Here is a 276,461-nt window from a genome sequence, read left to right on the forward strand (position 1 = left end):
TTCATTTTTGAAGGATAATTTTGCAGGGTACAGAATTTTAGGTTATTTTTTCTCTCTCTCTCAACATCTTAAATATTTTACTCCACTCTCTTCTTGCTTGCATAATCTCTAAGGAGAAGTCAGATGTAATTCTTACTTTTGCCCCTCTATAGGTAAGATATTTTTTCCTTTAGCTTCTTTCAGGATTTTTTCTTTATCTTTGATTTTCTGCAATTTAAATATAATATGACTAGGTGTGGTTTTGTGTCTCTGTGTGTGTTTATCCTGCTTGATGTTCTCTGAGATTCCTGTATCTGCACTTTGGTGTCTGACATTAATTTGGGGGAAGTTCTTAGTCATTATCCATGTCAGTACATATCTATAACCAAAACATTTGTTTTAATGATTACTTAGATCCTTCACCTTCTCCGTTTTTGGCTATTCAGAATGTTTTAAGCACAAACAAGTACAAATCCTCCTTGTTTTAAACATGATTATAATTCCTATCAGTCACTTTTTGTTCCTCTTATTTGCAGTAGACATCACAGGGGGCTTACATTTTTTTTTTTTAGAAAATGATCCCCCTCACACCATACCACTCACTAGGTCCTCTCTTTGGTCTCAATGAACATTTTCAAGCATAAGCAATTTGCTTTTACAACTACTTGCTAGACAAACCCATTTAGTCAATAGATATTCTTCCATCTGCTAATGAAAGAGGTAGAGGACTGACATCACTGTCAAAGAACACCTTAGATATTTAATTAGACATCTGTATGCAAGTTCTTTTATACATGAGGGAGATTGTTATTACACTGTTGTCAGTACACAAAGGCAAAACTAGGCTTTATGAAAGAGATGGGAAGAGAGGAAAATGTACAGTTTGGGAAAAGTGAGGGTTTTTCTTAAGCTGATAAGCTGAAGGCCATCAAAGAGGTAAAGTATGGGAAGGCCAGTGTTGAGAAGGCTGGCTGGGTAATCATGGAAAACAATTTTCAGATATTTGTGAATTTTCTGAAAAGCCTTTGGAGTTTGGCTTTGAAGCATTCATGACAAGCTATCTAATGCCTGCTGCATCACCACTTTAGGTAAGCCAGGTTAGTACCATTAATTCTCTCATCAGAATTGCTCATTGTCCCTCTTTGGTCAAATTAGCTCCTACAGGAATGAATTCTAATGAGAGGATTTCATTCCCTTATTGAGACAATATCATCAGTTGGATGTTGACTTGGAGTAATGGCCATATAACATTTAATCATTCAGATATTTAACATTGAAGAAGGCAGCAAGTATGAGGACAATCATAGGTCCCTAACAAGCATTTGGCACCCTGTTTCTACGCAGGTTTTCTTTATGCATTTATACATTTATGTGATAAGTATGAGAAGACAGTTTGAGTGTGCATATGGAAAAATGAGAAAGTACACATGAAAAAAATCTGTATAAATTTAGTTGATTTAATCATGGAGAACAAATCCCTTGGGTGTAGACAAATCATAAACCGTAATCATGTGAGAAAATAATTGGACAACTGCTTGCATTATGTTTCTGTCTTTCTTGGTGTTCTTTGGATTTATTTAGTATGCTAATCAAAAAAAGCTGACCCCTGTATGTTAAGGATTTTGTTCCTGTCTTTTTTTTTTTTAATTTTTTTTATTTTTTGGTATTTTTCCAAAGCCAGAAACGGGGAGGCAGTCAGACTCCCGCATGCCCCCGACCAGGATCCACCCGGCACGCCCACCAGGGGGCAATGCTCTGCCCATCCGGGGCGTCACTCCGTTGCGACCAGAGCCATTCTAGCACCTGAGGCAGAGGCCACAGAGCCATCCTCAGTGCCCAGGCCATTCCTGCTCCAATAGAGCCTTGGCTGCAGGAGGGGAAGAGACAGAGAGGAAGGAGAGGGGAAGGGGTGGAGAAGCAGATGGGCGCCTCTCCTGTGTGCCCTGGCTGGGAATCGAACCTGGGACTCCTGAACGCCAGGCCGACACTCTACCACTGAGCCAACCGGCCAGGGCTCTGTTCCTGTCTTTTAAGGCTCTCCTAAGATAGTGTCCTTTATTAAAGTTCAAAGTTGCTGTAGAGACCTACTATATATTTTCATCATACCTGGTACAGGAATTCCATTTTTCAGATATTGACAACTAATGGGTAAAAATGAAAAACATCTAGAGGTTTAGTGGGAAGAAGAGGCTCTGATACTTAGAATTGTAGGAACTCATGTCTATATGAGTTCTATATGTCTATATGATTGTCATTTTTTCAGGTTGTTTTTGCTGGCTTGGTCAGAGGTCTGTACCAAAGCCAGTATACTGATACTATGCCTCCATCAGCCCTGGGATCTGTCTTTATCCCAGGGCCTAAATCATTTTAACCCTGTTAGAGACATACAGAAAAGTGTAGAAGTCCATCTACAGTTTAGTTTCATTGGATATAACTGAATAAATGTCCTAATAAAATTGATATATCTTTCAATGTTAATAATCCAGAACAAATTCACCGATACCAATGGTAAATATTTTTATTATCTGTGAATTTAAAGTAACCAGAGATAGAGTTATCCTTAGGCCAGGTGTTAAGTATACATTAGACTATGTATGTATATATGTATGTAAGCTTAAGATATACACTACTTTCTTGTTAATCTCTGTAAATACAGTCTGTGTTATACTCACAGAACACAGAAATTTTTTGTGTGTGTGTGCTGATGACCAAATTGATTCCACATGATTTTCCAGATGATGGTGTTTGCCCTTTAATATATTGGCAAACATGTCTGGCTGCTATTACTTTAGGATGCCCTGATTTAATTTTATTTATTTATTTATTTATTTATTTATTTATTTATTTTTATTATTATTTTTTTTTGTATTTTTTCCGAAGCTGGAAACGGGAAGAGACAGTCAGACAGACTCCCGCATGCACCCGACCGGGATCCACCCGGCACGCCCACCAGGGGCGACGCTCTGCCCACCAGGCGGCGATGATCTGACCCTCTGGGGCGTCGCTCTGCCGCAACCAGAGCCACTCTAGCACCTGGGGCAGAGGCCAAGGAGCCATCCCCAGCACCCGGGCCATCTTTGCTCCAATGGAGCCTTGGCTGCGGGAGGGGAAGAGAAAGACAGAGAGGAAGGAGGGGGGGTGGAGAAGCAAATGGGCACTTCTCCTATGTGCCCTGGCCGGGAATCGAACCTGGGACTTCTGCACGCCAGGCCGAGCCAACCGGCCAGGGCCTATTTATTAAATTTTAATGAGGTGACACTGGTTAACATAATTATACAGGTTTCAGGCACCCATTTCTACAACACATCTTTGTACACTGTATTGTGTGTTTACCCCGCCAAGTCGTCTTTTAAGTCTTTGGCCATCACCATTCTCCCCCTGTACCCTCCTCCGTTCCATCACATATTTATTTATTTATTTGTTTGTTTGTTTATTTATTTTAAAAGAGCACTTTCTTTAGTGGCAGAAGAAGGTAAGGAGGAGTTGTTGTCTAATGGGTATTGAGTTTCAGTTTTGCAAGATGAAAACGTTCTGGAATTTAGTTGCCCAGCAATGTAAATATTTAACACTACTAAACACACTTAGAAATGGTTAGGATGGCAAATTTTAAGCCATGTGTATTTTTTTTACCACAATACAAAAAATTGCTTTAAAAATATTATTATATGAATAATACTTGATAATTATGGAAAACCCAGAAAATACAGATAAACAAAAGGAAAATAAAAATCACCCACAATCCTACAGTTAAAGTTACCATTTTGCTGCATAAATGTATAAATTATACATGCATAAGTTCACATTGAATATACTATTTTATAACCTGACTTTTTCAAAGTTTACACTATTTTTAACCATAATTAAGTTCTATGTTCTTGACTAAAGATTCATAGAATAGGATAGTTCACATTTCAGTGAACTCTCCGGCCTAAAACAGAAGTAAAGGGGCACATTTAGGATGCACACCCATCCACTGACACAGCTATAGAGGTTTTGGTACTTGTGTGAACGGGGACAGTCTACTTGTCCTGGGTCTTCTCAGTGGCATTGTATCCACTGGGATCACGTAAACATCACTTTGTGCTAGGTTAACGATTAAATTGTTGGGATGAAAGGTCAGGAGGCTTGCCTCCGGTTGAAACATCAGAATCGGAGCTGACACATCGCCTTCTACGATCTCTGAGGAAGAGTAAGTAAGAAACAACAGAGTCATACAGCAGTCTTCATTGCAGAAGACCAGGAATCATGCTGGAGAAGTTCTGCAACTCTACTTTTTGGGTGAGATACACTTATCCTCCTCTCAAACTCAAAACAACTAGTAGATTAGCCTAGAGTGGCCACCAATAAGGACCAGAAAAATTAGATATGCAGTTGTTCTAAAGCTCAGGGAAAATTTTTTTAATAAAAATACCTTACTATCTCTAGAGAATATTCTTTTTGGGAGAAGTAATATATTTATTTTGTAACATGTGTTTATTGTATCCCAGACTCTTTTTCTTGAACAAGCTACCTACAAAATTGCCTCTCTAAAGAGGAATAGAGAATGACTTCCAATTTCATCAGTGTTGGGAGTGGGAATTTTGTAATCTGTGGGGTAGGAGGGAGGAGAGAAGGCCTTTGATTGATTCCTGTTGAGATATGCTACTGTTGGAACAATAATGCACTATTCTGAAGGAACTGGCAATAAGCCACATGGACTGGAAGTTGAGGCCAGAGGTGCAAATCTGGGCATCATGGGCACTGAGACAATTTTTTGAAACATTAGAACAGAATATTTCAAGAAAGCAGGGTGAGCAACAAAACCACATGGTTTAGTGGAATAGAGAATAAGAATTAGTGATTTTGTATACGTGTGGTCTACAAACTCCTACCATCAGCATCAGAATAATCTAGATTGTTAGAACAGTTTTAATAAGTCTTCTTAATTCTAGAACAGGGGTCGGGAACCTTTTTGGCTGAGAGAGCCATGAATGCCACATATTTTAAAATGTAATTCCATGAGAGCCATACAACGATGTGTGTACCTTACGCATTATCCAATAAAAATTTGGTATTGTCCCAGAGGACAGCTGTGATTGGCTCCAGCAACCTGCAACCATGAACATGAGTGGTAGGAAATGAATGGATTGTAATACATGAGAACGTTTTATATTTTTAACATTATTATTTTTTTTATTAAAGATTTGTCTGCGAGCCAGATGCAGCCATCAAAAGAGCCACATCTGGCTCGTGAGCCATAGGTTCCTGACCCCTCTTCTAGAGTGAGATAACTGTACAGAGAGGTAAGAAGGGCAGGAACGAGATAGCAGAGCACATGGGCAGCACTTCTCAATCTTACAAAGAACCTGGGCCCTCAAGGCCCTCAAGGCCAGGAGATGTATGCCCTAGGAAGGTAGCACTAAATAGGCCAGCCTTTGAGAATTCTCTCTGAGAATTATCTGGCAGATCATCTTGGTCAGGGCACCTCAACCTTTTCTCTAAAGAATCTGTGCAAACCATCATACAAAACAATTTAACAATATTTATTGGGAGAGAAAAACCTACCTTTACATGACTCAGCTATAAGAACTAGTGCCTCCCACCTTCAACTCACAAAAATGCTTTGCAGAATGCAAAGACTAGCGTACAACTTCCTGGGAATAAGCCTTCGAGCTGACAGTGTCATCACTGCTTCTGTGCTGAAGGCCGCCTCGGGTTCTGTCGTAAGAAGCCCTCAGGAGTCTAGATGTCATAGCATTCTGCCTGCCTGCACATTTGAATGTCTGGCAGTGAGTTCATTATGAGCTGAAAACTCTGAACAAGAAGTTTTTATATTCCAAGGAACCATTCTCTCCTTTGGATTAGGGAATGAATGGTCCCTCTTCTTTCTACAACTTGGCAAATGCAATGGTGAAGTTTAGTCAGAATAACTGGTGGGGAAATTTTACTTAGAATCACAGGAAGGAAGGTTGCATTGGCCAAACGAGTCACTAAATGTCATTAAGTAGTATATTTATATCAATGGAGACGAATAGAAAAATACAGTTAGTCAAAGGGCCAGGCCGGAGGTAGGTACAGGGGATCCTCAGGTTATGACACAGCTCCGTGCCTACGACAGTAACATAACCCAGATTTTTGTGTAAGTCGAAACACACCCTAGCCTAACTCACTTACCTATCCTAATACAGTTGTAGAGTCATAATCTAGAACATAAAAACACAACTAAGCCACAGAAAAAGTAAAAGGACGTGAGTATACTGTACTGTACTCTGTACTTATTCTTTCGCTGTGCGCAACCAAACTAGTCTGCCCACGTAGTCTGTAAGTTTGAAGCTAATGGTGTAAGCCAAAACACTCACGTCTCAATTTTTAAAAGTTTTTATGGGAGTGAGCGTTGTCAGTTTGAAACGTCGTCATATGTTGAGACTGTCATAACCCAAGAACCCCCTGTATAGAACTGAGTTAGCATTGTTTGGAAACGGGTTAGGGGTAGAGGGTGTGGGTAAGGGCTGGTCTTCTGTCTTTAACAATCTTTACATTTTGGTCCTCCAGAATTCCTCCTTGCTGGATAGCCCAGAAGCAGACCTGCCCCTTTGCTTTGAACAAACTGTTCTGGTGTGGGTCCCCTTGGGCTTCCTTTGGCTCCTGGCCCCTTGGCAGCTTCTCCATGTGTACAGAACCAGGACCAAGAGATCATCGATAAGCAAACTCTACCTTGCTAAGCAGGTATGGGAACCCCACTTCTTTAAAATTGCTTCCTTGGTGCACCACAGAGACATTTCTTGGTGGTTAAGGAGTCTTCTTCCTGGTCTTTAACCAGCTTTCCCAGGTACTGGTGTCTCAGGTAGAGCCATGTTCTGAGGATTCCTCTCCCTACCTGCCCCATGCCTCACTGGTCCCTTGCTAGATTTCTGCGAAACATCTGGAGGCTCCAAGGATAGATTTTTCTGTTTCTGGTTGAAGATCTTGTTGAGTTTTGGGGGAGATTTATCGGTATTGCTTCCTACCGTGCCATTACTCTGACGTCATCTCTGCCAGATTTCTTAGTTAAGGTGACTTTAATTTTTGCAAAAAAAAAATAGTGGCTCAGAAATATTCTGGATAGTGGATACTCTAAACACCAGTAATGGGTACTCAATGAGTCAAACATGTAGTTCTTATCTTTTCAGTATTTGAGAAGCAAACACTGGATTGCCTATCTTTAAGCTGTTCTAATACATCAGGAGACTGTAATTCAGTTGGCACGTACCATGAGGTGAAAATAAATTATATAATGTGTCCTCTGCACCAAGTGGGTGATCTGACCATCATCATCATCACCCCCAAACTGGACCTGAAATAGGGCTCTCATTCTCCCACAATCTTCCATAAGTCTATGATCACTCACAGTAGAGGGAGAAAGGGTGAGTGCTCCCAGTGACATGCCTGAGCAGGGAAATAATGTCAAGGACAGGGCAGGGCCTGCAAGTGAGAGCCCAGGAGGAGTGAGGGGAGGAGCCCCCTCAGCCAGCTGCACTGATTAAAGCAGAGTGTCCTGTGGGAAACAAAAGACCCTCAGCTGAGGTTGTTATCTCAGAAGATCCACCTGCCCCTCACTAGGTTGTTCCCTATCCGTCCTGATCTTTATTTAAAAAAAATTTTTTTAAAGATTTTATTTATTCATTTTAGAGAGGAAAGAGAGAGAGAGAGAGAAAGAGAGAGAGAGAGAGAAGAGGGGAGGAGCTGGAAGTATCAACTCTCATATGTGCCTTGATCAGGCAAGCCCAGGGTTTTGAACCAGCAACCTCAGCATTCCTGATTGACGCATCACCACTGGTCAGGCTGTCTTGATCTTTAAACAGGGCTTTAGAAAGATGAATTAGACTCGGAGATCTGTGAGCATACACACCAACAATATGAGATTATCTGCCCTCTAACAGGAAAAAAGAAAGGAACTTGGCCAACGGAACTGGGATTGGCATTGACACTCAGAGGTGGGGCTGTCAGGGATTTTGTAGGGCTCTGAGACCCTGGGGCAGGGTCCCTGCCTGCCCTGCTGACCAGAGTTCTCAGCACAGGACCAAGCACTCGTTAAGACATTTGTCGAATGCTGGTAGTAAATGCACTATAGAAATAGGGCTTGAGGCAAGAGTGTTTTAGACTGAACATTGAACAATATACCTCAGTACCCTTGGAAACGAGTCAGCATGGTGGGCATGGGAGCACACCTGAAAGGAGTCACTCACACATGTTTGTGTCTTTCAGTCACTCACACATGTTTGTGTCTTTTCATGACACCAGCTTTATTCGGGGAAATCTCCCAAATAAGCCGATAGAGTCACATGCAGGTTACACACAGAGAGGGTGAGCTTACAGGATAGGAGCCAGCAGGGTGAGTCTCACGGGAAGTGTCAGTCACTGGGGGTGTCCCGAAGTAGAGAGGGGGGCTGGGTCTCAAACCCCTGGAAGTGGCAGTCCAGGTCTGATGGAGTGGGAGTCTGGCAGGGCTCCATGTGCAGCCTTTGGTGCAGCTAAGCTCAAGCGTTGGTGGCCAGAGCTCTAAGTTCTCATAGCCCACAAAGGTGGAGGTCCCACTCCTGTCGGTGTCCAGTTGAAGTTCTTATTCAAGTGTCCAGACATGTGGTTTGGGGCATTCTGGGCCCCTCCTAAGGGTGTTCTGTTATACTTTATTGCCTCAGTCTTGACATAGCACTTGACATAATTATCATGGCCGAGAGTGACTCCATATTGGATTGTCAAGTGTTCAAAACGTCCACTTCGCTCTTGCTCTATAGAGTCAGTCAAATTGGGGGGGATTCTACCACTTTCTGAAGCGACCAAGGAAAGCCTAGGTAATAGGTAAAAATGAGTAAATCAGTTTCCCATCCTAATCATAGCTGTTAATTCACTTTCTTTTTTTCTTTTAGCCTAGGAGAGACAGAAACAGACAGACAGGAAAGGAGAGAGAGATGAGAAGCATCAATTTGTAGTTGTGGCACTTTTAGTTGTTCGTTGATTGCTTCTCATATGTGCCTTGTTGGGGCGGGAGCCGGCTCCAGCCAAGCTAGTGACCTCTTGCTCAAGCCAGCGACCGTGGGATCATGTCTATAATCCCACGCTCAAGCCAGTTTCAAACCTGAGTCCTCAGCATCCCAGGTCAATGCTCTATCCACTGCGCCACTGCCTGGTCAGGCTGTTAATTCACTTTTAGAAAACGGCTTTTTTGAGATATAATTCATAGTACCATACAATTCTCCTATTTAAATACAATTCTTTTTTTAAAAAAGTATATTCACAGGTGCAACCATCACCGCAATTTTAGATCATTTTCATTCCCTCAAAAAGAATTCCCCTATCTCCTTGTAAACCCTTAGCTCTAGGTAACTGCTAATCTACTTTTTGTCACTCCAGTTTCCCTATTCTAGACTTTTCATATGAATGGAATCATATGTGGTCTTTCATGATTGGCTTCTTTCACTTAGCATAGGGCTTTCAAGGTTAACTATGTGATAGCATTTACCAGTACTCCATTCCTTTCTATGGCTGAATAATAGCCCATCATATGAATATGTCACATTTTGTTGAACTTTTATAAACACAAATCTCTATGGAGAAAAAGAAAGGCAATGTATTTGTTTTTTCTTTTTATAGCGAATTAGCCACCACTCACCCTTGCTCATAGTCTCAGGAGCTCCGTTTATAATTTATATTTTACTTTTTTGTCCTTGAGAGTGACAGACACAGATTAGCTTTCTCTTAAATTTTTCAAAACACAACTAGTCTCTGAAAAAGTCAGAAGTATAAGTCCTCACAAAGTAAAACTTCACTCCTTTCACGAGAACCTTCTTCTAAACTCAAGCCTCAATTTGATTTTTGTTTTTTTTTATTTCTCTGCTTTCTCTACTTACCTGCCTTTGGGCTGTTTGTTTCTCTCTCACTCTCCTGAATCATTGTTACTGCTGTTCTCCGTTAGTCACTAACACAGTGTTTACCTCATCTGAACTAAGTCCATTGTTTGCCCATGCTGGCCAGCGACACTGCAGTGACTTGTTTCAAGGTGCACAGTAGGTGACTGAATGGACTGAATTACAAAATGAGTGAATAAATGTCTGAATGAGTTCGAAGTCCTAGGGGAACAGAAGAGGAATCTGGTTCTGGAGGTTGTGGAAGTGCAGAGGTGAGAGAAAAGTGTGCAACAAAAATGAACTCGGTGTTGAGCCAGTGAGATGTGGGAATCACCTTCAAGTATTTGCAGAAGTATAATCTAGAAGTTCGCCTAGCTTGTTCTGATAAATTTCAGAGAGCAAGATCAAAGTAAATGGATGGGGGCTGTTCCAGGGAAGTGGGTTGGATATACAAAAGAACTTTCTAATAATAATAGCTGTTTGATAATAGACTAGAAGACTGTTAGGGTATATGGTTCCTGAAAATATTAAAACTTAAGTTAGACATTTGTCTGCCAGGAAGTGATGGAAGTTGACTCTCTCTGTAATAGGTAAAATATTCAACCAGAGTAACTTGTCAAAAAAGTACTAGAAAGCCCTGGCTGGATGTCTCGGTTGGTTGGAGCATTGCTCTTAAGCACAGAGATTGGAGTTCGATCCAACCTCTGTATGTGGTCAGGGCACGTACAAGAACAGACCAATGTTCCTCTCTCTCTCTCTCTCTCTCTCTCTCTCTCTCTCTCCCCTTCCCTTTCTAAAATCAATCAATAAAATAGAGAAATAAATACATACATACATACATACATACATACATACATACATACTGGGAAAAAGAGAGCTGTGAAGAGATGGAGAGAGGTTAAACATGGACAAACCATTCTCCTTTCTTTTTTAGATCCCAATGTAATTATATCTCCTTAGGAAGTTGAGTTTAGCAAACTCCATGTGCGCTTGAAGTTCTTCCAATAAATCAGAGATCAAGGGCAAAGACTGTTAATGACCTGGTAATCATTAAACAAACACAAGATTTCCCTAATCCTAAATAAGCAGTGTGTGTGTATGATTCTGATTTTTAAAATAATGCTTGGCTATTGTAGAAAGTTTGGGAAATAGGAAGAAAATTTAATCTATTGATAATTGTATCACTTTGATATATTCTTGTTGACATTTTGGTATGTTTTCTTCCACTCTCTTAGAAAAGTAAAAATGTCTGCCTTGGCCAGCTAGCTCAGCTGTTTAGAGCATCATCCCAAAGCACAGAGGTTGATAGTTCAATCCTCGGTCAGGGCACATACAGGAGCAGATCAATGTTTCTGTCTCTCTCCCTTCCTCTTTCTCTCTCAATAAACATTAAAAAAAGAAAAGAAAAGAAAAGTCTCTCATCCTACTCCTTCCCAGTCCCATTTTCCAGGCTTCCATTAAAAATTATTTTGATGACTACCTCCATACCTGCAAATAATGTATTTATCTTGTATTTCTTGATCTATCAATTAAAGAAAAAATCTATTCCTGCTTTTATTGACACAACTCACAGCTTCCTTCTCCTCTCCTCCTCTTTCTCTCCGTCTTTCTATTCTATATGACTATTTCCAGTTCTTCTGTTGGTTACTTTATAGCTAAAAATAACCTGCCATCGACTTTAGACTCTACGTCTTGATGCCTCTTTGTGAAAGATGAGAGAATTAGTGCCTCCAAATTTCTTGGATCTGGAGAACATCTACAAATTTAAATGTCAGAAAGCACAACAATAAATAGTCTCTAAATTTACCCTTGCTTTCTGGAAATGTTCATCTGAATATGGAATGTTAAGTTAAAAAACAAAAAAAAGTGTTTTAACTTTGAAGATGTCACTATATCTTATATATATGCCCCAGAATCCTGAGCTACTAAATTAGTTTTTTCATTCCTTGTTATCCTCTGTAGAAGCTTTTATTCTCTTTATTCTTGATGTCCTGAAATTTAATGAGAGTCTGTTTATGTGGGTCTTTTTTCATTCAAAGGGTTCTACGGTCTCAACCTAAGACCTCATGTCTTTCTTATCTCTGAGAAATTTTCATATATTACTCCTCTTACTTTTTTCCTTCCAATTTTGAAACTCTTTCTCCAGAACTTCTTTTAGATGGGTGTTGGACTCTGAATTGAACCTTCTTCTTAACTTCTCTCTCTCTTTTTTTTTTTTTTTTTTTTTTTTTTTTTTTTACAGAGACAGAGAGAGGGATAGATAGGGACAGACAGGAACGGAGAGAGATGAGAAGCATCAATCATCAGTTTCTCGTTGCGACACCTTAGTTGTTCATTGATTGCTTTTTAATATGTGCCTTGACCATGGGGCTACAGCAGACCAAGTGACCCCTTGCTCAAGCCAGTGACCTTGGGCTCAAGCTGGTGAGCTTTGCTCAAACCAGATGAGCCCGCGCTCAAGCTGGCGACCTCGGGGTCTCGAACCTGGGTCCTCCGCATCCCAGTCCAATGCTCTATCCACTGTGCCACCGCCTGGTCAGGCTCAACTTCTCTCTTTTTTAAATTTCTTTTTCTCTTTTCCTCCAAGTTCTGAGAGATTTCTCAAATTTTTTCTTCCTGTCATGCTAAAGAGCTTTCATTTTAGCAGTCACTGGTTAGACCTCTAAGAATTCTTCTTAATTTTTGAATATACCTCTTTAAAAAAAACACCCAGCAACCTATTAATGGGTGCAATGTCTTCTCAAATCTCTCATAGAACCTTAATTTTAAAATAATTAAATTTTTTTCTTTCAGTTAATAATTTGTTTGTTTCATCCCAGAATCAATTGTTCTGATTAATTATATTGATTATCTTCTTTGATAGTACTGTTTTTCTCAACTTTCTGGTGGTTATTAGTGTTCTGTTTTTAAAAATATGTTTATATGTTAATGAACGTAGGTGGGAATAAATGGTCCCTCTGCCATTACATAAGTCGGCTTGCCCCTCTGGCCTCTTCTCGATGGGAGGACGGCCCATGATCTCTGCATCCTGGGTGACTGTCTGGACTTACGGGCTTCCCCCGAGAGCAGGATCCTGAGCTGTACCTCTCCACCCCTACTGCGCGCCACATGAATTTACTGGGACCAGGTTACTCTGGGTCACCAATACCCACACTGCCCACTGGGCTTTTTTCAGGGACAAGATTCGGTTTCTTTAGAGAGCACTTCCGCGTTAGACTGTTTGGGGTGGTGGCGGTATGTACAGTTGTCAGTGGATCTGCAGTGAAGGCTGGGGACCAGGGCGGGAAGGAAGTGACTGGCGGAGCTGTACCTGGTCTGTACACAGAATTTCAAGTAAGACTCTGATTTCTGTCCTGTTTCCCATTCTTACTCACCGCCAAGCCTGACTACAGAGAATAGATTTATAGCTGTTAAGACTCTCTCACATGCAAGTCATACTTGTTGGTTTAAACAAGAAATAATTTATTATTTTATATGAGAAGCAGTTCAGAGCTGGTGCAACTCCAGGGTTTGTTAATGGAGCAGCTCAACAACATCAACAGGCAGCTGATTATGTTCATCCTTCTGATAATCTCCACATATCAAGTGGATTACAGGGCCAGCGCATGACTGCAGGATGGGGCAGCAGCTCCAGGCACCACGTTCTTATGCCAGTGTCCAGAGGCTGATAAAGAGGCCAGGTGTCCTTATCACTTAAAAAAATAAGCTTTATTGTGATATAATCCACATGCCATAAAAGTCACCTGTTTAAAGGCGTATATAGTTCAGCGGTTTTTAGCATACTCACCATCACCGCTGTCTAATTCCAGAACATTTGCATCACTCCAGAATGAAACCCTATACCTATTAAGCAGAAACACCCTCTTCCCGGCCCCGTCTCCTCCAGTCCCAGGTGACTATAAATCTTTCTGGGTCTATGAGTTTGCCTAGACAGAACATTGCATATACTTGGAATTAAGCAATATGTAACCTTTAGTGTCTGACTTATTTCACTTAACATGTTTTTTCAAGGTTTATACATATTGTAACATGAATCAGGACTTCATTTTTTAAAGTCTTTTATTGCAGTAGAATATACATAAGATAAAATTTTTAACCATTTTAAAGTGTACAATTCAGTGGCATTAAATACATTCATAGTGGTGTATAGTCATCACCACTATCTAGTTCCAGGACTTTCTCATTACCTTTAATGGGAATCTGGTACCGGTAAACCAGTTACTTCTCATTCTCTCTTTCCCCTAGCCCCTGGCAACCACAAGTCTGCTTTTGGTCTTCCTATATGCCTAGTCTAGGTAGTTCATATATGAATGCAATCAGACAATATGTGGCCTTTTGTGTCTGGCTTCTTTTATTTAGAATTATGTTTTCAAGTTTCATCCAAGTTGTAGCTTGTATTAATATATTTCATTCCTTTTTATGGCTGAAAAATATTCCATTGTAGGGGTACTGTATACCATATTTTGTTTATCTAGCCATCGGTTGATGGACATTTTGGTTGTTTCTGTTTCTCGTCTATTTTGAATAATGATGTTAGGAACATCTGTGCACAAGTTTTTGGGTGGACACAGGTTTTCAATTTTCTTGGATATATAAATAGGAGTAGAATTGCTGATTCACTTGGTAACTATGAGAAACCCCATATTGTGAAGAACTGACCGACTGTTCTCCAGAGTGGTTGCCCACTTTGATATTCCTGCCAGCAATGTATGAGTTTCTAACACAACAGTCTCTCTAGTCTCCCCCCCCCACACCTCGTCCTTTGCTTTCCATGGTTTCAGTTATCTGAGGTCAACCACTACCTGGAAATATTAAATGGAAAATTGCAGAAATAAACAATTCATAAGTTTTATATCGTGTGCTGCTCTGAGTAGTGGGATGAAATCTCTCACCATCCAGCTCCATTCTGTCTGGGATAAGAACCCTCCCTTTGTCTCCACGCTGTATACACTACCCATCTGTTAGTCACTTAGTAGCCATCCAGGTTATCAGACTGAGTGCCTCCGTATTGGGGCGCTTGAGTAAGTAGCCCTTATTTCATGTAATAATGGCCTCACCGTGCAAGAGTAGTGATGCTGGCAGTTCAGATCTGCCAGAGTGAAGCCATGAAGTGTATGTACATACATGAAAAAAACATAGGTTATATAGTGTTCAGTACGATCTTCCGTTTGGGGCATCCACTTAAGGCCTTGCAACATATTCCCCTGAGGATAAGGGGGAACTACTGTACTCATCCTCATCAATACTTGTTACTGTCCATCTTTTATTTTAATTTTTATTTATTGATTTTAGAGAGAGAGGAAGGAGAGATAGAGAGAGGCAGAAACATTGATCTACTCCTGTAGGTACCTGACCAGAGATCGAACTGGCAACCTCTGCATATCAGGATGATGCTCTAACCAACATAGCTATCTGGCCATGGCTTGCCCTTCTTCTTGATTGTCGCCATCCTAAGTGTGAAGTGATGTCTCATTGTGGTTTTTGATTTGCATTTCCCTAATGACTAATAATATTGAGCACTTTTTTCTTATGCTTTTGGCCATTTGTATACCTTCTTTGGAAAAATGTATTATCTGAATAAACTTATTGCCCATTTTCAAAAAAGATTTTATTTATTGATTTTACAGAGAGGTGGGACTAGAAGTAGTTGCCTCACTCTAGCTGTTCATTGATTGCTTGTCATATGTGCTTTGACCAGGCAAGTCCAGGGTTTTGAACCTGTGACTTCAGCGTTCCAGGTCAGCAATCTAGCCACTGCGCCACCACAAGCTAGGCCCTTTACCCATTTGTAAATTGTGTTATTTACTTTTTATTGTGGAGTTATGAAGCATTCTTTACCTTCTGAATTTATGTATCACTTTGAATGGTGAAGAAAACATGTCCAAAAAGTCTCCACAAGCTGGTTCCCACAAGCTGTCCCCCACTTCTCTTTCGCCAGAATTGTGTCACATACGCATGGCTAAAGCAGTCACAGGCCAGGGGAATGGGATCAGCTTGGCTGATTTTAAGTTACCTCATGGTGTTGGACATAAGTCCAGCTTCCATGCAAACATATGGCTGAGCTGAGTACAGTAGATATTTCACAAAAGGCAGGTTTTGGTGGGAAGAGGAGAATGGCTTTGAAGAGGCAATTCTAGCAGTCAGGGAGGGTCCCAACAGAAACAGATGGCTGAGGCAAAACTAAAGGGAGGAGGTTGTATTTACAGAGGGACCTGGGCTCAAGCAAACTTAGCACTCCAGGCTTGGGGGAACGAGAAAGGTGAGTGAATCTGGTGGGACCGACAGAATATACAAGCAGCAGCAACCGGTGATGTTGATCGCAACCCCCCTTCATTCTTGCCTCTTCTTGTGTGTGTTTTGGGTCATGGTTTTCTCTGCTTTTACCTGTCACTGTTGACACGTTTGCTTTTCTTACTAAAATTTTTTGCTAAAATTTACTTGGTCTACTGCGCTCACCCTTCTTTATTCATATTCTCAGTGCCATTATAGATGTATTTCTTGGATACTTTGCTGTTATTTCAATTGGTTTGGGGAAAATGGGAGATAAAAGTACTAAGCATGGCGTCTTGGATAGGAAATTACTGTTCTTTTCATTCATGTTTTTAAATATAATTGAACTCATTGTATATGCTTCTTTTTTTTTTTTTTTTTACAGAGACAGAGGGAGAGTCAGAGAGAGAGATAGACAAGGACAGACAGATAGGAATGGAGAGAGATGAGAAGCATCAATCATTAGTTTTTCATTGCGACACCGTAGTTGTTCATTGATTGCTTTCTCATATGTGCCTTGACCGTGGGACTACAGCAGATCGAGTGACCCCTTGCTCAAGCCAGCGACCTTGGGTCCAAGCTGGTGAGCCTTGCTCAAACCATATGAGCCCGCGCTCAAGCTGGCGACCTCCTGGTCTCGAACCTGGGTCCTCTGCATCCCAGTCCAATGCTCTATACACTAAGCCACCGCCTGGTCAGGCTGTATATGCAATTTTGTAGTCTGCTTTTTTCACTTCAGATGATATAAAAAGCATTTCCCCATGTTAACTTTATTCTTAAACATAGTTTTGATGACTAAAATTGTTCATCAGAGAGTACACCATAATTTATTTTAACCACTCTTGCAGCATCAACTCCTCTCAACAAATATCTCTACTACTGTTTTCTGGGTTATTTTAGGGTCTTCACTATTAAAAATGAGACTCCAGCTAATATTCTTGTACATAAATATTTGCCTGCAATCAGATTATTTTCTCAGAATAGATTCCTAGAAGTAGAATTACTATATCAAAGTATCTGAGCAGTTTTTTTAAATTTTTATTTTACTTATTCATTTTAGAGAGGAGAGAGAGAGAGAGAGAGAGAGAGAGAGAGAGAGAGAGAGGAGCTGGAAGCATCAACTCCCATATGTGCCTTGACCAGGCAAGCCCAGAGTTTCGAACCCACGACCTCAGCATTTCCAGGTTGACGCTTTATCCACTGCGCCACCACAGGTCAGGCCAGTAGAAGAGCAGTTTGAAGCCTTTGAAACACAATGGAAAAATTTTATAATCTAGGAAGATTTTTGAAATTTTCTAGTCTCACCAAAAGTGTGTCAACATGCATTTTTCGGCACCCTTCTTATCATTGTGTAATATATTTTTCTTCAATTTTATATGCAAAATGGCATCCTGTTTGTTTACTTTGCATTTCTACATGTACTAATGCAACTGATTTTTTAAAATTTGCTAAGATTATTTTTTTAATTTGTTAACTGTCTATTCACATCACTTGCTCATTTAAAAAAAAAAACGGGGGTTAGTGTGTATTTAACTTTTTATCTTTTTAATAAACAATTTACGGAGGGTTACAAAACTTAAAAGGTTCAAAAGAGTACATGATACTCTACTCATTTTTTGAGTTGGCAACCATCAATACTAGTTTCAGAGATAACTCATGTATGTACAAATAACTGCCTACATATATTTTCTCACACAAATGCTAATGTCACATATGTACTCTTCTGTGTCTTAAAGATTTTTTCACGTGGCACATAAAGATTTGCTTCTTTTTTTTATTGGCTACTTGAGATGTTGTTATTTAGATGTACCATAATTTAGGTGCCCTAATGATAGAAATTTAGGTGGTTTCTAACCTTCATAAGCAATGCAGCAATAAATAGCTTTGTACATATGAGTGTGTCTGTAGAATAAACACTTAGAAATGAAATTACTGGGTTAAGGGTATGTGGACTCACATTCTATTTTTTTAATGGAGAGGAGAGGAGATAGACAGACTCCCACCTGTTCCCCAAATGGGATCTACCCAGCAATGCTCAAATCAGCTGAGGGTCAATGCTCAAATCATCTGAGCTATTTTTAGCACTTGAGGCTGATGTGCTTGGACCAACAGAGCCATCTTCAATGCCTGGGGCTCACTCTCGAACCAATCCAGCCACTGGCTGTGAGAGGAGAAGATGGAGAGAGAGAGAGAGAGAGAGGGAGAGGAAGAGAAACAGATGGTCACTTTACTTGTGTACTCTGACTGGGAATTGAATCCAGGATGTCCATAAGCCGGGCAGATGTTCTATCCAGTGAGCTACTGACCAGGGCACAATTTTTATAGGTAGTGTAAATTTCTCTCCATAAAGCGTTTTCCTCTGTCTAAACAACTTTTTATTATCAAACCTCTTGATATTTGCTAATCAGTTAAGTGAAAAATGGTATGTCATCACTTGAAATGGCACTCTTTTATTATTAGTAAGGTTAAACATCTTTTCATATGTTTAAAAGTCTTGTGATTATTTTTTCTTTTAAATTATCCATTTATATCCTACTTTTCGCATCAGTTGTTGATTTGTTGGTTTTTGAAACTTGCTTTGTAGGAGTTCTTTATAACGTAAATTAGTCCTTTTGGATATGAATTGCTTCGTGTGTTCCCAATCAGCTTGTACAAGTTTCATACACGGGTGTCCCTGACGAGGACGTGTATGAAAAAGACGTCCTCTGTCTAAAAAGTTGTTCTCTCGATGGAGAGAAATTTACACTACCTATAAAAATTGTGCCCTAGGCCCTGGCTGGTTGACTCAGCGGTAGAGCGTTGGCCTGGCGTGCGGGGAACCCTGGTTCGATTCCTGGCCAGGGCACATAGAAGAAGCGCCCATTTGCTTCTCCACCCCCCCCCCCCTTCCTCTCTGTCTCTCTCTTCCCCTCCCGCAGCGGAAGCTCCATTGGAGCAAAGATGGCCTGGGCGCTGGGGATGGCTCCTTGGCCTCTGCCCCAGGCGCTAGAGTGGCTCTGGTCGCAGCAGAGCGACGCCCGGAGGGGCAGAGCATCGCCCCCTGGTGGGCAGAGCATTGCCCCTGGTGGGCGTGCCGGGTGGATCCCAGTCGGGCGCATGCGGAAGTCTGTCTGACTGTCTCTCCCCGTTTCCAGCTTCAGAAAAATACAAAAAAAAAAAAAATTGTGCCCTGGTCAGTAGCTCACTGGATAGAACATCTGCCCTCCCTTCCCTTGGCCTGGGGATGCTGGGCTGGTTAGTATTCTCCAGTCACTCTCAAGGGTAGGTGCCTTGGCTCCAGCATGCTCTATTTCATTTCCTAATTTACCTAAACTCAAATGTAGCTTTCTACTTCAAAAGCAATAATTTTTTTCTAAGAAAATCAAAAAATAAAATAAATTCACAGTCTCATATGAGGAAAGCACAATACTGTGTATAGTGTCATATATACTTGAAAAACACATTTCCCTTCTTAACGTGTATTTGACTCTAGCCTTGTTAAGTAATAACACTAGTCCTCGAGTTAAGAGTAATTCATCTCCCTCCTTGGTTGATTTTCACTACAAAAGGCCTGGTATCTTTGCCTGAGTCATTCTGGATGAATGAGACATAGGAATGAGTAGGAATAGATGAACAGGAATAGAAAGGGTAGGCAAGATAGTATTAAAGATCTTCATTTTTAGGGTTAAAATACTGGTGGGCATCCTTAGCAGACGTAGTAATTTTCCATCCTGATAGGTGGGGGGGAGGTCCTTTAGAACATGTGTTGTGCTCATAGGACAAATATTGATTGCCTTGGAGTCCTCTTAGGACAGTGGTTCTCAAACTTTTTGAACTCAGGATGCATTTAAAATCCTACAAATAATTGTAGGCACACTATATACAAGTTTCTGAGAAATATGTTATAATAATTAAGTCAAATATTAAAGAAAAAATATAAAGCCCAAGTGTGCTTTTATGGTAATTAAATGAAATAAATGACAAAATTAAATTTATTCTGATATTATAAAACATTTTTTTTTTTTGGTATTTTTCTGAAGCTGGAAACGGGGAGAGACAGTCAGACAGACTCCCGCATGAGCCCTACCGGGATCCACCCGGCACGCCCACCAGGTGGTGACGCTCTGCCTACCAGGGGGCGATGCTCTGCCCCTCCGGGGCATCACTCTGTTGCGACAAGAGCCACTCTAGCGCCTGGGGCAGAGGCCAAGGAGCCATCCCCAGCGCCCGGGCCATCCTTGCTCCAATGGAGCCTCGCTGCGGGAGGGGAAGAAAGAGACAGAGAGGAAGGAGAGGGGGAGAGGGATGGAAAAACAGATGGGCGCTTTTCCTGTGTGACCTGGCCAGGAATCGAACCCGGGACTTCTGTTATAAAACATTTTTATGTTACATTTTTGAGTTATACTTTTTAGAATTCATAAAAAAGAGGGGTTAAAAATAAAAAACGACAAAAAGTTATATTTTTAGATATATAGATACATTCTTAGTAAGACTTAGTAAATTCGGCAGGTCCCGGAGCGAATGTGTTAAGTTTTTTCATTCTTGTGTTTATGAGAAACAAGAGCCTGACGTGTCCTAGAAATTTCTTCAATGTTTGGGCATATATTTGAAAGGCAAACTCTCATTTCCTTGTAAATACATTGAAGAATTCTTCTCTTTTTACTGTTAATTGTGTTGAGGGTAGAAAATCATAATTCACATAAATAGGATGTTGAAAATCATACTAAAATGTTCAAAGCTATTTTAGATATTGTCACATATTCTTCTTTTATAGAAATCCAAAAGGCTTCAAGACAGTTCCTATGTTTAATCATCAATCCACGATCAGTGGATATAGCTGCCAGTTTTTCTTCTTCTGTTAATGTTAAACCAAAATCACTTGAAGCTTCATGAATGGGTTTCTAATCCAATCGTATTGTTCAGTGTTAAGTGGTGGAAAAGGCTATAAGTTAAATTCTTCCCATCAGCCTTCAAGTCCTATTTTATTTACACTTAACTTTTGCTCACTTCCAGAATTGGATTCTTTTTTTTTTTTAATTTTTATTAATTTTAATAGGGTGACATCAATAAATCAGGTACATATATTCAAAGAAAACATGTCCAGGTTATCTTGTCATTCAATTCTGTTGCATACCCATCACCCAAAGTCAGATTGTCTTCCGTCACCTTCTATCTAGTTTTCTTTGTGCCCCTTCCCTCCCCCCTCCCCTCTTCCTCATTCCCTCCCCCATCCCCCCGTAACCACCACTCTCTTGTCCATGTCTCTTAGTCTCGTTTTTATGTCCCACCAATGTATGGAATCCTGCAGTTCTTGTTTTTCTCTGATTTACTTATTTCACTCCGTATAATGTTATCAAGATCCCACCATTTTGTTGTAAGTGATCCGATGTCATCATTTCTTATGGCTGAATAGTATACCATGGTGTATCTGTGCCACATCTTCTTTATCCAGTCTTCTATTTTTTTTTACAGTGATTAAAGCCTTTAAGCAAATTCTTGGCCAATACAGCAATAATCCATAAAAGAGTAGTGTCCTTAACATGTTTACCAAGTCCAAGTTGGCCCCAACACCATGCCAAATCCCTGAAAAATGCAACCCAACTTCAGTTTAGTCTGTTAGGAGCTATCACTAGGAGCAGGAGTCCAGGACAAGTCCACCTCCAGGAAAAGTCCGCATGGCACTGGAATTGTTGTCACAAATCTATACTTTGCAGCTCACGTCCAAGTCCCAGTGACCACTGCTTCTAGCTGGTAATGATTCAGGTAGACTGGAAAAGCCATCTGCAGCATGTGTGGAGATGGAGCTTCTGTTCTCCTCTGCCTGGAAAGATGAGACCAGGTTACTTTTCCCTGGAGCTCTGCAACTGTGGCAGAATTGGATTCTTCAATATCACGCTTCTTTTTGAGAAATCTATCCATTTTATTTGGGTGTATTTATCTAAAAATAATATAATGATGTATTAATAATAAATATAATAATGATGTATTAACAAAAAGGGTGGTATTTCTGTAATGAAATGGTATAATAGAGTAACTGTATTTATTTTTATATCTGTGCACATGCCACAAACCAGTGCAGCTAGTAATTCCAGGTCCCAAGTGGTAACGGTGCAGAATTAAGAAAATATGTGGAATTAAGAAAATACAAGGTCAGGAGAGCCCTGTAATTGCTGCTGGCAAGAACAAAGCGTGCCCAAAAACCACATCTTGCTTTATTTATAGGGCAAAGTGGGCCATTAGCAAATCAATGAGATTTTTGATCATGTTTCCAAGGCAATCCAAGAATTTTTACCAAGTGCAGAAAACCCCCACCATACATGTCATCTTAACTTTACACCAAACAAAGGATAGAAGAAACTTGCCTCCAGTCTTTCTGGGGGACATGGGGGGTAGTGTAAACAATCCAGCACCACAGCTTAACAGCCTTTTGCAACCTAATCAGGCAAGTGAGGTGGGGGGTTGGGCAGACTGTCAGCTTACAGCCAATTCCTCACACCTCTGTCACCAAAAAATCTAAACTCCAAAAACCCTGTTGGTTTTTTGGTCCCCAACAGGCACATATTTCTCTGGAATACCATAGAGCGCACCTGGAAATCTTCTAGGGCAGTGGTCCCCAACCCCCAGGCCGCGGACTGGTACCAGTCCGTGGGCCATTTGGTACCGGTCCGCAGAGAAAGAATAAATAACTTACATTATTTCTGTTTTATTTATATTTAAGTCTGAATGATGTTTTATTTTTTTAAAATGACCAGATTCCCTCTGTTACATCCATCTAAGACTCACTCTTGACGCTTGTCTCGGTAATGTGATACATTTATCCATCCCACCCTAAAGGCCGGTCCATGAAAATATTTTCTGACATTAAACTGGTCCGTGGCCCAAAAAAGGTTGGGGACCACTGTCCTAGGGCACACCAGTGCACCCTGGTGCACACTTTGAGAACCACTGTCTTAGGATGACAGAGTTGCAATCATTTGCAATATTAACTTCAAAGGTTATATGGGGGGAAAGCCTGGGACTACCAACCAAAGAAAGGTAATAGCGCCATCCCAACTGGGGTAGGGATCTTTCTAAATCTATTGTCTTACTTATCAGTTGCTGTGTTACCAATTACACCAAAACTTAGCAGCTTAAAAACAGTTTTTATCTCTCAGTTTCCCTGCGTCAGGAATTTGGCAGCAGCTTATCTGGGTTCTGCTTCAGGATCGCTCATGAAGCTAATATAGTCACCTGGGACTAAGGTCATCTGAAGTTTTTGATTGTGGTTAGAGGATCTGATTCTAAGACAACTCATTCACCTGGCTGTTGGCAAGAAGTCTAATTCCTTACCAAGTGCACCTCTCCATAGAGCTACTTGAGTGACTTTGTGATGAGGCTGGTAGCTTTCCCTGCTGTGAGTGATCTAAGAGAGAGAACAAGGAGGAAGCCACATTGTATTCTGTAACCTAGACTTGGAAGTCACACACTGTCACTTCCACCACGTTCTACTCATTAGAAGCAAGTCACTAAGTTCAGCTCACACTCAAAGTAAGGGGTGCTTTCTTGAAGGGAGGATCAAAGAATGTGAGGACTTATTTTAAAACCATCATACTCAACATTCCTCAAAAACGCTTACAGCATACTTTGAACTTTATTCCATTGCTTGAACTCCATGTGTTATTCATGCCAGAAATATTTATTGAGTGTGTTATCTGAATCACTGCATATTTACTGGAGCTGTTTTTATTGTAAAGAATGATCTCCTCCTAACAGTGGTCTTTTTTTCTTCTCAGGTGCTTGTTGGGCTTCTTCTTATTCTAGCAGCCATAGAGCTGGCCCTTGTCCTCACAGAAGACTCTGGACTAGCCACAGTCCCCGCCGTTAGATATACCAATCCAAGCCTCTACCTGGGCACATGGGTAAGGCCCATCACCACTTCTGCCATGTTTATCATATCTCTATTCATAGCCATCTAGCTGAAATGTACTCTTTTGGAATGGAATAAAGTTCAATTTCATCTACCCAAGGGATTTGTGATTAGCAAAGCTTAATTATAGTGGAGTAAAACAAATTTTAGCTTTTCATCTTCTTTTTTTATTTTTTTATTTTTTTTTATTTTTCTGAAGTTGGAAACGGGGAGGCAGTCAGACAGACTCCCGCATGCACCCGACCGTGATCCACCCAGCATGCTCACCAGGGGGCAATGATCTGCCCATCTGGGGCGTTGCTCTGTTGCAACCAGAGCCATTCTAGTGCCTGAGGCAGAGGCCATAGAGCCATCCTCAGTGCCTAGGCCAACTTGGCTCCAATGGAGCCTTGGCTGCGGGAGGGGAAGAGAGAGACAGAGAGGAAGTAGAGGGGGAGGGGTGGGGAAGGAGAGGGGGAGGGGTGGAAAAGCAGATGGGCGCTTCTCTTGTGTGCCCTAGCCAGGAATCGAACCCGGGACTCCTGCACACCAGGCCAACGCTCTACCACTGAGCCAACCGGCCAGGGCTTTCATCTTCTTTTGAACACTAGATTTTAGAGCCTTGTTGTTAAGGTAAGTAGTAGCTTTAGTGGCTAAGATGTGTATCTCATGCTCTCATATCTTGCCATCTAAGGATCACATGTGAAATTCATGTTTATTATTGTAATCCAAAAGAATTTTCTTCTTTATAATAGTTCTTATCCTTTATTTCTATTTATTTTATATTTTTGTGACAGAGACAGAGAGAGAGAGACAGATACAGGGATAGATAGGGACAGACAGACAGGAAGGGAGAAAGATGAGAAGCATCAATTCTTTGTTGTGGCTCCTTAGTCTCCTTAGTTGTTCATTGATTGCTTTCTCATATGTGCCCTGACCGGAGGGGCTGCAGCAAAGCAACTGACCCCTTGCTCAAGCCAGTGACCTCACGCTCAAGCCGGTGATCTTGGGTTTCAAACCTGAGTCCTCCCTGTCCCAGTCCAATGCTTTATCCACTGCGCCACCGCCTGGTCAGGCCCAAAAGAATTTTCTTAAATGCTGTAAATATTACTTTTAAATTGATTGACTCAATGGATCACTGTCTAGAGTTGTTTGTATAAGCTTGATGGCAGCAACTGATGTTTCTTCTGCAATCATATTTTTGGGGGTCTGCCTATGCAGTGTTTTAAAAGCAATTGTACTAGATGCCGTCATTTTAAAAGGAAGATGCCTCAAAATTATTTGGATTTGCAGTCTATCTGGAAAAATCAGGATGTCTGACTACTATGGGCCTGCGTTCCCACAGGGAACTGAGTAGCAGTTCTGAGTAGCAGTTGCTCCCATGAGACCAGGCACGTGCTCAGTACAGTCTCCCACGCCTCATTCAGTGATGTGGTCTGCCCAGCCGCTGCAGGCCTGTGTTAATTCTGTTTAGAACAAACAAAGAAGCGTCTAAGCGGCAGTAAGCTGTGGGCGGCTCACCAGGCTGACTGGGGGCATCTATTCCCAACCCTGCATCCAGCGGCATCATGCTGGAACTTGGAACCCACCACAGTGGCAGTTGCCTCGGAAATTGGCAACTGCTACAAATCATGGCTTTATTCCCCCGCCCCTTCCCTGCCCCAGGATATTGTTTTACTAGCACAGGTACAAATCACAGGCTTTCCGCCCCCCCTCCAGAATATGGGTTTACTGAGTTTAGAAAACCAACATTTAATTAATTTTATCTAAGTGAGATGTTACAAGGGAAGTGGTTTCTATGAATTGCTTGGTCTGTGATATTATTAGAAACTCATGATTCTGGCCCTGGCCGGAGCGTCAGCCTGGCGTGTGGGGGACCCGGGTTCGATTCCCGGCCAGGGCACATAGGAGAAGCGCCCATTTGCTTCTCCACCCCTCCCCCCCTCCTTCCTCTCTGTCTCTCTCTTCCCCTCCCGCAGCCGAGGCTCCATTGGAGCAGAGATGGCCCGGGCGCTGGGGATGGCTCCTTGGCCTCTGCCCCAGGCGCTGGAGTGGCTTTGGTCGCGGCAGAGCGACACCCTGGAGGGGCAGAGCATCGCCCCCTGGTGGGCAGAGCGTCGCCCCTGGTGGGCGTGCCGGGTGGATCCCAGTCGGGTGCATGCGGGAGTCTGTCTGACTGTCTCTCCCCGTTTCCAGCTTCAGAAAAATACAAAAAAAAAAAAGAAACTCATGATCAGACACCTTACACCTGTCTGGCAGAGTCTGCCTCCAGCACCTGCCTACTGCAGTGCCTGAAGTTAATGTGCTTGGGCCTTGAAAACATTTTTCTGGCTCCCAAAGTAACTTCATTAAAATGCAGATGGTGAGCCTCTGCCTTTTTTTTTTTTTTTTTTATTTATTTTTTTTTTTAATAGAGACAGAGAAAGAGAGAGTCAGAGAGAGGGATAGACAGGGACAGACAGACAGGAACAGAGAAATGAGAAGTATCATTAGTTTTTCGTTGCGCGTTGCAACACCTTAGTTGTTCATTGATTGCTTTCTCGTATGTGCCTTGACCACGGGCCTTCAGCAGACTGAGTAACCCCTTGCTCGAGCCAGCGACCTTGAGCTTTTGCTCAAACCAGATGAGCCCGCGCTTAATCTGGCGACCTCGGGGTCTCGAACCTGGATCTTCCGCATCCCAGTCCGACGCTCTATCCACTGCGCCACCGCCTGGTTAGGCGCCTCTGCCTTTTTTGCTAAGCCTCCACCCAAGTGTGGTGAACAGAGACGGGGTGGGGAAGGGGACCCTGGGGAAGTATGGAGGCTGTGACAAGAGAGAGCTGGATGGTGTCAGGGAAGAAAGCTACAATTTGGCACCTGCGTGCTTTCCGCCCGGACAGATGCAGTCCAACAGTCCCCTCCCCTAGCCCTCCTGTCCTCCTCTGTTTTCTGACATTTCTTTTTGCCTTTTATCCTTGGCTAGTGACAGTATTTTTCAGAACTTGATGTGACTTTTTCTCCAGCTCCTGGTTTTGCTGGTCCATCATAGCCGATTATGGTGTGTGCAGAAGGACTCCTGGATCCTGTCCCTCTTCTGGATTCTCTCCATCCTCTGTGGCACTTTCCAGCTGCAGACTCTGATCAGGATGCTCCTGAAGGTGAGGAGGAGAGAGGCGTGGCGGGAGGAGAACCTGCTAGGCAAATTCTCAGTTGGAGCCCATGGCATAAAGTAAGTTGAGCTCTGGATAGACTTGTATTTAGGGGATTTGATACAGGCTTTGATCACAAATATGGACATATGTGGGCTGTTTAGACTGAAGTTGGATATAAAGCTCATTTTCTCTTTGTTTGGTGTTTTGTTTTCCCACAGGGCGACAATTCCAGTCTAGCCTACTCCTGCCTCTTCTTCATCTGCTACGCACTCCAGATCCTGATCCTCATTCTTTCAGTGTTTTCAGAAAAAGATGACTCAGCAGATGTGAGACTTAAAATAGACCCACCTCATAAATTATTCAATTGGATGGCCCCTTGACAACTATAAGGTGTCAGGGCGAGGTGTCTAGATCTCATACAGGTCCCTCGAGCCCAGGATGGCATAAGGAAACAGAATATGGGAGTATTGACTTTGACATTAACCCACTAATCTTTAGCATAGACGATTATTTCATACATCTATGCCAGAAGGTCTGATTATCATTCAACTGGTGACCCTTAGGTCTCCAAATAAATTTATGTTGACCAGCTTACTTTAGTATCATATCTAGTTTCTAGCACAAAATTATATCAGTTTTTTATTTTAGAGGCCCAGAGAGTTTCTGTTTCCAGTGGATATATTTTCTGATTTTTTTTTTTTTTTGGTGTGTGTGTGTGTGTGTGTCTTTTGCAGAATCCATCACACACGGCTTCATTTCTGAGTAAACTTACCTTTAGCTGGTATGACAGGTAAGAAACACCTGGAGGAAGGGTTGACTATATCCCCACCCCCTCACTCTTCTGAAAGTGATGAAAATCTTCATGTGTCAAAATGCCTCCTGTGGCCTCCATTTCGCCTCTTCTTAGAATTCGAGAATGTTAAAGCTTACAGATCAATCTAGTTCAGTCCCTTCATTGGGCAGACTCCGACACTGAGGGAAGATGGAGGGAGATTTGCCCTTGGTAACCTGGGGGTTCCCTGGAGGAAAGGAAGGGCTGTAAGAAAAGGAGGTGTTAGTACAGGAACAGGGCACTGTGGGGGCAGGTGCGGTGGCACAGATGTGGAGGGTTAAGGGTGAATTAGTTGACCTGGGCTTCCAGAGATTCTAGAGCAGGCGTTCTTGTCCTTTGTAGTTTCACAGACCCTTTTGTCTGGTAACGACCACGAACCCCTTCTCAGAGATTGGGTTTTTTTTTAAATTTTAATTTAATTTTATTTTTTTACAGAGATAGAGAGAGAGTCAGAGTGAGGGATAGACAGGGACAGACAGACAGGAATAGAGAGATTAGAAGCATCAATCATTAGTTTTTCATTGTGCATTGTGATAGCTTAGTTGTTCATTGACTGCCCTCTCATATGTGCCTTGACCATGGGCCTTCAGCAGACCGAGTAATCCCTTGCTCGAGCCAGTGACCTTGGGTCCAAGCTGGTGAGCTTTGTTCAAACCAGATGAGCCCACGCTCAAGCTGGCGACCTTGGGGTCTCGAACCTGGGTCTTCCGCATCCCAGTCTGATGCTCTATCCACTGCGCCACTGCCTGGTCAGGCAGAGATTGTTTTGAATGCATAATGTAAAAATATAGACTGACCTGGGCACTGAGGATGGCTCCATGGCCTCTGCCTCAGGTGCTAGAATGGCTCTGGTTGCAACGGAGCAGCTGCCCAGATGGATGGAGCATCACCCCCTGGTGGACATGCCGGGTGGATGCCGGTCAGGCACATGCGGGAGTCTGTCTCTGCCTCCCCGCTTCTCACTTCAGAAAAATACAAAAAAATACCAAAAGAAAGGTATAAAATTATAAAGGAAAATAAATATATTTAAATACAGTTAAATATTTTTTTAAAAACCAAATGTGTGATATAGTAATACAAATGCTTCTTTATTAATGCATTAAATAACAATATTTAGTGATAGGTCTAATAATGGCCATAATTTCAAAGTAGTTATAAGTATAAATCAGCCATGAAAACATCAGTGATTTCTCCCAAGGACAAAGGCATGTATACTTTTTACAACTCTAGTTGGTGGCCTTTGCTCACAGTAGAAGGAAAGGCAAAATATCAGTTTGAAGCTATTAAGAAGAAAGACATGATTTATTTTCCATTCATTTTCTCAAATCTTAGGTTGAGGAGCTCTCTGATCTAGAGAGATAGTATGAAGGTGGCCCCCGGGTCTGCTCAGTTTCTTAAGGGCATCGTGGACGCCCCTCAGGGAGATGTTGAAGCAGCAGCATGGCAGCCAGTGGCCGAGCAGGGGTGGAGGAGGCGATGCTCACTTGGCTTTTAATTCAGTAGAGCCCCTCCCCTTCCCTTCTCTTGTCTTCTACCAACCTCTGCTAACCTACTCCGCATCCCTTTCCTGCTCTCCCCACTCTTCTGTCCAGATCAAAGGGTCCGGATATGGAGTGGTGGAGCAAGGGAGAGAAGTCTTATTTTTCTGTCCCTCCATTCCACAACTGGGAGGTGGGTTTTTTGTTTTGTTTTGTTTGGGGGAGGTGGGTTTTGATAGAGGCATTCAGGAGACAGCCTCTGACCCAGTCTGCAGGGTCTCAGCCTGGGTCTGGGTTGCTCTTATTCCAGCATTGTTCTGAAAGGCTACAAGCAACCTCTGACAATTGAAGATGTCTGGGATGTTGACCAAGAGAGTAAAACCCAGAGTGTGGTCAGCAAATTTGAAAAGTACATGGTGGGAGAGCTGTCAAAGGCCAGACGGGCACTCCAGAGACGGCAGCAGAAGAGAGCCCAGAGTCACTCGAGAGCCAGGCTGCATGGCCTGGACAAGAACCAGAGTCAAAGCCAAGACATCCTCGTCCTGGTAACTGTCCCCTGGGGGTCTGGGCAAATGTGCTGTGTGTTTCAGGAGAGAGGACATCAGTGTCACGGTGATTCTGTCCTCCCATTTTTTACATCACTTTATATTTTGCATTGTGTTTTATATTATCAGTAGTATTCAGAATACTAATAATACCTTAGTGGTGGATATATGTGGGGTATAATGTACTATATGCTCTTCTTTTTGCGTATATTTGAAATTTTCTCTAATAGAATGCTTTTTAAAATAGAAAGATAAAATAAAATAATACCTTAGCATTACTAGAATGTCCCTTGGTGGAATTTAGCAATAGCAGCTAATTCATTTACTTTTCCACTTGAAAATATCTACTGAGTGTCACCTAACCCTGTCCTGTCCAAGGAAGGCAGTAGGGCTCAGAGGCTCACCACACAGGACTGTTCAGTGCGGGACGAAGTCTTCCACTCCACAGCTCTGTGGACACCCATTGCTTGGTTTTGTACCTAGGAAGAAGCTAAAGAGAAAAAAAAGAAGTCTGGGTCCAAGAAAGATTATCCTAAGTCCTGGTTGATCAAGAGCCTTTTTAAAACATTCTACGGCATAATCCTGAAAGCATTCCTGATAAAGCTAGTCCACGACTTGCTCCTGTTTCTGAACCCTCAGCTGCTGAAGTGAGTCTCGGAACCGTGGCCAGCTCAGGGCCCCTCTGTCGTTCTACTTTTTGTCCCTCGTGTCTGCAGGCAGAAGCTTACCATTACATATCTTTTAAATTCTCGTTTTTAAAAACGCTCACAATTTTCTTCCACCTGACAGCATTGTGTTTAGGAAATGTATGATGCTGTGTCCTTTAGCCTCTTCCCTCTTTTCCATGTTTCCCCCAGTCCTCGCCCCATAGGAAGCCAGGTACCTGTTAGAGACTCTTTCGTGTTAAACAGAACTGCTGTGGGCTGAGCCATGTCCAAGAGGTGGGCAGCATACCCCAGGAGAGCCCTGTACCTGGTGTCTGTAACCAAACTGCTCCACATTCAAAGCCTTCAAATGGGAGGTTCAGATTCATCATGACAAGATGTACCTGGTTCTATAGAATGAACTATCCTCCATGGGAAGCCCTTCCAACTCATTCTGGATACATATCCTAATTCCTTTCCAGGCTTGCATTGTCTGGGAATGAATTGACTTGTTCTACACAGCCTCTTTTCCCAGGGGCTGGGGGGTAGGGGGACACAGGGACCAAGCCTTGCCGCGGGAGCTCTGAGGGTCATTCATAGCCCCTCCCACAGCCATGGCCGTCAACCCCACGCACTGCCTTCTGCTCCTCTTCAAACCTAAGCAACAGCACTGGCCCCACCGCGGCACTCGGTCTTCTAAGAGCATTGGGTAATTCTGGCCACATTTGTTACCCACAGGATAGGGAGGGCAGCTGCTGTGCACGTGGTGTGTGGAGCCTCCAGGGGCTTGGTGGCCATCACTCACTCACTCGGTTTTGCTCTGGCAGATTACTCATCTCCTTCGCAAATGAGAAGGACAGCTACCTGTGGATCGGATATATCTATTCCATCCTCTTCTTCGTGGTGGCCCTCGTCCAGTCGTTCTGCCTCCAGTATTACTTTCAGCTGTGCTTCCTGCTGGGCGTAAACGTCCGGACCACCGTCATGGCCTCTATATACAGAAAGGTAAGTGGACTGTGTCGGGCATCACCAAAGAAAGCCCCCTTAGTGGACATGAGCACTTATTCCGAGACTGAGGAAAATTTGATGAAAATGATAATGAACCTGGCCCTGGCGGGTTGGCTCAGCGGTAGAGCCTCGGCCTGGCGTGCGGGGGACCCGGGTTCGATTCCTGGCCAGGGCACATAGGAGAAGCGCCCATTTGCTTCTCCACCCCCACCCCCTCCTTCCTCTCTGTCTCCCCCCCCCCCCACAGCCAAGGCTCCATTGGAGCAAAGATGGCCCAGGTGCTGGGGATGGCTCCTTGGCCTCTGCCCCAGGCGCTAGAGTGGCTCTGGTCGCGGCAGAGTGACGCCCCGGAGGGGCAGAGCATTGCCCCCTGGTGGGCAGAGCGTCGCCCCTGGTGGACGTGCCGGGTGGATCCCGGTCGGGCGCATGCAGGAGTCTCTGTCTGACTGTCTCTCCCCATTTCCAGCTTCAGAAAAATACACACACACAAAAAAAAATGATAACGAACCTTAACATTGGATTTTTAAAATTTAATTTATTGTGTTTACATAGATTTTAATGTCGCCCCGATTGCATCCTCCCTCCCTTGTATTCCCCTCAACATCTCCGTTGCCCCCCTCCTAAAAGCTCCCCCCGCTTCCCTTCAGGTTTAATTCCGTTCCTCAGTTCACATTGTTCCTTGGATTCCTCAAATGAGTGAGGTCATATGATATTTTCTTTCTCTGCCTGGCTTATTTCACTTAACATAATAGTATCCAGGTCCATCCATGTTGTTGCAAAAGGTAATATTTCCTCCTTTTTCATGGCCACATACTATTCCATTGTATATATGTACCATTGCTTTATAATCCACTCATCCACTGACGGACACTTGGGGTGTTTCCAGATCTTGGCTATTGTGAACAATGCTGCAATATACATGGGGGTGCATTTCTTTTTTTGAATCAGTGATATGGTGTTCTTGGGATATATTCCTAAAAGTGGGATGGCTGGGTCAAAAAGCAGTTCCATTTTTAATTTTTTGAGAAATCTCCATACTGTTTTCCACAGTGGCTGCACCAGTCTGCATTCCACCAGCAGTGCAGGAGGGTTCCCTTTTCTCCACATCCTCGCCAGCACCTATAGTGTGCTATTTTGTTAATGAGCGCCATTCTGACTGGTGTAAGGTGATATCTCATTGTGGTTTTAATTTGCATTTCTCTAATAATTAGTGATGTTGAACATTTTTTCATTGGTCTATTGGGCATCTGTATGTCCTCTTTGGAGAAGTATCTATTCATTTCTTTTGCCCATTTTTTGATTGGATTGTTTATCTTCCTGGTGTTGAGTTTTACAAGTTCTTTATAAATTTTGGTTATTAACCCTTTATCAGACGTATTGTCGAATATGTTCTCCCGTTGTGTAGTTTGTCTTTTTATTCTGTTCATATTGTCTTTAGCTGTGCAAAAGCTTATTAGTTTGATATAGTCCCATTTGTTTATCCTGTCTTTTATTTCACTTGCCCATGGAGATAAATCAGCAAATATATTGCTGCAAGAGATGTCGGAGAGCTTACTGCCTATGTTTTCTTCTAAGATGCTTGTGGTTTCACGACTGACATTTAAGTCTTTTATCCATTTTGAGTTTATTTTTGTGACTGGTGTAAGTTGGTGGTCTAGTTTCATTTTTTTGCAGGTAGCTGTCCAATTTTCCCAACACCATTTGTTAAAGAGACTGTCCTTACTCCATTGTATGCGCTTATCTCCTTTGTCAAATATCAATTGTCCATAAAGGTGCAGGTTTATTTCTGGGTTCTCTGTTCTGTTCCATTGATCTATATGCCTGTTCTTATGCCAGTACCAGGCTGTTTTGAGTACAGTGGCCTTGTAGTATAACTTGATATCTGGAAGTGTGATACCTCCCACTTTATTCTTCTTTTTCAAGATTGCTAAAGCTATTTTGTTGTGTGAGTTTTTTTTTTTTTGGTTCCATATAAATTTTTGAAATATGTGTCCTATATCTTTGAAGTATGTCATTGGTATTTTAATTGGTATTGCACTGAATTTATAAATTGCTTTGAGTAGTATAGACATTTTGATGATGTTTATTCTTCCTAACCATGAGCATGGTAAATGTTTCCACTTGTTTGTATCTTCCTTGATTTCTTTTATCAATGTTTTATAATTTTCCAAATACAAGTCTTTAACCTCCTTGGTTAAATTTACTTCTAGGTACTTTATTTTTTTGTTGTTGCAATAGTGAAGGGGAATGTTTCCTTAATTTCTCTTTCTGACAGTTCATTGTTGGTGTATAAAAATGCCTCTGATTTCTGTGTATTAATTTTATACCCTGCCACCTTGCTGAATTCATTTATCAGGTCCAGTAGTTCTTTGACTTAGACTTTAGGGTTTTCTATATACAGTATCATATCATCTGCAAATAATGATAGTTTTACTTCTTCTTTTCAAATTTGGTTGCCTTTTATTTCTTCTTCTTGTCTGATTGCTGTAGCTAATACTTCCAGTACTATGTTGAATAAGAGTGGTGAAAGGGGGCACCCCTCTCTTGTTCCTGATCTTAGGGGGATTGCTTTTAATTTTTGCCTATTAATTATGATGTTGGCTGTGGGTTTTTCATAGATGGCCTTTATCATGTTGAGGTGTGTTTCCTGTATTCCTACTTTGTTGAGAGTTTTGATCATGAATGGGTGCTGGATTTTATCAAATGCTTTTTCTGCATCAGTTGAAATTATCATGTGGTTTTTCTCCTTCCTTTCGTTTTTGTGATGAATCACATTGATTATTTTACAAATATTGTACCAGCCTTGCCTCCCCAGAATAATCCCACTTGATCATGATGTATGATTTTTTTTCATGTATTGCTAGATCTGGTTTGCTAATATTTTGTTGAGGATTTTAACATCTAAATTCATTGGGAAATTGGCCTATAATTTTCTTTCTTTGTGTTGTCTTTGCCTGGTTTTGGAATCAGAATTAGGCTCGCCTCATAAAAGGAGCTTGGAAGTCTTCCTTCCTCTTGAATTTTTTGAAATAGCCTTGAGAAGGATAGGAGTTAGTTCTTTGAATCTTTGGTAGAATTCACCAGTGAAGCCATCTGGCCCAGGGCTTTTGTTTGTTGGGAGTTTTTTGATAACTGTTTCAATCTCATTTGTTGTAATCAATCTGTTCAGGTTTTCTGATTCTTCCAGATTAATTTTTGGAAGATTATATGTTTCAAGGAATTTGTCCATTTCACCTAGGTTGTCTAATTTTTTGGCATACAGTTCTTCATAATATTTTCTTACAATATTTTGTATTTCTGTTGTGTCAGTTGTTATTTCTCCACTCTCATTTCTAATTTTATTTATCTGAGTCCTCTCTCTTTTTTTCTTGGTGAGTCTGGTTAAATGTTCATTAATCTTGTTTACCCTTTCAAAGAACCAGCTCTTGGTTTCATTGATCCTCTATATTGTTTCTTTAACCTCTATGTCATTTATTCTGCTCTGATCTTTATTATTTCCTTCCTTCTACTACATTTAGGCTTTACTTGCTGTTCTTTTTCTAGTTCTTTTAGATGCAGGGTTAGGTTGTTTATTTGAGCTTTTTCTAGCTTTTTAAGGCATACCTGTAGTGCTATGAATTTCCCTCTCAGTACTGCTTTTGCTGTGTCCCATAAATTTTGAGTTGTTTTATGCTCGTTATCATTCGTTTCTAGAAATATTTTAATTTCTTCTTTGATCTCATTGTTAACCCATTCATTATTTAATATCATGCTATTTAGTTTCCATGTGTTTGAGTATTTTTCAGTTTTTCTGTTGTGATTGATTTCTAGTTTTATGCCATTGTGATCAGAGGAAATGCTTGATATGATTTCAGTCTTTTTAAATTTGTTGAGACCTCTTTTGTGCCCTAACAGGTGGTCTATCCTAGAGAATGTACCATAAGCACTTGAAAAGAATGTATATTCTGCTGCTTTAGGATAAAAGGTTCTGAAGATATCTATTAAATCCAGTTGATTTAGTGTGTCCTTTAAGTCTGCTGTTTCTTTGTTAATTTTCTTTCTTGAGGATCTATCTAGTGATGTTAGTGGGGTATTGAAATCCCCTACTATTATAGTATTGCTATTGATCTTGCTTTTTATATCCATCAAAGTCTGCTTTATATATTTAGGTGCTCCTATATTAGGTGCATAGATATTTATAATGGCTATATCTTTCTGTTGGATTGCTCCCTTTATCATTATGTAGTGACCTTCTTTATCTCTTACTATAGCCTTTGTTTTAAAGTCCATTTTGTCTGATATAAGTATTGTTACCCCAGCTTTTTTTTCATTTCCATTTGCGTGAAATTTTTTTTTTCCATCCTTTTATCTTTAGTCTATGTGTATCTTTTGTTTTGAGATGTGTCTCTTATAGACAGCATATGTATGGGTCCTGTTTTCTTATCCACGCAGCTACCCTATGTCTTTTGATTGGATCATTTAATCCATTTACATTTAAAGTTATTATTGATATATAGTTGTTTATTGTCATTTTATTTTTTAAAGCTATCTTCCTCTTTTACTATATTCTTTTCCCCCTTTGTTCTGTTTACAACAGGCTCCTCAACATTTCTTGCAGCATTGGTTTGGTTGTAATGATTTCCTTGAGTTTTTTTTGTCTGGGAAGCTTTTTATTTCTCCTTCAATTTTAAACGATAGCCTTGCTGGATAAAGTAGTCTTGGTTGTAGGCTCTTGTTCTACATTACTTTGAATATTTCTTGCCATTCCCTTCTGGCCTCAAGCGTTTCTGTTGAGAAGTTGGATGTCATTCTTATGGGGCTCCTTTGTAGGTGATAGTCTTTTTTTCTCTAGCAGCTTTTAATACTTTCTTTTTATCTCTTAACTTTGGTATTTTAATTATGATGTGTCTTGTGGATTTCTTTGGGTTTCTCTTTAATGGAATTCTCTGTGCTTTTTGAACTTGTGTGACTCTTTCCTGCATCAATTTAGGGAAGTTTTCAGCTATGATTTGATTGAACAAGGTTTCTATCCCTTGTTCTTTCTCTTCTTCTTCAGGAACCCCTATGATGCAGATGTTATTTCTCTTCATGTTGTCACAGTGCTCTCTTACAATTTCCTCAGACTTTTTGAGTCTCTTCTTTTTGCTGCTCCACTTCCATTCCTTTGTTTATCTTTTCCTCTAACTCGCTGATTCGATCCTCAGCTTCATCTATCCTGCTTTTAATTCCTTCCATTGTGGTCTTCATTTCTGATATTGTATTTGTTATTTCTGACTGATTTTTTTTATTATTTCAATGTTCTTTTTTATATTTGCTATCTCTTTATTTAGGTGCTCATCATTTCCATCTATTGCTGTTCTAAGATCTTTGAGCATCCTAACAATTATTATTTTAAACTCTGCATCTGGTAATTTGTTTATATCTGACTCATTCAAGTCCTTTTCTGGGGATCTCTTTTGATTCATTTGGGTTGCATTTCTCTGCCTTCCCATTCTGTCTGTCAACATTGGATTTTGACTAACCACACAGCCTTCTTTAGATGTTTCTTGGAAATTCAAAGATGAAACATGTGTACATAGACCTAAGTGTGTGTGTGCAGGGGAGAGGGGCAGTAATTTCATGGAAAAACTGCAAGCTGTTCTATGTCCAGCATCTGCCATTTGGAGTTTGCCTATCTTGAAGGTTTGCCTATCTGTCCTTCTCCCTACTCTCCCAATAAGGTAGAAATGCCTTGGGAAAGATGTAAAATCGGAAAAGAAGCTGACCAAGGGTAGACTCTTAAAACCACCAACATTTTAATCCAATACTACATAAAACAATGTGTATAAGGCTTGGTACATCCATCATATTACAGTTTTATGATAGACTATAATGCTGTATTGACCAGGGCTTCATCACCCCAAATGCACTTTTGCCTACTGACTTTCATTTTCTAAATCTTTAGTGAGTGACCAACCCCTTCTCTGCCTATTCCATTTATTTATTTATTTATTTATTTATTTATTTAGTAGATACGTCCATTCTGCCTTCTTAGTTTGGCAGATTTGGGAGCTTTTCCATTTCATTAAGATGATTTTGCTTACCTTCCTTCTGGTACGTCGCTTTTAACATTGAACTTTCTCAGGGCAACTATATTTTTCTTATATTCTAGATACCAAGCTGAAGTCTCTATTTGTCCCTAAGAAATAAGAGTAGTGTCAGTTGTATCTCAATAAAGAAGAAATAAATAGAAAGATAGAAATAAAAATAAAATAGTTATGATCAGTGACTATATAAACCTGGGGAGAAAATTTCTACATGAGGAGATAGGAATTTTTATAGGTCAGAACATCAGTTGCCTTTTCTTCCTGGTTTTTGTCCACCAGGAGAGAGTTCCATCACAGCGATTTCTCTGTTACAGTCCCTGGGGTCTCCTTTGCTCTCCTCTCTTACAACACCAATGTGTCTTTGTCTTCCCTGAGTAGATGTTGACTTATCAAGGGACCCAGGCAGGTAATCCAAACATCTTTAGGTCAGAAGTCTGATCTAGTCCTTAGAACTTCATTAGTGGATTCCCTACTGTGTACCATGTGACACGATAGTGAAATGGACAGATGTAGCCTTGTCCTCACAGAGTTTACATCTGGTGGGGAAGTGGAAAATCAAAACAATTACAGTTCAGTGTGACAAAGGTAATGGCAGAGGTAAGCTCACACTGGCATTTGCCTTCTCCCAAATTCATGTTCTAATCCCCTTATTCCTTTGGAGATCTATGATTTCTGCTGGTTTGCAGGATATCAGGTCACTGACTAGGCTGTCTCAGCCCTTTCTATGAATGTACACTTTTATAATTGTGATGATTCATTACCATTATTTTGATTCCTAATATATTTCAGAGTTTGCAACTGTTATGATCCATAAGGAATTTATAAAATAGAGTTCTTAATGAGACAAATAAATATTACTACTAAAATAGAATTAAAATGGACTAATTTTCTATGTTTATGTTCTTCATTTATGAAATGTTATGAAACATTTTTTATATCTACCATCAATCCTTAGCCCTATGAAATAATATTTAGCCCTATGAAAAAATTTTTAATCTATTATCTATCTTTAGCCTTATGCATTGTCCTTATTTTACAGAAAAGTAAGGCTTAGAGCAACTCAGTGCCTACAGTCACATAGCCAACACCTGCTACCAGACAGGGACTAGTGAGACTAAATTAAAGACTTTCCCACTTCATTGAGATTTATTGAGTAAAGAAAAGCATCATGATTACCTTAAAGGCCGATTAAATGTTACCTTTTTGTTTGTTTGTTTGTTTTCCATATCTAAGGGGAGGTGTAGAAGTGGACTGATTTCTCTAGGACCTCAGTAACCTAACATTTTAGGAAATTTCCCTCTTTTTACTGTACAACCAAGAATTCTGGTATGTTCCAAAGAAGAATGTATTGGTAAATTAAGATGACAGAGGATCTTCTAGGAAAAGCATTGAAGTGAATATCTTTGTGTGAATTAGAAGAAGGTTCTCTTTTCTCCTGGAAGATGGTGACTTGGTGAGCATAGTGCCAGCTAGTTTCAATAACCCTGACCCCAACCCAAGTTTCTGAGCTAGGTGCATTTGTGTCATTTTTTAAAAAATTTTATTTATTGATTTTAGTGAGAGGAGAGAGAGAGAAAGGAGGAAAGCAGGATGCATCAACTTGTAGTAGTTGCTCCTCATATGAGCCTTGACCGGGAAAGCTCAGGGTTCCAAACCAGCATTCCAGGTTGGAATTCTATCCACTGTACCATCACAGGTCAGGCTGTGCCAGGCATTGTTGTGATAGACCTGTGGGTATCAGCCTTCTGATCTCTTTAACATGAGAACAGGAAGCTCATAGAATAAGATTCAGGTATCTAGACATTGCCTGCAAATTTCTCACAATAAACAAGTCATTTTGCTTCAAATGTGTAAATCTGCAGTTTTCCTCTCCACTCTAAAATTTCTGTCCTTCTTGGGAATGGTCACAACCTCCTCATAAGAGTATGGCTTCAAATAACATTGTGAAACCAAAAGTCTGCAAGGACAGAATCAGTACATGCTTCCTCCCTTCAACTTCCATTTGCTCCATCTTTCAGTAGTGGATTCCCTACTGTGTACCATGTGACACGGTAGTGAAATGGACAGGTGCAGCCTGTCCTCACAGAGTTTACATCTGGTGGGGAAATGGAAAATCAAAACAATTACAGTTCAGTGTGACAAAGGTAATGGCAGAGGGTAAGCTCAGGATGTTATGGGAGAACACAGGAGGGGCATCTAACCCAAGCTTGAAAGTTAGGGAAGTCTTCTCAGAGTATGTTCTATCTAAGCTGACATAAAGGACAAATAAGAATTTTCCGAGCAAAGAAGTGTGTGTGTAAGGCGAGGGTGGGGATGTTGAAGAAGGTGAGACTAGCAGAAAAAAATGGCCAAGAATGAGAGAACACTGTGTGTAAAAATTGGAGGCAGGAAAGCACAGCTTCTTGAAAAAAGTTATGTCCATATGGAGCCCATCTTTCTGCTGTGTTCTCACTTCCTGGGTTTCTGCTTTTACTTCTAAGTATGCTTGGCCTCGTCCAGGGATCCCAATCCCAATCTTTATCTTTAGGCTCTGAGCCTGTCCAACCAGGCGAGGAAGAAGTACACCGTTGGAGAAACAGTGAACCTAATGTCTGTGGATGCCCAGAAGCTCATGGATGTGACCAACTTCATCCACCTGCTGTGGTCCAATGTTCTACAGATTACCTTATCCATCTACTTCCTGTGGAGAGAATTGGGACCCTCTATCCTAGCGGGAATTGGGGTGATGTTGCTCCTAATACCAATTAATGCGATAATGGCCACCAAGAATAAGACTACTCAGGTAAAGAAACAGTCGCCCTAGGGATGCATACACCTTCTTCAAAGTCTAAAGTCTTTGCTTATTTTATCTAACTCTTGGTGGCAGTGTGGGCAAGGCAAAACTGGTGGAAGACTTTCCACCATCCCAAATGAAGCTGCTTTTTTCTATCTTCCCTTGTCTTGTTCTCACCCCTCTTAGGGTTTATATACTCTGTCTTCATTCATGTTAGAGGAAAGAACTTGATTGGAAAGAGAAGAGGAGAGCTTCCCAGGGACCCTGAACATAACTTTTCCACTTTGTTCCACTGGGCCCTTCTTAGGACAGTGATTATTGGCCCTATTTCTTCATCGTAGCAATCGATACAAACCAACCACACAGCAGTCACGGGAGTGACTCAAGCTTTAAACCTAAGTCCTAGCAATGAACCTTACTACCGCTAGGTGGCAGGGTTCCATGTGGACGTCCGTATGGCCTGCGTAATATATTCATTCGTTTTGTATTCATTTAGTTACAGAATATTTTAAAAATGCTAATCGTGCAGCCTGCTTTTCTGGGAACACAGCAGCATATTAGACAAAGCTCGTGTTCGTGTGAAGCTTACATTCTACTTAGGATGGAGAGTCAGGCCATAAACACAAAAGCCAGGAAGAAAAAAATATCAGATCGTGAAAAGCCCTACGCAGAGGATTAAACAAGGTGACGTGGTAGTGAGTGAGTGGGTGGTTGTTTCAGATGATCGGGCAGGAAAGGCTTCTGTGAGGAAGGGCTATTTGAGCCGAGCTCTGTCTGAACCACATAAGCCCCATGTGGAAGAGAGCTCGGTCGGGCCAGTGCTGAGGGGCAGAAACAAGAGTGGCATGTTCAAGGGTCAGAGAGAAGGGGATGTGGCAGGGGCAGAGTAGGTGAAGAGGAGAGCGGAAGAGACACATCTGGTCACTGGGCACCTCAAGCTCTTACCAAGTGACAGCCACACATGCCGCCGAGACCTACCGTCTGCAGCAAATCTGGACCCTCTCACATGGAAGTGTTTTCTTTTTGTTTTCCTTTTTCCTGGCAGGTAAAAATTATGAAGCAGAAAGACAAACGTTTAAAGACCATGAATGAGATTCTCAATGGAATCAAGGTGAGAAGCCGAGTGCAAGTGGCCCGCCGCGGTGCGCAGTGATAGCGGCTCTGGGGCGTGGCCATACGGAACCCTGGTGGAGGCTGTGGGCTCCCTCTTCTAGGCTCCTGTGTGTCGGGTGGTTCCGGAGTACTCTACCCACCAGTCTCCTGTTTCTTCTCTTGCTCTCAGACCTTCGTTTGAACCTTCATTTCTATTTATTGACTATAACTGGTTTGTTTTGTTTTTATATTATTAGCTTCCAAATTATTCTATGTGCATAAAAATAACCAGAATGATATAATCAACTCCTGTGAACATTATGCTGGAGCAATTATCAACATGACCTAACTAGTTTCATCTATACCCCTCCACCCCCACCTCATGCCCTGATAAATTATTTTCAAGCAAATCTCAAATTATCCTGTCATTTAATTAGTAAACACTCTGAATATATTTGTAAAAGAAAGACTTGGTTTATAAACATAACCACAATACCATTATCACGCCTAAAAAAAATTAACAACTATTCTTTGGTATTATGAAATTTCCTTAATTACCTCATACATCGCTCAAAAATAACACAAAAAAACAACCCTGTTGGTTAGTTTAAATAAGGATCCCAAGATTATCTACACTTGGCATTTAGTTGGCAGTTCTTTTAATCTATTGTACAATGGTGCCCCCTCCACCTTTATTTAGTGAAACTGGAGAACCAGGTTGCCTATGTCCTATATCTCAGGTAAATTGGTAATTAGATCTAAAACTTGACTAGATTTAGGTATGTTATTGGCGGGGTGGGGACAGGTAAGGATGCTTCCAGGTTGTGTGGCGTACTTCCAAACATCAGCGGCAATGAGTGTGCCAGCGTCCAGGTGCTGTCGGCCTAGATCCATCCCTTGTTAAACGTCCTGCCGTTCTTGCACCTAGAACACTGCTCTGTGGCCCTGGCAGCGCATTTTGATCCCTTGGTAAATTTGTTACACCCACTGAGGCTTGGGCCCTACTTCAAACCATTTAAAATGGACTCCCTAGCCTGACCTGTGGTTGTGCAGTGGATAAAGCGTCGACCTGGAAATGCTGAGGTCGCCAGTTCGAAACCCTGGGCTTGCCTGGTCAAGGCACATATGAGAGTTGATGCTTCCTGCTCCTCCCCCTTTCTCTCTCTCTGTCTCTCTCTCCTCTCTCTCCCTCTCTGTCTCTCCTCTCTAAAAATAAATAAAATAAAATAAAATAAAATGGACTCCCTAGCGATGAGCTCCAGACATATATAGTATTTTAAAAGCTCCCTAAGTGATTCTAACATGCAGCAGAGGTTGAAAAAACACTGTCATTGCCTTGATCTATTATTTCATTAGGAGTTACAAGAGGGTGATATTTTAATCCTATTACTCTTTTGGTGCTGATTAGCTGGAATTCTATAAAGAAGAATTATCTTAATCAATTAGTTGATCACCTTAAAATAAAATTTGTATAGGATAAGAAGAATAAATGCTTTCTTCTTTTCTCTATTTATCAGTTTTCAAAATAATGCATTTCATCCTCCAAAGGCGATGGATGAAATCTTTTAAAATATATATGCTGTTTTGAATTCATGGATTTTACGTTACCACAGAGTTCTTGAAAATGAAACAGAGGACCCTTTTAATGCCCTGATATTTCTCCCCCCAGAGTTCTGAAATGCCTTCCTGCTAATGTGGCAAAATGAACACCTGGTTTTGAGTCTCAGCTCTATTACTAGCTAGCTGTTGACTTCGGGCAAGTTACCTAGCCTCTTTCAGCCTGCTTTCTTATCTTTAAAATGAATACAGTAATTCTACAGAAGTAGGAAACTAACTCTCCCTAGTTTCCCCAGAACTCTCCAGGTTTAGCACTGGGAGCCCTGCTCCTGGGTAGCCCCTAGTCCCAAGCAAACTGGAACTGTTAGTGACTCTTAGATTTTATAGGGATTAAGTAAAATAAGGTCTATAAAAACATTTGTACATTGTAGGTTGTCAACAAAAATAAGCTACCTTTCTTTCTTTTTTTTCCATTTTTCCGAAGCTGGAAACGGGGAGGCAGTCAGACAGACTCCCTCATGCACCTGACCGGGATCCACCCGGCATGCCCACCAGGGGGCGATGTTCTGCCCCTCTGGGGCGTCGCTCTGTTGCATCCAGAGCCATTCTAGCGCCTCAGGCAGAGGCCAAGGAGCCATCCCCAGCGCCCGGGCCATCTTTGCTCCAATGGAGTCTTGGCTGCGGGAGGGGAAGAGAGAGACAGAGAGGAAGGAGAGGGGGAGGGGTGGAGAAGCAGATGGGCGCTTCTCCTGTGTGCCCTGGCCGGGAATCGAACCCGGGACTCCTGCACACCAGGCCGACGCTCTACTGCTGAGCCAACCAGCCAGGGCCAAACTACCTTTCTATAATCATACTTTATAAATCCAGATTCTCCCCATCCCCCAAATTTAAGGGCTATATCCTAAAACCTGGGTGGATGAGGTGTACCTGGTGTCCTTTGGGGACAACAGTGTGAGCTGTGTTCTTTTCTATCCCATTAGATCCTGAAATATTTTGCTTGGGAACCTTCATTCAAAAACCAAGTCCACAGCCTCCGGAAGAAAGAGCTGAAGAATTTGCTCACTTTTGGGCAGTTGCAGGCTGTGATCATGTTTCTCCTATTCTCAACTCCTATCCTGGTGAGTGACACAAATCTGTGGGCTGGGTCAGCTTCCTGAAGAAGGTCTGTCCTAGGTAGACTGCCCAGAGCCTTTAGCCCTGACCCGGAAATCCAGGGAACTCCACCTCCTTCCTCAACTCCCCATGCTGCTCTTCCTACCTCATGCTTCCAGCTCTAATTTCACCCTTCAGTACAGTTTGGTGGTCTGAGAGCCCAGAGCACGTTGCCGGGATATTCAACATGAATGTGATCTCCAGGAATGGTTTGCGAAGGAGGGTTTCTTGTCTTCTTGGGGAGGTCATGTGGGTTGATAGTGGAAGAAACACTAGAACTTGCCAGGGACCCAAGTTCTAGTCCCAGCAATGCCATTAATTGACTTTATGACTCAGGCAAGATATTTTGTACTTCTCTCAGGCTCAGCTTTCTCATCTGTAATATGAGAAGGTCGAGATAATCCCTAAAATTCCTTCAGTTCTAATCTGTGTTCCTGAAATTTAGCACAAGGCTGCTTGAGTCCTTTTAGGAATAAATTGTTCATGACCTTGCTTTTCTAGGTATCTGTGACCACATTTTCAGTCTACGTCCTGGTGAATAGCAATAATATTTTGGATGCAAACAAGGCCTTCACCTCCATCACCCTCTTCAATATCCTACGCTTTCCCCTGAGCATGTTTCCCATGTTAATCTCCTCCATGCTCCAGGTAGGTAGGAACTTCCACTGCTGATTATCTCTGATTAAAAGCCTCAGATTTTAGAATGACTAGCCTATCATAACTCATCGCTAGCTTCTGCTGGTGAACTTTCACCTAGAGAGAGTTGTCTGGTCTCTAAAGAAGGGTGGGTGGTTTGATCTTAGTAAAATCATAGGCCCTCTGAGCCCATGTATCTGACTATAACGAGAGGATTCTCTCTCCCTCACGGGTACAATGCTTGGGACCACATCTGTGATTCACCCTGGTATCTGGAACATTTCTAAACCCTTTCCCAACCGAGTTTTTCCCACATTTCCATGAGGCTCTTGGGGGCATTCACACAGCATTAGAGAACTATAGAATGAAGGGAAAGAAAGGGCCCTCTCTGTATGAAGCCAGGTGGTGGTAAAACCAAAGGCAATTTGGGGACCTCAAGCTGTCAGAAAATTAGTTAGGAGGTCAGGAGAACTAGGGTGGGCCAGAGGGGACATCTGGGTCCTGAAACCTGAGCCCAGTCTCTGAGATGGACCAGACCGTGAGGAAGATCACAGGGCAGACTGGCGAGGAGCCGGGACGACAGAGTGTGGTCCTTGGCATTCATCTCAGAGGTGGCTGACTTTAGACTGCTCAGGCCACAGGGAAGGCTGGGGTTTAGGAGAAGGCATCCCTGTCCTGGAGGGTGTTAAGAAAAGCTGACAGGTATGGCTGATAAAGAAACAACATGCTCTTTTTGGATTAAGTTTATTACATAGATAGCAAGAGTAAGGTCAGCAAAATGCAGGCTCAGCTCCCTGCATTCCCTGTCCCAGAAGATGACACTGAAACAAAAGTGACCAGATGCTAATGTAGCAGGACAGCAGGGTGCCCTGTTTCTGAGGAGCCAGTCCCTGCAGCAGCTGAGCAGCTCTATAGTCTGTGGTCGCACCCTAAGGAGAGGGCGGGGCAGAAAGCCTCGCACTTCCTCAGAACCCCGCCGGTGAGACACTGTCTCATGACAGCATTCCCTGGACGCCAGGGAGGCAAGTGAGAAATGTCCTTGAAAAGCTCCTGGAAATCTTCCCAAGTTCTAATGTCCCAGGGGGACCACAGGGTGTTCTGCCAGCACTTAGATCAACTGCAATATAAGCTTGACCTCTGTGGCCTATGTCAGAGTGTGCCATGGCCAGTTCCCCTCCAGAGTCCCAGTATGGGCTCAGTTAGAACACCGAACGGCTCATTAAAGCATGGACCCAGTAACAGAGGGGCACGCCAGGGGCCTCGTGGCCAGACCAGGTAGGAGTTAAGGCTCTATCCCAGAGAGAGGCAAGAGACAGTTTCTGGAGCTAGGAACAAAGATGGGGAGAGAGAGAGAGAGAGAGCAGCAGAGTCGCCCTCCTTCTCCCCGCAGTTTTCTGAAAGGTTGAAGCACAGTATCTCCATTTGCCTCCGTCAGAGGGATGGGCTGGCTGTCAGGGTCGAGGTGAGGTTGATTTGAGTCTGTAGTGGGGTCAGGAGGTTCCAGTGGCAAGTGCCAAACTGTGGGCAAGAAACCTGGCAGGTTGACTCTCTCTTTCCACACCCACGTCTGGTGACAACGTCAAAATCCTCTCCTGCTCGTGCTGTCATTGGATAGTTCGTTCTTGAGATCTTTTGTGTTCTTCTCTAGGCCAGTGTTTCCACAGAACGGCTGGAGAAGTACTTGGGAGAGGATGACTTGGACACATCTGCCATTCAACAGGACCACGATTCTGGTAAATGAACTTGGAAACGGTTTTCCCAACTTACCCACAGGGCTGGCACCAGCCCTTTGACATACTAGGGCTCAGCGGCAGCAAACTGATCAAAAAGGAGAGTGAGGGGACTTACCTTGAACCCACGTTTGCATATAAGCGTGCTGTTTTTACTTAAATTGTGTTTTCGTGTAGAACCAAGTGGTTGGCCAGATGGCTAAACAAAGCTAAGCCAGCTGTTCTGAGGATAAGCAGGAATCTTGCAAAGGATCTAGAGGGCAGAGGCAGGATGGAGCTGAGCCCATGGTGCTGGGACAGTAGGCTGAAGCAAGGACAATGCAGGTTCTGGAGGTTTAAGGGTTGGGGACGTCCATGGCCAGAGTGAGTAGCGGGTCTGTAATCCAGGGTAGGGAGTCAGTGGCTGTATATATGTAGATGGACTTATACCGGGACACTCATTGACAGGGCCTGGGAATGTACCCAGAGGGTCTATAGGTCTGAAATCTAGGCTCACAACAGGCTTGGCACTCCTGAATCAAAAAGGGCTTGGTACACAGGCCACTTCTGGTCTCCCCCAGGATGTTTCGCTAGCGCAGGGGCCAGCACCTGCCAGAGGTGATCGGGATCTGCTGGAGGAAGCGGAGAGGGACACGTGAAGGCTATGAAAGGGCAGACAGGCAGGTGGGGACCTACATCTGACTAAAAGAGAGCCTTCTTCTCAACAGACAAAGCCGTGCAGTTTTCCGAGGCCTCCTTTACCTGGGACCGTGATGCGGAAGCCACAATTCAAAAGTGAGCTGCCTCCTTTGCATCCTGCTGTTCTTTGGGACTCTCCCTGCTTGTCCCGTGAGTGAAAGAGTCCATGTACTAGAGCACATAGGGAGACAAGCTGCGTGTGCATCTTCAGTTAGATACCAGTGCAGGCTCCACCGCTGCAGGGCTGAACTAACAGCGAAGATCCTGAGCCTCTTTGCTCGTAAATGCATCTGCCACCCTGCTTTCCTATGGGGGGACCACATGGGTCCAGCTGAGAACCCATGACAACATTTGCTCTCCAGATTGTGGCTGGAAGCAGTGTGTGGTGGACAGGTGGCCTAGGTCTTCAGCTCAGTAGAGGATGCACGCCAGAACCTGAACTCAATTGAAGTTAATTCATTCATTTAAGAATGTAATTAAAAATGTTGGAGCTTGACTGGTGATGGCACTGTGGATAGAGTGTCAACCTGGGATGCTGAGTTCCCAGGTTCGAAACCCCAAGGTCACCGGCTTGAGCACAGGCTCGCTGGCTTGACTGCCGGATCATTCACATGATCCCAAGGGCACTGGCTTGAGCACAGGCTCGCTGGCTTGACTGCCGGATCATTCACATGATCCCAAGGTCGCTGGCTTGAGCAAGGGGTCACTGGCCAGTTAAGGCACATATGAGAAGCAACAATGAATAACTAAAGTGATGCAACTATGAGATGGTGTTTCTCATCTCTTGCCCTTCCTGTCTCTCTCAAAAAAATTTTTTAAAATTTTTTTTTTCTTTTCCAAGTGAGAGGAGGGGAGATAAAGAGATAGACTCCTGCATGCACCCTAATTGGGATCTGCCCAGCAATTCCTGTCTGGGGCTGATGCTTTGCCCATATGGAACCATGCTCATAACTGAGCTATTTTTAACACCTGAGGCAGAGGCTCCATGGAGCCATCCTCAGCACCCAGGGCCAATCCGCTAGAACCAGTTGAGCCATGGCTGTGTGAGGGGAAGAGAGAGAGAGAGAAGAAGAAGGGGAGCGGGAGGGAGGAGAAGCAGATGGTCGCTTCTCCTTTGTGTCCTGATTGGAAATCGAACCTGGGACATCCACACACCAGGCCAATGCTCTATCCACTGAGCCAAATGACCAAGGCCAAAAAATTAAAATAAAAAAACAAACAAAACATTGGAGTTCCTTCCTCAGAGTGGACAGCGGGAGCTGCCTCTGTAAGATTCAATTTCAGGTCTGGAGTTTTACGTCTAAATAACCCATCCCTGCATTACACCCCGGAGGCCACCTCCTCTGCCCTAAGCCAACCCCTTTTTTCCATGATGTTGCATATAACGTGTTTCCTAAGCACTGTGTGGTACACAGCACCCGGCTCATCTGCTGAGCCCAGTACCCACAGAGAAGATCAGGAAGGAGCCTGAGCACACAGATCTTTCTTCCTAACTGAGCACTCCTTAGCATCTCCCTGCAACCACCAGGCCTTTTCACCCTTTCTACTATTTCTACAGCCTTGAACACGGACTCTGGAGCTCGCTCCAGGATTTTTCAGGCCAGAAATTCCTCTGAACCCCAACCTGAAAGCCTCTCTTTGCAGAGAGGAGACTGGACACAGACCCCCTTTGCTAATATAAGTCTAGAAGAAGTTCAGCTTGATGGGCAGGTTCACAGAAAGACTGTGAACAAGTTCCTGAGGTTCCTAATATTCCAGGAACTCAAACAATAGGGCCGGCACACAGATTTTCCAGGAGCCTAGCCCAGTATGGGCCCCTCCCCAGCCAGACGTAGCTAGACCTCCAGGGGAGGAGGAGGAGTCTATACTTCCAACAAGTGTTTCATTGAATGGCTAATCTTATTGAAGAACCGAGTTTGGGAAACATTAAGCTAGTGCAACACCAGAGGATGTGATGTTTTAAGATTACACAGCTTGGCAGTGATGAAGTTGGGACTTGAACTCAGGTCTCCAGACTCTCACAGGGGTGTTATTCAATAGCACCATATTAGCTCTCAAAGAATTTTTCCAGTGGAAACCCAAGTTTGCCACAAACGCTTAAAGATGAGTTGAATACATTAGGGTTCACTCTCTAGGCTCTCAGAGATTAAAAATAAATTAAAGAAGCACATTGGAATCTTGTATATCCAAGACGAATTTTCCAGTCCTGAGAGAAAATCTCCAAAGGTCAGACTTCCCATGGAGAGTCTGAGAAGTGGTTTGAACTCCTCTTGAATAAATTTCCTCATCTCCTTCATATACACGTCTCTCTTTCAGCGTGAACCTGGACATTATGCCAGGCCAGTTGGTGGCTGTGGTGGGTTCGGTGGGCTCCGGGAAATCCTCCTTGATGTCAGCCATGCTGGGAGAAATGGAAAATGTCCACGGGCACATCACCATCAAGGTGAGAGGGAATGCCCGGGAGAAGACTGTGACACTCACATGTGGGCTGCTTCCTGCTGCTCTGTCCCGTGGGAGAGGGACAGAGGACGACAGTCTGGCTGCCACTGCTGCTGTGTTGCTGTCTAGGTGAAAGGTCTTGGGGACATCTGGTAGACTTGTAACCTATGGATTCTTTGCCTGACCTCACATACATAATCAGACTCAAGGGGTAGATTCTAAGACTGCAGTTTTAATGAGCTACTCAGGTGAAACTGTTGCACAGAATACCTTCTTTCCAAGCATAAGCGATTCTGCTATCTCTATCTCTGTGTTTCTGAAAACTTCACATTCTACAAAATTATGCAACAAAAATAACAAGACCTGGGGGAAAGAGCTGGAACAGATTATTAAACTTATGTAACTTTTTAACCAGGACACCAACAAAAACAATAACCAATAACAATAAGAACAGGAGCATGTAAAATCTCACGGCAACTGTACTCAGTATCACAGTTAGTCCAGGGCCTCCCCCTCCTCTTTTGGGGGCACTAGTTTCCAATACAGAAATTTGCTGCAAGGTGTAGACATCTGTATCAATTATGATGCTTTTAACAGAAAGGACATGTTTACATGGCAACTTCACCAGTGGTCCAGCTTCCGGAGAGCTAAGTGTAGGGGTCACTCTAGGTACTTTGAATCACTTCACCCGTGGTTGCTTATGCCAAAAAGAGGCCTCAAGACCTTTATATATTGCTAATTCTTCTTTCTAATTATGAGAAATCTCACCCCTGATTGCTTTTCATTTACATGCTCAGACCATTTTTAAGAACTTCTACTTCATGGCCCTGGCTGGTTTGCTCAGTGGTAGAGCGTTGGCCTGGTGTGCAGGAGTCCCGGGTTCGATTCCCGGCCAGGGCACACAGGAGAGGCGCCCATCTGCTTCTCCACCCCTCCCCCTCTCCTTCCTCTCTGTCTCTCTCTTCCCCTCCCACAGCCAAGGCTCCACTGGAGCAAAGTTTGCCCAGGTGCTGAGGATGGCTCTATGGTCTCTGCCTCAGGCGCTAGAATGGCTCTGATTATGGCAGAGCGACGCCCCAGATGGGCAGAGCATCGCCCCCTGGTGGGTATGCCAGGTGGATCCCAGTCGGGTGCATGCGGGAGTCTGTCTGACTGCCTCCCCGTTTCCAACTTAAGAAAATCCAAAAAACAAAAAAAATAAAAAGAACTTCTACTTCATACTGATATTATTCCCTGATTTACCAATCACCGATGAGCAAATTTGCATTAAATTAACATGCAGTGTAGCAGAGCAGACTCTACAAATATTTTTTTCCATTACAGTTGACATGCAGTGCTATTTTATATTAGTTTTAGGTATACAGCATAGTGGTTAGACAATCATATACTTTATAGAGTGGTCCTCAATATTTTCAGTACCCACCTGGCACCGTATGTAGTTATTACAGAATTATTGACTGTATTCCCTATGCTGTATTTTGTATCCCTGTGGCTATTTTATGACTACCAAGTCGTAGTTCTTAACCCCTTCACCTTTCTCACCTAGTCCCCCAACCCCCTCCCCTCTGGCAACCCTCAGTCTCATCTCTGTATCTCTGCAGAGTGTACAAATTTAACTCTGTCTCTTAACTCCTCTTAGGAAGCTTTTCTTGCTGTGTCATAACTGAGCTTTTCCTCAGACAGGCATATTTCAGCTTTATCTTTCTTCGGACGTGACCTGCTCCACGCGTCAGCCTGCACCCTAATCCCATCTCCTAGTTCTCGCTTCCTCTGATGTCGCCCATGCTCCCGGCAGTGGTAGTCCTAGGTCGGTCCTTGTGCACTCACTAGGGTCTGACTAGAACACCGTTCTAAAAACTGCATGTGTATTCATCCTCCCGTTTTCAGGATCATGGCTAGAAAGTGAGAGTCAACGAAAGGGGACTTCACGTGATAAGTAGGACTTTGCATTCTTTCTCCCTGGTTGGTGCAATAAGCACATTTGGAAATAGATGTTCAGTTAACCTGACATATGTTTCCTCAGATCTAAGTTCTGTTTGTCCCTGCCTGCTGCGGCCGCCCCTCCTTCAGCCCCGCATGTGTGGAGGCACAAGTGTCATGTGGTCTGGTCCTCTCCCCTCCAGGGCACGATAGCCTACGTCCCGCAGCAGTCCTGGATCCAGAACGGCACCATAAAGGACAACATCCTCTTTGGGTCAGAGTTTGAAGAAAGCAGATACCGGCAAATTCTAGAGGCCTGTGCCCTCCTCCAAGACTTGGAAGTGCTGCCCGGAGGCGACCTGGCCGAGATCGGAGAGAAGGTACTCAGAACCTTGAAGGGTGAAGAAGTAGGAAGGGAGGACGGTGAAGAAGTGTGGGCAACAAAACAGTTGAGCAACTTGGACGGTGATGTTTGGAGCAAATCCCAGGAAACCTGAGTTTGCACTGTATTTTAGACAAATAACTCAGAAACTTATAAATATTACTCTTGGCCTGACCAGGCGGTGGTGCAGTGGATAGAGCGTCGGACTGGGATGCGGAAGACCCAGGTTCGAGACCCCGAGGTCGCCAGCTTGAGCGTGGGTTCATCTGGTTTGAGCAAAAAGCTCACCAGCTTGGACCCAAGGTCGCTGGCTTGAGCAACGGATTACTCGGTCTGCTGAAGGCCCACGGTCAGGGCACGTATGAGAAAGCAATCAATGAACAATTAGGGTGTTGCAACGCACGACAAAAAACTAATGATTGATGCTTCTCATCTCTCTGTTCCTGTCTGTCTGTCCCTGTCTATCTCTCTCTCTGTAAAAAAAAAAAAAAAAAAAAAAAAATTACTCGTGGAAGCATATATAATAATTATGTCATCTAAAGGAAGATAATGCCTGACCAGGTGGTGGCACAGTGGATAGAGGTCAGATTGAGAAGTGGAGGACCCAGGTTCAAGATCCCGAGGTAGCCAGCTTGAGTGCAGGCTCATCTGGTTTGAGCAAAAAGCTCACCAGCTTGGACCCAAGGTCTCTGGCTTGAGCAAGGGGTTACTTGGTCTGCTGAAGGCCCGCAGTCAAGGCACATATGAGAAAGCAATCAATGAACAACTAAGGTGTCTCAACAAAAAGCTGATGATTGATGCTTCTCATCTCTCTCTGTTCCTATCTGTCTGTCCCTATTTATTCCTCTCTTTGACTCTCTCTCTGTCTCTGTAATAAATAAATAAAATAAAATAAAATAAAATAAAATAAAATAAAATAAAATAAAATAAAAAAGGAAGATGATGAGGCTAGAACCTGAGAGGTTACATATCTGGTGACAGGCCCAAGGTGGACATCGTGGTGGAGGGAGAGCAAGCAGCTTGGGTGTTCTGACTCTGCTGGAGGTCAGTGGACATCAGAAATGTTCTAGTAAACTGCTTCTAACAGTCAGATATGTAGTGTGAATTATTTCCTCATGTTATTAAATGCCTTTCTTTTTTGTTTTCATTTTTTATATGTGTGCACATATGCATGCAAGAGAGAGAGACGGACAGGAAGGGAGAGAGATGAGAAACATCAACTCATCATTGTGTAGCTTCAGTTATTCATTGATTGCTTCTCATATGCCTTCCCCAAGTGGCTCCAGTCAAGCCAGTGACCCCTTGCTCAAGCCAGTAAGCTTGGGCTCAAGCCAGTAACCTTGGTCTTCAAGCCAGCTACCTTTGGACTCAAGTCAGTGACCATGGGATCATTTTAATGATGCCACACTCAAATCAGCAGCCCTGTGCTCAAGCTGGTGAGCCTGTGCTAAAGCCGGATGAGCCCATGTTCAAGCTGGCGACCTTGGGGTTTTGAACCTGGGACCTCAGCATCCCAGGTTGATGCCTTATCCACTGTGCCACCACCTGTTAGGCAAATGCTTTTCTTTAGACTTTACTTATTAACCTTAGAGAGAGGAGAAAGAGAGAGTGAGAGAGAAAGGGAAGAGACTGAGAGAGAGCAACTCATAGTAGTTGCTTCTCATATGTGCCTCGACCAGGCAAGCCCAGGGTTTTGTTTGTTTTGTTTTTGTATTTTTCTGAAGCTGGAAACGGGGAGAGACAGTCAGACAGACTCCCGCATGCGCCCAACCGGGATCCACCCGGCATGCCCACCAGGGGGCGACGCTCTGCCCACCAGGGGGCGATGCTTTGCCCCTCCAGGGCGTCACTCTGTTGCGACCAGAGCCACTCTAGCGCCTGGGGCAGAGACCAAGGAGCCATCCCCAGTGCCCGGGCCATCTTTGCTCCAGTGGAGTCTCGCTGTGGGAGGGGAAGAGAGAGACAGAGAGGAAGGAGAGGGGGAGGAGTGGAGAAGCAGATGGGCACTTCTCCTGTGTGCCCTGGCCGGGAATCAAACCCGGGACTTCTGCACGCCAGGCCGATGCTCTACCACTGAGCCAACCGGCCAGGGCAAGCCCAGGGTTTTGAACCAGCGACCTCGGTGTTTCAGGTTGATGGTTTATCCACTGCGCCACCCCAGGCCAGGTGCAAATGCTTTTTTTAAAAACAGATTTTTAATAACTACTGTATATTATATCCACTATATAGATGTAGCATAATTTGTTTAGAAATCCCTGATTATTACATATTTAGGATGTTTTCATTCTCAGTCCTGTTAAAAAACAAAATTTCACCAAGTAAATTTGAGACCTGGCTTTACTGAGCGGGGCAGCAGCATCTCTAACAACTCCTAGGGCACTCGAAGGGCTGTACAAAAAAAGAGGGTGGGGAAAAGAAACTATTAGCAAAACATAAATAATAAAAAACGATTATTTGGGGGGGCACCTGGACATCTGTGGGGTGTTTTTTTTGTTTGTTTGTTTTGAGGGGAAGTGAGCAGGGAAGAGTTTTATCATGCAGATTACCTGGGGGGGGGGGGGGGTGCAGCGTTATATAAGGCCCACAGGACAGATGACCTCATTGGCATTGTCCAGAAAATTTCACACTGGTTGATTAAGACAATCTTCTGGGAAAGGCTGAAACAGGTATTAAATCTAGATTAGGTATTCTACCTGGGTTTTAGCACAAGTGACACCATCTTGGGCCTGAGGTTTTCTCTTTCACAATCCCCATTCCTAAAACTGCCTTGAGCAGTCTTTGGGGACAAGAATCTTGAAGTATTAAAAGACTTGTGAAGACACAGCTCTAGAGTGACTTTGTTCATTAATTCCACATGCACTTATGGAGTACCTGTGTGCCAGAGACTACTGTAAGTGCTGGAGTTACACCATGAGCAAAACAGGGGAGATCTGCCTGGTATATCACCACTATGTTCTCATGGGACAGGCAGCAACAAAGAGAATAAGTAAATTATACCGTAGGAATAGATAAATTGGGTCTACTTTTATTTATTGGGCCTAAAGTGATTTATCTGAATCAAAGTTGTTTATTTGTTTAAAGGAACTTGTTTTAAGCCCTTGAGACCCTATTGAGGCAAATCTGTTCCTTATCTTTCCCCGGTAGCCTCAGTGAAGGCGGGGCGTGGCATAGTGCTTAAAGGAAATGGGTTTTTCTTCAGGGAATAAACCTCAGTGGCGGTCAGAAGCAGCGGATCAGCCTGGCCAGAGCTACCTATCAGAATGCAGACATCTATATTCTGGATGACCCCCTGTCAGCCGTGGATGCTCACGTGGGAAAACACATCTTCAATAAGCTCTTGGGTCCCAATGGCTTATTGAGACACAAGGTGAGAAGTCATTTAAAGTGACAAAAACAGGTGACACGTGGGGGACACACATCTCCCAGGACAGCTGCAGTCCTGGAAGTAGATGTCCTTCTGTCCCTGCTGCCTGCCCTGGGCTTCTGAGGAGATACTGTGTCAGACTGGCTTCTAGGAGCTGACCCCAGGAGGGCTCCCAGCTTGACGTCATGACGAATTTTAGCTTTATTCTGTGGTGTGGACATGGAACCCATTAGGATGATTGATTAGGATAAAAAGTACTTTGAAACCTGTGTGGTATAAGAAGTAGTATATGTGGCCTTTGTCTCTAGTTTCTGGACAGAGCTTCTAACCTTGGAATTCCCTGAGTGAGACTAAGAGTAGCTTTGGTTATTTGTAAAAATCCCCTTTAGATATCATGTTACTAAGTGACATACCATGAAGTTTCCAAATAAGAGAAGGCTGTTCACCAGAAAAACCAAGTGATGGGAGGGTTGGAACTATTAGTCGCACTCCCCACCCCCTGCAGCCTCTGGGAGGGGAGGAGGAGCTGGATATGGGTAATAAAGATTCCTAAACAAGGAGACTCAGAGAGCTCTGGGTAGGTGAGCGCGTGGAAGTGCCGGGAGGATGGTGCACTCGGTGAGAACATGCACCCCCGCACCACCCCCACCTTGCCCCATGCTTCTCTTCCATTTGACTGTCCGGAGTTATATCCTTTATAATAAACTGATGAACATAGATCAAGTATTTTTCTAAGCTCTATTAGTCAGCTAGCAAATTATCAACCCCGAGGAGGGGTCTGTGGGATCCCTGATTTATAGCTAGTGGGTCAGAAGTGTGGGTGGCTCAAGGCTTGTGACTAACTAGCATCTGAAGTCAGGGCAGTCGTGTGGGATTGAGCTCTTTTCTCCTCCTTCTCCTTCTCCTTCTCCTTCTCCTTCTCCTTCTCCTTCTCCTTCTCCTTCTCCTTCTTCTTCTTCCCCCTCCCCTTTTCCTTCTCCTCCCTCTTCTTCTTCCTCTTCCTCTTCCTTTTCTCCAAGTGAAAGGAGGGAAGATAGAGAGACAGACTCCTGCATGCGGCCTGACTGGATTCCACCCAGCAACCCCTGTCTGGGACTGATGCTCTGCCCATCTGGGGCCATGCTCACAGCTGAGCTCTTTTTAGTGCCTGAGGCGAAGGCTCTACAGAGCCATCCTCAGCATGCACTCGAATCAGTCATCGATCAAGCCATGGCTGTGAGAGGGGGAAGGGGTGAGGGAGAAGGGGGGAGAGAGAAGCAGATGGTCAGGAATCCAACCTGGGACATCTTCACACTGGGCTGATACTCTACCACTGAGCCAACTGGCCAGGGCCAAAACTGAGCTCTTAAAATGTGGAGTTTGTGCTAATTCCAAGCCGTTAGTGTCAGTATTTAATTGAATTGTTGAACACCCAGCTAGAGTCAGAGAATTGGTTGGTGTCAGAAAACACCCCAGGGGACCCAACAACTCACCTTCTAGGTTATCCTGCAGGTATTAGAGCTATGCGCTAAGAAGACACTTTCCTGGAATCTTTGCAGGATGTAGGGACACTCTGCCTGAAAAGGAGGTCTCAGCCTGATCATAGACATAAAGCTGACACTTTTTGAGTAGTTATTATATCCCAGGCCTGTGCTAAGCGCTTTGATTGCTTTGTCTCATTTGATTCTCACAGTGCCACTGTGAGATAGATAAAGTGGCCAGAGCAAGTCACTAGAACTGCTCATAGGTGGAGACCAGGCTTTTTTTTTTTTTTTTTTTTTTGTATTTTTCTGAAGCTGGAAATGGGGAGAGACAGACAGACTCCCGCATGCGCCCGACCGGGATCTACCCGGCACGCCCACCAGGGGCGAGGCTCTGCCCACCAGGGGGCGATGCTCTGTCCCTCCGGGGCATCGCTCTTTGCGACCAGAGCCACTCTAGTGCCTGGGGCAGAGGCCAAGGAGCCATCCCCAGCGCCTGGGCCATCTTTGCTCCAATGGAGCCTTGGCTACGGGAGGGGAAGAGAGAGACAGAGAGGAAGGAGGGGGTGGGTGGAGAAGCAAATGGGCGCTTCTCCTATGTGCCCTGGCCGGGAATCGAACCCGGGTCCCCCACACGCCAGGCCGATGCTCTACCGCTGAGCCAACCGGCCAGGGCCAAGACCAGGCTTTTCTTACCATGAGCAAGTTAGCACATTTGTGCTGCCGCAGGAGACTGCTTGGGAGAGGAGCTGCACACGCTCTTCTTCACCAGCAGCAAGGATACATGGGGACTGCCAGTAACCACATCTCCCTCAGCACAAGCAGTCAGACTCCATCTGTATTTGACTAGTTCCCTTCAAGGTTTCCGGACTGTTGCCAGTCACGATGGCAGGGTTGACGGCTGTTCTGCAATCTTTTGCTTCTCTGTTGGATCAGTGAGTCAACAGGAACTCACTCTGCTTTGTTTTCCTGGCCCTGACTTCAGTCCCTGAGGTCTCTTGGCTCCATTCACTCATGACCTGGATACCTACCTTGTGCCTGATTTGTTTTCAAGCCTGGGCATGTATAAGTTAAAGCTCTGGTCCCTGCCCTCATGGAACTTGCAATCTAAAGAGAATCAGACAGAAAAACAACAATATAATACAAGAATTATTTTATGGCGTGCTATATAAACTACAGTGGAAGCATTGGAGGAATACTCAAGTTTTGCCTGGGGACCCAGGAAGGGCTCCCAGATGAGCTGGCTTTGAGCTGAGACTTAAAAATGAGCACCTCCCAGGTCTTCGGGTAAGAAGGACCTGTGGGTTTGTGTAGTACACAGAGAGAGTGAGCTTGGGCTCTCTCTCCAGAGGGCCTTCTCAGCCCCAAAGCCCCCATCTGAGCCTGATTACTGATCCATAAGTGTTTGTGTTTCTTTGAGTAGGATCCCTGTTTCAGCAGTCAATGTGGTTCACCAATAGGCAGGAATACAGGGAATGCCGTATCCCACACCAGGAAGGGCTTGGGCCAAAGACAAGATTTCCTGCCTCACTATGTCACAGCATTCTGAAGAAATCTGGGCAGTGTTTGTTAGCTCAGGTCGCGAACTGGTTAGGTTAGGGAAAGGGGCAGTTAGTTAACTGGTTAGTTACATCAGGTGACATCCCTAAGCCCAATGCCTGGCTACCTGAGAAGCTGGAGGATACCCTGTGTTGGGCACACTCTGTTGTCCTTAGAAAATATAACCTGGAAGATATCCACGATGACAGGTTTCTCATCTTAGGCACGGATCAGTGTTAGGAGGAGGTGGTCGGAAGGAAAGAGGAAGTAAAAGAGGCCCGGTGGTCAGGGCCACATTTTGAAGCAAAGCTCCACAGCGAGTTGAGGTGTCTGTTTTTCCATCTCTAGAGTAGGACAGGGAAGGTGGTGGGCACAGAGTTACCAGCACTTACTGTTATTTTCCACAGACGCGCCTGTTGGTTACACATAGCATTCACTTTCTTCCCCAAGTGGATGAGATTGTGGTTCTGGAGAATGGTACCGTCTCGGAAAAGGGGTCCTACAGCACTCTGCTGGCCAAGAACGGAGTGTTCGCCAAGAATCTGAAGACATTTATCAAACAGACGGAGCCTGAAGGCGAAGCCACAGGTGTGTAAGGGATACCTGGGGTGGGATAGAATTTGGGTATGGCAAGGGATGGGAGTGGCAAACCGATATCTGCCTCCTGAACGGCTCAGGGGCCAGTGAACTAGATTTGAATGTGAATCACTCAGAGACCCCACATCTGTTCTTTCTGTGTTTTGTGTCTCTGTAAAGAAACACAGACATAGAAACTTGATGTGTGAGCCAAACTGGAGGTTCATCCTGCTCATCTGCTCTTTGACATGTAATCAGAGGGCACTGTTTAGAAGGGTCTGACTGGCCCTGGCCAGATAGCTCAGTTGGTTAGACCATCATCTCGAAGCAGAGGTTGCCAGTTCAATCCCCAGTCCTGACACGTACAAGAACAGATTAGTAGTGTTCCTCTCTCTCTGTCTCAAGTCAATAAAATAAACAACAAAAAAAGAAGGGTGTGGCTGGAGGTTTGGGGTGATTGGATTCTGTGGAAGAAACACCAGTAGCACAAGAGTGCCCTTTTAAGGATACCCTGCTTCTAATGATTTAAGTCACACATAACACCTGCCTACCACCAAATTCATTAAAACAACTTCCTGGATGGCTTCATAGGCTAGTACTAAATTCTTGATAAGTGTACTGCTAAATTATTTTTTCCCTCTTCTTTTCCAAGTGAGAGGAGGGGAGATAGAGAGACAGACTCCTACATGCACCCCAACTGGGACCCACCCGGCAACCCCCATCTGGTGCTGATGTTCTGCCCATGTGGGGCCATGATAGCAACCAAGCTATTTTTAGTGCCTGAGACAGAGGCTCCAATGGAGTCATCCTCAGTGCCCAGGGCCAATGTGCTCAAACCAATTAAGCCATGGTTGTGAGAGAGGAAGAGGGAGAGAGAGAAAGAAAGAGAGAGAGAGAAGGAGGAGGGGTGGAGAAGCAGATGGTCACTTCTGTGTGTCCTGACCAGATATCAAACCTGAGACATCCACACAATAGCCCAATGCTGTAGCCCTGAACTAACCAGCTAGGACCGTGTACTGCTAAAGTCTTGCTAAGCCCTAACAAAGGGATCTTGACTAATATATCAAAAACCACTGGGCGTTTTGAACCAGAAAAAATTATACTAGTTGCACAGTATAACTCATAGTATACCACAGAAATTGCCCTCTAACACCACCACCACTGGAGTCACCCATTAGCTTCTGCCAGTAATGGAGCCCTGCTCCCCAGAGTCCTTCCCAAGAACCTTCAGTAGTGTTGTGCATAGTTCTGGGCATTCCCCTCAGGAGCAGGCATTGACAGGAGGTCCAGACTGACAAAGCGAGATCTGGAGGGCACAGGCCGCTCCAGAGCGCATTCAGGCTTCAAGGTCAGTGATGAAGTTTTAAACCTTCAAGTGATTGGCCCTGGCCGGTTGGCTCAGCGGTAGAGTGTCGGCCTGGCGTGCGGGGGACCCGGGTTCGATTCCCGGCCAGGGCACACAGGAGAAGCGCCCATTTGCTTCTTCACCCCCCCCCTCCTTCCTCTCTGTCTCTCTCTTCCCCTCCCGCAGCCAAGGCTCCATTGGAGCAAAGATGGCCCGGGCGCTGGGGATGGCTCCTTGGCCTCTGCCCCAGGCGCTAGAGTGGCTCTGGTCGCGGCAGAGCAACGCCCTGGAGGGGCAGAGCATCGCCCCCTGGTGGGCAGAGCGTCGCCCCTGGTGGGCAGAGCATCGCCCCCTGGTGGGCAGAGCGTCGCCCCTGGTGGGCGTGCCGGGTGGATCCGGGTCGGGCGCATGCGGGAGTCTGTCCGACTGTCTCTCCCTGTTTCCAGCTTCAGAAAAACAAACAAACAAAAAAACCCTTCAAGTGATGGTTTAAAACCACTCTGGGTGCACAAAAGGGGAAAAAGAAAAGGCCAGGAAGTCTGTAAGTGTTGGAGGGAGAAGGCAGGAACAAAGAACAGGATGGTGTGGGTGGCAGGGGTCCAGAGCCAGCCCAGGATTGCAGGGCAGGGACATCAGGAACCAGCAGAAGGGAATGAGTCAGAGCTTCTCATCAGCCTTAATGTGCTCAGGGACTGGCCTGGAGACCACAGAGAGCGCCGGCCCCGGGGTGAAGGTCCAAGCAGAGGACAGAGTCTGATGCTGGATCCCTCTGAGTTACTGTCCAGGCAACCAGTCACCACGACCGGGATAGTTTTTCTATGCCAGTTGCAAACTTCTTTTTTCTAATTTGTCTGAATCTGAATGTTTGGGTTCTGTTATAAACCCCCATGGGTGGATGGCCTTTTTGAAGAATCCTATCTTTTATATACAAAGGACAGTTTGCAAAATATCTCATTAAGCCCATGATCTGGGGAACGCTGATAGGCCGTTTCCGAGCAGCGGGGTAAGCCCAGTGCCTGGCGTGCCGAGACGTCGGCTCTGGAGCTTGGGGCATGGGCCACAGGACAGTAGGGTGAGGGGAAGGGCATTGAGAATGAGAAACAGGGCAAGGGGGGAGCCTGTGTTAATATTTGCTCTATCTATTAGCTTCCTAATTAGCTAAATCAACAAAGCACTACAAACTGGGTGGCTTAATCAACAGAAATGTATTGTCTCAGAGTTCTGGAAGCTAGAAATCCAAAATCAAGGTGTTGGCCGAGCTGAGTCCTCCTGAGGCTCGCAGGGAAGGCCCTGCTCCCGGCCTCTCCCAGCTGCTGGTGTTTGCCGGCCATTTCTGACACTCGTGGCTGGTAGACACATCCCATTGATCTGCCTTCATCTTCACATGGTATTGTCCCTGTGTGCATTTCTGTGTCCAAATATCCCTCCTTTTTAAATAAAGACATCAGATGTATTAAATTAGTGGCCTATCCTGTCCTAGTCTGACCTCATCCTAACTGAACTGATTACATCTACAATGATCCTACTTCCACATTCTGAAGAAGTGCGGATTAGGATTTCACAATATGAATCTGGGGGGAAACACAATTTAATTAATTAATTAATTAATTAATTAATTCTTTTTTCCCAAAGTGAGAAGCAGGGGTGGGGTGTGGGAGGATGGGAGAGGCAGAGAGACAGACTCCCACATGCGCCCGACCTGAATCCACCTGGCATGCCCACTAGGGGGCAATGCTCTGCCCATCTGGGGCATTGCTCCATTGCCACTGGAGCCATTCTAGTGCCTGGGGTGGAGGCCATGGAGCCATCCTCAGTGCCCAGGCCAACTTTGCTCCAATGGAGCCTTGGCTGCAGGAAGGTAAGAGAGAGACAGAGAAAAAGGATGGGGGAAGGGCAGGAGAAGCAGATGTGTGCCCTGACTGGGAATCGAACCTGGGACTTCCAAATGCCAAGCCGATGCTCTACTGTTGAGTCAACAGGCCAGGGCCCAATTTAATTTGTAATATCTATCTTCTGGTATACCAAATTTGTGTGCTTCCCATGTGCAAAATATATTCACCCCATCCCAACATTCCCAAAACTCTTAATCATTTCATTATCAACTCCAAGTCCAAAATCTCATCTAAATGTCAACTCAGGCCCTGGCCGGTTGGCTCAGTGGTAGAGCGTCAGCCTGGCATGCAGAAGTCCCGGGTTCGATTCCCAGCCAAGGCACACAGGAGAAGCGCCCATTTGCTTCTCCACTCCTCCCCCTCTCCTTCCTCTCTCTCTCTCTCTCTCTCTCTCTCTCTCTCTTCCCCTCCCATAGCCGAGGCTCCATTGCAGCAAAGATGGCCCGGGTGCTGGGGATGGCTCCTTGGCCTCTGCCCCAGGCGCTAGAGTGGCTCTGGTTGCGGCAGAGCGACGCCCCGGAGGGGCAGAGCATCGCCCCCTGGTGGGCAGAGCGTCGCCCCTGGTGGGCGTGCCGGGTGGACCCCGGTCGGGTGCATGCGGGAGTCTGTCTCTCCCTGTTTTCAGCTTCAGAAAAATACAAAAAAAAAAAAAGATAAATGTCAACTCAAAGTCTTTCATTTCATCTTCTATCTCACACAGATCAGTTGTGGGTGAGACTTGGTGTCCTGTGGCAAAATTCTTCTTCATCTGGGAACCTGTAAAACCAAACAAGTTATCTACGTCTAAAATACAACAGTGAAACAGGCACAGGATTTCTCCAAAAGGGAGAAATCGGAAGGGAAAAGGGGTCACAAATTTCAAGCAAGTGCAAAACCTAGGAGAATGAGTTCCATTAGATTTTAAGCTTTGACAATAATCCTCTTTGGCTCTATTCTCTGGGGTCACCAGGGTGGTGGTCCCATCCCCTCCAGCCTTGCCTGTTGGTTCCAATCTCTGGAACTAAGCTGCTGCCAACCACTGAATTGCCTTCAGGGATATACGCGCTCACAGCTAGATAGCTCTATCGACTCCTTTTCTTTCTGTAGAACCCCAGAATTCAGGCAGTTCTCCTTCATTTGGTCTCTTCTCTGTCCCCTATGGTCCAGCTGGCAAGACCTTCTTAAGATGGATGATAAGATCACATCACATACCTAACCTCTAGGAAATCTGCTGTTGGACTTCTCTAGTAAACTTTTTTTTTTCTTTTTTTGCGTTTTTTTTTTTTTTTTCTGAAGCTGGAAATGGGGAGAGACAGTCAGACAGACTCCCGCATGCGCCCGACCGGGATCCACCCGGCACGCCCACCAGGGACTACACTCTGCCCACCAGGGGGCGATGCTCTGCCCCTCTGGGGAGGTCGCTCTGCTGCGACCAGAGCCACTCCAGCGCCTGGGGCAGAGGCCAAGGAGCCATCCCCAGCTCCCGGGCCATCCCTGCTCCAATGGAGCCTTGGCTGCGGGAGGGGAAGAGAGAGACAGAGAGGAAGGAGGGGGGGCGGAGAAGCAAATGGGCGCCTCTCCTATGTGCCCTGGCCGGGAATCGAACCCGGGTCCCCCGCATGCCAGGCCGACGCTCCACCGCTGAGCCAACCGGCCAGGGCCTCTAGTAAACTTTTTATTTTAGTTATTGTACTTTTCAACTCTAGAATTTTTATTTCTTGCTCTTTAAATAATTTCTATTTCTTTGTTGGTGTTCTCTATTCAGTGAGAACTTATTCTCATACTTCCCAGTAGATCTTAAGACATACTTTTCTTATGTTTTTTGAACGTATTTATAAGAATTGACTTAAAGTCTTTGTTCAGTAAGTCCAATATCTCCACATCCTTTTTCCCTGTGTATGGCCCCATAATTCCCTGCTTCTTTATATGTCTCATAATTTTGTTGTTGTTAAAAACTGGTTATTTAAAATAACATAACTTCTCTGGAAACAGGATTTCTCTCTCCTTCCTTCTCTGCTGGAGTTTGTTGTGTTGTTGTTCCACCTGTTTAGTTTCCTGAACTATTCTGATAAAGTCTGTATTCTTCGTCATATGTGGTGACTAAAGTCTATACCTGGTTAGCTGAGGGGTCAGTTAATGATTGAACATGATTTCCTTAAATGCTGGGAATTAATAAGTATTTCTGCCTTTTCTGAGAGGCTGGGGAAGTGGGGGCGTGTCTTTAACACACCAGCAGGCAATTCCCAATTCTGTCTCAGACTTTGTTTTCTGCTTGCGCAAAGCCTGAAGGTTAGCCAGAGCTAAGATAACAGGGTCTTGTCCAGTTTTTCTTGGGCATGTGCACAGCCTTACACGTATGTGTGACATTCCAGATTGCCAGGAATATATTGAAGATATCAAAGCTTCTTATGACTGTCTTATTCCCCAGCTTTTCCTTTTAAGGTTTTGGTCAGCTTCTTATTTACCTTAACTGTTATGATGATTTCAAGCCGTGAGATATTAAACAATTGCTATTGATGGTTTGAGCGAGTTCCAAGTCACATCCAATAAAAACCAGCCCTGTGAATGGGGTTTTCCAGGAAACTGCCAATAGGTCAAATAATAAAAATTCTCCGGGATAAAGTGTTTGTAGGGAGTGTCATACCAGTCTGTTCCCTCCAGCAGCTGCTAGGCTGCTGCTTAGCATGATCGTGAAGCTGTTGGTTTTCTAGGCCATAGCCGGTATGCAGAGAGGAGGATGGGAATAGAGTAAATTAAACTATCACAAAGCTTACTATTCTTACTAAGGTTTTTGTTTGTTTGTTTGTTTGGGTTTTTGGGGGGGTTTTGGGTTTTTTTACAGGGACAGAGAGAGTCAGAGAGAGGGATAGATAGGGACAGACAGACAGGAACGAAGAGAGATGAGAAGCATCAATCATCAGTTTTTCATGGCGATACCTTAGTTGTTCATTGATTGCTTTCTCATATGTGCCTTGACCGCGGGCCTTCAGCAGACTGAGTGACCCCTTGCTGGAGCCAGTGACCTTGGGTCCAAGCTGGTGAGCTTTTTGCTCAAACCAGATGAGCCTGCGCTCAAGCTGGCGACCTCGGGGTCTTGAACTTGGGTCCTCGGCATCCCAGTCCAACACTCTATCCACTGCACCACCACCTGATCAGGCTTACTAAGATTTAATAATTTAAAAAAATGTTCCTTGGATTGTTGCAAGTCTTTGACTAATGTCAGGATTATGAGAAGGTTGACTTTGACAATTTTTGGCCAGTGTTCTCATTGCTTTTATGGAGGTGCCAGGTCTCTGGAGGTCCTTACCACTCTGCCATCCTGATGCCCAGGTTATGTGTACATTTTAGTTTCTTTTCAGAGTATGTTTTTAAAATGCTTTCAATTTATAAAGCTTGTCAAATTATTTTAATTTCAAGAAGAGCATTTTAAATCTACACTTACTTCTTTAATCAGTTCTGGGGATTATGACTGTGTTTGTCTACTCTAACCCTTAAAAGTTCTTTCCTCCTCCAAAGGACCTTAGAACAGGGGTCCCCAAACTACGGCCCCGCGGGCCGCATGCGGCCCCCTGAGGCCATTTATCCGGCCCCCACTGCACTTCCGGAAGGGGCACCTCTTTCATTGGTGGTCGGTGAGAGGAGCATAGTTCCCATTGAAATACTGGTCAGTTTGTTGATTTAAATTTACTTGTTCTTTATTTTAAATATTGTATTTGTTCTCATTTTGTTTTTTTACTTTAAAATAAGATATGTGCAGTGTGCATAGGGATTTGTTCATAGTTTTTTTTTATAGTCTGGCCCTCCAACGGTCTGAGGGACAGTGAACTGGCCCCCTGTGTAAAAAGTTTGGGGACCCCTGCCTTAGAAGATTGTGGTGATAGCTTTCTCCTTTTGACCATTTTACCTTCCCACTGAATAGAAAATCCTGGCATTTTATCCCGGTATTTCTCAATGAGAAAATGTACCAATGAGTAGTATTTCTGGAGTGAAAGATTCCAGCCTGGTGCCCACCTGGGCTCTCCTGCTGAGCCCAGCGATGTCAGACAAGACCTCTCTTCCTAGTTCGGCGGGCTGTGAGAGCTCTCTGCAGCTCCCTCTCTAACCGCTGATGTGTCTCCTAGTCAATGAGGACAGTGAGGAGGAAGATGACTCTGGGCTGGTTTCCAGCGTGGAGGAAATCCCTGAGGACGTGGCCTCCCTGACCAGGAACAGAGAAACCAGTTTCCGGCGGACACTCAGCCGCAGGTTGGTCATCTACCCAGCTGGCAGCCCTCATCGCTTTCATGTTTCCGCTTGATCCTTCTGGTTTTCTACGTGGATAGTTCACACCACGAGCACTCCCAGCCCTCCCATTGTTTCCTGGTGTGGGGCGGAGGGGGGCAGTGTGTTTCCCCGAGGCCGTCTGCTCTGAAATGAACTCCGGTGCAGTCAGAGCGGCTGTGACCTTAGCTTGTGAGGAGATCCGCAGGATGCGCCGCGTGCTCAGGAGAGCTCTCCCCTTTTCAATCTCTCAGATCTAGGTCCAATAGCAGGTCTCTAAAGCCCCTGAGAAACTCCTTGAAAACTCAGAATGTGAATACCCTGAAGAAGGAGGAAGAACTAGTGAAAGGACAAAAATTAATTAAGAAGGAAATCGTAGAAACTGGAAAGGTGAATACAACAGTAAAAAGTACCAGTAGAGGTGATACAAAGCTTGGGATCCCCACATTTCAAAGTTTGATGACTTGATTACATATTTACAGAAGGGTTATGATGACTTATGATTGCTTTGTAAATCTTAAAATTCATCATTTGAAATGTTGGTAAGGGCTCTGGGATTTTTATTGAATCATATTTCCATGAAGAATGACCTGTTTCCTCTGAATACATTCATGGCACAATTCATGAGTGTTTGATTCTATTCTGATGATATGTGGAGCAAAGAACAAAACTGCTTTGAGATGCAATTCTGGCTAATACAGCAAACTCAGAGTACGTAATTTAATTTAATTTAATTTAATTTAAAACTAAGGTCTTATATTTAAGGTCTTAACTTAAATCCAAATTACTGAAACAAATTTCAGAGTCTGCAGTATAACCCCGCATGTCCCATTCCATTTTTCTACCTTCCTCTCTTAATTGCATCTAGAAGTTCATTGATAATCTGATAATTACTTATCTTGCATTGTATTTAAGGATTAATTATTATCTTGGCCCAATGCAGAAATGATAATCACAGACTACCAAATTCTGCTACCAGCAATCCATTTTTGCAGAGGACTCCACTCCCCCTTGTGATTGATATTCTGTGTAATTCCCCACCAAAAGCCTACTAATATTGAGATGGGGGCTTCGCAGGTCAAGTTCTCCATCTACCTGACATACCTACGAGCAGTAGGATGGTATTCAATTTTCTTCATCAACCTGGCCTATATGATCAGTTTTGTGGCTTTGATTGGATCCAATCTCTGGCTCAGTGCTTGGACCAGTGATTCTAAAAACTTCAACAGCACCGACTATCCAGCCTCTCAGAGAGATACGAGAATCGGCGTCTATGGAGCTCTGGGTTTAGTGCAAGGTACGTCTGATGGCTACACTAGCCATTTCTTACATAATCTGTCAGTCAATGTACTTTGCTTGGCCTCAGGGAAAAGAATTGCCATTATATCCTTGGCAAAAGACATCAGGGACCCCTCTGCGTGGCATTGACTAAACTTCTTCCATTTCTAGGTTTATTTGTGCTCATAGGAAATACCTGGAGTGTCTACGGTTTCACCCATGCATCAAACATCCTTCACAAGCAACTGCTGAACAATATCCTTCGAGCACCCATGAGTTTTTTTGATACGACACCCATTGGCCGGATTGTGAACAGGTTTGCTGGCGTAAGTATCTCAAGAGCTGTAAGATTATGTATTTGTATGCTAAGGCTCTTTTTATTTCTGACAGGGAAAGAATGCTCACGTCCCCCTGGACAATACTGTGTAGTGCCAGTTCTTTTGCCCTTCAGTATGCAAATTACTTCTTGAGTACCTTGCGTGAGGTCTCAAGGATCCTGGGGATACAGGCCTGAACAGTTCTGGCCCTTTAAGTAGCTCGCCATCTAGTGAGTAAGAGAGCCAAGGAAATAAAGGCTTGCGATAGAATATGGCAAAGCCGAAATAATGATGTGTCCAATGGTGTCCTGGCAGTACAAAAGAATGACAGAGAAAAGAGGTACTAGCTCACCCTCAGTTTCCCACAGCGAGGGTGGGAAATGTGCAAAAAGGTGAGACGAGTGAAGTTAGGGAAGTTAGCAGGGAGATGGCAGGGTAGGGGTGCCTGAGCGGCAGTAGAAGCAGGATGAGAGGAATCACTCTGCAGAGGGGAAAACACAGGGAACGACCCTATCACTGGCCACAACAGTGAACAAAAGGAATAGCAAGCAACTCTTTGCTTTGTCTCTGCCTCCATTCCCAAAACCTCTACCTTCTATGCTTGAAGAATGAGTAAACGAGGTCTGGATTGTAGAAGAGAGCCACTGGTGACTTTAATGAGATTGTAAAACATAGTCTCCATCTACTACAGATCCTGGAATTCTTAGCATTTATTCATTTGTTTATTCAATGACATTTATTGAGCACATTCTATGAGCCAAAGACTATACTAGCCATTGGGATGCTCAATAAATGTTAAGGTTATAGTTGGCTCTCTTCTGTGGGCCAGACCAAACTCACCGATTCTTGGTGCATATGAGATGGAACTTTTAGGAACAGAGGCAGATACTAAGAAAATCTGAGTAGTATTCAACTATCACTAGCACAGTTTTCAATCCTCTGTAGAAGAGGGAACACATAGTTTAAAGTGTCTGAGCATCTCTGGACCCTTATTTGTATGGTCCTGGGTACTGGGCGGACACAGGAAGACTAGCTCCCAGCCCACTGCCAGGTTTTGGGGACACAGTGACTGATTCTAAAGTGGGCGGATGACTGGTCCTCATTTATCACCTTCCTCTGGGACAAAAATGGTGGGCATGATGTCATTGGAGGCAACTTTATTGGACACTCTGCTCTTTATAGTTCTATACCAGTTTAGTTGGGAGATTTCACACAGGAATTTTGCAAGAATTGCAACTCATTTCTGATGTTGTAATATATAATTAACCTTCTGAAAAAGAGAACACAGGTTTTTCTGAGTCATTAGGCAACAGTCGTATTTTGCAAATTGCGTTTGCATGAAAAAAGAAACTGTCATTAGTTATACAGTGAGTTTTGTAGGGTAAGTGGCTCAGGCCCATAAAGGACAGTTCAATCTCGGGTCCTCTAGAGCTGAGGGTTGAACCCTTAAGAGGGGATGCAGGAAGAGTGGAGGAAAGAAGGAGAGTCCGTGCCAGGTTAAGAGTCAAAAGTAATGTGCAGAGGACTGATAGTGGGCAAGGGTTTCTTTTTTTTCTGCCAACCTGGACTTAACTGTTAGCTGCATTGTGCTGTGACTTTGGGGAAGAGTAAACTGGACTCAGGAGTCACCCACTCTTCAGTACGCTCTTAGGAAACTGTTATCCCTTACCCAGTTTGGGGCACTCCAGAGGTAATGTGGACTCAGTTTGATACTCACATATTACTGACCCTAGAACCAACCTAACTTGAGAAATATAGACAAGGGAAACGAAAAAATATAATTCAGGCTTCCTGTGTGTACTAAGCCATCCATCCTCCCTCCCTCCCTTCCTCCCTCCCTCCCTTCCTTCCTCTCCTTCCTTCCTCTCCTTCTTTCCTTTCTTCCTTCCTTCCTTCCTTCCTTCCTTCCTTCCTTCCTTCCTTCCTTCCTTCCTTCCTTCCTTCCATCCATCCATTTGCTCATTTATTCATTTATTCAACATGACATAAAGGTGACATAGCAGTAAGACCCATCCATTTTCTCTGATTAGCACACTAACCAGGCAGGGATCACATTAATTCTCCACATCCTTCTTCCCTTGAAGCTTTACATTTGACAGAGGAAACAGCTTTCTAGGTTCCTCAGTCAAGGAGGGGTGACAGGGCTTCTTGACTGAAGCCTCTAAACAAATGTTTATTGAATGCTTGTTATATGCCAGGCTCTGTTCTAAGTACTCAATGAAATTAGGACCTGTGTAAAGTTAGAATAATTGAATTGACTTGGCTCTAGGAGGATTTACCATGTAAGGCTCCATTAGCTTAGGGTGGTTATGAATGGTTTAATACATTTGACAAATTCTATTGAAGGAGCGGTTTGGAAAGATTTAGAAAGATAATGAAGTTAACCTGACCAAACAGTGGCACAGTGGACAGAGTGTTGGCCTAGGACACTAAGGACTAGGTTTAAAACCCTGAGGTCGCTAGCTTGAGGGTGGGATCGCTGGCTTGAATGTGGGATCATAGACATGACCTCATGATAGCTGGCTTGAGCCCAAGGTCACTGCCTTGAGCAAGGAGTCACTGGCTCAGCTGAAGTCCCCTGGTCAAAACACATATGAGAAAGCAATCAACGATTCACTAAGGTGCCACAACGAAGAATTGATGCTTCTCATCTCTCCCTTCCTGTCTGTCTGTCCCTATCTGTCCCTCTCTCTCACTAAAAAAAAAAAAAAAAAAAAAAAAGATAAAGTATAGAAATGAGGTGGATTCTATAGAGTGAGAACAGTCTATTACAAATTAATATCCTGAAATGATTAAATGAAGGAGTCACTGGGAACGCAGAATTGAACACATTTCCTGCTGGAATGAGGAAGATCTAAAATGCCATAAGAGTTCATTAGTTCACCATGTCCCAATCCTGTGTTCCTAGGACATTACCACAGTGGATGACACCCTCACTGTGTCCTTGCGCAGCTGGGTTTTGTGCTTCCTAGGGATAGTCAGCACCCTTGTCATGATCTGCGCGGCCACTCCAGCCTTCATCATTGTCATCATTCCTCTTAGCGTCATTTATGTGTGCGTTCAGGTAGGTTTGGAAATGGCTGGGTCTCCTTTCCTCCCTAGTTGCAAAAGCCCAGGCTCCTTCCTGAGCATCTTCTCTTCTGTTTATTGCTGGTCATGGCACCTCTCCGGCGCCTTTGTCATCTCCTCATAGATCGATATCCGAGCAGCCAACAGGCCACTGTCTGGAGCTAAAGTGTCAGCACCAACTGGTGTATGGCTCACAGCAAATCTCCCCCTAACAGCTGTCCCCTTAAAGCTTAAGTGGGGAATATTTATGTTTAGATCCAATATTACCATGAGGTTGGCTCTGGACAGATTTGAAGCTCTGTAAAACCCCACACAGCGGTTAGGTCAGGGGTGGCTATGGCTGCTTGCTTGGTTGACTTGGGCTTATCTACTTGGAGATGTCTCTCAGCAGGAACTAGAGCTTTCTTCAGGTCAGGGCAGTTCCAGTTTCATGGGAAGGGGGGGTTGTCTTTGGATGGCTCGGGTTCATTTCCAGTGTGTTCTTGAGGAACCCGGTAGCTCGAGAGCCACGCCTTACAGAAACACTGGAGCAAGTGGAAGCGACTCTATGCCTGTCTGTCCGTCCCCAGGGCCGGGAAGCGTGGAGAGGACTCTTTCCCACCCATTACCTTTGGGATAAACAGGAAAACAGGTCTGCCCTTCAGTCCAGGGCAGCCTGTGGCCTGTGGTAACGTGACACCTCCTGGCCTGTATTAAGTTCTTCCTCAGATACATCGTCATCTTGGCAACAGCCTTTCAAATGTTAATGACAAACCAATAAATAAGAAGCAGGATATTTGAGAACACTTTCAGCTAGAACATCTTGAATTCTGACTCAAATGCTGAGCTCTCCCCTGGTCTCCACAAACCCTCAGGGAATCTAGTGACCCCACTAATCCGTTCCCCAGACCTCGCCCCACAGCCCTCGTGGTTCAGAAGCCTGCCCGCACTCTGCCACCTCTGGTTCTGGTTCTGGTTCGTAGACCCCCAACATCCCACATACCTCCAGAACTATCTTTTCACACACCATGCGGGCACGGTTTTGGTCACTGACCTGTATCCAGTCACTTTTTTTTTTCAAACCTCCTCATGACTTTCTCTGACCATCTCCACTTTCCACACGCCTTTAGGTCCCGGCTGCATTCACACAGTGGGTTTGGAGACCATTTATTCTAACTACTACGTCAAAAAAACTGTCCTTTGGACAATATATGCAGATTTGGGGGAGAATATGGATCTGGCTGTGGGATTGCCTCCTCACTGTCACCCTCTGTTCCCCACCACCCTCATCTTCCCACCATCCTCCTCTGGGCCTCTGTCACCCTTGCTCTAGCCAGCGGTGAGCCTGGGGACCTCTGTCCTGTCCAGATGTGGGCTGTGGCCGTCTCGGTGAAGAACACTGGGTCATGGTCACAAAGGAAGAGGTGCGGCGGCACATGTGACACGATTGTGTGACTGACTGGCTCCTTACTTTTCGGGTCCAGATGTTCTATGTGGCCACTTCCCGCCAGCTGAGACGTTTGGACTCTGTCTCCAGGTCCCCGCTCTACTCTTTCTTCAGCGAGACCGTGTCGGGTCTCCCTGTCATCCGCGCGTTCCAACACCAGCAGCGGTTTCTCAAACACAGCGACGTGTTGATTGACACCAACCAGAAATGTGTCTTTTCCTGGATTATCTCCAACAGGTGAGGCTTCCCTGGGTATCTGCCCAAACGAATGCTTTGGGGTTCTGCACGTCTGACACGAGGTGTGGGAGAAGGGGCGCGGCCAGTGAGGTGAGTGTCACTCTAGCCACATACGCCTGTTATGTCAGCAGAGAGAAGACAGCATGAGCTTTGGAGTCAGAGACTGGGTCCCTGTGCCTGCGCTGCCATTTACCAAGCTGGGTGAATTGCCTTCACCTCTCTAAGGGAAATCTCATTTTCTTGGTGTTTCAATGGCTGGAACACAGCCTACCTCACAGGCCTAGGGTGCAAGTCAAACGGCATCCGTGAGCGGTGTGACACCCAGGTACTGCACAAGTGCTGGGTGAGCTGGATATTCCATTTGCTTCCCTGAGAGTGAACGTCAGCTTCTCCACAGGCGGGACAACTCTGGAGGGTACGGAACAAAGCAGAGGCTGGAGCGCAGAGATTTGGGAATTTTTAGGGAAAGCCAATGATGGCACTGGAAAGCTCACATCCTGCGGGTCAAACCCTGAGAAGGGTGAGCGTTCGCCATTCCTCCAGCATCACTAGACCCTGGCATGAAGGCATGGGTCCTTGAAGGAAGCAGGTCTTGTGGACTGAGTGACAGTTCTTGAGCACCTCCCACACTGTCTTGAGGTAGCAAGAGCAGGCCAATGATCTCAGTGTTGTTTGGAACATGGAGAGGTCAGGAATTTGATTGTAAAGACATTTTCTTTCTGAGGTACTTTCCAAGAAGGAAAACAGTCAATCCTATTGGATGCCCATTGTAAATATGTTTAATATTTGTTTATACAATGCTAGAATTATTGGTGCAAATTTATTTAACTACATTTTATCTGAGAAAGTCTAATTTTATAAACCAGCCCTGGCCGGTTGCTCAGTAGTAGAGCGTTGGCCCAGCGTATGGAAATCCTGGGTTAGATTCCCGGCCAGGGCACACAGGAGAAGTGCCCATCTGCTTCTCCACCCTTCCCCCTCTCCTTTCTCTCTGTCTCTTTCCCTCCTGCAGCCAAGGCTCCATCAGAGCAAAGTTGGCCCGGGCGCTGAGGACGGCTCCATGGCCTCTGCCTCAGGTGCTAGAATGGCTCTGGTAGCAATGGAGCAACACCCCAGATGGGCAGAGCATTGCCCTCTGGTGGGCATGCTGGGTGGATCCTGGTCGGGCACATGCAGGATTCTGTCCCTTTACCTCCCTGCTTTTTATTTCAGAAAAAAAATTTTTATAAACCATGTCTATCTATATCCTATTTAGTTCTCCATAGTTGATCTCCCAGTGAACAACTGGGAGATCTTTTTATTTTATTTTATTTTTATTTTATTTTTGACAGAGACAGAGAGAGGTTCAGAGAGAGGAACACATAGGGACAGACAGACAGGAAGGGAGAGAGAAGCATGAATTCTTCATTGTGGCATCTTAGTTCTTTATCAATTGCTTTCTTCTGTGTGCCTTGATAGGGTAGCTACAGCAGAGCGCGTGACCCCTTGCTCAAGCCAGAGACCTTGGGCTCAAGCCAGTGACCATGGGGTTTCGAACTGGGGTCCTCTGTGTCCCAGCCCAACGCTCTATCCACTGCACCACTGCCTGATCAGGCTCTACCTTTTTAGGATCATGAAATCTGACGGGACACATAGTACCTTCCTGTGCCACTTACATGTGGTTCTCTGTGGCATTATTTCCCCGCCTAATCAGAAGAAATCATTTGGAACATTTGCTAAAAATGCAAGTTCCTGAACCCCATCTGAGGCCCCCTGAGTCACAATCTCGTGGGAAAAGTCCACACATTTGTTTTGCATGATTTTGTAGATGTTTAACAATTGCCCCAGATGATTTAGGATTTGGCACATTTGAGAGGCGCTGCACCATAGGATTCTCTTAGTTTAACAGACTCCTCTAGTATCTTTAAAGTGCAAATTTATTTTCCAAAATTCAACTTGAAAGACTTTGGGAACACATGCTACTACAGTCAAATTGAGGCACCTGCTAAGAACACTGGTCTACCAACTCAAGGCCTCTGAGAATGTCCTATAAACACCTCACTGCTGGGGCGCAGGCTACCACTCAGTGACACCCCTCTCTCTGCTTCTGTCGTCCTGCAGGTGGCTCGCCATTCGTCTGGAGCTGGTAGGAAACCTGATTGTCTTCTTTTCATCCCTGTTCGTGGTTATTTATAGAGATACTGTGAGCGGGGACACCGCGGGCTTCGTTCTGTCCAATGCACTCAATGTGAGTCTGAAGGCTGGGAGTTTGGTTAAATTAATGCACTTACTCTTAAACTGTGTCTAGAGTGTGCCATGAGGTTCATGCTCTTGATTCTTCTCCAGATCCAGAGGCACTAGGGGACACTGAGGTTCAAATCTCAGCTCCATCTCTTACTATGAAACCCATGGACACGCTCCTTACTCTGTTTAAATAGGTGCCAGTGTCATCTGGACATAAATTTTGTTGCCGTTGGGAGCTAAGAAAGCAATTTTTTTTTTTTTTTTTTTTTGGTATTTTTCCAAAGCTGGAAACGGGGAGAGACAGTCAGACAGACTCCCGCATGCGCCCGACCGGGATCCACCCGGCACGCCCACCAGGGGGCAACGCTCCGCCCCTCTGGGGCGTCACTCTGTAGCGACCAGAGCCACTCTAGCGCCTGGGGCAGAGGCCAAGGAGCCATCCCCAGCCTCCGGGCCATCCTTGCTCCAATGGAGCCTCGCTGCAGGAGGGGAAGAGAGAGACAGAGAGGAAGGAGAGGAGGAGGGGTGAAGAAGCAGATGGGCGCTTCTCCTGTGTGCCCTGGCAGGGAATCGAACCCAGTACTTCTGCATGCCAGGCCGATGCTCTACCACTGAGCCAACCGGCCAGGGCCAGAAAGCAATTTTATATGATTCAATCTAATAGTTCCCTCTCTCTTTGCCTCTTTGCTTGATCCTAGTCAAAAGAGAAAATAAGTTAGTTTCTTTTCCAAAATATAGCAGTAACCAGAAATCTTTTGAAAAAATAATTTCATGTTTGTTTGTTTGTTTGTTTGTTTAGATCACAAAATAATTGGAGATCATTCTAATACAGAATATAGAGTCCAATGAAACTATATACTGCGTCCCCAACATGACTAGGTGATAGATGTTAGACATTATTTCCTAGCATCTAGAGAGTGGCTGGCACTACAGGAAATGTTTAATAAATACTAATTTCATGAATCATTTGGCCATCTTCCATGGCATCTTTTGAACTAACATGCTGTAGGTTTGCATGCTGCTGGCACGCTCTACATCAGGGGTCCCCAAACTTTTTACATAGGGGTTCAGTTCTCTGTCCCTCAGACCGTTGGAGGGCCGGAGTATAAAAAAAAAAACTATGAACAAATCCCTATGCACACTGCACATATCTTACTTTTAAGTAAAAAAACAAAACGAGAACAAATACAATATTTAAAATAAAGAACAAGTAAATTTAAATCAACAAACTGACCAGTATTTCAATGGGAACTCTGCTCCTCTCACTGACCACCAATGAAACAGGTGCCCCTTCCAGAAGTGCGGTGGGGGCCGGATAAATGGCCTCAGGGGGCCGCCTGTGGCCCGCGGGCCGTAGTTTGGGGACCCCTGCTCTACATGGTGCTGTCTTTAGTACTAGTTAGTGAGGCCCAAGGCGGTCCTGGCAGGCACCCAAAAGGACCCACCCTGTTGTTCTCGCAGTGCCACTCGACTCCTGGTGCTGCTGCTGCTTCCTCCGTCCATTTCTAGGCTTATTAACCTAAGGGAGATGGGGCAAAGAATTAGAGAACTATTCTACTGAACCCAAACGAAAACATTATCAACCATCTCATGTGGTTCAGCCTACACTGTGTGGTTACTCTTGGTCCCCACAACCCAGCATTCTCCCTCTCTCCAACCACCATTCACTCAACAAAAACTCCCTGGTGTGAGTGAGTCTCTGTCTGAGAAGCCTGCATCTGACTGATCCACAGATTCCCCAGACCTGAAACTGGCTCCGATCATGACAATCCCATCACTGGTGGTTAGTTGCATCTTTGAAATGGCAGGAAGGCAACTGGCATTTACTCGGGCAAGGAGGACAAGGATCCATGTGGGTGTCTCACCTTGAGGGCTGGGTTCTCAGTCGAGCTGCTGTTCATTGAGAGCAGAGAGAAGAGGCAGCATTTTGGAAGGCCTTTTCCTACCTTGTATCTTTTCTTCTATAGAAGGCCACCACCCACCACCTAGAATGCTAGGCTTCCCAGCAGGAGAGCCAAGTTCTGGTCCCATTCCATCAACTGCCAGGCTCTCCCACCCCAGCTGCCGCCCCAAGCCGCCCCAAGCTCACATTGCCTCTCATGTGAGCCCCTCGGAGTTGAGCACTTGTTGTCCTCCCGTCATTCACTGCACTGGTCTCGTTTCCTCCCACAGGGAGGTGAACATGGTGCCTATGCTTCCCTTGCTTTTCTCATAGAGCTTCACAGAATGCTGGGTGCAAAGGAGGCGCTGGATGGACCTTGTGGTTGGCACATGGCATTGGTTTCTGAGCCTGAGATGATCATTAGTCTTCTGCTTTTTCTGTAGATCACACAAACGCTTAACTGGCTGGTGAGGATGACATCGGAAATTGAGACCAACATCGTGGCTGTTGAGCGAATAAATGAGTACATAAACGTGGAAAATGAGGTGAGAGAGCATTAGAGAAACGCAGAGACAAAGAAAAGGGTGTGACTCCCTTAGAGAGAGCATCTTCACCTGCACTAGCCACTACACATGGGGATTAGAAATATTCTCCTAAAAGTTTCCCTTGTTCTAACTCAAATGACTTAATTTCTTGAAACTTAGACTAGGGAATGGTTTGGGAGAAGTCAGGTCTTGGAATGTACCAAGTGAAAGGGTGGCTTCATTCTGGAGATCCGCGGAGCAGACTCGTGGGGGTGGGGTAGGGTTTCTTTGATTGAATAAGGTAGGAACCTCTGGAATCCCAGTGTAGTTCAGTCTATTTAATTCAGGTGCCTGCAGGTGGCTGGGACACTACTACCCCCCTACTGCTCTGCGACATGAGTCCCATGGGGACTGTTCAGCGAGTTGACATGTAAAGCACTTCTCCTTCTGTCTCCTTGCCAGGCACCCTGGGTGACTGATAAGAGACCTCCGGCTGGTTGGCCTAACAAAGGGGAGATTCGGTTTAACAACTACCAAGTACGGTACCGGCCTGAGCTGGATCTGGTACTGAAAGGGATCACTTGTGACATCAGGAGCCAGGAAAAGGTAGGTGGAGCCGAAGAGAGGCCTGGGTGTGAGTCCTTGTGATGAGAGGACAGTTGGACACAGACTTGGTAAGCAGCTTTCATCATTCTGGGCTTTCATCATTCAAGCAGAGTGACAGATTCAGGGCACTGCCTCTACTGGAGAAATGTAAGGACACAGTGTGGCCACTAGAGGGCAGGATATCCACATGGGATCAAACAGACTTACGGAGGCTGTAATTCTTTCTGCTCAGCCCTTCCCTGCCTCCTTGCCCGCCTGGCTTCTCCAGGAGCTGACCAGGGTTGATTTCCTGAAAGGGCCAAGGGCACGGAGAGAGGGAGTCAAGAAGCATGTGGCCGGGGAGAGAACTGGTGAGAACAGCGGCCTGGAGGTTCTCCCTACACAGAGAATGGCCTAGTTCTCCTTCTGGTTTGCAAAGTCTTGCACTCCCGTTTAGTGTTCTTGTTCTCTGAAAACTTGGGGTCTGATGTTTGGGTAAGGATGCTGAGGTCCAGGTCAGGGTGTGGCTCTCAGCTGATGGCAAGCCCGCTCCTTCTCTTCTCATTTCTAAAAAAGGACTTGAAAATAAACTATAATTTCCAATAATAATTATGATAAGAGCTGTTGATGTGACCATGCCCAAAAGTCACTGTAGTTCTCAGCAAGCAACAATTTAGGAGGTGGCAGAGGACCGCCAATGTTTGTCTGACATTTGGACCCTTTTTTCCCCCACTCAAATCAAAGTCAGTTTAACATCTTAGAGATGAAGTGGCCAATCTCTGCCTCTTTCCGCCTGTGATTTGGACTGCCCCAGGCTAAATTCTTATCCATTAAGAATTACGTGTGGCGAACTAACCTGCAAAGGCCCTCTTTCCAGATTGGTGTGGTGGGCAGGACAGGAGCTGGGAAGTCATCCCTGACGAGCAGCCTCTTCAGAATCCTCGAGGCTGCTGGTGGCCAGATCCTCATCGATGGGGTAGATATAGCTTCCATTGGGCTCCACGACCTCCGAGAGAAACTGACCATCATCCCCCAGGTGAGCTCCAAAGCCTGCTGTCACACTCAGCGGGAGACTGGGGCAGGAAACGTATGCATCTCCTTCTTGGTGTAGAGTCAATTGGCAGTGTCAGTTCTGCAGTCTACCCAGGGTACCCGAGCAGTTCCCGAAGACACACTGTTTCCAGAACTTAAAAAAAAAATAAGTTCTGCGGCGTTTTGTTGTTGTTTTTGGTTAGATGCTTATGTGACTACCAGTATCTAGCCAGTAGGTGGCAGCAACACAACAGAAGTCAAATAAAGCAGCTGATTAGCATTTCTACAGCCCAGCACGGTTTGCAGGACCCTTTGCAATCAGCATTAGCAGTTTTCCCGATGAAGCTTGAAACCATTAAGCTTTATATTCCCCATTTGATGTGGTTAAAAGATAGGGCAGGGAGTGTGCTGCAGGTTTCTGCCAGCAAGCCAACGCTCAGTGCATCAGCAAGAAAGGATTCCCTTTGGCTTCCTCTCCGGACCCCACCAAATCAGGACTGCGCTGGAGGCCTCTTGGTGGCACGTGGGCGCTCATTAGAACATCCCTCCTCCGCTCACTGCAGCCGCGTCTCTGGGGGTGGTTTTGGTTTGGCTGGCGCTCACTCCGCTCAGCGCGCTCTCTTCTCCAGCCTCCTCAAAGGCGTAATAAATTCTTCCGCTGTGACTGTACCACCCCTGATCCCTCCACCTCCACACCGTAAGATTTATTTGGGAGTGTGGGGTGTTCATTTCACCTTTTAAAGAGGCGCTGAGGCAACTTTGGGAAATCCATACATGAATCTCAGAATGAAAAACAAAACAAGAGAAACAAAGACAAACCAAGGACCCGTCTGAATCGGGCTTAGCTCTCTGCTGGCCGCCGTGCTGAGCCTGCTGTGGGAACCCTTACAAAAGCTCGCCCGCTGGCCCTGGCCGGTTGGCTCAGCGGTAGAGTGTCGGCCTGGCGTGCGGGGGACCTGGGTTCGATTCCCGGCCAGGGCACATAGGAGAAGCGCCCATTTGCTTCTCCACCCCCACTCCCCTTCCTCTCTGTCTCTCTCTTCCCCTCCCACAGCCAAGGCTCCATTGGAGCAAAGATGGCCCGGGCGCTGGGGATGGCTCCTTGGCCTCTGCCCCAGGCACTAGAGTGGCTCTGGTCTGGGCAGAGCGAAGCCCTGGAGGGGCAGAGCATCGCCCCTGGTGGGTGTGCCGGGTGGATCCCTGTCGGGCGCATGGGGGAGTCTGACTGCCTCTCCCCGTTTCCAGCTTCAGAAAAATACAAAAAAAAAAAAAAAAGCTCGCCCGCTGACCACCTTCCACTCTCTCTGGCCACAGAGTGCTGCTGGTCCCTTTCTGTCATCAGCCCCATTAGCCTCTTCCTCCCTTGACTTGCAGGATCCCATCCTGTTCTCTGGAAGCCTGAGAATGAATCTAGACCCTTTCAACAGCTACTCAGATGAGGAGGTTTGGAAGGCCCTGGAGCTGGCTCACCTCAAATCCTTTGTAGCCAACCTGCCGCTTGGTTTGTACCACGAACTTGCAGAGGCCGGTGACAACCTTAGGTAAAGTTTCCTAACCCACTTCCCCCACAGGCAGGGAGAGGCTCTTTGTGCTAGAGGGTGCCTGGCATCCCAGAATCGTCACTCCCCAGGTCTAATTCCTAATGCGTAACATGAACCCGCTGTGAACGAGACAGGAGAGAGTAAGTGTGAATGTACATGGTCATTCTTGAGAACCTTTGCTGGTCCGTGTGCCCTCACGAGACACTACACCAGCGAGCTCACAGGTCCGCCACTGTGGGGGTTCCCTCTGAGCTCACTGCAGTCAGGACGGACAGTCCTGCCGCCTGGTCGGGCCCCAGGAAGTCTGATTCCACGGGGATGAGGCATAGACTGGACGGGGAGTTCCCGAGGACCCCCAGTGGGGGCTGGGGCCATCCCAGCTTGCAGCACTGTCTAAAGGGCGTGTGGATGACGGGGTCATGGTGTCCTCAGAATCCCCGGGTACCTGAAACCCCTTCAACCGGCAGAGGGACTCTCAGCATCACCATTCTTGTTACCTTTGCAAAGATTTTCTATATCTGTTGACATTTCTGGCCTTCACTACGCTCTAACCTGTCAGTTAATAGGTTGGCCTGGCATTTTCCCTATGACAACTGCATTTTCTCCTCCACACCCTGGTCAGCCCTCAGCCAAAGCCCACTGCTCAGAGGTAGTTCTTGCTGCTGTTCAGCCTTCAGAGCGGTGTCGTGGGGGGCCGGACCATCAGCAGGTGGAGCTCATTAATGGAGGGTGGTCAGGAACTCAGTGCATCAGCAGCTCCACCTGCGAACTTGTTTAAATACAGAATCTCAGGCTCCTGACCCGAATCTGCATTTTAGTAAGAGTTGCAGGTGATTTTTGTGTATATTACAGTTTGAGAAGCACTTTGATCTGTAACTAGGCTGCACACTAGAATCACTCAGGAATCTTAAAAAAAAAACAAAAAAACCCCACAAATCTTGGCCCTGGCCGGTTAGCTCAGTTGGTTAGAGCACCATCCCAAAACACCAAGGTTGCAGGTTTGATCCATGGCGAGGCACACATGGGAAGCGACCAATGAATGCACAACTAACTAAGTGGAACAATAAATGAATGCTGCCCCCCGCCCCTTTCTCTCTCTGTCTTTCTAAAATCAACCGACCAGGGCCTTTAAAATCAATCAATTAAAAAAAATCTCAATGCTCAGACTGCACCCCAGACCAACTGAATCAGGGCTCAGGTGATTTCAGTGTGTGGCCCCAGAGAACACTTGGAAGCTTTGGAATGGAAGGCTGCCATGTTTGTTTTCCCTCAGCAATGGAGCTAGGAACTAGCAGGACCAGTGGGCCTTCAGGCCTATGAAATAGACCATTCAGACATTCAGCAGACAAATATACATTGAGCATTTACTACAGGAGCATTTATGCAGGGACTGCAGAAACAGAGAGAAACCACACAGACACACCCCTGGCCTCCTAGCACTTTACGGCATAATGGAGAAGACAGAGCCTGTGCACACTATGCAGTAAATGTTGCAGACGTGTGGGGCCACGTGGGACCCTCTGGCAGGATGTCACAGGGGGGCCTGGATACTTCTGGTTTGTAAGAACAAAAATCTCACCATCCTCCTCTGTCCGTGCTGGGAGCCAATTAAATGGTATTAACAGTGCTTCGATTTTAGACCTGCTTTGGGGGTGTTGAAACTTACATTTCTCTGATGAGTGATCAGAGATCAGAGCTCAATCATCTTGGAGAGGAGAGACAGCAGCCAAGAACCGAACTGGGGCCCGGCCGCAGCCAGGCAGCAGTTTGGGACACATTAAGGACATAGGTTTGCAGTTAGCTGCCTCTGCTTTTCTAGTACAGAGAAAAACTGGAAGTTCATCTTGGGTGACTTCTCATCTCCTACACAAATTTTCTCCCAGAGAACTGCAGAACTTTTAGTCTAGCCACCCTCTGTTTAATATGTTCCCTAATGGCCACAGCAGGAAAGAACAATTAGCGACCTACTGAATATTTCCTCCACATCATTTCCCAAAGCTTCTTTATGTAAGCGAGAGGTCCAGCCTTCATTACCGGCTTTTCACAAATTAAAGTGATTTGCATTTCACGGGCATATTCAAGTTTCACTTACATTGCATCTCACACCAAGACATCGTGTTCATTAGAGAGCTACGTCTCTAATCAAGGCAGAAGGCCTTGAACGAATAATTGGCCTTGAGACTAGCATTACACATTAAAATAATGAATGGATTTGCGAAGGCTGCTAAGAAATGCCACTGAGGCATTCTGGTGCCATGTCACCTTATCTTAATGGTATCAGGTCAAACACAGCTGAAATGAACTTGGGGCATCCATCTTATTTTGCAATTGTTGGTGTTCTGGGTTATCACTGTAGCCAGATACAAAGCACTATTCCTGGGCTAGTGTTTTCCAAACTTGTTTAAACATGAAAACCACTGGGCTGCTTATTAAAAATAAACATTCCTTGGCTCCTCCCCATTCTGATTGAGTAGTGTGGGGCCCACAAATATGAAATTTTACAATAAGTACTTGTGGGCCCTGGTTGGTTAGCTCAGTCAATTAGAGTGTTGTCCCGACATGCCAGGGTTGCAGGTTCAATCCCCGGTCAGGGCACGTACAGGAAGCAACCAATGAATACACAGCTAAGTGGAACAACAAATGAATGCTTGGCTCCCTTTTCTTCTCTCTCCCTTCCTCTCTCTGTCTCTCTAAAATCAATCAATAAAAAATAAATTTGTTGGCCCTGGCCGGTTGGCTCAGCGGTAGACCGTCGGCCTGGCGTGGGGGGACCCGGGTTCAATCCTCGGCCAGGGCACATAGGAGAAGCACCCATTTGCTTCTCCACCCCTCCGCCGCGCTTTCCCTCTCTGTCTCTCTCTTCCCCTCCCGCAGCCAAGGCTCCATTGGAGCAAAGATGGCCTGGGCACTGGGGATGGCTCCTTGGCCTCTGCCCCAGGTGCTAGAGTGGCTCTGGTCACGGCAGAGCGATGCCCTGGAGGGGCAGAGCATCGACCCCTGGTGGGCAAAGCGTCGCCCCTGGTGGGCGTGCCGGGTGGATCCCGGTTGGGCACATGTGGGAGTCTGTCTGACTGTCTCTCCCCGTTTCCAGCTTCAGAAAAATACAAAAAATACAAAATTAAAATAAATAAATTTGTTGGCCCTGGCCGGTTGGCTCAGTGGTAGAGCATCGGCCTGGCGTGCGGGAGTCCCAGGTTCGATTCCCGGCCAGGGCACACAGGAGAAGCACCCATCTGCTTCTCCACCCTTCCCCCTCTCCTTCGTCTCTATCTCTCTCTTCCCCTCCCGCAGCCAAGGCTCCATTGGAGCAAAGTTTGCCTGGGCGCTGAGGATGGCTCCATGGCCTCTGCCTTAGGCACTAGAATGGCTCTGATTGTGCAGAGTGACGCCCCAGATGGACAGAACATCGCCCCTGGTGGGCGTGCCGGGTGGATCCCGGTCCGGCGCATGCAGGAGTCTGTCTGACTGCCTCCCCGTTTCCAACTTCGGAAAAATACAACAAATAAATAAATAAATAAATAAATAAATAAATAAATAAATAAATTCGTTAATGAAGTGCTTGTGGTGGGCCTTCTAATGAAGTTTGGCAAACATTGCCCATGACAACAAGGAACAGGGAGGGGACGAGGCGAAGGCATTCTGGGCGGAGTTAGGAGTGTGGGTTTTCAATGTCTGATCTGATCGGCCCACATCCCTTCCCAGGCTATTCCTTGGTTCTTGGGGGCTAATGCTTGGTTTCTTCCATTGGCTGCAGCGTCGGGCAGAGGCAGCTGCTGTGCCTGGCCAGGGCTCTGCTTCGGAAATCCAAGATTCTGGTCATGGATGAGGCCACGGCTGCAGTAGATCTTGAGACAGATCACCTCATCCAGATAACCATCCAAAAGGAGTTCTCCCATTGCACGACACTCACCATTGCCCACAGGCTGCACACCATCATCGACAGCGACAAGTGAGTAGGGGGCAAGAGCTTGACAGACCCCGCTTAACCTTTGTCAACAGTAATAGAAACAGCGGTGAGCTCTCTTACAGCACAGGAGATAACCGCCATCATTTTACTGATGAGGAAACGGAGGCCGAGAGATTTCAAGTAATTTGCCCAATATTACATATCAAGCTAATGAAAGCCAACAGGGTTAAGGGAACTGCCTAGAGAGGGAACAATGGAAAGCTGTGGAGCATTATAACTGCATATAGGGAGGTGGAGGCTTAAACGAGGAAAGCAGACGCTGGCTACAGAGCTTCCCAACCAAAGATCTCGGCTGCTACCCCTGTAAACTGCCTTCAGTTCCTCTGACGGATGGCATTTGAAATGGGGTAATGTCAGTGATCTCAGAAACTGGGTAGGATAGGCTCCCTTAAATCATGTGTATCTTTAAAAAAAAAAAGCTTATGTAAATTGGTTCATACTGCATGTATTCCTCTATTTCTTGATTCTTTTGTTCAACATTACATATGGTTTTTGTAGCCTTGTAGGAATGCATGTACCACCACGTAGTGCTGGCTATTCTTACAAATGCCAAGATTTGACATGCTGCTGTCTAAGACCTGCACTTCCTTCTCCTTTGTTTCAGAGTAATGGTCCTAGACAATGGGAAGATCGTCGAGTATGGCAGCCCTGAGGAACTGCTGGAGAAACCTGGCCCGTTTTATTTTATGGCCAAAGAAGCTGGCATTGAAAATGTGAACAGCACCACCCTCTGAGAGACGGTCCCATGGCTCAGAAAAGGACTAGAAAAATCATTCCTTTTTTAATTTTGTTTTTGGGAACTGTATCATACATAGAGAAGTGTGTGTAGAAGGATTGTACATGAACACTCATGTGCCCTCTACGAAGTTAGGCAATGAATATTATCAGCTACATTAGAACTCCCTGATGCTCCCACATGGATCCTACCTCTCTGCTAGCTTGCTGCTCACCCCCCGGAGGTAACCACTCTCCTGAATTTTGTGATAATTATCCCCTTGCTTTCCATTTTAGTTTTACCACTTTGCATGTGTCTTTAAACAATGTGTATCTTTTAAGAAACTTATGCAAATGGCCTGACTCATACTGCAAGCATTCTTCTATGACTTTTGTTCAGTATTACTTTTGAGATTTATCCATGTTGATGCCTATCGAGGGGTTAGTTCATTGGCACTGCTCTGAAGTATAGCAGTGTGTGAACACGTCAGTTTTTCTATTTTAATGTTGGTCAGCAGTAGGGTTACTTCTAGGGTTTTTTCCCAATGATGAACAATACTGTTATGAACATTCTAGTATATCATTTCTGAGCTACATGTGCAAGACTTCCTTCGAGTATAATGCAGGAATGGGGGCTATGCACCTGTGCACATGCATATATTAGCAATGCCAATTTTAAAACATCTTGTCAATCCAATGAGTATGAATTGATATCTCAATGAGGTTTTAATTTCTATTTCTCTGGTTACTGTTTAGGTTTCAGAGGGGTTTCCACTGGTTGTCTTTCATGGTGCTTTATCTCCTTGTGTGCCTTCTGAAGTTTTACAGCGAGCTGCTCACTCTCCTTAGCATTTTGTCCATAAACACTCTTGAGGCCTCAGTTGAACCTGAGCTGTGCTAAGAACTGTGAAAGTGCCTGCCTGTCACTTGGGGACATTTCCCAGAACTTTTTTGAATTAAATTCTCCTCTAAGAAGCCTGACCTGTGGTGGCGCAGTGGATAAAGCGTCGACCTGGAATGCTGAGGTCACCAGTTCAAAACCCTGGGCTTGCCTGGTCAAGGCACATATGGGAGTTGATGCTTCCTGCTCCTCCCTCCTTTCTCTCTCTCTCTCTCTCTCTCTCTCTCTCTCTCTCTCTTTCCTCTAAAATGAATAAATAAATAAAAATAAAAATAATTCTCCTCTAAGGAGTCTCAAACTCTATAGTTAGTGTGACTTTAGACCACAATTCTATGCAAGAGCCAGCCTGTGGTTTACACATTTCCGCGGGCGATTCCTACCCTTGACCTAGGTCAAGTTGGAGACAGCCGTGTTGCCTTGTTGACCCCTCCTTCACAGCAGTGTTTCTTCCCACTGCTCTTAACCTTCCCTTTTCCAACCACATCAGTCATTGGGCCCTTCCAGTTTTGTTTCTCTGCCCCCATCACTTCTGCCATCATTCAGGTTCTCATCACATCTAACCTGCACTGATGGTACCAGTATCCCTACTTCCTGTATTGCTTTTCTCAAATCCATCCACCCGGAGATCCCAGGGTTCAAATATGCAGAACTGACCAGTAACTCTTCTGCTTGAACCCCCTCCTTCAGTGGCAATCCAGAGTAAAGGTAAAATTCCTTAGTATGGTTTTAATAAAGCTCCCTGACATCCAACCTAATCTCATTGCTTCTAACTCCTGTATCTCACATTAAGCTCCAGCAACATTAAAATGCTTTTAGGTTCACACACGCGCGCGCACACACACACACACTGTTACCTTTTGATTCTAGCGCTTTGCTTATCTATCCTGTCTGCTGGAATACTCTGTGCTCTGGCTATCTCCAATTCATTAAAACTCAGCTAGGAGGTCATCTCCTGAGACTCCCTCTCCTCTTATGCCCCAAGCTAGCTTCAGTGCTGTAGTGGATTTGCAATCTTTTGAGTAGCTCGGCATCTGAACCTCAGTTCTCCATTTGGGGACTTTCCTAATTTAAGATCATTGGTGGGAGCCCAGGGGGGCAGCCATGTGACTAGGTTCCATTAATCAGATGTGCCAGTGCCAGATTTTGATTCAGGTGCTGGGAACACAGAGGCAGGGAAATCCGTTACGGGAAAGGCGATGGCAGTCTTGACAGTCACATCTATTGTCCAGGGGTGGCAGTGGTGGTGGTTCTAGCAGCCAGGTCCCGTGACACTCAATATGACGCTGAGCATCACTGCTGGCTTTAAACACTCAAATCTGGCTTTCTCACTCTCCTAGCATTAGTGAGATGCCTACTATCATTTGAGAACTTCCTTTCTGCTTAAGTTCAGCAGAGTTGGGAACTGTTGTTTATAACTAAAAAATATGCCCCAGCTAACTTGCTCTTATTGCATTTATTACATTGTCGGATAATTCTCTCTGCTTGGGTGTCCCTCACTAAGCTGTGAGCATCCTGAAAATAAGAATCATTTCTTACTATATTTTTTTTCTATCTCCAGTGGCTAGAATATAGCAAGTACATACATATTTCTGAATGTTCAAAAAATCTTTAAAAAGTTCACTGGGAAAAATGTAAGCCAAGATTGCAGCAACAAAGTTGAATAAAACAAAGTAACTCCACACTGACACATCAATACAAACAGGAAGAATAAATACCAATCAGACCTCAATTTTTTGCAGGTGAGTTTTGTAAAAGTGCCTTTGGAAATACCTTCTGAAGAAATTTGTTTCATTTAGGTAATGGGATGAGAATATGTTTAAACACAAATGTATACTGATCACATCTTTATTTACAATCAGCAAACACTATGGTACAAACATTAACATCGAGGTCTTTAAAACTTTTACAGTTTAGATTTAGTTAGCAAAGATCATGTTCAACTATAAGCATGAATTTAATCTTCTACACAGATGAGACACTAAACTGTTTCTAAAAGGCTTCACACTGTTCTAAGATACATGTAAAAAAGATTGTAAAAATGCATAAAAGAATTAGAAGCACTCCATTTTCATAATATCCCTTTTTTATTGGTTATGCTGTATAATTTACGGTAACTGTTACAGTGAGAAAGCAACTAGTTAGGGAAGAAGTAGAAAAAAGAAAGAGAAGTGGATGGATGTAAGGCAGTATTTCCTCTAGGTAAAATTAAGCATAAAAATAAGAGTTACAGGAAGAAAAGAAAAATGACAAGACTATTTTGGTTCTTACTAGTTTTATTTTATCATTGATTTGAGAGAGGGAGAGAGAGAGAGAAGTATCAACTCACTATTCCACCTGGGTATTCCATTGAGTTTTGCACTCAGTGGTTGCTTCTCATACGTGCCCTGAGCCCCAGGAATCAAACACAAGACCTCAGTGCACCAGGATGATGCTTTATCCACTGAGATACCCAGCCAGGACCCAGAGCTCCCTTCATTTCTAATAATCAAGGTCTTGGTCACCATATTGGTAACCTCTTGGATAGTTGCCATGACAGCCATTTGGTTATTCTGCTCTTGGGTGTCCACTGGGAATGCTGGGCTCTGTTGAAGCAGCAGTCTGTGGTATATTCACCTGCTGCTTGCTGCTTAAGCCCATAGCTACTTGTTCTCTCTGGGCAAGAACTCTGTTGGTATCCATCTGTAGAGATTGTCAAGTTGTCCACTGGTTGTACCTCTGGACACAGAAGTCTCTCCCCATACGTGGTGCTAACACCCTTGCCGGCTGGCTTCTTTATTACTGAGCACCCATGTGCTGCTAAATGGTGACCTGGTTTGTCAGGGTTTACATCATAAAGACACCTCCTAGTCCTATAAATATATGCCTGATACATTTATTAGTTAGCCAGTTACCCATTTACTTTTATTTACATTTATCTGTAAAGCAATTACACTTTGGCAGGCTTTTCATTCTTCTTCGAAAGGTTTAATTTCTGCACACTTGACTTCAGTGTTAATGGCTGACCAGAATCCTTTTGTATTAGGTGGATCTAAAGTAGGTGTGTGGCTCAAGAACCACATCTGTCTTGTTTTTGTAAATAAAGTTTTTTTGGGAACAGAGCCATGATCAGTCGTTTCTGTATTATCTACGCCCGCTTCTGTGTTACAGTGGAGGAGTTAAGGGGTGGTGACAGGCTGAATGGACAGCAAGGACCAAAACACGTGCTGTCTGGCCTTTTACAGAAGAGGTTCACTGACCTCTGTTCCGGAAACACTGGTATAATAGTCTGGGGTTGGTCGTTTCTGTTCTCAAAAAGACATTGGCCTAAAAAATGTTGTGACTTTATTCCTGTGGTGGATAAAATGGTCCCCAAAGATGTCTATGTCCTAATCCTCAAAACCTATGAGGATTTACCCTACATGGCAAAAGGACTTCGCTGATGTGATTAAGGGTATGGTGATGGAGAGATTATCAAGCCATTTTAGGCCACGAATTTGTGGTAATTTCTGAATCTGTAGAGGATCCCGCCATCAGTAAGCCCAGCCAAAAGTGCGTTCCGATGCTTATCTCATATCTGTCGCCCTTCTCTCAAATAGCAAAGATCTTATTCGGCCAGGTCATATTTGGAGGTAAATCTTTTTTCGATCTTACCTGAAAGGCTGTCCCTGGTTAAAGTGAGTCATGGTGACTCCTATGATCAGAGGAGGCTGGGACAGGTCGGGAGTCTCTCATTGTCAGCTTCCCTGATCTTGGAGCTGAGGAGGTGCTGCTGTGGGAAAGGCTTGGAGCTCTACTCCTCCTGGGGTCCTGGGATGCGCCGCCCGGCCGGGGGGTGGGGGAGCACAGGTCCTGACACGGTCCTGCGGAGTCAGGGGCGGGGTCCCGTGGGTGCCTGCCAGCCTCCAGTGAATGTTTCTGAAACACCCTGCCACTGCCCAGTCAGCGCCCGCTCCCTCCCACCGCCACCCACCCGAATTTCCCCCTGGGAAGGCGCTAAGGCCACTCCGCGCTCCTCGAGGGGCACCTCTGAGTGGTGGTACGACATGGATAGCCCTGTGTGGCCGGCCAGGCCAACCCCGCAGTTAGCTGGGGAAAACTCCGTTCTCGATACGTGCAAAACATGAATATTGATCCTCACTAATAATGGCAAGAAGTGTCCGTGGGGTCAGTGAGATAACGCAGGCCTCAGGTCGGAGGTCATTACCCTGCTCTGTGGCACTAGTGAGTGCAGCACTAGCAAAGGTGAACAGTTAACATGTCAACGCGACACACTAACAGAGGAGAGGCTTTAACCCTGTGAGTAGCGTTCGGTGACCAGGGGTTTAGAATGCTGTCTGTAAATCGGCCGGTTTCTCAGTCCTCAAGCCTAAGGTTCTGCAAGTGAAACAGAGTTCAGAGCACAGTGGTGTTCTTTCAGGGCCTGTTTACATTCCTGACCCTGAAACAAAACCCACTCAAACAGTCTCAGCTTCACAATTAAAACAGGGTGACACAAAATTCAATCCTTATTAAAACCTTGTACTTCTAGAGCTCAGAGTGCACAAAAATTTGCAGACATCGTCTGCAATAATCCCGAGAGGCCAGAAATCTCCACTTTACAGATGACGGTTAGATTTCCCCGAGCCCCACCCGTTCCCGGGACTCTGGGATTAGAGCACACTGAAGCCGCTCCCAGACAGGAAGGGGAGAAAACTCAGGAGAGGAAGCAAGCCAGCAAACCGGATTTGGAAATTTGCTTCAGTAACACTTCCTCCTGTTGTGTCTGAAACATCTGACACCCTTTTCCTTCCTTAGTTTTTGTAACTCCGACTTTTCTGGCAGTAGAAAGTGCCATTAAAAACATTGCCCAGACGCTTCTCACACTTTAATGACATACAACCCCCTGAGGACCTAGTGAGGTGGGTGGGGCCTGCGTTCCCACCCAGCGCCCAGGCTACCTGATGGATACTGCTGATCTGAAGCCCACACCCGAGGAGCAAATGAACACCTGGCGTTTTAAAACAAAATCCATCGTTTTGTACACGTGCCCGCATCCCAGTGACCTCGCTTTTGCCAGCGAGCCAATTTCTTCAATTTCATATGCTTCGCAGGATGCTCTTTTCCATTCATTCTTAGCTATCTTTTGCCCAAATCATTCTCCAGTAATTAGATTTTCTTGCCTTTGATCTTCCTCCCTATAAACTATCCTGTTACCTTAGCTTTCCTAACACAGGCAAGCCACTGAAGAACCTAGTTTACTACCAGATTCATTAAATCTAAATTCCTTGCTTGGACCACAAGGCTCTCCAATACACTGTTTACTGTGCGTCAGGCTATGTTCTAGCACTCTCCATGAGCTAACTCATTCCATCCTAACTCCACAGGTGGATAGTATCACTATCTCTACTGTAGATGAGGAAACAGAAGCATGGTTAGGTAAGTTGCCAAGGTCACAAAGCTCTTAAGTGTCTTAAGTCATGATAGTCTGGCTCTAGAATAAGGTGTAAAAACTCAGCTTGAGGGCCTGAGGCCCGAGTTTAAATTCAGGGTTCATCAGTGTGATGCGAGCAAGTCACAATGTCGATGGACCCCATTTTCCTAATCCATAAAGTGAAAGAGCTGACCTATAAGTTTCTTTCCCACTCTACCTATTCAGCCATTAGTTCTGTCCCTTATCAATATCATGTGATTGCCTGTCACCGTGCGTTGCCCTCAACCCCGCCTCTGCCAGCACCCCTGCTCCACGGCCTCTCCCACTCCCAATCGTGCCGGAGCTACTGCCATACGGCCCGTCTAACCTCGCAGATGTCCCCAAACTTTTTACATAGGGGGCCAGTTCACTGTCCCTCAGACCGTTGGAGGGCCGCCACATACAGTGCTCCTCTCACTGACCACCAATGAAAGAGGTGCCCCTTCCGGGAGTGCCGGATAAATGGCCTCAGGGGGCCACATGCGGCCCGCAGTTTGGGGACGCCTGCGTGCACTCGTTTCCATAGTTCAGATATCAGGAAATACTAACCTTTTAGGAATTCCAGCTTAGAGAATTCAGCTCTTCTGTTCTGCCAGGATTTTAAGAGTATAAAATAAAAAAAAAGCAATTGCCTATAGTATAGACATCTTGAGTATACAGTAATCCCATTGATATTATATTTGACAAATGAATTTTTGACCTGAATTTCTTCAGTTCACCACTCCCATCTGGAATTTGGGCATCATTTAACTACCAGGAAGGTACCCTTGGAAACCGGAGAGGATGGATGAGTTAAACATAGACGGAAGTTAAGAAAACACACTCTGCCTGACCTGTGGTGGCGCAGTGGATAAAGCGTCGACCTGGAAATGCTGAGGTCGCTGGTTCGAAACCCTGGGCTTGCCTGGTCAAGGCACATGTGGGAGTTGATGCTTCCTGCTCCTCCCCCCCTTCTCTCTCTCTGTCTCTCTCTCTCTCTTCTCTCTCTCCTTTCTAAAATGAATAAATAAAAAAATAAAATTTAAAAAAAAATAAAAAAAAAAAAAAGAAAACACACTCACAGCCCTTAGAAATGCTTTTATTTATAAAATTACTACTTCAATAGAAACACCTCTAAATATAAACACTATTCACAAGAGGCTCACATTGCTGCCTTCTGACTGACCTGCCTGCACACAGGGGCTTGGAGTCCACAGCTATCTCCCAATTCATAAGGATCTTTAGGCTGAAGGTGTGCTTGGAAGAGCAGGGGCTGTAAGGCTATTAATTCCCTTAAGACAAAATTCATAGTTTCCTGTTCCAAGGTAGGCTTTGTATCTGGGGCAGAGCTTAAGTAAGAGCCCTACTCAGATAAAATCTTCAGGGGGAGAGTCTTAGTGTGAGGATTAGCAAATGTCTTCCTGAGGCCGGAGAAAGGTACAATCAGGCACTTTACAGGTACAATCAGAGACTGTGGTCTCTGAAGCTTGGAGGTTAGAGGTAAAAGAGGAAATGCTTATTTCCCAGTCTAGGATAAGCTACTTTTGGGACTGCTTATCCTAATTCAAATAAGACACGTGTTAGTTTTTTGTGTCTGTGGACAGTCGTGAGCTCGGATGGAGAATGGTACCCAGTCTTTCACCAGCTGGACTGGCCCGCATTCACTGCAGAGCGAGCCCTTCCGATGCAGTGACCAAGCTCTGAACCTGTTCTTCCAGGAAAACCTACTAGTTATTGGGCTGCAGAAAAGCAGGCCGGAGAGATTACACACACAGACTGTATGAAGCAGAGTTGACAGTCAGAAGGTATAAATGACTACACCTAAAAGAAACGACAACCTTTAGATAAAGGTTGAAGGAAAATAAAGACACTAAACACTTTCAAAAGCAGACAGAAAGCTGAATGCATAACCAATCTGAAAACGCAGTGAGACAAGAAAATGATTATATGTGGTAGGGTTTTCAGGACTTTTAGAAATCGGGATAGGCACATACGTGTGAATATATGCAAGAGATTGAAACTTTAAAACACCAGAATTGGTACAATCTCAGCAAACTCCTTGCTACAGACAAAGGCACAATCTAAAAGGGCTTCCGGAGAAATTTTCATCCAAGTCGGTTTCCGTTAGGTGATTGGGAGCATGGGGCCATCCAAACTCAGTGCAACCACCGGCAACACCTTCTAATGCTGTTGCATAGCTCCCAGCATGCACAGCGTGCCAACCTTCACTGGAAATCCCTCAGCTCCACCGGCTAAACCTCAGGGCTTGCTGCTCTTCTCATGGTCACAAAATTATTTTCAAGCCTTAGGGTTCATTGCAAATTCCAGAAATTCTAGTAAGAATCAAGGTTGGGAACCCAATTGAGGAGAACAAGATGTGTCTGTGCCCCCGTGGCATGGCTAAGCGATGCGGACAGGGCCTATGTCTCTGGAGCAGGGGCCCAGTGGGCCACCAGACCCCTCAGCAGAGGGAGTGAGGGCGGCAAGGTCGAGTGGGCAGCAGAACAGGTTCAGGTGTACTCAGCTTTGCGAATATAATTGGATGGAACATAGCCCTTCCTCCCATTAACTTCGGCTAACCACCATTCTGTGTTTCCTGTAACATCTTTAAAGTCCAGGATCTTCAGTCTCTGATTGGCTGACACACTCAGCTCATTTGGGTTCCGCGCTTTGAAGGTATAGACAGCAAAGTAGACCTGTGTGAGGGAGGAAAAACGAGTTAGGCAATGGGAAACTGCTTGGAGGGCCACTGTCCCACAGAACTTCCTGCAGCAATGGGGCTGGTCTACATCTGTCCCTTCCCACAAGGTGGCCCCCCTAGCCACATGTGGCTATGGAACACTTGAAATATGGCTAGTAAGACAGAGGAATTTGGTTGTGGGGTTTTTTATTCTTTTTTTATTTTAAGATTTTATTTATTCATTTTTAGAGGGGGGGGGGAGAGAGAGAGAGAGTGAGAGAGAGAAGAGAAGGAGGGGAGGAGCAGGAAACATCAATTCCCATACGTGCCTTAACCAGGTAAGGTCAGGTTTCGAACCGGCGACCTCAGCATTCCAGGCCGACACTTGATCCACTGCACCACCACAGGTCAGGTGAGGAACTTAATTTTTTATTTTTATTTCATTTTAACTGAAACGTTTTCGTTACCTACATATAGCTGGTGGTTACCATAATGGACAGGACAAAGTCAAAGAAAACCAAAATTCACAGCATTGTTGCCTTGAAGGGTAGAAGGAAACCTCAGTCAACATGGAAGATGGATGAGATCTTAGGATACCCTTCTGTTCTCCAAATACAGAAATTCCGAATTTCAAGAACTTAAGAAAAACACACACACAACTAACCTCAAAGCTAAAAAGGATGATCCGGTGCCAATAGCAAAGATATAAGGTGAAGAGAGGGTGGTACTCGGTGATTGGGAGAAGCCACGAGACCACTGGGCACAGATTGGGGTTGTAGGACCCGGTCAGGGGCAGGAGCCGATGAGGACAGACTGAGCTCCCCGTACAAAGTCAGAATCTAGGAAAGGGCCATTTGTCCCTCAACTCATCTAGGAAAGCTGTCCCCTGGCAGGTGCAGAACTGGGTCTGCCCGGGCTGTGGGCAGTAACGGAACAGCAGAGAAGCCGCGGCACCGCGCTCTGCTGCAGCGCCCAGGAGCACAGCGGGCAAGTCTGGGCTCAGAGACTGGGACAGCTGGCCTTCTGGAACCCAGAGCTTGGCAAAGGCCACCGCTTCCGCGGCCCAGGGCATGACCGACTCCTTCAGCAAAGGCCACCCCCACCGGAGACGAGCTCCCAGACAAATGCTGTGAAACAGACACGCAGCTCCCCGCTGCAGGACTGAGCAGGGGCACTGGGCAGCAAGCCAGGGGCTCCTCAGCTGGGGACACGAGAGGGGCTCTGAAACATGCGGGCACAAAAGAAATGGGAAAAATTGAAACAGAGCCAGAATTTTATTTCTAAAATCTAGACCTAAAAATACAGTACTTGAATAAAAACTAAATAATGGGTTGAACAGGAGACTTTATACAACTAGGGAATTAGTTGATTAGAAGAGTGGGAAAAGGTTTCATCATAACACCTTGTAAATGCCCAATGACACGGAGAAGGGGCTCAGAAACAGCCCGGGGGGAGTCAGACACAGAAGGGGCCCCGAGGTGCTGAGGTGACCACACTCCCCATAGTGAGTTTCCACGTGTGCTTTACAACGTCGTCTGTGAGCCCATCTGCAGACCACACCCCGGGTCCTGGCGAGCCCCCAACACCGCCCCCCCTCCAGCTCCTGGAAGCATTTCATGCACCCTCAACACGCCCACCACCTGTTCTGCATGGGAGCAGGCGCGCTCACCTGGTTGCCTTCTGCCTCACTGCTCTCTGCATCCTCGTTTTTGTCTTCCAGAGACGGAGCTGTTCTCGCACATCCTTTCCCGAGGTCTTTACCCTGCCCGTCTCGCTCTGGTATGGAGCAACTGGCCACTTCTGGATGCCTGGGGTTTCGGGAGCTCCTCAGGGTGGGGGCAGGCTGGTCATTGTCTCGGGCCACATCTGCGCAGTCCCAGGACCTGGCCTGGGAGGTGGGGTGCGGGACTGCCAGGCAGCTGGGAGGACCACTCTCCGAACTGCCCGTGTTTAAGGAAGTGCTGAGAGTTTCTTGGTCAAGTTCCCTCAATGAAGATCTATCTTGAAGCTGCTTCTGGCAAGGCCCCGAGGTAAAGGACACAGCCATGCTGCTGGGGTTGAAGGTCAAGGGGCTGTTGCTGTTCTGCGGGGGGCCCCTGGGGGAGGAGCCGCTGTGCTCGGACTCAGTGGAGGAGTGGCTGCCCACGGAGGCGTCCGAGTGGCTGCGCCGTGCGTTGTACGGCTTCAGGAAGGAGCTGTACACAAAGCCTTTGGTGACTGTGGGGAGGAAAAACACACATGAAGAGCCTTTAGCAGAAGGCGCAGGGGAGAGGGGGAGTCAACAGAGAAGAAACTATGGTTTAAAAGACACAAAATAAGATGCCCAGTGACAACCCAGGTTAGACATTCAATCCCTGGATGCAATGTGGGTGGGTGGAGACGGCACGCCGTGACTGCCAGTCCATTCCTGTCACAACCTCAGAACAGAGGAGTGATAGGAGGCCTTGTGGAGTCAAGGGAACAGTAATGAAAGGCCCAGCTGGAGGAGCACAGGAGGGCGGTTTAACAGGATACGGAGATCATGGAAAAGAGACGGAGGGAGGACTTAATGGCGGGTGTGTTCAAACAGTGTGGTGGGGAGGGAGCTGAGAACCACCCTCCCCGCGGCAGGCCCCTCAGGTGTGCCTCCCTGCCTGCTTTCATCACGACACTCGAGTCTCCGTGTCTGGAGCAATGCGGTGGACTGCTGTGAGGAGTCAAGTGGGGCGCTGTTGACACCCACGAGACACACACATAACACATGCACAGTGCCTGTCACTTCCACACGCTGCCCGAGATGACGACAGAGTGCCCTGAACTAAAGCTCTAAAGCATAAACCAGGAATTGAGAGCCCCAGTCCATAGGAAAATGTCTAACAGTGTTTTTCAACCACAGGTCTGAGGACCAGTGCCAGTCTGCTAGAAATTCCGTGCCAGCCACTGTTGTGTAATACTAAGAAAGAAATATCTGTCCAGGCAGAGACCCGGAGTATGTACCCCAAGTGAGCAACAGCCATCTGTCTTGACCTTCCACGTGTTCCTTGTAGCTGAAGCCAGGCTGGCACACTAGGTTCTACCTGCTGAACGATGGGAAGGGGTCCCCTGGGCAGATGGCGAGGATCAGAGAGTCTCACAGCTGATCGTGATACTGTGGGCTTCTTGCTACCACTCTGTTCATCCGGGTTGATTGACTACAAACCCCAAGGATGATGGAACCCTTTGAACAACTTGGATCTTTACAAGGAGTTCCTCTGTCCATGAACCCCTCAGTGTCTCACCTGTCCATCACCCTGGAAGGCCCCAGCCTTTGACCTTCCTTTCCCATTCCAATCTCTATATTTTTCGTAAGCAGGAATAGGGGGAGAAAAAAAAATCCACAAATACTTTTAAAGAAATTGAGAAATGCTAAAATGTTGTTCAGTTCCGGTCAATGAGAACATAGATATTTATTCTATATGCCCACAATCCATATCTAAAATGCTTAGGACCAGATGTGTTTTGGAATTTATATATACTGTATATTTCATAATATGCTGAACAGGGTCAGTACCCCATATTAAAATCCATTAATATTTCTGTAACAAAATCTGACTCTTCACAAAGGACCAGTAACAAGTATAAATAGCCTCATATAATCATATTCACTTTTTTGCCACCAAATAAGTTCAGATTAGGCAGGTTTTGGCAAACAAGTTCTGAAAAAAATAAAAACTTCGATTTTTCCCAGCTTTTGAGATTTTGGAAATGTGGGAAAAGGATTATGGATCAGTATTATTCTTCGCACTTTTCTCTATATTCTGTACATCTTCCTCATGCCCCCCACAAGACAAAAAAAGCTATGGGCTGTTTAAAGGTCATTCCCTGAATGGTCATGAGGTCATATTGTTATAGGGGAAAAAAAAATCTCAAAAAGCAAACAAAAACCTCTTTCCTACAGTTTTTTTTTTTTAGGGACAGAGAGAGAGTCAGAGAGAGGGATAGATAGGGACAGACAGACAGGAATGGAGAGAGATGAGAAGCATCAATCATCAGTTTTTCGTTGTGACACCTTAGTTGTTCACTAATTGCTTTCTCATATGTGCCTTGACCGTGGGCCTTCAGCAGACCGAGTAACCCCTTGCTCGAGCCACCGACTTTGGGTCCAAGCTGGTGAGCTTTTTGCTCAAACCAGATGAGCCTGCGCTCAAGCTGGCAACCTCGGGGTCTCAAATCTGGGTCCTTGGCATCCCAGTCCGACGCTCTATCCACTGTGCCACCGCCTGGTCAGGCTCTCTCTTACAGGTTTTAAATTTGCACACTCGTAAAACACATTCACAGAACATGGAAGAGGGCAGCTCTTGGTGTGGTTTGCTCAGACCAGGACGTGAGGGCACAGTCCCCACCAGGCAGCACCCGCCGCCTGTAGGAGCTGGAAGACGTGGGCAGATCTTGCAAGGGAAGAAACAGAATCCCTCTGGAATTTGTAAAAAACAGAAACAAAACTGAAGACAGGTTTTGTTTCAGTGATGACTTGGGCATTACACTCACTCTCTAGCGATGAATAAAACTTTCAAGGGCCTGACCAGGTGGTGGCGCAGTGGATAGAGCCTCGGACTGGGATGCGGAAGGACCCAGGTTCGAGACCCCGAGGTCGCCAGCTTGAGCGCGGGCTCATCTGGCTTGAGCAAAGAGCTCACCAGCTTAGACCCAAGGTCCCTGGCTCCAGCAGGGGGTTGCTCGGTCTGCTGAAGGCCCACGGTTAAGGCACATGTGAGAAAGCAATCAATGAACAACTAAGAAGTTGCAATGCGCAACGAGAAACTGATGATTGATGCTTCTCATCTCTCTCCATTCCTGTCTGTCTGTCCCTGTCTATCTCTGCCTCTGTAAAAAAAAAAAAAAACTTTCAAGGTTACATTTCCCTTTAATCAAAGGCTCTCATATTTTTTTTCCTGGCCTGGCCAGGATTCAGGTGCAGCCCAAATCTTCCTCACTTAGAGTTACAGTAACCTGATGCCCACACTCTTACCTCCATTGTCAATCAGCCAGCGGTTCTGACTGCCCATGGGGTCCTTCTTTTTGATCACGCCCACCAGGTCACCTTCCAGAAGAGAGACATCCAGGTCTTGGGCAGCATTGAAGTTCCGGTCTGCCTGGAAGAGTTTTTCCGGGGGGTACCTCGCCAGAAGAGAGGCCCGGAGCTCTTCCGACTGCAGCAGGTAACTTGGCTGAAAGGCAATGCAAGAAATCCATACCATCGATGAAAGCCCTCCCCACCCCAGCTGCCATATTGAATCCTAACACCGCCAGAGTCTAGAGATGGGGCCATGACAACCAGCTGCTCGCTACCAGACGTGCCTGTGCCTGAGCCCTCAGGCGGCTGGGTACAAATCATGATCTCTTAGGTCACGCTTTGGTGCCTTTGTAGCTGTTAAGAAAAAACACACAGTTGTACCCTGTTACCTTGTTATACAAAAATGTGGTTAAAATTAACTAGGTCTTCTTCTTGTAGTTTGCTCTATGAAGCTAAACAACTGAGACTTTCCTCATGCTGACCTTCCCCATCTATAAAAACCAATAATAATCATAAAAATAAGATAAAGTAAAAAAATAATAAATTTGATTCTCCCTTGTAAGGTAATATCAATGAATGTCTATGAGATTACATGGGGCAAAAATACTATAAACAAAGGCAGTCTCAGTCTTTCAGATTATGACCTGATGTCATCTGGCATATTTTACCAAAGGTTTCAAAATATGGAGGAATTGCATTTAAAAATACATACAAGTCCAGGTAAAAAAGTAGTCAGCCATGAATTGTCTGTCAGTAGATCAGATAATTACCTCTTCTAATACCTGATCAAAAACAGGGAGGCGTGGCAGAATGAACACACCCTTAAGTCAGTCCCCTTCATTCATTTAATCAAAATACTAACACTTTCCTAACTCCTTTTACTGTCTAGACTAAAATCCAAAAATGCTTTCAGAGCCATTTGGAAGTCCCCATCAAGTGCGAGGGAACCATAGGTGGCCCCAGCAGGCACATCTGTGGTAGGTGATGCTCAGTAACAGTGAATATTTGGTGGATGAGCCTAACAGATGGGAACTCAACAACCTTTAGTCTCCATTTACTGTGAAGTATTTAAACTGCTATTAAATCGCTAATCTGTAGAGACAGAGCTGGATCCATCAATATTAAAAATAACAATGACAACAGCTTACTTATAGAGTGCTTAGTAATTGCCAGGCAATTTCTGAGTGCTTTGCATATATGAACTCAATTAAACCTCATTATACCTCTATGATGCAGGCGTAATTATCACCTGTGTTCTAAAGACAAAGAAGCCAAGGCACGGAGCGTAAGGTCCTTGCTCAAAGACACACGGTGAGTGAAGCGTCTGTGCTGGGATCTGCGCCCAGGTGGCCTCGCTCCATGGCTCACCTTCCCACACTAGGCCCTGGGCCCCTTCTCTAGCTCTGGACTCACCAGGCCCAGGAGCGGCTTCCGAGCAGACTGGCGGTCCACGGTCCTCCTCTCAAACGGCCTCCTGCTCGCTGGGAGAGTCTCTGGGAAGAAGGTGAAAACTTGGAGTTGCTGCAGAACTCGGCTGTGCTCTTCATGGAAGACGGCAATCAAATTCCCCTCCCGGCCGGCGACTTTGAGTAACTGGAGTCCGTGGGAAGCGCGGAGATAGAGGAAAGACGAGAACACGCGTGAAAGATCCCAGGACGGGCAGCCTCATGAAGCCACTGTGAGCTGAAGTTCAGCGGCAGTCACTCCGTGTAAGCTACCAGCGCGGCAGCCCGGTCCGAGCACCTGGCCGACTCTCCTGGGGCCTGTGCAGGGCGGAGGGCCGTTACAAGCCCTGGGCTTCACGGCACCATCAAGGGATCAAGAATCCAATTCCTACCGGGCTTGACCTAATAACACAGTTCATCTACCTAGTTCGCATAATGTCTCAAACAACCCTACTGTGCCTTTCCAGAAAAAAAGCAGGGGAACTACCGGGGAGGAACTCTCCGCAGGGGGAACAAGGGACTCACCGAGAGCAGGGGCTGCAGCTGCTCCAGGGCCTGGCGCACGAAGTCGCAGTGCGCCTCGGCGTAGCCGTGGATGCAGTTGGTGAAGAGGCTCTGCGCGTACTGGTGGAACTTGGGCAGCTCGTCCAGCAGCTGCGCATTCAGGGCCTCGTAGTTGTTCCGGGCCGACTGCAGCTCCTCCAGGGTCTTCTTGTCCTTGAGCTTCTCCGCCCGCTCCGTACAGTTATAGAAGTCCAGCAGCTTGTCGAAGCGCTTCTGCACCAGCTTGTGGGGCCCTGTAAACATGCTCAGCAACTGATTCAGGGGGGAGATGACAAGCCGCTCAGTCCTCTCCTTCTGTAGGGAGAAGAAAGGCGCATTGCTCAGTAGTCCGTGGTTGTTATTTTCTAAAATACTCTTCAGGCTCATTTTGTTATGTCCTGTACCACCGGCTTTATTCCTAGAGCACACAGGTGACCATGACCCAACAGTGTCCTACTTACCTGATACCAGGGGCATGTACCTACTCCACAAAACTGCTCAATTTACAACTTTTCACCCAACAATTTGCTCACACCAGAGTTTATAAAATATGCTAATACGCCCTGGCCGGTTGGCTCAGCGGTAGAGCGTCGGCCTGGAGTGCGGGGGACCCGGGTTCGATTCCCGGCCAGGGCACATAGGAGAAGTGCCCATTTGCTTCTCCACCCCCCCCTCCTTCCTCTCTGTCTCTCTCTTCCCCTCCCGCAGCCAAGGCTCCATTGGAGCAGAGATGGCCCGGGCGCTGGGGATGGCTCCTTGGCCTCTGCCCCAGGCGCTAGAGTGGCTCTGGTTGCAGCAGAGCGACACCCTGGAGGGGCAGAGCATCGCCACTGGTGGGCGTGCCGGGTGGATCCCGGTTGGGCGCCTGCGGGAGTCTGTCTGACTGTCTATCCCCGTTTCCAGCTTCGGAAAATTACAAAATAATAATAATAATAATAATAATAAAAATAAAATAAATAAATAAAATATGCTAATATCTCCTTAGCTATGCAATTGGTAACAAATGCTAAACCACACACATTAATATGATGGTTGCAATGGCTGACCAGGCGGTGGCGCAGTGGATACTCGTCAACCTGGGATACTGAAGACCCAGGTTCAAAACCCCAAGGTCGCTGGCTTGAGTGTGGGATCACAGATGTGACCCCATGTAGCTGGCTTGAGCCCAAGGTCTCTGACTTGAGCAAGAGGTCACTGGCTTGGCTGTAGCCCCACCCCCTCGTCAAGGTAAATATGAGAAAGCAATCAAAGAACAACTAAAATACTGCAACTACAAATTGATGCTTTTCATCTCTCTCTCTTCCTGTCTGTCTCTCTCGCTCTCTTGAAGGAAAAAAAAATTATGATTGCATTACAACCCAGATGTAACAGTCTGTCTGGTATCACTTCCTATGCACAGATGTCTCTGTAGCTTGAATTAGATTTAGTTGTTACATAAACCAAGGCTAGAGAAACTTTCTCACACCTTTTCTGAACACGGCTAGTTGGTAATATCTGTTTTCATTTTTCAAAGGATTTTTCTCTTTAATTCTTTCCAGTGGGACAGACATTGAGGGCACGGTATCGACACATAAAAAACATAAATAGGAACTTAGTTATTTTTTAAAATGCTAATGTTAGGTCACCTGTCAGGTCCTGAGTGCATGTTTTCTTCAGCTTCAAGCCATTCAGGTATCTATAAGATACTATCAACCCCACCAATGTCCTCCTACTTGGGACCAAACAAATACCGCATACACTTGACTCGTGAACCACGCAGGGGTTAGGGGTACCGACTTCCTGTACAGTTGAAAATCCATGTATAACTTTTGACTCCCCCAAAACTGTACTATTAAAAGCCTACTATTGACTAGAAGCCATACCAACAGTCAATTAACACATACTTTGTATGTTATATGTAATACAATCTGTATTCTTACAATAACGTAAGATAGAGAAAAAATGTTAAGAAAATCATAAGAAAAATCAAATACATTGATAGGATTTATTGAAAAAAGTCTGGCCTAACCAGTGTTGATGCAGTGGATAGAGTGTTGACCCAGAATGCTGAGGTCCCTAGTTTGAAACCCCTAGGTCGCTGGCTTGAGTGTGGGGTCACTGGCTCGGCTTGAGCACCCCAGTCAAGGCACATATGAGAAGCAATCAATGTACAACCAAAATGAAGCAACTACAAGTTGGTGCTTCTCATCTCTCTTTTCTCTTTTTCTCTTTCTCCCTCCCTCAAATAAAAAAAAAAATTTAAAAGAAAAAAGAGAAAAGTCTGTGTATAAGTGGACCCGTGTATTTCAAACCTGTGTTGTCCAAGGGTCAACTGCGTATCTATTTAGAATTTCCCAACAATTTGGCCTTCAGTACTTCTTTAGTTTGTACAATCTCAAAGATCTATTTGTTAACCTCTTAATTCCAAAACGTTGCTTTTTTTTGTGTGTGTGACAGAGACAGAGTCAGATAGGGACAGACAGACAGGAAAGGAGAGAGATGAGAAGTATCAATTCTTTGTTGAGGCGCCTTAGTCTGCTTAGTTGTTCATTGATTGCTTTCTCATACCTGCCTCAACCAGGGGGCTACAGCAGACTGAGTGACCCCTTGCTCGAGCCAGCGACCTTAGGCTCAAGCTGGTGAGTCTTGCTCAAACCAGATGAGCCCGTGCTCAAACTGGCGACCTTGGGGTCTCAAACCTGGGTCTGATGCTCTATCCACTGCGCCACCTCCTGGTCAGGCTCAAACATTCCTTTTTTTAAAATTAATTAATTAATTTTTTTATTTTATTCATTTTTAGAGAGGAGAGAGAGAGAGAGAGAGAGAAAGAGGAGAGAGACAGAGAGAGAGAAGGAGGGAGGAGCTGGAAGCATCAACTCCCATATGTGCCTTGACCAGGCAAGCCCAGGGTTTTGAACCGGCGACCTCAGCATTTCCAGGTCAAACGTTCCTTTTTAAGTTATTTGTATGAATACAAATAGGTCCTACCTGTCCCTTTAACTTACTGAAAGTCCTGTTTGAATATAAAATCCTGACAGAAGTTTCCTAGAGGATGGCCAGGACTCTGATGCAGAGCATGTTTTGTGGAGTTTCCTTTTCCATGAGCCAGATGTCAGAAAGAGCCCAGGAAGAGGAGCCACCCATGACAAGTGTGTTGAAGACAGTCACTTACAAAACTTGTGAAGAGCTGGTCACTGATGTAGCGATGCACCTTCTCGAACTGTTCCAGGTCCTTGTGTCCCTTCTCCACGCACACATCCCACATGCTCACAGCGGCCACCACTTTGACGCAGGCTGATTCCTGGAGCCAGGCAGAAACAAACACAAACGAGCTCAAACAGAATGCTCTAGCTTTCATCCGTCCTAGAGAGCAGTTGGGACAAAAGGGCTCCAGAATTAAAAATTTTCTGTATCGTGTAGCACTTCAAGCATCCTCTCATGAACTATGGTTTACGAGCACATGAAAAAACTTTTAATTACGGAAAAATTGGTGACAGCTTTTATCATCCCTTTAGCATTTCTCTATGTCCCTAATTTGAGGTTTCTGAATGCATCAAAAAGTAAATTGCTGAATTAGAGTCAAGAAGATTCCTGCAGGATTATAATAATAAACAATCACCCTGCTCTCAAGTCTTAGCCCAAGCTGTCACCTTCTCACAAACAACTGTCCCTGCCCTGTGGGTAATGACAGCCTTGCTCTCCACACTCGGCCTCAGCACTCCTGATTGCTCTTGCTAAAACACCACCTTACACACAATACAATTTACTAACGTGGAGGCAGGACTTAATTATAAAGATGCTGAAAAAATGAAAAAAATAACAATGCCTAGCAAATACCTCCTGGCGGTCCCGACAACTTTTAAATCCCAAGCTGATTCTCTTTGGCTACTTGAAAGAATGCTGAACTTCTGCCTTCTTTACTTGAGTTCAGGGAAACCTTATTGTTTTGATGTTAACCCAAATAAAATCTAAAAGTCTATTAATATATATCAAGGGTAAATGAAGTCCCTGAAACAAAAATCTCAGTGCTTCATCCATTGGTTTGATATTTCATTTTACCATATTTTAGACCGCTTGTCTGTAAGTCCTCTGTCTGTACACATAAAGTCAGTGTTCCATTGAAAAGGCAAAGTGGGAAAGCTTTCTAATTTCCCCCAAGTGGGAGAATTAATGTGAAACATGATGTCCCCTTATTCTTCTACTTTTTTAAATTGTACTTAATTTTATTTCTTGATTTTAGGGAGAGAGGAATGGAGAGAGGGGAGAGAGAGAAAGAGACAGGAATATTGATCTGTTCTTGTATGTGCCCTGACCAGGGATCGAACCTGCAACATTCTGTGCTTCGGGATGATGCTCTAACCAACTGAGCCATCCGGCCAAGGCTTCCACTTATTCTTTTAAAGGAATGTTGAAGTCGCAATATATCAGTCCATATGTCAATGTAGAGACCAAATTACACTGTCAGTGACCCTCAGCTTATGTTCTCGCTGGCTCTTTCTATCAGCCAATCTATTATCTAATGTTATTACTGGCAGGGCCTTTTCATTTTATGTCAGTGATGAAACTGTTCAACATTTTCTCCTTCAACTTCCACTGTTAGTAGTCCGAACCAATCTGATCTGCCCTTCAAATGGTTGTCAATGTTACTTGTGTCCCACCTCAAAATGCTACCACCCACTGCTATGCAGATGAGCCTTTTAAGAGGTGGGGTCTTGGTGTACACTTGCTATACATTTAGAAAACATGGAGAGAAAACAGCCAATAGGGGGAGGTACCAAGTAGAGGAATGATAGAGTCAAGTCTCAAACAAGGGAACATACGTGGTGGTTCTCCCAATATTTTTTTGTCAAATCTCTCACTTGAAACCAGTGTGCTCCTTAAATTTCATAAACCCTAATTTTTAATAAATTAGTTTCTAAAAGGTATAGTAGAGAGTTTTTACATATGAAGGGAGAGAGTTTGATATTTAAAGGAAATGTAGGGGCATTTCAAATCAATGGGACTACTCAATAAATGGTGACAACTGGATAGCCAATTGTGAAAAAATAAAGGTGAATCCCTACCTAAAACCCTTGATATACTAAAGTGAATTCTAACTAAGTCATTAACACTAACATTTAAAAAAACGATAAAGGCACTAAAACATGGGAGATATTTGTTTTTATTATCGCAGAATAGGAAAGGTCTTTTTAAGTGAGACAGAACTAACAAGTCATAAAACTTCACAGACTACACAAAAGTGAAACTTTTATACACAGAGAAAACACTTTAAGTGAACTCAAAAGCAACAAACTTGGGGGAAATATTTGAAAACCATCATCTCAGACATAGGGCTATTTTCTCCAACTAACAAATCAGTAAGTAAGTACCCCCCAAATAGAAACAAATCACAGAAAAAGAAATACAGTGACTTAAATAAGAAAATATCCTCAACTTTCATTCAAAGAAATGAAAAAAAATTTTTTTTTATTATTATTTTTAATTTTATTTATTCATTATAGAGAGGAGAGAGAGAGAGAAGGGGGGAGGAGCAGGAAGCATCAACTCCCATATGTGCCTTGACCAGGCAAGCTCAGGGTTTCGAACCGGTGACCCCAGCGTTTCCAGGTCGACGCTTTATCCCACTGCACCACCACAGGTCAGGACAAGAAATGAAATTTTTAATTATATTAAAATAGCATGTTTATACCCATCATTTAGACAAAATAAGACACCTTAATTTTGATAACCCTGTGCATTAGCCAGGGACGGGGAAACCGTTTCCTACATTAATATATATTTTATACATACATCAACAATATCTAGCAAAATTTACACTGTCATGATTTATCAAAAAATCGAGTACTCTGGCTTTCAGATATACTCACATAAATCAGAAAATTATGCATCTACAAGGATATTCCTGTGCCAATGTTTCTCATTTTTGTAACTAAAATCCAAATGACTATCAATAGGGGACTAGTTAAATATATTATGGCACATCCATCCAATGAAATATTATGCAGTTGTAAAAAGAAAAGAGTAAGGCAGCTCTTGTGCGTACAGGTATAGACTGACTTCCCAAATGATGCCATTATGTGCAAAACCTAAGCTACTCACCAATGTGTAACACACACACACACACACACACACACACACACACGGCAGGAGAGAAGAATCCAATGAACGGCGCTTGCCTCAATTAAAGACAACTAGGAGACAGGCGGGAAGAATAATTATTTTTACTTGTTACTTATCCCTTTGGTACCTTTTGAAGTTTATACCATTTACTTAGTAAAAAAAAATTCTTTTTTTTTAATTTCTTGGGTTTTTTTCCCAGAGACAGAGAGTCAGAGAGAGGGATAGACAGGGACAGACAGACAGGAACGGAGAGATGAGAAGCATCAATCATTAGTTTTTCGTTGCGCATTGCAACACCGTAGTTGTTCATTGATTGCTTTCTCATATGTGCCTTGACCGTGGGCCTTCAGCAGACTGAGTAACCCTTTGCTTGAGCCAGCAACCTTGGGTGGGTCCAAGCTGGTGAGCTTTGCCCCAACCAGATGAGCCCGCGCTCAAGCTAGTGACCTCGGGGTCTCGAACCTGGGTCTTCCGCATTCCAGTCTGACGCTCTATCCACTGCGCCACCGCCTGGTCAGGCAAAGATTCTTTTTTTAAAAGCAGAGGACCTCTTTTTAAGAAAACTTTCATAGGATGAGATTTTTATATGTGAGGGACAGGGTTGCATCATATCTGTATGTTAACTCCATTCTATAAACTGAAGAGAGAAACGAGAAATATGAACAGAACGGAGCCCGGTCGTGGTTCTGACTTCATGAGGAAGCACTGTCCTGGGATGAGGCAGGACACCCAGGCTTGATCCCCTGGGCGCCGCTGGCCCTCCAGTCCAATGACCTCTGAGGCCTTCTGAAGACCAACCAAATAAATTGGAAATGAATGTTATTAGAAAGACCTCCATAGGAACTCTTCAAAATGATTTGACAAAATGGACTGTGATAAGTGCTTCTTCCGTAACTGGATACAGGGGGAAAATAGTGATGAGGATTGTGGCGGAGGAAGCGCTGGACCACTTTAAAATGAACACAACAGTGCTGACCTTCTAAAGGTTATTAACTATACAACCTATAGGAATTCCAATAAAAGTATGTCATGGCATAATGGTCATTTGAATCCAGAATGAACAGAAAGAGGACTGAGTAACCCCATATGTGACCCTCACTAGTGCGACGGCTTCACTCACCCGGATATGCTGGAGGTAGAGAGACAGGTCTCGGATAAAAGATTTGATCAATCTTTCTTGCATTCGGAAGTTCTTTTCTGTTTCTTCAAATGCTTCATCTTTTATCTGTTCAAAATAAACAAGAGCTATTAGCAGATCTGAATTCTCCCTCAATCTACCTTAACTGTTGGCAAAAGTATCTTTCTTAGGACATCTTTTATTTAAATTTTAAACCTTTGATGTTTCCCAGAATCATACTAAATTAAATTTAAACACCTTTTTTTAAAATTTTTTTTATTTTATTGTGTTTACATAGATTCAAGTGTCCCAACGAATACACACACCCCCGTGTCCCCCTCAACATCCCCCTATCCCCCACCCCCAATGCCCTCCCCTCCTCCCTCCAGGATTTGTTCTTCTGCTCTCTGTAATGCTGTGTTATGTATATATAATTTCACCAATCTCTTTCCATTCTCTGATCCCATCCTGTCATCCCCTTTCCATCTGCCCATTTTCCCTCTGGTCCCTTTGATTCCACCTCTGCCTCTATTCTGCTTCTCAGTTCACATTTAAACACCTCTTGATGTTTTCCTGAATCAGAGGAAATTAAAACACTTCTAAATGGCTTTGAGAGATCTCCAAAATACACCAGCCCCCTCTGCCCCAGCCCACACAGCTTACGCCTCTGCTCCTGACGGAGGCCCTGGGCTCTGGCCAGGTGGCTCTCTTCACCATCCTCTCTGGCACCTGCCACATTGGCTGATTCTGTGACTTCACCCCCGTGTTGCTGCCTTGCCCTCGCCTCTTCCTATGCCTACCCTGTCCCCTTCCTTACTTAAGGCTTAGATTAAATCTCTTGCCAATAGGCAGCTCACGCTCACTGAGCTCCTGTTTTCTTAAGAACTACAGCAGGTAGCAAACAAACTGCAGAACTCAGCAACTGACTTTTTGCCAGCTTGCATTTTCCTTGACTGGTATCGTGTATACATTGTATCATGAATGAAGTCTGGAGACTTCAGATCTACCCTCAGCACTGTCCATTAATTGTTTTTCAAATCACTAAGTCCCTTATGTGTGACATATGGTATTGAACTCAGGTGAGCTCTTAAATCCCTTCTAGGTGAATGGGTCTGTAATTTTCATTTTATCTCCCTAAATAAATTATAAGCTTAGATGGGTGTCCAAAACCACAATAAGTATATAGTGACTGATTTGGCCTTCTGACTTGCCTTTGTACACTGGCACCTCACCAAGGCATGGACAGAAGACTGACATACCCAGGAGCTGCAGGTCCTTTATCTACCAGCCAGCAAACACCCAGGAGGGACTACGAGGGAGTTGTGCCAACTGACACCAAGCAGGCTGCCCCGTGGAGCCCTGAAAAGCTGCCAAAGACATGTTGAACCTTCCAGTGCAGGACCCTCACCTGTGGAGCAAATCCAGTGAGGTGCTTCAGGTGACTGCTAACTCGGTTGGATTTCTTGATGATGGAGTGGATGTTCAGTTTAGAAATTTTCTCCATGAGACTATCTTCATCGCCCTTCCGGTATTTGAGGACTAGGGAATGAGTCAAATTGGTGAGTTAAGAAAGCTCTTTCCTGGCCCAGGCCAGTGGTTCAGTAGATAGAGCATTGGCCTGCTGCATGGACATCCTGGGTTCGATTCCCAGCCAGAGCCCACAGGAGAAGTGACCATCTGCTTTTCCTCCATTTCCCTCTTCCCCTTCTCTCTCTCTTCCTCTCCCACAGCCAGTGGCTCGATTGGTTCAAGTGTGGCCCCAGAGTGCAGCGCTGAGGATAGCTTCATTGAAGCACATCAGCCTCAGGTGCTAAAAATAGCTCAGTACTTGAGCATCAGCCCCAGATGGGGTTGCTGGATGGATCCCGGTTGGGGCACATGTGGGAGTGTGCTTATCACCCCTCTCACTTAAAAAAAAGAAAGAAAGAAGGATCTTTCCTGAGCATAGATAGACTACAAAACACGCTACAGAACAAGACTAACAATCCCAACTAGAGCTACTGCCTAATTTCAATGCACTTATAATGAGTAAAGACAAATTATTAATCCAAATCACCATTTATGGACAGATAGAATATTCAACAGCAGAGAAATACTGTACACAGACCAGTTAGAGATGAGGAGGAATGGTAGCAGGTGTAAGGACAAGAGTTAAGAATTGGATTTCAATCCCTGGGTCTGTCATTTCATCAAAGTGTGGCCTTTAAGTCACTTAACTTCTCTGAACCTCATTTTCTTCTCCAATAAAATGTAGAAAGTAACAGTATTTGCCTCGTAAGATCATCCTAAATGGTCTCATATACAAATGAGATATTTCTATCCAATTATCTCACACAGTCACGTGTTATACGGGAGTTATGTGATTAACCACCATGTCATATATTTGGCACAATCTTCAGAAAAGACTGGAGATCGCAGTAGAAGAATCTCCAGGGGAAAGTGGGGGGACAGAAAAATGATACACTTTATCATTGTGGAAGATGAAGATGACATTACACTAAAAAACATGAACCAGGACAGAGGGCTAGATGACCAGAAAGCTTTCATGGCCACGAGCAACATGACATATGGACGTGGGTGACATGGTTGAAATAGAAGGCAAAGAAAACAGTTTTAGGTAAAGTGGGGAGAAGAGGGGAGAGACAGGCGAAGAGGATATACTCTATTACAGATTCCTTCAGGATATCAATAATGCATCCGTTTAGCATGGTCACCATACTACTCGAGTGTTCAAACTAGAGCCTTGACAACATATTTGATCAAAAAGAAAAGAAATGGGTCTGACCTGTGGTGGCGCAGTGGATAAAGCGTCAACCTGGAAATGCTGAGGTTGCCGGTTCAAAACCCTGGGCTTGCCTGGTCAAAGCACATATGGGAGTTGATGCTTCCTGCTCCTCCCCCCTTCTCTCTCTCTCTCTCTCTCTCTCTCCTCTCCATAATGAATAAATAAAAAATCTTAAAAAAAAAAAAGAAAAGAAAAGAAATGGTTCCGTTCATTCATGGGCAGTTTGACAACTGACTGTATAGTGTTGGGAGAGGAAAGGAGAGGCTCGGACCAGAGAGGCAGGTTACTGGGCACAAGCAGGACTGATGAGACTCAGAGGTGTGGGCACATTAGGCTTTTCTGGGAGAAGACCAAAGGTCCTAACTTAAGTGGAGAAAGTAAAATATCCAACCAGATGTGCAGAGCAAACAAATGTAAACACAGATTGCAAAGGACTGCCTTCAATGGGCTGAGGAGGCAATCACCTGCGCTTGAAGAAAACTCTTGACCAGCCATTTTTTCACCAGTCTCCCTATCTCTTGGGAAGGACTCTCGTTATAAGCTTTATCAGAGATGTCTATTCCCAATTATTGCGCTCTTTCACATATCACATTTCCCCCAAATTCTATTACCATTTTTTCATCACAACCTTATGACCTACCATCTGCCTCGTTCATCTCTGGTAGAATAATTCTTTAGAGAAGAATGTTCTCAAAAGCATATCTCCTTTGTAGCAAGTATGCTTTTCTTACCCAGATCCTTTCGACGTTTATATTCATTAATGTTAACGTTGATTTCCTTGACTGCAAGGACTGCACTGGTTAAAGGCACTTTATCCGGGTGGGATTCTGGGGTGGAATTCAGCAACTCCATTAGCAGCAGTGGGTAACGCATTACTCTCTGTACTGGCTTGATGAGGAAGGAGCCCAGGTTAATATAATTTGTGCATCCCCTATAAGAGAAGAAGAAACAGAGACTTTAGTCCACTGTCAACAACCAACACAGGGCCGACACATAGTACTTGTCATTCCTGAAGACAGCACTGTCCTTTCATCTGCTTCCCACTTTCATTCATTCATGGTTACTGGCACCTAATAAGTACCAGGAACTGTTGCAGGCACTAGGGATTTAGTGGGCACCCAAGAGTCCCTGCCCTGATGGAAGGAGACTGGCAACCAAGAAACAAATATAGAAAGTGTCAGCCCTGGCCGGTTGGCTCAGCGGTGGAGCGTCGGCCTGGCGTGTGGGGGACCCGGGTTTGATTCCCGGCCAGGGCACATAGGAGAGGCGCCCATTTGCTTCTCCACCCCCACCCCCCCCCTTCCTCTCTGTCTCTCTCTTCCCCTCCCGCAGCCAAGGCTCCATTGGAGCAAAGATGGCCCGGGCACTGGGGATGGCTCCTTGGCCTCTGCCCCAGGCACTAGAGTGGCTCTGGTCACGGAAGAGCAACACCCTGGAGGGGCAGAGCATTGCCCCCTGGTGGGCGTGCCGGGTGGATCTCGGTCAGGCGCATGCGGGAGTCTGTCTGACTATCTCTCCCCGTTTCCAGCTTCAGAAAAATACAAAAAAAAGAAAGTGTCGTTTGGTGGTAAGTGCTATGGAGAAAACTACAGCGAGGTAAATCTGTTTCTAGATTTCTGTCTATAAAGGAAGCAAATAAAGAAACGAGCTTGTGCAGCGGCACAGGGACTCACCATTCCTTGTACAGGCTCCTACGGGGCAGTGAGCATGAAAAGAAAAGAGACAGCTGATTAGACACAATGCTGATTTTCACATTCTTCTTGGAAATATCAGTTGAACGTTAACGCCTATTAGTTGGGAGACAAAAATCACACGGGATAAGAGAGAAATTATGAATGTCTATGGTAGCATACCTATTCTATTTTAACAAGTTAGTAAGCCCCTAACTTCGCTTTTACCTACTTAGATACATACATCACCCTGCCTCCCTAAGACCAGGAGATTCTCACCTCATGGTCACAAATAACTGAATTTGCTCTTTTACCTACGCTCTTGTTTACTGGACCAAACTACCTTCCTGGCTACTTTTCCCCTGAAAATGCTAACTTAATACACTGTATGTATATATAAAGTGACCAAAATGGATAAAAGTACAAGCAGGAAGGCACTTAAGGTGTCTCTGATATATGACTGGAAAAGGCAGGTTACCTAACAGAACCTACACTATAAGGTCTACCGGAAAGTTCTGTCCGTTTTTGGAATAAAACAAAATACAAATTTTTCTTACCGTCAATAAACTTTATTAAATAATATAATAGCATTATTAATGATTTCTTGCCAGTGTGAGGGCAATTTGTATATCCCATTTTTGAAAAATGTTTTATCTTTTGATACAAAAAATTGAACCAGTGCTTGTTTGATATCTTCTTCATTTTTGAATTGTTTGCCCTTCAAAAAATTTTGTAAGGACAAAAACAAGTGATAGTCGGTATTATTCCTTCACCAAACACTTTCAATAAATTTCTACATGCTTCTGTAGTATTTCTTCCTTGTTGAAATTCGTAAAAATTACAGTGGCATAAATGAACTTTATCAGTAGCCATGGGTACACTATCGCTTCACACATAAGACTAACATGAATCAACTTTGTTTTAGTTAATTTGCTACGTCAGTATGTATACATTAAGTGATAAAAATAGAGAGGCACACATGCGCCAAATAAACGTGCTTACGTGTCGAAACTTGTGATAGAAACGGACAGAACTTTCCGGTAGACCTTATATATCATTTAAGTTTACAATAAGCTGGACAAGTAGATAGCATAAGAAGTCTAGACATATATATGGGAGTGACATTCAAAAGGCAGAAGTGAAGAGCTATGATGGATGCGAAGTGGCCACAACCCCCACCTGAGATCTGCCAGCGAGTCCTGAAGATGCTTCTGGACCCTCTCGTCCTTCTCATAGACCTCCAGCAGAGAGGTGGCCTCGTCGTGGTTCTGGCAGTAAACCTTGTACGTGCCCTCAAGCTCATCCCGGTGATCCAGAAACACGGGCCCTTGGAAACAGTCACAGACAGACAGTGTTTTTAGACTTCCTTCTCAGCATCCTAAATGTAATAAGGTATAGTATATGTGCTGCCAAAGCAAGCACTAAATGTAAGGTATATAAGCAAACTTTTATATCAGTTGAATCCTATCCCAGGAAATGACAGTAAGACAATATATCGAGTTAATAAGAAATTTCCAAGTTATGGGTTAAAATTCTACATATTTAAAGCAAAATTTAAGAGAACCAGGCCATCCACGTATTTATTGTTCAGTACACACACACACACACACACACACACACACACACACACAGCTGGATCCAGCCCTTTGCAGTCAGGCGGAGGAGGGAGCGTGCAGCTAGCTACTCTCCACACTGGTGTGTGATCCGACCAGCGAGGACCTCCACTCACTAAGGCCTGGGAAAATCTCCACAGGGATGAAGGACCTTATGACAGCATCAGTTTCCAATCTCTTCTCCATGCATAAATTAAATCCCCAGGACTTTAAATGAAATTTATTATATTAAATTATCTATTATATAACCCTAGACTATTAACATGTATTAATTAGCAAAATGTAGCAGTGACTCTAATGATAATCACCATAATTTCGAAGTATGATGAGTGACATAAGACACTGGTAATCTGGTTGCTTCTGGTTGATATTGGCAACAATCTAATGTGCTACGAATGTGTGACTTCAGTTGATCACGTCACAGGTAGTGCTAACAGTAAGCGGTTTGTTCCCAACATGCACACCTTAGAAATGCTAAATTTCAGTTGAAAATAAAGATGTAATCATCTTTTTTGGTCCAAGTTCAAGGGCTCTTTGAAATGTAGCCACAGACAGCGGTCTACAGCCCATCGGGCAGAGGAACGGCTCCTGCTTCATTCCCAGCTGCGGCCGGACTGTGCTGAGCCCTCGACTTACTGACACTGCTCTTCCTCCTCCCCTTCTCTCCTTCTCCTGGCACCCTCGGACCTTCCTTCTTCGGCTTGTACTCTCCCCCAAACAGGGCTCCTCTCAGCCTCCCCTGTCACTAAGCCCCTCCCTCACGGACAGCAGTCCTTGCTCTACAACGCCACCTCTGCTCCCTCTATGTTGTGTCCTGTGGAATCCTCTAGTCTTGTGCAGATCAGTTTCTGTTTAAACTGAATGCATTTCCTTAATTAGATTGGTTTTGTTCATAAACATCACACCCACGCTGCCCTGACTCACTGGCCACCTCACTTCTGTCTAATCCTGCAACTCAACAGGCACAGCAGCGGGCATGGGACTGGCTGCCTTCTTGACCTCAGGGCCACTCTGAAATCCCTGAGTCACCTTGTCTGCATCTAGTTTTACCACCTGACATTTGTCTCCTTCTCTTCTCTTACTCCCTTGAATCCATTCCCTGGCAGCATCCTTAGAGCCTTCGCTATTATACAGATGATTAATTATTCACACTCCTCTACTTGCCATTCTTCAATCTTCCTGATAGTGACTACTTTACAGTAACTACAAACTAGCAGAGCTACACCTTAATTTCCAGTCTTCCAAACTGTGGGTCACGACCCATAAGTGCATCATGAAATCTACTTCACGCGTTGTAATCAGCACTCTTTTAGGAAAATAAAATAGAAAATATCAGACATTAGACACAGTAAAAATAAGCACAGACAAGTATGTACACACAAACACGTAAATGAATATGTAAATATTTATATATTTCTTTCTGCGGAACATGTTTAAAATAATTTAGAAGCCAGTTCCTTTACACATTACTGCAGACGCAGTCTCCTGGTACTTCCTCTTCCTCTCCTCATCTTCTAACTCAGGCGAGCCCTGTACACCTCCCTCTCTTTCCTTCCCCACTAGACCAGTCCTGGCTGTGCTGGGGCCCACCCCCGCTCAGGAGTAGTGAATTCAGTGTGCTTTCTCCAGCACCCTCGATTACCTGGACTTTTTGCTGAGTTGCCCTCTTTCCTGGGTCATTGAAAAAAGGCTTAGTGCACAACAGTTTGAATAGTATGCCGTCATTGGTGTAATTTATAAAAATGGGGATGGCAAACTGAGGTAGAAAAAATATACATGTAGCACCCTGGCTGGTGGCACGGTGGATAGAGCGCCCTCACAAAGCACCACTCTACTCTCAACTGACCTGTGGTGGCACAGTGGATAAACTGTCTACCTGGACGGCCGAGGTCGCCAGTTCAAAACCAGTCAAGGCACATATGGGAGTTGATGCTTCCTGCTCCTTCCCTTCTTTCTCTCTTTGTCCCTCCCTCTCCTCTCTAAAATGAAATAAAGCCTTAAAAAACATTTCTGTAAAGTAAAAAAAAAAAAAGAAAAAAAAGGGCACTGTGGTCACTGGTTCCATACCAAGGGCACCAGCCCAACCCCAAGGACGCTGGTCAGAGCACGTGTGAGAAGCAATCAATGGCTGCACACAAAGTGGAACAGTAAGTTGATGCTTCTCTCTCTCCCCCAAAATAAAAATTAAATGAAAAAATGTATCCATGTAATCACTGACTATGATGAACGATCTCTGGAAGGAGATAAAAGAAACTAGGAACACTGGTTGCTTCTGGTTGAGCTAGGGGACGGGCAGGACACTTTTCACGGCTTTTGTCCCTTTTTAACTCTGTGCCATATGAATGTGCTAACATAAGTTAAACTTAAAATAAATTAACCAAAATTTAAAAGTTGCTTATATAATTCATGTCAACCTGCCGTTTGCTAATGCTTCAACAAAGCTTTATTTTCCCTTTCTCTGATTCTCAGAACTTTCCCTTATCAGCTGTTCCAAATCTAGTCCTTTATTTTGGTCCCCATTGAACACATGACCAGGCCTTCTGGTTGACCAGGACTGGCGACCCCCACACAGTGCTCTCATACAGTCTCCGCTCCACCCCATGCACCCATAGGCCCTCTCCTCCTGCCAGGGTCCTGAGCCTTTCAGTTCCCAGGACCTCCCCTCCACTATGCTCTGTGTACCTTCCACACGTCTCCATCTGCTACCTCATTCCTGTCTGTCTTGGGAAAAGTCAGGGAAGAAGAAAAAATAAACACAGCTGGTATCTTATGGGGGTGATATTATGGGGGGGGTGGAGAAGCAAATGGGCACTTCTCCTATGTGCCCTGGCCGGGAATTGAACCCGGGTCCCCCGCACGCCAGGCCGACGCTCCACCGCTGAGCCAACCGGCCAGGGCCTGGATATTTTGTTTTAATTTCCTATTTTATTGTTGTTATAATATATAGATAAAAATTAAATTAAATATATATTATAGATAATAAAATATATTAGAAAAAAATAAGTTTTTGATTAATTTTTTTTAGATAACAACCAATTTGTCTTGCTTCTTTCATAATTCAAATAAATGACCTATAGATATTTATTTCAATGCCTTATACAATTTTATGATTTGGCTTTTTTGCTTTATCATTCTGTTAAAACAGGATCACCATGGCTTCCTTCTAATCAATCAATGTGTGTTTTCCTTCTTCAATCACTCTGACCTTTCCAGTTAAAGCAAGACCCCTGGCTTCAGTTTCTCTTACCTTACTGTAAAGTACTGGACATACAGCTATTCTGCAGAGAAGTTAACAGACAAGCAGGGACAACAGAAAGACCTGAGTGTGAACAGCAATCCCATCAAGTACTAGCCATGTGACTCTGGCCAATCACTTTCCCTCTAAGTCTCAGTTTCCTCATCTGTAAAGTAAGATTACTAGTAGCACCTAAACCTCAAAGGGCTGTTGTAAGAACAACTGAGATCAATCTCAGCATATCTTGAAAGGGTGTGTTGTGTATAATATAATACCACCGGAGAAGCATTAACCATGTTGTACTGTGACCTAACATCCTACAGCCATTCCCCCTTCCCTGAGGAGAGCAGAGCACTGGTTCTACTCCCTGATTCCTCTCCAAGGTGAGTCACGTAAGTACTGCCTAGTCTAAGCCTAATCATGATCGTGGTGCCACTTCTAGGGATTTGTTCATGTGTACGCATGTGACCCAGTTCTGGCCCACGAAAAATAGAGAATCTGATTAGGGAGCTCTGAAAGAGATTTGCTTACTCTTATGACACAGGGTCACTTTTGCTTTTGCTGGATGCTGTCATGTGTGTTAGTGGGACGGTAAGAACTATGGTAGCAGCTTATGACTATGATTCCAATAAAATAGTGAAATGATAAGATGTCCCCTCCCACGCTATAGCTGATCTGTATGACCAATGACATATGGCAGAAGTGATGGTATGTCACATCCAAGATCAGGGTTGGAAGACACTATGGCTTCCATCTTGAGCTTTCTCCCTTCCTTGGATCCCTGACTTTGGGTAAGCCAGCTGCCACGTCACCAGGTCAGCCATGGGGAGGGGCTGGGCCTCAAGAACTGAGCACATGTTCTTAGAAGAGGACCCTAAACCCCAGGTGGCGACGGCAGCCCAGGCACCAGCTTGACTCCAACCTCATGGAAGACCCTGAGCCAGAACCACCCAGCTAAGCTACTCCCAGATTCCTGACACAGAAACCGTGATATGTTTCTTGAGCTAAGTTGCAAAGTTTTAATATAATTTGTTATATAGCAATAAATAACAAATATAATTCCCTTGTTCAAAAGAAACAGATGATTGTTTTTCAAACACTTTTGACAATGACTCACATGAAAAAATGCATTTTAAATCAGGATTCACTACACATATGTAACTGAAATAAAAGTTTCAAGTAACTGTAGTTATTATTCATAGTACATTCTGATATTTTCTATTTTATTAAAAATATATATATACTGGGTGCAACACACTAAACTGATCTCATGACCCACTATTTGGCTGCAATGGTCAGTCTGAAAAACATCTTACTAAGTAATAGCTAAAATTTCTTCTATTGATAACATCCTAGATCACCTCAAAGTAGGCTGTAGACAGAAGGAGAAGCTTTCAGACAGAAGAAGAAGTTAAGGGCCAAATAACCTCTGAACTAAGTAACTAAAATTTCACTTCTTAACTACTCAGTACCAGCAGGGCCCTTCTCCTGCCTCCTCCTATCCATGAAGTTAAGAAAACAAAAGCTGCTTCTGAAACAACGGCAGGAGCTCATACCTACAGCATCGCTGATTTCCAGGTCGGCCAATAATTGCTTTGAGACCTTTATCACCATCTGCATATTTCCAAAAAGTCCCTCAAAATCAATGTTTGGGATCTGAGATAGAGAAACAAAATGTAAAAATGCACGAAAACAAAATTAATAGCATATCATTCATATTAGAAACACCTCTTCAAGGATAATACAAAAATTGTTCAAGATCATCTTCACTTACAAACTTATTTCTGAATAGCTTTAGTGTCACCCTTCATCCTTGATCCAACTATTCTGTGCTCCTTCCTTCCCACTCACTCCCTTAGTAAAATGACGGTGGGAATGATGTGGTCTATAGTACTGGCAATACATAGCCCCACCCGGGACCCAAAGTCTGATGGCACTGCCCACTTCCTATAGAAGTGCCTGGAAATGACTGCTCCCGAGATACAAACCCAAACCCAAACCCTGTCCAGGTGGTCGAGTAACAAGCAATAAGGGCTGTAAATGCTCAGGAACTGATAACCTCGTTTTCTATCTCCTGCATCTAGAAAATACCTAACATATGTGCATGACAGTTACTAGTTTCCTGAATAAGCCTTGTGCCATCAGGTGCTAGCACCAGTAACCCATAATCCTCAGATGTCATCATATTATTATACAACCTTTCCAGAAGAGTGACACCCCAGACTCCCTGGTACTGTTTTCAGGAGCCAAATAAAACAGAAATGGGTGTTATTGCAGTAAGCCCAATTAGTTAACAATGAACTTGGATGCTGATGGCTTAAGTTGACACACATATGTTGGGACTCTTGAATTAAGAGCATCAGCCACAGCTTTTCCTCCAAACCCAATGAATCTCTGTGGTGGAAGCTCCCGTATCCTGATACTTCAGGCCTGGAGAGCTGTGTTCAAGGCAAAGCTAACTTTCTCCCGTGGTTCCCACCTGCGCCTGCTGCAGGGGCACCATGATCCGCTCAATACACATTTCCAGATCCCGAACGTAGTCTCGTTCCGTCTGATGAAGTTCTTCTACCACCTTGGCTCTCTTCTCCAGCATCCTCTGCTCTGGGTTTTCAGTGGACACAGACCCAGACGGGGCTACCGGTGACGAAGACTGGGAGGAGAGGAGCGTCATTTCTAGAAGGGAAGAGAACTGGTCAGCATCTCCCTGTGTGCTACAGCAGGACTCTTCACCAGTTTGATCTGAAAGGCTCACAGTCCTTGAGAATCAAAGGCCTCACAATTGTCAACAATCAGGAAATCTGACCCCACACGTCAACTCTAATCACGAACAGAGGAAGAGCTCAGGAGGCCATCCCTGAGAGAGCACTTCTCCTGTCCGTGAGATACCATTTAGAATTCGTCCTAAAAAAGAGTAGCTGGCCCATTTTATGAGGACAAATCAGTGAGGGTGAAAAGCTGCTGTTCACATCAAGAACTGCTTTCATTTAATTAGTTATGAAATCCATTCCATGATCTCAGCAGGAGAAATACTAAGCTGGAAGTTAAAGAACGTTGATCTAGCACATTAAAAAGAACATCACGGGGAACATAGTAAGAATTAGGCAGACATTATCCATCTGAGAGCTGGGTGACTGCAGGACCCACTGTGTTCCTTCCAGTCACGTGGTGGTGCATTAACATTAATATGTAATGAAATATGCAAAAATTATTTAGTCCCCCCTATCAAAACATTAATGGAGCATCACAAGCAGGTTGTTACTTTGAATGTCCCCAAAGATAGAAATGTACTATAAACGTGAAGTTCTTTAATGGTATTTTCAATTAAAAGAAACCTTCTATAACCTCACTGCATGACCTAAAAATGAAATAAAATATGGATCTTGTCATTAGCATTTTCATTTACCTGTTAGAATCATATGAGTTATTTATACAGATGAGATGGCATTTGTTCATTAAAATAGACATTAAATACTAAAATAAACTACTGAAAATTTCAACAGTGAAGCAATCTTTGCTGTTTATTTCAAATTCCTTAAGATCCACTTCAAACAACCACGGATTTGGTAAGTAAATATATCAGTAAGTATAATTACAAGAATATTTTTCCCAGCTGGAAGATTCAAAATACAAGTGTTCAAACTACTTACTAAAACTAAACTTTCATAGTAGACTTTAGTCTCCAGAAATCTTTCCCACTGCCCCTTCTCTAAGAATTTAGGAATTCCTATGTTTAAAAAATGCAATGCAGATTCTGATTTCTAAAATCCACTCTCCACTAGGCCCTGGCTAGCTAGCTCAGCGGTAGAGTGTCAGCCGGGTATGTGGAAGCGCCCATTTGCTTCTCTACCCTTCCCCCTCTACTTTCTCTCTGTCTCTCTTCCTCTCCCATAACCAAGGCTCCACTGGAGGAAAGTTGGCCTGGGCACTGAGGATGGCTCCATGGTCTCCACTTCAGGTGCTAGAATGGCTCCGGTTGCAACAGAGCAATGCCCCAGACCAGGGGTTGGGAACCTATGGCTCACGAGCCAGATGTGGCTCTTTTGATGGCTGCACCTGGCTCGCAGACAAATCTTTAATAAAAAAATAATGTTAACAATATAAAACATTCTCATGTATTACAATCCATTTATTTCCTACCGCTCATGTTCATGGTTGCGGGTGGCTGGAGCCAATCACAGCTGTCCTTCGGGACACCACCAAATTTTTATTGGATAATGCATAATGTACATAGGTCGTTGTATGGCTCTCACGGAATTACATTTTAAAATATGTGGTGTTCATGGCTTTCTCAGTCAAAAAGGTTCCCGACCCCTGCCCCAGACAGACAGAGCATCACCCCCCAGTGGGCTTGCCAGGTGGATCCCGGTGGGGTGCATGTGGGAGTCTGTCTCTCTGCCTCCCCGCTTCTCACTTCTGAAAAATAAATAAGTAAACAAATAAACAAACCAACCAACCACTCTCCACTAAAAGAAAGCCTGAGGGACAGTTCCCAGGCAAGACAGCTGAAGAGATGACAAACAAGTGCAATGTGTGATTCTAACTGGAGCCGGATCTGGGGGCAAATTGCTACAAAGGACATTGCTAGGGCAACTGATAAAACTGTAAACTATAGATTATATTAATGACTAAATCAGTTTAAAATGTCTTGGCCCTGGCCACTTAGCTTAGTTGGTTAGAGCGTAGTCCCGATATGCCAAAGTTGTGGGTTTGATCCAGTCACAGCACATACAAGAATCAACCAATGAATGCATACATAATAAATAGAACAACAAATCAATGTTTCTCCTCTCTAAAATCAATCAATAAAAAAACTTAAAATGTCCTGAAATGGCAAATCTACATGGTCATGTATGAGAATATCCATTTTCATACAAAATGCACACGGAAGCTTAGTAAGGGACCTGATGTATGCAGCCTGCTCTCAGATAGTTCAGAAGAAACCCCATGTGTGCGAGTGTACACATGGAGAGAACGAGTGTACACATGGAGAGAAGGAAAGCTAACACAAGGCAAATGTTAAATACTGGCAGGCCCGAGTAAAGGGTACACAGGAGGTTCTCCGTACTATAGCTATTTTCTATTAATTTGATAGTACTCAAAATAAAGTTTAAAAAGACAAAGAAAAAATACCTTTCGTGAACTTATTTTTGGTAAAATGGATAATAACGTTTCAAACATAACTCTTATTTCATCAGAGTGCTGAATTATAATTCTAAACTAACTGTAGTGTATGTAAAATTTATTCTCAATAGCCTTGTTTTACATTTCTTTTGCAATTTCGAAGCAATAGAATCCCAGGCCCAAATGTGGTTTCATAAATGGTAAGTTGAAAAGAGAAAATCATTTTTATTTATTTTATTTTTCTGAGGTATAAATGACAGAAAGCACTGTATTAGTTTCAGGTGTATAACATAATGATTCAGTATTTGTCAAAAAAACTCATTTTTAATACAAGACTGAATGAAAAGCTTTGGAAAGAAAGAACATTTATTGAATTCCAACCATGTGCACTTTATATATTATGTTCCTAAACTAATTTAATATTCACACCCAGACTTTGAAGTAGTATTATTACTCCCATTTAATCGACCTAGGCTTTGAGAGGCTGACCAACTTGTCCCAGGTTGGTAGTGAGTAAATGGCAGGATGGAATTTGAATCTCAATATATTTAAATCCAAATCCTAAATACTTAATCCTGCACCACTTTGCAGCCCTAGCCTGGAATCTCAACCCGAAAAGGTCAGGGGTTTATTTGCCTCAAAATTAAAAATTCCCTGGAAACTATTATCTCCCAGAAATCAAAGTTCTATTAATTAGAGTTTTTGAAAGCATTAAAAACCAGCAAGTACTCGTCAGAAGCCAGTAACTTACATTAAGGGACTCAATCACATTTTTATTTGTATTAAAAGAAAGAAAAAAAAATGTTAACAATTCTTTTAAACTACCAGCATGCTTTCTTTCTTTTTTTTCTTTCTCTTTTTTTTGCAGGTGAATTTATAAAACTCTTGTATGGCCTTTAAAAAATAAAACCAAATACACTTCAGTGTGATTAAAGCCCTGTGGGGTGTTTTTGTTAAACTGCAGTTTCCCACACCACTCCTGAGATTCTGAGTCAGCAAATCCGGTGGGACTCGGGTATGTGCAATTTTAACAAAATCCTAGGTGTTTCTGAAGACACAGGTTTCCTGCAGGCTCCACACACTTATTAAATACTTAAAAGATTAGGTCAAACTAGAAATATCTGGCTTGAAGCCTCCAAATGTAAGGCTGTTTTCCCATTATTTCAAATGTAATCTAAGGAAAAAGCTTACCTACAATGTTAGTACCCAGGACAACCAGTGTGGGAAGGCAGCCTCCCCCCTCTTCCAGCGCAGCAGAGGCCAGAGGCTTCCAACCTTGCACCCCCGCTCCCCCCCCACCCTGGCTCTTTAGCTGGGGAGCCCCCACCCTCAGGAAAGTCCACTTTTACCTCTGGGCCACAGTTTTCTCATCTGTAAAATGAGTACAATAATACCCGCTTTGTAGAATTGTTGAGAGAATTGAACAAGGCAACAGACACACCAGGTTAGCCCTTTCCTCACAATGGGCTAGAAAATGCTGTCTGCACCAGGGTAAGGTAAAATGCAGCACGTAGAAATGCTGTTCAGATACCTTACAATTCTGCTTTTCTTTAAGAAAGTCTGAGGATGAGGAAGCACATGAGGAAGTTGTGGCCCAGCACCAGTCTATCAATAAAACATGCAGAAGCCCCACTTTCATCCTAGGGTGGCCCTGCAGGTGTTAGAGGCTGGGGCTGATGGCACAAACTCACTTGTGGTGATGAAACAATTCGTGGCGGGTGTCTCTTCCCTTTTGTTCCCAGTTCCAGCTCCCTTCCAACCCCACCCAGTTGCAACTCCAGTCCTTCTCAGGTTAGTACCTCGTCACTGGGCTCATTCCTCAGTGTGCAAAGGGCTAAGGCAGGGGCCCGGGCAGCCTGCAGCTTCCCACAGCTCTCAAGCACATCTGGAGTAGAGTTAAAGAGAAAAGCCTCTCACTTCTTCCCGTGCTCTGAAAGTTGGCTCCGTCTTTGATAAGGAAAGTCTTGGAATTCCTGGCTTGGTCCCAAGCTGCACTTGAGCGAGAAAGAGGCTGACATTCTAACCTGCTTCTCAGTGGATTGCAGCAACCCCAGGAAGCACCTGCAGCGCCAAAAGTGTGATGGGTGCTCGGGTGCCAGGAAGCATTAGCAGAGTGTATCTTCCCAGAGCTCTGGAATGTACGCAGAGCCCCTAAAATTCCCCCAGGCTTTCCCATATTTACATATGAATCGCCCCAGTCCCCCAGGATATCAGAGCAGGGCCAGTTCTAAAGGATGGCGCTGGAATCTTCCACTAACTGGACCGAGATGCAGAAGAGGGGCCATGCTTCTACTCAGGACCAACAAACCTTCCCTGTATTGCCTCTCCTTTCATTACCCTAAACAGCCACAATTCCCCTCCTGGAGCTTTTAATCCAAGAGTACTATCTCTTCCTTTCCCTCCCTCTGCTAAGCGTTGCTTTTTGGGATGCTCTTTTCAGGGAAGAATTCTGGAGGCGCATCCACCTCTTATAATAAATACGAGGCAACGCTGGGACGCCGGCAGCAGCTGTCTCCTTTGTCTGCACTAGGACTCTGTGCAGTCCCTCTCCCAGGCCAGGCGCAGCCCTGGCTTTGCCAAGGGAGCCAGACTCCCTCCTTTAGGTGGACTTCACCAAAGGCTTCAGAATACAGCTCTCAGCTGTCTGGTCCCAGCACGGCCGGGACAGCACTGGGGACCCTGCTCAAAGCTCATAAGCACTTAGATTAAAAGAAAAACAATGAAAAGAAAGTTGCAGAACAATATGCCATTTTTGGAGAGACAGAAAAAGAATGGAAAAGAGAGAAAGAAAAAAGAAAGAGCCTGACCTGTGGTAGCACAGTGGATAAAGCATTGACCTGGAATGCTGAGGTCACCGGTTCGAAACCCTGGGTTTGCCCAGTCAAGGCACACAGGAGAAGCAACTGCTTCCTACTCCCCTTTCTCTCTCTCTCTCTCTCTTTCTAAAATCAATAAATACAATTTTAAAGAAGGATCAAAAAAGAAAACCTGCAATAAAACCCTACATATTTTCATATATACAGGGGTGGGCAAAAAGTAGCTTACAGTTACAATACAAATAAACAATACAACAATTAATAACAATACAAAAATGAACTCTTCTGCATACTCACAACTGTAAACCTACTTTTGCCCACCCTGTATTATAACATGTAAATGCACAGAAAAGGTCTGGAAGGAGAACACATCAAACTCATTAGAGTTTGCCTCAGGGAGGAAACTGGGATTTGGGGCTAAGGATCAATGTGAACTTGATCTGAATCAGTACTTTCTAATCTCACAAGAATCTATTAATGTAGTCCCAGTGATTTAAAACGAACTGCATGCTAAGATACATCTCTACTGGTGGCATTATAAGCAATCTGAGAGCCCTTCTCACTGCTTCTAAAATCGCACCATTAACGTGTGAGGCTCTATTGGATGCTGAGCCCCAGGGCTGTTGCTTCCCTCCTTCCTTTTAGCTTTCAATTTTATTTTTTAAACAAATATTTATATGGCACTTACCACGTGTCAAGCACTATTCTGAGCACTTTACAAACATTAGCTTATTTAATCCTCAAAATGACCCTACTAATGTCTCCATTTTACTGATGAAGAATGAAGAGAAATTCAGTAACTGGACCAGCAAGTGGAAGACTGGGATTGGAGCCCATGCTGTGCTCCTGACCAGTAAGTATTCTGTCTCCAGGCAAATCATAGCAATTGCGACCTGGAATTCTACTTGTTTGTGACTTTTGGTCACCTGGTAGCTAATGCTGGAACAGGGCAATTCTAAAGTACAACTTACCCTCTGTAGAGCTACAGTTCATCCACCATTAAGACTGAACAATTACGTATTTAAACATATATGCATATGTTCATATGATTATAGCAATAAAACTGTAAAATGTAAATAATCCCTTAGCAGAATCTAATCTGTGTAAGTGCCATACACAGTAAATATTTTTTGTTGTTTGTTTTTTTAATTTTATTTATTGATTTTTTAGAGAGAGAGGAATGAGAGAGAAAGAGAGAGAGAGAGAGAGAAGGGGGAGGAGCAGGAAGCATCAACTCCCATATGTGCCTTGACCAGGCAAGCCCAAGGTTTCGAACCAGCAACCTCAGTGTTCCAGTTCGACGCTTTATCCCACTGTGCCACCACAGGTCAGGCCACAGTAAATATTTAATAGTATTCCAGATAATTTATGGCAGAAATTATGTGATATAAAAGGAAAGGCCTTTCAACTCCCCCTGCCCCCACTGATGTTGAGAGAGAGGAAAGGAAGATGAAAGAGAGAGAGGCATCAACGCGTTGTTCTACTTAGTTGTACACTCATTGCTCCCCTGACCAGGTTTGAACTGGTGCCCTCAGGATCAAGCCAGCACTCCCTGGGATTGAGCCAGTGACTCCCAGTATTCCCAGTATCCAACCAGCAGCCTTGGCACTCCAGGACAACGGACAACTCTGTATCCACTGCACCACCAGCCAGGGTGTGGAAAAAAAATTTTTTTTTCTAAATCATGTCCTTTGATAGATCTTTTTATTATTATTATTTATTCATTTTAGAGAGGAGAGGGAGAGAGAGAGAGAGGAGAGACAGAGAGAGAGAAGGGGGGGAGGAGCTGGAAGCATCAACTCCCATATGTACCTTGACCAGGCAAGCCCAGGGTTTCGAACCAGCGACCTCAGCATTTCCAGGTCGACGCTTTATCCACTGTGCCACCACAGGTCAGGCGATAGATCTTTCTTACTTACACATTGATCATATTACTCTGGACAGGGAAAGTCCCCTTCGTGAAACCTCAGTTCCTCCTTGGTAACCTTGAGAAACTTGGCACCCAAAGGGATAGGGCAGTAAGTAAAAACCTTTAGTACTTTCTCTACTTCTTAAAAAATAAAAGGTAAGCCTTTTAACCAAGGAATCTACTTTTAGGAATTTATTTTATGTAAATAATAGGGTAAGTGCACAAAGATGTACATATAGGAATGTTCTTCATTGTATAAAAAAATTTAGAAATGACCTAAACAGAAACAGCCAAAATTTCTCCCCAAAGGGGCCTGGTTAAATAAATTATGGCATATCTGTGTAACAGAGTATGATTACAGCCATTGAGATATGGATATTTATTTATTTATTTATTATATTTTTAAGTGAGAGGAGGAGGATAGAGAGACAGAGTCCCACATGTGCCTCGACTGGGATTCACCTGCCAACCCAGTCTGGGGCCGATGCTCAAATCAGCTGAGCTATATCCTTGGTGCCCTGGCTGATTCCTGAACCAGTCGAGCTGCTGGCTGAGTGAGGGGAAGAGAGAGAACGGGAGAGAAGCAGGTGGTTGCTTCTCATGTGTGCCCTGACTAGGAATTGAACCTGGGACTTCTACACACCCAGCCAGTGCTCTATCCATTGAACCAACTGACCAGGACCAGATTTATATTTATTAATATGAAACATTGTGTATTATTAAATTTAAAAAGGAGATTACAAAGTTTATGAAAGAAATAAATTTTGTTTAAAAGGGAAAAAACATTTTCAACGCAAATATTTGAAAATGAAAAAGTTCTGAAAATAGAAATTTGATTTCATTTCTTTTCACTTACTGTATTTTTTCTGTAGTGAACATGTAATATTGATATAGCAAAGAATAATAAATAAAAGAACATTTGCTATAAATGAGAATGTTGTAATGCTAGCAGCTTGCAATTACCTTGTTAATCCATTCCAAATTCTTTCCTCACTTTTTAATAATCTGAGGTTTCTTTTCTGACTTAATCCTTTACATTGCTGAAGAAAATGAGTAATAAAGTGCCGTTGAAATGACAACCTGCTAGTTTTATGACAAAAACACAACACAACCGCCTCCTTCACAACCTCTCTAGAAAACCCTGAGAGGAAGCAATCTGTAAATCTGCTCAGCTTCTCCCCGGGCCCAACGGGAGGAATCACAAATCCTGGTTTTCCATATCACCAGCCACTCCAGCCAGCCCACCCAGGCCCCACCCCTTCTCCTCCGGTTAGCACCTACACAGCTTCTATTCGCACAGAAAGTTTGCTCAAGGTAAAACTTTCAGCACTGTGGTCACTGGCTCTCCTGCAGGACTCACAGATGGCTCTTCCAAGATCACCAAACTTCTGGTCCTGAATCTCAGCAGCAATTGACAAAACTTTCCCTGTGGCGTTTGCTCAGCAACTGCCCTGCCTCTTTTGGCAAACAGCCTGGAGTACAATCCCCGCTGGGCGGGTGTCCACCTCGGTAAACCCATCTCGAAGCCTCTCACCTCCCTCTTCCTTTCCCAGGCGCTAGCCAGAAGGGCAAACACGAGGCAAGTGCCCAGTGTAGAGTCTGCAGTTTCTTACCCCGCCAGGGTAGCGAGCTTAAAACTAGGATCAGGCCCTGGCCGGTTGGCTCAGTGGTAGAGCGTTGGCCTGGCGTGCAGGAGTCCCAGGTTCGATTCCCGGCCAGGGCACACAGGAGAAGCGCCCATCTGCTTCTCCACCCCTCCCCCTCTCCTTCCTCTCTGTCTCTCTCTTCCCCTCCCGAAGCCGAGGCTCCATTGGAGCAAAGTTTGCCCGGGCACTAAGGATGCCTCTGTGGCCTCTGCCTCAGGCGCTAGAATGGCTCTGATTGTGGCAGAGTGACGCACCAGATGGGCAGAGCATCACCCCACCCCAGATGGGCAGAGCATCACCCCCTGGTGGGCATGCCAGGTGGATCCCGGTCAGGCACATGCAAGAGTCTGTCTGACTGCCTCCCGGTTTCCAACTTAAGAAAAATACAAAAAAACAAAAACAAAACTAGGATCAACTGAAACACCATTTTCAACGCTCACCAAATACACATCAATTAAGCTGTTGGTGTGCTTAAACCTGTGAAGCTATTATTATGTCATTTTTATATAGCAGAAGTGAAGTTATCAAAAAGGCAAAAATAGTTTTCATAAAATAATTCATTAGAAATAAATGATCACTGCTTAATAAGCAAGATTTGATTATAATCAACCAATAAAACTTCACCTAAAAGGCTTTATTTTCTAAACACACACATGTAACCTGATGTTATATGTAACAAGTCTTTTGAGGGAAGGTATTACTAATATTCTCATTTTACAAACGCACACAACACAATGAATGACTTGCCTGGGATCACACAGCTAATGCTGCTGCATATTAAAAACCAGCATTCCAAGCCAGCGCTTCCCATTAGATGCAAGTCCTGCCCTGGGTTATGTGTTTTTTCCATATGAGCACGACCATTTCCAGCATTATATTTTCATATATAATAACACTACAGTGATGTTTCAAAATGTGCTCACCTGCATGGCCCTCTGGCTATTTTTCTATCTCACTCTATAAAACCAGACATTCTTCAGCATCTATTAGGTGGTTTACTTTTACTACTTCCATTTGCTCTCATAACATTTTACGTACGTCTTATAACTGTGCACCAGAAAAAATCAGTTTGATCTGAATTATAATCCTCTTCCAAGTTTTAATTACAGAAATGTATAAATACCGAAGAGAGAGCAACCAACAGAGATGCCAAGGTGGAAATGCCCTCCAAGCTCTGCAGTCTCAGGCGAGTCACTTCATCTACTTGGTGTTCGAGAGCAGCAAATTGAGTGGCATTCAACTAGCTGGTCTTTAAAGCTATTTCCATTTGACTGAATGAATTTAGTTGAACAGACCAAACACAAATTCATGAAACAAAAGGATACTATAAAATGGAATTATCGTAAGCATGAAGTGTTTTGTATATATGTATTTATTTAAAAGGATAAACCTGGTCTCGCAAAATAAGGCTTATTTCTAAGTGTGATACAATATTCTGATGGTAAAGTCTGATTAAACCTAGGCTATAGGTCAGTACTGTCTTATTTTCTGGCTGAAATGTGGAAAAAAATAGAACCTCAGTACAAGAGAACATAAGTTGGGTTTTCCCTGGACCCCAGTCATACTTGCTGTATAGGTTTAAATGAGCTCTAGCATCCCAACAGTTATTTCATTCTCCCATCTCTCCCCTGGCTTCCATTTCCCAGGATATCTGTGGAGTTTCTTCTACAATAGATCTAGCCCTCCTGTCCCTCCTCCCTGTGTGATCTTGGACATGTAACAGAACCTCTCTAGGCCCTTGTTCCCATTTGTATGTATAACAAAGGGGTTGGGCCTTGTTCACTTCCTGGCTCTGAAATCTTACATGATGTGCATGTTCAGTACCTCAAAACAGAATATTTCATTTGACAACAAGTAGTCACTGAGCACCTACCGTATGCTAAGGTACTATGCAAGGGTCTGGAGATACCATCTTCACTGCCATTGTGGAGCTTAGACTCTACTGGACTTTTCTGCAAGTGTCATGCGTATCTAATCTACAGTACTTAGCACAGTGACTGGCACTTAAATAACAGCAACTATGATTATTTAAAGCAATTATTATTATTTAGAGTGCCTCAAGCATGGCTGTGATGAAAACAACCACCCAAAGATTTTTAAAAGTCATTAAATACTCTAACTTTTGTTTGCCTTAGCTACACAGCTGCCACAACTGGTTAGGATTTAGAACCTATGGTACTGGAGTAAGTCAGATTTCAATCTTTCTCTAAGGGGTGGGGGCAGAGGAGCCAGAGAGCGAGGGAAACGGAATCCCTCATCTTCAAATCACCAAGGAGGGCCTGACCTGTGGTGGCACAGTGGGTAAAAGCATCAACCTGGAATGCTGAGGTCACCAGTTCAAATCCCCGGGCTTGCCTGGTCAAGGCACCTATGGGAGTTGATGCTTCCTGCTCCTCCCCCCTTCTCTCTCTCTGTCTCTAAAAAATGAATAAATAAAATCTAAAAAAACCCCACAAATGTCTTTAAAAAAAAATCACCAAGAAGGAAACTAGAGGAATGTTACAATACACCCGATTTTTGGTCCAAGTACTGCTGTGAGATCAGCATCAAGTGGAAGCATCTTCATATTTCAATAGATGCAAGATGTATTTTCCAACAAACAGTGCGTTAATAGAAGTATTCTAGTTTAATTAGAAGCCTTCTTTCTTTTTAATGCACATAAAGTTATTCAGTGCCTTACAACAGATGGTGCTTTAGAATGAACGAAATGCAATACATTTCACCTGTCTGTCCCCTCTCAGTTTATAATGAGAAGAAAGGGGTTTCTTGATACCGTAGAATAAGGTCAGCTGGGAAGCCATGGACACAAACAAGTACCATCCCATCAGAAATGACTGTGCATTGGCACTATCACACTCTTGTGACTTGACAGCCTGATGTTTATACAAGCGCTTCCTGGTTTCTCAGGAAATTTCAAATTGATAAACTCTGTGGTATCAGGGAGGGTGTGTCCAGTTTCTGAGCTCTCACCCCAGCTTCCCATGGAAGACAAGTCTGGCTTGGTATTACACATTAGCTGCTTTGCCTCACACCTCCTCCCTCCACACCTGTTAACATCTTTATGTCCATATAAAAGAAGCTGCCCTAAGAAATTACCTCTTCCTAACCTACCTCAATTTCTTGCCTTTCCTTTATATCTCGTCTTTTAGAGGCATGAATTCCCCCAACCCATATTCCTTTATTATTGATTCAATACAGTATTATATAAAAATAATTTACATAATGGCTTGTAGAGAAAACAGCGCTGGCCAGATAGTTTAGTTGGTTAGAGCATCATCCCAAAGCACAGAGGTTGCCGGTTCAATCCCGTCACGGCACATACAGGAGCAGATCAATCAATGCTTGTCTCTCTCTCCCTATCTCCTTTCCTCTTTTTCTCTAAAATCAATACAATAAACGCTAAAATTAAAACAAAAGAAAACAGGCAACCTAGCTTCTTCTTCTTCTTCTTTTTTTTTTTTTTTTTTTTTTTTTGGTGAGAGAAAGGGTGGGGGGAGATAGGCAGGAAGGGAGAGAGATGAGAAGCATAAATTCTTCACTGTAGCACCTTAGTTGTTCAATGATTGCTTTCTCACACATGCCTTAACCAGGGGGCTCCAGCAGAGTGAGTGATCCCTTGCTTAAGCCTGCGACCTTGGGCTTCAAACCAGCGACCTTTGGGCTCAAGCAAGTGACCACAGGGTCCTGTCTATGATCTCACACTCAAGCCAGTGACCCCACGCTCAAGCTGGGTGAGTCTGCGTTCAAGCTGGTGACCTTGGGACTTTGAACCTGGGTCCTCAGCATCCCAGACGGATGCTCTGTCCACTGCGCAACTGCCTGATCAGCGCAATCTAGATTCCTGAGACTTCAACTCATGATCCCAATAGGCAAAGTCTTTTGAGTTGGGTGGAGTCTGCCACATTGGATCATTCTAATCTCAGGAGAAGGGTGCCTTATTTTTGATAGATAAAATGGCTACTCAGCTGCCATCCCAAGAATAATGCAGGCCCAAAGGAGGAGGAAGGGCTTGAAACAGAACATTCCCTTCTCCCACAGTAAAGTTATAGTTAATTTGCTTGCTATTCTCTCTCAATGGCTTCCTGGCCTTTACTTTAAAATGTAGCAAGAAGTTTACCTTTGCAGAAATATCAGAAAAAGTTTACATTGGGGAGGAACCTGACAATTAGGGAAGTTTAAATCACAATACTTGTTTATAAAAACCTAGCCACAGGCCCAGAGGCACCAGGACCTGGCTGTTCCTGGGAGATACCTGATCCCAGCTGTCTTGGAGATTTACCAAGGACACCAGATAGGACCACACTGATTAGGCCTGTGCTACAGCAGAAGAACTTGCAGAGGAGGTGTTTCCACAGCTGAACCCCCAACCTCCTACTCATTAAGTCAGTGATCAAAGCCATAAACCAAGATATGCTAATCCACCCCTAACCCCTATACCTAATGCCTCCTCCTGCAGCTCCGGGGATGACACCCTTTGTTAGTCTCAGCCCGCCTGCACCCAGGTGTTTTAAAATAAATTTTCCTTCTGGAACACACTAGCCTCGTGTTTTCAGTTCAGCCCGCAGTTTCTGCCTTTCAATTTTCTCTAAAGCTTCAATTATCTCCTAACTCTTAGAGAAATATAGCCCTCCATGTATTTCTTTTTGCTTCCACATTCTTTCTCTCTCCCTTGCCTCCTATCCACACATCTATCTTCAAACAAACACTGACAAACACTAACTCCCTGATTTTAATTTTTTTGAGAACCTGTCTGAAGCCAAATTTTATTTTTTTTAATTTTTTAAATTAAATTTTATTGGGGTAACATAATTATACAGGTTTCAGGTACCTAATTCTACAATACATCTCTGTACACCATATTGTGTGTTCACCCCTACAAGTCAAGTCTTTGTCTATCACCCTGAATTTATTTTATTTTATCTTTTAAAATTTTTCCATTAATTTGAAAGAGAGAATGAGGAAGGGAGAGAGACAAAGTGGGATAAAGAGAGTAAGGGGGAGAGAGAAAGAAGCATCAACTCATTGCTCCAGTTAGTTGTGTACTCACTGATTGCTTCTCGTGTGTGCCCTGACTGGGAATCTAACCTGTGACCTTGGGGCAGTGGGGCAATGAGCCACCGGCCTGGGCCTGTCCATTATCCTGATTTGAAAAAGTAAGCACGTGAGCCCTGACTGGATAGCTCAGTTAGTTACAGTACTGCCCCAAAGCACAGAGGTTGGCAGTTCGATCCCCGGTCATGGCACATATAGGAACAGATTGATGTTCCTGTCTCTCCTTTCTTCCCTCCTCTCTCTAAAATCAATTTTTAAATAATTAAATTAAAAAGTAAGCACATGAGGCTTCCAGTGAAGACAGCATGAAGTAACTAAACATGCTTGCCTCCTCCCACGACTACATCAAAATTACAACTGAACTATAGAACCCTTGAAAACCACACAAAGACTAGCCAAACAAAACTCCTGGAACTAAGGATATAAAGAAGAAGCCACCTGAGACTGCTAGGAGGGCAGAGGTGCAGAACAAGCTGGGCCCACACCCACCTGTGGCTGCTGAGAATCCTGAGGGAGTATCTCGGCTGTGGAGGTCCCCCCTGAAGAGTGAAGGGTCCCAGCCCAGAGCGCCAGTGCCGTGAAGAAGAGTCCCCACGAGAGGCGGCTGTGAGATGAAGGCTGCTGCAGACCCGAGCCTCCTCCTAACGGCCCACGCACAGGCTCACTCACTCACAAGCACGTGCCCTGAGCGCCCATAAAGCGACAGCACAGCCTGCAGGCACAGCCGGGCACCCAGTCTGTGTTTCCCTTAACCCAATAATGCCACTCTCACCCTCCCTGGTGGCTCCCTGCCCCACCCAGTTCCCGTGGAACTGCTTTCAGAGGCTAACCCAGATGAGGGGCCAGCCTGGGCCAGTGCTTCAAACTTTCCTAAAATCTCTCAAAGGTCCCCAAATCCCAAATGAGCAGTGGCTAGCCTCAGCTGCACCTCTGGGTAAGTGGCCCCTAGTCCAGCACTAGCGACAGCCAGCCTCAGTTCCCAGCATAACCACTCCCAGGTGCCTGCAAGCCCAGCACAGGCAGCTGCCAACTGAGATAGCTTCATAGCTCCTACCAGGTGGCCCCAGGCAGGACACAGGCAGTGGCTAACCCTTGGCCTACACCACAGCCCTTCCCCCACAAGGCCCCAGAATGAACACACCCGGTGACCAGCTTCAGACTAAACCAGAGCACCACCTGGTTAGCTCCACAAACAACACAGCTAAAGGGTGACTTCAAGCACCCAAGACCTGCGAAAGCAAACCCTGTTTTGTGGGGTCACACCCTGCAGAACAGTTTGTCTGCTGAGGTCTGGGCCAGTCCTCACAGCCAGTCAGCCTGAGGGGAGGGTCAGTCCCACTCACTGACACGCCAGCAGAATACTAAGGCTCAACTACAGCAGGAGGGCACACACGACCCCTCAAGGGACACCCCTGGAACACGAAACAGAAAGACTGTGCCACTGGGCCCCAGAGGACAGCTACTACATAAGGCCACTCTGGCAAGACTGACATAGCAGATCTACTTAATACATAGAAACAAACACAAAGAGGCAGCCAAAATAAAGAGACAGAAAAACAAAACAAAACACACAAAAAAACATGTCCCAAATGAAAAAACAGAACAAAACTCCAGAAAAGGAATGATACAGAATGGAGACATGCAATCTACCAGATAAAGAATTTGAAATACTAGTTATAAGGATGCGCAGTGAAGTTAGGGGGAAAATAGATGATCTCAGTGAGAACTTCAACAGAGATAGGAAACATTACAAAGGAGATAGAAAACAAAAAAGAACCAGTCAGAAATGAAGACTACACAAGATGAAATTAACAGCAGACTACAGAAAGCAGAGAATCATATCAGTGACTTGGAAGACAAGGTAATGAAAAATACCCACTCAAACAGCAGAAGGAAAAAGAATTTTTAGAACTGAGGATAGATTGAGGCAGTGATTTTCAACCGCTGTTCTGCAAATTGTTGTGGGTCCACCAGAAATCTCATGACGGTCTGCAAAAGAGTTAACCACCTGATGTTGTATGGTGGTTGAAAACCACTGATTTGCCTGACCTGTGGTGGCGCAGTGGATAAAGCGTTGACCTGGAATGCTGAGGTTGCTGGTTCGAAACCCCAGGCCTATCTGGTCAAGGCACATATGGGAGTTGATGCTTCTTGCTCTTGCCCCCTTTTCTCTCCTGCCCCCCCTCACCCTCCCTCTCTCTTCTCTCTAAAATGAATAAATAAAATCTTAAAAAAAACACACACACACAAAAACACTGGTTTAAGGGACCTCTGGGACAACATCAAGTGTAGCAACATTGGCATCCTAGAGGTACCTCAAGCAGAAGAGCAAGGAACTGAAAACCTATTTGAAGAAACAATGACATCCTGCTTCCTGTGACAGCTCCTAACAGACTGAACTGTGGTTGGGTTGCATTTTTCAGGAATTTGGCATGGTGATGGGGCCAACTTGGACTTGGTGAACATGTTAAGGACACTACTCTTTTATGGATTCTTGCTGTATTGGCCAAGAGTTTGCCTAAAGGCTTTTAATCACTGTAAAAAAAAATAGAAGCCTGACCTGTGGTGGCGCAGTGGATAAAGCGTTGACCTGGAAATGCTGAGGTTGCCAGTTCAAAACCCTGGGCTTGCCCGGTCAAGGCACATATGGGAGTTGAAGCTTCCTGCTCCTCCCCCCTTCTCTCTCTCTCTCTCTCTCTCAATCTCTCTCTCTCCTCTAAAATGAATAAATAAATAAATAAATATTAAAAAAAAAAATAGAAGACTGGATAAAGAAGATGGGGCACGTATACACCATGGTATAATGACATCGGATCACTTACAGCAGAATGGTGGAATCTTGATAACATTATGCAGAGTGAAATAAGTGAATCAGAAAAAAACAAGAACTGCAGGATTCCATACATTGGTGGGACATAAAAATGAGACTAAGAGACATGGACAGGAGTGGGGTGGTTATGGGGCATGGGGGAAGAAAGGAGGGAGAGGGGAAGGGGGTGGGGTACAAAAAAACTGGATAGAGGGTGACGGAGGATGATCTCTCTTTGGGTGATGGGTATGCAACAGAACTAAATGACAAGATAACCTGGAAATGTTTTCTTTAAATATATGTACCCTGATTTATTGATGTCACCCCATTAAAATAAAAATTTATTTATATAAAAAAAAAAAACAATGACTGAAAACTTCCCTAACCTGGTGAAGGAAATAAACATACAAGTCCAGGAAACGCAGGGAGTCCCAAACAAGAGGAATCTTCAGAAGCCCACACCAAGACAAATCATAATTAAAATAACAATAAACAAGAGAAAAGTAGTTAGTTACATACAAGGGAGCTTCCATAAGACTGCTGGCTGACCAGTCCACAGAAACTTTGCAGGCCAAAAAGACTGGCATATAATACTCAAAGTGACGAAAAGCAAGGACCTATAACTAATATACTCAACCCAGCAAGGCTATCATTTAGAATTGAAGGACAGATAAAGAGCTTTAAAGAGCTTCTTAGACAAGAGAAAGCTGAAGGAGTTCATCACCAAACCAGTATCACAAGCTATGTTAAAGAAAGTTCTAGAAGAAGGAAGAGGAGGAAAAGCACAGGAAGAAGAGAAAGGAGAAGGGAAAAAGGAAGGGGAGAGGAAGGAGAGAATGAAATAAAAACATGAATAGAAAAATAACACAAAGAAAAAGTTCTCACTGACAAAGGGAAACATAATAAAAGCAGTGGATCAACCAACACTAAACCTAGTACAAAGGTTAGAAGGTAAAAGTAAGATAATCATGTGTAATTACAACAGGAAATTATGCGATACAAACAAACACACACATAAGAGAAGTAAAAAAATAATGATAGAAACATTAAGATAGAAGCGAGAGTAAAAATGGTAGTGATTATACAATGTGTTCAAACTTAAGTGACCACCAACTTAAAACAGACTGCTATAAACATAGCTTGATATACAGGAAGGCATAACAACCAAAACCCAAAAATAAACAAGTGAGATACAAGAAATAAGTAAAAGGAATCCAAATACAATACAACAGAGAGTCAACAACATAGAAGAAATAAGAAAGAACTATAAAAACAACCATAGGACAATTTATAAAATGGCAATAACTACATTTCCAATAATTAATGGATCAAATGCTCCAATCAAAAGACAAATGGATAAAGAAGTGGTACATATTACAGTGGAGTATTACTTGGCCATAAAAAGAATGAAGTCTTGGCCCTGGCCGGTTGGCTCAGTGGTAGAGCGTCGGCCTGGCATGCAGGAGTACCGGATTTGATTCCCAGCCAGGGCACACAAGAGAAGCGCCCATCTGTTTCTCCACCCTTCCCCTTCTCCTTCCTCTCTGTCTCTCTCTTCCCCTCCTGTAGCCAAGGCTCCATTGGAGCAGGGTTGGCCCGGGAGCTGGAGATGGCTCTATGGCCTCTGCCTCAGGCACTAGAATGGCTCTGGATGCAACAGAGCAACACTCCAGATGGGCAGAGCATCGCCCCCTGGTAGGCATGCTGGGTGGATCCCGGTCGGGCACATGCGGGAGTCTGTCCAACTGCCTCCCCGTTTCCAGCTTCAGAAAAATACAAAAGGCCCTGGCCGGTTGGCTCAGCGGTAGAGCATCGGCCTGGCGTGCGGGGGACCCGGGTTCGATTCCCGGCCAGGGCACATAAGAGAAGCGCCCATTTGCTTCTCAACCCCCGCCCCCCCCTCCTTCCTCTCTGTCTCTCTCTTCTCCTCCCGCAGCCAAGGCTCCATTGGAGAAAAGATGGCCCAGGCGCTGGGGATGGCTCCTTGGCCTCTGCCCCAGGCACTAGAGTGGCTCTGGTCGCGGCAGAGCGACGCCCCGGAGGGGCAGAGCATCGCCCCCTGGTGGGCAGAGCTTCGCCCCATGGTGGGCGTGCCGGGTGGATCCCGGTCGGGCGCATGCAGGAGTCTGTCTGACTGTCTCTCCCCGTTTCCAGCTTCAGAAAGAAAAAGAAAATAAATAAATAAATAAATAAATAAATAAATAAATAAATAAATAAAAGAAAAATACAAAAAACTATAAATAAAATTAAAAAAAAAGAATGAAGTCTTACCATTTGTTACAACTTGGATGGATCCAGAGGGTACTGTGCTAAGTGAAATAAGTCAGTCAGACAAAGATAAATACCATGTGATTTCACTTATATGTGGAATCTAAAGAACAATATAAATGAACAAACAAAACAGAGACAGACTCATAGATACAGAGAACATTTTGATGGACGCCAGATTGGGGGGGGTGGATGAAAAAGGTGAAGGGATTAAGAAGTACAAACTGGCAGTTACAAAAATTATGAGGAAGCCAGACCTGTGGTGGCGCAGTGGATAAAGTGTAAACCTGGAAACGCTGAGGTTGCCAGTTCAAAACCCTGGGCTTGCCTGGTCAAGGCACATATGGGAGTTGATGCTTCCTGCTCCTCCCCCCTTCTCTCTCTCTCTCTCTCTCTCTCACTATAATGAATAAATGAAATCTTTAAAAAAATTATGAGGATGTAAAGTACACTTTAGGGAATATATTCAATACTGTAATAACCATACATGGTGTTGGGTGGCTGTGAGACTTACTGGGGGAGTCACTTTGTAAGTTATATAAATGTCTTTCTTACCACTATGCATATAGCTAAAACCAATACAACACTGAATGTCAACTGTAATTTAAAATTTTTTTAATTTACATTTTTAAAAAAAGTAAGCATGTTGTTCAACTCTGTGCCCTCCTCAGCTGCAGTAAATCTCTGATTCTTTTTGTGAAAGGTCTTGAAAGATTGGTCTTCATGCCTTCTCTCTATGACCTCATCCCTCAACTAAATCCTTTGCAATTAATTCTGTATCATCACTATTCCAGTAATATGGTCTTTCCAGTCAACCAATAACTTCCTCAACAAATCCAATGGTATCATCTTTGATTTTCTCATGGCATTTGAAGATGTTGGTCATTCTTTCTTACTTTCAATTGTTTTCCTCCTCCTGACAACCTCAGATGATCTTGCCCACTTCCTGGCCTCCCTCCTCCTCCTGTCTCCAAGCAGTGGGCAACTCTTTGGCTCGGTTCTTAGACCCTTGCTCTCTCCTGGGCGTTTCTTTCCTCAGAGAAGTCACCTACTCACAGTTTCAGTGATTACATCTAAGAGGATGACTCAGCATATGCAGATCCAGCTCTGACTTATTCCTCAGGCTCCCACATGGTTTCTAAGATCTAGTATTTTAGTTCTTCACCCCACTGTGTTCCTCTTTGTCACCACAACTATGTATCTTTGCTCATATAGTTTCCCCAACCAGGAATGTTCTCCCTGCTTCTATTTCAACCCCCATTACTCCTTTAAAAGCTTTAGCTCAAGTTCAAACATTTTCCTAAAGTCTTTCCCAATAACTCAGGTAAAAACTGAGCTTTCTCCCTTCTGATTGCCCATAGCATTTACCATCTATGTTATATACTTTTGCACTTTATTTAACTCTTCATATTTTATATTTTGTCTCTTCGACTGATCTGTAAACGCCTCTGTGTCGGGGTCTCCGCTCAGGATCCCCCATGGTTGGTACAGTGCTAAGTGCAATTACAAATTAATAAATACCTGCTGGATTGAATTCAGAGGGGACGTGTGATCTATGTACTGGTCTAATGATGATGATGATGGTGATAGCAGCTCATGTTCAGTTAGCATGTACTATGTGCCAGACTCTACAGCACTAATCTAAGTACTTGTTTTTCTATAAGTAACTTAAGCCTCTTAATACTATCATGTAGGTACATTATCTGGTTTTATTGACGAGGAAACTTCAACAAAGAGAGTAAATAATTCTTTTAAATAATTTTTATTTATTTATCATTTTAGAGAAGAGAGGCAGAGAGAGAGAAAGAGAGGAGGAAAAGGAAGCATCAACTCCCATATATGCCTTGATCAGGCAAAGCCAGGGTTTCGAACCAGCGATCTTAACGTTCCAGGCCGACACTTTATCCACTGCGCCACCACAGGTCAGGCTAATCATCTGTTCATATGTTGTTTTTGTTTGAAATTGTGAGTTCCTGAGGCAGGCACAAGTCTGACTCCTCTTCTCCAGGAAGAGGAGTGTCTCCAGGAAGACACAACTGGCATTTGGGCAGGACAATTCTTCACTGTGTAAGATGGTCCTAACTACCTAAGACATTTAGTGTCCCTGGCCTTTGCCTTCTACATACAGTAGTGCCCTGCACCCTGCCAATGTGACAACCAAAAGATACATTCACCTACTTTTAAACGCTAGGGCTGGTCTGGGCTAGCCAAGTGTCAGAATGCCTGCCCCCTGGCACACACACCCAGAGCCTAGTACATACCAAATTGGCACCATTAGTAGTCCCTGTAGCTATAATTTAAACTAGATGACTCCCATCCCGAACTTCACAACTGGCACTGGACCATGGATGCGTACCTAACCAATAAATGGTTAATTCTTATGGAAAGGCCTAAATAAGAAATTCAAGATAAGTCGATTATACTTGCTCTCCTGGGAATCTGAATTAAGAGCTTTCAGGCAGATCAGATAGGAAGAGAAAGCAGAAGCTACAAGGTTGCCCCAAAATAGTACTGGGACAGCTGTGCTCACGTGTAATCTAAAGAGAAATGGGAGCAGAAACTATGAGTCAACAGAAAGCATCGGTCTACAGTCAGAGGAAGCCAGAGCAGAAGCTCAGAGAAAAGCAAAATGGTCAGGAGAGAGAGGGCCCCTGAAAGAGAGAGTGGACAGCTAGTCTACACAGGATACTGCTTTTAGTCCACTTGCATTGGAGCAATGGCCTCATCCCTCCTCGAGCTCTTAAGGTAATCTTTGTCGAGAATGTAACATAGCATTTGGCACTCAATAAATTTCTGTTAAGTAAAAATACATGAATGGCATGTTTATCATAACAGAATTAAATTAGATAAGAGCTGCAAAAAGTGCTCTGAAAACTGTCAAGCATGTAAATTAAGTTGGTACTTTGATCACTATCTCTACTACTACTAATAATAATAATGAAATTCCATGATTGTTTGGATGGCTATTTGTCACTGTCCAGTTAATGCCTGTGAGTATGCTCCCTGTCTCCACAGTGGCAGAGACCTCATGACATCCGCTAGCCGCTTGTAATCAGAATATGAAATTAACCTGATAATATACCAATGTCTTGGATTGACGGGCAGGTATTTTATTCCAGTAGTTTACATACACACTGCAGCTACAGAGGTATCAGGCTCACATACTTGCAATGAGAAGAAACCTTGACTGTCAGAATCCTACAAACTTTGAACTATTTGTGTAACACTGGCAAAAGTGCCTTCTGAACTGTTCAGGTTCTTCTTATCTTGGGAGAGAAACAAAGCAGCAGGTTTTCCTGGGTTCTGCTGCTCTGCTGCAATTACTGTCCAAACTTTTAAGAAACTGCTTTTACATCTTCACCTCCTAAACTCCCGAAATATCCTTTGTGCCTCTGCTACCCATATGCCTTACCTCACCTACCAACCGCAAAGGTCCTTCCTCAGCCCACGCCCTCTCTGTGTCTCTGCTGCAGCCCTCCATCTGAAGCCCTTCCTCTGGCTCCCCTAACACGATGCTTACCTGCTCTTCTAAGCTCCGTTATACAGAATAAACTCACAGCCGCACTCCTGGCTCCAGCTCTGGGATGTAGGAAACTGTACTGGTCAGGGCATCAAGTGGCCCAGATTCTATTTCTGCTCTAAGGAGAGACTGGTCACCTCGGACACACATCTCAATTTCTCTGAGCTCTGTCTCTGTGTTTATAAAATAAATAGGTTGGGTTTACGTGTTTTTCAAACATCTTTTCCTGTGACCCACACTTTATACTGTGACTCGGTGTATACATTTATTTACATAATGCATGTATGCATATGTACATACACACACACACACAAGTATTACAGACCTACCTACTTCCACTACATGAGATATGCTTGAAATTTTCTATTTACCTCTATATTATTTTTAAAAAAATTTTATTTATATTTATTTTTTACAGAGACAGTGAGTCAGAGAGAGGGATAGACAGGGACAGACAGACAGGAACGGAGAGAGATGAGAAGCATCAATTATTAGTTTTTCGTTGCGCGTTGCAACACCTTAGTTGTTCATTGATTGCTTTTTCATATGTGCCTTGACCGCGGGCCTTCAGCAGACCAGGTAACCCCTTGCTGGGGCCAGTGACCTTGGGTGACCTTGGGTCCAAGCTGATGGGCTTTTTGCTCAAACCAGATGAGCCCGCGCTCAAGCTGGGGACCTCAGAGTCTCGAACCTGGGTCTTCCGCATCCCAGTCCGACGCTCTATCCACTGTGCCACCACCTGGTCAGGCACCTCTATTTTATTTTTCAAAAACACTAACTCACTAAATAGACTTCAAGACCCAGTCAGGGCTGAGTACCCATTATTTTTAAAACACGACTTGCTGATATATAAGGTCCTTCTAGTAACAATACAAGGGGATTATATGTGGTAGCCACCCAACCCTGAATCACTAGCCTGAATTTTCACCTGTATTTCAGTTTCCTATTTCCCTCTGTAAGAGTTCTTCATTTCCATATCCTAATATCACTTGAATGACCCTGTTACCATGGAGTCTGAAGCAGCAGGTTCCCTTCCCATAGTAACTGTTTAGATCAGGGGTCCCCAAACTACCGCCTGCAGGCTGCATGCAGCCCCCTGAGGCCATTTATCCGGCCCCTCACCACGCTTCCCGCTTCCGGAAGGGGCACCTCTTTCATTGGTGGTCAGTGAGAGGAGCACAGGAGAACTGTAGGTGGTGGTGCTCCAACGGTCTGAGGGACAGTGAACTGGCCCCCTGTGTAAAACGTTTGGGGACCCCTGGTTTAGATCATCAGCAAGTGCAAAACCTTAGTGCTGACTTTTGATCTAGTCACAGAGAGTAGTAGTTTACATTGTACTGATCTCTATTAGCAACTCTAAACAAGAGGTGTTTTAAAATAACTATACAAAAATATTGGAAAGCAGCCAAAAGCAGGCAGAAACTGGAGGAGACTGGAAATGAAGAAAGCGGGCTAGGTAAAATCCATATTTATCTGATTTCCTCTCCGGCCCCACGGCAAACCCTAGTCTTTTAGCATGAGAGGGAATAAAGCGAAACAACTGGCAATCCTACTGGGCTGAGAAGTCAAAGGTTCAAGTCTGGGGCTCTAAAGTGGCATGAAACTGAGAAAAATCCTAAAAAAGAGGAAGCCAAAGAAAGAACAGCCTCAAAATCTGTGTTCTCTTGAATTGTGTGGGGTAGTGAGATTCTGGGGAGCTCGGCAGAAAGCAGGAAATGCTGGCGGCCTGAGCAGCCACAACTGTCCACAGCTGGGAAGACAGAGTTCGAAATCTGAGGCCCTCCAAGTTGGGAGGTTCAATAAACATTCTGAATATTCCACCGAGGCTCCAGAAGAGCAGCACCTAGGAGTAAGGATCACTGCCCAGAGCTAGGGGCCACAGCCAGGGACTAAGGGAAACCCCAACAGACCTGCCCTAACAATAAGACAGGTGAGGGAACAGGCAAATCCTGATCGAACAGACCTGGTTTCTAGCCTGGAGGCAGGTTGGGGGCAGCCACAGAACAGCTCTTTGTTTCCCAGAGGAGTGGGGGAAGAGTGAGAGAGTGGGAAGGGACAGGCCGTTCCACCCCGATAATTACACCTGCAAACACAGGGCCCCTGGGTAGATGCCCAGGGGGCTCAGTGCGATCTTGGGAGGGGCCATGCAATGTCAGCCTGGTGGGGAAGCTTGTAAGTGGAAAGAAAGGTAGGTCACAGAAACAAAGAAATAGTCATTTATGAGAACCTACTATGTTCCAGACATATGATTAAATGTTTTATTCATATCATCTTATTGTGAGACAGTATTATTTATTTTACCAATAAGGAACCCAAAGCTCAGAGAGGTTCAGTAGTTCATCTAAAGTTATACTGTTGGCTCAGCGGTAGAGTGTAGGCCTGGCGTGCGGGGGACCCGGGTTCGATTCCCGGCCAGGGCACATAGGAGAAGCGCCCATTTGCTTCTCCACCCCCCTCCCCTCCTTCCTCTCTGTCTCTCTCTTCCCCTCCCGCAGCCAAGGCTCCATTGGAGCAAAGATGGCCCAGGCGCTGGGGATGGCTCCTTGGCCTCTGCCCCAGGCGCTAGAGTGGCTCTGGTCACGGCAGAGCGACGGCCTGGAGGGGCAGAGCATCGCCCCCTGGTGGGCAGAGCATTGCCCCTGGTGGGCGTGCCGGGTGGATCCCGGTCAGGCGCATGCGGGAGTCTGTCTGACTGTCTCTCCCCGTTTCCAGCTTCAGAAAAATACAATAAATAAATAAATAAATAAAGTTATACTGTTAGTAAATGGTTGAGCTGAGGTTTGAACACCAGGTAAACAACCAACTTGAACCCTTGCTTCGTCTCTGTAATTACATGTTGTGTCTATACACAGTTCAGGAGGGCATGTGCTGTGAGACACCTAGCAGAGAATGTTAAAGAACACAAAGATTCTGGGGGAAAAATAAGATTTTGTTATACGTTAAGGAAGATATCAGAGGTATAAAAAAGGGGGTATTGGTTGAGGGAAATATGAACATACTATCAAAAGTTAAGTCCTCAAACATAAAGAAAGTTTTAAAAACAAATGATATAGATGGAACTGAGCTGGTTTCAGAGAGATCAGAGAGCACTTTCCACACTCCCGAGAGAAGGGCTTGACTCCTGTGAAGTCAAACAGAATAAACACACTTTGATTACAGTTAGGAGACTAATGTAATAAGGAACTAAAGATAGAAAACAAAGTTCATCTAAGAAACAGTTGTGGGGGAAGGAGATAGGACAATATAAAAACCAACCTCAGGAATCCTACAAACAGACCGTTTTTTGAGCTGCAGGTAATTTGGAAGTCATCCAATCCCTATCATTTCAGAGCAAAAATGCACCTAGAAAAAAAGTGGCTAGCTGCTAATTACCTAGTCTCCCAACTAAAGCCAGGTTTGGTTTCGGTTTCATCTTTATCTGTATAAACCAAGACAGAGAGCCTGCTCTGTCCACAATAGCAATTCAAGTTCAGTCAAGCCTGTGTTGGAAGACCACGGGATAAACCGCTGGCAGTTCCAGGATCACCCCGGGGACTTACCTTTCCAGTCTCTGCTGCCCCCCGACCCCCGCGGCTGCCGGTCTAACCAGAGGGCCTATTCTGCACTAGATGCAGGCAAGTTACTTTCCACTTAGGAGGGAAGTGTCAGGTGGGTTTCTCAAGTGCTTCACATTTTCTGACTCGAACCCACCCCCCAGTCAGAACCTGGACTATCCCAAATTGGCCAGAACCAGAATGTCTGCTTGGCATAAGGGTAACATATATAGTAAAAGCAAAGATTTAACAGGAAGTCCAGTAATTACAAAACCAACAGCAGCAAAAATAAACAAATAAAACATAGTTCATTTCAACAAACTAGAAGAAAGAAGACACATTGGCAAGAAAGAAATAACTTGTACATAATAAAAGACTCAATGTCCTCATTTTACAGATAATTTACTTAAGGCTCAGTGAGGTGAAACAATTTGAATACTGAACCTTGTACAAAAGCGCCAAGAAGAATAGAAAGAATCTTCTGAATTCCACAAGAGTTTCAGTGCTCATCATTCACTTACGGTTCCTGAATGTCAAGGAATGAACAATCTATAAGACAAGTCTTTTCCACCAATGTCTAAAGAAGTGTAGGAATTCAGAGAAAGAACATGCCAGAAAAGTAAACTTCTGCTTGGTGCCTGTTAATGAATTTGCCATCCCCTTAAGACAAAAATCATAAGTAAGAATAGAATATATTTGGGATTAGAGATGCCTGACAAAACCAAGAAAGGTAAAGGTAAGTTTCCATGAGAACACTGATTTTGAGAGCCACGTTACATATTTATAGCACTATATATGTTCATGCTTTATAAAGTGTTTCCCAAAGGAATTAAATCTCTAATGTCGTCCCTACTCAAGATACACGTAGTAAGAATTCTGGGAGCCCAGGTTCCTTAAGTACACAAGTGTTCCTGGTACCGGTATCACCACTGTTTTCATCTGTTTTTATGCTTTATACTTCTAAGAAGGCTAACTGCGCTCTTTCTTACCTTGGGTTCTCTTCCTGTTTTGCACAAATTCTGAGCGTCTCAGGGTGCTGGGTGCTGTGCGGCGAAGGCAACTATTCCTTTTCCAAGTGTCTGGGCTATTTAATGTTCTCTCTTTCTCTAAATGCCAGCTATCCCTCTCCAGTGAGGAGCCCTGAGGAAGGCCACAAGGCTCTCCTTGGTCTCCCCTGGCCCGCTGACTCCACGGCACATCTGGGGTGATCCCTCCAGATGTGCTCCCACGTGCTATCATTCCTGGTTGGTCAATGCCGTTGGAGCCCAAGTTCTTCATTTGGTGGAGAGAGTCTGTCCCTCTATAATTCTGAAGTTCATACTCACATTTTGCAAATGAAGTATCATTGGCTTTATTTTCTGTCTCAAAATTCCTCTGATCCATGGCACAAGTCTTTGCTTTGGGATGGATTTTATCATTTCGATAAACATTTCTGTCCCCTTCATAGTATTTGACAAATTCCTTACTTTCATTGACACCATTCAAATCTACAGATGGGCCATTAGTATAATTCCGAGGAACATGATATAAATCATTGAGGTCATTGTAATAAATATTAGTTTCTTTACAATCCTCAAGATTATAATTAAAATTCCTGTGGTCCCTATGCCAGTTTTGAGGTTGACCAAAATCCCCCAGGGAGTCATCCAAGCCCCTGTAGCCAGTCCATCGTTCAGCTTCCTTAGAGCCCTTGGGATTGTAATTCAGATTCTTACAATCTCTGTAGCCATTTGTCTCCTCATGTCCTCCAGTTTTCCAGGTCGCACTGGGGCTTCCTGGAAGCCAATTATCCCTAGTTCCAGGGCTCGGGTCCCCATAATCTACATTTTCTGAATTCCTATAACTGTTGTAGCCTCGAATCTCACTTGTGTGGTACATACAGTCCTTTCCACTTTCCTTCGCTTCTTCGTAGTCCAGAGAGCTTGGTTCACTCTGCTCAAAATCCCAGTATCCACAATGCCTTTTTCTGTAGGGCCGATTCCTCCCTGCGCCCCCATACCTGGAATCCAAGTCATCTTCTCTGTAGAGTCCATCCAGCGCTGTAAGGTCCCCTTTCGGTAGGCCCCTGCAATCTTTGTACTCCCAGCTGGAGCCCCAGGGACCTTTCTTCTCGGTGTCTCTCTCTTTCCTAATCTCCTCGGTTTCGCACATATTCAGTGTGCTGAAAGACACAAGCTTTGCTTCTTTCTTCCATGGGCCTGGGTTCGGCTGAAATGTGGACAGGTGCAGTCTGGCCTAAGGCTGTATCTGTCTTTAAAATGTCTCCCAAAGCTTTGAAGTCAGTCTTCTTGCTGCTCTGGCTGGAGCGCGGAACATGTGGAGTTATTTCAACCTCAAGATCCAATCAGTGAGCAGTTATATCTTTCCCCACAGAGACCAGGAGATAATTAGTAACTAGTGTTCATGTGATTGGAGTTGGCAGCCTTGTTCAGTGTTTCCCTCAAGCTGGTCGAACTGGCTTGGCTGCTTTAGGAACTGAAGGTGGAAGCATTCTGCTGCTCTAAAGGTTTTGTAGAAAAAGCAGTGGGAAAGAAACAGCCCCTCTAAAAGCCTGAGGCAAGGTCCTAGATCAGTCTCATCTATCCTCTAAAATCCTTCAGCAATCAACCAGAGGTATAAACAAACACTTTCCTGTGCAGCTCAAATGGGACCTTCAAGCCCTGTCTTCCAGTTTGGCTTTCTAACTATCAGACATCTGAAACTCTGGGACTCCCTTCCCTTCGGCTAGAGGCAGAACCCTTCCTCCTTCGAGAGTTCTGTTCTACGGACTCAAGTTACCAACTAGTGCAGACTCAAATCACAAGCTGTTTCAGCTCCTCCTGCAGACGCGCAGGACATTCCACTGAAGAGGAGAAAGTACCGCCTCTTACTCAGACTCGCTGCGTGGGTAAGTTCATCGTGCAAAACTCTTCGCCGGAAGAATACAGTTATGTGTGCTCCCACGTTCCTTGATACTCCTCGTGCCAGAGAAGCAGCAAAATCACTCATTCCCAAATCTCTTTTCCAACTAATTCATACAGCATATTTATAGGACCTAAATGGAGAATGACGCTAGGAGTCAGAAAGCGGGGCATAAAAATACCTACTCGAACTAACAAACATTAGAGGGTATACGTGAGGCACTGTGGCAGAGAAAAAGACCTAGTTGGTCCTTGCCTCTTACAATGCAGGAGCAACCCGCTGTAAAGTAAGATTGACTATGGTAAGTGCCATAGCAAATACCAACGGCCAAAGCAACAAAGCAATGTCCCCAAGGGGGCAAATCGAGAGTTTGGGGAGGTGGTGGCCTTTGAACAGTGCCTGCAATCATAAGCAGGGTTTCCGTAGACTTTCTATATATGGAGAACAAGGAAATAGGGAACAGTTTGGAGGACATAATATGTGGGAAAAGTAATAGGAGGTAAGGATGGAGAGGTTGATTAGGGCAGATCCCAAGGGACCTGAGTGCCATTTATTTCATTCAGTGGATAATGAAGAGTGACTGAAGGTTTCTGAGTAGGAGAGTAACATGCTAAGGGACAGTCTTCTTTAAGATTATACTATATCAGCTATCTGGTCATCATGCCCAGGAATGACTCCTTGAACTTCTATCTCATCCCTATTTGTAAAATAATATAAAGAACTCTAAGGAGACCAGGGTTATATGCTTTGCAATAATTAGATGTTTACTCTTGGGAAAACCACTCATTCTCTCTGGGACTCCATTACCCATCCATAAAATGAGCAGTGGCTTCAGTGAGGTCCCTCCTTCCTTCAGTTTTAAAAACCCATGGTTCATGTTCTTCACAACTTCCATTTACTTCCCTCAAATACTGCGTGTACTCTTATGCAAAACTTCTGGACTCTCTAAGTTACTGAATGAGCGTGTAGACTTTCAAAGCTACTGATTTTTCACTCAAAGATTTTTGTTCATTTGTGCTGTTCCCTTACACCTTCCAAACCAACAGCAGTAGCGGCCAGAGCTCCCATGCTCTGAGTGTGCACTGTGTGTGAAAGCAGGGCTAGAAGCTGACACGTTTTCTTTCATCTTCACTACCCGGCAAGAAGGGTCTTGTATTGTCCTTATTTTTACCACAGATAAAGAATCTTTGAGAGTCTGAACAGCCTGCCCCAGATCACCAAAGCTAGTACAAGGTAGGGCCACAATTTCAACCCAGATCTGTTTGACTTCATCATGACATTAGACTATCTCAAAATAGAGTAAAACCGCCTGACCTGTGGTGGCACAGTGGATAAAGCATCGACCTGGAACGCTGAGGTTGCCGGTTCAAAACCCTGGGCATACCTGGTCAAGGCACATATGGGAGTTGATGCTTCCTGCTCCTCCCCACCTTCTCTCTCTGTCTCTGTCTCTCTCTCCCCCTTTCTCTCTCCTCTCTAAAATTAATAAATTGAAAATCTTAGAAAACAATGTAAAAAAAAATAGAGTAAAACCTTAATTTTCCTCAAGCCAGGTAAACAAATAAACTCTATCATGGTCAAATTCAGAGGTGGCCCGTTATTACTGAGGCCAGGTTGCCATACCCCTGCTCATCTTTCTTTCTCACCGCCGACCACAGGGGCACCGCACAGCGACAGGAAGAGTCAGTGCTGACTGACTCAGCAACCTAAAACCTACCGCCTCAACTCAATAAAGATTTCGATTTGGTTCGTCATGAGTGACATAGAGTGACCGTATCAATTCAATTTTTGCTAACAAATAAGTCGTAGCTGCATTTAACTTTTCTGGCTGTCAGTTTTCTTATGTGTGAAATGAAGAAGCTATTGGTTTCTCTGCCATTTAAACATCTAATATTCTCTGGTCTCACTTATTTCTAAATAGAGATTACAAGTAAAGATTAATCTTTCCCTGTTGCAGAAAACAAAGTTCCCTTTAGCAACCTAGTATCTTAGATGAAGCTAGCATGATAAGGGACACAACCTAGTAAATCAACAATGAGAAGAGATAAAAAGAGAGGCTAAATTACAGGTAAGGACGTATACTAGTTATAAAATGACCCAGTAGAAGTTACATGAAGCTAAAAGAAACCATCTTTAGATAAGTAGAGAGTGAGCTGCTGGTTACAATATGGGATCCCTCTTCCAACAACCTCTCCTTTGCTAAATTCTATTGCCTGCAGGGCATTAAAGAGAGTTTGCATAAAGAGAGTGGTAAACTGCCTCAGCTCTGCCTCCACAGTACCATAGCCTTGCACGAATGAAAAGCTGGGAACTGTTGGCTGTTTGCATGTGATAAAGCTGTGGAAAGAGACGTGGCCTGAGAGCAAAGAGAGAGCAACTTGTCTACTTTTTTCAACCCCAGTACTGCTGGTGAAATTCAACCTGGTGGACCTCCCACTTTCCCTTTCACCTGACCCAACAGTAACACCCACCCTTCCCCAAAGTCCCGAGGCAGCACTCCACCCCTGAGGTCTGCTGTTCCTTACTAGAGCTAGAGCGTGGGCGGATGAAAGCCCTGCTGTGAATACTAGAAGTGCAGATGGGACAGCAGGGTCTGGAGGGAGAGAGAGGCGGGGAGAAGGGAGAGGAAAGGTTAAGGAAGAAAAGGGAGGAGACAGTAAAACAGCCAGAACAGGGCCCTGGCCGGTTGGCTCAGTGGTGGAGCGTCGGCCTGGCATGCAGAAGTCCCAGGTTCGATTCCCGGCCAGGGCACACAGGAAGGGCGCCCATCTGCTTCTCCACCCCTCCCCCTCTCCTTCCTCTCTGTCTCTCTCTTCCCCTCCCGCAGCCGAGGCTCCATTGGAGCAAGGATGGCTCGGGCGCTGGGGATGGCTCCTTGGCCTCTGCCCCAGGTGCTAGAGTGGCTCTGGTCACAACAGAGCAATGCCCCGGATGGGCAGAGCATCGCCCCCTGGTGGGCGTGCCAGGTGGATCCCGGTCGGGCGCATGCGGGAGTCTGTCTGCCTCCCCGTTTCCAGCTTCAGAAAAATACAAAACAAAACAAAACAACAACAACAACAAAAAAACCCAGCCAGAACAGGTAATTCCCTAGATTCTGTTACTAGTAGTCTCTAGAATGGCCTGTGGGGGTTCAGAGCTGGGCACCCCAAGATGTGCTTCTGTGGTATGTGGATTGTTTTGAGCTAAAGGCGACTTCAGCTGACGGCTCAGGGGAAACTTCTGTTGACTAAACGCCTGCTCTTCTTATTCTGCAATGAGCCTTTGAAGCCCTCAAGGCCCCTCACCTCATCCCTAGCTCAGAGGGTCTGTGAACCCATTTCCTCTGTCTCTGACCCTTCTGTGCAAAGAGGTTCTCGGGCTCTCTCAGGTATGCGGGGTTCCCATACCTATGTACATACATGTATACATTAAATTTGATTATTTTCTCTTGCTAGTCTGTCTCATGTCTATTTGATCATTAGACCAGATAAAGAAAGCTTGAGGGGGGAGGCAAGTTTCTCCTCCCCACATGTCCATGTCCTTCCTCCAGGCTGATGCTCCCTCCTCCTCACCTTCTAAGACTCTGCCCAGTGACATTCTGGGATCCTAGAGTTCTTGCTATTTTCCAGAGAACTGCCACCATCTCATCTTGCCTGTGCTACTTTACAGTCATGGGCCACTTAAGTACATGGATGTGTTCTGAGAAGTACGTTATTGGGCGTTTCTGTCCTTGTGCAAACATCACAGGCTGCATTTACCCACACCTATTGTAGATGGTGTAGCCACCACTGTAATTGTACGTGTTATACTTTTCCGTACGACTGGCAGCCTGTCAGTGTGTTTGCACCAGCAGCACCACAAACACGTGAGGAATTGTAGTGGAAGTCCTGACGGCGGGCTTTTCCTTTTGTCATGCAAGCGCCTGACTTAAGCTCTGATTGCTGAGGCATCCACTTCAAAGAGGCCTCCGCCCCAAAGGCAGCCCTCTGAAATAAACAGGAGGCCAGCTGCAGGACTAGCAAAAGACCAAGGCCACCTCCCCGACTGAGACCCTTTTGTCTTACAGATCTTGATAACTGACACTTTGAACCACTTTCCACATTTTTTTTCTCTTCCTGAACTTTAAATTTCCACTCTTAAGTTTTAAATTCAACAATAAAGAGTAAGCCTGACTGATACGTAGTGGTGCAATGAACAGAACGTCAACCTGGAATGTGGAGGTTGCTGGTTCAAAACCCTAGCCTTGCCCGGTCAAGGCATATATGACAAGCAAGTAATGAACAACTAAAAAAAAAAGTGAGCCTGCAGAACCCTAAGGCCTCCGCCCTTGACCCCGAGAAGAGCAGAACCCTAGATTAACTCTTTCTCTGTCCTCCACCTTCTGTGTGCCCACTGGTGTGCCTTGTATTGTCCAGGGCCTATAAGTAATAAACTCTTTTTTTCTTTAAAGTTTCCAATGGTTGTTGCTGAAGCGCGTCTTGCGATCATAAAGAAAAGACCCACAGGGTTGGTCAGTCTTGACTTGACCTGACGTTGGTTTAGCAAGGGCAGTCTAAACCAACTCTCTGGGACCCAGGTGAGTGCCCCTCTCCCCCAACACTACTGAGCCAACAGCATTACTATGGACAGAGTGAGACAGCACAAAACAGTAATGCTTGGAGCTAGGACGTTACCATGGCTACCATGTCACTAGATAATAGAAATTTTTCAGCTACATTATAATCTTATGGGACCATCATCATATATGTGGTCTGTCATTGACTGAAACATGTGGCATGTAACTGCATTATACTGATTTCCTTTTATTATACTGCAAATTCCTTGAGGGCAAGGACTGTGCCTAACTTACCTTCCAATCTCCAACACAGCTCTGTACGTGGGGTATGTACGTGGTAGGTACTTACATGTCCAATGGGTTGATGCTTATAGCTCTTACTGGGCACATGCTAGATATGAGGCAGAGGGCCGTGCGGTGGACAGGTTAAGAGTACAGACTTTGCTAGCCCTGACGACTTTGAATCTTGACTTTGCCACTTACGAGCTGTATAATCCCTAAGCCTGTTTCTCCATCTTTTCATTATCAAATCTCCTGTCCTTCCTGTATCTGTGTCCACACACTTTGCCTTACCACCTGTGACAATCGGGGGACTCCAATAAGGCTTTTTGTCCCCTCATCACCACTCTACTGAAACTGCTTTTGACAAGGTCACTGAATCCAGTGGTCATTTAGATGACCACGGAGGTCACTGAGGGTAGACAGATAGCGGCCCCGGGATTCTGCTGTTATTGGGGTCGAGGGTGGGGGCCTTATGTTTTGCAGGCTCACTCTTTATTGGTGAATTTAAAATATAAGAGCGGGGCATTAAAGTACAGGAAGAGCACTGTGCAAATACCTCTCATCAAGTATGACTTCATCTTACCTGGCCTCTAAACTGCTTTAGGACAGCACCACTTTCTCCTTCTTGAAACTCCCTCCCTAGACTGGCTGCTCCTTCCCCTTTGCTGGTTCATCTCCCTCGTTGTTCACACTCCTAAACACTAGCATGTCCCAGGGCTTCTCCTACAGACCCAATTACCTAGCACACAGTAGGAATTCAAGAAATATTGGTATCAGTGGGAATGTGATTTCTACGCCGATTCAGTGCGCTGCCTCTCAGCCTAAGGGCTGGAGAGAAGTTTTAAAAAAGACTCATCCTTCTGGCTAAAGTTACTCATAGTGTTAATGTGAGTACAGTCTCTGGAAGTGTAGGAGGAAGGTCTGGAAATGAGGAAGACAAAACACCTACGGTCTAAAGGTGACTGACCCAGCGGAGGAAGAGACCAAGCGCTGATGAAAGGAGACGAATGACTGGGAGAAGGAAAGGCAGAGACACAGGGAACCTGAGAGTATTGTAAGAGGAAATAAAGACCGGAACATGGGAAAATAAAAGGTGCTTGGGGGAAATCTGATACACTCTCAAGGGTATAAATGTTCTAAACGGAACAGGGCTATGAGAAGCATTTAGGATGTTTTAGAGTTTAAATGCTAGAATGAATTTAAAAGGTTATGGTTAAGGGAAGGTTCAAATAAGAGAAAATAAAACTGTGAGCAGCTTGGGGATGTTACTAGCATGAAGGGCTAAACATTTTGGAAAATTGAGTAAATTCACAAGCTAGCAGTCAGAAGTATTTCTGTGAAGAAAGATTGAATAGTTTAAAAATATTTAACAATGGCCTGACCAGGCAGTGGTGCCGTGGATAGAGCTTTGGACTGGGATGCAGAGGACCCAGGTTTGAAACCCTGAGGTCGCTGGCTTGAGCGCAGGCTCATCCAACTTGACCGTGGGGTCTCCGGCTTGAGCATGGGATCATAGACATGACCTCATGGTTGCTGGCTTGAGCCCAAAGGTCGCTGGCTTAAGCAAGGGGTCACTCACTCTGCTGTAGTCCCCTGGTCAAGGCACATATGAGAAATCAATCAATGAACAACTAAGGTGCTGCAACAGAGAATTAATATTTCTCATCTCTCTCCTTTCCTGTCTGTCCCCGTCTTTCCCTATCTCTGTCTCTGTCATACACACACAAATATATATATCTTAAATTCATGAACATCTGTAACCTAGCAAATTATTTCAACATACTAACAAATACTATAACCGGTGTAAGGTTTTGGAAGATGGCAAGAGTAAGTTGGACACTAATAGATCTAATTGTTTTCAAGTGTTACTTCCTACCACCCAGGCTCAGAGAGCAGGCCGTCTTTAAGCCACAACACACTGATACTCCAGTGTGACACAGTGAAGGCCACAGGCCATGCAATGAACAGACCTGCATTTGAATCATCAGCTGTAAGACTTCGGGCAAACCTCAGTTTTCTCAACTGTCAAATGTAGACATTTTGGGAATTAGAAAAGGTGTATAAAGCACCTAGTACTCTGTTTGACAATAATGATTGCCAGTAATTAGTTATAATTACTGTCATCGCCCTACCCTTTCATTCCCTCTCTTCCAGAATGCTCATGGTGAGGCTTAATCCTTGGACCTCTTCTCTTATTCTCTATCTATCCTCTTTTTTTTATTTTTAAGTAATCTCACTAAATGTCATGGCTTTAAATAATGCCTATGGGTTATCAACATCTATTTGTCCCAAACCTTCAGCCCTAACCTCTCCCTTGAAGTTCGGGCCCGTATACCAAACTGTGTAATCAATACTTCTACCTGGTTGTCTTATGGGCAATCAACATAACCAAAACTGAGCTCTTGATCTCAGCCCTGTCCCATCTCCCCACCAACCAACATCTCCTGCAATCCTCACTATTAATTAAGAAATTACTGGAAACTCCAATCCTTCCAGCTGATTATCCTCAGGGTCATTTTTGACTCTTTTTTTTTTCTCTGTCACCTCCTGTCTGCTCCTCCAGCAAGTCCTACTAGCTCTAATTCCAGATACCAACAATTGAGCACTTCTCATCATCTCTACTCTACCATCCTGGTCCAAGTTGCCCTTTTCTCTTGCCTCCTAAATGGTCTCTCTTTGTCTTTCCTGTCTATTAGCGACACTGCAGCCGGAGTACCTCTGTAAAATTGTAAGTTAGATCCTACCATTCCACTGCTGAAAGTCTCTCAGTGGCTTCTCATCGTGCCCTGAATGTACTATAAGGCCCATGCCTTTGCTGTAGCTGAACTGGCTTCCGCTCTAGTCCTCCAACACCAGACACACTCTTGTACTTACTGTCCCATCTGCCTAGAACAATTCCCATCCACCCCCAAAATGGCTGGCTCCCTACAATCATTCAGACCTTCAATCAAGTGCCCCTTTTCAGTGGGGTATTCCCTGGTTCTATAGATTCTTTTGCCTCTAATACATACACATCTTTACTTCTGGTTTCTCTCTCCCTGTGAAGGCAGATATCGCTGCTGTCACTTCAGAACACTGTCTGGAATATAGGAGGAGCTCAATAACAGTTGTTGAGTAAATGTCTGCCTCAGAGTTTTTAGTCTTTTGGGTCTCGCTACATCTAGTGAAGGAGGCAGCCCACTCAGATATGGCCTGGTGGCACGAATGCTTGCAGCTGAGGGGTCTAGTCCCATGCCAGCAAGAGACAGGTCCTTTCACTAGGTACTGCAAAGCCTCAGTGAAATCTGAAACTGATACTTGAAGTCCCTGGATCTATTCCAGCCTCTCCACCCCTTGGCCTGGAGCTGAGGGTAAGAAAATATTTCAAAGCCACACCACAAACTGCAAAGAAAAGTGATTCACAGGTTAATTATAATGAAGCTAACTATTCTAAATGACATTTCTTGACATACATTGAACCATCTATCCTAAAGGAAAAACTAGTTTCTGTCCTGAATTAACAGAAACTACTAATGGCTTCTGACTAGAGTTGCTGTTTTATACCAAGATAAAGCCCACTAGAAGTAACTGAGCTCATTTTTACCAAGGCAACACCCCAAACCAGATGTTATGCAGTTGAGGGATACTTGTTTTTTATTATGTACTGACAAACTAGAAAGAAAGGTTACTATTTCTTTTACATAAACTTTTATCTTGAAAGACCACAAAATTACTTGGCTATTTAAATCTACTATATCTTACGAGTTTAAGAAAGAATTCTTATACCTGAAGCATTCTAAGAAGTCTTCAGTATAAGAACTTGCTTCTGTATGTAGAAAAATCATACTTTCCAATTTTAAACATCTATTCAGAATATTAGGTATCACTGTAGTATAAAAATTATCCCATATCAGTAATTCTCCAACTTGTTAACCTAATGGCTTTCTTCAATGAACCTTAGGTCCCACTCAATATCTTGCTGAACATGTTAATTTCCTGAAAAACATCTTCTGATTTGCTTTGCTATATAGTCACTTAAAATGAAAATGAAAAATTACCCTGAGAGTTTCTGGCATCCTTCCTTTTGGCATTACCTTAAAGGGAAGAGAGAAGTGTAGGGCTGACTTACTCTACAGGTTACCATTCACTGATTCAGAACCATGGGGCCCTGGCCCACGCCAAAAGTAACTACACCCACGATGCAAGGGCAGCAAGACAGATGGTGATTAAACGTAGAGATTAATATCAGTGTAATCACCAGTGTTCCAAAGATACACAAATACGAATGATACTATGACTATATCCTTTTTGTTAATCAGTACAGCTAGTGGCTGGCTCACAGTATGTACTCAAGAAATCTTTTCTGATTAAAGAAACAAATGCACAGCCCTACTTGTCAGATTCAGGCATGTGACCTTCTCCTACAGAAGGACCCGGAGGGAACAGGACTAGGACGTGCTAAAATGAGATTCTCTCGGTCCAGTGTGGCGCTTGTCAGGGCTTCCCAAAGTAACTTGTGCTGGGACATCTGAGTCTGTGGACTAACCCTGAATGTTCCCATGGCTTCGGAAGTCAACCTGTCTACCAGGTTTGAAGGCCCCGTGCTTTAGATATGACCTTAATTTATTAATTAGAAATTCATGGGCCACTTAACTATGTTTTGCCTGAATAGTCAGGTTTTTTATTCTTCCCTCAAAGATCTCTGTTGTGGGTGTTGATAGTCCTATTTTCTGCTGCTTTGCTTAATATATAGTGTTTCCTTTATCCCTCCTACCTCAATGCCCCACTCATATTTCAGGCTGAGACCTACTCAATTTAGAGCTCTCTTTCCTCCTTTTGCCAACTTGTATTATGAATTTACCTTTGCCACCCAGCTTAGTGTATCCCAAGGTTCTCTTTACCAGGCCACAGTCACAGAGCTCCAGGGAAAAGCAACCTGGTCTCAACTCTCCAGGCAGAGGAGAACAGAAGCTCCATATCCACGCATGCTGCAAATGGCTTTTTCCAGTCTGCCTGAATCATTACCAGCTAGAAGCAGCGGTCATTGGGACTTGGACATGAGCTGCAAAGCATAGAATGGTGACAACAAATCCAGTGCCATGCGGACTTTTCCTGTGGGGAACTTTCCTGGACTCCTGCTCCCTGTGACAGCTCCTAACAGACTGAACTGTGGTTGGGTTGCATTTTTCAGGGATTTGGCATGGTGATGGGGCCAACTTGGACTTGGGGAACATGTTAAGGACACTACTCATTCATGGATTCTTGCTGTATTGGCCAAGAGTTTGCTTAAAGGCTGTTAATCACTGTAAAAAAAATAGAGGACTGGATGAAGAAGATAGGGCACATATACACCATGGTATATTATTCAGCTAGGAGAAAGGGTGACATCGGATCACTTATAGCGGAAGGGTGGAGTCTTGGTAGCATTGTGCGGGGTGAAATAAGCGAATCAGAAAAAAACAGGAACTGCAGGATTCCATACATTGGTGGGACATAAAAGCGAGACTAAGAGGCATGAACAAGAGTGTGGTGGCTATGGGGGGTGGGGGGAGGGAAGGAGGGAGAGGGGAGGGGGAGGGGTACAGAGAGAACTGGATGGAGGGTGGCGGAGGATGATCTCTCTTTGGGTGATGGGTATGCAACAGAACTAAATGACAAGATAACCTGGAAATGTTTTCTTTGAATGTATGTACCCTGATTTATTGATGACACCCCATTAAAATAAAAATTTATTTATAAAAAAAATAAAAAATAAATATTGGGGAAAAAAAAAATTCATTTGAGGCCCTGGCCAGATGGCTCAGCGGTAGAGCGTCGGCCTGGCGTGCGGGGGACCCGGGTTCGATTCCCGGCCAGGGCACATAGGAGAAGCGCCCATTTTGCTTCTCCACCCCCACCCCCTCCTTCCTCTCTGTCTCTCTCTTCCCCTCCCGCAGCCAAGGCTCCATTGGAGCAAAGATGGCCCGGGCGCTGGGGATGGCTCCTTGGCCTCTGCCCCAGGCGCTAGAGTGGCTCTGGTCGTGGCAGAGCATCGCCCCCTGGATGGCAGAGCGTCGCCCCTGGTGGGCGTGCCAGGTGGATCCCGGTCGGGCGCATGCGGGAGTCTGTCTGACTGTCTCTCCCCGTTTCCAGCTTCAGAAAAGAAAAAAGAGAAAAAAAAAAAAGAAATTAAGAAATTCATTTGACCAGAAGTTCCTGGAGGGCAGAGAGCATGTCTACGTTTCTACGTTTAGTACTGTTCCCTGCACAGTGTCTGGCACATGGTAAAACTCAACAAACATTTGATGGATGCATGAGTAGTTGAACCGAATACCATCCTGAAGCCAACAATGTGACATTTCATTCCCCAACACATTGTAATCCTAAATGCCCCCTAATAGTCTCTGCTGACTCTCCATAATGATAACAAATATAAAACTCCTAATTCTCAGAGCCAAACATTGGCTTACCTAAAACTACTAATACTGGGATTTTTATATAGTTCTAATAATTGAAGTTTAGGTTATTTGAAACAATCCTCACACAGAAAAACAGCTTAAAAAATTGGGAGGAAATATTTTTAAAAATCTTAAAACTATCAACACACTGACAAGATGGTCATGTACGGGCCAAAATCAAACATAAAACTCAAGTTCAGAGAGGTGGATAACCACAGAAGCGGCACTGCCCCAGGGCGCTTACCTGTCCCACAAAATGGAACTGTCAGTTCAAGGCTGTGAGGGGAGAAGGAGCCCGACACTGCAAGCTAGGACTGCCAGGTGAGAAGCCTAAACGAAGACCTTTAATGTAAGAAGCTAAGCTCCTAAAGGACTCCTGAGAGTAAATGAGAATTGGACCAGCCTTGCAAAATGACCGCTGGGGTCCCTGGTCATCCAAGGTACAGTAAGCCTTGAAACAGTTTAAGGTGGAACTAGACTGAGAATGACTAGTGTTTCCATGTGGGAATTCTTTCTCAGCTTTTCTCGGGAAATGTATGTCTTTTTGAACCCTAAGAAGAATCAGCTGAGAAATCTGGAAACTCAGAGAAAACACTGTAATACTCCCGTGAGAATAAAGCTCAACAAAGAGTGTAGAGACAGCACCGGTTTGAAGGAATCCACAGATGTCAAGGTGAAGGCGAGAGCAGAAAATACTGACACAGAGTAAAAGATTAAGGTTCATCAGGACAAGAGCGCAAAGGAGAGAAGTAATCAAAATCTAATCAGTTTACTTGTGGCTGTTGCTATGCTATGTGTGTATGTGTGTGCTTGCTAACAGTGAGTCATTCTTTTTTTTTTATTCATTTTTTTTTTTTAGAGAGAGGAAACAGAGAGAGAGACAGACAGACAGACAGAGACAGAGAGAAGGGAGGAGGAGCAGAAAGCATCAACTCCCATATGTGCCTTGACCAGGCAAGCCTGGGGTTTTGAACCAGCGACCTCAGCATTCCAGGTCAACGCTTTTATCCACTGCACCACCACAGATCAGGCCCAGTGAGTCATTCTTGCAAATAAAATTAAGAAGTTTATTTGTACAGTATATTTTACACAAATCTTATAAGTGATGGTCCAAGAATATCAAGTTTTAGAAGCAAAATAAGTCCTTAAATTGGCAGTTCTGACACATAATTCTGTGTAGTGTAGTTAAATCTTGCGCAGAGAGGTGAGTGTCCCATTGTTTGAACACTCCCCACAAATGCCCAGTGTTTTCCAATGTTCATTTGCTGTGGGTTATAGATCTTTGTAAATATCTTAACAGAAGAAATGCAAAGAGAAGATGTGAATATTGTCACAAATTTATGTCTAAAATTTGAATTAGCAAAAACAGTATGCATTTCAATGGCAAAACCAAAATCAGAATAAGCAGATAAAATATTTTCATTGTTAAAAAAGAGAGTGAATTTATACGGAGCACAATGTACCCTAATGGCCCCACCTGTAGGTGCTTTTGGATACACTCAACAATTCATTCAACATCCATGCAAAATGGAGACTTTTTTCTATATCTGGAATATTACTCACAAAACAAAGAGCAATACCATTCGATAGGCTACATAGTGCCTTGTGTATTTTATATTTTATTTTAAGGACTAAATATTTGTGGTTTTATTTTATAATTTTAAAATGATTTTTATTTAACAATTATTTTGTGTTAACGTTCCCTTCTTTTAAATGTTCTATATTATCAAATGTCTATTATGTTAATGTTTTGATTTTTTTTTTTTTTTTTTCATTTTTCTGAAGCTAGAAACAGGGAGAGACAGTCAGACAGACTCCCGCATGCGCCCGACCGGGATCCACCCGGCACGCCCACCAGGGGCGATGCTCTGCCCACCAGGGGGCGATGCTCTGCCCATCCTGGGGGTCGCCATGTTGCGACCAGAGCCACTCTAGCGCCTGGGGCAGAGGCCACAGAGCCATCCCCAGCGCCCGGGCCATCTTTGCTCCAATGGAGCCTTGGCTGCGGGAGGGGAAGAGAGAGAGACAGAGAGGGAAAGCGCGGCGGAGGGGTGGAGAAGCAAATGGGCACTTCTCCTGTGTGCCCTGGCCGGGAATCGAACCCGGGTCCTCCGCACGCTAGGCCGACGCTCTACCGCTGAGCCAACCGGCCAGGGCCAATGTTTTGATTTTTATAAATATTTTATAGCTATGTAAGACGTCAGGGCTGGGGAAGCTTCGTGAAAGGTATATGGAACTCTGTACTATTTCTGCAACTTTTCTGTCAACCTAAAATTATTTTAAAATAAAAAGTTAAAAACATTTTAAAAGTCTGTTATCAGGAAGAAAACTCTTTCACATGTCATTAAAGTATATACTCTTGTCACAATATTTTGGTTCACAATAATAAAAAACTGCATTTATTTCGTATGTATTTCCCACACATACTCAAACTTTTAGTACAATCTTAATGCAGGGAAATATTCACTGCTCACTATTATGGTCACTGCTATTATCATTTCATGATTTTCTTTGTTGATTTGAGAGAGGAGAGAATGAGAGAAGGGTGTGGGGAGGATCCGGAGGCATTAACGCCTAGTTGCTGCTCCTCACATGTGCCTTGACTGGGTAAGCCTGGGGTTTCGAACTGGCGACTTTAGCATTGCAGGTCAATGCTTTGCCCACTGCCCCACCACAGGTCAGGCTATTATCATTTAAGAATACATAAATAAAGAGTTTTTGAAAGTACTTTTATACTTTTAGGAATTGCCAGGAATTCTTTATAATTTATACTTTTAGGAATTGCCAGGAATTCTAATTTCTTGTTCCTGAACCCCAAAGATTGCTACCTTTTTGGGAATCTGAAACAGCTGACGACAAACAACTGAAGAAGACAAATGCAAATCTTCTCTGGTCAGGTGCCTTCCTCTCAGGTCTTAAAATTTTCCAAATACTGTGACTAACACACAGTAAAAGACAGTTAGGCACACAGGGAGTCTAGACCACACTAACGAGAACCATGTGGCATCAAAAAGTTCCACTAAGGCCTGACCTGTGGTGGCGCAGTGGATCAAGTGTCAACCTGGAAATGCTGAGGTCGCCGGTTTGAAACCCTGGGCTTGCCTGGTCAAGGCGCATATGGGAGTTGATGCTTCCAGCTCCTCTCCTCTGTCTCTCTCTCCCTCTCTCTTTCCTCTCTAAAATGAATAAAATAAAATAAAAAGTTCCACTAAGACTTAATATCTTGGAATTACCAAACACAAATTATAAAACAACTATTCTTACCTTATATGAAGAAAATTTTTTAAAAAGCTGAAGGGTATCTGTAGCAAACAAGAAACTATAAAAGGTAACTTACTGGATTTGTAAACAAAAAAAATTAATCCTCCTCACTTCGTCATTCCATAGTCTTAAGGATATAAAAACTAGTACAAATAATATATAGACTTAGGTGTGAACTATTATGAAAACTTGTGTATCATCCCATATTTCAATTTAATTTAAAAACGTACTGCGGCCTGACCTGTGGTGGCGCAGTGAATAAAGCATCGACCTGGAAATGCTGAGGTCACCAGTTCGAAACCCTGGGCTTGCCTGGTCAAGGCACATATGGGAGTTGATGCTTCCAGCTCCTCCCCCCTTCTCTCTCTCTGTCTCTCTCTCTCTCCTCTCTAAAAATGAATAAATAAAATAAATAAATAAATAAAAATGTACTGCCTACAGAACACTAAGCCAGGTGCTGGGAAATGACATACTGACTAATACACCGTCTGCTCAGTGGGCTTAAAATTTCATTGAAAGCATAGACACAACAAAAAATAATACCTATCAGAATTAGATAAATGCTGTACTGAAGGTTCTTTAAATCTTGGGCCTTAAATTTCAAGATTAGAGATTTTACGAGACTGTATTTGAGGGATAAAGACTGGTATTTAAACTGATTAATTTCCTCCTCTTTCAAGGGACTAATTATATTGTTGGATAGACTTTTTATGAAGACAGAAAAAGATGACCGTAAGGGGCACTGTCAATGATTGCAAGGAATAAGTAATTTCATTATATTAGCAATTGATATAAAAATACACTTATTAAAAAACAATCAAGCCTGACCCAGCGGTGGCGCAGTGGATAGAACGTCGGACTGGGACACAGAGGACCCAAATTTGAAACTCCAAGGTCGCCAGCTTGAGCGCGGGCTCATCTGGTCTGAGCAAGACTCACCAGTTTGTGCCCAGGGTAGATGGCTTGAGGAAGGGGTTACTCAGTCTGCTATAGCCCTCCGGTCAAGGCACGTATGAGAAAGTAATCAATTAACAACTAAAGTGTTGCAATGAAGAATTGATGCTTCTCATCTCTTTCCCTTCCTGTCTGTCTGTCCCTGTTTATCCCTCTCTTTAACTCTCTGTCTCTGTCAAAAAACAAAACAAAACAAAACAAAACAAAAACAAAAACAAAAAAAACAAGTCAACATTGATATACTGAATGTGTATTTGGTAGGTTCAAATAAAGAAAAGTCTTTCCGATTAAGACCCAGGTCTTCCACAGTATTAATCTTTTAGAATTAAAAACACATAGTAAGAACACTGACTGGATTGTTAAATTAGTCCTGAAAAAGAGTATCAATTGAATAAAAAAGAACACCAATTTCATCATTTCGTACCAGTTCTTCAGTCCACATATTCACTGAAAACACTGCAGGGTGTTCTTAAGGATAGAAGACATAACATTGCTGTGAAACATTGTTAATTCTTGAAAGGATCCTTACTGAGAAATTGCTGCTACCTGGAATGTGGGAGACTTTTGTTTTTCCACCTGCATATCTAATACAGAATAATTTATACACTTATCTCAAACCTTATAGGTCTGGAAGGCAATGGAGAGTCCTGGGCTTGCTGTGGCTTTGGGGATGAAGTGCCGAGCCGAAGTTCCCTTAGAATTCCTTCTCAGGCATTCTGAAGTCATCAAGGTACCTGGCATTCCCCAAGAGTTCAAGTACTCCTATTAAATGTGCACCCTTTTAGGACATGTTTCAGAACTTACCCTCCTACTTGACCATGCGGGCTAATGATGCTGCCCTGATTGAGTGCAAGTGCCCCAGGGGCCCAGCGGCCTAGCTCTTCTCCAGTTCGGCACACTGCACCTGTTCCCGGATGCCTACTCCGGAGCCGCTGCGTGTGGGGTCCCCCCAGAACAGCAGCCACATGCACAGCAGTCCTCTCCCAAGCAGACTTCAGGTAGAGGCTTCCCCTGTAACATCCCCCACTTTCCATCTTTCTGAAAATTACTCTATTTCTGGCCTTCTAATATTATTCTTTCTTCTTGGAATTTTTCATTGTGTCTTTCCACTGACTTTTAGAGGGCTAAAGGACAAGCGTCATAGTATGTATACTTGGTCTGCCATCGTGATCCAGTCACTCTGGGCTACCATTCTCCTGCTTTTATCTCTTATTCGTGCACTGCAATTTCTAGACCCGGAGAGTGCTTTTATTACTCACTTTACTGACGTGCAGGTGCAGAGCTCTCGGACACACATACCAAAGGCATGAGGTCATATTCTCCTTGGGTCTGGAACAGCTGCTGTTGTCTCACTCTCTTAGTGTTCCTACTTTGAAAGTTATTTCTCCTGATAGCCTGGTGAATACAAATGAAGTCTCCAGAGGATGGTGCCCCTAGATTAAAGAATGGCATTTGACCCTATGAATGTGCAAGATGGGAAGCAGTAAACTGGCGTGGTTAAAAACAAGTTTGCTCCCTTGGCAAATGACTTAATCTCTACAACTATTAGTTTCTCCATCTAGAAAGTAGTCATGAATTATTACAGTACCTCCAGGGTGGTTGTGACGATTCTTTGTATAAGTAAATAGTAACAAATCCTTATTAATAGGTTAATGAATGTTAACTGCTGTTATTATTGACATCTAGTCCCTACACCACAAAGATACAAGATGCAGTTTTCTCATGAGTCTTAGCCTAGACATCTTCAGCCCTTAGTAGAGCCTGGTTAAAGAAAGTTCTATTTGGGGACTTCCCGTCTGCATGACCGCTATGGATATCATAGTAGCACAGGAGGTGTGCATGTCAGTGAGGTTTGAGCTTCTTTCCCTGAGCTGTAAACAAAGTCAGGAGGCCACAGTGGTTATAGGATACATCTAGACAGAGCAGTCTAATCATGGTGATAGAAGAAATTAGTTATTGAAAAAGCAAATCATTCTTTAACTGTCGATCAAAGACGGTAACATATCCCTAAAATACATGGGTAAATTGCTGCTTAGACTTATGTGTGTCAAGAAACAAGCATATATTTCCTCATCACTTACCTCTAAGTTGCTGGAGTTCAATATTCAAACTTTCTATGTTGCTCTTGTAGAACTCAAGATTCTCAAGGGTCTCTGCCCTTAAGGATTCCTCTTGCTTCTCCTCCAGCATCAAGTTGAGCTCTTCCTGAGCCCTGCTGTACATAGCCAAGTCCTGCTCCACTTCCTGAATCCTCGCCAGTACTAACGGACACTGGGAAGTCTCGTCCAAAGTCTTTTCCATATTTTCAGGGGCCTCCTTTTCTAGGGTCTCACAGCTAGGACGGGTACAGGTCAGGAGCTTGGGGGGTACCACATTCATTCTCTGCTGTACTGCGGGAGGCAGGGGAGCTGGGCGGGAGGGCCGCACTGCCAAGGGTGGCGTGGGTCTCAGGCTCTGGTCCACCTGCAGATGGGGAGAAGCGGATGCTGGCATACAGGGACGGGGTGGCGGTGGCCTTAAGGCCTTTCTCCGCTCAGGCAGCTCCTGCTGTGTGATTAGCTTTGAGGAGCCTCGGACAATATCCTTCTCAGAGTTAAAGTCCATGATTGAAAAGTGGCGCAAAATTTTATCTGGTTCTGTGCCAGACCCTGACAAGCTCTTCTCAAACTCTATCAGCTGTTGTGTCAACTTAGAGTCCAGGTCAATGTTGCTGTCTCCCTGTGGAACGGCCAATGCTTCCATGGCGGGCGCCTTGTCCTGCACACCAGGCTTCATTTCCGAACATAAGGGGAAAGTACTTCTTTCCTTGGGTGGGCAGTGCTTTTGGGCACACCTTGCCATGCCCTGGAGCTGAGGGCTCCACTGGCCAGGTCTGCCCACCCCAGAGGCTGGAAGGGAAGAGCCACTGCGAGGAGGAGACACTGGCTTCTTCAGGGTTTTCGGCTGTGAGTATGTTTTTCTGGAAGGCAGGCTGGAATAGTCTCTAGCCCTTGCTTCTAGAGGAAAAGGGTCAGAGAACCGCTCCGAGCTTGGGTGGCTCCCTCCTGCCCTAGAAGAACACTGGTTTTTCTGCAGTTGGGGATGAAAAGGTATGTGAGGTTGGGAGGAAACACCATTGACTACCTCGGAAGGGTCCTTCATGAAGGAGTCTTTGACAGGAGGCTGTTGGTGCCCTGTGTCTGGGCTTCTTAGGGGCCACCAGCAGGTGTCCTCATCCCAGGGAGAGATTTTGTTTACTTCACATTCAGAGGTCAGGTGATCCAAGGGAGAAGCAGATGTTTCAGAAATAATATAGTTGGACTTCTCTGGTTCATATTCATGACATTCATACCCTTTTTCCTCCACTGCTAAGGAGTTCTCTGAGCAATCCAACGATGTTTCGGGGACCCTGGTAAGACTGCTTTCCTGTGGCAGGCCCACGGTGTCCTCCACCCTTGTGTTGGGACATAACTTTACGAACCGGTAAGGAAAGATGCCCGTCCTGCCCTTCAGTGATCCTTCTAGCCAGCCATCCTCCAGGGTCCCCAGAATTCGGATCTTATCGCCTACCTCAAAATCCAGCTCGTTCGGCTCCAGGGCTTGGAACCTGTAGAGGGCAATTCCGTAGCCCCCTACGTGCTCCTCCTCCTCCTCTGGCCCTCTCTCCTCTTCGCCCATAGGGATGTCTACTTCACCGTTTGCAATGCAGTCATCGTGGTTTCCAGAACTAACCGACTCATCCACAGTCCTCAGGGGCCCCAGAAGCTCTACAAAACCTTCTGGGAAAATGCCTCTTCGACCCTCCAGTTCCCCTTCAAACCAGCCCGGCTCAGGAACTCCGATGATGGTGATCACGTCCCCTTCTCTGAAGTCCAGCTCTTCATCCAGCTGGGCAGAAAGCCCCATCAGCGCCCGGGCTTGTCCCATCGAGTAGTCAGGGATCTGGAGCAAGGCGCTCTGCGAGTGCCACCGCCGGCTCTGGGAGGACAGGCAGAGCTCCCGGACACACGAGGCTGGGAAGAAGCCCCGGGCCCCCCAGCAGCTTCGGCCCTGCAGCCAGCCGGCAGTGGGAGTGCCATCAAGGATCACCAGGTCACCTGAAGAAAGAGAAGTAAAGGTAATGACCCCACTCATCACCCCAGAAGGATATTACCATAACTAATAGTGCAAATAATCATTTTAAACATCTACCAAAGTCAAGGAAATATAGACCTAGAGTTTTAAGGAATGAACACTTTGGACAACTTAGTGAATTCTGAAAACATAGTGACTATATTCTGAAAATTTCTGCAAGCCAGCGGTTTTCAAAGTGTGGTCCATGTTGGATGTGGGGGTGATCTGACAGCGATATCTGTCACCCCACTGATGGCCAGGGTTGATCTGGCTGATCTGGCTGGCTAGGCAGGTGTCCCCTTCCTCCCTCACCGCTCCATGTGCATCCCTCCCGAAGCTGCAAGCTGGGTCAGAGAGGACGACCCTCCCCGGTAGAGGAGAGGACCGTTCTTCGGCCAAGGGGATACGAGTAGCTGCGCTTTGTGGCTAGCACCCCCAGACAAGCCCAGGTCCATGTTACCTGGGACAGAGGGTCCCGAAGATCCCTTCAGAGAGTTTGTAAGGTCAAAACTGTCATATTGTCTTCATATACTTCAGTCAAATCAACATATTGCAGCAGACCAAAAACAGATGCTACTAGGAAAATCCAGCTTTCTTTCATTAAACCAAATATTAATGAGGTTTGCAAAAATATAAACCAATGTAGTGAGAACCAAATGTTCGTTGTTTAGAAAACTAGTTATTTTTCATAAAAATATGCTATTTATGTTAATGTCATAGGTTTTAAAAAAGAATTGATAAATATTTTCTAATTTCTCAGTTTTTATGGCTTCTATGGTAAAATATTGATAAACCCACATAAGCAAGAGCTCTGTAGGGTTTCAACAAATTTTAAGAGTATAAAGGGATCCCAAGATAAAAAAATTTGAGAAATGCTAATGTAAACAATGTTCTCACAGTCTGTGTCACTGAATTAAATTACAAATGATAAAGAATGTATTCATGTCCATTATAATCCTTTGAATAGATGGATCTAATATATATATATTTTTTGTATTTTTCCGAAGCTGGAAACGGGGAGGCAGTCAGACAGACTCCCGCATGCGCCCGACTGGGATCCACCCAGCATGCCCACCAGGGGGCGATGCTCTGCCCATCTTGGGGCTTTGCTCTGCCGCAATCAGAGCCATTCTAGTGCCTGAGGCAGAGGCCACAGAGCCATTCTCAGTGCCTGGGCAAACTCTGCTCCAGTGGAGCCTTGGCTGCGGGAGGGGAAGAGAGAGACAGAGAGGAAAGAGAGAGGGAAGGGCGGAGAAGCAGATGGGCGCTTCTCCTGTGTGCCCTGGCCGGGAATCGAACCTGGGACTCCTGCACGCCAGGCCGACGCTCTACCACTGAGCCAACCAGCCAGGGCTAATATTTTTTTAAATCATCATTTATTGGTTTTAGAGAAAGAGAGTAAAGGAGAGAGAGAGAGAGAAAGAAATATCAATTTGTTGTTCCATTAAGTTATGCATTCATTGCTTGATGCTTGTATGTGCTCTGACCAGGGATCAAACCCACAACCTTAGTGTATCAGGACCATCCTCTAACCCAGGGGTCCCAAAACTTTTTTATACAGGGGGCCAGTTCACTGTCCCTCAGACCGTTGGAGGGCTGGACTATAAAAAAAACTATGAACAAATCCCTATGCACACTGCACATATCTTATTTTAAAGTAAAAAGACAAAACGGGAACAAATACAATATTTAAAATAAAGAACAAGTAAATTTAAATCCAACAAACTGACCAGTATTTCAATGGGAACTATGGGCCTGCTTTTGGCTAATGAGATGGTCAATGTGTTCCTCTCACTGACCACCAATGAAAGAGGTGTCCCTTCCGGAAGTGCGGCAGGGGCCGGATAAACGGCCTCAGGGGGCCGCATGTGGCCCGCGGGCCGTAGTTTGGGGACCCCTGCTCTAACCAATTGAGCTAACCAGTCAGGGCTAGATGGATCTAATTTCTCACACTAAATTATATTCAATATCAAATATGAAACAAAGAAAGAAATCTCCAGAAAAGAGGTACAGGGTATGGGCAATCAACTCTTCAATAATTTTTTCCAGGGGCCTGCCCAGGCAGTGGCACAGTGGCGAGCATCAGCCCGGTATGCTGAGGACACGCAGGTTCAACACCTCACGATCACTAGGGAGTGCGGGCTCACCAGCTTGAATGTGGGGTCGCTGGCTTGAGCATGAGATCATAGACATGACCCCAGGGTCGCTGGCTTGAAGCATAAGGTCACTGGCTTGAGGAAGGGGTCACTGGCTTGGCTGGAGCCCCCGGTCAAGGCACATATGAGAAAGCAATCTAATGAGCAACTAAGGTGCTGCAACTATGAGTTGATGTTTCTCATCTTTCTCCCTTCCTGTCTGTCTGTCTCTTAAAAAAAGAAAAGAAAAAAAAGTCATTTTTTCCAGGGGCCTTCTTAAACTATATATATCTTAAAAATGCATGATAATAAAATCTTAGAATTTTCTAGTAATTTTCCTTTTAAAAACAACTTAGAGTTCCAGCATTGGTGTTTCAGAATTATCTCATAAAATACATGCTGAAAATTTAGCATCTACCTTACAGCTGAAAAAGTTCAGGTAAAGAAAGGATAGGGGCAGTGTTTGTTTCTGAAAAAAAGAAATCAAAGTTCAGTTTTAAAAGATTCACCTCATTTAAAAATAACTCCATAGTTTTGCAAAAAACTGTTTTATAACAAACTTTTCATTATCTGATTATAAACTATTCACTTTGTAGATGATCAGTTTTAATCTTATTTTAACTTGCCTCTTACTTGACACCTAAGCCAACTTTACTTTCATGATTATAGGTGATCAAGAAATGCAATGCAATAGCCCCAAATAAAATAAAACCAGAAGAGCTGATCTTTTTTTTAAAAAAAATAAGTCTGTCCCATCTTCCTACCAAGTGAATTATAGATTCCTTAATGTCAGATACCACTTCTCTGTAGTACCCTAAGGGCCTGGTACAATGCCTTGCTCACAGCAGGCACTACTGTCCATTTGCTAATGATGACTCTTCAGTTACAACTCTCAAATAAATGAATTATACCTTTCCTCCAAACGAGAACCATGCTGCCAACTTCCTTTATTTCCTCTCATTCATCTTTCAAAATGTGATTGATACTTATCCCACTCCTTACTTGCTCTTCGCTACCACCCTAGTCCAATTCCCATCATCTCACTCTTATAGAGCTTGCCCTTAGATGTTGTCTCTTCTAGTCTACCAAATGATCCATGCCTAAGACTATAATTATACCAATTTTATCATATCCTCTCCATGCTCAAACTTCTACCACGAGGTATGAAGTTTTCTTCCTCATGGCCAAAGGCTTCCTCTCTAAAGATCCTATTCACACTGCCTGAAATACGTAACAAATAAGTTTGCTCTGGACACTCTCTACAGAGGTTCAGTTACTAAGCTACATGTTTGCACCTCAATGTAACTTGGCATTCACATCCAGTCGCTATGCCCCCTGCCCCCACTCCCAGCTAGCCAACACTATATCACCTTTGAGACCCTATTCCACATGAGGGGGCTCTCATTGCCTCCTATACAAGTCTCTTTATCTGAAATCTTAGCATGCCTCTCTAAAAAGCCTAAGAGCACACATTAATCTTGGCCATCTATAGCCTCCTAAAGAAATGATCATTTATATCAGTGTTTTTTAACCGCTGGCGGACCAGTCCACCAGAAATTTCATGTGGTCTGCGAAACAGTTAACCACCCTGATGTTGTATGAAGATCACAGACCCAATGATCTTGGTCAACTCACTTATGCTCAGGGTGGTTTCTGCTGTAGCAGTCCCCAAAATAATTCCCTATTGTCACCGGTCCCCAAGTGTAAAAAGGTAGAAAACAACTGATTTATATCACTAATTTTGACACTTTTATTTTTACATACTCCACAGTAGCTAATGCAAAATTTTGCACTTAGTGGCAGGCACCCAATACATTTTCACTGATTCGATGCTGTTTTGTTTTGATGTTCCTGAAAAATGGGGTTTTGGTCCTATATTTCTATCTTCCTTTATGATTCAGTGCTCATCAGTCAGAACTTGTGGTCCTGAGAATTACAAGCGACTTTTTACCACATTAGCTCTAAGGCCATTCCATCAGGACCACAAAGGAAACTCACTGGAGACACGGCTACTGTTCAGACATAATAGGCCTTTGGTGAGTAAGAAGAATAAAAGCATGCCGTCCCTCCTACTCTGCTGGCTAGGAAATGAACTGAGTGTCTAACAGCTGTAGAATGACAGTATTTTCCTTGTTTGCCAGATCTCCATGAAACCCTGATAACAAGCCTTGTTTTCCTATTTTCAGCTGGGTGACTATTTTGTTAAGCTTTATTACCTGGTAAATTGTCATTCTGTTGGTTATTTCTATATACTATAGGTGAAACTTTTTTTTTTTCAAAATCATCATTTAGATCCTTTAGAAAGCACTTCAGAAAGCACTGTTTAGAAAACACTTTAGAGCCTGACCAGGCGGTGGCGCAGTGGATAGAGCGTCGGACTGGGATGCCGAGGACCCAGGTTCAAGACCCCGAGGTCACCAGCTTGAGCGCAGGCTCATCTGGTTTGAGCAAAGCTCACCAACTTGGACCCAAGGTCGCTGGCTCGAGCAAGGGGTCACTCGGTCTGCTGTAGCCCTGCGGTCAAGGCACATATGAGAAAGCAATCAATGAACAATTAAGGTGTCACAACGAAAAATTAATGATTGATGCTTCTCATCTCTCTCTGTTCCTGTCTGTCTGTCCCTATCTATCCCTCTCTCAGACTCTCTCTGTGTCTCTGTAAAAAAAAAAAAAAAAAAAGAAAAGAAAAAAGAAAACACTTTAGAGATGACTGTCCACAGCCTTATTTCATAGACCTGTTACTAAATGTTTTGCATGAGTCTCTCATTTTCATCTGAAGGAGTCACACAGCTCTTCCCCTGGCATCCCAGGTGATTCCTTAAGAACGGAGGCCGCCTAGGGGTTATTCCTAGTCTTCTGAAACGACAATATGAGGAACTCGTGGAGTACAGTGACCAGATTTTGAGAACAGAAAAATAGAAAGTGTGGTGACTCTTAGCCAGAGCCTTTCACTCATGTGCAATTCATCCCAGCAGCCATACTGCTTGCTGCTTCTGATTGGACTGTCTTGTATGAAAAAGAAATGCATTAGGAATAAGATGATAAGAATAAATGCAGGGATCCTTATAATCTGAATATAAGTATGTAGTCTTACTCTGAGTATTGGGTCCCTCACTGAATCCTAATGCACAGGGGACTATGGCCTTCTGTGGATGAACCATATAGTTTACTTAGGTTTACATATGAGCCATATCAGAACCTTAATCCTGATATTTCACATAGCAGATTTGACTGATAAATATCATTTATCAAGTTATTGTTGGTCCCTTTTGGGGAGTGAGGCGGTGGCCTAGAAACATGAAGTTATAGGCGAGGGATAAGCATTCTGTTATAAAGGGCAATGGTCAATGACATTTCACCTCTCCCGCTAATTTTTTTTCTCTTTTCCTTGTAAAACTCTCGTGTGTTTTTTTTTTTTTCTGGAAGGTTCTCTCTTTTTCTTTTATTCCCCCCTCCTTTATTTTTTAGGACAGCCAGTGGCCTTGGCTGCATTGATCCTTCTAAGAGATAGCCTTGTTGCCGAGTTTAAATACAATATAAAATACAGGGAGCAATCTAAAACAATCGGAGAGCTTTGGGAAAAAGAGAAAGGGTGACACCTGCTGGAAGAACCAGTAGGGTTCCGACTCCAGTTAGACTCTCCCTGAGAAAGTGTGCATACACCCAGAACTTTCCTAATTATTGGGAAGCAAGGTCCCTTGAAACACAGCTATGAACTCCAGGAATCCCAGGTTAAGAATATTAAAAATAGCGCCTGACCAGGCGGTGGCGCAGTGGATAGAGCGTTGGACTGGGATGCAGAGGATCCAGGTTCGAGACCCTGAGGTCGCCAGCTTGAGTGCGGGCTCATCTGGTTTGAGGAAAAGCTCACCAACTTGGACCCAAGGTCGCTGGCTCGAGCAAGGGGTTACTCCATCTGCTGAAGGCTCACGGTCAAGGCACATTTGAGAAAGCAATCAATGAACACCTAAGGTCTCGCAATGAAAACTGATAATTGATGCTTCTCATCTCTCTGCGTTCCTGTCTGTCTGTCCCTGTCTATCCCTCTCTGACTCTCTCTGTCCCTGTAAATAAATAAATAAATAAATAAAATAATAATAAAAATAGCTAATCTTTACTAAGTGCTTACCTTGTGCCAGATGCTTTATATGTATGACCTCATTTATTTCTCACAACTACCCCCAGAATAGGTATTATTATCTTGTTTTATAGATAAGAAAGTTGAGGTCGAGACAACTTCAGGAAGAATCCAAACTGTGGATTTGGATTTAAATCTAGGGATGTCAGAAGGTGCATCCCCTAAGCTATACTGTCTGCTTTAAATACATATATATCATTCTTTATGGATATAAATTTTATATAATATTATTTTATAATTAAAATATGTAATATTTTTCTCTTATGAATCCCAATGATATTTCTAAAAAGTAAGTAAATAACAACTCAGGGCAGTATGATAAAACAAAACAGATTTCAAACATTATCCCACATGCTCTAAAGGATTCCAATTCTCCTCCTGATATGTATTGAATCACCAGAGTTTTATTTTCACAGAACAGGAGCAGCTTCACAGTACCTTCACTGAAGGTACTAAGGAAAGAAAGAAACAACGGGATTAAGGATCCCTGAGCCCAGGAACGAAGGAGTGTGTCCTACCACTCATGAGCTGAGAGGCTGATCTAAGAGGAAAAGCAATTTTCAGTCTTAGAAGTAGACGGGCCATTCCAAGCACTGGACTTGAAAGTCAGAAAGCCTAGACTCAAGTTTATTAAACTATATGTGGTATAAAACAGTACTTTCATTTTTTAGCAACTGTGTTTTCAACCACTAAAATTAATACCTGTTAATGTGGACTGTCATGTATAGAAAACACAAGGAATTAAAACCATTTCTGTGCCTCATGCTAAACTTCCCAGAGGAATTAAAACCATTTCTGTGCCTCATGCTAAACTTCCCAGAGAAAGACAAATTGCATAGGTACTCCAACTTCCCCATCCTTAAAGGCTGGGTGTTCTGATAGGAAGACAGAGAGAGCCCAAAGGATGAAAAGCATAAAAGGCAAGGGAGCTGGAGAGTCAGCGGTATTCACTGGCAGCAGCGAATCAGAGAAGAGGAGACAGAACCACCGATATCCAGCACATGTCTTCCGACAACCCTTCCCTATGTATCCTCCCTGCCCTGTAACTTCTTCCCTTGAGTTCCACTTGCATCATGAACTCATTAGGCTTAATTGATTAAGAGCTAGTCAAAATAAGATCTACAGATTCCAGGACCCAGCCTGACCTTGATACAGGTGATGCACGCCAGGGTCTCCTTGTGAATCTGGGACTCCTGAGGTACATTTTTTTTTTACAGAGACAGAGAGAGAACCAGAGATAGGGATGGATAGGAACAGACAGACAGGAACGGAGAAAGATGAGAAGCATCAATCATCAGTTTTTCGTTGCAACACCTTAGTTGTTCATTGATTGCTTTCTCATATATGCCTTGACCGTGGGCCTTCAGCAGACCGAGTAACCCCTTGCTCAAGCCAGCGACCGTGGGTCCAAGCTGGTGAGCTTTTGCTCAAGCCAGACGAGCCTGCGCTCAAGCTGGCGACCTCACTCAAACCTGGGTCCGACGCTCTATCCACTGCGCCACCGCCTGGTCAGGCCTGAGGTGCATTTTAACTTTAAAACATGTTCAGAACACATGAGACAAGTCTTTCCATGGAAGGCATTCAGCTGAAAATCTCTCCTTTTAGTACCTAAGACTTGACTGCCTAAGATGTAATTATGAAACAAAAATGCTACTTTCAGAAGCCACATCCTCAATTCCACTGCATATCCCTGTACAGTATATTCTTACCCCCCACTATCTTCTCCTGGAGCCAGATGTGAGAAAGGACAAGTCCATGCCATCCACATCCTTGGCACAGCTCTGAGGAGGCCCTTCTCCACACCCTTTGACTGGGCGATGTGGATCACAGCCCTCCAATGGGAGGTGACAGGGACAGATAAGGTTCTTGCTATAACATGCCGATCTATTTCTGCCTGCCTTCCCAACGCTGGTTAGCAAGGAGTCTCAATGTAAAGTGATGTGCAAGAAACTCTCAAAATAGATTTTGAGATTAAGGTCAAAATCCAATATTTTCTTTCTTACTGACCAAGGGTTAAGGACATGTGTGAGATTTCTCCCTCTCCCCACCTCCTCTCTCTCTCTCTTCTCTCTCTCTCATATGTGCATAGCATTTAACCCTACTTGCTCAAAAGAGCAAGTAACAATATTAATAACATATTCAATAAATTCTACCATTATGATGACTGCTCTCTGAGTCATCACAAAATTGCACTGATCACTATCTGTTAGCATGTGGAACACTACCGGTGTCTACACTTAGGCAGAAATGCATAGACGTCATCAGTATACTTGTTGAGAGAGTTTATAGTCTACCTGAAGAAGTTCACATGTCTATCAGAATGCAAGAAGTGAGAAATACTTGGAATACCATCGAGACCTGGCTATGATGATCCATTTTAAACTACCTTTAAACTGGTTCTGATGAGAATTTTAATAACATTACCTAATGTAGAATAGCATAATGGGGTTATTTTATATCTGTCTCTTAATTTCCATACCACAATTTTTGTCATTAATACATTAATAAACAGTTACGTAGTTAGCAGAGCAATATTAGTTTTTACAAGAAAAAAGACAAATATAGTCTGCAGCATGGTCACAGCACGGGGCACTAGGAGAAGAACTCAGTCCGTCAGTGTCGTCCCAATACGCCATGGCTGTGGGGTTGATCCCAAGTCAGGGCACATATAAGAATCAACCAATTAATGCATAAATAAGTGGAACAACAAATCAATGTTTCTCTTCCTGTTTCTCTCTCTCTCTCTCTCTCTCTCTCTCTCAAATCAATAATAATAAAAAGAATACTGGACTTGTAATCAGATGATAGAACTTCACATTCTGAGGCCAAAACTTCTATCTGCAGGTAACACTGTTTGAATTTCATTTTCATCATTTATTAAATGCAGTTAAATACTCACTTTGCTACCTCCCAGGTCTCTGTTGAAGACCAAATGAGGATTTATTTGTGAGGAAATACTGTGGAAATTGTACAACGCTGCTAACATATGAGTCATTGTCTTTGTCAGCGCTCTCTCGGGACTGCTGAGGGCCTTCCAGAGGTTAGCCACTTATAAAATTTTCAAAAAAAGATCTAGTTGTCAGAACGGACCAACTCCACCAAGCTAATTTTAAACAGTGTACTCCTGATGATCAACTTACCTCGATGGAGAGAAAGACTGTTCAATTCCTGGGATGTAAATTCACAGACACAGACAAACAGCCTCTCTCCCTCTTTTAGGCTGGGAATGGTCAAAACTTCCACAAAACTACTGGGGAACTGTCCTGAAAATAAAAGAAAACATTTCCAATAATGAAATTTCTTTTTATGTCTGTGTACCAGGATATAAATCTTTTTTCAGGTCCATTTATGAGGCCCAATTAAAAACTGATGGAGTAAGACACAGAGAATGCAATTCGATAAGCATTTACTGGGTGTCACTCTATGCAAGGCACACTGCAGAGGGAAAAACAAGGAAGACAGTCTGGGCCCGCGAAGATCTGAAAATCTAGTTCAGACATAAACAAAAATTCAATTCTAAAATCTAGTGTCACAACATAGGTACACAAGTTGCTACAGGATTTCAGAGATGGGAGAGAATGAATCAGGAAGAACATGAAAAAGCAGAGTCTAAAGATGGGAAGGGTTTCAAAAGGTAGTGGTAGAGAGATACAGCCTGTAGCTGGAAAGCATCATGTTTAACTGATTCTACCTTCTAAATATCGCTGGTATCCGTCTACCCCCCTCCAGACCCACCGCCTTGGTGCAAGCCATCAGCAGCTCTCACCGAGATCATGGCAACAACCTCCCATCCTGCCTCCCCGCTTCCAGTTCTGCCCCTTTTATCATCCTTCCTCTGCAGCTGTGAGCTCCTAAAAATCTGATAAAAATATTTTTTAACATTAATAACTCTCTATTTAAATGTTCCAAGGATCCCAAACACCATTTAAAAATAAAAACTGCAAAGCTCTTTATTTAATAAAAGACATAAAAACCTCATAATGTGCCTGACCAGGCGGTGGCGCAGTGGATAGAGTATCGGACTGGGATGCGGAGGACCCAGGTTCAAGACCCCAAGGTCGCCAGCTTGAGCGTGGGCTCATCTGGTCTGAGCAAAGCTCACCAGCTTGGACCCAAGGTCGCTGGCTCCAGCAAGGGGTTACTCGGTCTGCTGAAGGTCCGCGGTCAAGGCACATATGAGAAAGCAATCAATGAACAACTAAGGTGTTGCAACGCGCAATGAAAAACTAATAATGATGCTTCTCATCTCTCTCCGTTCCTGTCTGTCCCCGTCTGTCCCTCTCTCTGACTCACTCTCTGTCTCTGTAAAAAAAAAAAAAAAAAAAAAAAACCCTCATAATGTGAATCACAGTTCCCGATGCAGATTTTACTCTGACAAAGTTTATTTTACTCTTTATTACAAAGGCGCAGAAATCATCTGAGACCTCAGATATCTACCCTACAGCACATTAATGTTTCACTACTATTGTGCAACTTAATACAAATATCCAAGCTCATAGTACAGTTTTCCAATAACTCATCAGGAAATATAGTCTTTCTACAAATAATTAAGAGAAACACTGGACTTGAAGAGCAATATAGGCATAACAAAGGGGACCTGAAAATTTCTGCAAGGGTAGTTATATTTCTTGGCAGAAGTTATCATTTTAACTGTGAACACTGACTACCTACAACCAGCACACTGTGCCCAGCTCTGTCAAAGAACAAAGGGAAATGAGCAACTTCTTTTTTTCTTTTTAAAGGTTCAGATTCTTTATCAAATTTTGGGAGTGACATTGGTTAATACAATTATATAGGTTTCAGATGTACAATTCTATAAAACATCATCTGTAGATTGAACTGTGCGTTCACCACCCCAAGTCAAATCTCCTTCCATCACCATTTATCTCCTGCATAACCCTATTCTACCTCCGAGCAACTTCTAACAAGCTAAAAAAATACTTTTTGTAAGCTCTGTATGAAAGCAGTAGTGAGCTCATTTATAGATGATGCTATCATTCCATCAGTTTTCAGTCTTTAGAGATATTATGGCCCTGGCTAGTTGGCTCAGTGGTAGAGCATCGGCCAGGTGTGTGGAAGTCCCAGGTATGATTCCTGGTCAGGGCACACAGGAGAAGTGACCATCTGCTTCTCCCCGCCCCCCTCTCTTTCCTCTTTCTGAAGCCATGGCTCAAATGGTTCAAACAAGTTGGCCCTGAGTGCTGAGGATGGCTCCATGGCCTTGCCTCAGGTGCTAAAATAGCTCAGTTGCTGAGCAATGGTACAGCAGCCCCAGATGGGCAGAGCATCGCAGGGTAAGGGGCTTGCTGGGTAGATCCTGGTTGGTGAGCATGCAGGAGTTTGTCTCTCTGCCTCCCTGCTTCTCACCCTCTAACTTAAAATATACGTAGAGGGGAAAGACAGGCAGCTTTAATACATTTGGGCCAACCATGGATCTAGAAAAAGTGAACAGGCTGCATCACACTCCCTTTAATAAGCGTTAAAAGAAGACAGCCAGAGAAAACAAAGTGGAGAAAACCTTATGTTCCATCAACTAGAGATAAAAACTGGCAGTGAAAGGCCATGGCAAACAGAAGGGGGGTTCTGAAAAGAGGAATAATGCATATCTTCAGAAGAGAAATAATGATGCTGAATACAAGGGATAAAAAGGGGAGGCAAGGGATGGGGAAGAAACGAATAGAAAACTGGGCGGCGGCCCTGATATCTAACCATTGCAATCTTTTCAAGGAACCATTAAGGGGAGACAGAATGATAACAGACATTCTCTCCTTGCTGGCAGAAATCACAGTAAATAATACATATGGAAAACACAGAAAGATTCTGAAGTTCATTGACTTGGGCTTCCCATTCAAGCTTTCTTTTCAATATGGAAAGAAGGGAGGGCTTGAGGTCCATTTTGTACATGAAGAATTATGAGCCTCTTACCTGTAACATCCTCTTTCTTTCCTAAAAGCCAAAATTCATCCACCACTGCCAACACCTCAATAATATCTCCCACAAAGAGCGGCAGTTCTTCTGATACGCTAGGGCAGAAGTCAAAGATGGCTCGAACCACTGAGCCAGCCTCCATGTTTTCTAACCTGAAGAGAAAGGCCAAAATAAATAAATATTTAAGACAATGTAACATAGAACATATAGAGCATGACAAAGCTTAAAATATAAAGATACTTCTACTAAGGTCAAAGCTAGGCAAATAAAAAACTATACTTAAAAAATTAAAGGAGTCTAATTTATTTATATTAAAAATTATAATTTCCTCATACATTTTTTATTTGATTCTCAAAGTCATTCTGGAATTGAACCAAAAAAAGTGAACTATACCTGCAAGTTATAGAAAAACAGAAAGACTTGGGAAATATGGACTTTTCAATATGCGTGAAGAGGGCAATCAGGAAATGAACATTTTTCAAGTACCAGGAAACAGGGTATTTTTAAAATACGGTATTTAAAAAGTAGGGATTTTTTTTTTTTCCCCCTGAAGCTGGAAACGGGGAGAGACAGTCAGACAGAATCCCGCATGCGCCCGACCCGGATCCACCCGGCACGCCCACCAGGGGGCGATGCTCTGCCCACCAGGGGGCGATGCTCTGCCCACCAGGGGGCGATGCTCTGCCCCTCCGGGGGGTCGCTCTGCCATGACCAGAGCCACTCTAGCGCCTGGGGCAGAGGCCAAGGAGCCATCCCCAGCGCCCAGGCCATCTTTGCTCCAATGGAGCCTTGGCTGCGGGAGGGGAAGAGAGAGACAGAGAGGAAGGAGGGGAGGGGGTGGAGAAGCAAATGGGCGCTTCTCCTATGTGCCCTGGCCGGGAATCGAACCCGGGTCCCCCGCACGCCAGGCCGACGCTCTACCGCTGAGCCAACCAGCCAGGGCTAAAAAGTAGGGATTTTAAATATGGCACTTCATTTATTCCCCATAACCATCTTAGAAATTAGGCTCCTGAGGCTGAGCAGGTTAGAAAGCCGATGTGTCCAAGCTCAGAGTCAGTTTAGAGCAGCAGGGCCAAGTCTGAGACAGGGCATCCAACTACTACCTCCTGAGATTGTGTCTGGAGGAAAAAAGGAACATGATGTAAAGAACAGCAACAGGACCGTGCCTCAATGGCTGAGATCTCAAACATACTGAAAAAGTAAAAATTCATAAAAAAAAACAAAAATGGGCTATGCGAATGGCACTTCCAGACAATTTTTTTTATACTTTTTTTTTTTTTTTTTTACAGAGGCAGAGATAGACAGGGACAGACAGACAGGAACAGAGAGAGATGAGAAGCATCAATCATCAGTTTCTCGTTGTGCGTTGCGACTTCTTAGTTGTTCATTGATTGCTTTCTCACATGTGCCTTGACCGCGGGCCTTCAGCAGATCGAGTAACCCCCTGCTGGAGCCAGCGACCTTGGGTCCAAGCTGGTGAGCTCTTTACTCAAGCCAGATGAGCCCGCGCTCAAGCTGGCGACCTTGGGGTATCCAACCTGGGTCCTTCCGCATCCCAGTCCGACGCTCTATCCACTGCACCACCACCTGGTCAGGCCAGACAAGATTTTATACACTACACCAGCTCAAGGATGCGTTTTTGGTTCAAAGCCATCATGGCCCAATCTTACATAGTATTCTTGTACTACCACCATGCCTGTGCTATAACAAGATGATGTGTCCGTTACTTTGACATATCTGGTCAGGGAGCCTAAGTACATATTTATAAGCAATAGAAACGGAGGAAATAAATAGAGGGCATATGCCCGCCTGTAAACATTCAGCCATGATTAGCTACATGTCTTCCTGGGTCTTTCATGTCCAGACCCCAAGTCTATTTTTCTTTACTTGTCAAATATTCATTTGGTGTTGGGACAGATGAGGATTCTAACTTTCATCATAGAACTACAATCACATCAAAAAGCACTAACTGCCTAATTACGAAAAAAGAGATGGTTCTAGCTATTAAGTTTATAATCTAAAAAACAATGATATGGACAAACACGTCAAGCATATGATAAATAGTTCAGTAGATTAATTCAGAGTACTGATAAGATTTTCATAAATCTTGCATAATATATATTTTGCAACACAAACATTACATATTTAATTTGTACTTCTGAGTAAAAACTTAACATCTTTGTGTTACTGGGACTTTTTCTATAATGACATGACTTGGGTCTATAGTGGAAAAGAGAAGTGGCTAGTAACATTTCCCACATCCCCTGCCCTCTCCTACCACATATTTTCTTTAAGAATAAAAAACAAAACACTAACTATAATCATACACCAAGGAGGCAGCATAATGTGAATGCAGAGTATGAGGCTTCCAGAGTCAGAGACCAACGTTGAAACCCCAGCTCCACTATTTATTAGCTATTTCACCTTGGACATATTACTTAAATAAGCCCTCTAGGCTTTAGTTTCCTTATTCAAAGAAATGGAGATAATCATACTTTCATATCATCAAGAGAATAACAATAATGATAAAATAATGATAATAATAAAATAATCATGCCTAATATTTAATGAGGATTTACTATGTGCCATTCATTGTATTATGTACTTCCTTCACTGAGTCTTCACAACAACCTGATTATATATTATTAGTTCCTATTTTACATGTGAGGACACAGGTTCAAAGAGGTGATGTCATCTGGCCAAGGTGACACAGTAAGTCAGAGATAGAATTCGGAACTCAGATCTGTCTGTCTCCAAATCCTAGGGCAGGGCTGGTACAATAGGAGCGCCATAAATGTTAGCAATTATTACTACACAATCATTTCCATAATCAGCTACAAGCTCAAATCTGTGTCACTGATAGGGAATCACTAGAGAATACTATTTCAAGTATATAAACACTACAGACTTTACCATTTCAACATGTCAAAACTTGGTTAATTTGGACCATGCTTAAAAATAGACACAGTATGTATCTCTGCTTTTTTCAAAGGAAGACACTACACATGAGTTACTCTTTGGCCGATGGCTGCGAGTTCATTATGAAAACCATACATTACTGTACCTTGTTGTAACATGTAACACCAGTACTGTAGGTCTTTCTCTTTTAATGGCAGCCTTCCCTCTGCTATCAGTTTATCTCCTCTGTCAACTTTTCCAACCTCTTCCTAGATGGCTGTTTATAATCTACTGGGTAGGGGAGACCATACATACACCGCCAAAAACATCAAACGTTCCCAGAAAAATAAAAAGTAAACAAGCCCTAAATGAGAGGCCAACAAACTCTTCTGTGGTGGTAAAATACATGTGTTAGTGCTAGAGTTTTTCAACAGTTATTTTTTATGTGCTCTGAGGCCCTGTTCTTAGTTTCTGGCTGTCTTCCAAAGGGCTGAAGTTGCCAGATGTCCGATTTCCACATAAGGGTGATGGCATAAATATTTTTTTCTAAAACAAACATAATATTTTGTAAACCTCTTAGCCATTTTTACATCATTAAAACAACTCAAGATTGGTACAAGGATATTATTTTCCTCCTACTACATTTTCTCAAATTCCATTTCACTCTCATATTAAATATATACCTTGTTATCTAAAATACCAAGCAAAGCCCTTGCCAGATAGCTCAGTTAGTTAGAGCATCATCCTGAAGCTCAGAGGTCGTCAGTTTGATCCCTGCTCAGGGCACATACAGGAACAGCTCGATGCTCCTGTCTCTCTTTCTCCCTTCCTCTCTTGCTGAAATCAATAAATAAAAATGTAAAAATAAAATAAAATACCAAGTAAAGAATTGGTATAAACCCTGTAGGATTACTTAGAGAGCTACTCTATCACACCGACGAGTAACCTTTGCCATCTGAAAGAGTTAAAGCTTCTCCCTGAGAACTTCTTCGCTTTACCAGAAAATGACTCAGAAGCAGAGGAGGGTCTGGCTCAATAAATTCTTTTACTGACTGACCTCCTACCCTATTGGAATGAGTGTGTAATCGTCAAGGGATACACACCCTGGAAGGACGCTGAAGTCACAGCCTGGCTGAATGACAGAATTCATGCAAGAGACCAGAAAGGATATCTTAATGTCCTCTGTTTTACATGGAATAGCGTGAATTTCATCTCAGTCTTCTCTGTTCATAGAATACACTATGAAAAGCCACTATAATTGTTCCTATCTGGCTCATTTTAGAAGCCTGAACATATATTTTGAAACAATCATAAACAGCTTATATAAGCTGTTCCACCAACTCCAGATGGAAGTCGAAAGAAGTACAGAGGAAACCAGAGCACAGATGGGCTTGAGAGAAAGCAGAGGAAAGAACTGCCTACGCGGCATGGTGTCACAGACGTCAGAAGTCGGCTGTGAAAACAACACTTTCTTCTCTCACTGCATGTCCACGTTTGCAGAGTCACTCTGTGCTGGAGCTATAAAGACCCTTAATTCTTCACCCTGTAGAATGTGAACCTCTATAAGGAAAGAGACTTTCGTATGTTTTGTCCACTGGTCTACAGCAGTGCTCAGCACATGCAACACACTCAAATATTTGGTAGCAGAGCATTTATTGAACTTTAGAAAAATATATGAAACCCTTCATAGCAAAATCTTTCCTTCCACTTTTCTAAAATTAAATCATTTCTTCTCCACAAATACTTTTACTTTCCAGCTTGCAAAACAGTGTCATATAAATCTTCCATATCAAACATTAAAATCTTTTTTTTTTTTTTCTGAAGCTGAAAATGGGGAGAGACAGACAGACTCCCGCATGCGCCCGACCGGGATCCACCCGGCACACCCATCAGGGGCTGACACTCTGCCCACCAGGGGGCGATGCTCTGTCCCTCCGGGGCGTCGCTCTGCCGAGACCAGAGCCACTCTAGCGCCTGGGGCAGAGGCCAAGGAGCCATCCCCAGCGCCCAGGCCGTCTTTGCTCCAATGGAGCCTTGGCTTCGGGAGGGGAAGAGAGAGACAGAGAAGAAGGAGGGGGGGGGGGGGGATGGAGAAGCAAATGGGCGCTTCTCCTGTGTGCCCTGGCCAGGAATCGAACCCGGGTCCCCTGCACACCAGGCCGACGCTCTACCACTGAGCCAACCGGCCAGGGCCCAAACATTAAAATCTTAGACTTCTCCACTTCATCCTCTGCAGCTGGCAGATGGTACACTAATGGCAACAACTATCATTTGAGAACCTAAAACATGCCGGACACTGAGCTAGGAGCTTGTATCATCACTCCACTGCAAGGTAGGGACCAAGGCACGAGAGTCAGGGCGCATGGGTTCAAATCCCAGGGCTATTGATATGCAATATACTTAACTCTCTAGTTAAGCCAGAACCAGAGCTCAGATGTGTTTGCCTCCAATGCCCATGTTATTTTTACTATAAACATTGCTTCTCTTAAATCTTAATTGATTCTTCCTTCAAAATTTTCTAGACTTTCATTTTCGTCTCTTTGGTTCTCCAAAATTTTATTACAAAAAGTTTCAGTGAATTGAAAAAAATTTTACACCCATCTCTGAGATTCCACTATTTATATCTTAGAGCAGTTGCTTTAATCACTTATCGTCTTATAATTTTATCTGTCAACTCATGTTATTTTTGATGCATTTCAAATAGTGTTTTATTTTATTTTTGATGCATTTAAAAATAAACCACAGACATTTCCCCTGTACTTCAGCATGTCCATCTTAACTAGAGTTGATTACTTGTTTATAGAGTTTTTCTGAAAGTACCCTTTCCTCTCTTCTTGGCCAAAGATATAATATTGGTCAGTGAACCTGGTTAATCTTTTAAACCATTAATTTTTGTTCAGTTGCTTAAGAATTTACAAGACCTTTGTATTTGCACCTATTCAACAAATATTTATCAAGTTAAATGGAGTCAAATTCCTATGTAGGCTAAGATTTTGGCCCTGGTGCGTAGGCTGATCATCTGATGACCCTTTAACCCAGTATTCTTTAAACGTTTACTCTCTAATCCTGTTGGTGGCTGACAAGAGCATTTAGACTCTCCTCTATTGTCCTAAGGCTAAGCAACCAGACTCTTATCCCAAAGTACCTACCCCACACAGGAAAAAACAAAACCCAGCAGATAGCCTGACCATTGACCACTAATCTTTTTTTTTTCTTTTTTAATATTTTATTTATTGATTTTTTTAGAGAGAGAGTAGTGAGAGAGAGAGACAGAGAGAGAGAGAAGGGGGAGGAGCAGGAAGCATCAACTCCCATATGTGCCTTGACCAGGCAAGCCCAGGGTTTCGAACCGGCGACCTCAGTGTTCCAGGTCGACGCTTTATCCCACTGTGCCACCACAGGTCAGGCCAGACCACTAATCTTAGAAGGAGATTCTTAGGCTGATTTTAGAGAGAGACTGCCTGGATTATAAACTATAATTGGTCTTGGAGGGGTATAAAAATACTATTATATCAGAGACTAAGACAATCTAGCCAAGAACCCTTTTTAATTCAGATTTTCTAAACTTGTCTGGCACAGTACCCTTTTTTTTAGGTCAAACTTCAAATGTTTTTAAACCATATCTTACCCCACTTACTCATACATAGTCCTCAGTGCAGTGCTACCCAATCAAAACACTCTCCGCTTCATAAAGCTCTGTCCTGTTCAGAACCTTTTTGTTTATTTGCTATTTCTTTTGTCCATGGGGGGGGGGTGTCTTCCTGTCTTTCCACACATTTAAATACTCCCCACTCTCCACTTCCTCCAGTGATGGCCCCTCTCCTCCCCAACCCTCCTCGCCATTCATGTCTCAGCTCCTACAAGCCTTACCTCAGCCTGTAGATCTGTGAGACATCACACTGCACATGTCGAAGGTAAAACCATGAGAGTAAAGGTATTCATACTCAGAAATAAAATAACATTTAAAAATGTGAATCATGCAACCCAAGAGTCCTTTTTTTTAAAAAGATTTTATGTATTCATTTTAGAGAGGAGAGAAAGAGAGAAGGGGGGAGGAGTAGGAAGCATCAACTCCCATATGTGCCTTGACCGGGCAAGCCCAGGGTTTCAAACCTGCCACCTCAGCATTCCAGGTCGATGCTTTATCCACTGCGCCACCCCAAGAGCCCTTTAATAGATGAATGGATAAACAAGATGCAATGTATACATATCATGAAATATTATTCAGCCTTTAAAAGGACAATCTGACACATGCTACAACAGGAATGAACCTTGAGGACATTATGCTAAGTCACAAATAGACTAACACTATCTATATAATTTCACTAACATGAGGTGTCAAGAGTAGTCAAGTTCATAGAAACAAAAAGTAGAAGGGTGGTTACCAGGGGGCAGGGGAGGGGAATGGGTCCAGTTTCAGTTCTGAAAATGGTCGGTGGTGAGGGCTGCACAGCAATATGAATGCACTTGATGCCAGAGAAATGTACCCTTACATCGGTAAAATGGTCAATTCTATGATATATGTTTATCACAATAAAAAGATTTTTCCAAATGTATGTCATAAAATGTAAGAGGATATAAAAGAAGGTCTGGGAAACTTCAGTAATGTTTAAGAAGCAACATATCTACAAGTTTGGACATACTTTACTAAATATCTCCTGAGATCACAAACTATAAACATTTACCCTGCCACAAACTATAAACATTTACCCTGATAGATTTGTTATCAAACAACAAAACAAGTCATATCCAATGCAGCCTTTAGAGAAGAGGTCTGAACCTGGGACAGACTGAGGACCCTGAATGACAAGCAGGTGCTGTCTCCCACTTCCTCTCCCAGGTCTGTCCCCCACACTCCCCACCCTGGCCCCCAAGAACCACACCGAGGCTCTGCCCGGTCTCTGGCTTCCAGCTGGGCTCAGACAATGGGTGACCCCAGCAGGAGGTCTGAAGGTAGAGGGCGGTGAGGCTGAGGCATTTAATCCCCTGGTCCCGTCATGCTGGGCTGTGAATTGGCTACTTAGTTCTACTAGAGGCCACAGCTACTTCAGAAGGCCCCCCACAAACAGCTCCTCCCCTGAGTCAGGTAACCACCGGTTCCCTGGCCCTCAGGCCTGGGGTGGCTCTCTTGCTAGCTCTGGGGTACAGTATAATTCTTTGTTATTTCCCTCAAAATTTGTCCATTCCATTTTAAGTAGGACCTCCTCAAATTACCCAATTTTGGTCTGCCTTCTACAGTGTGCTGGGCCCCTGGATGGATACATGCCCAAAAGGATTTTTGGGATTTATGAGAACCATCCTTGAAAACAAAATAGGGAGAGTATAGGAAACTACAAAGTTAGTTTCCTAAACCTACCATTCTAAATCTAGGCAAGAGACAGAGCTAGAGATACACATATCGAAGGCTTTAAAAAGTATATATTTAGAAAAATACTGATGCCTGGGTCGCCCTCTCCCCAAACTACCCCCACTTTTGATGAGTTTGTTCCATAGGACTCAGACTCTAAATTCCCATTGTGAAATTCTGAGCAGTCTATTATGCCACTAGAAAAGTAGGGTACAAAGTGCGAGAGATGAAAAAATTTACTATATTCTTTCAGAAAGCAATAATGACATTTTCTACATTCTTCTTAATATTTCCAATTCATAACAAGTCTAAATCCAAGACTCCCAGAAAAAACATCTGGAGGGTTCCGTGTCATCTGCTCCCACAGAGCGTTGCTGGGGGCAGGGGTACCTCCACCCACCTGAGGGGCCGGGGGGACGTGCTCTTTGCGGGGACTCTGCAGTATGGCTTCCTCCAGAGGAACATGCTTTTGTGAGCTTTGGGAAATTTCCATGTCTTGGAACTGAAATCTCCAGAAAACATTATCTTTTGGGAATGGGAATCCATTTTTAAAATTTCAAGCCCTAGCAATGAGAATATTTAATCACAAGAAGAACAGCATAGTTTTCTTATTCTTGACAATATAGGGCTAAAAAGAAGTCACTTTCCTTCATGTGATAGGATAAAAGGTGTCATAAAATGAAGCCTAAACTTTTTCAGGAAGGAAATGTGAAAAGCTAGGAAAACAGCATTTCCTCCTCTGGTTTGTGTCACTGGAGCTCATTTTGGACAGAAGGTCAGCAGTCACTAACAGGTAATTACTCTGAGAACTTGCAGCGGGTCAAGAGGAAGAGAAGAACTCATCTGGACTGTGCTCCCCACCCCTCCACCCCCCAGGCTGAGGAGTGAGGCTTGGGCCCAGTGTCCTCCTCCAGCCTCTTCAGCCTACCCCCGCCCTCCTGATGACAGCAACACTGATTCATGTCCTTCGGTTAAACAGGCTACGGAATGTAGGACTGTAAGAGAAAATGAAAGCCTGTCTGTCTTACTTAGGTGGGATGATCTGAGAAATGAGGGAAGAAAAGGAAAGGAATCTGCTCTCATAAACTGTCTTACAATGTATATTAGATTTTGCTTCTTTCAAACGTTCCAAGTTGGAAAGCAATAACTGCAACAGACGGAACAAGATGTACATCAGAATTTCTGCCAGTTATGGATGGTCCCATTGGTCCTTTTCAGAATTTAAACTGAACAGCTCTTAATTAAAACACCCAAATACATATATATTTAAACTAAGGAAGTTTCAAGATTGACTCTTATGGTATAGCCGTTTTCACCAACATAAGGATTCTACCCTTACCTCCCACCCCAACATTAAGGTGCTGCTTTTAAAAAATTTGTTTATGAACCTCTACATCAATTTTGTCTTTTGATGAAACTACACTAGTGGAGGAAGTTTCCAAGACCTACCAAATTTTAAGAAATTGACAGTAAAGAAACATGTTCAAATGGGGTAACCTAAGAGTTCCTTAAATACTCTCTCAGATTCACATTTCTGATTCATGAATCTCAATTACGGAGGAAATTTAAGAATCACTGACTCATAAGTAAATACGTTGGACATGTCTGAGCTAAGCAGCTTAGTGACACATTAACACTAACAGCTTCCCTACACTGCACATGTAATACATGCCCAGATAATTCATACGATAGCAGTTGCAGAAGTGCAGAGTCAGGTAAAACTCTAAAATGAAACTTTAGGGTGAGGCTGCATCTAGCAAGGAGCCCAACACGTGAAAACAGGCAGCGCTTCAGACAGTTTCCAGGAGAGGCCAAGAACATTTACTAACCCAGGGTTCCAAGCTAGGAGGATAAATGTTACCGAGATCCGGCGATAGGCATCTTGTTTCTTTTCCTTATCTGTTTGAAGTACGTACAAGCTAGTTTTTTCTGCTAAAGAAGATTAAAAAGGACAGGGGGAGTGTCTCTGCCCTTCAGCCTCTCTTACAGTATTAAAGAATTCTTGGTATTTTAGAAGACTCAGGAAAGGAATTCAGAAAAGTAACAATTTGGAGGAAAAAAAATAAAGAGAAAAAAAACAACTGTGCAATTAGAGTTTAAAATAACTCCATCCTCAGGGTGGTGATTTAGATCATTTTAAGGAGCACCAACATCCAAGCACCTGGAAAACAGGGACCAGTAGCTTTATACAAACAAATGACAAAAACGAAAACTTGCCATTTATAGAAACTAGAAAGGAAACTTGGAAGGCAAATGTTTACACGGAATCTTCCAGTTTCTATTCAAGATGTACCAGAGAGTTCTGCCCAGACACCGCAAGCCCAATGAATTGAATGGAGGATTCCTCAGAAAGTGTCATGACAAGAATTTAATGTCTTGGATCAGGATGTTCAAACCTAAAATTCAACAATGAAAAGGTTCACCTGATATAAAAGAGATCTCTAACAGAAGAGAAGAGGCAGCAGTATAATATAAAGAAAATAATATATTTATATGGATATCAGATATAGGGCTATTCAAATTCTCTATTTCTTCCTGTCTCAGTTTTGGTAAATTGTGTATTTCAAGAAATTTGTCCATTTAATCCAAGCTTAAATGTGCTGCATAAAGTTGTTCACAATATTCCTTTACCAACCCTTTAATATCTGTATGATCTATAATATTGGAAATTTGTGTTTTCTCTCCTTTTTTCTTAGTCTTGCTAGGGCATTATCAATTTTGTTGATCTTTTCCAAGAACCAACTTGTGCTTTTATGAAATGTCTATTGTTTTTCTGTTTTCTATTTCACTGACTTCTATTATTTTTGTTATTTCATCTTTCAACTTTAGGTTTAATTTGTTCTTTTTCTCATTCTTGTGAATACTTGTATAACAGATTTTAAACCCTTCTTACTATCTAATATAAGCATCTAAAGTTATAAATTTCCCTCTAAATACTGCTTTATCTGCATCCTAGATTCTAATGTAGGGCATTCTTTTTCATTCAACTAAAAATGTTTTCTAATTTTCCATATGATTTCTTCTTTTAACTCTAGGTTATTTATAAATAAGTTATTTACTTTTCAAATAGTTCAAATATCCAGAAATCTTTCTGTTATTAATTTCTAGTTTAATTGTGCTGTGGTCAGAAAATATATCTTGTGTTATTTTAAGTATTTTTAATTTATTGAGATGCTTTATGCTCCTAGTGAGTGCTCTATGTTTACTTAGATAGAATATATATTATGCAGTTGTTAAGAATAGACTTCTATAATTATCAGTTAGGTTAAGGTGATTGATGGCATCATTCAGATCATATATATCCTTGCTGATTTTTAGGCTTTTCCTTGTATTTTTTTTTAAATTTTTTTTGTATTTTGCCTAAGTTGGGAATGGGGAGGCAGTCAGACAGACTCCCGCATGCGCCCGACCAGGATCTACCCGGCATGCCCACCAGAGGGCGATGCTCTGCCCATCTGGGTCATTGCTCTGCCACAATCAGAGCCATTCTAGCGCCTGAGGCAGAGGCCACAGAGCCATCCTCAGCACCCGGGCAAACTTTGCTCCAATGGAGCCTCGGCTGCGGGAGGGGAAGAGAGAGAGAGGAAGGAGAGGGGAAGAGAGAGACAGAGAGGAAGGAGAGGGGGAGGGGTGGAGAAGCAGATGGGCGCTTCTCCTGTGTGCCATGGCCGGGAATCGAACCCGGGACTCCCGCACACCAGGCCAACGCTCTACCACTGAGCCAACCGGCCAGGGCTATCCTTGCTGATTTTTAAATCTATATCAGTACTGACAAAGGAGTGTTAACTCTCAAACTCATATAGGGATTTGTTTTTCTCTTTAATTCTGCCAGTTTTTGCTTCATGTATTTTGAAGCTATGTTATTAAATTGAATGTACATTAAGGATTTTTATATCATCCTGATAAATTAACCCATTTATCATAATAAAATATCCCTCTTTATCTCTGATAATGCTCCTTACCATGGAGTCTACTTTTTCTGAAATTAAAATGGCCACACTGCCTGACCTGTGGTGGCGCAGTGGATAAAGCGTCAATCTGGAGAGCAGAGGTTGCCGTTTTGAATCCCTGGGCTTGCCCAGTTAAGGCACATACAGAAAGACACTACTACGAGTAGATGCTTCCTGCTTCTCCCTCCTTTCTTACTCTCCCTTTTTCTCTCTCTCTGTGTCTCTCTCTCCTCTCTCCAAATATCAAAAAATAAAATTAAAAAAATAAAAATAAATAAAATAAAATGGCCACACCAGCTTTTTTGCTTACTATTTGCATGATATAGCTTTTTCTATTTTTTACACTTTCAATATATCTATGCCTTTATATTTAAAGTGCATCTCTCTTTATATGTGTGTGTGTGTATGTGTGTGTGTGTGTGTGTATTGGACATAAAACATTGTGTAAGTTTAAGGTGCACAACGTGATGATCTGCCTCCTGCTCAGTTAGGGTCATCCAGTTAATCTTTATTTCAGCAATTGTACTTTTCAGTCCTAGAATTTCCACTTGGCTCTCTTCAGTAGTTCAATTTCTCTGCTGATGCTCCCCATCTACTCATTCATTATGTTCATCTCTTCTTTTAAATATTGAAATATATTTATATCAGTTGTTTTAAATTCCTTGTGTGCTAAATCCATTATCTGGGTCATTATATCATGTGTTGTTTGTATTTTTTCCTCTATAGGATGGGTCACATTGTAGCATATTTCACATATTTTCACTTATTTGTATTCTAGTAATTTTCATAGCATGCTAAATATGTGAATAATCTGTTATACATGGTCTGAATTATGTTGGTTCCTTTAATGGTGTTGAATTTTTGTTTTTACAAGCCATTAAATTACTAGAAGGTCCTCTTGATCATGTTAGACTTGGTTCTATGCCATATTGGGTGAGTCTATTTTGATTTTGTATTAAAGTGTGGCCCTTATTCTAGGATGTTGTTGTCATTCCTAACGTTGTCCTATCTGGAGTCTCAGATGAATGCCTTTAAGTGACCATCAAGGTCTCTCACTAGGGCTGGTCTAGAACGCCAACATTTCTGAACACTGCACCCTAACATGTTCTATTCAGCTCTCCGGCCCACAGCAGCCACTGAGTAGCAGATCTCTCAAAGTCCTGCCCTATGCATGCTCCTGCTGAGTCAGCTCAGCCTTGGCCAAGGACTTGAGGTAAATCTGTTCCTCCTTTACCCTGTCCTACAATCTCAGCCATCGCCCTAGCCCCAACCCCTGATGTCTGTTCAGTGAGACCACTGCATCCACTTGCTCTCCATCCCTGGGCTGTAGTTGGGAAAGTGCCTCCAGGCAAAGAGCCAGGGTGACCATAGGGCTTATCTGGTGTTTCCTTTTTCTCAAGATCACATCCCTGTGCCACCTGTTCAATGCCTGAAAAAAGCCGTCTCACATATTTTTCCCAGTTTTATAGTTGTTTGGTTTACAGTAAAAGTACAAGTCTGATACCAGTTACTCCCTCAGAGACAGAACCATTTTGTAATATTTTTTATTTGAAAATGTTTCATATTAAACTTCTTGGATACATAGATTAAAACTTTTTTAACTGTCTAAATCTAAGTTTGTATATGTGAATGGTAGGTTTTTTTGTAATATTAGGAAGCAGCCATTGTAACCTAAAGACTCAGCTCTTCCAATCCCGTTTTCTAGAAACATGTCCTAGATCTAGGAATCTCTCTGATGCCACTGGGAGCAGGGAAGGAAGACGGGCTCCAATGATGCCGGAAACTAACCTTCCAACCACCAGGTGGAGGAGAACGTAGAATAGGTCAAGTATGATTTAGATAAATCAAGATATACTTAATATCTTTATACCACAGTGGTGTAATTAAAATTCATACCAGCAACACTGAATTAAAATAAGCCAAGAATCAGTGAATCACCAGAATTCACAATTTGTCCCTAATCTTCTAATATTCTTGGCATACCCTGACAATTTTCAGTCATTCCTATACCCATGTCCATTCACATCCATGTTCATGCTGGGTTCAGCTATTTCTTGTGTTTATAACATACACTCTGTAGATCAAATTGCTATTCAAAATCTTTACCTTCTTTTAATAGAATTATATGCCCATACCCTGTGCTGTATATAGTACAGTGCTTCCCACTGTGGACAGAGTGAACTTCCCTGAAACATTTTGTTGGACTTGGCCATGTGACTTGAAAAATGAAGATAACATAAGTGAAGCTTTAAACCATGTTTTCTGGTTTAGACTGTCCCCTTGTGCTCCTCTAAACTACCAGGAGAAGTCACTGTTCCTTTAGCCTGAGCTCCCAGAATGAAGACACTTGAACTTGAATGGAAACCTATAAAGTTCTGCCTGGTCCAGACTAGATCAACCAAACTGCAGCCAGTCTTCAGACCTATAAAAATAAATGCTTGTGATAAGCTATTGAGATTTTGTAGTTGTTTGCTATACAGCCAATAAAGAAAAGAACAATATAGATGTTGGATGTTTTGACTGGAGCAGCTCAGCATCTCACTCTTCCATCAAATACACATAATTCATCACCTGAGTAAATGTCTATTCTCTTTTAAGATCCAATTCAAATGATACTCCCTCTGTGAAGTCTATAAGGTGAGTCCTTATCCCCTGTATGCCCTGCAGGACAGGGATCCTTTTTGCCTATTTTATTCACTGATGTCTTTCAAGCACATAAAGCACACCTGGTACACAGAAGGGCCTCCATAAATATCTGCAGAGTGATTTAACACACTGAACTACTTAAAGTTATATATCAAAATATAATATATATTCATATCCCCAGTGATCATGCTACTCTTTCCCACAGAGCTGTACAAGGTCTCACAGGCCTAACTATCAGGTTAGCAATGTTAGACTTTGATTTTTAGGTACCTGGAAGCACCTGAAATGTTTGAGTAGGAAAGTATAATGGTCAGAATGAGAACTGGATGCAAACGACTGAGCACCCTAAATAAAGGGGAACCGAAAGTGTGTTTATATGCATATATGTGTGTGTGTGTATATATATATAATTTTTCAGATGAAGATAAAGAGTCTATTGTTTCTCTTCATACATATATATATATATATTTTTTTTTTTTTTTGTATTTTTCTGAAGCTGGAAACAGGGAGAGACAGTCAGACTCCCGCATGCGCCTGATGGGGATCCACCCAGCACGCCCACCAGGGGGCGATGCTCTGCCCCTCCGGGGCATCGCTCTGTTGCGACCAGAGCCACTCAAGCGCCTGAGGCAGAGGCCGAGGAGCCATCCCCAGCGCCCGGGCCATCTTTGCTCCAATGGAGCCTCGGCTGCGGGAGGGGAAGAGAGAGACAGAGAGGAAGGAGAGGGGGAGGGGTGGAGAAGCAGATGGACGCTTCTCCTGTGTGCCCTGGCCAGGAATCAAACCCGGGACTTCTGCACGCCAGGCCGACACTCTACCACTGAGCCAACCAGCCAGGGCCTTCATACATATTTTAAAACAGGTTTCTTGAATTATAATTCACATACTATACAATTCATTTAAAGTGTGTAACTCATAAGGTGTTAGTATATTCACAACCTTCAGAACTATCAATATTAGAACATTTTCACTATCTTGAGAGGAAACTCCATCTCCAATAGCAGTCACTTCCCATTTCCCGCAATACTCTCCCACCCACCTCCAGCCTAGGCAACCACTAATCTACTTTCTGTTTCTATAGATTTGCCTTTTCTGAACATTTCATACACTATGTGGCCTTTTGCGACTGGCTGTTTTCACTTGGCATAATGCTTCCAAGGTCTTCAGACCATTTTGAAATATGATCAGCTTAAAACATACAATATTAATTAAGAGCACACAGTACAGGGCCGGATGGCTCAGATGCATATGCTAGCTCCAACCCTTCGCATAGTTAAATGATTTGAGGCAACTTACTTAACTTCTGTGGCTTAACTTCCCCATCTGTAAAAATAGGTTTACTAACAGAACCTGCCTCATCGGGTCATAGTGAAATTTAAATGAGTAAATATATGTAAACCACTTAGACTAGTACATTACGTAAACTACACACAAGTGTTGTTATCTGCATTAATGAGAGGGGGGTTTTGGATAGATATTCTCAAAATATTTTTCATAGCTTTGGGATGTATTTTGGCATAGAATAGGTTTGAAAAGTATCCCAGGAGGGAGAAATGGGGAATGACTGTTAATGAGTATGGGTTTCCTTTCAGGGCAATGCAAATGTTCCAGATGGAACTAGACCGTGATGATGGTTGCAGAACTTTATGAATATGCTAAAAAAAATCCCACTTGGCCCTGGCCGGTTGGCTCAGCGGTAGAGCATCAGCCTGGCGTGCGGGGGACCCGGGTTTGATTCCCGGCCAGGGCACACAGGAGAAGCGCCCATTTGCTTCTCCACCCCCCCCCCTCCTTCCTCTCTGTCTCTCTCTTCCCCTCCTGCAGCCAAGGCTCCATTGGAGCAAAGATGGCCCGGGCGCTGGGGATGGCTCCTTGGCTTCTGCCCCAGGCGCTAGAGTGGGTGGCAGAGCGAAGCCCCGGAGGGGCAGAGCATCGCCCCCTGGTGGGCAGAGCATCGCCCCTGGTGGGCGTGCCGGGTCGATCCCGGTCGGGCGCATGCGGGAGTCTGTCTGACTGTCTCTCCCCATTTCGAGCTTCAGAAAAATACAAAAAATAAAAATAAATAAAAACCCCACTCAATCACACTTTATTTATTTATTTATTTTTACAGAGACAGAGAGAGAGAGTCAGAGAGAGGGATAGACAGGGACAGACAGACAGGAACGGAGAGAGATAAGAAGCATCAATCATCAGTTTTTCGTTGTGACACCTTAGTTGTTCATTGATTGCTTTCTCATATGTCCCTTGACCGCAGTGGGCCTTCAGCAGACCGAGTAACCCCTTGCTTGAGCCAGCAACCTTGGGTCCAAGCTAGTGAGCTTTGCTCAAACCAGATGAGCCTGTGCTCAAGCTGGCGACCTTGGGGTCTCGAACCTGGGTCCTCTGCATTCCAGTCCGACGCTCTATCCACTGTGGCACCACCTGGTCAGGCAATCACACACTTTAAAGGGGTGAATTTTATGGTATGTGAGTTACATCAGTTTTTAAAAATTTGTTTCTCTATTTCAGAAATTTCTATACTTCAAGCAAAACAGTGAAGCTGTACATGAATAATCTACCTTGAAAAAAGCTAGAAATCTAAATAGCTTCTGTATTCTACGCCTCCCCCTGTGAAGTTTTCCTGCACTTCATGTCTGAAAATGGTCTACACTTGTGTTTTATACCTGCTCTGCCCTAGGAATGGAGGGGAGGTAGGTAATATAGTGATTACATGGACGTTCACTGGGCAGGGCTACATAAAAGGGCTAATTTAAAAAGAGAAATAATATTTGTTATTAAATTGTATTAAGTAATAACTACATTCGTAACAGTTGAGAGCTCAGACTCAAAAGTCAGAAAGAATTAGGTGCAGTCGCTGGCTCTGCCTTTCCTCTTCACGAGCTATGTCACCTTAGGCAAGTTATTTAAACCCTCCTGAACCTTAGCTCAGTTTGCCCGTCTGTAAACCGAAGAAAATAATAGTAATTTACTTCATAGGCAGTTACGAGGATTAAATTTGAGAATGTCAGTGAAGCATTTAATACAGTTCCTGGCAAACAGTAAGCACTCAGTAAATGCTGGTATGAGAAAGGCCTGATGATAATGGAGGAGGAAAAGATGGGGGAGAGAGGGAGGGAGAGGGGAGTGGTAGGGGGGAGGCGGAGGAGGACTCCAGTCATCACCCAGACTGATTGTAACATAAATAATACAGATGAGGCAGCAACTTCTGGGAGGGACTAACTGCTCAAAACTGCTATTGTCTTCTTGAGAGGAAGGGGGAGTAATGTAATTCTGTGGTTACTGGACACAAGGACAAAGCAATTGACATCCCCCTCGACTCTAAGCTCTAAATGAGCTGTGTATTCACAACAGACCCACAAGGATTTGGCAGCAGTTTACAAACGAGATCTTTGCATATGGGTCCAAGAAAACCTTTGCCAAATGCCTTCCAGGGATAGAAGAGGGATATGAAATTAATTGATTTACTCTTCCAAAAAAATTATCCTGTACTTCTAGGAAAACCATTGGCATTACTGTTAAATCCTTCAAATGCAACAACCTTTTACAGTTTTCTTTGGGGCTTGAAATGTACATATTTGAGATTGCCAGTGTCCCACTTGACTCTTGCCATCTTTTCTTTGGGACTACTGTGATAGCTTCCCAAATGGGTACCTACCAGTTTCACCTCCCTCTGCTCCACACTGCAACTAGGATGCTCTTTTTAAATACAAAATCTCATCATTCTCTACTTCTTGAAGTTGCACAGGGCTTGCCATCCCTCGCTTGTAGGAAACCACCACTAAAACTCCTTTGTAGACCATACAAAGCCCATCATGACCTGATCCCTACCTCATTCCTGAACACTCTCTTCCTGAACTACCATACACCATGAGCTCTAGCCTCACCAAAACACTGGCAGTTCTCTGCAAGCCACAGCTTAACAATACGACACAACTACGTCTACAAACCATTTTCCAAACACATTATTTCACGTGTGTATGACGGCTACCGTAATTGGGTACGAATATGAAGTGTCTTTTTTTATTGTTAAATGATCACTGCAACAAAGAATAATCAATAAATCGCAAATCACCTCTGGTTAATATTTTTATTGTGAATAATTATATTTTAATTTTTAATCATTCGAAGTCACCAGAAAAGAATATTGGCCAAACCTGACTCCTATTTATGGACTATAAAAATGGACATATTGGTAAAATTTAACATGATTTTCATTAATTTACTATTATCAATGCCTTTACTTAAAGCAAATGTCTTTCTTAAAATAACCAATTAGTCCTGTAATAAAAGTAAAAGTAGGGTTGTAATAAACTTATTGAATGTCTTTCTCATTCTGCATTAGATTTTTAGCCTTGCTTTATTTTTATTAACCCTTTGGCTTTAAAACTAGATGAAAATGCTGACATTGAGATACTTTATTCTTACAACCTTCAAATAAGTAAATACAAACCTAGGTTCATACTTCAACAATTTTTATTCCTTCTATTTTAACATTGACTCACTACCCTGAAGAATTATCACAGCTGAATAGCAGGTCAAGGCAGCAAAACTGAAAAATAAAAGAAAACAAAACCAAAATTGGTTCTCTTCATGTCTACAGTGGTCCAGATATAATGTCTGATCAACAACTAGGTAGTAGTAGCAAAAAGAACAGGTAATATAAAACTATGGGTTTGAGAAACATAAGTATTTGTATGATGCCTCACAGCCTAGCTAGCTTCTCAAGAATACAGGACCCCAACAGGTACTACAAAAGTCTGGTTTTAATGTAAACTCATTCTCCTCTTACTTGACCCTCCAGGATTCTGTTTCCTGATAAGCAGATCTAGAGTGTAAGACAGTAATATCCCAAGGAGGTTCTGGCACTGAGCCCAGCAATCCTTAAAGAAACAAACACTGCTTAAAAGAAGAAAACCACCAGACGACTCACTTCTCAACTTGCTCCCATAACGCAAGGGAACAGGAAAATGCCTGGCCATATAGAAGTTATAAAATTCCTTCAGAGGCAAATGTTTTGAAATAGAGATGGTCTGCTGTTGATAATGTCAGTCCCTGACACCTGGGACATTTTGGAAGACTCCTCAGAAATGACCTCTGAGCCAGACTAAGCTATGTGGGTCAGTTCAACCTTTCTATTTATGGAAGCTGAGCAACTTGGAAGCTCCTGTAGTGACCGACAGGAGAAAGGGTGAGTTTACTCACCATAGGTCAATCAAGTTTTGTCAAAAGCCATTTTTAAAATTCCAGAATGTGGGAAACAAAAAGCTAGTTTTTTCAACAAATAAATGGTAATCAAAACATTAAACTTAAAAAGAAAAGGGAAGTTATGCTTAAGGGCATAAAAGCCACTTAAGAAACATTAACTAAATGCTATGTGTACAGTATACATTTCTTGGATCCCAATTCAAGCAAATTGATTGTTTAAAAAAATTGAGACAAATGGGGCAACTTTGAATATTGACTAGATTACTGATTATATTATGAAGTTACTGCTTCTTTTTTTAGATGACAATCATGGTATCATTGTCATATGTAAATAAAAGGGAATCTTTTTTATTTTTTTTAAGTGAGAGGTAGGGAGGCGGGAGGCAGAGAGGCTCCTGCCTGCAACCTACTGGGTGTTGGCAAGCCACTTACAGAGCAATGCTCTGCCCATCTGATGCTCGGCAATTGAGCTATATTTCAGTGCCTGAGGCAAGGCCATGGAGCCATCCTTAGCGCCTGGGGCCAACTAGCTCAAACCACTAAAGCCATGGCTGTGGGAGAGGAAGAGAGAGGGGTAGAGAAGCAGATAGTGGCTTCTCCTGTGTGCCCTGACGGGGAATTGGACCCGGAACTTCCACACTCCAAGCAACACTCTACCACTGAGCCCACCGGCCAGGGCATAATCAATTTTTCTTTCTTTCTTGGGTGTAATCAATCTTCCTTCCCTCTCTCCCTCCCTTCCCTCTTCCTTTTCCTTTTCTCCTTCTTCCTTCCCTTCCTTCCTTCCTTCCTCCCTCCCTCCTTCCTTTTCTTCCTTTATTTTAGTCATTAGAACAAGAAGGTCTATAAAAGGCCAAAAGGAGGTAGAATATAGAAACCAACTCAGCTTTATAAGTCTTAAACTGAGTGTTGGATACATGGATATTTGTCTTATTATTCTTTTTTCATTTTTGAATGAAACTCAGTAAAATGGGAAGAAGAAATACTCATAATTATAATTCACAATATATTTATTGCTTCCATTATTGTTATAGAAAATAAAAAGAGATCCATGTGATTAGAGCAAAAAGTGGAGACAGGGAAGCAAATTAGTATTAGTATATATGGTAGATTGGATCAGACTTGCAGGCCAGGTAGCAGAGTTTAAGATTGGTTGGGGGGCGGGGCAAAGATTGGTTTGAAGTAATGGTGGGTAAAAAGTATCCAGCCATAGAGTAACCCACGGAGGATACAGAAGCAGCAGAATCCAAAGCTCCCCCTTCTTCCGGGACGAGGCAGCAGAGCAATGCTGGGTGAGTGTGGCGTGGACTTCCGAGGGTGAATCCGAAAGGGAGCAGCGGAGACCCAGGCATTCACTTTGCCTTACACAGAGAAAACACGGTGGGCCTCGGGCATGTGCAGTCTGATAATGGTTTATACAGGATAGCATTATGGTGTGTTTGTGGCAACCTTTTTTTTAGCACTTTATACTATTAATATGATTACTTGGCCTTGCTTTATAATAAAGTGACCAGGTACACACGGAATGACTGTTCATCATGACAATCCTGAACCAGATCCAGAAATGACGGAAAAACCAAAAGGTTTCTGCTGGGAACAGGAGGAAAGAATAAACTAGAAAAGGGAGGACATGGCATGTGAGCTGGGGAGTTCAACAGCACTTGCCACATCCACTGCAACTTTTTCTGCTGATGGGACACATCCTTTATCCTAGGAGAATCACCTCATGAGAACAATGCCGTGGGTGCTGGGCCCAGAACCCATGGTGAGAACGTCAGCACTGATTATTCTCCCAGGCCCTACTCCCACCACGTGCTTGTCAGCAGCACCAACACCGGCACACCCCTTTCAGAAACCATAGGCTGAGCAGCTAAAACAGATGTAGAGGTTAGCCCTGTGGCTGGGGGGGGATAGTAACGCATACACCAGGGGTCCCCAAACTACGGGCCCCGCGGGCCATTTATCCAGCCCCGCTGCACTTCCGGAAGGGGCACCTCTTTCATTGGTGATCAGTGAGAGGAGCACATTGACCATCTCATTAGCCAAAAGCAGGCCCATAGTTCCCATTGAAATACTGGTCAATTTATTGACTTAAATTTACTTGTTCTTTATTTTAAATATTGTATTTGTTCTCGTTTTGTTTTTTTACTTTAAAATAAGATATGTGCAGTGTGCATAGGGATTTGTTCATTGTTTGTTTTTATAGTCTGGCCCTCCAACGGTCTGAGGGACAGTGAACTGGCCCCCTGTGTAAAAAGTTTGGGGACCCCTGGCATACACGGTCCGGTCCGTGTGGAAATGAGGATTCTGCTAGCTTACTGAGCCCATGTATTCAAGGAGGCTAGGAGAACTTCCTTTCCTCCCCTCTCCCTTACAGTCCCCTTCTCTGTATCACAGCGCCGCCTCTTTAAGGATGGATTTGCTTTATGGATCCATTTATCGAGGGCACACGACATGCCAGGCGCAGCTCAGGATGCTTAGGGTCTATCAGGGAACAAAATAAAGAATCCTGCCTTATAGAACTTTCTCCTTGACAGATGGGGAAGGAAGACAACTGCAGTTTACAAGGTGACAGGTGTTCCTGCAACATGAACAAAACCGAACATGGTTGGAGACTGACTCTACCAGCCGATGGGGATATTAGCTTTTGAATTCTGTCACTGGCCTCCGCCACCACTCTCCCTCACCCCTCATCACACTAGCCAAGGTGATTGGGGAAACAAGACAGTTGTGTTGGGTCTATTTCAAAGTCAAAGAAAAATAAATTACAATTATTTCTCCATACTCTTTAATTTTCTGAAAGATGAAAGCAAATGTGTTCTAAAGAAGGAAGGCGCTAACTGAGCTGACGCAAAAGTGACATCGAATAGATTTCTAGTCCCCTAAGCTAGTCTGTGGTTTGTTGGCATTTGAACTAGGACTGCTCCATATTGTGACAATGAGGCCAGGCTGTCATGCACAGTAGCTCCCTCAGGCACAGCCTGTTGGGAATTGCCAAGTAATTAGCAAGCTATTACCCAACTCCTATAAACTAATCCTATGTTTTCCCCCCAGAGGATCACTCAGAGCAAGACAAAAAAGATGTGATGATCTAACCTTGAAAAAGGGAGGGGGGTGTGTGATACAAATTATGCAGCCCAAATTTAAGTGCATTCTCCTCCTCCACAAACATCCCCCCCCCCAAAAAAAGAGCAGAGGAAAAACCCAACATTTTAACAGGGGTTTGTGCCAAACAGCAAGAGTAAAGATTTGCTTCTCTCTATTTTGCAAATTTTCTACAATGAAAAGACAGGATTTTTACAATTAGGAAAAAAACAAACCAACCACATAGAGATGCTTGAGAGCTGGCCAAAGAGATGGCCATGCAAATCAACTGCCCGACACCCTACCAGTTATGATTGCCAAAGAACTACCCACTGAACTCTTCACTACCTCATGAGATATACTTAGGTTAGATTTCTACCCAAAGTAGCGACTGATCCACAAAGTAAGAAAACCATAATCTTGCATATCTTATATTTATAATCATGCTGACAATTATAGTTATAATGCTGAATCTGGCGCTCTCTCTCATTCTTCATATCAGCTATTTAAATTCTGATTCTTAACAGCAGGAGGAAAAAGCTGCTCTAACAATGAAATAAACTTATATTGGACTCATGAGATATTTACCATAAATTTATATATATAGGATTCAAAAATATTGAAGATTTATTCCTCTTTTTTTTTTTTTGTACTTTTTCTGAAGCTGGAAATGGGGAGAGACAGACAGACTCCCGCATGCGCCCGACCGGGATCCACCCGGCACGCCCACCAGGAGGCGATGCTCTGCCCCTGGGGGGGGGGGGGTCGCTCTGCCGAGACCAGAGCCACTCTAGCGCCTGGGGAGCTTCTCCTGTGTGCCCTGGCCGGGAATCGAACCCGGGTCCCCCACACGCCAGGCCAACACTCTACCGCTGAGCCAACCGGCCAGGGCCTTCTCTTTTGCTTGAAACTTAACCTTGGCATAGGTTTAGGATTTTGACAGGCAGTCTCTGAGACATGATTCACAATAGCAACAAAACAATGAAGTATTTAGAAATTAATTTAACCAAGAATACCCACTAAACCTTTATGAAAAAAACTTTTTAAAAGGAGCATAATGTTTGCAACTAACTCAAATGGTCAAGAAAAAATATGCACAGAAATGCAGAGAGAGAGAGAGTAATAAAGCGAATATGGCAAATGCTAACGTTGGTGAATCCAGGTGAGGAATACACAGAAGCTCTTTGTACTAATCTTAGCACGCTTCTGTTAGTTTTAAATCTTTTCCAAATAAAACAAAAGTTATTTTTAAAAGTTGAGCTGAAATAAATGGGAGAGACACATTACATGCTCTTGGAAGAAATGAGTTAAAAAGATGTCAAGCCTCTCCCAAGTAACTTATAAATTCAATGCAATCCCAATAAAAACTCTCCCAAAAATAAAAGTTTGGAGGAACTTAATAAACTTATTCCAAATTTTATATAGAAAAATCATTATATGAAAAAATTATTTATTTCAGGATAGCTGAGTAAACTTCAAAATGAAGACCAGATAAAGGGGCACTTGCTGTGCCAGTCATGAGGACATATTACTAAATCAGTGTAATAAAACAGGACGATGAAAAAATAAAGCAAGAACTGACTGACAGATTAATGGACCAGGGCCCTAGAAACAGATCAGTGTATCCATGAAAGAGGGTACCACAATTCAGTGAAGAAAAGCACGGATTTTTTTTGGAGATGTTATTGGAAAAAATGGCTCATTAAATGGAGAATAATGGGACTGGATCACTATCTAGCACCACATGCAATGTGGGCTCTAGATGGATTAGAAATCTGGCTGGGACCTAGGGACAGAGAGGGACTTCTTATACAAAAGCTGACAAGCATAAAACAGTCAAGGAATTTATTTATTTGATTATATCAAAATTAAGAATTTTTCTTGGTCAAAGGACAAAAACAAAATCAATGGATGACCAATGAGAAATTATCTGTAAAGCCTAAACGTGACAAAGAGTGCCTGTCTATATTACAAAATGACTTCTACAAGTCAATGGCAACACAGATAGCAACTCCAACAGAAAATGGGCAAAGATATAAAGATAGTTAAAATCATTAATAATCAAGGAAAAAGTAAAGTAAAAGGACAAGATATCACTGTGTACCTGTGAGATTAGAAAAGGTGAGGAGCTGAAGGAAGCTGAGTGTTGGTGGGACATAAGGACAGGGAACCTCGAACTCTTCTGGTGGGAGAGAGACTGACTGGTGCACCGTGGAGAGGAAGCTGGCACTATTTACTCAAATTCTGTACATGCAAGCCTGTAATCCAGCAACTCCCTTCTAAGTATATATCGCACAGATAAATTACACAGCTCACTCAGCAACACCGACGGTGTTAGGGAGCAGGGATAACCTCAGTATCTATCACAAGGAGAGCAGATGAGTAAAATCATCATGCGCACACAGCCCAGTGTAGAATGCAGCCTTCAGAAACAAGGAAATAGGAGTACATAGAGAAACAGGGAGGGATCTTAAAAACTACTCAGAAAAAACTCAGACTGAAACACAGCATTACAAAGTAAAATAGGTACACACATAGAAAACAAACACCCCCCACTTTGCAAGATCCGATACAGACAAAAAGAAACACATTAAATTCATTAGAGTGAGAGTATCTGCGAGGCAGAAAGTGAACAGGAAGGGGTAAGGAAATTAAATACAAAAGATATCTTTTCTATTCCTTATATGTTAAAAAGAAGAATTCAAATGACCTATGATAAATAGAAAATTAGAATTGTTCCTTTCCCCAGTTTTCAACTTGCCTAACAACAAAAGCGGCGCTGGTTGCCAGCTCTGTTGATGAGTAACAGCTTTTCATCCTTCTTCAAGCAGGAAAGGAAACCTCAGGGACCAGCAGAGAATATCCATGCAACAGCGTTTTTGTTTTCACGACCTGACACCCTGACTGAAAAGCCCGATCACCTCTTGATTTGGAGTGACTCAGCTAAAGGCGTGTCAGCAGCCTCAAGTTTTCAGGTCACTTGAAGTTCTTTACTTCCAGAACCTCTTCACATGCTATCCTCTGACCTCCCCGTGGTAATATTCCATACTAATTAGAATCATAAAATTCTGGACTATAGGTTAGGGTCACACGGCTAGTATAAAAGGGAAGTCGCTTGACCCCCTGCTGCCTATTCTTACCCAACAGCTACAGTGACCCTATTAAAATGTAAGTCATCATGGCGCCTCTGTTCAAAACCCTCTAATGGCTTGCTTCCCCCTCACTCAGAGTAAAGGCCAAAGTCCTTACAATGGCCTCCAACGATGTGCCCCCTCCCACTCCCACTCCCACCACCTCTTATCTACTGCTGCCAAGTACCCCTCGCCCACATTGGCGATGCCTGGTCACCATGACCTCAACGTCTCTCACACATGCCAAACATGCTCCTGCATCTGGGCTTGGAACTTGCTTATCCCTCTGGCCCCTGTTCGCTCCCTCATTACCTACAAATCAGAGATCAAAAGTGATCTTAGCAAAGGCCTTCTCTGACCTCTTTGCATAAAAAGTAACCCTGCCCCCCAACACACGCCCCTTCCCACTTGCACCTCTTCGAAGTTCTTCATAGTACTTATGATTATGTGGCCATCTGTCTGTTCACATGGTTATTTAGAGTCTATCTCCACTCCATTAAAATGTCTATTGTATAAGGGCAAGCCTTTGACTGCTTTACTCACAGCTGTGCCCTGAGCACCCAGAACAGTGCCTGGCACATACAGGTGCTCACTGAATATTTGGTATTTGGTAAATGAATGAACTAGTCAGGAGCAAAACCTCCATGTTCAAACTTCAGACTCCTGGCACAATGCCTGTTTGCTCCACTGTGCTGCCTTGATTCTTGGTGGTCACATCCTTCTTGTTAGAAAGCCCTACAAATCTAAAAATGAAGTAATACACTTTCACTACTCTATGTCTATTTTTCGTCCTGTGGCTGACTTTTATAGCACTGAGGATAAAGCACCCAACCAAAAGGTAACACCTTGGTTTGTTTAACGGCTCTTTCATTACAGAGGTGTTCTATGATATGATTTTATGGCTGCAACTATAGACCTTTTTGCTTTTCAGGCAAGAGACTGATTATCTCTTGATTAACTCCTGACCAGCAAAGACTGTTATCCAGTCTTGAAAATTCGTTTATTTAGGTGTTTTCCTGGGCTAGGTATAATCAACTATTTAATATTAGTTGATGTGAAGATTCTGCAAGTATTCTAAAAGAATTTTAATAATGCTTTAGCTGAAGACCAAGCACACTTAAAAATTTCAGAGCAGAAAATCTTGTAATAATACTATGTTGTAGGAAATCCATTAACTGACTTAAAAAAAAATGACAGAATAATAAACCTAAAAAATAATTCAAGCCTTATACTTGGCAATAGGTATGCAAACCTCAATTTGCATTCTATTTTAGTTGTGTTTATCATTTTAAAATATGTCTCTATACAAACTTAATACTAAAGTATCTATAATTTGAAAAATCAGTTTTCACTGATTTTAGCCCAACACTGATCAAGTGACTTGTGAGGGTTGAGAACAATAATGAATATGAAGATTCACTAAGCATCCTGCAGAAAGGATTTGCCCCTGAGGCAAAGATAAATGACTTCTATTGGCCCTGCAGTCTTTCTAGATTGTAGCCTCCAAGCACAAGGAGGATACAAATCTAAACTGTCTACTTGACCTTCAGAACCGCCTCCTGGAGTCTTGCACTATGTTCTAAAAATGAGTAATCATTCTTAGATTTTAGATTGTTTTTTTTTTTTTAATTTTCACGAGAGATTATTTGAGGCAAAATGAGGACATATGCCTGGAAGCAAGATCTCAAATGTTCCTAGTGTTTAGATCTTAAATGGTGACTCAAGAATTATGACTTCTGGCCCTAGCCGGTTGGCTCAGTGATAGAGCATCAGCCCAACCTGTAGAAGTACCAGGTTCGATTCCTGGTCAGGGCACACAGGAGAAGCGACTATCTGCTTCTCCACCCCTCCCCTTCTCCTTTCTCTCTCTCTCTCTCTTCCTCTCCTGTAGCCATGGCTCAGATGGTTTGAGCAAGTTAGCCCTGAGCGTTCTAGGAGCTGAGGATGGCTCCACGGCCTCGCCTCAGCCACTGAAACAGCTCAGTTGCCGAGCAATGGAGCAGCGGCCTCAAGTGGGCAGAGTATCACCCTGTAGGGGGCTTGCCAGATGGATCCCAGTCTGGAGCATGCGTGAGTCTGTCTCTCTGCCTGCCTGCCTGCTTGCCTGCCTGCCTCTCACTTAATAATAAAAAAAAATTATGACCTTTATTCTCTGAGTGGATAAAAAGTAATGTAAGTTCAATCAATCAGTGCTTGAAAGAAGCTATGAATATTGCAATGTGGGGGAAAGGAATGTGACAAGGGTCTCTGCAGGTATGAGGGACACTTACAAGAAAGGAGCCAGGAAAGAAGAAACAAGAGGAAGGGAAGGCTCTGCTTTGGGTCTATGAGTCAGAATAAATAACTAGTACATATTTGTATAGCTTGCCTATAAACATTAGTATTATATCTCAGCTGAAAATACACACAGTATGAACACTGTTGAAAAGATATCATCACATTTTCTGAGGCAGAATGTTCTCATCTTATTGCAGAAGATGTCTATGCACTATACAGGCCCCACCCCGGGTCAGACTTTAGCTATTCTCTATCATACGCAAAGCGCTCCATTCCAACCTCTGAATTTAACTGAATTTAACACCAAAGGATCTGTAATTCGAAAAATCACACTGATAAATAACAGGGAGGGCTGAGTATAATATTGAATTTGAAAATTCGCTATGCATCATGCATAATTTTCTTAAACCTATCTTCTTAAAACTTTTTGTTGTCATAATGAGTGACGTTTCAAATTAACACATAAAATGAGAGAACTTCAGAGATGGAAGGGGGCCTTAGAGATTCTTTAATTCAATAATCCAGAGAAAAATGGGTACTAGGGGGTTAACGTGCTCACCACCTGGAGTCTATTCATGCTGAGAGTTATAAATGCACCATGAACTCTGTGAAACCATGTCTGTATGCTGACAGGTACTTCAGTCTTGCGAAATACAACTATGGATTTAATCAGTCCTCCTCTCCCCCTGTAAATCAGCCACGCAAAGAGTTGAACTATACTCAAACCCTAAGTAACAGTGTTATGGCTTGCCATATACCACAGCATCACTAATTATGGGGGGGGGGTGCCTGACCTGTGGTGGCGCAGTGGATAAAGCATCCACCTGGAACACTGAGGCCGTCAATTCAAAACCTTGGACTTGCCTGGTCAAGGCACATAGGGGAATTGATGCTTCCTGCTCCTCCTGTCCCTCCTTCCCCCCCTCTCCCCCATCTCTAAAAATTGAATAATTTTTTTTTTTTAATTTTAAGTTTCAATACACAATGCTCTTATTACTGTAAAAGAGACCTGAAGGCGAGTTACCAATATTACAGAATAACGTTTTTATGTGTCCTTCATTATTGTAGAAATGAGGCACACAATTAAGGGTTGCTTTTAAAGTGGGGTGGGTTTCTCTTGCATTTAAAATTTAACTCTGTAACCCAAGCATTCTCCACAGTGCCTAATTTGCAACAGACCTGGCATCTAGAACCCCGATATTTCTTCATTCAACTGACATCATGAACCTTTTGGGGGTCATGTCCTTTGAGAAATTGATGCCTGGTGGACATCAGTACCTGTGGCAGGAATGCAGCTGTATGCGGGTAACTGCAAAACTCCACCATAATCAAACTAGCATCTCTAGCCAAACAGGTCTTACTTTTGCTTTGGAAATCATCCCTCCCAGCCTCCCTGACACAGAATCATTAACTCCTGCACCGCCTAGATGTGTCTCTGAGCATGCCAGAAGAATGTCTCCATCTGTAAAATAAGGAGGCTGGGTTGTGGCTGAATTCTTTTCCAGCTCTCAAATTCAGCCTCTTTGCCGGATGGCAGGGCGGTGCAGTGAAAAGAGCCCTAGGCTTGCTTGACACCATTTAAAAAGCCCACGTCCGCATCCCTCTGACTGCGGGCCGCCCAGCCCCTCCAACTCCCTGGGACTTCGCAGGACCCGACCTGGCCAGAGACCTGAGGACTCCGAGGCGGGCCGCCTTCTGGGCGCTCTCGGCCCGGACAGCGGCCGCCGCGGGGAAGGGGCGGCGCAGGCCCCGCTGCGCGCCGCGGCGCGTCCCCAGGGCGCGGGTTCCCTTCGCCCGCGGCTCGGGACAACTATCTGGGCTCCCCGCCCCGCCTCGCCCGCCCCTAACCTGATCTCCGCCGCCCGGCGGTCCCTCGGCGCGGCGGGCAAGTTGCGGCCGCCCGTCCCGGGCCGCTGTCACCTCCGCCCCTGGAAGCAGCGGGTGGGTCAATCCAATGTGACTCAGAGCGGCCGCCCCGCCTCCCGCCCCCCGTCCAGGCTTCCGCCCCGCGCGGCCCGAGGCACCACACTGGGTTCGGGCGCCCACCTCCCGGCCCCGCCCACGCCGCGACGTCAGAGGGGGCGGTGCCCCGAGGACCTCCGCCGGGGGAAACCGGGACCTGGGCCACGCCGCCCCATCCCTAGTGCGGCCCGGGCGCCCTCTGCTCGTGGGGGTCGGTGCTGCACGCAGCTCCGGCTAATGGCAAGTTCCGCTCCTCCCTTGCAGCCCCCCCACCCCACCCCCAACGACACAGAAAACTAAAAATTCTGTGTAGAGGAGGCCAATGCAGCCCTGTGTGCTGTTATCACCGTCTGCAACACGTGGCGTTCGCTTCTGTCTGTCCTGTTTTGGTTTTTTTTTTTCCCTGAACAAAGTCTCTCAGAGCATCGTTGAGAATTTAAAAGCAGGAGTGACAGAATCCAAGAACTGAGCAGGGCTGAGAGAACGTTGTTAACTCGTTAGTGAAGTCCCCTGTACTAATGGTCACCGAGTCATGCTTACTTGAATGTCTGTGCCCTAAGTTTCTGAGATCTACATAAGAGAGTCTTAGAATTCAAGAAATCGATCAGTGTGTGTACATAGCAGAGATAGACCTCTATTTCAAAATTTTCCCCAGGATATCATTTCTTCTTTCCTTTGCTTTAAAAAAATTGTGATAAAATATACATACCATAAGATTGATCATATTAACCATTTTAAGTGTATGGTTTTGTGGCATTAAGTATGTTCACACTGTTGTACAACTATCACCACCATCCACCTCCAGAAATTTTCATCTTCCCAAACTGAAAGAGTATTCATTAAACATTAACTCCTCATTCCCCTACCCCCAGCTCCTGGCAACCACAATTCTACTTACTGTCAGGGCCTCCGTTAAGTGGAATCACACAGTATTTGTCTTTTTTTGTGACTGGCTTATTTCACTTGGCATAATGTCCTCGAGGTTCATCCATGTTGGGGCACCTGGCAGAATGTTATTTTTAAGTTGGAAATAATAGTCCGGTATATGTCTATATCAAATTTTGTTTACCCATTCACCAGTTAATGGATGTTTTCCACCCAATATTTGCTTCCACCTTTTGGCTATTAAGAATAATGCCGCTGGCCCTGGCCCGTTGGCTCAGCGGTAGAGCGTCGGCCTGGCGTGCGGGGGACCCGGGTTCGATTTCCGGCCAGGGCACATAGGAGAAGCGCCCATTTGCTTCTCCACCCCCCACCCCCTCCTTCCTCTCTGTCTCTCTCTTCCCCTCCCGCAGCCAAGGCTCCATTGGAGCAGAGATGGCCCCGGCGCTGGGGATGGCTCCTTGGCCTCTGCCCCAGGCGCTAGAGTGGCTCTGGATGCGACAGAGCGACGCCCCGGAGGGGCAGAGCATGCCCCCTGGTGGGCAGAGCATCGCCCCTGGTGGGCGTGCCGGGTGGATCCCAGTCGGGCGCATGCAGGAGTCTGTCTGACTGTCTCTCCCCGTTTCCAGCTTCAGAAAAATACAACAACAAAAAAAAGAATAATGCCGCTGTGGCCCTGGTTTGTGACTCAGTGGATAGTGTCATCCTGGCGCACGGAGATAGAGGGTTCCATCCCGGTCAGGGCACATATGAGAAGAAACCAATGGGTGCACAACTAAGTGGAACAACCAGTTGATGTTTCTCTCTCTCCCTTCTTCTCTCTCTCTCTCTCTCTCTCTCTCTGCCCTCCCCTTTCTCCTCTCAAAATGATAGAAAAATTAAATAATAATGCTGCTGTGAGCATGTGTGTACAGATATGTTTGAATCTCTGCTTTTGGTAGTTTTGTGCCTATACCCAGAAATGGAATGGCCAGCTCACATGGTAATTCTATATTATGTATTTTGAGGAATCTCTGTACTCTTTTCCTCCTTTCATTAAAGAAAAAAAAAAGGATAAAATCAAAATTTTAATACATGTACATGGGGAAATTCATATAAGCGTGAAAGTCCAAAGACAGTGAGGCAACATTGGATATATGTGACATTTTGGGGCAAAGGAAAAAGAATGGGGGTGAGGTATTAGATTTCCAAAGTGAGAATTGGTGATTTACAGGTAGTTGAGGGAGAGTAACACATGTATGGCAGAAACATACTTGCTAGGCAACTCAGAAACAATGGGACATAGTGGGTATCTAGCTAACAGGCTTGAATTCTTCCTGACTAATGCTAGGGTAAAGATTCTTAAAGTGGTTCAACCAAGGCTTCCTTCCTAAAGCAGGTTTTTCTGTCTGAATCTGTTGGCCAGGAAAGGGAGGAGGGCCAAAGGTTCTTTCTGAGTCTTTTGTTTCTTAAAAAATATGTTAATATCAATATCCCAAAAGACAGCTTCAGGGTGGCAAAACTTTGGTTCTCCTTCAGTCCTACCTTTAAAATTTTAAATAAAGCTTCATATTCCGGAAGCTAAGTTGGTAGGTTGCTCCATATTTATTGATCCAATCATTCAGTCCTGAGACTAAGTCAGTCCAGTTAAATTTCTGAGTCTCATTTCAGGAGGTGGTGATGCAGATGGGCTCCCAAAGTGAGGCCCGTATTGTGTAAGCAAGCAATTGGGTATTAAATAAGAGGTGTGTCTATGAAAACAAAGAGAAAAACAAAGCTTAATGATCAGAGCAAATTAGAAACCAGTTTCTGAGTCGATAAGACTGTCAGTCGAGGCTAAAAGCTCCTTTTGCTGGAATGAAGGCAGCAGTGACAATCTGATAGATTCTCCTGGTCTACAGTTTGAATGTCTCTGATGATATGATTCGGCTACATATATCCCTTGGCAATATTTGATCCGGGCACATCCACGAAGCTTTACGACATTGTGATCTTCAATGTCCTTCCTGAAAATGTGCCAGGAGTGGTATAACACACTCCAGAGAAAGCCTGATTCCTTGTGGGGCCTGGTGGTACTGTGCTATTTGGATGAAATGCTATGCTTCTAAAGCACAGCCTGGGAATGCATTATCTACTAAAGCAACTGGACCACACTACTATCTCCTGTTGAACTATGGTTAAGTTTATGATCCCCCCCCCCACTCCTCCACCCCCATATGATAATTATCCGTTTGAAATTAGTGTACAGTATTTCACAGAAATGAATCATCAACTTCCTACTATACTGACAGGCCAATATTAGCCAAGCAAAGTAGGGCACTGAATGATAATGTAGGTGATCATTCTTTGGCCTGCAACAGGGCTGGTCTCAACTGCTTCACACACTATTGTAAAAAGTTTTCTACCTCTCAGGGACGAGTGAATTTATCTTTGTATCCCTACTGCCTAGCAAAGTACCTGGCACATCAGTGGGCCTAATAAATGTTGAATGATTGAGTTTGCTTGAGTTAATAAGAGTCACAGTCAAAATGATGTGGCACTTGAATTTAATAAAATTGTAATGGCCTTTTATTGTTTTTCTCCATAATCATCCATTCTCCTTTATTTAGTAACAATGTTTTGGTTTTTTAAAAAATGGGAACCTGCCCTGGCCGGTTGGCTCAGTGGTAGAGCATCGGCCTGGCGTGCGGAAGTCCCGGATTCGATTCCCGGCCAGGGCACACAGGAGAGGCGCCCATCTGCTTCTCCACCCCTCCCCCTCTCCTTCCTCTCTGTCTCTCTCTTCCCCTCCCACAGCCAAGGCTCCATTGGAGCAAAAGATGGCCCAGGCGCTGGGGATGGCTTCTTGGCCTCTGCCCCAGGCTCTAGAGTGGCTCTGGTTGCGACAGAGCGATGCCCCTGATGGACAGAGCATTGCCCCCTAGTGGGCATGCCAGGTGGATCCCGGTCGGGCGCATGCGGGAGTCTGTCTGACTGCCTCTCCGTTTCCAGCTTCAGAAATATACAAAAAAAAAAAAAAAAAAAGGGAACCTGTCCTCTGCCTTCCAGGAAGGAGCATATAACCCTAGACCAGGGGTCTAAAACTCAACTCAGCATGTGGGCCGCAGAGCAAGATCACAGATGTTTGGCGGGCCGCACTAGGTCTACAAAAGGCAACTGTTACGCAACACTTTTCAGAGTCACAGAACGACCAGAAACTGTAGTTCGTGGATTAGTCTGCGGGCCGCAAAAAATTGTTCGGCGGGCCGTGAGTTTGAGACCTCTGCCCTAGACTGACCAATCATAGTCAATATGACAATTTTAGGGACAGGCACATAACCCAATGTGTGCTATTGTCAGGCCCAATAGTTTGTTGCTAGACTGGTAGAATACAAGGTGGAAGCTACCTTATCTAGGTTGGTCATCTAGTGCCTTCAGGGGGAAGCCTGTGTGAAACTGATGTCACCACCAAAGACAATGACATCCAGAAATGGAGAAAGATTCCAGACCACCTAAGGGGGCACCTAGATCCAACTGTGTCTGAAACCCTTCTTATACATTTTTATTTATTTGAGCCACCAAAGGTCCCATTTTTAAACTACTGGTTCCCAAATGCCAGTCTGAGATGAAATATTTACTGTTCCCAGCAAAATGAGAGCATTTAAAAAAATAACATCTTCCCTAATTTTTGGCATTAGAATATTTATGAATTAGTGGTGATAGTAGATAACAATTGTATTTTTAAACTGTTCTTAATAAAAAATTAGAAAGTTCAAAACAGAAAGTTAGTGGACCCTGTATCTGCCCCTCTCTCTTAGTCTGCTCCAGCTGCTATAAGAGATCACCACTGGGCAGCTGAAATAGCAAACACTTATTTCTCACAGCTCTGGAAACTGGAAGTCTGCGATCAGGATGCCAGCATGATTGGGGTCTGGTGAGGACCTGTTCCCTGGCTTGTGGGTGGCCTTCTTGTAGCCTCACATGGCAGAGGAAAAGGGGGTACCATCTTCCTCTTCTTGTAAGAACATTAATGCCACCATGGGGGCTCCCACACTGCCATCACCTCATTACCTCCCAAAGGCCCCACCTCCAAATATCACCACATTAAGGCATTGACATATAAATTTGGGGGATACACAAGCATTCAGTCCATAGCACCCTCCATTAAAACTTTTTTCATCAGTCTGAAATAAGTCTTTTATCAACTAAAGTATGCATAAAATACTTTATCTGAATATACAAACAAAAATAATAAAATTGTGATCCTTTTATTTTTAGTTTATTTATATTTCCTCTGATTCCAAAATGGATTTAAGGAAACTCACTCAACTCCTTTGATCTAATACCCGGGATGAGCTCATCATTCCTAAGGTCTCACATGGGACGATCCAAAATGAAGTCAAGAAGGCCTTTCCTCTCTCCTCCTGGGGAGCAGACGTGGTTCCAAGCGTTGGTTTTCCTCACTCCTCCCTGGGACTGTGCAGGAGGAAGCAGCGGGTCTGCAGAAACAAGCCCCACCCCTGAGGGGTTGCCCTCCACAGCTGGTCCTCTATTCAGTAATGAATCAAGTTGCCCCGCTGGCAGGTGACACTCCATTCATAGGTAGCAGGGCCTTGCTGGGGGGCGGGGTAAGGGGTGCCTGCCGGGAGCATGTGGGAATTGAAGAGAATAAAGGTAGGAGAAGGAAAGATCCTGAAAGGAGGTGCGGGTGGAAGAACATTACATGGTGAGGAAGGACTAGGGAAAGTGAGAGGGGAAAAAGCCTTTACAAATAGTGGAACCTGGCCTGACCTGTGGTGGCGCAATGGATAAAGCGTCGACCTGGAAATGCTGAGGTCGCCGGTTCGAAACCCTGGGCTTGCCTGGTCAAGGCACATATGGGAGTGGATGCTTCCAGCTCCTCCCCCCTTCTCTCTCTCCTCTCTCTCTCTTCCCCTCTCTCTCTCCTTCCTAAAATGAATAAAAAAAAAATAGTGGAACCTAACTTTTGGGAGGAGGAAAAGAATTGATGTTTGTTTGGACATTTGTCCAGGGGGGAATGTTTACTCATGGTTTATAAGCCAGAATAGAGTTAGTGTTAACGTGGAAATGAAGTAATATTCCAGGCAGGAGGTGGGCATGATGGATTGTCAGTGCAGGTGTGTGTTGGGAGTGTGTGTATTTGACAAATCATAGTACCACATATGAGAAGATGATGCCCTAGAGACACTGGAACTTTGACTTTCTTTCGTTCTGATGGCAGATTGGTCTCAAGCTATGCTGTTTCTCAATCCTTGTTTTTGAAATGCCTGGCCGTGTTAGGGGTGTTTTCTGTGGCCATGGAAAAAGTGAATTTCATAGGCTCGCTTGTGACTAGACTCAGTGTGGTTTGGATGTTATCCTGTTTCTTGGATCTATGCTGGGTTAGGCTTCTAGCATGTTAGATCATAGATCAGGAAGCCATGCGTGTGCACGTACACACACACACACACACACACACACACACACACACATACCCTTAGACCCAAGAGATGCAGCAGCTGTAAGCAGCCAGGTTCCTTCTTGCCACAGGGTACTTGAACTTGCTATCCTTTCAGCCTGAAACTTTTACTCCTAATTTTGCAAGCCTTCCTTTTTCTTATCCTTCACATCTGAGCCCCATTATCACCTCTTCTGAGAAGTCTTCCTTCACCATCCTATCTCAAACAGATCCCCTGGCATTTCCTCTCTCAGCACTACTTCTCACATACGCATTTTTAAAATGTATTTGATTAACTTATTTGATTCTTTGTCTCTTTCTCCAAAGAAGTGGAGGGTGCCTCTCTGGTTTGCCACTGTCTTCCCAGCTTTTAACACAGCATGTGATTCAGAAATGGGACTCAACTATTCATCAAATGAATGAATCAATACATGAGCTGCTGTGAATTCATATCCTGGATCTTTAACAGATACAAATGTGACACAGTTGTGTTGGGATCTTATTGTCTTACAATAACATTTCAAACTGTGGGAAACTATGTTTGGCTATTTCAAAGGGCTCTGGCTCCTGCTTTTCCTTCCAAGTGTTTTGAGGTGGATAGAAGAGGTTGAGATGTTACATATTGTTTATTGATTTTGATCCTTTGAGAAACAGAGAAGAGGCTTAGTCTCTGAACATGCTTTACATTTTCTCTTGTTTTAGTATTTCTGCCAATGGTGCACATCTACAATCCAGTAACATATAATTTGGTGCAAATAATGGGAATTATTTGAGGCAAAACACTATAGTTATCCAAAGGCTGAACTCCCTACTGTCAGAGACATGTGCTCTTTAGAGAAAGAAAATGCTGTCACTGTCACCTACTGGGGAAAGTTGACACACCAGCCCGCTTATTTAAAGAGTTACATGTTCTTGTTTTTTTGCTGTATTTTGTTTTATATACACTCACTCAAAGTAGGAGCATGGCAGCTCTACCACTCAGTGCAATGGTTATAATTGGTGACTTGTGTTTTATTTATTTATATCCTACCTAATTTACAAAAGCATTTGGAATAGTTTATATATTAATTTCCTAGTACTGCATAACAAACCAACCCGCAGGTAGAGGCTTAAAACAGCAGGAATGTATTATCTCTCGGTTTCTCTTTTGATCAAGAGTTAGGGCATTGCTTAGCTGGGTCTTCTGCTCTCATGAAGCTGCACTTGACTTGAGCTGGTTGAGATTGTTCACATAACTCATTTCCTTGTGGTGTGTGACTGTGGTCCCCATTTTTTTGCCAGCTGTTGGTCGGGGCTAGCATCCTCAGCTTCTAGGGGCTGCTCCTCTTCACAGACAGTTCACTACCGAACTGTCTGCTTCTTCATCCGGGCCACCTGAGAAGCCCTCTGCTTGTAAAAGTTCGTCTGATTAGGTCAGGCCCACCCATGATAGTCTTCCTTTTGATTAAGTCAGAATTAATTGACTTGGGACCTTGATTTCATCTGCAACATAGTCATGGGGGGATATCTCGTCATAGTCTCAGGGTCTTCCCATAGGCAAGAGAAGGAGTTATATTGGGCAGAACAATATAACAGATCAATATAATCTTTTCATGAAGAGTAATTTTATAATTGTGCCTAATATGGTTTATAATAATTTTTAAAAAGATGCTCTAGCCTGACCAGGTGGTAGCTCAGTGGATACAGTGCCAACCTGAGACACTAAGAATCCAAGTTCAAAACCCTAAGGTTGCCTGACCAGGCGTTGGCGCAGTGGATAGAGCGTCGGACTAGGATGCAGAGGACCCGGGTTCGAGACCCCGAGGTTGCCAGCTTGAGTGCGGGCTCATCTGTTTGAGGAAAAAAGCCAGCAAGGTGTTACTCGGTCTGCTGAAGGCCCGTGGTCAAGGCACATATGAGAGAGCAATCAATGAACAACTAAGGTGTTGCAACGCACAATGAAAAACTAATGATTGATGCTTCTCATCTCTCTCCGTTCCTGTCTGTCTGTCCCTGTCTATCCCTCTCTCTGACTCACTCTCTGTCTCTGTAAAAACAAACAAACAAACAAAACCCCTAAGGTTGCCAGCTTGAATGCAGGCTCATCCGGCTTGAGCATGGGCTCACCAGCTTGAACACGGGGTCACTGGCTTTAGTGTGAGATCATAGACATGACCCCAAGGTCGCTGGATTGATCCCAAGGTCTCTGGCTTGAACAAGGGGTCACTGGCTCAGCTGGAACCCCTCAGTCAAGGCACATATGAGAAGCAATCAATGAACAACTAAGGTGCCGCAATAATAAGCTGATGCTTCTCATCTCTCTTCCTTCCTGTCTGTCTGTCTGTCCCTCTCTCTCTTGCAAAAATAAAAAGATGCTCTAATAAAAAACAATAGTGAAAGAGAAGAGAAGGAGGGGAAATGCAAAAATTATCCTGGAAATCACTCGCTCAGCCAATACATATGATAAGCTTATATAAGCCAGGTGGCCTTCTGAGTGCTAAGTGTCTTCACTAAAATGAAAAGACAATGTGGTTACAGTTTATCGGAGCAGAAACCTCTTTGGGAACTAGAGCCAGGTCCAAAAGTTATTAGCTAGCTTCCTGTCTGAAAACCAGAAATTCTCTTATCTAGTCATGTAAGGAAGAGAATTATCATGTTACGAAATCTTCAATTTAGAAGGAAAAGTGCCAGGAAGAATAAGGAACTAATAAAGGCCATCTAGTACATGAGATTTTTTTAAAAGGGAGGTGGGCTTGGTTCAGATCCTCAGGCCCCTCACTCCAAACTCCCATTTGGATCCTAAGTCCTTGATGTCTCTCTCAGGCTTATCATCAGCCAAGGGCCTGGGGCAGAAGCTGTTCTCCCCTCATTACTGATTTGTGAGTATTATCATCAATCCTCACAAACTCTGAAGGAGATAGATATTATTCTTATATTTTGTCCAGATGTAACTATGACTCAGAGAAGGTAAGTTACTTGTTCAAGATCACACAGCAAATAAGGAGCAGAGCTAGGATTAAAACCCAGGTCTGTTAGAGTCCCAAACCCATGCCCTTAACTACAGTATTATAACCTTAAAAAACACCATCTATCGCTCTGGCCGGTTGGCTCAGTGGTAGAGCATCGGCCTGGCGTGCAGAGGTCCCGGGTTCGATTCCCAGCCAGGGCACACAGGAGAGGTGCCCATCTGCCTCTCCACCCCTCCCCCTCTCCTTCCTCTCTGTCTCTCTCTTCCCCTCCTGCAGCCAAGGCTCCATTGGAGCAGAGATGGCCCAGGCGCTGGGGATGGCTCCTTGGCCTCTGCCCCAGGCGCTAGAGTGGCTCTGGTCAGGGCAGAGCGACGCCCCCGGAGGGGCAGAGCATCGCCCCCTGGTGGGCGTGCTGGGTGGATCTGGTCAGGCGCATGCGGGAGTCTGTCTGTCTCTCCCCGTTTCCAGCTTCAGAAAAATACAAAAAAAAAACAACAAAAAAAAAAACCCCACCATCTATCTAGGCTGGTATTCTACGCAGAAGATTTCTTCTGTAAAATAAAATCCTAGATATGAAATAGGAAGGGCAACATCCAGGAAAATGCCGAACTCAGAGCTGGTGGACTTTCCTTCGTATCCTTTGAATCCTGCCCTCCCTCTCCCCTGGTTGCTGTGATTTCACATTCTTCCTCAATATGCTACAAGAAACTTTTATACAATCATGGCCAGACCCTGTATTTTCCACATAATACTCTGTCCGCATAGTCACGTCCAACTTGAATGAGTTTTACTCAGGACAGTCTTCAGGATTTGGCTGAAAGCCCGCATCTCCTTTAGTGCTTAATAACTTCAGAGTGGCTGGCCAAAGGCTCTGAGTGAGAAGACTAGAAGTCTAGAAGAGGGCATGAAGCCCTAGGGGGCTGACAGGAAGCTCTCCGGATAACCTGGGTGGACTCAGTAACTTGTGAGTTGCCTAGTGTGTCCCCATCTGTGTTGCCCTGCCTGGGTCCAGAGCGCCTTCTCACCTGGCTTCCAGCAGCCTCCTCACTGACTCGGCCTCGCCTGCTCCTGCCTGCTCTACAGGCTACAGCAGGGTGATCATTCTAAATCCGATTCTGCCACTCCTCCCAGTAGGGCCCTACAATGGCTCCTTGTTCTTCTTAGAATAACGTCCAAACTCTGTAATATGGTTCAAAGGTCCTTCATGATCTGGTCCTTCCCGACCCCATTGGCCTCGGCTATCCGCACCTCCAGTCAGCTCCCACCAGTCACTCCTTCAGGCCATGGCAAATCTCCTGTCAGCTCCCGCCAGTCACTCCTTCCAGCCCTGGCGAATCTCCTGGCAGTTCCTGGAAGGCCGCACTCTTCCGAGCCTCCAGACCTCTGCACTTGCAGTCTCCCCAGCCAAACTCTTGCTCCCCCATTCCTTTCCACGCTGCCAAAGCCTCTTTCTCTGACCTATAGCTCACCTTCTACTTCGCTAGCTCTGAGATGCCTTTTCTAATCTTCCCAGCTCGATAGTAGGGCTCTTCCAAGGGCTCCCTGCCTCCAACCCCAGAGTTTACTGAATCATAGTAATTATGACAACGCAGTGTCATAATGATCTGTTGTCTTCCCAAATAGACCATAGCTGCCTTGAGATCACTGGCTGTATCTTCTTTTCTTTGTATTCCCTTTTTTTTTTTTTTAGGTGACAGGAGGGGAGAGGAGTGGAGCAAACTCCCTCATGTGCCTGGACCAGGATCCACCTGACAACCCTTTCTGGGACCAGTGCTCAAGTACCAAGCTATTTTAGTGCCTGAAGCTGACCCACTTGGACCAACTGAGCCCAAGGGGCCCGGGGCCACACTCGAACTAATCAAGCCACTGGATACAGGAGGGAAAGAGTGAGAGAAGCGGGAAAGGGAGAAGGGAGAGAAGCAGATGGTCATTTCTCCTGTGTGCCCTGACTGGGAATCAAACCTGGGACATCCATACGTTGGGCCGATGCTCTATCCACTGAGCCACCAGCCAGAGACTGTATTCTTTTATTTTATTGAGAGCAAGGACCCAATAAGTGCCCCATAAATGAATGAATGAATGAATGAATGAATGAATGAATGAATGAAATATGTGGCTGTGCCAGGAAAAGCACTGTGACCATACTTTGGAAACATAAGCTCTGTTAAGTGATTATGTACCAGGGAATCAGAAAACAAGTAAGTGATATTCAGACAATCTGGAAAAATTGAGTGTATCTGTCAACCTCAGGTACAGTTTCACTGAATTGAAAAGAGCCCTTTCCAGTAGCTTCTTCTTTATAACAAGGGAACAAAGAAATATGGAATTAAAAATGGGAATAAAGAAAAAAATGTAAAGATTAATTGCCTGAGGCGAGAATACCATTTCCAAATGGGGAAAGATACATTTTTGTCTGCTTTCCTTTTGACCACAAACTGAGATTGCTCAAGTAACAGAAAAATAAATCATGTGTTAATCCTAATCTTGACTGGCCTCCCGCAGAGGGTGGGCTCTGCCAGCCGGCGCACCTCTGTTTTCTGATGGGTAGGACTACTTGTTGAGAGGAGCCAAATTGCTCAGAATTAAGAAAGGGCTGGAGGCCTTGGCCGGTTGGCTCAGTGGTAGAGCATTGGCCTGGTGTGCAGGAGTCCCAGGTTCGATTCCCGACCAGGGCACACAGGAGAAGCACCCATCTGCTTCTCCACCCCTTCCCCTCTCCTTCCTCTCTGTCTCTCTCTTCCCCTCCCGCAGCCAAGGCTCCAAAGGAGCAAAGTTTGCCCGGGCGCTGAGGATGGCTCTGTGGCCTCTGCCTCAGGCACTAGAATGGCTCTGATTGCGGCAGAACGACGCCTCAAGATGGGCAGAGCATCGTCCCCTGGTGGGCATGCCGGGTGGATCCCGGTCAGGCTCATGCAAGAGTCTGTCTGACTGCCTCCCCGTTTCCAACTTCGGAAAAATACAAAAACAACAAAAAAAGAAAAGGCTGGATTAATTAGAGACTGGGGGGGTGAGGAGTGGGGAGGCTGGAGGGGTCAAGGTGGAGCAAGTGGGAGAAACTGGAGCCGGCCCCATTGAACTGAGGCTGAGCCCTGAGCTAGGGTGCATGGTAAAACAAAACAAACAGAAAACATCCCACCAAGCCCTCACATGCCTAGTGAGGGTTATGAACTTGTGTGCTGTGTGGTGTGTGATGAAGGACTACACATTCCCTCACAATCTTTAGTAACATCTACTGTCCTCAGTGACACTTTTAGAACAAAGGAGTTTATTCTGGGGAATTGAACAAGATTGCTGCATGTTGCTGACATGGGGCAGGGCACTTCCATGCCACAGGAACGTCAGCCTTACCCTGCCTACCCAAAACGTGTGTTAAAGATGCATACTGTTTCAAATGCTCATGTGCTAAAATGGGTAGCAGTGCGACTAGGTGTTTGTGTGTGAAAGGCCGGTGGCTCAGAGGATAGAGCAACACCCGGCGTATGGACATCCTGGGTTCAATTTTCCCTCCTGGCACACAGGAGAAGCCCCCACCCTCTCCCCCTTTGCTCCTCTTCTCCTCCTGCAGCCAGTGGCTCAATTGGCTCCAATGTGGCCCCAGGCACTGAGGATAGCTCAGTTAATTTGAGCATCAGCCCCAGATGGGGTTGCGGGGTGGATCCCAGTTGGGGCGCTTATGGGAGTCTGCCTCATTATCTTCTCCTGTCACCTAAAAAAAAAACTACTGGCTATTGTTGAAAGGGTCCTCCGGGATTTCTGATTTGGTCAGAAACCTGGTCTTGTTATGAGAGCAATATCAATGATGAATCATCTCAGCCTTTCAGCTCTCCATTCAGAAATCTTCCTTGAGTACCTATGACGCTGCAGACACTGTGCTAGATAGACTACTGACCGAGTGGCCAGCCAGCCAGAACCAGTCGCTGGATGCAGTCTGGACTGGCGTGGAGCCTTCAGGGCCTATACCATTCCCCCACAATCGGAAAATCTCACTGAACACTGCTGACTCTACACACTACTGCATCAGAGGGGGCTACATCTGGAACAGATGGAGACCGTTCTGAATTGTTCGGAATACGTTTATATTTAAATATGACCCAGGTAATAAAATAGAATGCTTCATCTGATCGAAGAGCAGGACCAGAGCCTTTCTGAGGTGTGTGGCCCGAGCCGCTGTGGGTTGCCGTAGATTTCAGGCAGGGACTCTGCCCTGCCACCTCTGCATCCGTTTACCTGGCTACCCAGGGCTGTACTTGCTTTGGTAAGACTGCCTCCAGGTGCTGTGCTGGGACCTCGGTTACTTGAAGAATGCTTCTCTTGAGTTGGAAGTCAACCTGGAAGAAAAAGAAGAGGAAACAAGAAGAACAGAAGAGTCTGTTTTTGACTTCCTGGAATTGAAATTGGGGGAAGGCCTATTTGGATCCGGTTTTCCCACAATTGCAGATTCTGAGAACAGGAGACCAAGAAAAAATTATCACAGCAATGACCCAGAACAGCATTGCTGGTGTCATATAGGCTTGGCTAATGTTTCCCCTCAGAGAGGCACATTATCACTGATGATTCATAGGGTGTGTCTGGATGAATTTATTATTCGTTTATTTTATATGTGTTAGGAAAAAAATAGATCCACACCTCCAACTATGATTTCACCAATGACGGTGCCGTACTAATCCCCTTCATGCTGACTGTGTGAATCACAGGTGTCATGCTCAGGCATGCATTCGCCTTGGACCTTTAGACCTAAACTTTGTCATAATCATTCAAAAGTGTAGATAGAAGAGATGATGTGAATTGTTAGTGTAGATTCTTTCATTCCAAATCTCCATGTACATTAACACATCATTTTAACAATGCATTAAAATTTTTTCTCCTGCTGTGGCACACGGACCTGAAAGGTGGTACTGACTGACCAGTTGGGCTTCGCCGGCTGTGCAGGAGCTGTAGGACCACCCCAGAAATGACAGGCAGAGGGAGTGGCTCGGTGTTCTAACCACACTGCCCCGGGCATCCTTGGCTTTCAAGCCCTTGGAATCATTTGAGCTGCTGAAGCCAGCTGGGAGTTGAAAAACTTGCAACCAAGAGGCCTCTCCATGGGCTATTTCTTGCCCGTTACACGCCAATCCCAGCCAGCTCTTCTGCTAGTTCCTCAAAGCCGGTGAAGCCAGAGCCGATGGCACTGCCATTATCATTTCCTATAGAGTAACACAGGACTCTAAGGAAGGAAGAAGAAAGAAAGAGGGAGAAACAACAAAGCGAGTAAAAGACAGAGGGAAATGAAAGGAACCTGGCACCTGCAATGCTGGGGGGAAAGCAAAGGGGAGAGCACCAGACTGGGCGGCGGGTGGGGGGAAAGCAAAGGGGAGGGCACCAGAGTGGGAAGCAGCTAGGGAGAAAGCAAAGGGGAGAGCACCAGACTGGGCGGCGGTTGGGGGGAAAGCAAAGGGGAGAGCACCAGACTGGGCGGCGGTTGGGGGGAAAGCAAAGGGAAGAGCACCAGACTGGGCGGCGGGTGAGGGGAAAGCAAAGGGGAGGGCACCAGAGTGGGAAGCGGCTAGGGAGAAAGCAAAGGGGAGAGCACCAGACTGGGCGGTTTCTGACAGGGTCTTCATCGTAAAGAACCCTCCAGTCAAGGATCTTTGTCTTCTCTCTTCCCCCAGCCACGTGGGTCTCTGCTTTAGGATGGGAGGAGAGACTCGACTGTGATCAATAAATGAATTCTTAGTTGTTATGCTCTCTGGGAATTGTATCCAAACAATACAATAATAGGTTATGAAATTTTACTTAAAGGCCATATGACAAAAGAACTGAAATATTCTGCAGCAGAGGATGTTACTGAAATTTGCCATTGGTTGCATTTGGCACCGAGTAGACCTGCTTTCAAGCAAGACTCATGCACGCAGCTGCCTAACCGCCGCTGATTTTAGGGCAGATGAAGAACAGGGCATCACAGGACAAAAGGGAAAGAGACGGTGTTGGTTGGGAAACTGGGACTGGGGAGAGGCTGTGATGAAAGAGCTGCTCTTTGCTTCCTGCCTCTGCATGGCAGTCACTTCTAATGTGCAGGAGAGGCAGTGGAGGGACTGGGAGAGGAAAAAGGGAAAGTAGAAATTTCTGAGGAATCTTCAAAGGATTTAAAAAACTCTACTCTGATCCTTGTGTTAGAAGGGGAGGGGCTTATGAACAGATTATAAATTTAGCATGATGCCCTATACCTCGCTGGCTAACTAGGCGGCCTGGACAGCCCAGCAGGTTCAAATGGTGGCTCCCACCACCTAGTCACTATAATATTGAGCGAGTCATAGGGAATATAGTCAATAATATTGTAATAACTATGTATGGTGCTAGGTGGGCGCTGGAGATATTCAGTTTATAATTATGTAACCACTATGCTGTACACCTGAAGCTAATACTACAAAATTATGTTGAATGTTAATTGAAAAATAAAAGAGGCCCTGGCTGGTTGGCTCAGCGGTAGAGCGTCGGCCTGGCGTGCGGGGGACCCGGGTTCGATTTCCGGCCAGGGCACATAGGAGAAGCGCCCATTTGCTTCTCCACCCCCCCCTCCTCCTTCCTCTCTGTCTCTCTCTTCCCCTCCCGCAGCCAAGGCTCCATTGGAGCAAAGATGGCCTGGGCACTGGGGATGGCTCCTTGGCCTCTGCCCCAGGCGCTAGAGTGGCTCTGGTCGCGACAGAGCGACCCCCCGGAGGGGCAGAGCATCGCCCCCTGGTGGGCGTGCCGGGTGGATCCCGGTCGGGCGCATGCGGGAGTCTGTCTGACTATCTCTCCCCGTTTCCAGCTTCAGAAAAATACAAAATAATAATAATAATAATAAAAAGGAAAAAAAATAAAAGAATAAAAAAAATATTGAACGAGTTTCTAACCTCAAAATGCCAGGTTCCTTAGCTGCAAATGAGATTAGTTATATCTACTTCATAGGGTTGTTGTAAAGGTTGCATGAAATAGTTCTGGAAAGCTCTCATATAGTGTCTGATACATAGTGACTGTTCAATAAATAGTTCAAAACAAAATTCCTACCTATAGCTGTATTTGAAAAGACAAGCGGGGAGGGAAGGTCTGCTAAGCTCTAGGGTTGTACAGAGAAGGAACCGGACGGATGAGGAGCCCCTGGGGAAGAGCTGACTCGTGGGAAAGCAGGTCTGTAGATGCTCATTAAATAGGACTGTCTTGTTATCTTTTCCTTGTCTGAGAAATTGAAGGATTAGAGTCCATGATTACTGAGTCTCTTTAGTTCTAAAATCTTAATATGAGCAGAGCTCAAAAGGTTCAGGCTGTAGATGAAAAAAGTTCTTTGCTTCTCACATAAAAAATGCAGTGGAGAGTTGTAATATTGGAGAGCAGCTGGTCTTGGCTGAGGTCAGTGGAAAGCAAGAGGGTCTAAGCACCAGAAGGGGGCAGAGCGCCATCTGGCGGTAGTCCTTGCTGATGGCACGGAAGAAGGCAGCCCATGGGAGCCAGTGTATCAGGGCAAGGTCTCTGGGAGGTTACAAACGAGCACGTGTCGGGTATTTTCTATGTGTCAGTCTTGCACGCTTCACATGCACGTTCGCACTTCAACCTCCTGTGAAGGAGGTACTATTATCGCCAATTTACAGAAGAAGAAGATAAGAATGAGAACAATCGGGTAATTTGTCCACAGTCTGGATTTAGAAGCAGACGGTCCTTTTAATCACAATGCTATGTTAACCAGAAGAAAAGAAAAAGTCAAAAGGAAGTGGAGAAAGGTATAAAGGGAAAGTGGCAGAAGAAAAGTTAGCATATGAGAGCAATGAATTTTTGTTTATGGTGAAAGAGGGAAGTCTGGCAAAGATTAAAACTATGAGACTCTATAAGTGACCTTTATAGGGCTCTGTAAAGTTCAGCCTAACTCACCAGTTTTGGTTCTCCGGGACCCACGGTCACACTCACTGTCTCTGGGTCGAACCCAGGTGCTGTGGCAGTGACAATGTAAGTACCTGGAAGCAGCAGCCGGAAGTAATCGCCGTGAACACCTAAACATTACAGGAATTGAGCTCAGTCTGCAGATTAGAAATTACCCCAAACAGGCCTTTTATATGAAAAACAACTGAGCGTTTTAGCTGACCACAAGCTTGGTTTCTATTATTAGTGTGACAAACTGGTTAAGATCCAAAACAATCTATTCCCGTTTACAGACGAGGAGTATGGGCCTCGGCTTCTGGGAAGTAGGAGTCTCACAGGTGCTCTGTACTGAGACTACTGTGCTTAATTCTAGACACTGTGTTTTCAAAAACTCATGTCCAATAAAGGGTCACTAGGAGAAAGGCTGACTATCTATACATGTTTTTGAATATCTATAAATGTTTTGCCTGGTAAAGAGGACACATGAGACCTCTGTTTCAGCGATTGAAAAGTCCTACGAAGAAATGTGCACCTAAAGAATTAAGCATGAGAACTTTGCATTGAAATTGACAGGAGGAACATTTTGCTTGTCAGAAGCAAAAACTATTGTGACACACAGAGCTTCCAAAAAATAAATGGAGTCCTTTGTGAAACTGTGAGTACTTAAGCAGAGACCGAACAAGGAGCCCAGGAAAATCTACACAGCTGTGCAGTGCCCAACCTGCGCTAGTGGGGGAGGGGCCTGGGCTGGGCCACCAGCTGCCTCAGTGGTGTTGTGTGTGCGGGATCTTATACTGGGGGTGGGGGCGGGTTGGACTAAATGACCACTAAAGGTCTGATTTTGAGAACCCTATCTTTAATATTTCCTCCATCACCTTCAAAAAAGAGAAATAAAATTCAAAAGAAGGCCTGTTTCTCTGTGGCAGAGATGTCACATTTTGGCTAATGACTTTATAGCTCTTTTGAATTGATGGTGACCATGCTTTAAATTTAAGTGTATAGCAATGAATAATTGAAATAATAAATACAATTAAGAATGAGACAGACAATAGATAATGGGAAAGTCTTTTTTCTGCCCCCTATTAAATGTCTGAAATTCACTTTAAAATGCTTTAGCAGAAGCAGTATCCTATTATGCATGTGGCGGACAGTTGAAGCCATACCCAAGGCTGTCATTTTCTTAACAGAGAGCTCTCGTCCAGAAATGGTAGCTAGCATTGCATCCGGAAGGCCCAATTCCAGATGCAGTTGTTTGGAGGGCTTCAGCTTTTTTTCTATCTCTAGTCAACACTAGATGCTTTGTTAAGTAATATAATGAATGTTAGCAATGAGTTTTTTCAGTGGTGAAATGAGCAATTTATTAATTTAGCATAATGGGTATTGGAAGTTGGTCCTTACTGGTGAAATTAGTGGTATTCAATATATGTTGATTGGCTATAATATTTCAGAGTCATTCCCCACCCTTGCATGAATAAGGTTTAAGAGTCTAGAAAGCCCTGAAGTTCTTAGGATTGCCTGAAGTTTGATCCCTAAACAGTCCTGGGTCCAGCCAGTGGTGTAATACTTGACTATGTGGCTACAGAATTCTGTCTTTAGAATATCACTGCCTTTGTCTTGAATGAGCTTTTCATGGAAGACATGTTGGGATCATCCTAAAGTACATAATTTATCTCCTTAAAGCTGAGATTTCATCCACTTTAAAGAGATTGTCTGAATTGTAAGATGCCTGCTTGGTATGGCAGAATGTGGCTGAGCTTTGCTGATATCGAGGTTGTGAGAGGCAGGCAGATCTCATCTGCCCCTAACCATTGCTAATTACTGCTTTACTCTAAAAACAAAACAATCCAAAACCCCTACAAGTTGTGCGTGATCAAACTGGACAGTTTGCAACACCATTGTGCTATGAGATATTCTGTACCATTCTAGGAGGTTCTATCACTCTTGCCCTAAAACAAGTTTATAGAACGCATCTTGCTAACTTTGCCCTGAATGGAGGTGTAGAGAGACACTTGGGTCAGAGACAAACTTAAACATCTGTTTCACAGTCCCTTTCTTTTCTACCCCATCTCACACTATTATGTGAGCTAGTGATAACTTCAAGCCCAGAAAACACCCTTCACAAAGTGGTATGAAGAAGGAGCTCCTGAATGCTGAGAGAGATGTTACATTTGCATCTTCCTGGCCCTCGCCTCTTCATTCACTGTTTCCATTTCTATTACCCTTCCTTCCTCCAGTCCCCACCCCAGTGGCCAGTGTATCCCTGCTAGTCTCACTGGTTTACAATTTGGCCTCCTGATTATGCTGAAGAAGTAGAGGGACTGGAAGTTTCTTTCTCATCCCATTTGGTTGTGGCCACCTACCTGAAGTGACATCATGGTTAATCCCACTGACAGAAATGACAGCCTCAGGGACATAATTATTATTCTCATCAAGCACCATTCCTTTGATGCCGTGGTGGACCTGTAGGAAAACCTTACAGTATAATTGTGGTCATAAAACATTGTGCAGCATTTGAGAGGCCCCAAAGCCTGTCTCATAGGCTTTTGCATTTGGTCTTCACAAAGATTATCCTAATAACCCCTTCCCCAGGCTCTCTGTCTCCTCCCCTCACCCCCAATAATCTCTTCTCAATAGAGCAGTCAAAAGGATCCTGTTAAAATCTAAGTCAAATCATGTTATAGGTCTAATTGATCCCAACTCAGAGCAAATGCTAAAGTTCTTATGATGTCACATAAGACAGCATAAGTCACAGCCTCAGTTAGCTGACTGATCTCACCTCCTGCTCCCTTTCCCATACTCTCATGATTATTCCAGCCACACTAGTGTCCTAACCTTGTATGTCTTAAAATTAAATTTTTTTTTAGCCTGACCAGGCAGTGGTACCGTGGACAAGAGTGTTGCCCTGGGATACTGAGGACCCAGGTTTGAAACCCTAAGGTCTCTGGCTCGAGTGCAGGTTCATCCAGCTTGAGCGCAGGGTCCCTGGCTTGAGCGTGGGATTATAGACATGACCCCATGGTCACTGGCTTGAAGTACAAGGTTGCTGGCTTGAGCAAGGGGGTCACTGGCTCAGCTGAAGCCGCTCCACCTGGTCAAAGCATGTATGAGAAAGCAATCAATGAACAGCTAAGGTGCTGCAATTATGAGTTGACGCATCTCATCTCTCTCCCTTCCTGTCTGTCTGTCCTGTCAGTCCTTCCCTCTCTCTCCCTAAAAAGAAAAATAAGTCTTTTTAAAATTGTGATAAAATACCCATAACATACAATTTACTATTTCAACCATTTTTAAGTATCTAGTTTAGTCATGTTAAGTATATCCAATCTCCAGAACTTTTTCATCCTGCAAAACTGAAACTCTGTACCCACTAAACAGGTCCCATCTCCTTCTCCACCCAGACCCAGGCACCATCATTCTACTTTCTGTCTATGAATTTGATGACTTTTTCTTTCTTTTTTTTGTGTGTGGCAGAGACAGAGAGAGTCATAGATAGGGACAGACAGACAGGAAAGGAGAGAGATGAGAAACATCAATTCTTCGTTGCAGTTCCTTAGTTGTTCATTGATTGATTTCTCATATGTGCCTTGACTGGGGGGCTACAGCAGATAGAGTGACCCCTTGCTCCAGCCAGTGACCTTGGGCTCAAGCTGGTGAGCTTTGCTCAAACCAGATGAGCCCACGCTCAAGCTGGCGACCTCAGGGTCTCGAACCTGGGTCCTCCGCATCCCAGTCCAACGCTCTATCCACTGCACCACTGCCTGATTAGGCATGATGATTTTTTTTTTTAATAAATTTTTATTAATGGTAATGGGATGACATTAATAAATCAGGGTACATATATTCAAAGAAAACATGTCTAGGTTATTTTGTCATCAAATTATGTTGCAAACCCCTCGCCCAAAGTCAGATTGTCCTCCGTCACCCTCTATCTAGTTCTGTGCCCCTCCCCCTCCCCCTAACTCTCTCCCTCCCTCCCTCCCATGTCCTCCCTCCCCCCCCACCCTTGGTAACCACCACACTCTTGTCCATGTCTCTTAGTCTTATTTTTATGTTCCACCAATGTATGGAATCATGTAGTTCTTGTTTTTTTCTGATTTGCTTATTTCACTCCTTATAATGTTATCAAGATCCCACCATTTTGCTGTAAATGATCTGATGTCATCATTTCTTATGGCTGAGTAGTATTCCATAGTGTATATGTGCCACATCTTCTTTATCCAGTCTTCTATTGAAGGGCTTTTTGGTTGTTTCCATGTCTTGGCCACTGTGAACAGTGCTGCAATGAACATGGGGCTACATGTGTCTTCACGTATCAATGTTTCTGAGGTTTTGGGGTATATACCCAGTAGAGGGATTGCTGGGTCATAAGGTAGTTCTATTTGCAGTTTTTTGAGGAACCACCATACTTTCCTCCATAATGGTTGTACTACTTTACAGTCCCACCAACAGTGAATGAGGGTTCCTTTTTCTCCACAGCCTCTCCAACATTTGCTATTACCCGTCTTGTTGATAATAGCTAATCTAACAGGAGTGAGGTGGTATCTCATTGTAGTTTTGATTTGCATTTCTCTAATAACTAATGAAGCTGAGCATCTTTTCATATATCTGTTGGCCATTTGTATCTCTTCCTGGGAGAAGTGTCTGTTCATGTCCTCTTCCCATTTTTTATTGGATTGCTTGTTTGTTTGTTGTTGAGTTTTATGAGTTCTTTGTAAATTTTGGATATTAGGCCCTTATCTGAGCTGTCGTTTGAAAATATCAGTTCCCATATAGTTGGCTGTCTGTTTATTTTGATATCATTTTCTCTTGCTGAGCAAAAACTTTTAATTCTGATGTAGTCCCATTCATTTATCTTTGCCTTCACTTCTCTTGCCATTGGAGTCAAGTTCATAAAATGTTCTTTAAAACCCAGGTCCATGATTTTAGTACCTATGTCTTCTTCTATGTACTTTATTGTTTCAGGTCTTATATTTAGGTCTTTGATCCATTTTGAATTAATTTTAGTACACGGGGACAGGCTGTAGTCGAGTTTCATTCTTTTGCATGTGGCTTTCCAGTTTTCCCAACACCATTTGTTGGAGAGGCTTTCTTTTCTCCATTGTGTGTTATTGGCCCCTTTATCAAAGATTATTTGACCATATATATGTGGTTTTATTTCTGGGCTTTCTATTCTGTTCCATTGGTCTGAGTGTCTATTTTTTTTGCCAATACCATGCTGTTTTGATTATCGTGGCCCTATAATATAGTTTAAAGTCAGGTATTGTAATGCCCCCAGCTTCATTCTTTTTCCTTAGGATTGTTTTGGCTATTCGGGGTTTTTTATAGTTCCATATAAATCTGATGATTTTTTGTTCCATTTCTTTAAAAAATCTCATAGGGATTTTGATGGGAATTGCATTAAATTTGTATATTGCTTTGGGTAATATGGCCATTTTGATTATATTTATTCTTCCTATCCAAGAACAAGGAATATTTTTCCATCTCATTGTATCTTTTTCGATTTCCCTTAACAATGCTTTGTAATTTTCATTATATAGGTCCTGTTTATTCCTAGGTATTTTATTTTTTTTGTTGCAATCGTGAAGGGGATTATTTTTTTGAGTTCGTTTTCTAATATTTCATTGTTGGCATATAGAAAGGCTATGGACTTTTGTATGTTAATTTTGTATCCTGCGACCTTACTGTATTGGTTTATTGTTTCTAATAATCTTTTTGTGGAGTCCTTCGGGTTTTCGATGTATAGGATCATATCATCAGCAAAAAGTGATAGCTTTACTTCTTCTTTTCCGATATGGATGCCTTTTATTTCTTTGTCTTGTCTGATTGCTCTGGCCAGAACTTCTAGCACCACGTTGAATAAGAGTGGAGAGAGTGGACAACCCTGTCTTGTTCCTGATTTAAGGTAGAAAGTCCTCAGTTTTATGCCGTTTAATAGGATGTTGGCTGATGGTTTATCATATATGGCCTTTATCATGTTGAGATATTTTCCTTCTATACTCATTTTGTTGAGAGTCTTAAACATAAAATTGTGTTGTATTTTATCAAAAGCCTTTTCTGCATCTATTGATAAGATCATGTGGTTTTTGTTCTTTGTTTTGTTGATATGGTGTATTACATTAACCGTTTTGTGTATGTTGAACCATCCTTGAGATTCTGGGATGAATCCCACTTGATCATGATGTATTATTTTTTTAATATGTTGTTGTATTCGGTTTGCCAGTATTTTGTTTAGTATTTTAGCATCTGTATTCATTAGAGATATTGGTCTGTAGTTTTCTTTCTTTGTGCCATCCTTGCCAGGTTTTGGTATGAGGGTTATGTTGGCCTCATAAAATGTGTTTGGAAGTATTGCTTCTTCTTCAATTTTTTGGAAGACTTTGAGTAGAATAGGAACCAAGTCTTCTTTGAATGTTTGATAGAATTCACTAGTATAACCATCTGGGCCTGGACTTTTATTTTTGGGGAGATTTTTAATAGTTTTTTCTATTTCCTCCCTGCTGATTGGTCTGTTTAGGCTTTCTGCTTCTTCATGACTCAGTCTAGGAAGGTTGTATTGTTCTAGGAATTTATCCATTTCTTCTAGATTGTTGTATTTGGTGGCATATAATTTTTCATAGTATTCTACAATAATTCTTTGTATTTCTATGATGTCTGTGGTAATCTCTCCTCTTTCATTTTGGATTTTATTTATTTGAGTCCTGTGTCTTTTTTCCTTGGTGAGTCTTGCCAAGGGTTTGTCAATTTTGTTGATCTTTTCAAAGAACCAGCTCCTTGTTTTATTGATTTTTTCTATAGTTTTTCTGTTCTCTATTTCATTTATTTCTGCTCTGATTTTTATTATTTCCTTTCTTCGGCTGGTTTTGGGTTGTCTTTGTTCTTCTTTTTCTAGTTCCTTAAGGTGTGAAGTTAAGTAGTTTACTTCGGCTCTCTCTTGTTTGTTCATATAGGCCTGAAGTGATATGAACTTTCCTCTTATTACTGCTTTTGCTGCATCCCAGAGATTCTGATATGTCGTATTTTCATTTTCATTTGTCTGTATATATCTTTTGATTTCTGCGCTTATTTCTTCTTTGACCCATTCATTTTTTAGAAGTATGTTGTTTAGTTTCCACATTTTTGTGGGTTTTTCCCCCTCTTTTTTGCAGTTGAATTTTAGTTTCAAGGCTTTATGATCAGAAAATATGCTTGGTACAATTTCAATTTTTCTAAATTTGCTGATATTGTCTTTGTGGCCCAACATATGGTCAATTCTTGAGAATGTTCCATGTACACTAGAGAAAAATGTATACTCTGTCGCTTTGGGATGAAGTGTCCTGTAGATGTCTATCATATCCAGGTGTTGTAGTATTTCGTTTAAGGCCACTATATCTTTATTGATTCTCTGTTTGGATGACCGATCTAGAGCCGTCAGCGGTGTATTGAGGTCTCCAAGTATGATTGTATTTTTGTTAGTTTTTGTTTTAAGGTCAATAAGTAGCTGTCTTATATATTTTGGTGCTCCTTGGTTTGGTGCATATATATTAAGGATTGTTATGTCTTCTTGATTCAACTTCCCCTTAATCATTATGAAATGACCATTTTTGTCTCTGAGTACTTTTTCTGTCTTGTAGTCAGCATTATTAGATATGAGTATTGCTACGCCTGCTTTTTTTTGGGTGTTGTTTGCTTGGAGTATTGTTTTCCAGCCTTTCACTTTGAATTTGTTTTTATCCTTGTTGCTTAGATGTGTTTCTTGTAGGCAGCATATAGTTGGATTTTCTTTTTTAATCCATTCTGCTACTCTGTGTCTTTTTATTGGTAAGTTTAATCCATTTACATTTAGTGTAATTATTGACACTTGTGGGTTCCCTACTGCCATTTTATAAATTGCTTTCTGTTAGTTTTGTATCTAGTTTGATTCTTCTCTTTTGTTTTTCTATCATTTGTTTTTGTTTGTTTGTGTTCCATACTTCTTTCCTCTGTTGCTACCTTTTTTAAGTCAAGTGTTTTTGTGGTGGTTTTTTTAAGGGTGGTTACCATTAAGTAATGAAAAGGGTACCTACCATATTCATTGTAGTACCCTATCTTATAAGTATTTCTGCACTTCATCATCCTTTGCTACTGTTAATCTCCATCCTCTCCCCCCTTTTTTTCCTTTGTTGTCACAGTTTAAGTTTGGTTTTATTGTGTTCTTGGTGGAGCTGTTACTTGTGGTGTTGTTTTCTTTTGTTCTTTGAATCTGGTTGGAAAACCCCCCTTAGTATTTCCTGGAGTGGGGGCTTTCTGTTGATAAATTCTCTCATCTTTTCTGTATTTGTGAATGTTTTTATATCTCCTTCATACTTGAAGGATAGCTTTGATGGGTATAGTATTCTTGGCTGAAAGTTCCTCTCTTTCAGGGCTTTAAATATTGGGGTCCACTCTCTTCTAGCTTGTAGAGTTTCTGCTGAGAAATCTGATGATAATCTAATAGGCCTTCCTTTATATGTTGTACTCTTCTTTTCCCTGGCTGCCTTGAGAATTTTTTCTTTGTCATTGGTTTGTGTCATCTTTATTATGATGTGCCTTGGAGTGGGTTTGTTGGGGTTAAGAAAACTTGGTGTTCTGTTTGCTTCTTGAATTTGAGGCTTTAGTTCCTTCCACAGGCTTGGGAAGTTCTCGTCTATTATTTGTTTGAGTATATTCTCCATTCCATTTTCTTTCTCTTCTCCCTCTGATATACCTATTATTCTTATGTTATTCTTTCTGATGGAGTCAGACAATTCCTGTAGGGCTTTCTCATTTTTTATTATTTTTGAGTCTCTTTCTTCTTCTCTCTGTTGTGCCTCAAGTTGTTTGTCTTCTATTTCACTAATCCTATCTTCAATCTGGGCTGTTCTGTTAGCTAAGCTTGTTACCTCGTTTTTCAGCTCGTGAATTGAGTTTTTCATTTCTGTTTGATTTGTTTTTATAGTTTCAATTTCCTTGGTAATATATTCTTTGTGTTCATTGAGTTGTTTTCTGATCTCCCTATATTGCCTTTCTGTGTTTTCTTGTATATCTCTGAGTATTTTTAAGATTTCTAGTTTAAATTCTCTGTCATTTAGCTCCAAGGCTTCCAATATGTTAAGTCTTTTCTCCATAGATTTTTCCACATCTATTTGTGTTACCTCTCTTTCTTTTGTATCCATAATATTCGATTTCCTCTTTCTTATCGGCATCTGAGGGTGGTCTTATTGATAGCACGCAGGCGCACTCCCTGGCGGCTTGAATGAGCGTCGCTGCGGTAGCTTCCTCCACACCCTCGTCTCTCAGATTCAAGTGATAACAGTCCTTTTGCTTTCAGTGTGTGTGGAACTCCGGAATGCTCCGAGGATAAATTTTTCTGTTTCTAGTTGATAAATTTGTTGTGATTTAGGGGAGAGCTGTCGGACGCGCTTCTCACGGCGCCATTTCCGTGACGTCACCCTTGCATGATGATTTTTGATGATATGTTGTATAGGTGAAACTATAGGGCATTTGTCTTACTGTGATTGGCTTATTTCACTTGGCCTAATGTCCCCTGGGTTTATTATTTTGTAGCATGTGGCAGAATTTCCTTATTTTTTAAGGCAGAATAACATTCCATTTTATGTATAGACCATTTTGTTTATCCAGTTGTATCTCATTGAATACTTGGGTTGTTTCCACCTTTTGGCTCTCATGAGTGTGTCTGCTATGAACAAATAGGTCTTTGAGATCCTACTTTCAGTTTTGGGGGGTATATAGCCTGAAGCAGATTGTTGGTTCAAATGGTAGTTCTATTTTTAATATTTTGAGGAACTGTAGAACTGTTTTTCATAGTGGCTGCACCATATACATCCCCACCAATAATGTACAAGGGTTCCAGTTTCTCCACCTCCTTGCCAACATTTGTTATTTTCTGTCACTGTTGTCTGTTTTTTAATAGCTGCCATCCTAGTGGGTTGGTATCTCACTGTGGTTTTGATTTGCATTTCCCTAATGACCAGTGATGTTGAACATCTTTCATGTTTGTGGTTAGCCTGGTACTTATTTTTGTGACCTCACTGGGGAAACCCTTTTTCTCTAGACATCTGCATGGTTCTCTTCCTTACCTCCTTGAAGTCAGTTTAAATGTCACCTCCTCTGTAAGGCCTTCTTCTTTGCATTTAACATGCTATAGACTTTATTTTATTACTTTGTTTACTGTCTGTCTCTTTTCTCTAGAATATAAACTATATGTAGACTAAGCTATTTGTTTGTTTGTATTCATAATCCCCAGCATACAGTACACTATTTGACAGATAGTCATGCTCAGTAATGGTTTTTGTTTGTTTGGTTTTGGGTTTTTTTAGCAAGAGAGAGAGAGACAGAGACAGGGGGCAGACAGAGAAGAAGAGGAAGAGATGAGAAGCATCAACTCATAGTTGTAGTACCTTAGTAGTTTATGGATTGCTTTCTCATAAGTGCCTTGACTGGGGGTCCCAGCCAAGGCAGTGACCCCTTGCTCAAGCCAGCGACCTTGGGCTCAAGCCAGCGACCATAGGGTCATGTTTATAATCCCACACTCTGGCCAGTGACTCCACGCTCAAGTTGGTGAGCCTGTGCTCAAGCCAGCGACCGTGGGGTTTTGAACTTGGGCCCATAAGGTCCCAGGTCAATGTTCTATCCACTGCATCACCACCTGGTCAGGCTCAATAATGTTGAATGGATAAATTTCAATGATAGAAGAAGCCCAGATCAACTGATGAGAGCAAAAGTCAGACCTGAGCCACACAGAAAACTCTGCCTACCATCGGAAAACTCTTCTCTTTCTGTAACCATGAAAGTTAAAGAATTCCATTTCACCTGTTCCAAGAACTGGATTAGGGCTTCCCGATTCCCCAACCACTCGCGCTGTAATTCCTCTTGGTGGGGAAATTTATCACAACTCAGTTCCAGTGTGATCTCGAAACAGTTGGTGTGGAGATAATTAAAGTCTTGCATTCCTAGGGGAAAGAGGGCGGTGGCAAATTTGTACAAGCAGGTTCCTACCCGATGCCCCATCTCAACTCCCATTAATCCCAACTTCTCCACACACACCTCATTACCGTCTGTTTTACCCCTTTGTCTCCATTTACTTCTCCTCTATAAAACCTTTCCCCAATTTTCCAGTTCACATGCCTTTCTACTGTTCCAGTTTTCTCTTTTCAAAAATGCTCATTTTGTTATCTCCACCCTCAACTTCTTTCCCATTTAATGACTTAAATTCACTTCCTGTCTCTTTTGGCATGTCCAAAATCTGCTTACTGGTTGTGCCTTAACATTAGACTATGCACGTGTACTGCTTTCTGGGGGACAGATTTCCTCTTTGGACTCTGATGTCCTTCAGATCTGGGGGGTCAGAGATGAGACAAATATCTTGCTTTCACATCCCTCTTTCTGCCGGGAACACAGCACTAGCCTGGAAAATAGTTATCCAGGAATTCAGAACCCTGAAAGGCAGAAGGCAGCAAGATTTTCCTTTCATCAGCTGCTGGTTTGCTTCTATCTTCAATATTATTCAATTGAATTCATTACTTCAAAATATGTTTCTGATGATTAGAATGGTGTTTATATCAGACATTTATTTGGGTTAAAAATTGTCCGTTTATACCCTGCAGGAAAGCAGATCTCTTGTTATGAGAGGACACAGGAAAATCCCTACATCTAATCTGTCAAGTTAAGATGAAAATCCAGACTCTTTTTTTACAGGGACAGAGAGAGAGTTAGAGAGAGGGATAGATACGGACAGACAGACAGGAACGGAGAGAGATGAGAAACATCAATCATCAGTTTTTCGTTGTGGCACTTTAGTTGTTCATTGATTGCTTTCTCATATGTGCCTTGACCAGGGGGCTACAGCAGACCGAGTAACACCTTGCTTGAGCCAGCAACCTTGGGTCCAAGCTGGTGAGCTTTTGCTCAAACCAGATGAGCCCGTGCTCAAGCTGGCGATCTCAGGGTCTCAAACCTGGGTCCTTCGCATCCCAGTCTGATGCTCTATCCACTGTGCCACCGCCTGGTTAGGCGAAAATCCAGACTCTTATGTTAAATCTTTTAGTTTTAAAATTCTGGGAACTGATGGAAGCTTACACAGAAAACTCTGATTATTTAGTGACTCATCACATAGTCATAGTATTTGACATTTAGCTTGTACTTTATTTGTTGTTCTGTGATTGTTTGCAGTGTATATTTATTCTCTTTAATAAAATGATAGTAATTTTAAAAAGTATCCATTTAATTAACTTTCACCTGGTACTCTGAGTGCAAACAGCTGTTCTGGGAGGTTGGAGAACCTATAGCCTGTTACATCAGTTCTCTCTCAGCATCAGAATCATCTAGGGCTGCACCTTCCAGCCAAATACAGGTTGTTGGGCTTTAGCCCCAGGGCTTCTGATTTAGTAGCTACGGAGTGGGGCCCCCAACTTTGCGTGTCTAACAAGTGTCAGGCAGCGCTGAGGATGCTGGTCCAAAGACCACACTGCTGGAACAATTGTTTTAATGAATTGTTTTGTTTTTAAATTTTATTCATTTTAGAGAGGAGAGAGAAAGGGAGAGAGAGAGAGAGATAGAGAGGGAGAGAGAGAGAGAGAGAAGGTGGGGAGGAGCCGGAAGCATCAACTCCCATATGTGCCTTGACCAGGCAAGCCCAGGGTTTCGAACCGGCGACCTCAGCATTTCCAGGTCGACGCTTTATCCACTGCGCCACCACAGGTCAGGCTAATGAATTGTTTTAATAATCTTGAAATTGTACCAGCTCTATTTGGGGCAATGATCCTCAGTGGAGGCATGGACTATGCTTTCCCAGAGGATGGAAAGGGAGGAACAAGTTTAATTTGAAAAAGTTTATTTGATATTTTATTTTTTGGCACCTATTGCTTTCTTAATGCAAACTAAAGAAAAAAATTCAACAAAATCTTCTCACTTTGTGTTCAAGTGTGTTTTTAGGCCCTTTCCCAGCATATGGTGATGCCCTAACCTTCTTCCTCCCCGCTCTCTACAGCAGGGGTCCCCAAACTATGGCCTGCGGCCGCATGCAGCCCCCTGAGGCCATTTATCTGGCCCCCGCTGCACTTCCGGAAGGGGCACCTCTTTCATTGGTGGTTAGTGAGAGGAGCATAGTTCCCATTGAAATACTGGTCAGTTTGTTGATTTAAATTTACTTGTTCTTTATTTTAAATATTGTATTTGTTCTCATTTTGTATTTTTACTTTAAAATAAGATATGTGCAGTGTGCATAGGGATTTGTTCATAGTTTTTTTTATAGTCTGGCCCTCCAACGGTCTGGGGGACAGTGAACTGGCCCCCTGTGTAAAAAGTTTGGGGACCCCTGCTCTACAGGACCAGCTATCAGCTCAGTCTTCTCTGATGAGCTTTCTGCTCCTGGGGCTCCGGCCGGTCTGATTAGGGAGGATAGGAAAGACAACTGCTGAAACACGATTCCTGAAAGATCTCAGCTTCCTGCTTCTGCCCCTTCCCTCTCCTTTGGTTCCCTGTCTACTGAAGGTTCATAAATAGAGGTTCTATCTCAACCCTTGGGGCTGGGGAAGGCCCAGGGAGCAGAGAGAGAAATCTCTTGTGGGAGGTTTCTGTGGCTGCATTCTCAATGGCCAGTGTCCAGACACACTCCTGCTCCTGGGACACGGGCAGCAAGGTGCAGAGCGCCCCCAGAGGAACTGTTCATGTGCAGGCCAGCACCCCTGCTCACCAGTTGCTATGTGAGGCAGAACTCTGTGCTAGTTAGAAAAAGTCTAACATTTATAAGCCAGGCATTTCCAGGTGCTTTGTATGCATTATTTATCAAATACTTACATCAAAATTATGGGGCAAGTACAGTATTGTTACTTTTAATATGCACATAAGGGAACCAAAGCTCAGAGAGGGTACGTATTAGCCTGAAGCCACCTAGCTGGTAAATGGGCAAACTGGGTTTCAACCCAGTGTACCCTTGAAGCCTACACGTAACCACTTGACTACATTATTTCTCTCCTATGCCCCAATATTCCGAGTAAACCACCAGTTTTAAAAGGTCACAAGGTGTCCCTGCCTTCATTTTAATAAACCACAAAATGCCACTAAATGCTAATAACATAAGACTTGCCACTTTCTTATCTCTGCTGAAATGCAAAATTCGACAGTATTCCTGTCATTTCTCTGAGGAAAAACAAATGACAGTTCAGAAGGAGAAATGAGCCCTGTCTTCCTGCAGTGTGTGCAGCGTGTCGCACTGCTGTGAGCAGGCCTCCCCTTACCCTTGCTGAGAGAGTACCAGGAGGCCCCATTGGTGATGCCATCGGAGAAGTAATCCCCACAGTTCCAGCCGTGGTGCATCCACCCATGTGCATAGGAGTAGACCTTGGCCAGCTGTAGGGAAAGGGGGCAGAAACGATTTTGAGTGTTCCCAACTCATATGGTAATGCTCTCAGACTCAGAAGTAGGGTAAAGCCAAGAAACCGCACTAGGTATAAACAACTGATTGATTTGCTGTAGTGAAAGAAAATACCAGCAGAGATAGAGATTGTGTGTGTGTGTGTGTGCGCGCGCGCACGTGCGCGTACTAGAGTTAAGAAACCTATATTCTGCAGTTTTGCGCAGTGGCAGTATTGTAGCCAATTAGGTTTATCCGAGGCATGATACTGTAGCTAATTGAAAAAAGAAATGTGCATTTTGATGTTCGACTATCTTGGGATTAAATTCCTCAAGTGCAAAGTGAGGGGTGGCACTAGGTGATATACTATTATAAGCTCCTTTCTAAGTGTACCATTTTCTTTTTTAAAATGTATTTACTTTTCAATTACAGTTGACATACAATATTATATTTCAGTTGTACAACATAATGATTAGACTTTTATCTACCTTATGAAGTGATAACCCTGGTAAGTCTAGTACCTACCTGACACCATACATAGTTATTACAATATTATTATTATTATTATTATTATTATTGGTATTTTTCTGAAGCTGGAAACGGGGAGAGACAGTCAGACAGACTCCCGCATGCGCCCGACCGGGATCCACCTGGCACGCCCACCAGGGGCGAAGCTCTGCCCACCAGGGGGCGATGCTCTGCCCCTCTGGGGCGTCGCTCTGCTGCGACCAGAGCCACTCTAGCGCCTGGGGCAGAGGCCAAAGAGCCATCCCCAGCGCCCAGGCCATCTTTGCTCCAATGGAGCCTTGGCTGCGGGAGGGGAAGAGAGAGACAGAGAGGAAGGGGGGTGGGTGGAGAAGCAAATGGGCGCTTCTCTTATGTGCCCTGGCCGGGAATCGAACCCGGGTCCCCCACACGCCAGGCCTACGCTCTACCGCTGAGCCAACTGGCCAGGGCCTAATATTATTGACTATATTCCCTATGCTGTACTTGACATTCCCATGACAATTTTTATAGCTGGCAATTTGTACTTCTTAATCCCTTTCTAAGTGTGCCATTTTCTAGCTGAGTTTTATAAAAGAAAGGAGCAAGTAAGACAGGCTTCCACCAGGAAAAGAACTGTTTTAGGGTGAGAGATGTGTGTTGGAGAAAGAGGAATATATTTAGAATTGCTATTAATTCCCTTTCATTACTATTTTATAACAGTGAACATAATGAGATATACTTGCTTTGCAAAACAACAACTGGCATTATTCTCTATGCAATTAATTAAGTGGTGCATTAATAATTAATGTCATTGTAATTGTAATAACAAATTAATATAATGAATTATTTAAATAAATTATATATTAACAACATATTAACTATCAAGTAATTAATCTGTTAGTTTTTTATTGCTGTTTTGAACTATCATGTAAACATTTTTATGTGCACGGTCTATTTTTCATTAATAAAATCTTACTACCAGAAAATTGCAAGTTAGAGCAAAATTCACATTTAATGCCCCTCGCTTACCACCAGTAGTACTATTAGTCTTTTGGCATATTTCTTGCTAGTCATTAGTTTAAGTACCTTTATATTACTGTGGTAATTGTACTATAAAGATTTCTTACATATTTATTTTTTCATGAATTTTTTACTTATCACTCAAAACAAAATGTAATTTACTAGACTCTAAGCTCCTCATGAGCAAGCGGTGTTTTCAATTATTTTCTGTGAACTTGTACCTTCTCTCTCCTGAACCCCAAGTTCCTGGCTGGCCAAACCATCATTCTGCATACCTTCTGGAAAAGCTTGTCATCAGGCGTGGGGGTATAGGCAGTGCGGCGGAAACCTCGGATCCGATGCTCCAGGGACTTGTCATATGGGTAATTGGCCACCACTGCCCCTCCATGGAGATTGGCTGAAAGGACAAAGTTGATGGAACGTATCCACTGGATCACAGCCCGGGTCTCAGGTTCAACCTGAGGAGAGATGAGAGCCTTTTGAAAAGTTTGTCAGGAAGTGGCCTAAGGAGATGGCCTGTCTGAATAAGACAGGCCCTACCAGATATGAGAAGGCTAGATGGGGAAATTTTGATCTTTTGCATGATGGTTTTAAAAATTAAGTGACAGAGGCCCTGGCCAGTTTGCTCAGTGGTAGAGCATCTACCCTGCGTGTGGATATCCCAGGTTCAATTCCTAGTCAGGACACACAGGAGAGGTGACCATCTGCTTCTCCACCCTTCCCTGTCTCCCCTCTCTCTCTCTCTTCTCCTCCTGTAGCCATGGCTCGATTGATTTGAGTGCATTGGGGCACCTAGGCCGAGTGCTGAGGATGCTGCCTCAGGTGCTAAAAATAGCTTGGGTTGTGAGCATGGCCCCAGATGGGCAGAGCATTGGCCCCAGACAGGGGTGGCCAGGTGGATCCTGGTTGAGATACATGCAAGAGTCTGTCTCTCTATCTCCCCTCCTCTTACTTAAAAATAAAAAGTAAGTGACAGGACCCTTTTTCAAAATGAAATCTTATATGGAATCTTTTTTTTTTTTAATTTTTTAGAGAGGAGAGAGAGACAGAGAGAGAGAGAAGGGGGAGGAGCTGGAAGCATCAACTCCCATATGTGCCTTGACCAGGCAAGCCCAGGGTTTCGAACCGGCTACCTCAGCATTTCCAGGTCGACGCTTTATCCACTGTGCCACCACAGGTCAGGCTATGTGGAATCTTAATATATAAAAAACAGAAGAAAAAAAAAGTGAACCTTTAGGGCAGTGAAACCACTATGTATGACACATGGCTTACTACATTTGTCCAAACCCATAAAATGTACCACACACAGACTGAAGACTATGTAAACTATGGACTTTGTGTATGTAGTAAGGATGAGTCAATGTAAGTTCATCACTTGTAACAAATGCACCGCTCTGATGCAGGGCGTTGGTGGTGGGAGGAAGCAGGGGGTATATGGGAACTCTGTACTTTCTTTCCACTCAGTTTTACTTCAAACCTAAAACTACCCTAAAAAATATACCGTATTTCCCCATGTATAAGGTGCACCTTTTTGAGGGAAAATTTGGGGTCTAAAAATTGGGTGCGTTTTATACAGTGGTTGTAGAAGTGTGGCATTTCAAATGCTATAGATAGAACTGAGGACAAAGCAATGTATGAAGACAGTGATTTGTCATCAGACACAGATGAGGACAAGCTAATGGATGGGAGTTTTGACAGTGATGAGGAGTTGTATGAATTTTATGATGAATAAAACTTGAGTTCAATAACTTTATGTATTACATTTTTTTCAAATTTTGGGTCCCAAAATTAAGGTGCATCTTATACCTGGAAGCATCTTGTACATGGAGAAATACAGTAGTCCATGAGAGAGAGAGTGAGAGGAGCCCAAGCTTGGCCTCTCTCTGGCCCCTAGGAAAGGGTTCTCCAATTTATCCACTGCTTCAGTGGCTTCGGAGTAAATAATTGTGAAAGCACTGGTTTACAGTAATGGTTTTCAACTTTCTCCTTTCCATAACACACCTACCGTAATGTTGACATGTAGAGCACTTCTGTGGTCATACCCAAATTTCATGGCTTAGAAATAGTGTAATATGGACCAGTCTCGGTTAAGTAGTGGAATTCCACCCTTTCGATAGCATATTACAGTGCTAGTGAGTGATGGTATTCTAAGGAAAGCCATGAACCACTTGGACTTGCAGTATAAATAAATAATTTACAGTCTTCAGCGCTTTTCCTCCTCCCAGAGTGCATGTGCTTAGAGGTTATGTGATGACAGTGTGTTAACAGCTCCTGGACCAACGGTCAGCTGTGAAGACCCCATCCCTTTTATCCCAAGAGGGAGTGGATGAATAGGGTTGAGTTTCACCCAATCAGAATGGATATAATACCAAAAGCATCAGTCCTGCTCTGCGACCAGGACTTAGCCCCTTTGAAGCAGTCCTTTCTCTATGCCCCAAGCCTTTATCCACTCAAAAGAGCCGGCTTCTCGCTGTTCCTCCCCATCAAAGCTGTCCCATCAGGCGTGACAGAGACCTCTCATTCTCTCTTTTTTTTTTTTTTTCCTGAAGCTGGAAACGGGGAGAGACAGTCAGACAGACTCCCGCATATGCCCGACCGGGATCCACCCGGCATGCCCACCAGGGGCGATGCTCTGCCCACCAGGGAGCGATGCTCTGCCGTGACCAGAGCCTCTCTAGCGCCTGGGGCAGAGGCCAAGGAGCCATCCCCAGCGCCCGGGCCATCTTTGCTCCAATGGAGCCTTGGCTGCGGGAGGGGAAGAGAGAGACAGAGAGGAAGGAGGGGTTGGGGTGGAGAAGCAAATGGGCGCTTCTCCTATATGCCCTGGCCGGGAATCGAACCCGGGTCCCCCGCACGCCAGGCCGACGCTCTACCACTGAGCCAATCGGCCAGGGCCTCATTCTCTTTTTTTTTTTTTTTTTTCTCATTCTCTTTTTGATCTTCTAAGATTCAGACAGAGGAGCAGGTGGGAGTCTAATCATTATTGGCTCAGTCACCTTATTTTATTTCAACATTTAATAAATCAGAACATTCTTCTGGCTGGATATGCTGACTAGTACCATGTTATTTGTGATTTATTCTTTACTTGAGCCAAGAGCATAGCTACTAGCAGAAACCTAAATATGTCAGCATGACTTTTGTTTCATTTCCAACTAAGACTATTTCATCTAGAAAACTCCCAATAGAAAGCCTTACACCTGTTTTATGTTTCTCTCTAGTCTCTAAGTTAAGATATTCACAAACAGAACATCTAGAACTATCTCATACAGTGTGAAAAACAGGGTGGTAGTGATATTCTGAGGATGCCATCAGTTACTTTAAAGAGCAGGCCCACCAGCAGGATGAAGCCATCCACATTACCAAGGGTGAGAGTACAGGCCTTCTGGAGCAATAGGCTGGGGAGCATCGAACAGATCCTCTGACTGGGGGACGGAGGGAAATGAGAGTATGGTAAAGCAGTCAAGGCTCTAAAACAAGGGAAAAAGGACAAACTAGACATAAAGGCAACTCTCTGAACTTTTCCCTATAACTAATTTTTGTTTGTTTGTTTTTTAAGTAAGAGAAGGGAAGATAGTGAGACAGACTCTCACATGCACCCCAACTGGAATCCACCCAGCAACCCCTGGCTGGGGCTGATGCTCAAATCAACTGAGCTACCCTCAGCGCCCAGGGTTAGCACTTGAACCAATTGAGCCACTGGCTGCGAGATGGCAAGAAAAAGAGAAGGGGGAGAGGGGGAGGGGAAGGGGAAGGGGGAGAGAAGTAGATGGTCACTTCTCATGTGTGCCCTGACAGGGGATCGAACCTGGGATGTCTGCATGCTGGGCTGATGTTCTATCCACTGAACAAACCAGCCAGCGCCTTACAACTAATTGTTGATGAGCATATAGTTCACACATAAGAGAGACTTTCCTATAAAATATTAGAGCTCTGTGTCAACAGTACAGTGCAGCACGAAGAACAGTGGATTAGGAATCAGAAGACCTGGGTTTTAACCCTGATTCCATCAATTATAGCTGTGTGGCTTTAAGTTAATTTTTCTGTAAGCATGATATCCATACAACAGGGTTGGATAACACTGACTGACACATTCACCACACAGTGTTATGATAATCAACTGAAATGTTGGCTTAAGAAAGAATTTTATAAAATACTGCGCAACTGTAGGATAAAGCTTTTACTTCCCTTACTACCGTGGCCACTAACATCAAACATTTTGTGAGCAGGTGCCTCATGGAGGGCTGTACGCTGGGGGAGGGAATGAATACAAAGAGGCAGAAGACACAGTTATTATTGCTCTGGACACATTAACATGGAGTTGAATTGATACCTAATTCTTGTTTGCTTAGTTGATGTGAAGATTGCCAGAAGAAATTCCAGATGTTGATTTACCTGCTTTTGTATGCAAATTTCTTCTCATACCTGTTTTTTCCAGTTGTCCGGAAGGGGCAGGTGGTGGTTGGGGCCTCCGTACTTCTCATTGTAGTAGATGTAGGTATTGAGGTCAGGGAAGTTGCGGTTCAGGTCCACTCCGTTCGCGTTGTTCCTGCCAACCAGGTACCCAGAAGCATCTGGGCCCTAGGGAGAAATAGAGAGATGAAACATGAAGAGTTTAGGCTGAATCTTATATTTAAAGAATACTGTATAGCTCTTTTTAGGTGTTAGTTTAATCTATCATCAAATGACATAGCCTTTTCTTCTTTAACTTCTCTGAAGTCCCAGTGGTATGGTTAAAGTTTCCCAAGTGGTGGAGATATAGATTCCAGGAGAAGCCCTAACAAGAATGGGGTGTTTCAGGATAATGGGAACCCCTATTATTTATAAAAACAGCTTTATTGAGATATAATTTACACACCACAAAGTTCACTCTTTTGAAATGTACAATTCAGTGAATTTTAGGATGCTAACAGAGTTATATAGCCATCACCACAATCTAATATGAGAACATTTCTATCACCCTGAAAAGAAACTCATGCCCATTTATAGTCACTTCCCATTTCTGCTCTAGCCCTGTCCCTGTAGATTTGCCTTTTGCAGACATTTCACATATGTGCAATGACACATTATGTGTTTGGCTTTTTTCACTAGACAATGCTTTCAAAGTTCCTCCATGTTGTAGCATGTATCAGTCCTTCATTTCTTTTTATTGATGAATAATTCCATTATATGGATTTACCACGTTTTGTTTACCTATTCACCAATTAATAGACTATATCACAGTTTAAAGTTAAGACACACTGACATTTTGATTTTATGTTAATAAAGAATGTAAAGGCTCATAGACATTTTTTTTTCCTTCTTTCCCCTGAAAACCCAACTCTAAAATTAAGAAGCTGAGTACTATACTAGTAGAGGGAAAAAACCTACAGAAATAAAATAAAGTATGAAGCTTTAGAATTAACTCCTCACTCTGCAGTTCGGGGGAAAGCTTAATCTCTCTGACACCCCTACTCTCCAATGCAAATGTAAGTCTCTTGCGGGAGGAAGCAGAGCATTTAGGGTTGGAAGCTAAAAGTTTAGGGAAGGAGATCTATTTTGTAATTAATATCCCTTTATGCCAGTATCCTGTTTTCCAGTTTACAAAGTGTTGTCGCAAATATTGCCTCATTGACCTTCCCAATTAAACCGGGAGGCCAGCTGGAAAGGTGAGGTGGGAATTGAAGCTCAGAGAGAGCCCACATTTATTGCGTAGGCTTTTACAGGCTTGAACCCATCTTCATACTTCATTGTATTTCTACCGTTTTTTTCCTCGATTACACAGTGACACTGACAATGGAACAGAGAGGACAGGTTGTTTACTGGCTTTTACTTGATTCCTTAAGATGGCTTTGTTCTCTGCACAGCTCAGTACCTGCGCGGCGGCCACCTCATAACCATCTGGGTTCATGGACGGCATGATGTGAATGCGTGTGTCCTGCACCAGCTGGACGATGCGCGGGTTCCGGTTCCGGAACTCCTCGCACAGGAACTCTGACAGCTGCAGCAGCAGCTCGCGGCCCAGCACCTCGTTGCCGTGCATGTTCCCCACGTACTTGACTTCAGGTTCCACTGCAAGCACGAGAAAAACACACGTCATGGTAAAAGACGGGGAAAGTTTGCACGTGCCATTGATTCCCTTGCGAGGAGCCCTTTCCCCTCTTTTTAATAACGAATCAAAGAAAAATCTCATGTGTCCATTGGGTCTTTTCCGACTATCCCTGAGCTCCTTTCAGAAAAATTGCAATGACAAATGCTACAAAAACGTATGCCACGTGTATTAATTAATGACTACCAATTATTGAAACCCTACTGGGTACTAGGAGTCCACTCTACTATTCACTACTACTAATCTTCACAGGAAACCTGTAAAGTCATTATTAATCTCAGGATGAGGGTACTGGGGAGGGATAAGGTCAAGTAACTTGCCTGAAGTCATCTAGCTAATTAATCTGATAGAGGTCAAAGCCCAGGGATCATTAACAGTCGCTGGCTGCTTCTTAGAGACAAATTGTTTTAGCATAAGGGCAATGTTTTCTCAAGATCTGCTCACATAAAATGCTGTAGATTATAGCATGACAATTTTTTTAATTAATTTTAATGGGGTGACATTGATCAATCAGAGAAAACATCTCCAGTTTATTTTGACATTTGATTATGTTGCATACCCATCACCCAAAGTCATATTGTCTTCCGTCACCTTCTATCTGGTTTTCTTTGAGCCCCTCCCCTCCCCCCTCCATCCCCTCATAACCACCACACTCTTGTCTATGTCCCTGAGTTTTCTGTTTGTTTGTTTGTTTATTAATTTTAATGGGGTGACATTGATCAATCAAGGGTACATAGTTTCAGAGAAAACAAGCATGACAATTTCTTTTTTTTGTTTGTTTTTGTTTTTTTTGTATTTTTCTGAAGCTGGAAACGGGGATAGACAGTCAAACAGACTCCCGCATGCACATGTCTTATTTTCTTTACTGGACCTGGCCTTTGCAAGATATACGATTTTTTTTTTTTTTTTTTTCTGAAGCTGGAAACGGGGAGAGACAGTCAGACAGACTCCCGCATGCGCCCGGCCGGGATCCACCCGGCACGCCCACCAGGGGGCGAGGCTCTGCCCACCAGGGGGCGATGCTCTGCCCCTGGGGGGGGGGTCGCTCTGCCGCAACCAGAGCCACTCTAGCGCCTGGGGCAGAGGCCAAGGAGCCATCCCCAGCGCCCAGGCCATCTTTGCTCCAATGGAGCCTTGGCTGCGGGAGGGGAAGAGAGAGACAGAGAGGAAGGAGGGGGGGGGGGTGGAGAAGCAAATGGGCGCTTCTCCTATGTGCCCTGGCCGGGAATCGAACCCGGGCCCCCCGTACGCCAGGCCGACGCTCTACCGCTGAGCCAACTGGCCAGGGCCAAGATATACAATTTTCAATTTTCTTTAGAATACAATTTGTTGTTATTTGTCTTAGTTTCCTTACAGCAGTTTTTCCCAAAATATTTCTGTTACCCACAAGGATCATGTTGTAAATTTTCTACAATGTGTACTCTTTAATCTTAGTGCATTTTTTAAATCTTAGACCAAGTCTTTCTTACTTTTCATGGTGTTAAAGTATCCCTTCTTTTAGGAAAGGATGGTGATAGCAAGTGGCAGGTAGTATTCTTCAACATCCTTGTTCAGTAAAATAAAATTCAGGAGATATATTTTAGTTCCTTTCAATCTCTCTTATTTATTAAAATGCTTTGAGCTCTGTGAATCCCAAAAGTTGGCAGCTACTGTCCTATAGAAGCTTAGCATAGTGCCTTGAACTTAGCAGGTGCTCAATGTCAAATTCTTTTGTCTTTACTTTCAGTAAAAGCCAAATATGCCCACTTCTCAGCAACCACTTATCATTTTGGTTTAAGCCCCAGACTCTCATATTTGGACTCTTACAATAAATCTCCTACATAAATTCCTTGTATCCACCCAGCTCCATTAAAGAGTATTCTCCTAAGTCTGGGGTCTGCAAACTTTTTCTGTAAAGGGCCAAATAGTAAACACCAGGATTTGTGGGCTCTATTGTCTCTGTCACAGCTACTCAACTATTGCAGCAAAAGCTGCAAGACAACACAAAACATAGACTATACAAAAACAAATAGGTGAGACTATGTTTCAAAGAAACTTTATTTACCAAATAGATAACTGGCCCTAAGGTTGTAGCCTACTGGATCCTGCTCTGAGTGATCTTTAAAATTTTTTAAGTCCGAGCATGTCACTGTTCTGTTTAAAATGCTCTAGTGGCTTCTGGCTTCACTAATAGAAAAAGCCAAGACCACCTGACCTGGCAGTGGCACAGTGGATAGAACGTCAGACTGAGATGCGAGGACCCAGGTTCGAGACCCCGAGGTCACCAGCTTGAGTGTGGGCTCATCATGTTTGAGCAAAGCTCACCAGCTTGAGCCCAAGGTTGCTGGCTCAAGCAAGGGGTCACTCAGTCTGCTGTAGCCCCCCCCTCCCGCGTCAAGGCACATATGAGAAATCAATCAATGAACAACTAAGAAACCGCAATAAAGAATTGATGTTTCTCATCTCTCTCCCTTCCTGACTGTCCCTCTCCCTGACTCTCTCTGTCTCTCCCTCAAAAAAAAAAAAAAGAAAAGAAAAGAAAAAACCATAAACCTTTACAAAAGCCCATAAAGCCCTGTGAGATCTCTTCCTACGGGGCTTCTAAACCGCTCTCTGGCTCTCCCACTGTTCAATCTGCCAGAGCTGCAGGGGCCCCTGGCTGTTTTCCACACAGGCCACGCTCCTGCTCTGTCCTCTGCCTGCAGCGTTTCCCTCTCCAATATCAGATTTTTTACCATCACCTGCTCAAATATCACCTTGACAAAGAAGCTTTTCCTGAGTAGCATTGACCTCTCCCCTACTCAATCCATAGTACTTTATGACATTCTCTATCTCTCTTCCCGGGTTTATTCTTTTCTATAGCAGTTATTTTCATCCAATCCAATACATATATTTACTTAGTTATCCACTAGTCTAATCCAGCTACAATTAAGACCCTGAGGGCAGGTTCTTTGGTTTATTCTCTGTTGTATATTCAGAGACTACAGAAGTGTTAGCTTATAGTAGATACTGTCATATTTGTGGAATGGATAATGAATAAATGAAAGGAATAAATAGATAAACAACCAAGTTATAGGTATCAGAGAAGAAGGATCTAAGTGAAAAAGCCTCAAGGAAGATTTGAGTGCTAGAAAGTAGAGGGGGCTCTCAGAAGGGGGCACGGAGTAAGGAAGCTGTCACGGACAGAATTTACCTGGTGTGAGGTTGACATCGAAGGTTTTAAAGAGAGTGAGAAGATTATGTCGATATTTGGGAAGATTATTCTGGCACCTGTGTGCTAACTGGAATGCTCAGAGTGGTGGCAGTGAAGAGTTAGGAGGTCAGTTAGGAGCCTAGTACACTCATTTTGGCAGGATGTGATGAAGTCTGGGCTAGGGTGGAAGGTGTGGAATTGGAGCAGAAAAGAGACACTTTTGTTTTGTGATTGACACTTTGAAGGAGGAACTGACATAACTTGAATGTCACAACTGTTACAAGTAAAGCAATGAGAAATTAGAAATAACTTAAATGCCTACCAGTAAATGAACAATTACCTACAACCATGCAAGGGAATGTTATAGCCAAGAAATGGTGATGTAAGATCTACATTTACAGTCGTGGATGCCATGCATAAAAGACTATGAAATGAGAAATGCAGTTATACCATGATTCCAATTTTATAAAATAAAATATGTGTGAGGGGGTTTAATTGTGTATAGAAAAAAGTCTGGAAGGATATACATCAATATGTTAACAATAAGGCCCTGACCGGTTGGCTCAGCGGTAGAGCGTCGGCCTGGCCTGCGGGGAACCCGGGTTCGATTCCCGGCCAGGGCACATAGGAGAAGCGCCCATTTGCTTCTCCACCCCCACCCCCCCCGCCCCTCCTTCCTCTCTGTCTTTCTCTTCCCCTCCCGCAGCCAAGGCTCCATTGGAGCAAAGATGGCCCGGGCGCTGGGGATGGCTCCTTGGCCTCTGCCCCAGGCGCTAGAGTGGCTGCTGGTCGCGGCAGAGCATCGCCCCCTGGTGGGCAGAGCGTTGCCCCTGGTGGGCGTGCCGGGTGGATCCTGGTCGGGCGCATGCAGGAGTCTGTCTATCTCTCCCCGTTTCCAGCTTAAAAAAAAAAAAATGTTAACAATAGTCATTTGTGAGTGGTGGGATTATGAGTGAGGTTTTTTCCCCTTCCTTAATTTCTAATTTTAATCCAAACATTGATTGCTTTTATAATAGAAACAAACTAACAACAACAACAAAAAAAACCCAGTGAATGAAATTAATACCTCAAGACCTCACACTTTCTCCAGGATACCACATTCTACCTCACTGTCATTCTCCAAAGAAATATCCCTAAATGTTTCTAAATTTCAGGGCAGAATTAGAAGGAGTAACCGTTTCTGCTTCTGTCTGCTGAGGCGCTGGAGAGGAACAGACAGAATAACAGCAAGGGGAGAAAGGGGTACTGTGAGGAAAGGAAAGGACAGGATGGGAGCAGGGAAGAAGATTCATCTTACCATTGAGGTCTTGAGCAACCAGAACTCACAAAAAGAGGAAGGAACTGGAGTCCGAACTGGGGTTGCAGCTCCCCAGAGGAGGGGCCCTTTGAGGGCTAAGCAGGGAAAACTACTTAGCACAAGCCGAGGAGGAGGTGGTACTTTATAGGCGGAGGGCCCACAGACCTCCCCACACAACACCCCGCTACTAGATTTGTAAGGAAGGGTCCTGCCCTATAACTCAGGAACTGCTTAGGGCTTACAGGGCTCGTGGATTCCAGGGTAGTCGGTGAATTCCAGCACGTAGAGGTGTCTCCCCTTCACACTGCGCCCAATGCTGTAAAGCCGCGTGATAGAGGGGCATTCGTTGTGCACCTTGTACAGTGTCCGCACGAGGTCATCATAGCGGTGGTGGCGAAAGGTCACCGGGGCAACCAACTTGAAGAGAAGGAGGAGGTGGAGGAAGACTGAGAGGAGGCCTGACATCTCGCTGGGCTTTCCAGAGAGAACCACTGAAATGAGCCCCACCTCTCCCAAAGTCCTGTCTTCTTCACCAGTCAAAATCCAAGAGCCAGGAACCAGCTCTTCCCCGTTTGGGGCCAGGAAACACCAGACTGACAGCACCTGGGAAGGAAGTTCAGAACTGTCCCATCCAAAGCTGGAAATTATTTATGTAGCTCTGGAACAGTCACTCACTTCTCCCCTCACCTCTATTTCCCTGCCTCTCTTAATGAAGGGAAACCTTTTGAAGAGTTTTTGCACTCCCCCAGATTGGGTAGTTTCACTGATTCTGGCTTACTGATTAACTGCACTGTAAACAGGCTTCACTAAATAGCTGCTTATAACCCTTCGATTCCCAGAGGATTTTGAGAAAGTTGGTCTATGCTTGTTGCCTACATTACAATTTAAAGAAGTGTATTCGAATAGTGCCTTCAGTCCCTTTCTACCCATCACACATACTGCTGCCAGACTATCTCTCTGAAATACAGCTCTCTCTCCTTCCTTTTATCTTCAAAAATCTTTCAACAGATACCACTGAGAAAATGAGAAGATAAGCAACAGGGTGGGAGTTCACAATTTAAAATCATATATCTGACAATATATCCAGAATACATCAAGAATTCTTACCACACAATAATAAAGCAACCCACCCAATTTAAAAAATGGAAAAAAATATTTGAATAGACATTTTATTAAAGTAGACATATGAGTGGCTAATAAGAATGGCTATAAAGATATTCAACATCACTGGTCATTAAGGAAATACCACCTAAAACCACAATGAGTTATCACCTCACATCCACTAGAACAGCTATAATAAAAAAGACACAATAACAAGTGTTGGTGAGAACAGGGAGAAACTGGAACTCACATACAGGGGTGGGCAAAAGTAGGTTTACAGTTGTGAGTACACAAAACAGTTTACTCTTGTATTTTTACTTATGAATTATTGTATTATTTATTTGTATTAGAACTGTAAACCTACTTTTGCCGACCCCACATACTTCTAATGGGAATGGCAAGTAATGCAGCCATTTTGGAAGACAGTTTTGCAGTTTCTTAAAAGGTTAAATATATACTTGCTATATAACCCAGCAATTTCACTTCTAGATTATCTGCCTAAAAGAAACAAAAACATATGTCCATACAAAAACTTGCTCATGAATGTTTATAACAGTGTTATTCACGCTTGGCAAAAACGATCCAAATATTCTTAACTGCTGAATGGGTAAACAAAGTATGGCCTATCTATACAATGGAATATCATTGACATGAAAAGGAGTGAAATCTTTATTATATGAGGCTTAAGTGTCTGTTTGTCGCCGATAGCTTATTGGTTGCTTGCCTAACTGTACTAGCCAATGGGGTGAAGTTGCCACGGCATTCAAATAGTCCCGCCTTCTGGCATGCCACCTCACAAATTGAGGTTAAAGATTGGAGCAATTATTATGCTGTTAAGAAATCTTAACACCAGAAGGGGTCTTTGCAATGGTACAAGACTAGAGGTTCTCCAGTTGAAAAATAATGTCATAATAGCTAAGTCTTTGACTGGCTCCTCTAAAGGTGAAATACATGTCATTCCAAGAATTGATTTGGCTCCATTTCAAACAGGGCTGCCGTTTCAATTGAGACGTAGACAATTTCCTGTAAAACTTGCCTTTGCTATGACCATCAATAAGTCTCAGGGCCAAACGCTTAAGCGTGTTGGCATTTTTTTACCTGAGCCTGCATTTGGACACGGTCAACTTTATGTTGCCTGTTCAAGAGTTCGTGAAAGAACGGACTTCTGCACGCCAGGCCGACGCTCTACCACTGAGCCAACTGGCCAGGGCCCAGAATGTTTTCTTAGGTCACAAGTGGATGAAAATTTCCATTGTATTTTAAATATGTCTATGATTATTTAAACACTTGGTATTTTATCCAGGACATTGGTACACATCTTTACAATCTCTGAGATCTTTCCTAGTTGACTTTTCTGAGTATGTTACTTGCAGTCAAAGCTTATCTAAGGAAGTAACTCACAGCATATTTTTAACTTTTCACCATGAAGGATTTGCTATCTTATAGCAAGATAGATATTTTTATACATATAAGATGGCCAAGAAAGTCAGACATACTTGTTAATTTCATGAATCAAAACCAAAGAGAAAGTAGTAAGTTAGATTGTCAGTCTGTAAGAGTAGATCATCATCAAAATTGATCCTCAACTTGGTTCTAAGTTCCTGGTGGCTAAAGAAACCCAAGTTTAAATGTCCCAGCCCAGCAACCTTGCCTTATCACTTGAGATTGAAATTTATTTTCAGAGCAAGGAAATGGAAGCAGAGAATGGGAGCAAATAATATTAGAGAAGGAAGGAAAGAAACTGCAGAAATTTAGAGAAGGTCAGGGACAGAACCTAAGGATCCTAAGTGCTTGGTCTAAAATATTGTTTGAACTCATGTATTTGTATATATCCATCTATAATGAATTCTTAAAATAAATCCTTCTGCATATATCAGACAATAAAACCTAAATATGTTTACGTGGAAGATTATTTAATACCACAGTCTTAAATCTGTCTTTTATCACAACAAACTAAGTGAAAACAAATTATCAAAGATTGTACAGAATGAACCAGACTTTATTTCAAAATATACATCTATTATCTGTACCTAGACCATTGTTTCAAGTATATACAATAAAATATTATCAGTGATTATCTCAGTAGGGTGAAATTGCAGATGATTTTTATTCCTTTTCTGTTTTTGCATTTTCCATCTTTTATGTTGGACATTTATTATCATTGTAATTAGGAACAATGATATTAACTGTTATTTTTTTAAATCCTTATCAAATGATTGGATAAGGTAAGGAAAAAGAATGTGTGTTGACTGACCCTAAACTGTCTTTATGATCTTATAGAAAATAGTAACTTGGAGAAGAGGCAAGGATATGTGGGACTCAGATTTTTACAGGAAATGAAAAAAATATGAAGTAGGCAAGGTCTTGTTGATGGCTTCTGGTTCTCAGAATCAGAAAGTTAACAATCGTTAATAATTTAAAAAGAAGAAAAAAGCTTGTACATTTGTTTTGGAAAAGTCAATATTACAAAGGGGAGATCAACAGATAAGAGTTTGCAAAAGCAGGTGTCTTTGTCATCTGGTAATACGTGACATTTAAATTGGATTGACTGACTTTGGTTTCTTTAAAAAACTGTCATTATACTCAGTCACCCAACAACAAAATAGTCCCTGGGTAATTTACCTAATCCTACTGGTCTACAGACTTATACGGCTCCATACAATTACATCAGAAAGTGTAACAATTTCACTTTGACTAAGTGAAATACTTAGTTATGCCATGAATTCAGTGAAGCTTAAAATTGTCCCAAGTGTGCATGTGTATGGTTTGGATGGATTTATTTGAATTTACTGAAGGAGAAGGGTATAAAGTAATCTGTTTTCCTGATGCTGCCATTTTCATCCAAAAAATGGCCTGGGTCAAATTTCTCTTGATTGGGGAACTCCTGGGTATTAAACAAGACCGAAGACAATAATGGATATACCGCAGTGCCCAGGAACCAGGAAAAGAGAGGGGAGTTGTACTGTATCATGCTTATTCTGGCTTCATAAACAAGCTACTGTTCTTAGTTATAGTAGATTGAATAGGACTGAGCACTCTTAAGCTTGATTTGTCTCAAATTATGGCTATTTTACACAGGCCATCATACAATATGCTTTATCGAGTAATAAGAAGGTTCTCTTTGGGAAGAGCGAAGTTATGGTCAATGTACAATAATCAGTTATTGATAAATGGTGTTTTGCAACCCACATGTCTATACATGAGCTTTACTGAAATTGCTGCCTAAGATCAGATGAGTCTCCTTTTTCATAATTTGTTCCTTTCTGAATTCAGGTGTGAATGGAAGAGAGAGAGAGAGAGAGACATGAAACGTTGACTCCATTGGATCAGACTCACTTATTTGTAAAATGGGATGGGACAACAAAAATACAGGTTTTTCTCCTAATTTACAAAAGATTTTTGTGAAGCTTAAATGACCAAATAAAACTGATAACTACTATATTGGATGCTTCACATTTGCCAGACATTGTACTTAGTTTGCTGTTTATAAATTGTATTTAATTCTTACTTCAACCGTATCCAGTAACCTCTCTTTTTGTTCCCATTGTATAAGCGAGGAAATTGTTCAGAGAGGAAAAATAACTTACATGAGGTTATTAGCAAGTGGCATGTTTAGAATATCTGGCCCAATTTCTATCTGATCAGAAAGTATCCCTGTTGAAGTGAAAGCTTCCTTTTTTCCATTTTTAATTTATTTTGTATGTTCTTAAACATACTTTTAGAATTATTGGAGAAGACAATACAGGCACATGAAATAATACCAAAAATATGTACAAAAGTGTATGAAGTGAAAATAAGTCTTTCTTCTTATATTCAAGTCCCCTGGTTTTCTTTTTGTTTTGTTTTGCTTCTTCTTTGTTTTGCTCTGGGTTTGTTTTTTGTTTTGTTTTTGAGTGAGAGGAGGGGACACAGTGAGACAGACTCCTGCATGTGCCCAGACATGGATCCACCCAGCAACCCTGTCTGTGGAAGATGCGAATCAACTGAGCTATTTTTAGTGCCTGAGGCTGACATGCTCAAACCAACCAAGTTATTCTCAATGCCTGCGGCTGATGTTCCAATCAGTCGAGCCACTGACTGTGGGAAGGGAAGAGGAGGAGAAGGGGGAAAGGGTCAGGGAGAGAAGCAGATGGTCACTTCTCCAATGTGCCCTGACCAGGAATTGAATCCGGGACATCCACATGCTGGGCCAATGCTCTATCACTAAGCCATGGGCCAAGGCCTGTTTTTCTTCTTGATGTAATTGCTATTACCATTTTATGATATATCCTTTGGGAGGTATCTTATGAATTAAAAGAAAAGGACATACATGTATGTATATCCTCCACTATTTTTACACAAATTGCACATCGTATAGTATGCTGTAACTTGTGTAGTATTCCACTTTATAGAAATAAACGGATTTTTAGAGTTCTTTGTAAATGAACATTTAGGGATTTTCTAATCCTCAAATATTACAAATATTGCTTCAATAAATATTCTTATTTTGGAGAAAATACACACAAAATATTCACAGAATAGTAAATTCCTAGTAGTAAAACTACTCTTCTAATTGTGTGTTTTGAATTTTGATAGCTATTACTTCATTGCCTTCCATAGAGTTTGCATCAATTTATACCACTAGCAAAATGATAGGCTTTTTTACATCCTGCCAACATGGTATGATAAGTAAAAAGAATTTTCTTTATAATTTTTATTTTCAATATATTTAACTATATGAGTATATTTTTATATATTTAAAAACCATTTGTAATTAATTTTACTCAAATTTTAATTTTGTTTTTCTTGTACTGCCTCTGTTGGTTTGAGGGTTTGTTCACACTGACTATAGTTGTTCATTTTATTTTTCAGTAATTAGCACTTTGCTCTCATGAACCATGCAAAATTTCCTCTCAGTTTGTCATTTATCTTTTGGCTTTGTTTCTTTTTTCAGACAGATTTTTCTTATTTTCATATAGCCAAATTTATGAATGTTTAAATACATAGCCCTCTTATTCCTCTTTTTTATTTGTGGGGGGTCAATGTTAGAAGTCTTTTGGAACTCTGAAATTCTCAAAAAATATATTGCTTTTATTCCTAGTACTTCTACAGTTTAATATTCTATGTGAATATATTTGAGTAACCAAGAATAAATTTTCATGTAAAGTGTGAGGTAGGGATCTGTTATTATTACTTTCCAACTTCCCCAAGAGTTTTCCAACCTGTATTGAATAATCTATAATTTCCCTCTAGGGAAAAGGCACCTTTATCATGTAATCAGTTTTTATGTATAATTAAGTTTACTTCTAGTCTTTATTTGTTTGATAATACAATGTCTGTCTATTCAAGAAGCTGTATTACACATGCTTTATATTATACTTAATAGCTGTGACTTTATATTACATTTTAACATTTGGCAGGACCTATCCTTGACTTTTTTATTTTTAAAATTTTTCGTATCAAATTTGGGATCTACCAGTTTAGTTCCAAAAAATATCTGGTTGATATTTTCATTGAGATCTCATAAATGTATAGATTGATTTTGGGATAACTGTTCTTTATCTACCCAAACAGAGTAAATTTTATAATTTATTCAAACATTTTATATCTCACATTAACATTTTAAAGTTTTCTTTCTATAGATCTTGAATGTTTTTGTTTAGTTTATTCTAAGTATTTTATCCTTGTGTTTATTAATGAAAACTTATCTTCATTATATTTTAAAAAATAGTTTTATTTTATATAGGTGGCAATCGATTTTTCATCTGATAATAAAAGAAATATTTGTTTATTTACAAAATTTTAAAAGTAAAGACACATAGAAAGAAAAAAGTTAAAAACTACTAATAATTTCATCACCCAGAAATAATTATTATTGACAATGTCATATAAAATATTGCAGACTTTAATTTGTCTACATACCTACCTTCCTAACCACCCATACAAAATGTGTATTAATCTACCTTTTCCAAATTATATGATATGTATGAACATCTTTTTCCATATTAACAAATACAGTTTTACATCTTCAATTCTAATGACTCTGAAGCATAGTTATACTATGACTTTCTTACTTAAATTCCTGACAATAGGGGATAAATAGAGAGGTTAATCTTTTAAAATTATTTTTAATAATGCTATGTTGAACATTATTTAACATTTTGCATATTTATCCAGTTATACTTGTAGGACAGAATAGTAAAAGTAGAAGTGTTAGTCAAACAGATACATTTAAAAACATTTTTTCTTTTGCTTGTAAAAATGTCTGTATGTCTTATATTAAAAAATCAGCAAAGAACAAAGTAAAGATTTCCCATAATCCATTATTCAGTGATGGCTTCTGTTAACATTTTGTTAGATATATAGCCACCAAGTGTTAGTGCACACTCTTTTTTAAATTTTATTTAGACAATTAATTTTAATGGGGTGACGTTGATCAATTAGAGTACATAGATTCAGAGAAAACATCTCCAGATCGTTTTGACATTTGATTATGTTGTATACCCATCACCCAAAGTCAAATTGTCCTCCGTCACCTCACCTCTTATTTGGTTTTCTTTATGCCCCTCCCCCTCCCTCACCCCCTCCCTCTCCCCCTTTCCCCTTCCCTTGGTAACCACCACACTCTTGTCTATGTCCATGAGTCTCAATTTTGTGTCCCACCTATGTATGGAATCATAAAGTTCTTAGTTTTTTCTGATTTACTTATTTCACTCAGTATAATGTTATCAGAGTTTTTAAATAATAAATTTGTACCTAACCACTGAATAATTATACAGTATTTTTGCATGGTGCTTCAGTTAATTTTCTTATACAGTATTTTCCATGTACAATTATATCATTTACAAAGGTGCTTCTTTTAAATGTTTTATCTCATTACTTTTTCCTACTTCTACTTGAATAATATTAGCAGTGGTAGGTAGCCTTGCTTTACTCCTGATACTAGAAATGCTTTTTGTCTTGCATCAATGAGTATGATTTGCGAAATATGTGGGGTTTTTTTTATGGATAAAGAGCTATTCATCTATTCCTATTTTATTAAGGGTTAAAAATTAAAAATGAAGTACATGTTGGCAGTTACAAAATAGTCACAGGGATGTAAAGTACAGCATAGGGAATATATAGTCAATAATATTTTAATAATTACGTATGGTGTCAAATGGCTACTAGACTTATCAGGAGATCATTTCTTTCTTTTTTCTTTTTTTGAAAATGCTCAATTTTATTTCTATTTATCTCTAAGAAAAAGAGTTAACCAAAGGGCCAGAAGTCATTTAATTTGTACAAGTTTCCCAACACAAGGAAAACTGTTCACATATGGAACATGAACACATCTTTTGGGCATTTCCCCAAAGCATTAAGAGTAGATAATACATTTCCACCTGGATTCATAAATCTTTTGCATACATACACTGTACAAAGAAGTCTTAAGATCGTGCTCTTGTAGTTAGGAAGATCAGCTTCCAAAACACCAGCCAAGCCTTCTAGGTTGCTCTCCGGAGAGTGGGCACTCTTTTCTCCTACTCTGCATTATTAAAGATTCCAAATGATCTTCAGTTTTATTTGCATCAGAGGTCTTTCTCCTTTTGTGCGGCTGTCCCCCGTCGTTCTCGTCGCTGTGCCACCGCCGCGACATGTCTGCCGCACACCCCGAGCCGAGCCCCCGGGCTGAAACAGAAAGAACCGTCCGAACGCCGGCCGGCCCGAGGACAGCAGCGAGGCGCGCGGAATGGCCGGCGCACAGGCGCACTCGCTTCTGACGGCTCCCGGAAGCGCAAGGAGATCATTTCATGAGTTATATTAATGTCTAATCACTTTATTATATACCTGAAACTAATATAATATTGAACGTCAACTGTAATTGGAAATAAAAACTTAAAAATTTTTTTCTTTTATTGATTTTAGTGAGAGAGGAAGGGAAAGAGAGAGTGAAAGAAAGAAACATCCACCTGCTCCTGTATGTACCATGACCAGGGATTGAACTGGCAGCCTCTGCACTTCAGGACAATGCTCCAACCAACTGAGCTATCTAGCCAGGGCTAAAAATTTTTACAGTTTCATTTATTTTTATTTATTTTTTTACAGAGACAGAGAGAGGGACATACAGGGACAGAAAGACAGGAACGGAGAGAGATGAGAAGCATCAATCATCAGTTTTTCGTTGTGACACCTTAGTTGTTCATTGATTGCTTTCTCACATGTGCCTTGACCGTGGGCCTTCAGCAGACCGAGTAACCCTTTGCTCAAGCCAGCGACCTTGGGTCCAAGCTGGTGAGCTTTGCTCAAACCAGATGAGCCCACGCTCAAGCTGGTGACCTCAGGGTCTCGAACCTGGGTCCTCCACATCCCAGTCTGACACTCTACCCACTGCGCCACTGCCTGGTCAGGCTAAAAATTTTTAAATTAAAATTGACATTGAATATTATCAGAAGCATTTTCTGTACAAATGAGATTATCATGTATTTTTCTTCTAATTCTATTCATATGGTGAATTTTATTAAACTAGGTTTCCTGGTGTTAGACAATTCTTGTGTTTCTGGTAAGCTTCACTTATTGGTGGTGTAGTGTTTGAATGTGATGCTAGACTTCATGTACTAATAGACTTTTTTTTGTGTGGCAGAGACATAAAGAGTTACAGATAGGAACAGACAGGAAGGGAGAGAGATGAGAAACATCAATTCTTCGTTGCGGCTCCTTAGTTGTTTATTGATTGCTTTCTCATATGTGCCGTGACCGTGGGCCTTCAGCAGACTAAGTAACCCCTTGCTCGAGCCAGTGACCTTGGGCTCAAGCTGGTGAGCTTTGCTCAAACCAGATGAGCCGGCACTCAAGCTAGCGACCTCGGGGTCTCAAACCTGGGTCCTCCGTGTCCCAGTCCGAAGCTCTATCCACTGTGCCACTGCCTGGTCAGGCCATGTGCTAATAGACTTTTGCATTGAAAATTTTAAGATTGGTGGCTATTTTGCAGTATTTTTATTCTGTTTTATAATATTATGATCAGGTTCGGCGACTTTTCTTCCTCTTCTATGGTCTGGAACTATTTAAATGTAAAACTGAAGCCCCTAATCACCACAGAAAACTGACTCCATCCCCAGTGTGCATGGAAAGGCTTTGCTAAATGCTAAGTGTCCTACAAATGTTAACTGTAAGGGCAGCAATATCCCAAATGTCCTGGTACATAACGATTTGGTTAAGAAGTCTGATACTTGGCTTGATTATATTAGAGCTACACAATTCCCAATTCCCACTTTTTATAACCCATTGTGAAAAATCAAATTTCAGTTCCCATAGGATTCTCATTAATGGAAACACAACTCCCTTAATATATTCAATAAGAGAGTTGGTGGAGGCCTTGGAAGTCCCAGGCCAACCTCCTACGTTCTAGGAAGGCAGAGACCTGGTGCTTTCCGCGACACTCGACTGCCTCCCGTCCTGCCCCAGTACTGAGAGCATCTCACAGCCCCACCACAGGACCGGCTACCCCTTCCAGCCCAGTTTTCCCAGACGCATCTTACCATGAGGATGATGTATTGTCTGATTCTGTGTCCCGGATCACAGCATGGGGTGCCACAGAGGGAAGAAGGTGATATATCTTTGTATCTCATGCCAGACAGCCTCTGTGTAGGTCAGCTTCCTTCTGTCCTTCATGGAGCAGCTCTGGTTGCGTCCAATCATGCGGTCAATTTCTTCATGAACTTTGGCTGCAGAGGAATGAATCATGAATGCTACTCAAGAGATGTGTTCCCTGGACACCTGGAAATTAACTGAAAGCAGCCTAGGAGAGGCTCTCAAGGTCAAAGACATGGTGCTAAAACAGCCATTGCTTTGCTCCTGGTGGAATTTCTATTTTGCCGTAAATACCCAAGAATTTGCTGCAGGAAACATCAAGGCCGGGTTAACTGTGTCCTCAGCCACCTGGCTTCCTAGTCTTGTTCTCGTGTGCAGGTGAAGCAGACCTTTGTGGCAGGGATTGCGGCTTACCCCATGGTTCCTGGCAAAGCAGTTGTAGGGGGAGTTGTTGAGCAGTACAAACACTGGCTGTAAGGCCTGTGCTCAGACAAGGTGCTTGAGAAAACTGAGCTACTACAATTTCATTTTTGATTCTTAAATTATATCACAGCTAAATATATTTCCCTTTGGGGAATCTGATCCATTTTTAAGATGGGAAAACGGAGGCCTGAAAGATGAAATCATTGTTTTAGGTAACATATGCAGGTATTGACAAAGCTAGGATGAGACCCATGAGCCACTCACCTAAAAAGGGCTAACTCTTTGGCACTGCACCTCATACATGAGTCAGGGTTCAGACGCTCCTCTTTTTTCAACTTAAATGACAGCCTGTAAGTTCTTTTTTTCTTTTTTTTTTATATATATATATAGCAGCAACAGGAGGCAGAGATAGACAGGGACAGACAGACAGGAACGGAGAGAGATGAGAAGCATCAATCATCAGTTTCTCGTTGCACGTTGCGACTTCTTAGTTGTTCATTGATTGCTTTCTCACATGTGCCTTGACTGCGGGCCTTCAGCAGACCGAGTAACCCCCTGCTGGAGCCAGCGACCTTGGGTCTAAGCTGGTGAGCTCTTTGCTCAAGCCAGATGAGCCTGCGCTCAAGCTGGCGACCTCGGGGTCTCGAACCTGGGTCCTTCCGCATCCCAGTCCGACGCTCTATCCACTGCGCCACCACCTGGTCAGGCACAGCCTGTAAGTTCTTAAAGGTGTTTCTTCCTTATCAGCATTATGAGGGAGAACTATGATCTGCAAAAGCAGAACCACATACATGGTCCTTTGTGATGCTCTACAAGGGCTGCCCAGAGAAAGCGAAGCAGTCACTGCCAAGAGCATCTTCCCACCCTCGTCTAGTGCACAAACCTTATTTCCTCTGCGTCACTAGAGCAGGGGTCGGGAACCTATGGCTCGCGAGCCAGATGCAGCTCTTTTGATGGCTGCATCTGGCTCGCAGACAAATCTTTAATAAAAAAAATAATAACGTTAAAAATATAAAACATTCTCATGTATTACAATCCATTCATTTCCTACCGCTCATGTTCATGGTTGCAGGTAGCTGGAGCCAATCACAGCTGTCCTCCGGGACAACACCAAACTTTTATTGGATAATGCGTAATGTACACGGGTCATTGTATGGCTCTCACAAAATTACATTTTATTTTATTTATTTATTTATTTATTTATTTATTTATTTATTTTATTTCTTTCTTTCCGAAGCTGGAAACGGGGAGAGACAGTCAGACAGACTCCCGCATGCGCCCGACCGGGATCCACCCGGCACGCCCACCAGGGGCAACGCTCTGCCCACCAGGGGGCGATGCTCTGCCACAACCGGAGCCACTCTAGCGCCCAGGGCAGAGGCCAAGGAGCCATCCCCAGCGCCCGGGCCATCTTTGCTCCAATGGAGCCTTGGCTGCAGGAGGGGAAGAGAGAGACAGAGAGGAAGGAAGGGGTGGGGGTGGAGAAGCAAATGGGCGCTTCTCCTATGTGCCCTGGCTGGGAATCGAACCCGGGTTCCCCACACGCCAGGCCATCGCTGTACCGCTGAGCCCACCGGCCAGGGCCTGAAATTACATTTTAAATATGTGGCGTTCATGGCTCTCTCAGCCAAAAAGGTTCCCGACCCCTGCACTAGAGTACTTGCTGCCCCTTGCACCTCTGGATGTTTCTTTAGGAGCAGAAGCCCATAGGTCAGGGTGGAACTGGCTGTCTCTGTTCCTCCTGCAAACAGATCTCATCCACCCACTGCCAAGTTCTCCAAGTCAAATTCAAACACTAGGCTGTGTTTCTCCCATAGGTGGTAGAGGTAATGGCTACGGGAGTTAAAAAGGAGGCAGTGCTTATTATCAGAGCTCCACAATCACACTCATTTAGGCTTCATTTTGTGCACTGTTGTGTAGTGGATTAAAAAAAAAAGTCAATCATGGAATCAAAACTCCTAGGTTTAATCCCAGGTAAGTCAATAAACAGATGTGAGCCCTTGGCAAGTTACTTTACCCTCTACTCAGTTTCATCATCTGTGAAATGGGGATAAAAAATAGAACATACCCCATAGGCTTATTATAAAGATGAAAAGAGTTAATGGGTGGAAGCTCTTAGAACAATGCCTCATATATACAAATACTCAGTGCATGGTATCTTCTTTTATTGTATTTAATGAAAAAGATCATATGACAAACTCTGTACAAGCAGAACGTAGGAAAATCACTGGTTCATGATTGGTCTGCTTCCTTCGCTTACACTGACTTTGGTGCCCTTGGCCCCACCCTCTCACCTATGACATTCATCATTCTATGGCATTTCTAACATGAAGACTGTACTTGTAGGACAATTTTTTACATGGGATCTACAAAGTGTTTAAAAAATAAATTAAGCCAGGACTTTAAAAGTGAGCGAGCTTTCTATTATATTTTAAATGGTTCTACCAAAAATAATAGGCGGGCTCTGGCCAGTTGGCTCAGCGGTAGAGCATCAGTCTAGCGTGTGGATGTCCTGGGTTTGATTCCTGGCCAGGGCACACAGGAGAAGGGCCAATCTGCTTCTCCCTCTCCTTTCTCTCTATCTCTCTCTTCCCTTCCCTCAGCCAAGGCTCCATTGAAGCAAAGTTGGCCCGAGCGCTGAGAATGGCACGATGGCCTCTGCCTCAGGTGCTAGCATGGCTCGGGTTGCAACAGAGCAATGCCCCAGATGGGCAGAGCATCGTCCCCTGACGGGTATGTCTGGTGAATCCCGGTCGGGTGAATGTGGGAGTCTGTCTCTCTGCCACCCTGCTTCTTACTTCAGAAAAATACAAATAATAATTAATAATAATAACAATAGGGATTGTCTTATTTGTTAATGTATCTCCCACAGCTGGTATAAAAATAAACACTAAGCATTTGTTAAATAAATGAGTGTTTGATGCTATTACATTAGCTAATAAAAATTTCTGTATTTCTATATATTTATATTATTTTCATTGCTGATTATTTTTTGGTGGGCTTTTAATACCATTGGTTTTCAAAGTTAAAGAAGTATTAGGGTGCTTGTTTTTTAAGTTTGCTTCATTTTTAAAACTCTGAATCAAGTTTTTTTCTTCACTCAATTTCTTTATGCTACATCTCTCCTATTTTTTTCAAAATGGAATTATTTCTGCACATGGAAACCCAAACTTTTAGGCACTTCCTACCTATAGTCATCATCTGGAATCAAGAATATTGAGCATTTAAAATAACTCCCTCACAAGAGCAAGTCCAGTTAGTTTGCAAAAGTTTTTGCTGATGAAGAGAGAGAGACAATGGAAATACTATCACATATTTTATTTATGTTCCAACTCTATGATATCACTAACTAGGATGAACTCCACCACTTTAACACACCCAAATCTACTATGCAATAAGGTTTTAGAGATTTAATATTCATTTAATATTAAAACAGAATAGATTACAGTGTATTTAAAAAACAGAATGGAACAAAACTTATAGGAGAGCTGAAATACTTCAGAAGCTTCTACCCATCTTCTGTTGATAGTTATTGTATGGGAGAAAGACATGGACAGGAGGAGGGGGAATGGTTGAAATCCAGACATGGGCATATCAACTTTCCTTTTCTGCCTCCATCCGGCCTAGTTCGGTGAATCTCAGTGCTTTAGCTTGTGTGTTCACAACTGCCCATGGTCCCTGTCCAGGGTTTCCTGTATTGGTGAATGAATGACCCCAACCTCTATCCAGCAGACAAACCAGGAACCTAGTGCCTCATCTCTTTTATTTCCTGACTTATCACCAATACTGTTAATTTTACCTCCTAAATATCTCTCAAATCTATCCATGTCCCTTCATTTCTACCACCAGCACACATGACCCTTCTCTGCCTTGAGCTACTGCAATACTGTGGTCTCGTGTAGAAGATGCTGTAGGCGCTCTGCCCAGATCCCTTTTTCTTTCTTTTTTTTTTTTTTTTTTTTTTTTTTACAGAGAGAGAGAGGGATAGACAGGGACAGACAGACAGGAACGGAGAGAGATGAGAAGCATCAATTATTAGTTTTTCATTGCGTGTTGCAACACCTTAGTTGTTCATTGATTGTTTTCTCATATGTGCCTTGACCACGGGCCTTCAGCAGACCGAGTGACTCCTTGCTGGAGCCAGCAACCTTGGGTTCAAGCTGGTGGGCTTTTTGCTCAAACCAGATGAGTCCGTGCTCAAGCTGGCAACCTCGGGGTCTCGAACCTGGGTCCTCTGCATCCCAGTCCGATGCTCTAGCCACTGTGCCACCGCCTGGTCAGGCTCCAGATCTCTTTTACTGGTTCAGGTCGCCTATCTCCAGCCTCTATGACCCAACCTGCAGCTTTCTTGGAAAAGTCCCTTGGGCACTGGAGTAACATTGCCAGGAAATGGCTGGGAGTTAATCAGCCTCAAACACCACCGCCAAGGGGGCTGCCTGTAGCCAATGGCTAATGGGTGCAGGGGTACAAACTGCACTGTGTTTTATACTCTACCACCCCCTAGAGCAGGGGTCCCCAAACTACGGCCCCCTGAGGCCATTTATCCGGCCCCCACTGCACTTCCGGAAGGGGCACCTCTTTCATTGGTAGTCAATGAGAGGAGCACATTGACCATCTCATTAGCCAAAAGCAGGCCCATAGTTCCCATTGAAATACTGGTCAGCTTGTTGATTTAAATTTACTTGTTCTTTATTTTAAATATTGTATTTGTTCCGGTTTTGTTTTTTTTTACTTTAAAATAAGATATGTGCAGTGTGCACAGGGATTTGTTCATAGTTTTTTTTTTTGTTTTTTTTTTTGCATTTTTCTGAAGCTGGAAACAGGGAGAGACAGTCAGACAGACTCCCGCATGCGCCCGACCGGGATCCACCTGGCACGCCCACCATGGGGCGATGCTCTGCCCACCAGGGGACGATGCTCTGCCCATCCTGGGCGTCGCCATGTTGCGACCAGAGCCACTCTAGCGCCTGAGGCAGAGGCCACAGAGCCATCCCCAGCGCCCGGGCCATCTTTGCTCCAATGGAGCCTTGGCTGCGGGAGGGGAAGAGAGAGACAGAGAGGAAAGCGCGGTGGAGGGGTGGAGAAGCAAATGTGCGCTTCTCCTGTGTGCCCTGGCCGGGAATCGAACCCGGGTCCTCCGCACGCTAGGCCGACGCTCTACCGCTGAGCCAACCGGCCAGGGCCATAGTTTTTTTTATAGCCCGGCCCTCCAACAGTCTGAGGGACAGTGAACTGGCCCCCTGTGTAAAAAGTTTGGGGACCCCTGCCCTAGAGGATCCAGCAGAGACTAGACTTAACATGAAACTACATCAATGTTTAATTTTTTTCCTATTCCCCTTCTGTTTCTTTCCACACCCAAGTTTCTCCAAATGGAACTCTCTTAATAAACAACTTTCATATAAATCCCTATTTTAGGCTCTGCTACCAAGAAACTAACTTCAGACAACTCCTAGATGTTCTCTCTGTATCTACTGTTGACCCATCCAGGATGTCCTTCACATCACAAATATGGCCATTCCTTACATAGTGCTTAAACCCTGTAAACAATTTTCACTGTTATTAGCATAAAAACTAAACTAACCAGTATGACCTGCAGGGCCCCGTACACGCGGTCTGCCTGCTGATTTGCTGCTTCAGCTCTTCTCCGTCACTCTCTCCTGCTCTCCCGCTTCCAGTCACACTGGCATTCTTTCTATCCCTCACCTGCCAACCTTCCTTCTGCCTCAGGGCTTTTGCACATCGTGTTTCTCTGCTTGGTTATTTTCTCTGCCACTTTTACACAGATAGCCCCTCCTCACCCTTCAACGCCCAGAAGAATGATCACCTTCGTAGGCAGGGATGTACACAGTGGGCCTGGGTTTAGACATCCCTCCCTAACTCACATTAGACTAAGCAGTGTTCCTGCCACATTCTCCCATAGCAACCTGGCCTTCCCCTGTTAGCATTTCATTGTTACCACTGGTTTTGATAATCACTGCACCGGACTATTAACTCAAGGACTTTATCTTTATTAATCAGTAAATTTGTCCAACAAATATTTATTGTGTACCTATAACATTCTAGGCCTTGTGCTAGTGGCTAGTGACATAAAGTGTGGAAAATTAACAAACCCCAGCCCTCTTGGCATATACAGTGCAGCAAAGGGTGCAGAAGTAAATTAAATATTTCCTTACACTGTGACAAGGGCTATAAAATAAAATTTTAGGGTATTATTTGATTCATTATTTTACTCCCTTTACCAAGCATCATGTCTGATACATAATTGGTACTAAATAAAAATTTTGAATGATTGAATTAATAGCCTAACTATGGGTTTTTTTCTTCCTCCTCCTCTTTCCCAGAGAAGCATCCAGTTCCGTGCAAGTCAACAACAAAATTTTCCTTCAGATTGAAGAAGATACTTTGATGCACAACCTTGGTAAGTGAAATGAGTTGAAATGCCTCTGCTGAGCCAGGAAAATTTCTGAGCAGTATTAGGGGCACTGGCACCCCTTTCTTGGACATGTTTTCTAAGGAAACCAGGAAATCCAAACCAGCCCTTTAGTGCTTAACACTAAATAATTTGTTAATAAGTAAATGTTTTCTATAATTTACACACTTCTGATTGATATTTCTTTCATTTATATATATGTGGAGGAACTTTGCATGAACAATGTTAGTTTATAGGGGTCAAAGAATAATTTTTGTATTTTTAGTTGTTGTGTATGTTTACACATGAATTATCTTTTTTTTACAATCTATCGCTGGCTACTATCTTGGTTGTTTTTCTCAGTACTGATGTGCTTATGGACAGTCCTGCTGGTATTTTATTTTACTTTATTTTTTAAGAGAGAGAGATAAGAAGGGAGAGAGATGAGAAGCATCAACTCATAGTTGTGGCACCTTAGTTGTTCACTGATTGCTTCTCATACATGTCTTGACTTGGGGTGGGGTGGGGAGGGGTTGCAGCCAAGCCAGTGACTCATTGCTCAAGCCAGCAACTTTGGACTTCAAGCCAACTCCATGGGGTCATGTCTATGATCCCACGCTCAAGCTAGTGAGCCCGTGCTCAAGCCAGATGAGCTCACATGCAAGCCAGCAACCTCCAAGTTTTGAACCTGGGACCTCAGAAGAGCAATAGGGAAAATGGGTTTAAGCAGAGATGAATATTGCCCCAAAGTGTCCTTGCATATGGACTTTTTTTCAATACTGTAAATGTATTTTCCTTATGGTTTTCTTAATAACATTTTCTTGTTTCTAGCCTACTTTATTGCAATAATACAATATATAATACAGATAACATATAAAATATGTTAATTAACTATTACAGTTTTGGAGAGTCAAAAAGTATATTCAGATTTTTGATGGTGCAGGGGTCGATGCCCCTAACCCGTGTTGCTCAAGGGCCAACTGTTGTTCTAAATTCTTATTCAAAGACAAGAGACTAGGAGAAAGCTGAGAAGTAGGGTCAGCTTGTTGAGATTTTCCTGGGGGGGCTGTGGTCAAGGTTTAAAACCCAACTAGCTTAGCTCACGGCTGTTGAAGACATAATTCAATGTCTTTTTTTTTCCATATTGCTTCTTTTTTTAAAATATAATTTTAAGGACTTTATTCATTTTAGAGAGGAGAGAGAGAGAGAAGGGGGGAGGAGCAGGAAGCATCAACACCCACACGTGCCTTGACCAGGCAAGCCCAGGGTTTCAAACTGGTAACTTCAGCACTCTAGGTCGACGCTCTATCCACTGCGCCACCACAGATCAGGCCATAATTCAAGTCTTTTATGATACACTCACATATATCGGGCCCTGTGCCCTCTCCACTACAGGAACCAAGTCTATTCAGAAACATATACTGATTACTGATACTGAGTGAACTAACACTCCCAACTGTTACCACTATGTTACACACATAAACATCTTGCTGCATCCACTGAAGAGCCCTTCAAGAATGGGTGAACAGGTTGAGATGTGGGATCATAGACATGACCCCATGGTCACTGGCTTGAGCCCAAGGTTGCTGGCTTGAGCAAGGGGTCACTGGCTTGGCTAAAGCACTCTAGTCAAGGCACATAGGAGAAAGCAATCAATGAACAACTAAGGCGCTGCAACTATGAGTTGATGCTTCTCATCTCTCTCCTTTCCTGTCTGTCTATCCCTATCTGTCCCTCTGTCTCTGTTGCAAAAAATGAAAAAATATAAAAGCCTCCAGAGCAGGGGTCGGGAACCTTTTTGGCTGAGAGAGCCATGAAGGCCACATATTTAAAAATGTTTAACACTAAATACAAGTAAATGTGTGCATTTAATGTAAGACCAACACTTTTAAAGTACAATAAGTCTCTGAATTCTTTTTAATAACGTTGTTATGCTGTTGCTAACCAATGATGAATAAAGTACTTCTTACCATTAATGCGACTTCTGGTGCTGCATGGTTTGCTGATGGCTTTGTAGTCTGGTTGATAGGTGGTGAGGTTAAGCTTCATGCAAGCGTTGAGATTTCCAACTGTTAAACATGATCGTAGGTTGGTCTTAACGTTTTTTAGATGTGAGAAAGACTGCTCACATGCATACGTAGAGCCAAACATTGTCAGTACAGCAATACTCACACGCTGCAGTGTGTGGTATGTGACGAGAAGCGTGTTCCAAGTTTTGACAATCAGCTGGTCCGCGGGTTAAAGTTTTTACATTTCTCCCCACTTGTGTTTGCTCGCCAACTCTGCTTGCTGTTGTGCAAGTCTTTCCAAATCTTCATTCAGTGACTTGATTTATTCACCCACATGTCTGACGCCATCAGGTCAGCAGCTTGTAGCTCAAAATCTCTGATGGAGACACCCGGGATGTAACTCAGGTCAGCGCTGTCCACTGCACACTCGCATGGATGGGTGATGAACTTAAAATGATGAGTGTGCTCACGAAATTCTCCAAAGCACGCTTTGAATGACTGCAGGAGATTAGATGTGAAGTCTGCTAGCTGCTGGAGATCAAGATGTTGAGCAGGGTCACTTGCTGTGCATGCATCTTTAACTCTCCCAGTTTTTCAAAGTGTAGTAAACGACCTGTTTCAGTGTCAGCAATGAAGAGTTCCAGCTTGTTTTCAAATGCAAACACTGCTTGTGGAAGGGATAAGACTGTGTTTCAAACGCCTTGCATTTTCACATTGAGCTGGTTCGGATGTTCAGTCATGTCCACGAGATAGAACTTCAGGAGCCACTCACTGTTAGCTAACTCAGGATGCTCGATGTTTTTCATTTCAAGAAAAGTCCGGATTTTGCTCAGATGAGCCACAAAACAGCTGAGCACCTTCCCTCTTGACAACCGACGCACATCGCTGTGCAGAAGCAGACCAGGATAATTATTCCCAACTTCATCCAGTGGTGTTTTAAACTGGCAATCATTTAAAGCTCGGGCAACAATAAAATTGACCACCCAAATGACCAGCGACATCACCTCACCAAGCTGCTCGCCACACATCTGAGCACAAAGCGCCTCCTGATGTAGGATGCAGTGAAAACTTAGGATTGGTCTCTTTTCATGTTCATGAAGAAGCGCTACGAATCCTGTTTTTCACCACCATGCAGGAGCACCACCAATACACACCGAAATAAGTTTATCCATTGGTAGATTTTTTTTTCTTTGGTGAACTCAGTGAAAGACTTGAATAAATCCTCCCCTCTTGTTGTCTTTCATAGGCAAAACAGCAAGACTTTCCTCACGTAGTGTCACTGACAGCATACCTTGTAATCACGCTGAACTGGGATAAATAGCTTACGTCTGTTGACTCATCCAAAGCGAGAGAAAAGAATGGTGCTGCATTTATGTCTTTCACTTGTGTTGCCTCGATTTGCCATCATGATGGTACGATCGTGCAAAGTTCTTGCCGACAGAGGCATGCCTTTTATTAGTTTGATTATCGTCTTTATTCGAAAAGTCGTCAAAAAGTTCACTGGCAACATCAAGCATGAATGTTTTGGCATACTCCCCATCTGTGAATGGCTTCCGTTTCTCACAATTGCTAAAGCACCAGCAAAGCTAGCCAAATTCCAGTCACCTTGTTGGGGCCAAACACAGAGTTGCTGCTGACTAGCTTGCACTCTGCACAGTAGCTCTTGACATGCTTTCTTCCTGCTGTCCCCCACTGGATTATTTCAATGCAAATGTAGTATGGCATGTGTCGAAGTGCCATTTTATATTTGTTTCATCGATGCAATTTTATCACTGCATATTAGACACACTGCAGAACCTGCTCTCTCCACAAAAGCGAATTCCTCTGTCCATTCCTGCTGAAAAGTACAATACTCATC

The 276,461-nt window shown here is 43.7% G+C and overlaps 3 protein-coding genes across 4 annotated transcripts; 1 reads left to right on the forward strand and 2 right to left on the reverse strand.

The window, feature by feature from the left end:
- Window positions 1-4,119: 4,119 nt before the first annotated feature.
- ABCC2 (ATP binding cassette subfamily C member 2) lies at window positions 4,120-89,243 on the forward strand. The gene is made up of 32 exons (XM_066238676.1): window positions 4,120-4,257; window positions 6,511-6,684; window positions 23,864-23,989; window positions 26,982-27,116; window positions 27,329-27,436; window positions 27,845-27,900; window positions 29,731-29,965; window positions 30,449-30,612; window positions 31,437-31,614; window positions 40,210-40,464; window positions 41,501-41,566; window positions 44,085-44,222; window positions 44,758-44,904; window positions 46,541-46,625; window positions 47,330-47,396; window positions 49,617-49,743; window positions 51,863-52,039; window positions 55,241-55,408; window positions 58,812-58,992; window positions 66,318-66,441; window positions 66,711-66,846; window positions 67,534-67,753; window positions 67,906-68,060; window positions 70,960-71,115; window positions 72,584-72,783; window positions 74,884-75,010; window positions 77,332-77,433; window positions 77,875-78,018; window positions 78,875-79,033; window positions 80,404-80,570; window positions 84,325-84,519; window positions 85,142-89,243. The coding sequence occupies exons 1-32, from the start codon at window positions 4,225-4,227 to the stop codon at window positions 85,269-85,271; spliced, it is 4,635 nt and encodes a 1,544-aa protein (XP_066094773.1). The 5' UTR covers window positions 4,120-4,224; the 3' UTR covers window positions 85,272-89,243.
- A 3,402-nt stretch (window positions 89,244-92,645) lies between these two features.
- Window positions 92,646-211,607, reverse strand: DNMBP (dynamin binding protein). 2 transcript variants are annotated; one of them, XM_066240517.1, is made up of 17 exons: window positions 211,480-211,607; window positions 181,091-181,245; window positions 178,306-178,428; window positions 166,882-168,876; window positions 120,258-120,451; window positions 119,335-119,434; window positions 114,110-114,257; window positions 112,934-112,951; window positions 111,992-112,191; window positions 109,884-110,014; window positions 108,479-108,583; window positions 104,411-104,539; window positions 101,242-101,574; window positions 100,685-100,864; window positions 99,227-99,425; window positions 95,909-96,456; window positions 92,646-94,255 (listed from the first exon to the last, which is right to left on the reverse strand). In XM_066240517.1, exons 2-17 carry the CDS (start codon window positions 181,233-181,235, stop codon window positions 94,070-94,072), a joined length of 4,734 nt encoding a protein of 1,577 aa, XP_066096614.1. In that variant the 5' UTR covers window positions 181,236-181,245; window positions 211,480-211,607; the 3' UTR covers window positions 92,646-94,069. The 2 variants fall into 2 exon arrangements, with proteins under 2 accessions (XP_066096614.1, XP_066096615.1); XM_066240518.1 differs by lacking the exons at window positions 166,882-168,876; window positions 178,306-178,428; window positions 181,091-181,245; window positions 211,480-211,607 and adding an exon at window positions 147,442-148,771.
- Window positions 211,608-224,906: 13,299 nt separating this feature from the next.
- On the reverse strand, window positions 224,907-255,841 carry CPN1 (carboxypeptidase N subunit 1). The gene is given in 10 exon segments (XM_066240519.1): window positions 224,907-225,101; window positions 225,103-225,167; window positions 228,724-228,842; window positions 231,072-231,171; window positions 239,515-239,654; window positions 242,940-243,051; window positions 244,837-245,019; window positions 248,984-249,139; window positions 250,413-250,609; window positions 255,358-255,841. Coding segments are annotated over 10 exon segments (1,326 nt in total). The 5' UTR covers window positions 255,581-255,841; the 3' UTR covers window positions 224,907-225,070.
- Window positions 255,842-276,461: the final 20,620 nt, after the last annotated feature.

This window comes from Saccopteryx bilineata, chromosome 7, assembly GCF_036850765.1.
Source record: "Saccopteryx bilineata isolate mSacBil1 chromosome 7, mSacBil1_pri_phased_curated, whole genome shotgun sequence".
Taxonomy (NCBI): Eukaryota; Metazoa; Chordata; class Mammalia; order Chiroptera; family Emballonuridae; genus Saccopteryx; species Saccopteryx bilineata.

Coding starts and splice junctions, on each gene's coding strand:
- ABCC2 (XM_066238676.1), top strand. CDS start 4,225: ATGCTGGAGAAGTTCTGCAACTCTACTTTTTGG. Junction 27,901..29,730: donor ACCTTTAGCTGGTATGACAG/GTAAGAAACACC, acceptor CTCTTATTCCAG/CATTGTTCTGAAAGGCTACA. Junction 72,784..74,883: donor TCCTGGATTATCTCCAACAG/GTGAGGCTTCCC, acceptor GTCGTCCTGCAG/GTGGCTCGCCATTCGTCTGG.
- DNMBP (XM_066240517.1), bottom strand. CDS start 181,235: ATGGAGGCTGGCTCAGTGGTTCGAGCCATCTTTGACTTCTGCCCTAGC. Junction 110,015..111,991: donor TAAACGTCGAAAGGATCTGG/GTAAGAAAAGCA, acceptor CTCATTCCCTAG/TCCTCAAATACCGGAAGGGC. Junction 100,865..101,241: donor AGCTGCAGCCCCTGCTCTCG/GTGAGTCCCTTG, acceptor CACGGACTCCAG/TTACTCAAAGTCGCCGGCCG.